The sequence below is a fragment of the Camelus dromedarius genome, chromosome 10 (genome assembly GCF_036321535.1).
Source record: "Camelus dromedarius isolate mCamDro1 chromosome 10, mCamDro1.pat, whole genome shotgun sequence".
NCBI classification, from domain to species: domain Eukaryota; kingdom Metazoa; phylum Chordata; class Mammalia; order Artiodactyla; family Camelidae; genus Camelus; species Camelus dromedarius.
The window spans coordinates 66,359,024-66,643,661 of record NC_087445.1 but is presented as its reverse complement, the minus strand read 5'-3'; the positions used below and the strand labels follow the sequence as shown (position 1 = coordinate 66,643,661).

At 38.7% G+C, this 284,638-nt stretch overlaps 4 protein-coding genes, 2 long non-coding RNA genes, 1 other non-coding gene and 1 pseudogene across 14 annotated transcripts; 4 read left to right on the top strand and 4 right to left on the bottom strand.

Moving 5' to 3' along the window:
- Positions 1-46,047: 46,047 nt before the first annotated feature.
- Positions 46,048-68,897, top strand: RAB14 (RAB14, member RAS oncogene family). 2 transcript variants are annotated; one of them, XM_031450355.2, is made up of 8 exons: positions 46,048-46,319; positions 54,464-54,522; positions 55,777-55,830; positions 57,140-57,317; positions 61,064-61,130; positions 64,551-64,638; positions 65,002-65,032; positions 66,013-68,897. In XM_031450355.2, exons 2-8 carry the CDS (start codon positions 54,471-54,473, stop codon positions 66,188-66,190), a joined length of 648 nt encoding a protein of 215 aa, XP_031306215.1. In that variant the 5' UTR covers positions 46,048-46,319; positions 54,464-54,470; the 3' UTR covers positions 66,191-68,897. The 2 variants fall into 2 exon arrangements, with proteins under 2 accessions (XP_031306215.1, XP_064346549.1); XM_064490479.1 differs by having other exon boundaries at positions 46,054-46,319; positions 55,301-55,830.
- A 1,777-nt stretch (positions 68,898-70,674) lies between these two features.
- On the bottom strand, positions 70,675-146,419 carry CNTRL (centriolin). 7 transcript variants are annotated; one of them, XM_031450351.2, is made up of 43 exons: positions 146,293-146,419; positions 137,522-137,769; positions 135,785-135,915; positions 132,284-132,414; positions 130,770-130,911; positions 128,693-128,879; positions 125,747-125,940; positions 121,686-121,805; positions 120,574-120,802; positions 119,056-119,165; positions 116,768-116,962; positions 112,405-112,558; positions 111,174-111,394; positions 107,874-108,050; positions 105,560-105,694; positions 102,340-102,485; positions 101,192-101,399; positions 100,519-100,698; positions 98,497-98,676; positions 97,640-97,756; positions 97,226-97,370; positions 96,474-96,622; positions 94,608-94,788; positions 93,271-93,584; positions 91,723-91,928; positions 89,505-89,697; positions 87,179-87,309; positions 86,900-87,040; positions 86,696-86,822; positions 85,770-85,934; positions 84,871-85,030; positions 83,621-83,736; positions 83,323-83,540; positions 81,094-81,251; positions 79,943-80,016; positions 78,590-78,778; positions 77,958-78,183; positions 76,413-76,618; positions 75,271-75,411; positions 73,612-73,884; positions 73,373-73,435; positions 71,904-72,110; positions 70,675-70,758 (listed from the first exon to the last, which is right to left on the bottom strand). In XM_031450351.2, the coding sequence occupies exons 2-43, from the start codon at positions 137,736-137,738 to the stop codon at positions 70,702-70,704; spliced, it is 7,014 nt and encodes a 2,337-aa protein (XP_031306211.2). In that variant the 5' UTR covers positions 137,739-137,769; positions 146,293-146,419; the 3' UTR covers positions 70,675-70,701. The 7 variants fall into 7 exon arrangements, with proteins under 7 accessions (XP_031306211.2, XP_064346544.1, XP_064346545.1 ...); XM_064490474.1 differs by having other exon boundaries at positions 116,768-116,926; XM_064490475.1 differs by lacking the exon at positions 105,560-105,694.
- A 719-nt stretch (positions 146,420-147,138) lies between these two features.
- LOC135322308 (uncharacterized) lies at positions 147,139-161,727 on the top strand. The gene is made up of 3 exons (XR_010382802.1): positions 147,139-147,158; positions 148,079-148,161; positions 161,499-161,727. It is a non-coding gene; the product is annotated as an uncharacterized LOC135322308 (long non-coding RNA).
- A 1,110-nt stretch (positions 161,728-162,837) lies between these two features.
- LOC105104462 (small ubiquitin-related modifier 2-like) lies at positions 162,838-163,763 on the bottom strand (annotated as a pseudogene).
- An 8,751-nt stretch (positions 163,764-172,514) lies between these two features.
- Positions 172,515-195,443, top strand: LOC105104659 (complement C5). Its single transcript, XM_031450346.2, has 12 exons — positions 172,515-172,687; positions 173,150-173,335; positions 175,560-175,763; positions 176,953-177,162; positions 177,253-177,402; positions 178,893-179,022; positions 184,270-184,335; positions 186,144-186,335; positions 189,512-189,593; positions 191,568-191,641; positions 193,210-193,333; positions 195,258-195,443. Exons 1-11 carry the CDS (start codon positions 172,517-172,519, stop codon positions 193,293-193,295), a joined length of 1,551 nt encoding a protein of 516 aa, XP_031306206.2. The 5' UTR covers positions 172,515-172,516; the 3' UTR covers positions 193,296-193,333; positions 195,258-195,443.
- A 2,519-nt stretch (positions 195,444-197,962) lies between these two features.
- Positions 197,963-198,034, bottom strand: TRNAV-GAC (transfer RNA valine (anticodon GAC)). The gene has a single exon. It is a non-coding gene; the product is annotated as a tRNA-Val (tRNA).
- Positions 198,035-203,367: 5,333 nt separating this feature from the next.
- C5 (complement C5) lies at positions 203,368-278,370 on the top strand. The gene is made up of 41 exons (XM_031450343.2): positions 203,368-203,522; positions 207,140-207,332; positions 209,517-209,679; positions 213,307-213,377; positions 216,307-216,398; positions 218,469-218,551; positions 220,925-221,015; positions 222,797-222,911; positions 224,539-224,665; positions 226,850-226,965; positions 228,534-228,719; positions 230,024-230,227; positions 231,221-231,430; positions 231,567-231,716; positions 232,827-232,956; positions 233,925-233,987; positions 234,956-235,153; positions 237,235-237,325; positions 238,783-238,856; positions 239,748-239,887; positions 243,381-243,608; positions 244,710-244,770; positions 248,461-248,550; positions 249,536-249,748; positions 250,220-250,295; positions 252,428-252,587; positions 254,306-254,401; positions 255,724-255,895; positions 258,188-258,393; positions 259,801-259,953; positions 260,774-260,839; positions 261,930-262,011; positions 263,198-263,246; positions 267,380-267,482; positions 267,850-267,924; positions 268,041-268,146; positions 269,279-269,362; positions 270,216-270,305; positions 272,661-272,744; positions 276,965-277,103; positions 277,827-278,370. Exons 1-41 carry the CDS (start codon positions 203,458-203,460, stop codon positions 277,963-277,965), a joined length of 5,034 nt encoding a protein of 1,677 aa, XP_031306203.1. The 5' UTR covers positions 203,368-203,457; the 3' UTR covers positions 277,966-278,370.
- LOC135322307 (uncharacterized) lies at positions 224,792-245,447 on the bottom strand. Its single transcript, XR_010382801.1, has 4 exons — positions 245,360-245,447; positions 229,725-229,862; positions 229,131-229,186; positions 224,792-224,932 (listed from the first exon to the last, which is right to left on the bottom strand). It is a non-coding gene; the product is annotated as an uncharacterized LOC135322307 (long non-coding RNA).
- Positions 278,371-284,638: the final 6,268 nt, after the last annotated feature.

The window sequence follows — 284,638 nt, the reverse complement described above, 5'->3', positions numbered from 1 at the left end:
GGAGGAGAGCTGGGGAGCGCCTGGGCTGGGCTGGGGCCAAAGAGCTGAGTTGCGGTGGGCAGCGTGCGGAGGCAGACTCAGCTCTGGGGAGGTCAGGCTTTGGAAGGCAAAGCCCTCAGAGGGTGAACTGGGCAACCAACAAAGGCAGGGGCGGCGTATGAGCAGCGGCTAGACCCACCGAAGGAAACAAAGGAGAATGATTCCCAACTGCATTCGGAAGGAAGAAACCAGAAATGCCAAAGCGCATCCCTGTCCTTAAAATATTACGCAGGAGCTTTGGAGTTAGACCGTCTGGGGTCTGACTCCAAACGCTTTCTAGTCGTGTAACGTCCGGCAAGTCACTTAACATATCAAAATCTCAATTTCCTCGTCTGTAAAGTGGGCATAATAATTTCCTCTTCATGAGGCTGTTGGGAAGACTCAGTGAGAGAAAGGCTCTCAGGACAATGGCGGGTGCTGTGGGTTCTCTGTAAATGGAAGTTCTTATTAGTATGAAAGCAGATACTATTTTAGATGATGGAGCAAATCCACATGGTCAAAAAAATGAATGCAAGGTCACTTTTAAACAAATGTAATGTTTTCTTTATCACAACGGCATCTCACATGCATTTGAGAGAGAGCCATTTGTGATGGAAAAGGGCACAGGACAGCCTCCCAGCGTCCTGGTGCAAATGTGGGTTCCTGGCCTCTTGCAGCTGCTCTGTGACTCCAAGCTGGGAGGACTCACATGACAGGAGACTGGACCAGACGACCGAGATGTCCATTCCCAGCCTGGGGGCTGGCAGCAGCCCCATGAGCTGCTGGATAAATCTTCCTCCAACAGAAGGTAAAATGTATCAATAATTACCAGAGACAGTAATTACTAGACTAGGAATCAGAGATGGAAATGCTGGTGTTTAAGTAGCAGAGAAGCTAAGATAGGAGCATTTACTTCCTGATTTTTCCTAGTGTTTCCACTGAGTAGCCCAGGGAAGCCACAGGGCCTGGGAACCCCAGCCTAGCTCTTTCTCCTGCCCCCGCCCCCATCCTTTTCTAGTCATTACCAGAACCATTTCTTGAACATCTCGTACCATGCCCTGGGCTTCCCATATGCTACTGACCTTTGTCCTCACCTCCTTACCCGCTCTCCACCCCAAGGTGTGCATTACCGTGTGCAGTTGTCAGATGAGGAGTCCCAGGCCCAGAGAGGGTTAAGTAGCTCTCCTGAGTTCACACAAGTGACATCGTACATGTCTGAGTCCTTGGCCCCCTCTCCTTTGCTCAATGTCCTATGTCATACTCTGCCAGTCTGCCTGGCTTGGGAAACTCTGTCCAGTTCCACTTTCTCTGAGAACTGAAGCAGGGGGCTCCTCACCCCTACCCCCGAGGGAGGCTCACACCCTCTCTCTGCCACTCCCTGCTTTTTCCAGAGGCTGCCTGTGGCCCACTGTGGGGCAGGTGGGGAGAAAGGCTAAACACAGACTATTTGGTTCTAACCTCTTTGATTACAATCCCCGGCGTACACATCACCTAGAATTATCCAACATATCATTTCCAACCCCAGCAACTTCTCTCAGGCAAACAGAGGGAAATGTCTGAATCTGTGTCTCCAGAGAACTGGAGAATATTATAGTGGGATGTAGAAAACACTGGAGAACATCTTATCCAACCCTTCATTTTAGAAACAAGGAAGCTGAGGCCAAGAGAGCAGAGAGGCTTGCCCACAGAACCTTGGTGATCGCTCCCTTTGGTCCTAGAAAAGCCCATAAGCCTAGGCTGCCACCAGAAATAATTAAAAATAATGATGATGACAACAGTGATGACAACCAATACTACATCGGAGGGCCAAGCAAATTCCTAGTGCTTTGCTCTGCATACATCAACAGGACAATGTGTGTTTCACAGCTAACCAGGATATATGTTGGCCTGAACTTTCAGTCAGTCAAGTCTGCCCTGCATGGATGCGTAGAAGTTCCCTCTGCCTTGGTGTCTTGCTCTTGTTTCTTTCTTGACTCCTTTTTGTACTCCTCTCCCCATTGGTCTCGGGACCAGTAAGGACTGTTTGCCCTGGATCTCACCTTCAGAGTGAATGTCTTCTTCTTCTTGCTGGTATGGGTCTCCTCTCACGCAAGAACTCTGATGTATTCTTTGGCCAGAAGACCGCCTCCTTCCAGGAGTGGGGATGGGGGAAACAAAGGCCACATCTAGACCATACAGTAGACACTCTGGGCGCACCCGCTCCCTCTTCTGAGAATACCTTTCCCCACCCACAGGGGTGGCCCTGACTTAGCACCCATGTTGGTACTCTAAACCCCAAACCGCCCCAAACACGTTGACAGCATTTAGAATGGACACCACAACCAGGCTGGAGTATCAGAATGTGGGGTTACAGTTTGGGATGGAACAATTGTGATTAATTACCCGGGCCTGTAAGGACTGGTCATCTCTGAAGGCCATCTGTGAGGTGGCCATCTTCCAAGAGAAAGCCAGTGAGACCCTCATTAAATGACTAGATGGGTGTGGAGATACTCCTAGAGGAAAAGGCTGGGCTGGCCAGGGATCCCTGGGGCTCTTTTGGATCCAGACCTGGAGCTAGCTTCTGAAAAATAAATTATTAGGACAAGTATTTTTTGAGCAGTGAATGCCTTATAGCAGGTTCCTAGAAGCAGAGCCCAAGTGGAGATTTTGTGCAAAGGAGTAGTTGAAGAAGTGCCCTCAGGAGATCCTGGAATATCCCAAGGAGCCCTAGGGCAGGGATGCAGCTGGACCTCCTGGTCAGACCGGAAGCAGGACCTGAGTACTAAGGAAACCCAGGAAGTACTCTCACTCCATTGTTCATCTCTGCCCACCTGCTTCATTGCTTTGCCTCACATCAGAAAAGCATCTCTGCTGTCCACAAAATGGCTCTTATCAGCCATGAGCTGGATTCATCGTTTGTGGCCCACATGCTAACTTGGGTCAGATGTCTACCCTTTATCCAACTGACTGTAGCCAGAGTGGCAGGGTCACACTGCACAAACCTGGCTGCTCCTGCTGTAACCTGTTGATGGAGAGGAAGAGGGAGGGGAAGCCAGGCAGAGAAAAAAGCTTCACTAGGAGGAAGGACATAAAGAATAAGAATGGAGGTGAGGAATGGAACAGCATCTCCTGCTAAGGGCACAGACTTAGCAAAGACATGGAGGTTGGAGAAAAACAAGCCTGTAAGAAGGGAAGGAGTCTGTTATTTGCTCCAGCCTGGGTCCCTTTGGTGGTGTGCTAGGGCCGGTTTGAACTAGCTTGCAAGAGCTGGTTGTTAAATTTCCCAGAATTTTGACAGCGAGTTGTTAAACATGATAAAAATTAATGTATATACACTTACCATTAAATAAATGATAAAGTTAATAACGTCTCAAAACTTAACCACTTCCTAGTTATTTTGTTATTCTATGACCTGTGCTCTTAAGGTTATTTTAGCTATTTAACTATATGGTAGAAATACTATATAAATTGTGTGCTATTGCCCATCACTTCCCATTTTCACATTCAAGAACATCATACTGGTCATTTGAAATCAACCGTGGTGGGAATATTTACACCGTGGAAATCAGCAAAGACTACAGGAGTCAGGGCTTCCCTTCTTCCTGACCTACCCTCCCACCCCCAAACCCCACCCCCAGCGCCTGCTGTTTAAGGTTTACCAGCACACCACCACCCAGTACCCTGGGCTTCCCTCACTCAAGCCTCTGCGTTAAGATTGCCTGTTTACAGGCCTCTCTCCCTCACTGACAGGGCACTCTGTCGGAGGAGGAAGTGGGTTTGCTTGATTTTCCAATATATCCTCAGTGTCAAATAGTGCCTGGCGCAGAGCAGGTGCTTAGCGACTTTTTTCTGAATAATTGATCAGTAAATGAGGGAAACAAGAAAGAAGTTTGGTCCGACAGAGTGAGTTGGGACGCCTCCAAAGGAGTCAGGAGAGGGCTGCACTTGGAATTCCAAGAGCTGCCAATCCCAGTGTCTCCTGAATGCCCCGGGCAGGATTGTGTGTGTCCCATCATTTTAAAGAGAGCTTAGAAATATGAATGCCATGCAATCACTGTCCACTCAGTCATAACCCATGGTGTATATACTTCCACATCGTTAGGTTCCTAGAAAGCCCGATTCTATAACTACGCCCCATTTATGCTAGTAAAATGCTGAACAGCGTGAGCTTCAGAGAGGGTCGCTGATTCTGATTTACCCTCCAGCCCAGTCTCCCAGGTTAGATTTTCAAGTTAATTGTAAAAGCAATTCTTCCTTCTGCCGGGCCTGTCACTGTTGTCCGCAGCTACATACACCCGGCCCTATGACAGTGGCACTTCAAATAATCAAAAATAAAATCGTAATTATGATGACCACTTTCAGGGTGCTTACTTGCCCCTTAATTATTTCAATTTATTATTTCAATTAAGCCTTACAACTACCTCCAATTTAGGTATAATCTTCGATTTTACCTATAAATAAACAGATCAGAAAAGGTAAGGAACCTGATTAAGGTGCCACAGCTGGGTGAGTGGTAGACTGGGATCTGGATCCAAGTCTGTCCCCAAAGCCCAGGCTCTTTCCACAGCCAAAGTGAAGGCCAAAGGGAAGATAAAGCCTTTTCCATGCCTCCCAGTCAGGATCAGGAATTCTTTCCTTTTATCTCGACAATGTTAGGGCCTGAGGTTAGGCCCCCCCCCCGTACACTTCATATAATGCTTTATGAAAGCTCACTGTTTCTTTATGTGGAAAGTATCTGAAGTTGTTTAAGAACTATAGGCCCATTTTAAGAAAGATTGAAAACTGCTGTGCTTTAGAAATGAAAAGTAATTCACACCGCCTCTTAACACATACACACCAAAAGAACTTTGACGTGGTGCTATTTTTGTATTCTTTTGTTCTCTACCCACATAGGAAGTTCATGTGTTTTGTTGTTTCCTTATTTATGATTGACTTACTGCTTCCCTGAGTACAAGCCCTGTGCTTGGGGCGAAAGGCACAGAGATGACTCAGTCACAGACTCAGTCTTTGGCAGGGCCTGTGGCTAAGGAGACAGACAACTACAATAAGGTGTTATAGGAACTGAAAAAAAAAAAAAAAAGAGGAAGCTTGGGGTGGGGACAGGAGGAGAGGCTGGGGAACAAGGACAGAGTCCATGCAGGCTGCAAAGAAAGAGACGGGCTGGGTCTTGAAGGACACCTCTCTCTGCCTCAGTTTCTTCATCTGACAATTGTGTCCACCTCTAAGAATTGTGGGGAAATGAAATGTCAGCTGCTTGTTGCAAGACCTGGAGCATAGAAGGGGCTCTGTAAACAGAAGCTGGTCTCATTATGGGAACCCTACAGGTAACGGCATGGAGGAGTTTAAGATGGGTGAGCTTGAGTCTGGAATGCACGGTACACGGACTGAGCTGTGACAGATGAGGCCAGACAGTGAGATGACAAGACAGCAAGAAGACAAGGTCGTCACAGGTTCCTGCTCCAGGCGTTATCTCCTTCAAATCTGACAGCAGTTCCTCAGATGAACTGCTCTCACTCCCAGTTCACAGATGGAGAAACCGAGGATCAGAGAAGTGAAGTCCCTCATTTACATCACACAGCTGGGAAACAGCAGGACTGGGGCAAGAACCCAGATTTCACTTCAAAGCCACTATCTCCCAGGTGGAGCTGACAGCAGGCCAGGCTGAAAGGCTGGGGCAGTGGGGAGCTGGCTCTCATGCAGTAGATGGACCGAGAAGAAGTTTCTGCGGAGGGGCACAGGGGCCTGCTGGCCTCACAGCCCTTGCCTGCCAGGGACTTAACAGGAAGAGCTGGCTTTTGTTCTAGATGAATCAGCCCAGCTGTTTCTGAAAGCCCAGCCCCACCCTTCTGGGCTCAACGGACCAGAAGGCATTCAGCTGTCCCTGCAGGTCACCAGTGGGGTGGGAGCAGGCAGTACTGTGTGCACTGGACTGCACCATACACAGTTATATTATCACTCCACGGAACAATGGGCTTTTCAGATGTGCTGTGTCTTGGGCTGCAAACTGTAGTAGAAACACAATCAGGCCAGTAATGCATTACCTTCTTTGGAATTTAGAGAAACTAAGACAAACAAACAAAAAAAAGTCACCGATAACATCTGATTGGGTTAAGGGTTTAGTCAAAAGTGGAACTTCCTCCTCCACTTTCCTCCTCTTTCATTTCTCCTCCTCCTTTCCCTTCTCCCCATTCTTTTGTGCTTCTCTCTTTCTTTTCCCCCCTCTTCCTCCTTCTCCTCTTTCTACTTACTCACTGCTGTTTCAAATAACCTCGCCCGGGGAATTAGAACACCCCAGTTCACTCCCTGCATCACCTCTTTCTTGCAGGACAATCCTGGGCAAGTCACTCACTCCTCTAAGCCTTCACTGTCTCATCTGCAAATTGGGACAATAAAAGTAACCACCTCTGAGAAAGGTTATACCTGGCTCATAAACCCAGGAGTTTTTCCAGCCCCTGTTTCTGCTGCACTGGCCCCAAGAAGAGCCAGAGGGCCTCTGTCTCATAAAACCTAGTAAGCTGTCCTTCAAAACGTTAGCCTTCAGGTCAAGTCACTCGAGGTTGTCTTATTTCACATCTGTGATTTGTAAGGATGTCTTCAAAAAATCACAGAGCACATGCCATCACTTCCATTGTTTTTTTTTCCTCAGATCAAAACCACCAACTTGACCATTGACAGATGACTGGATAAAGAAGTTGTGGTATGTTTATACAATGGAATACTACTCAGCCATAAAAAAGAATAAAATAATGCCATTTGCAGCAACATGGATGGACCTGGAGATTGTCATTCTAAGTGAAGTAAGCCAGAAAAAGAAAGAAAAATACCATATGATATCACTCATATGTGGAATCTAAAAAAAAAAAAAAAGACACTAATGAACTCAACTGAAAAAACAGAAACAGACTCACAGACAGTAAACAATCTTATGTTTACTGGGGGAAAGGGGGTGGGAAGGAATAAATGTGGGAGTTTGAGATTTGCAAATGTTAACTACTATATATAAAAGTAGATAAAAAACAAATTTCTTCTGTTATAGCACAGGGAATTATATTCAATGTCTTATAATAATATTTAATGAAAAAGAATATGAAAATGAATATATATGTATGACTGGGACATTATGCTGTACACCAGAAACTAACACATTGTAACTGACTGTACTTCAATTAGAAACAAAAAACAAAACACCCAAAAGCCACCAACCTGAGAAACCTAATGCCTGATAAACAAGATGCATGATGTTTCCCAGGTTGAGCCTTCCTCTTCTGAATGTTTCCCAAACTCCGAGGCTGAAGCAGCCCCAGCAGGGAGAGGGTCTGCCCATGCTCACACCAAGCAGGCAATCTGGAGCTTTGCTTTCTCGCTGATGTGCCGTCTTGCTGTTTTGACCCTTATCTAGAACAGATGACTCTGCAGATCTAGGTCCCTGGGCAGGCGCCAGGGGCCTCCAGGAGCTGTCCAGCTCCCACTGCTTAGCCCAGACCCCACACTTGGTTTCTCCACAGCCATTCTCCAAGATCCCAGCCTGCTAGGAGCTCCATATCAAAATTTATGTGTATTTCTGCCCTTAGGAATCCCAAACCTCCCTCTTTTTTTTTCGTTTGTTTGTTTCCAGGCACCCTACATATCTCCCTTCAGGAATGAGGGAGTAATCTTTAGGCAGTTAAAGGTGAATTACCCCAAGAGGACCTTTAAGCTCATCTTTCCCTCGAGATGAAAAAGAAGAACAGGTAAATCTTCAGCGACCCCACCTGCGGCACTTTTAAAGTATACAACTTAATCATGGCATAAAACACAGTCAGTACAGCCTGGTTTTATGGGACCCATGAAAAGCTGTGTGAATCTTATGTGCTGAGGGCCGTGGGTTTGTAAGCTCTACATTTTATGACCCTCCAGATGCATTCCAAGCTTCTTTAGCCTGGCGTTGGTGGCCATCCATGACCTGACCTTGCTTTCTCTCTCCAGCTTCATCTCGACCCCTCTCACCTGAGCCCTGTACCCCTCTGTCACTGAATCCCCTGCTGCTCTTCCAGCAGTTCCTGCTTTCTGTCACCTGGACATCTCTGAACCTCTGTACCTCAGTTCTTATCAATAGGACTGCCCATCTTGGCATGTTCCCCTGCTGTGCTCTTCTCTGTCTTTTCAGAGTTAGTTTGGGGGGAACCTCCTTGGCAAAGGCTTCCCTGACTCCTCCAGGGTAAGTGGCATTAGCTGCCCCTCTGTGCTGCCACAGTCCCCTGCAATGTCTCCATCATAGCACTTCCTGGACCATTCTGCCAAAATGATTCCCCAGTCCTGTTACTCCTCATCCTAGAACCCTGCTTAATTCCCTCATAAGTGATAGTTATTTGTAACGATTTCTGTAAACGAGTTCTGGTTTGTTTACTGTCTCCGTCACTAGACTATAAGTTCCCTGAGGGCAAGGTCAGATATCTCACCTTCTACTGGCTATGAAAGTGGCCAGCCCACACCCTGGACAGAGCAGATCTTCAGTACACACTGATTAAATTGAACTGAGATGGCACTATCACACTGTGTTATAGTCACTTGTTCATGTTTCCAGCTCTAGCAGTGAACCCCTCGTGGGCAGGGACCAAGTCTCGTCCACTATACAATAGGAGACTAGTAAACGTAGAATGAATAAACAAAGGAATGACTTAAATGAATAAAGAGCAGAACTAACGTGAAGGCAGGATGAACAAATAATCAGATAAAGGAATTCCAAATAACCTTTCTGAAACCACCAATTGATAGCTGTTACTTTCACTATTTGAAAGAAACATAAGCCTCCTCTCTTGTTTGCCTGCACTACTGGAAAAAATTATAATGGAGTTGGTCAAGGCTAACCGTTAAAAAACAATCACCACAGAAATCTAATGACTGGAGTAATGAATAGGCAAGACATTGATATCAATTTACATTAATTAGTAAGGCTAAGATAACCTCTCAAAATGTCTGCTTCCTTCACCTTCTAGGTTTGTATCAAATATCACCCCTTGTTGTTTTTTTTTTTTCCCAAGTTTCATATTTTAAAAAAGTTTGAGTCACTGTAACAACACTGAAATGTGTGTGTGTGTATCAAGGAGAAACTGTTTCTTCTCTACCACTCCCACAGCACTTCACCTCTGACACCGAATGTGTGGGTTTCTTCCCACACTGACCAATGCTGTGACACCAGCTGGGTGTCCTACAATTAAATTCTGACGTTATCGACTCAGAGTTAGCAACAGATCCCACAGGTCAAGGGCTCAGACTGCCCACGCCCCCTTCAGAGGCCTATTGCAAGCCCCAGACCTCCAGTACTTCTAACAGACCAGCTAGAAGTCAAGGCTTCTCATGACCCTCTCGTCAGATTTGATAATTTTCTAGACTGGCTCACAGAACTCAGGAAGAAAATTACTTACTAGGTTACTGATTTATAACAAGGGATACAAGTCAGAGGGACAGCCAGATGTGACATACTTGGGGCAAGGTGTGGAGGGATGGGTGTGGCACTCTCCGGGGGTCCCACTCTCCCAATACCTGTAAGTGTTCAGCAACCAGGAAGTTCTCTGAACCCCACAGTCCAGGAATATTTATGGAGGCTTCATTATATAGGCGTCATCAAGTATTAATTCAATTGCTAGCATTATCCCCTTCCTGGAGGATAGGGGAGTGAGGCTGAAAGTTCTAATCTTATCATGACTTAGTTTTTCTGCTGACCAGCCCCCATGCTGAAGCCATCCATGAGCCTACTGAGGGTCTCCTCATTAACAATGGACAATCCTATCACCCATGAAATTCCAAGGGATTTAGGAGCTCTGTGTTAGGAACCAGGGTCAAAGGTCAAACATTAGTACAAAAGATACTCCTAGCACCTTTATTACTTAGGAAATTACAAAAGTTTTAGGAGCTCTGTTTGTTCCATAATACTTACATATGTAAATGCTCACAGTATTAAAAACACAGTAATAACTTAAATGTCTTTAACATAGCCTTCAGTTTTAAGTAAAGCAGCCATCTTTCCCCAACTTCCCTAAAGTCAGAGCATAGCACCTGATACAGAACTGCCAACTATCAGAAACTTAAACCCAGGACTGCCCTAGATCGTTCTGGAAGGGTAGTCAACACACCCACAGGTATTTCTACTTTCCACAGCTATGATCACCCCATTTAAACAATTATATACACAGCTTTTTTCCCCCTCACTATATTATTTAGCAAACATTTTTCCCCTGTTGCAATATATTCTTTTTATTTCTTCTGAAAAAGTCATATAACCTCTGAGCCTCCGTTTTCTCACCTGAAATCCCTTCATCTCCGCTGACACCTCCCCCAGAGCTCTCGCGAGAGTTAAGCGAGCTAATTCTAGTGGCTGTTCTAGCGGGTGAGAGCCCAGGCTCTGCGGTCACACAACCCGGTGGAATCCTGGATTTCCCACTTCCTTGTTATGTTACCTTTGGCAAGTTGCTTGTCTTTGGGCCTCAGTTTTCTCATCTGTAAATTGGAAATAATGATGCTTTATGCAGAGAGTTGGTATAAGGATTAAGAGTTTCTAAAAGTGCATGTATGGTATGTAATCCAGCGCCTGACACATAGCAGCTCTTAATAAAAAATAACTATATTATTGTTGTTGTTGCTATTGTACTTTGCTTTTCCATAAAGTTCATATATCATTACTTAGTCCTTACCAAATGATTTCTTATTCTTTATTCTTATAGGTAATTCTACAAGGCACACCCTCAGGCATACAATGTTTTTCTTACCTGCAAATTATCTCTTCAGATTAAACCACCAGGAAGAGCCTGCATGACCACACGGGCTTTTCCTCTGTCTAGTCAGCACCTGATCCTTCCAGAGACTGCCTTTCAGAAAGGCTTCTCTGACCTCCAAAGAGTGAACCCCCCCACCCCACTATACTTAGAACACACCATTTCCCTTGTGGGTACTTGTAGGTCTTCTCCTTCCAATCCAATTCCCACATGGCTCCAGAAGGATTTTTCTAGAAATACGTGGAAAGCACTCGTGGGGAAACATAATGTCTTAAAAGTCAGTGAGAGTGTAACTCGGTACAAGCCCAAAGATAGGCGACTGGAATGCTTATCATTCTCTCTGATTCAGCAATTCCACCTACAGGAATTTTTTTTCTCCAGATGTACGAAAAAAATGTGTCAAAGGGCACATCTACAAGGTGATCAGGGCAGTACTGTTCATGGTAGCAAAAATTGGAAGTCCTCTAAATGTCCATCAACAGGGGACGATTTAAATGAATTATGTAATGTTCCTACACTAGAATACCATAGATTGGTGAAACTCTGTGTAGTGGAATGGGGGCATTCCCACACTATATCTATATTTGTAAGTGAAAAAAGCAAGGTGAAAAAGCAGCATGTATGGAATGCTAGTGTGTGTGAAGACTGAAAAAAAGGAGAAAGAATAAATATACGTGTTTGTACTTGCGTAAAATACTCTGGAAGGATATGCTGGTAGCATTGCTCACCTCTGGGGAGAGAATTCAGGGCTCACACCTGGGGTAGAAAGGCGATTTTTCTGTGTATACCATTTGTTGCCTTTGAATTTTAAACCATGGACATGTCTCATCTATTCAAAGTAATAACAGACAGAAAACGTATGCTGCAGAGACACAAAAATACTGCTCTCCGTGCTTGTTGCTAATGGGCTGGCAGAAGAATTCATGTTCTGGAGAAAATTGCTCTCATGTTGGACAGAAAACCTTCTAAGGGCCTTTTGGCTGTGCAAAGTCAAAGCCCAGCTAAAACCATCAGAAGTAAAGGGTGACCTCTCTGGGTGGGAGTAGGTTCTGATTTTATGTAATTCTTTACCTCCTCTGGGTAAGAGTTAGGAGTTTGGGGCACTGAGAACTAGGGGAAGAGAAGAGGAAAAAGAAGGAACAAAATAAAAATAAGAAATATAAACATGGGTCCCCAGGGCTGAGACGGCTCCCCATAGTGGTGTAAGGCTGGAGGCCTTTAGAAAAGTGACTCTTGCTTTACAGGAGTCAAATCTTGCTGTTAAGAGTGTGGCAGGATGTGAGGGCTCAAACCTGAAACCAAAACAATTCGCAGTTGCCTCTCTTTCTTTGCCTATTTACCACAATTTATTTTCCTTTCTTGATTGTGCAATTTGAATGTTGAGTCCTCCCTACCCTTGAGAAAATGGAAATCTTTTCTTTTTCTTTCTTGGTTTGTTAGTCTTAATTGCTGATGACCCACCCCTAGAATTAACAGATCATCAAGTCTTCTGTTAAAGAACTAGAGAAGAACAGAGGAACTAGAAGAGAAAAAGAAGGAGGAGGCCAAAAAGGGCAAGAAAGGTTTTCTCAAAAGTAGAAGAAGGTCAGAGGAAATGAGGAGGAGAGGAAAGTGACGGGGAGGGTCACCACAAGGACCCACTGGCCTGGGAGCTGATCTAGGGCAATTTACCCAAAAGGAGGAGGATCCAAAGCACAACTGAGCCAGGTGAATGGAATCAGCAAAGAAGGGACACTGAGCAAAAAGGAGCAGGGCCAGAGCTAAGTCACTGTCACAGGGTCGCTCAGCTGTGACCAGAGAAGGTCCTGATGCCTGCCCCAAACTCACCCACGCACGTTGTTCCTGTGGGCAGCTGGTGAACAGGGCATTCCACTAGCATCCACAACTCACTGGAGGCCTGCCCAGCTGGACAGATGCCCATCCATACCATACAACTTCAACACGACCCTGCCCCATTTCTCCAGGTGACATCATGCCCCAGGACAAAGTCTATAAGCCCCAAGCAGGGGAATGGGGTCCCGGACCCACTGGAGTAGCTCTGGGCATCTGTCCTTGGTTGGGGAAGAGGTATGAGAATAGAGGGATTTGAACTGAACAAGCACAAACTCTCCTGAGATGGGACAGTGGTTAACGACACCACTGTTACACATGGATAGGAACAGTCTGAATGGCAGTGTTGCTCACTTGCTTAAAAACTTCAAGGACTGTGTTCTACCTTAAGGTAAATTCCAAATTTCCCAGCCTGGTGTGTCAGTCAGGATAGGCTAAATTATGCTGCAGTAATGAATTAATCCCCAAATCCTAATGGCTTAACGCAACATAAATGTATTTTTTATTCATGGTACTTACCCCATGCATGTGCTCCACACAATCACTCAGGGACCCAGGCTGATGGAAGGACCACTACAATGGAGCTGTACCACTCCAAACATGTGGGCTCCTGGGCTGCTTTGCAAGGCAGGAAAGCTAAAGCAGGAACTTCATTTTTATACTTTAGACCAAAACTGACTTGAATGACTTCCACTGACAGCTGCTGGTGAAACCAGTCAGGTAGTTAACTGCAAGGAGACTGGGGTGTGTGGAGTAGATGGATATTTGGAGAGCCGTAAATATCTCTTCAAGCATAGCATTCAAGATCTGTCCCCAGGACCCCTTCCAGTTTCATTTCCTGCCACTGCCTCCCTTCCCATCTCATAATCCACCTCTGGTCACAGGTGTCCTCTCCCCAGGCATGCCCCGGATCCCTCCTCCTCCCATACTTTTGCTCATGCTGGTTCCTGAACATAAAATGCCCTCTTTCTACCTTTCCCATCTGCCAAAATTCTACTTCTTTAAAGCCCAGCTCAAATGCCAGCTTCTCTATTCCTGATCACTCGGGGTAAAATTAATAGGCCCTTTTCAATTCTGCCACATCTCTTTTTGTATACTTTCATTAGCACTTGGGTAGGTGGCACTGACTTCCTGGCATCTTTCACAGTGCCTGGCGCATAGTGGGCATGAAATAAATATTTGTCAAGTAAATGCTTCTGCTTTAGAATTTTTCAAATAATACTTCGTTTGTATGTCTTTCTCCACACCCATCTGCCCACCCAGCAATTGGCTATGAACTCTGGATTTCCCCATTACCTACTGTCACTGAAAAAATATTCAGTTGTTTGGGGGAGAACTGATTATTTTGCCTTATGTTTAATTCTGAATAATGATTTTAAAATAATTGCGAGTGAGTCTTTAAAAAAATGAACACGGGCTGTGTGTATGTGACAATTCGATTTTAAAGTTTACTTCAAAAACCAAACAAGACTAGTAAGCAAAAAAAGGGAAGTATTTAGAGAGTGAATTACACAAACACGGAGGCACTTCTGGAAGATGCAATCATCGGTGTGTGAGTTTTGTAATAACATCCATAGACAAAAGCATTAAAGTTTCTGAGGGTGCCGTAACTTCCGTCGAGCTAGCTAAAGCAAAAGGGAGCCTTAGAAACATCCTGCCTCACGATCAGGTGGAATCAGGCCTCGAGGGCTGTGGGGAATCTTTGCTTCTGTCATCTCTGTTTCTCCCTGAGCATATACTTCATTACTTTCACTCAGGAAAGGCTAGCTTTTTCTACTTTTCAGAAAACAGCCACTGGAACCATCAGCCAGCGCGACCCAGTTTCCACCTCCTTTCCAGAGAGCAGCAGTCATAGTCTTTCCAGACTCCGGACGGAGGAGACCTCTGATTGGCCCAGCCTGCTCACGTGCCCACCTGGTCCAATCACAGGTGACTGAGCCGGCAGGCCAGTCCCCCGGGTACACGGCGTACACGTGGCTAGTCTTACCATGACCTTCTTTAGGAAGGAACCAGGCACTAGAAAGCAGGGGCTGGGAAGGAAAGGCAAAGCTGTCTACTACAATCAGGAAAAGGGAGAGCCACTCTTGAGGAAGTAGCCTCAGAGAGAGAGATTATATCAATAATATAAATATATCCTCTGAAAAGAATGGGGGATAAGGCCGCGGTATTTGGGATGGAATTAAAGTGGCAGGAGCCTGTTCACAGTCACTCTCTTGCATTTCCCTGTACGTCATCCTGCACATACCTCCACCGCCAAGTCCTATCAGTTCTATCTCTTAAATCTCTTATGAAATGTCTACCCTGTCACCACCTCCAATGCCCCAAATTCTATCTCATCATCTTTGGTCTGGAGTGTTTGCAACAGTCTCTCAACTGGTCTCAGCGCCTCCCGTCTAATCTCAGTGTAATCATCCACCACAAGATAACCTCCAAACGACCTTTCTTACAAACATAATCCTACCGTTTCCCTGCTTAAAGCTCTTCGGTGGTCCCCGTCACCTCTCAAGGTTTTAGCACAGCCTTCAAGGTCCTTTTGGATAGAGCAAAAGCTTCATCTGCTCTCAATACTTCCTAAAAACCAAGACTTCCCCCCATGCCCTCCTCACTAGCAGTCTATGCTTTCATGTCTTCTCAAGCATTTGCTCTCTTTGTCCCGTCTGCCCAGGATGCCTTTCTCATTTCCTCAATGTCTGTCTGGGGATGCCACTCATCCTTTAAGATCTAGTTAAATGTCCTCCCTCCCTCTGTGGTGCCTCCACATTGTGTTCATTTTTTGTTCTGGATACATCTGTCTCCCTTGCTATGTTCTTTCAGAGCAGTAACCATGGCTCATTTATTCTTAAATCCCCAGTTCTAAGCTTAGGGCCACAGTAGGAATCAATAAATGCTTATGGGAGGATGTAAAACGGGAGGGAGATCGCAAAGGAGGGAGAGAAAAAGAAAGAAGGAATGAAGGAGAAGGGAAGCAAAGAATGGGAAAGGAGGAAGAGAGGGAAGGAGGGAAGGAAGGAGGGAGGGAGAGGGGAAGGAGGGAAGGAGGGAGGGAGGGAGGAAGGAAGGAAGGATGGATTAAGGAAGGACCAAGGGCTTGATGTCCAAAACACTTGTTTTCTCCTGGATTTATTACTGGCTAACTTGGACAGGTTATGGTACATCTCTGAGACTCAATTTCCTCCTTTATAAAATAACATCTGTCCAACTAACTCACAGGCTTATTGAAGATCAATTAAGGAAAGAATATAGGAGCACTTCATTCATTTCCATGAAAACATTAGTTATTATTAACTGGCCGCTGTGTGGCACTTATTCCCATAATTAACTGGAGACTGCAGTCTTGGTGAACCACCTTCATTGGTCAGGACTCCTTTGCAGGGGGCTGGGGTCAAGGTAGGTGAAGTAGCTTTAGGTATGTTTTATCAGTGACTCGTTACCCCAACCTTGTGAGCCAGGTGGGTTCGACACTGGGGTTTATTAGGATCACAGTGTAACAAGTGAGTAAATTTGATGTTATTCTACTTTGGAGACTTTTTGTACTTACTTTAAATCTTGGGTGTGCTTTTTCTCCTGAGTTAAACGAATAATAAGGAATATTCACAACCATTGAATATTATTAATGATTCAAACTCAAACTGAACATTTTGTACACACTTTGCTCTCAAACTTCCAGATAAGTTTGGTTGGAAAGTAGCTCAAGCCTGGCACTGCAAGGGGAGAATATGGAAAACTGCTTCCGTTTGCCACTACTCATCTGTGTGAATCAGAATTTTCTCAATATAGCCAAAATACGAGACAGAAGGAAATTAGAAGCTGCACAGATGGGAGGTTACAGTTGTCATGTTGCTCTTGTCTGGTAGACCAGTGGGCCTGTTTAGGTCTGACGGCGTGGTAAGAAACAGAATAAGGTGGGACTAATGTGGGACAACAGCGTGGCAAGCGTTCCCCCATATGGGAGGATATGGACCCTTGCGTGCTGGCACAGGCCTCCCCCAGTGCCATGGCCTGAGCACCTCTGGCCTGGATGGTTCCCGACTCCTGGGGTGCTGCTCTACCCATCAAACTTTCCTGGCTGAGGACCCAGGAACAGAGGGAAGCCAAGTGTCCTCACTTGTATCCTTGTCCTATGCATAAATTCTGCACTGCTTGTTTGCTTTCCCCAGTCAAACAAAGGAAAACCTGTCCAAGTCATCATTCTTACCAGTCTTTGTACCCTAAATTTTGTCATCTGGCCTGACTCAACTAGATATCTATTGTCTGTCTGCCCAGTTGTTCCCTACCATTATCTCTGGGAATGGTTCTTGCCAGCCCCTCCATTCACATGAACACCGCAGGAACCCTAGGATCGCCATTCTGCACAGGCCCTGGCCATAGCTGACCTAAGCAAGCCCTTCCCCTTGGACAGGACAATCCCGGCTCCCGGACTGGTCAATCCCTTCTTCCAGAATTTTTGGAACTGGGTACAGGGGATAAAAAAATCAGTCTATCTCTGGGTGGCTGAACTTGGGCACATAAAGCCAGAAACAATGCATTGGCACGTTTTTCGTAATGTGGACTGGAAAATGAAGAAGGCTGTTCTGCAAAAGACAGAGAAGTGATAGTCATGGAGATGAGAAGTGAAGAAAGAATACCGACAGACTTTACATTTTGAACTATGTTCTTCATGAGTTGCAGTAGCATTTCTGTGCTAGAATTCCATGAGATTGCCCTGCATACCCATCATCCATCTCCAAATCTTGGTAAGTTTTCTATTAGTTGCAACCAAAGAAAGCTCATGAATGTACATTGAGAAACTTCAATTTCAATATTTCTACCCATCAAAATTGTCTCATTTTCTCATTAACTAGCTTCATAATTATTTTAACAAATTTTAATTTATAAATTAAATATTTACCCATTTGGATGCTTTTGACTTCAGGTTTGCATGCTCATGGTCACAAGGTGGTTAAAGCAGCTCCAAGCATCACATTCTCACACAGTATCCACCAAGTTTTTCACATATCTTAAAAAAAAAAAAAAAGTTTTTATTTTGAAAAAAATTAAATCATTTAAAAATAGAATAGGATAATGGTCCCAATAGACTCATCACCCAGCTTTCACAACTATCGCTACACAGTCATCCTATAGCATCTACACAGTCACATACATTTCCCCTCTCCTTGGATTATCTTGAGGCAAATCCTAAACATTGCATTATTTCTTCTGTAAATCTTCCAGAATAAATCTCTAAAAGATACAAATTCTTTTTAAAAAAACTCCACAATATCATGATCACAGCTAAAATATTGACAATCATCTTTTAATATCATTAAATCTGCAAAAGTGTTCACTTCCTCCTACTTGTCTTAAAAACATACTTTTCTTTTTACTATTTACTTGAATTTGAATTTTTTAGTAGTTATAGCTAGGAAGTATGTATTCTTTTCTAAAGATAAAAGGTATAACATGTTCACACGAATAATTCCAATTGAAATGGAGAGCTACAGTTTTCATTCAACCTCATCAACCCTAATCTGCATCTGTATGCCAACTATCTCAGTTCTCAAGGACATCAACATGATTAGTCATTTTTATCGACAACACACAGTTCTTTTGTCTTTGGATATATCCCTCTAGAGACATAGAGTCAAATGATGATGATTTAAAGTCACTCAGTCTTCTCTGAGTGGTTATGTCATCCCCTGAATCCACAGTTAGGGTCATTTGTATTTTATTTTACTTTCAATTTCTAAGAGCTGCTTTTTTATTTAATTTTTTGGTAAGTATATGACATACTTACCTGGCTCCAAAGTCAAATCTACACAAAAGGTTTGTTTTTTAAAGTGTAGATTATACCCTGTCCCTTTCCTCTGTAGTCCCACCCTTTGTGATAGTAATAGTTTATTAAATTTTTATAACTTCTTTTATTGGTAGATAAATGATTATATACTATACACATTTTCCTCTTACACTTATATTTTTACTGTAAAAATGTATCCTGGACATCACACCATAGTAATAGAGGATTTTCTTATTCTTTGCTATAGCTGAATAATACTCTATTTGGGGGCTATTTCAAAGTTTACTCAGTTAGTCTTCTATTGATGGGAATTTGGATTATTTCCAGTCTCTTGTCATTACAGACCTACACCAGATAGCCTTGTATCTTTTTGCCACTGTGCCCCTGATATAGATCTCTAGAAGTGGGATTGCTGCATCACTGCACATCTATTAGAATGGCTACAATTAAGAAAGAAAAAAATGATAATACTAAATGCTGGTGATGATGAGGAGCAACTGGAACTGTCATACATTACTAGGTGGGAAAACAAAGTGGTACAGCCCTTTGGAAAACAGTTTGGCAGTCCCTTATAAAGTTTAACACACATTTACAATATGACCCAGCAACCCCCTTTCTATATTTACTCAAGAGAAATGAAAATTTACATTCACACAAAAATTGTCCATATCTGAACATTTGGCGAGGCTTTAATCACAATTCCCAAACACTGGAAACAGCTCAAGTGTCCTTCAAGTGATGGATAAATTGTGACACATTTCTCTAACTGAAAGCTACCTAGCAATAAAAAGGAGAAAAAAACTATGGATACACTACAACACAGATGAATTTCAAATGCATTCTTCTATGAGAAAGAAGTCAGATTTTAAAAGCTACGTACTCCATGATTCCATTTATATGACATTTTCCAAAAGGCAATACCATAGGGACAGAGAACACACCAATGGTTGCCAGGGGCTGAGGCAAGGGGATAGTTTGATGCCTACTGGGCTGCATGTTGGAATTTTAGGGGGCGATAGAACTGTTGTACATCTTGATTGTGGTGGTAATTATGTAACTCTATGTGTCTGGTTTTTTTTTTTTTAACATTTTTTATTGATTTATAATCATTTTACAATGTTGTGTCAAATTCCAGTGTAGAGCACAATTTTTCAGTTATACATGAACATATATATATTCATTGTCACATTTTTTTCTCTGTGAGCTACCATAAGATCTTGTATATATTCCCCTGTGCTATACAGTATAATCTTGTTTATCTATTCTACAATTTTGAAATCCCATCTATCCCTTCCCACCCTCTGCACCCTTGGCAACCACAAGTTTGTATTCTATGTCTATGATTCTGTTTCTATTTTGTATTTATGCTTTGTTTGCTTTTTTTTTTTTTTTTAGATTCCACATATAAGCGATCTCACGTGGTGTTTTTCTTTCTCTTTCTGGCTTACTTCGCTTAGAATGACATTCTCCAGGAGCATCCATGTTGGTGCAAATGGCATTATGTTGTTGTTTTCATGGCTGAGTAGTATTCCATTGTATAAATATACCACATCTTCTTTATCCAGTCATCTGTTGATGGACATTTAGGCTGTTTCCATGTCTTGGCTATTGTAAATAGTGCTGCTTTGAACATTGGGTTGCAGGTGTCATCCTGAAGTAGGGCTCCTTCTGGATATATGCCCAGGAGTGGGATTCCTGGGTCATATGGTAAATCTATTCCTAGTCTTTTGGTAACTTTATGTGTCTGTTGAAACTCATAGAATTGTACACTAAAAAGAGTGAATTTTACTGTATGTAAATTATACCTCAATAAACCTGACCAAAAATAAATAAATAAGTGCATGCCCAGGTAATTTTGCTAATTAGTGTCAAATCTCCTCCATGGCAGGATGGTTAATGGCTCCCACAGATATCCATCTCCAAATTTCTGGAATCTGTGGATATTTCCTTATATGGCAAAAAGGATTTTGCAGGTGTGATTAAATTAAGACACTTGAGCTAGGGAGAGTATCATGGATTATCCAAAGAAACCCTAAATACAATCATAAGGGTCCTTATCAAGGCAGGCAGAGGAAGATTTTACCGTGGAGGAGAAGGCCATGTGAAGACTGAGCAGAGAGAGTTGTGAAGACTGAGCAGAGAGAGTTTTGAAGATGCTGCACTGCTGGCCTTGAAGACGGAGGAAGGAGCCATGTGCCACGGAATATAAGGAATGAAGCCCCAGAAGATGGACAAGGCAAGGAAATAGGTCCTCCCCTGGAGCCTCCAGAAGAAGCACAGCCCAGCCAACCACCTTGGTTACAGCCCAGGGACACTTCTGACCTCCAGAATTTTGAGAAATCATTTGTGTTGTTTCAAGTCACCAAAATTTGTTGTAAGTCATTATGGTAGCAGTTGGAAACTAATGCACACTCCATATCAGTCCTACTGTCTTCCAAAAGTGGAGGACATGTCCTTTTTGAAGAATGAGTAGCTGCAGAGCAGACATCTTCTCATATCTCATTGGCCAGAATTGTGTCACATGGCCTTTCCTAAACCAATCACAGGCCAGAATAATCAGGCTTCCTCCCACCCCTTGCCCTGAGGCTGCACCATTCTTTTGGGACCCACACAGCTGCCTGATCCTGGACCTATCAGGGTTCTGCCCTCAAGGACAGAGAGGGGCATTTGGGTTGGCCACCAATGGTGACTACCTCAAAAATTATTTGCAGGAAAAGAAAACCCCTCAGCTCAATCTATATTTTATAACAGTTAAAAACCCTTGGACTAACCTTTCTAAGGAGCCATCAGTTGCATCTCCCCAGGCCCAGGTTTTCCCATGTCCATCTGGCTCTGACCTCCTCTCTCCCCCTTTTTCCACAGAAGGTAGGGCCTAACTGAGTTCTATCTGTGAGTCACCAAGGTTAAATAAGGCCCTGTGAACACATGGGCCTGCCTTCCAGAAAAATGACCCACTTGCAATACTGACTCAAGTCTTATTAAGGGAATCTTTTCCATTTCCTCTCTGTTTTGGCTTTTCTCTGATATGTTATCCTAGAATGTCAAAGCTGCAAAGGCCAAGGCCCTCAGAGGTAATAATAACAATCTAATATAGGATAGTAATAATGCTTATTATTATTGTTGTTGTTGTTGTTGTTGTTGTAAATATACTAGCTACCATTTATTGAGCATTTACTAAATTCCAGGAATTTCTGTATTTATTATCACACTTAATCCTCGAGTCTTCTTGATGAGGTAGATAATATTATCATCTCCATCAAATAGATTTTTAAAATGCAGGTAAAGAAAGAATGAATTAGCCAAGGTAAGTGCTGGCACCAGGGTTCAAACTGAGATCCGTGAAGATTCCAGAGTTTTTGCTCTCAAATCCCATGAAGTTCAAAAGCTTTCATTCTACAGATGGGAAATGATAACTCAGGGTGGGGTGGGGGGGGTGTGTGTGTAGAGAAGGGCACTGGGAGGCATAAGCATCCTGCTTGGGTTACCTGACCAGTGAGTGGCCAAGTGAATGACTGCCCCTCTAGTGCTGCAAGCAGCTCAAAGAGCTTTTTCTCTTTCTCCTCCACAGGAATCAAGTATTTACAAATCATCATGTCACTGAGTTTAGTAAAAGAAAAAGTGTCTTTTTGCAAAATGCGAGCAAAATGGAGACTCTTCTCATTGTGATTGTCACATTTATCTGGCACCATTGGGGATTTTTTAAAAATCATAGTTATAACATGAAGAACGTCTTAGAGTTTATAAAACACTTTTAAATACGTTCTTTTACATGCTGCTCGCTACAGCTCTTGAAGCAGGAAGATATGATTATCCCACTTCACAGATGGATAAAGTAAGGCCCCCAAAGGGTACATTGTCCAAGATCTCACAGATCATTAAGTGACAGAGCCAGAATCAAAACCTGAACGCTGTCCCCTGGGAGGAAGCTCATTGGCTATGAGGGCCTGACATCCAAGGCATGGACATTTCCTGTAAATTTTGGACTCATATTTTCAAGTTTAAACAATTTAATTAAGATTTTGATTGGCTGGGGTGATTTTTTTTTTAGTCCCAAGTCACCCATCGTTCATCTTTTATGCCTCCAAGATGAATCTGATGTTTTTCTTTAATAAAGACCCTTTGCATTTTTTGCTGAGTTTATTCCTTTACAAATTGCCTTGATAGCTGATTTGAATAACGTCTTTGGTTCCGATACGCTTTTCTTCTAATTGCTTTATAATGCATTATTTTTGTTTCCAGTGAGTAACTTGATACTTGGTTGAACATTCCTGTAGTTTCCAAGAGCTCTTCAGTTGATTCTCTTCAGTTTCCAGGATAGAATTATACCATCTGCAAATATTGTTTAAAAACAAAACCTGCTCTCCTGATTCTACCACGAGTGCTCCTTTTACCACGTGACACGGCATTTTTCCACAACTCTGCATTTTCCAGATGACTAAATGGCTCCCTTAAGTGCCAAAATATTTAGAAATATAACTGCCTGAGCTGAAAATCTTTCTCAGATGAATTACAATGTGTAGCAAACAGCTGTGGTTTTGCCTGCAAAACACATTCCTCCCCCCTCTTTTGTAGCAGCCCCTCTCTTTCTTTTGAGTTACTGCCCCTGCCTCACCCCCATGAGGTCCTGGTAAGACTATCTGTCCCGTTCACAAACCCCTAAAGAGGCCCTGGTTCCACCATAGTCTGACCCAACTGACCCTTCCAAGAACTGGTGTCTTGAGAGAAGGAACATTTGGCCAGAGGATGTTGGAGCTGAGTTCCATGGAAGGCAGACTGTAAGGAGACGTCTATGAGTTTTCGCCTGGGGCTGCCCTGATTTTTGATTTTGCTCAGGCTTTCTCTCCCAAAACCTGATTAAGTGCTCCTTTGATGCCAGGAGCTACCCAATATTCTTCCAATACATTCTCTTTGTTTAGGTTTGCTTTTATTACAAATGATATAGACATCAGTGCCCAAGAGTTGATTGCAGACAATAGATGTTATGGGCTGAACTGTATCTTCCTTGCTACCCCCAAAAGATATGTTGAAGTCCTAGCCCCTCATATCTCTGACTGTGACCTTATTTGGAAAGAGGGTTTTCGCAGAAGTAATCAACTTAAAATGAGGTCATGGGATGGGCCCTACTCCAATACGACTGATGCCCTTAAAAAGGGATTTTGGACACAGAGACAGACACATACAGAGGAAAGACAGTGTAGAGCTAAACAGGGAAAAGGCCATCTTAAGATGGAGAATTGGAATGACATCTACAAGCCTGGAAGGCAAGAAATGTCTGGAAGCAACCAGAAGCTAAAAAAGAAACATGGAGAACAGATCCTTCCTTACTTAAGAGTATATTGTGCATCTGCATGAACCAGCTCTCCTTAGGAAATAACTTTCCTTCTTAATCTTGTAAGGGGTCATGAACACCCACTACTGACTCTGTACTTACAGATATGCATTGTGTAAATTATCAGTTCATCAACTGATGTATAACCCTTTGTCTCAAAACTTAAATAACTGTGCTTCGACCTCTGATGGGTGGGACAATCCTTGGGGCTTTCTAAAAGGCTGTCTCCCAAGTTATAATCCTCAGGTTGGCTCAAATAAATTTTCATATTACTTTCTTAGATTGACTGACTAATTTTTTCATCGACATATGTATGGCATAGTTAGCAAGACAGCAAAGATACCCACCAGAGAACACCTGGAGTCTACCCTGAACCAGCACTCGGTACCAGCAGAGACCCATTAAGTCCCACCAGCTTCCCAGTACTCCTCAGGTGTTCCAGTGAGTTCTCCTGATTATCTGGATCTCATTGTTTTTAAATGACGATCCTACAAATTTTACTGTTTTTACTTAAGACTTAGAGTCTTAAGGGGCACCTAGGTAGGGACCAACAGGAATCTGGGCAGGAGGCCCAGGGAAACATAGGTGGCTGGGTTTTTTGCTAAATTAGGCTTAAATGGGAAAAAAAAAAAACAAAACCGAGTTGATATATGATCTGAACAAAGCTTTTGCTAGTGAAATGAGAAACAATTATTCAACTCCAGAACACAAGGGACATTTGCTCTTTCTGGCCACAAGGTGTCCTCAGGCGACTGAGGACCTAGTGGAAGTGTCTGAGGATTAATCCTTGTGATGTGTCATGGTCCTACAGGGGGAACCCCACTACAACCCCACTGCAGCCACTAAGTAAATACTGCTCTTCCGGGGATGCACCAGATAAGACCTGATCATCCAGTGTTCCAAGCACCCGTGGTGGTTTTAGACTGTCAGAGGGAGAAACTGAGACACATGAAAGAGTTGAACCTACCCAAGGGTAACACGCTGGGGGGCTAGACGCAGAAGCAGCACACAATCGATACATCACACTGTCCTCAGACAGTTGTTCAATCATATCTCACATCTGAATTAGACTACCAAACAAATAATGGGAAATTGTGCCTCAAAGGCCAAACAGCTCCCTGGTGGAGAGCCACCCATGGGGATACCAGTCGGTTTTATGTACACTTGCAAGTGCTTACTTAATTGGAAATTACAGGAAATCCTGCCCTGAAATGGCAAGAATTTGAGGCTTTTCTTTTTAATTCCAAAACTGATTATTGTGTGTGCAGTTAAAGCCAGCAGAAGGTAAGTTCTTACCATGTCAGGCAGTCTCCTGGATCCCTGCCACCCTGTCTATTGGAAACAAGAGTGGCAAAAGTTTTTCTCTTTTTCTTAAATTAGATTAGCAGGAGAAAATATTTATAGAGCCAGCTCCTTGGACCCTTTGAACCGGAAAGAGTTCTAAAACGACAGCTCTCATTTTAAAATATTGTACCCATTTTAATTGGTATGCAGAAGTCCTGAAAGACTTCAAAATTCCAAAATAGCCTCATTGAAGGATGAGTTGTAGAAGGCTAATGAAAGATTAACGATATAAAAGGAACCTAAAACAACAACAGCAGAACCCTTTCAGACTGATGTCACTACTGCTCCCCTCCACCTTCCTTTCTTTGAGTACTCATGGTAGTAATCCTCTGTCTGAATTGCCTTTCCACTCTGAAGAGACCATTAAATGGTTACCTTTAGAAATGGGACTGCATGAGGCTGTAGCCTAGCCTCTTCAGATCAAAGGCAGAACTGAGGGTCTAGTTAAAGAATTTTGTAAACCCAGGGAGGTTAGCCAAAAGGTTTTGTAAATGGATGATCACAATGGGAGGCCACCTGTCTGACTAAACTGACCATAACTGATATTCAAGGCCTAATAGGATTTTTTTTTTCTTTTTTGGCATTCTCCCCTAAGCTAAATGAGGGCAAGAAAAACATTCCAACATTGGTGGATGGGTATGTCAGTAATTTTGTCCTAAAGCTGGTTATTTCTAAATGGGAAAGAAAATAAGGGACAAATTAATACAGATATAGAAAGTTGTAGAAGGTTTGTGAGGGGAAAAAAAATCTTTAGAAAGGAATTCTATATATGGTTAGGACTGACTAAGATTAGAATAAATTTAATTGAGTAAATGAATTTTAACATCAAAGGTTAAGTGGTGTAAAACCTGAATTTGCTTTTCTCACTGTTCAGAGGACAATGTTTTCTTAAAATATTGTTGCTTTTGATAACAGATTGTTAAGTTTCTTTACCTTCTAAGAAATCTGTTGTAATTTTCTGTATTTGCTTTTGAAATCTTTTATTGTTACTTTGGTTAAGCAAATAAGGATTATTTCACAGTGATCTATGATCTTATTTGACCAAGTGTTTAAAACTTTTTTTGATATTTTTGACAAACTTACCAAATATCAAATTCTAGTTTAAGTTCTTTTGACCTCTAGCTAACTTTGAGATGCTTCGGAGAGAGCCCCTGAAGCATCTGAGAGAAAGACACGTTAAACTAATTAGGCTTATTTGGTATGTAAAATCACATGGGAAGCATTGTCAAATGAGTGATAATAAACCTTCTTAGGTCATCCCCTGGAAGAGGAGGCTTGTTGCTTTCATCATATTTTTAAAAGTTTCATGGGTAAATGTCATTAATATTAATGTTCTAAAAATTATATGAAATTTCTAAAAGTTGAATGTCCTGACAAAATATTACCAGTCATAATTCTAGTAATTATCTTAAAATGTTGTATGTCACAGCAGTAACCCAGTTTGTCAATTGCATTATAATCAGATCTTTAACTGTGATATTTTAAGTCTTTTGTCATTTATAAACAGTTATTATTTAATGCTTTTGCAAAAAAAAAAAAAAAGCTTCATTTTCAAGAAGATTCACCAAAAGGACTTTCTGACAAGTACAGGTTTCTAATAACTTTCAGATCATACTGCTGAATTGGGTAAGAAATTGAAGAATTCTAATGGAAAACCTGAGGGCTTCATAAAACTATCAATGTGGGTAGAAGACCTAAACAGACATTTATCCAAAGAAGACCTACAGATGGCCAACAGGCACATGAAAAGATGCTCAACATCACTAATCATCAGAGAAATGCAAATCAAATCACAGTGAGATATCACTTCATACCTGTCAGAATGGCTATCATCAAAAAGACCACAAATTACAAATGTTAGCAAGAATGTGGAGAAAAGGAAAGGAACCCTAGTACACTGTTGGGAATGTAAATTGGTACAGCCACTATGGAAAACAGTACAGAAGCTCCTCAAAAAACTAAAAATAGAACTACCATATGTTCCAGAAATTCCACTCTTGGATATATATCTGGAAAAAAATGAAAACACTAATTTGAAGATATATATGCATCCCAATGTTCACAGCAGCACTATTTGCAATAGTCAAGATATGGAAACAACCCAAGTTCCCATCAACAGACAAATGGATAAAGAAGATGTGGTATATATGCAATGGAATATTACTCAGCCATGAAAAATAATAAAATTCTGCCATTTGCAGCAACATGGATGGACCTAGAGAATATTATGTTTAGTGAAATAAAACAGATAAAGGCAAATATTGTAGGTTATCACTTATATCTGGAAGCTAAAAATAATACAAATGAATGTATATGCAAAACAGGTACAGACTCACAGATACAGGAAACAAACCAGTGGATACCAAAGGGGAGGGGGTAGCGGGAAGGGACAAATTAGGGGTATGGAATTAAGAGATACAAGCTACTGTGTATAAAATAGATAAGCAACAAAAATATATATTGTATAGAACAAGGAATTATGGCCACAATCTTTTAACAACGTTTAATGGAGTATAATCTGTAAAAATGCTGAATCATAATGCTGAACACCTGCAACTAACATAATATTATAAACCACCTATACTTCAATTTAAAAGAAAAAACTCCATCTGGAGCAAATCCTCAGTTGAAGCACTTGGTTCTGGGTTGGTTGGCCTCTGCTACCTTCTCCCAGTAGGATTGTTTGAAGTGTAGAAAGAGTCCCTGGTAAATAACATTAACCTAAGACTCTTACAAATTATCTCGAGGATAGAAAAGAAAAAGAAAAAGTCTCCCACTTTCCTCCCACTGAAGGAATGAAATCATGCTGATGATAATATTCTTTACCTTTACAGATCTCTGCAGCTTTGCTGAGCATTTCCACACCTAGCTATCATCGGGTCTTTGAACATGGCGACCTAACGAAAGCAGACAGGCACAGGGGTCAGGGAGAGCTGGATGTTCCTTGGCTCTGAACTGCCAATTAATCATGTGTTAAAGAACAGGTATAGCAGTGCTTTCAGCATCAGGACTGCTTACTCTGCATGTAGTAGGTGCTCATGAAATCTGTGAAGTGATGCTGTGAAATGTGCAGGGGAGGGATTACAAACCCTGATTTACAAATGAAGGAAAATGAAGTTCATCAGAATGAGGACAAGATGTGTCCATGGTCACAGAGGCTGGACAAGAATCTTCAAAATTCAAATCCATTGCTTTTTGTATCACTTTAATCTGCTGAATAAAAGAATTTTCTCAGATTTTAATAATAATAACAGCACTGTTGATAAAGGTACCTTTCATTTATTGAGCATTTAACATGTGCCAGACACTTGACTAAGCAATTTACGTGAATGAACCCATTTTACAGATGCACCACTATTCTGATGGATATGTTCACTAATCTAGAAGTTCCCCAAACTCTGTACTCTGGGGATTTTTATGGAGGCTTCACCACATAGGTATAATTGATCATTAACTCCATTTTTAGCCCTTCTCCCTACTCAAGAGAATGAGAGGAGGGGTTGAAAATTCCAATCTTCTAATCACGTCTTGGTCTTTTTAACGACCAGCCCTCAACCAGGAGCCCATCCAGAGCAGAACAAAACACTCCTATCACCCAGGAAACTACCTGCCTTTCTCATATTCACACTGGTTTCCCCAGGACCTGCATGGTGCCCAGCAAGCACAGGTGCAAAATAAACATTGTTGAATGAACGAACTGGAGAGTCCAGGAAATCTGAGTATTCAAAGAACAGAATGGAAAGAAAACATATTTTTAAAAATTGGCTAATAACTGTCAGGCTTTGTGCCAGACAGACCACATTCATCATCTTGTTAATTCCTCAAAAACTTCCTGAGCCGTGGGTATCATTAGCCCCATTTTACAAGTAAGGAGATAAGGATTTGAGCTGTTACACGTCCTGTCAATGGACTGGCAAACACCAGCAAAGCCAAGATTCAAATCCAGTGTGGTTAGTTTCAGAGGCCGGGCACTGAGGGAAAGTGACTGACTGATACCTCCACAGCCTCCTTCATACCTGCGCCTGTGTCTGAGATTTTCCACACAGATTTTGGCTGCATCACTGGAAACTGGAAAGATCATGATGACAGCCGTAACAACAACCGTGCCTACACTGATGAAAAACGCCTTAGAGTTAGCCACGTTCCCAGGCATCATCTTTTTTAATCCAGTAATTGGTCTAACAGTTGGTGAATGTCTAAGTAATTTCTGGTGTGTGTGGGTTTTTGCTTGTTTGTTTGAAAGAGTGTTCTTTTGTTTTCCAAACGCATTTGTGGTGGCTTGCTGTTTTTGCCATGAAGATAGGTTAGTCAAATTTGTCATATTCATTAAACTTTTCTTTATGATTTGTCTTATAAATCATAGAACTAATTTACTCATATTTTTCTGGTAATTAATTTTTTTACATTTATTTATTTACATTGAAGTGTAATTTGGTGCATTAGTGATAAAGTAGGAATTCAGTTTTACTATGTTTCAAATGGCTTAGCTCATTATCTAACCACTGATTGACTAACCCAGAGAAGAGCTTCCTTCCATCACCCCACCGGTATTCAGACTAAAAGCAACACTGGTGGCAGAGAGGTGCATTGGAAAGACTCTATTTATTCCAGAAGTCAGAAACCTGGGGAGAGTTCCAGGTCTGCCCTTAACTCACAGGATGGCCTTAGACAGGTCCCTTCCCCCTAAGTACCTTGCTCTAAGTTTACAGCTCTACCCCAGGGGTGGGGGACGGTGAGGTAGCGGGCAGAGAGCACACTAATCTCTGGCACTGATAACTGTCCTTCTAATTCTGAAGAACTCTTGAGATAAAGAGAAACGTACATTTAAAGAACACCAAGAAACTTTTTTTTCACCTATCAGCCTGGCAAATATTAAAAAGACTGATAATCCTCATTGTTGGCAAAGATGTAGGGAAATAAACTCTCCTAAGCTGGCTGCTGATGGGACTATAAACTGATTCTGCTTTTTGAAGGGTGATTTGGTCACGTCTATCGAATGTAAAATGCACATATTCTTGGACCCAAGAATTGCACTTCGAAGAATTCTGAGATATGAAGAATAATAGAATGATATTCACTGCAATGTTCCTCATAGAAGAAAACTGGAAACAACCCAAATGTCCATCAACCAAAAGTTGGATTAAGAATGATATGATGTGGCTGTTAGGGGTTTGAATTCTTAGCTTCCCACTTCCTATGTGACATTGGGCAAGTGACTTAGCCTCTTTGTATCTGAGTTTTCTTATTGATAAAAAATGGAATGATAGCTAACAGGTCTTTGCACAGGCTTGTTGTGAGGTGTAAATAATACTCATAAAGTACCTGGCACACAGTAACCACCTCATAGTACCAGCTATTATAACCACAATGTATGTTCAGGTGGAAAACTGTGAAAGTTTATTGACTCTCCTTTCCCTGGAATGTTGGGTGCTATTGTTGGGGGTTCCCTAATTCTATAGGGGCCTGAGACTTTCACTGTCTTTGACTAGGCTATTTCACAACCCTGTAAATGATAGGAAAATGATAAAAATGCAAATTATTCTTGCTCATAGACATGAAAATTGATTTTGTCCGGTAAATGTACAAATTAAGAGATAATTCCAAACACCACGGTATTGCACTAAAGATAATAACCAACTTTGCATCTATTAGCAAATTTATTTCTGCATTCCTGATGGCCTATATATAGATTAAATATCTTACATGTATATAATACTATACTATATAATATATGGTATATATACTAAATAATAATACATGTACTAATATATAATATATTTAATCTATCTATCAAAACCAGTTCAAAGGAGAATCTGATTAGCAGACATATATATATAGTTTTCATTAATTACTGAGTTAAAATCTTTGACAAGTATTTATTTTATATATACATCAGAGTCATGATTTATACCTTTAAAAAACTATAACAGTATTTCTAGTTTGATCTTATCTTCATTATAAATATATATGGATATATAAAATTCATATACACACACACACACACACACACACACACACTTGTATTTTTTAGAGAAAGCCTAGAAGGATGAACACAAAAATGTTTGCGAAGGATGTCTCAGGTAGGGTTGGGTAGATAACATTTCAGCTGACTTTTACTTTCTTCTTTATACATTACTGTATTGTCCAAACATTTTCATGCTGAACATCCATTTTATAGCAAGTTAAAAACAAACAAACAAACAAACAACCACAACCTATTTTCCTTTTTAAAGGACAAAACTGAAAACTCTCCTGCAGGAACCAGTCATTTGGGATGGGAGGAGAGAGTGTTACACTTCCTCACTCTACAGGGCTTTGCGGTTGGGTATTTAGGTAAGGGGACCCCATGGGAAGGGAAGAGGCCAGCTTAATTCTCAGCAGACTTGTCCTTCCTGACCTAGGGCACTCAGGCATAAAACGATCTGAAGTGGCCAAATGGCTGATCTGGGGGTGGTCAAAGCTGAAAGTTGGACCTCAGCTCTGTCTGACTCTTTGATCTTGAGCTGGACAATTAATTCAGCCTCAGGCCACAGCCCATGAAGAAAACTCACCCAATCCAATCCCTCCTTTCTACCCACGGAAAAACCGAGGCCTGGAGCGGGGAGGGAACCCACAGAGAACACACAGCAAATTAGGGGCCACCCTGGCACTAGAACCCAGACATCCAGAGTCCTGGCCCAAAGCGCTTTTACCTCCCCAATAATACTGGGGTGAGTGTGAAGGGCCTCAGGTGCCAAGTCGGAAAGACTGGCTGGAGAAAAACAGGCATGTCTGAACGGAACACATCAGGGCCAGAGTCAGATCTGTGTTGGGGAAGCATTTTCAGAGCAGAGAGGAGCCAAACCACCCACCATCTGGGGACTGGGCTGGGAAAAGGGTCTATTCTAGGACTGAAAACTCTACCAGGCCTTTAACACACTTCCATTGCCACTTAATTGCATTTGAGGGGTAAGTTAGCTGCTTTTTTTGGTGTTGGTTTAAAAAAAACAAAAACAAAAAACCAGTGTCAGGGGATTTTGTTATGCAAAGAGAGTTGGAAATTCCCCTGAAATGGAGACGTGTAGGACACTAAAGCAGCAGAGAGGGAAGACTGTGCTCCTGGTGATTCTGGAGTATTATGACATTAACTGGCTTTTCCTGGGGCTGGAGCTGGGCTGGGTTGAGGGGCCTCTTCTTGCGGTCCCTGCCAGGAATGGAGGAGAGCGGCGGTCCCTTCGGACTGAAGGGCCCAGGCCGGTCTTAAGTTCCTCTTTATTATGTGCTTTGTGCCCGAGCCTCAAGGCTGCAAGTCTCACAATTTTTGCCATTTCAGTGAATGAACTACACTATGGTTAACTTAGTATTTTTCTGTAAATCTACCCACTTTTTAATAACTTCCAATATATTTTTAAAGAGCATTTATAAAGCTACCTCAATGGGGAAATCAACATTATTTTCATAAAAATAAATACAAGGAAAACAAAACAATGCCATTAAATTCCAGCTAGATACTGTTTCTCTGTTGGAAAGGGAGATTGGCACATGTTAGAGAACTTTTAAGAGGATATTAGAAGCAACCTGAGGCTTTCCTCGATTTAATCAGAAGGAACGAGGGCTAATTGAAAACAGAATAACTGTCTCACAATGTGGTTCAGTTACTGCCCTTGTGTGAAACAGCTTAAATGAACTATGGGTCCACCAGTGATGCCAGCCAAACTTTGGAGAATGCTTTGGACCCTACTCCCCCCACCCATTCGCTGAGTTACCTTGGGAAATGTCCTCAACCTCTCTGAACCTCACAGTCCTCACCTGCAAAAGGGATATGTTGACAGAACCTACTCCCTAGACTTCCCTGAGAGGTAATAATGGTGATAAAGGTGAGGATGATAATGATGCTACTAGGAAGGTTTTGGTAAAATTCTTTAAGCTGAACCTTTAGGTATTAGGTGAGTTTTGGGGAACTGGGTGAAGAGTTTGGGTCTTTGCCTGAATTAAAAGGAACTGAGAGACCAGCAGAAGGCTGCATGGTCAACAGAAGTTAGCTTCCACCAGGGTGGATTTGTGGAAAAGGGAAGCCTTCCGCAGATTCTCAGAAATAATCAAGGATAACCAATAATAAATAAGGATATTGAATTTCCACGGTCACGCAGGATGGAGGCTCGGACAAGAATGGTTGAACATTAAAGTGAAAGGTAACCTCTAAATGACAGACAATTTGGGGACCTGAGTGCTATAATTATTGTTTTCCATTTTACACGCAAGGAAAATGAGACTATAATATCAGATGACTGCCAGGAAACCCCTAGCAGACCTATTCTCCCCGCCTTCATTCTTTCCAGTACTTCAACAAAAGTTCTGAACATGCTTAACCACAGCTAGACTCTGGGTCTGGGCAGGGGTGGGGTGGATATATACGCTGAAAAAAAAAAAAAGATGAAGATTTGCAAAAACCGTATGGACAATATGATCTTATTTATGTGAATGAAAAACCAGCAAAGCTGTATCTTTATGTACATGTATCTGTATTTATAAAAGCTTCGAAATGGAGCTGGTAGCAGTGTTCAGTTTGATGGAGTGGGTGGGGAAAGGAGAACTTTAGCATTAACTGTACTGTTTGAGGTAATAGTAACAAATGTCTATATCATTTGTTATTGACAATTTAAATAAATGACTGTTACAGGCTGAATTGTATCTGCCACAAATTCATATGCTGAAGTCCTAATCCTCAGTACCTCAGAAAGTGACTATATTTGGGATTTAGGACTTAGACACATAGAGAGAAGACCACGTGAAAACATCCATCTACAAGACAAGGAGAGAAACCAACACTTGATCACAGACTTCTAGCCTTAAAATACATTTCTGTCTTTTAAGCTACCTAATCTGTTGTATTTGTTATGGCAAATATTAAAGAAAAAAAAATTCAACGGCACTTGTTAAAAACAGTAAAGCAGATTTTATTCAGGACCATATTGACAGGTATAGGGACTGCAATGGGATTTCACAACGGGGTAGAGAGATTGGGCTAAACTCCAAATACAGCATGGGCAAGTGGAAATTTATAGCCAGGGAGCAGGGTGGGGTCAGTGGATGGAAAATTACTGGGAGGAAACAGGGGTAAGAGGAATTCTGGCTAAATCAACCTAAAAAGATGTTTGCAGGAGACAAGCCAGGATAATCAGACATCCCTTGAGAGATGGTGGAGGATAAAGAACCTGATCAGATATCGAGGGTCGGAGGTTTGGTGGTTAAACTGACTTAGCAGGGTTATTGCTAAAACTAGATTTTATAAGGAAGTGCCTAGATGTGCCTATGAGAAAGTTCAGAATGCTGACTACCGTTTGGTCAAGCAAAGAATCTTTGTCCCAGCCCTGGTAAACTAATACAATGACCAAGGTAACAGTCCTGACTTCTGGGAGCTCCTAGCCTATTGGGAGAAGCAATTAATAGTAATAATAACCTTACTATGATACCAGGAAAAATGGGAGAAGTCCTGCAAAGTGCAGAAGCAAAACTATGGAACCTGGGGGTGGGAGACACTGTTATGCCTGGCAGGTTTCACAGAGGAAGTAGCCTTTGAGTTGGGCCTTGAATGATGAACAGCAGAGAAAGCGGGGTGGGTTGTTGCAGGTAGGGAGTCAGGAAGACAGGGACTGTCCCTGAAAGAAACATAGAAGCCGGCAGCCAGGGTCTGTTCTGGGTCAGATTAAGACAAGGGAGCTACACCTGAGCGTAGGCTTCACAAGGGGATGTCAGGCAGGAATAGCTGGAAGTGTTCCTTGAAGTATCCATTTTTCAGCTATTGCTGACAGCTGTTGGCCACCATGGAGGGAGTGACATCACCACATTTGCTTAGTAGAAAAACCACCCTGAAGTCCATGAGACCAGAGTTGAAAAGTGATGGCCCGAGGGCATATCAGGTCCACAGAAATGTTTTGTTTGACTCACCTAGGTATTTTTTAAAATTTAATTAACTGTTCTAACAGTTCATAATTTATAAATAATTAATTTAGATGCATAATTTATAAAATTAATAATTTATTGATATAGTTTGAATTTAGATATGTTGTTTATAATATATGATATATTACTTTTATATAAACTAATAAAATAAAATCAATATATTATAATTATTTGATACATTTGATATGTAAAATATAAATTTTAAGTTGGAAGAGTTCACAGAATTTCAAGTCTCTTAACAAGCGTTGTGGGTTGAATGTTGAAGTCCTAACCCTTGGTGCCTGTGACTTCAATCTTATTTGGAAATAGGAAATAGGGTCTTTGCAGATGCAATTAAGATGTAAATTAAGATGAGATCTTACTGGAGTAAGTAGGCCCTTAATCGAGTATAACTGGTACCCTTGTAAGAAGAGGAGAGGGGACCCAGACACACAAAGAGAAGAATGCCATGTGGCTGATGAGGGAGGCAGGAATTGGAGTGATGCAGCTGGAAGCCAAGGAACAGCAAGGACTGACCACTTTCAGAAGCTGGAAGAGGTAAGGAAGGATATTACCCAACCTGAGAGGGTGCAGGGCCCTGCCAACACTTTGATTTCCGATTTCTAACTTCCAGAACTGTGGGAGAATACATTTCTGTTGTTTTAAGTGGCAGCTTGTGGTACTTTGTTACAGCAGCCATAGGAAACTAATACAAGGAAACTGTATGTCCTCTGGGTAACAACTGGCTGAAGCTGAGGAAAGGGTGCCCCCTGGAGGTGAGCCTCCAGCCACGCGGCATCCCTCATTCCTCCTAAGGTGCAGACTCTGTAGCTATATTCCAGGGGAGAAAAGAGGTCTCAGTTCGTACAGCAGCAATGGGTGTGTGTGTGCGTGTGCGTGTGTGTGAAAAGCTTTGTTCTTAGAAACAATCATTCTTTATTTCATGGAAGGGAGTAAAGTAATAGTTATTATTATATACTATTTTGTGTTTTGTATCATTACCATGAGCCAGGTCCTATGTTGAAGGCTCTTTATGTTGTGCCATTTAATCCTCCCTACACCGCTATGTAAGATCCCCACTCTGTAGATGAGAACAGTGAGGCTCAAAAAGGTTACATGACCTAGATCACAGATAAGAAGTAACATCTAGTAGGTGCCAGGCACTGAGCTGAGCACTTTATGTATGAGCTCACCGAATCCTCACAACACCTTATGAAGTAGGTACTCTTATCCCCAATTACCTCTCCCCTCTCCCAGTGACATGAGGAAACTCAGTACAAGAGGTCAGGCAACTCGGTCACATTATTCACCACTGAAGCTAGATGTTTTTGTCTGGATCCAAAGCCCTAGCTCTACAAAAGCACAAGCTCATTAGTTAAAAGGCTTTTCATTCATTTGTTCACTGATGAATTTTATGCGTTTTTGAAGGAGGCAGCTGGGTATAGCAGGGAGAACACTGGTTCAAGTGCTCAGAGACTTGGGCTCTGGTCTAGCCTGGGCCTCAGTGTCCCCATCTGTGAAATGCAGGGGCTCTACTGGCCAACATAAAGGTCTCTTCTTGCACCAAGAATCCCTTATTCAGGGATTCCCTGGCCGTGGGAAGAATTTACCATTTATTAACACTATGACAGCTCAGAAAGCTAACGTATTTGCAAACGTCTCAGCAAATGACAGAGCCAGGATTTTAATCTAAGTCCACCTCCAAAAGCATCTCCGTGTCCTCCTAGATCAGGAAAAGAACTAAAAAAGAGACAGAGGTAGTTCTGCTGCCGAACGAACTCCGTGTGCTGCACACGTGGGACCAAAGGCCAGGAGTTCTGACCGAGGAGCTGGCCTGGCGTGGGCCTGTGACACCCTCTTGTGGACCAGGTCCGAAATGCTCTGCTTTGCCAGCTTTTTCATTTTAATACTAGAATAGATGGAGGATTTAGGGGGAAGCAGAAGGTGGTTTTCCCAATAGTTTCTGAAAACGAATGACCCCAGCTATTGTCCTAAAACGGAGATTGCTTGAAGGCCTCGGTCACTTAGAGAAGCCCAGCTGCCCTGCATTCATTTATTGATGAAACAAGTTACTTTCTGTTTCTGTTTTTTACATCTTGTTCATACTTGTACCAGGTATAAAGCAGTGGCTCCAAGAAAAATGGCACCTTTCCTTTTTAGTTCAGAGTTGGGGAGGTCAGACGTTAAGCCTGTAAAACTCAGAAAAAATACACAGGCAGGAAAGAATTCTTCTTCCTGTCTCTTCAGTTTTCTCTCAGATATCTGGAGGGGAAAAGGATCTTTGGCAAGACCAAAGAAGAGAGAGAAAGACTTCAAAGTATAATTATTCATTAAAATATCTATCTGTTCTCAAAGGTTTCACTTGTTTAACAGATACTGTGCTGTGGGAATTCTAAAATACCTAAATCCTTCCTGTACTGAGGCTTCATGAAGAAGTGGATACTCCCTCCCCCAGAGAAGCCAGCAGCAGGGCCCAGAATCAACCCTGAAGGCTGCAGGGGCCTCTTCCCAGAGGGACCTGGCCCCCAGCAGGGAGAGCAGAGGGGTAGAAATGAGGGGCAGGGCTGGAAGTTTTGGTAGAGAGGGCTTTTACATAACATTTCTGACCTTCACAACAATCTAATAAACCAGGGGCCAGCATGCCTATTTTACAGATGAGGAAACTGAGGCCCAGAGAGATTCAGAACCTTGCCCAAGTCTCAGGCCTCATAGGCTGTAGTGTTGGAATCTAAGTCTTGGAGAAACAATAGGTTAGGAATCCAAAGCCTGGTTTCTAGTCCCAACTGTGAACACACTTGCTGAGTTGGGCATGTCAGTCAACAACTTGGATCTCTGTTTTCTCTTCTGCATAAAGGGGGTTTGGTTAGAAAGGCATTTACTGACCTTTCCTTTTAAAGGATCGAGCAGAAAAACAGGAAGAGGGAGCTGCGGAGGGGCGCCCGTGGACAGGAGGAGACAGGAGCCCAAGTCCAAGCACAACCATCAGTCACGGATGAGTGGACTACTGATGTGGATCACTCTCAGTAGGAGCACACTGAACATCAGAGACCTCAGAGAGCCCCTTGTCTAGCCAATTTTTAAAAAGCTTTATTATCTCTCTTGTTAGACTCATCCTAGTAAAGGAACCCCCTCATGGGAGGGCAGTAAATCACAGTTTACAAATCACATTCATATCTGTGGTCTCATGAGTGCTTATCCCTTCTCTGTGAGGTTCACAGGAGAGGTACTGCTATCTCCATTTCACAGAGGACAAAACTGAGGCTCTGAGAAGGCCCAGGGTCAGCTGACAAACAGCTTTCAGTTGGCTGGCTGTCCCTCTGAAGCCTGAGTGTGTCTGGATGGGGAGGGAGTCCACTGTGATAGATCGGATTACTCTTTACCTATACTCATCTCCTTGGAGGAGAATTATGTGCCCCAACTCTGTCATCATGAGGCCACAAAACTTGCTCTGGCCAATGAAATGTGAGCAGAAGTGATTACTTTGGAACAGAAGCTTGAAGACCCAGTGTGTCATTTACCATGTCACTTTTCCTTCTGCCATGAAACCTGGCGATGTTCCAGAGATAGAGACAGAGACAGAGAGTGAGCTCTCTCAGCCTGGTCCTGGAGTAAAGATGATATGAAATAGGGGAGCAGGTGACTCATCATGGACATAGAGATGAGTAAGAAATAAATCTTTGTGGTTGTACATCACTGAGATTTGGGGGTCATTTGTTACACAGCAAAACTAACATATCTATAAAGACAACAGCCTCTCTTGGGAACAGGGAATAGTGATGTCAGACCATGGATAAGCTGGTCTATGGTTTTGTGTGTGTGTGTGTGTGTGTTTGGGGTGGCACAGTGGGTGAATTTGCCCTGGACCCTATAGTCAGTCTTTCAAACCAACTACTACACCTGCAGGAATTTGTTTCCCATTCTTCTCCTCTCCTCTCTCTCTTGCTCCAATTATTTTCATTATGCTGCAGAAAAACTTCGGATCTCTGCTGAATTTCATGATAGCAGATAAAGGTTTTATCTTTCCCAATTTATATGAAGAAACTGCTTCAGGAGCTATTGATTGGCTCTCAGAAATAATAAATGCAGCTGCTGTTTCCCGAGGGCTTGTTCACTACCAGGCACTCGTTAAGAGCTTTTCATGCTTTACCTCATTTTCGCTTCACAACTACCTGAGGAATTAGCTCCTACTATTTCCCCACGTAAGAGGCAAGGAAATGAAGAATTAGAGACCTTACGGAACTTATCCAAAGCCACACAGATACTGAGAAGCAGGGCTGGGGCTCAAATCCAATTATCATGTTGGGAATTTCCAACTTGTCCATTTGGGTCCTTCTTGTATTTGCAAACTCTGTTATAGTTGTCTCCTCTGCTATTTCTAAGCCTCAGTCTTTGCTTACTATGGATGGAAGAGTGGAATCCCTTTTCCCTAGTCCTGGTTTCAGTGAGGAAGCGTTTTTTGTTCTGAGCAGGCTCCTGGCTCCTCGCCCCACTTTATCCATTCCTGACAGGATGAGGGACTGGTCCGCTTGTAAACTTGAGAATACCTAGTTAAGCTCAACTTGGCGCGTCCTACTTCCTGCCGGGTGGGGGCTGTTCCTGGAGCTCCACCCCCTGCAGCAGGAGCCCTGCCCTCGTCTCTGCAGCCCAGCTCTGGGATTCATACTAGCTACCAGTCTAAAAGGTGCTTCTCCAACCTGGCTTATACCAGTAATAAAGATGATCTTTTGGCCTCCCTCTGCTTCTCTTTGTTTTATTCTTCAACTTGTTCAGAGTCACAGCAGATAGGATGCTCTGTACTCAGAGTCTCCCTGAGGGAATTATGCTGGTGGGAATGTTTCAGGGTTTGCTGCTGGTTCCAGTCCTCGCCTTGATGGTTTCAGAGTGCAACCCCAGTTTCCCTAAGCCTTTGAGCTCTAATGCCTGCTCCCACCTAAGTGAAGAAGTGTGGTGTGGCAGAAATGGCCAGTTGTTTCTCAATACCATTCTTTCCTTCCTCTATTAATAACAATCCTCCCCAGAATAAAGACTACATTTCCCAGCCTCCCTTGCAGTTAGGTGTGGTCACAAGACTCATCAATGGGAGAAAAGCAGAAGGGATGAGCACAACTTCTGGATCAGACATTAAAGGGAAGGCACGTGCTATTCACTTCCTTTTTTTCCCCTTTGCTGGTGGAACAAGATATGATATTGCAGCTGGAGTAAGTGTTTCGAACCAGGAGACAAAAGCTACGTATTTGGTTGACAGTGCAACAACCAAGGAAGTGCTTAAAAATTGCCACCTTCAAGCCACCATATCAGCCCTTGACTACCTGTCCAGACATCTATGTGAGAGAGGAATAAACTTCTAACTAGTGAAAGCCATGATCATTTTGGGGTCTCTTAGTTACAACATCTGAGCCTATGTACCCTAACTAAGCCATGTGGGGACCTAAGACGTTGCTTCTCAGTTTTGGGGAGGGGTACAGGGCTCTCTGGCAGGAGCCTAAATGTGCAACTGATTCACACATATGAGGGGATCAGGGAAAAAGAGAGGGATAAAAGGATTGGGCATTTGTTGAATGCTTAGAATATTCCAGATACTGTGACTGATACTTTCTGCCACTCTATCTTAGTTGATCTAAACAACAATTCTATGGGGGTGGATCTATTATCCTATTACGTAGTTGAGGCTCAGAGAAGTTGAGTGCTAAGGTCATATAGCTGATAAAAAGTTATGCTAGAAATGGAGCTAGGGTTAGTGTGACTCTCAAAACCATATTCCTTCCTCCATGGCAAACCATTAATTCACTGTCTCCTTCCACCAAATATAATACAATACAACATAATAAAATCTTGTCCCTCCATGGGTCTCTTGTGTTTCTGCACATCCTGTGAGCAGAAGCACTGACCATCATTTGTCCCAGACTATCTTTACAAGGATGTTTGTAGAGCAAACAGCCTTCAAAGATAGAGTGTTTCCTTCCAGAGCAAAGGACAGAAATGTTTACTCCCCACTATAAAAGATTTGGTTTCTCTAAGCTCAGGGTTCCTGACATCTAGGAAGTGATGTAAATATGCTGATGCTCATGCTACATGACGTGCTGTGAATAATAAAGTCCTTTGTCTCTGAACTGGAAGTCTGACGTCCTCTCCTTATATCCTTGAAACTGCATTACACTAAGTTGTAGGCTTGCAACTAGGGTAGATCTTGGTTCTTGACAGCACCTGCCATATTTGTGCCATGGAGTCACCATGTTTAATCCAGTTGTCACATCACACGTGCTCGTAACTTACATTATTTCAACTAAATGTGCAAGGTCAACAAAGCAGTAAGAAAATTTAAATACTCCTCTGCGTTCCCTTTTTCTAAATAAATGCATGCCTCGGAGGAAGCATGTGATGAAAGCACTGAATCTGCTATTTTCTTAGTGGATCTTAGTTTTCACGTGGCTTTCATGGCGTGGTCATTTTGACATACTGAGTGTGATTCTAATATTTGAAGATGCCTATTTTTTCATGACCATGGTTTCTAAATCTAAATCACCCAATTCTGGTGGTCAGCCAAAGAGAAGGCTATCAGATCCAGTGCTGGAGGAAAATTTGGAGACAACAAATCAGTCTCCAGTATGAAGCTCTCCTGAAAATTTTTCAAGTACACTTTTCACCTTATGTGATTTTTGTTGTTATGGATCAACTTTAGAATGTTATACCCTCATAGATGATAACTCCGGGGGATTATATTTTGGGAGTAGGGTCAGTACAAGGTTGGGGGTACTATTTTCATGGTCACAAAATTTCTTTTACAATTGAATATAGCATGTACTTATCATTACATTTATACATCACTTTCTTCTTTAGTACCACAAATTTGAATCTAATCTCTTTCTATATCCAGACACTAAAGAGTCCCATGGACTTAATTTTCACTTCTTTGTCAGTCTGTTAAATTTTGAAGTACAGTATTAGCAATTGCCTTTCCTTTCTTTCTTTCTTTCTTTCTTTCTTTCGGATAGGTAAACTTTTTTTATTGTAGTATAGTTGATTTACAATATTGTGTTAGTCTCTGGTGTACAGCATGGTGATTCAGTTATATACATACACATACATATATATATATTCTTTTTCATTATAGGTTACTACAAGATATTGAATATAGTTCCCTGTGCTATACAGTAGGACTTTATTGTTTATCTATTTTATATATAGTAGTTAGTATCTTCAAATCCCAAACTTCCATTTTATCCCTCCCCTACTTCCGCCACTTGTAACCATCAGTTTGTTTTCTATGTCAGTCAGTCTGTTTCTGTTTTATAAGTAAGTTCATTTGTGTCATTTTTTTAGATTCCACATGTAAGTGATATCATATGGTATTTGTCATTCTCTTTCTGGCTTACTTCATTTAGTATGATAGTTCCTAGGTGCCATTTCTTTTTGATTAAATTAGTATTTTTCATTATTTGTTTTTACTCAATTGAATTATGTTTGTTGGAAGTTAATCAACTACATTTGACTATGTATTAATTTTTTAAATTAGGTAGCACATACACATGGTAATAAACTTCAGAGTACAAATTGTATTGGTTCTGCTGTATCTTCAATACTACCTCAGGAATTGGGGCACCAATATTTTAAAATCTGGTTCTGGATTGATGGCAGCTCCAAAAACACTATATAACAATGGGACAAGCATAGAGAGAGATAGAGAAAAAAAATCTACAATCCAAGATAAGTCTATGAACCAAAATTCTAAAACATATGAGGAAAATTAACAAAATTAAGTCTATAAAACCAACAAGGAGATGAATTCACTTGGTTTAAATAAGCACAGTAAGAGTTCTGAAAATGACTTTAAATGTTTAGGCTCTAGAAAATAATAAAAGAATAAAGTAACATCTATTTTTATAAAAGAAATTATAAAAATATAAACAGGTATACATGAATCAAGAACAGCTGGATATGAGAAAGAATCGGTACCTTGAGTGATGCCATGCATCTCTTCGAGGAATGAGTGACCCTCAAAAATTTGCTGTATCTTCCAGCCAACTGCCAGCTTGTGTTATTCAAGCTGCACCCGGAGGATGAACATTTCTCTGCTGTGCTCCAATCTAGGACAGTCTAGGGAAGTCAAGGTTTGTGTGGGCATGGTGAGGGCAGTTTCAGTCCCCCTCCATCTACAGCCCTCCACCATGCCATCCAAAGTCCCCTTCCATGTAGTCTCTTGCTTTTGTTTTCCTTTGCTTAAGAAGCAATGGGCAGAGCAGATTAGTAAGTAACATATCAGGAGGTTGCCAGTCATCTCTTCCTGCAAGCACACTCAGTCTTCACAAGTGATTCTCTTGGAGCCCTTCTCCCTTGTCTAAGAGGGACTACAACCTCCATAGAGGGAGAGGAAGGGATGGATCTCTTTTTAGACACTGCATTTGCTCTCAAGGTTGACTTTCCTCCCATCTCTCCATTCTTTCTTTCCACTGATTAGCGATGATGGTTTGTCTGTGAGGAGAGGGGAGGGAATGTGAAATAAATGGGGAGGAGTGGAGTAGGAATGGGTGGAAAGGTTGGAAGAACAATAATGGATCTTCAAATTTAATGCTGGAATATAGATGGTTCCAAACACTGGCAGTTCTTTAAATGTAGATTGTGGGCTCCTTATGGACTTTTTGGTTCTGATTTGAATTTCAGCAGAAGTTTCAGGACAATAGGAAAAATCCCTCTCAATGTCCAGTTACATGAGAATATATGTCTATTTCCTTCTCCTTTTATGGTTTAATAAATGTTGGCATACTATCTACTTTTCTGTGTTTTGTTTCTTTTCACTCGAAGTATTTCCCAGAGATTGTTCCATATCAGGTCATGTATGTGTGCCTCATTCTTTTTTATTACTTCATACATTCCACAATACAGATGTACTAAAATTTACTACAACAGCTCTCTCGTAATAGTTAGTCTCTAATCTTTTGCTATAAATAATGCTGCAGTGAATATTTTGTGTATACATCTCTTTTCATATAAACAGCTTTAAAAAAAAGTTAACTAGAAACGTTGACAGATGTTTGGCATCCAAAGGACATTCCTTCTTAATTATGCTGCAATTAGTGACACAGTCTCTCCCTACTTTGAAAATTCTGTGAATTATTATAAGAATGGACAATTTCTAATGTCTGTAATTGCATGTGATAGGCGTTTTTGCATTCACAACAATGTTTCTCTTCAATGCTGCATCAAAATGTAATGTGTGACATAGACTTAAGCAATGGTTGGGATCTACATTTAAACTGATACAAGTGCAAATAAAGGATGAAGTACAAAGTAATGTTGAGGATGGGAGAAGTCATATGTACTTAAGTTCAAATCCCAGTACTGCCAATTTTTATCTATGACTTCAGACTTCTATCACACTCAGTTTTCCTGTTCATAAAATGGGTGAATACGGTACTGACTTAATGGGGAAATTGGGGGGATTAAATAAGGAAATATGCATGATTCTTAGGACAGTTCCTGGAATATAGTAAGTGTTCAGTAAACATTAGCTATAACATGAAAGTTTCAATTCAGGTAACAATTGTATATAACCTTTCTAGCTAGACATAAGTTCACAGCTGGACAAGTAATGTCCATTGGTTCACAGATTTCTCCTTTATTTGGTACAGGCAAATTTCTTGATTTCAGAGATGTAACTTGTGACCATAAACAAACTATTTATTGGGATTAAAGAACATAGGAATAGAAGCATAGACCTATAGGGCTGGAAGGGATTTCAGTATTACCTTATATTATCATGTAATAACCATCCCATGCATGTAATTCTCACATGCCAAGCATTTTGCATATATTATCTCATTTAATTTTCACAAGGACCCATGTGAGGTAGGTACCCTTATTCTTATTTTGCAGGAGAGACTGATGATCTGAGAAATCAAGTGACATGCCTAATGGTATCTTTAGTAAACTGAAGAGCAGAGATGCACACTCAGGTTTTTCTGAAAATAAGATATTTGTACATTCCCATGTGTTTTTCTATTGAAATCTCACTTGCCCATGGCAGAACCAGCTTATGAAACGTCTTTAATGCCAAAAGCAAGCTTGAACTTCATTTTGGTGGACTGAGGCAGGGCTGTCTTATGCTTTAGTACAGCACGCAGACTGCCTAGGGCCCACAACACTTTTAGGCGCCTAAAAATGTTTCAAGTTCTTTTAAAATCAGAAGAGAAAAATAAACTTTCAGGTTGAAGAAAATGATTTGCTATATAACATCACTATATTTATTTCTATATCAACGCAGTTGCAAAATATGCAATGTAAATAAGTATCATATATTACATAAATATATGTATCTACAAGCACAAGGCAAAAGTACTCAGACGAAAGTCAGAATGCAGCTAAACTTTCTGGGAAAGTGATAATAGCAGACCAAGTTGGAAGAGGGGAGGTAGTGGCCAAATTGTGAAAAATGTGGTCACAATTTCTCCCCTCCTTACAAAGGCACTCCTAAGGGAGGTTATGAGGGACATTGGTGAAACATAGGGCAGAAGGTGCCACTTCCTAGCTGTATGCTCTTGGGCAAGTGACTTGATCAATCTGAGCCTCAGTTTCGCCATCAGTAAGATGGGGATACGTACCTCCTGGGGTTGTTGAACCTAGAGTGCCTTGGACCTTGCCGCTAGGTACGAATCGCTCAATACATACATGTTGAATGAAAGCAGTAAATGTGTGCTTAGCACAGTGGCCGGCGTACGGTAAGAGTTCAGTAAGCTGCTGGCATAAAAAACTAGTCAAAAGTCCCCTAAGCAACAACCCTAGTCCTGCCAGTTAGCTGCTGGCATAAAAAACTAGTCAAAAGTCCCCTAAGCAACAACCCTAGTCCTGCAAGATCCAGAAGTACCTCAGCAAGTCCTACGCGAACTTGCGCAGAAACTTCCCCAGGAGGAGAGAACACGGGGTTACGCTTGCGCATAAGCGCTTTCCTCCAAGCCCTTCGGGCGCGAGAGGCAGTGGGGCGGGCTCGACGGCGGCGCGACGAGTCTAGAGGGGAGGACTGCGGAAGGGGCGTGGCCAGCAGGCCGGGCCCAGCCATCCTCTTCCGGGCTCCTGCAGCTGCGCGCGCATCCTCCTCCCCCCTTCTTTTGTGGTCCGGCCCATTGCGAGGGTGACAGGAAACCCTGTGCAGGGAGCGCCGCCATCTTGGACCTGCCCGAGGAAGATCTTGGGGGAGCTGCGGGAGCAGTCGCCTCGTCCACCGCCACTGTCGCCGGCCGTCTGCAGCTTCTCGGCCAGCCCGCTACCTGCCGGGGCCTCGGCCGACCGCCCCCGCTCCTCTCCCGCTGCGTCCACTTCTTCTTCCTCGTCCTGACGCCCCCCTCCCGCCCGGAAAGCTGCCCAGCCACCAGCAACCCCCCAGGTAACCTAGGCCTTCCGCAGTGTCCGGCGGGCCGGGGCCTCCTGGTCCCGCTCTCTAAGGGCCGGGGGTGGAGACGATGGCGGGCTCGGGCCGCAGGAGGGCGGGCGGCGCCGCAGGGCAGGCAATGTCAGGCCGCGGCAAGCCGGGGGTCGGCGGTGGGCGCCACGGCGCCGGGCCTGACGGGACTCCGTGAAGGGGCGAGGGTGTCCCCGCGCAGCGCGCGCCGAAGCCCCGGGTCCTCCCCGCCCAGCCGAGGGCTCCGGGGCGAGGCGTGCGGGTAAGGGTGTGTTCGGCCTCGCCTTCCTCGCCTCCTCGGCCGGACTGGGCTGACTCGACTCGCACCTCCCGCGGGCTCAGTCTCCTTGCCGCCGCTGTCGGCGGCCACCGACCTCCCCCGCCGCGTTTCTCGGTGCTGGTTGCGCCGCCTTGCAGCCCACGAGCCCCGGACGTGGCATTCTGTCGCCCATAGGCCGCGTCTGGCCCCGAGCACAAAAGGCGGCAGCAGCCTGCAGCCTCGCCGGCATCTTGGACCGGCTCCGGTGTCCTTGTCGATGTGGGTAGACTGTCTTGGACTCGGGCTGGTCAGGGGTCTAGGGGTCCGTGCTGGCGAGGTTCTAGTTTGGGTGAAGCCTTGTAAGGTCTGTGGCATCCTGTAAGGCCCCGATCCTAGGTAGCATCTAGAAATAACGAAGACAAAAAGTTTTGGTATTTCTAAAATTTAAGAGAAGAAGGCGGAACAAGCGTGTTTCGGTGGTTTGCACTTTGCTGTGTGCCAGACACGGATTTAGGTGTCTTTCTACAAGTTTATCTTGAGCCTATTGGTGTTAAGTAGAGTATCTCCGTCTCACAAGTGAGGAAACTGAGGCTTGAAGGTGTGATGTGGCTGATTAAATGATGGTACATAACAAACTGAAGTTAGGCTAGGGCTACATACATGACTGTTTAAAACATAGCTACACCTTAATTCCTTTATTCTTATGTCTGCATTGGATGACAGCTGATTACTCCTTTATAAAACCCAGTCTTGTGTCAGACATAACCCTGCCAGTCCTCATTCTCATAACCCCAGAAGAGCGATGGCAAGACCTCCATTTTATATTTGAAGAAAAAACTGGGATTCCCAGAGGTCAGGTGATTTCGTGGTGGTCCCACAGCAAGTGTCAGGGTCTAGATTTGAACTCTCGTAGTTTACTGCTCACTTCATTACTATCACACCTGCCTTTTATTTAGATGTGGTTATGGGGTTCATATTTGCCCTCGCAATAATCCAGCTCCCACTCCTCCATTCCCCAAGGCTTTGCAAAAAATTTTTTCAGAGTTCCGCTTACGCCCTTTTGTTTTACTTGGTCATGTCTTGAAACGTGTAGTGGTTAGGAGTTTTGGAGGGTTCCCACTCCAGTACTGCCACTTCCTAGGTAAGTGACCTTAAGCAAGTTACTTAACGTCTCAGACTCTGTCCTTAATTATACAGGGGATAACTGTACCTACGTTTTATAGTTGTGAGAATTAAATGCGGTTTAAAACCCTTAGCACATTGCTTGAAATACAGTAAGTGCCCTATTTTGTGTAGCAGGTATGTAGTGGGTGCTTAATATATGTTGAGCAAGTTAGAGGAGCATGGCTTTGGAGAGCTGTAGAGTTAGACCCGGGCTTTAACCTTATCTTTCCCTCTAGTACTATATGACCGTGGATGTATCTCATCTCTGAGCTGGTTTCCTTATCTGTAAAATGAGTTTTTAGGATTAGAGATTGCTTATAAAGTACTAGCATATATTAGGCACTCAGTGAACAGCAGTTACTGTAAAGATGTAAAACCTTTAGATTTTAATAACTTTAAAAAAAATTCCTTGGAATTAAAGCTACATATTTAAAAGTTTTTGTTTTTTATATTTCACATTAAACTTTATAGTTGTTGCATACTTCAGCTGTGCAGCAGAATTTGGAGTGTTCTTACAACTGATTTTTATCAGTATTAAATGTTTTTGTATAATCTTAGATGATGCACATTTAGAGGAAAATTTCTTTTTTAGAGGAAACTTTTGGTTAAGGCAAGTAAAATATTTTAAACCTAGGGCTATTGAGAGATGTTTACTTTTTTTGTAAAAGCTTGAAACAGTTTATGTGGTTAAAAATGCTGGGCATGGCTGGAGACAGCAGTGTACAAATAAAGATATCAGAAATACTATACTTTTTAAAACCTTTTTATTCTAGACAGTTTTAAACATACACAAAGTAGAGCAGTATATTGAACCTTCATATACCCATCAGCCTGTATTAACAGTGATCAGTCTTGTTTCATCCATATATACCTGTATATTTTTTGAGGCAAATCTCAGACATAATATCATTTCATCTGTAAATTTTTCACTATTGCTATACCTTTAAATTCTGGTAGTAAGTGCAGGGTTTTTGTTTTGTTTTGCTCCTAAGTACTTTTCTTTATGGACAGAGGGGCAGTATGAGAGTACTTTTATTTCTCATTCATAGCATACTATCATAATTAGCTGGAAAATTTTCTTTCTCTTGACACACAAAGGAATCCAATTTTTTTATTTTACATGTTAATGTATATAAACATGTGACATTAAATACCTTGTCAAACGTGAAGTGATTTTTAAAGCGGATCTCAGAAATGAGTGGATTATTTTCAGTGGTTGCATTATCTATAAGGAAAGGAAATTGACCGCTTGTTTTGATTAAATTAGTATAGTAGAGTAACTACCAAGTTTTTGTGTCCACTTAACTGACAAATCAAATAGCATTCCACTTTAGTGGACTTGTAAGCAAACCAAAACACTTCTGTTCTTGAGTTCCATGAAGGGAAGGACAACATACATACATACATTTGATCATTACTGTATTGTCAGAGCCTAGTGGAAGGCCACCTGTTTAGTAGATAATCAGAAATACTTCCACGTTGGAATCACAGAAGCAGTCTATCTTGGCTTACGTGTTTTTAAACACTGTTTTGCATATAAAAAATAACAATAAAGATCAGAATTTAAATCACCTGGAATATTTTTATTTGGTGGGTTGCTTTTTTTCCTGTGTTGTCTTGACTCAGTTATATAAAAATTACACAGTAACGTCTTATGTTCTAAGAGTAGAATAAAATAACTATGTAACAGTTGCAAAAGGATTAGTCAGTGCATAAGTTGACAACAGTAAGGAGCCAAATCATTAAAAAACAAAAAACACAGAAAAAATACTCCACATTATTGGAGTGTTTTATTTTGGTTGTTTTTTGAGGCTGATTACATGAGTGATTTCATATGATGTTCCCCATATTATTGTTAAATGTGGAAGTAATATTGGAAATATTATGAATAGAAGTTTTTGTTTATTCTTGTTTTATATTAGAATTGTATATAAAAATGCTTTAAAATATTTAACAGACCTTTATTTTCTTTACTTTTAATATTTTGGATTATCAGTGAATACAGTACATGTTTATAGTGTCAGTGCAGGGAGACATATATAAAGAAGGTTAATAATTTTCCCCTTCCTTTTTTCTACTCAACCCATGTATTCATTTTCCACAGTTCGGTGTGTATCTTTCTATATTATATGCATAGAGGATTGAGTGTATGTATGTGTTTAAAAATGGGTATCCTATTTCATAAAACTGCAACATGCTTTTTTTCCCACATAAGATCATGAATTCATTTCCAGGTTAATACATATATCTAAATGGTTTTTAAACTAAGTGCATATTATTTCATAGTAGGGATGTACTTTATTCAGCCATTTCTTTGGGATGAGTGTGTAGGTTGTTTCTGGGTTTTTTTTGCTGTAAAAATGCTACTTTAAGTGCACTTGCACCTGTAACCTTAGGGGTTCATGGTTTTATTTCTGTAGGCTACTTCTATGTGGGCTTCTTGGTCAAAAGGAAGTCTGGATTATTTTTAAGATTTTAAAATATACTGATTACTTCCCCAAAATATTGTGGCATTTCAGACTCCCACAAGCAGTGTTTGAAAGTGCCTACCTTCACATCTGCATCTACACATATCAAAACTAGTTATTTATATTTCTGTATAATTTTATTTGGAAAGGTGATTCAGTACATGAAGACAGTGTGATTCTGTTTTGGCACAATAATGATTAGTGTTTAATGTGCATTTAATAACCACTTAGATCTATATTTATTGGCCTGGAAATAGATCCATGATATTGTTAAGTGAAAAAAAGCCTGTTGCAGAGTTTCATGCAATAACATACCCCATTTAAAATATATTTTAAAATATATTTCTCACCTCAACAGTGGTATGTTTCATGTTCAAGAGATGAGGTTGAGAAATCCTTTGTTAAAGCATCATTAAGCACAGTTAATATTTAAACAGGGCCATCAACAATTTTTCTTTTTTAGTATGCATTTAGTAAACAATTTGCTTGACAGCCAGAAAGTTTAGAACTAAATTTTACATGGCTGATAGTAAAACTGTTACCCTAAACTTTTAGTATTAATTATCCTCCATCTTTCTCTGATTTTTATTTTTTGCTTTTATCAGTCTACATTCATGTGTGTATATATGTAGGTATGTATGCCTTTAATAAGCTACTTTAGATAGAGAAGATCATGTTCTTTGGAATCAGGCCTGGGTTCAAGTTCCAGCTCTGCCATTTACTAAGTTTGTAAACCAGTCAAATTAATGAATTCCTCCAAACCTCAATTTTTTCCATTTTTACATGGACATAATGGTAATAACTCTGCAGAGTTGTAAGAATTAAGTAAGAATTATATGACAGTATAGGGAAAAGTAGTGCAGATCATCACATGGTTTACTCAACAAATGTTAGTTCTCTTCAGAAACATTTTGGGATAGGTATAATATGAATTATTGTTACTAGTTTTGTCATTTACCCATATCTACAAATCCCGATTGCAGTGCATCCTCTGAATGTAATTATTTAATACTGCTTATTCAGATTATTAAATTAGAACTGAGTGAACTGAGAAAGGTTTGTATCCCAAAGTACCAACATAGGGTTTCATGGTACATCTCATAACTGTGGAGGAGGCCAGATAGTATAGTGATGAAGAGGGGGTTCTCTGCAGTTAGAGCACTATAGACTTGACCACTTAGCTCTGTGATGTGGGCATATTACTTGTTGAGTCTTTCCTTATCTGTAAAATGAGGATAATAGTCACTATTTTATCAGGGTAGTAGTGAGGATTAAATGAGATTGCTTGTAAAGTATTTAGCACATTGCCTGGCATATGTTAAGTGCCCAGTAAATGGTAACTATGACAGTTGGGTTTGTTATTAGCTTACAAGTTGTTCATCAGGTATTTTAATGATGCTTGTCTGTGTTGTACTTTTTTTCCTAAAGAAATCAAAGGTATTAAAGGAGGTCTTTATATGTGAATTTTATTCAAATGGTTTTTGTAAAACATGGGAGAAAGTGCATTTTAATCACACCAGTAGCTGTGCACAAATTACAGAATATCACCAAGGGTTTTTAATTAGTGAATATTGTTGTGTTGAGTGAACTCATGTTTTCAGAGTGTTTGAACTAGACCAATGCTTCTTGTTCTCACCAACCCTTTTTTTTTTTTTTTTTTTAATTCTAAGTTCTCAAAGTAGAGCAGAAGCACCCTTGCACCCTTAAGTGATGGGAGAAAAACATATTTCCCCTTCCAGCTAGTTACAAATATATTCATCACCTTAACGTTGGTATGTTTCATGTTCAAGAAATGCTTTGTTAAAGCAATATTAAGCATAGTTAATATTTAAAAGGGACCACTTGAACATAGTTCTACTGCAGAATACGTAATTTTGAGTGAATGCTATCAATAAACTATGGGCATCTATTTAAACCTCGTTAGTATTTTACCTTAGAATAAGAAAAGAAGGACCTGTTGTATTAGTGGCTATAGTGCTAAATATTTTCTGCCTTCCTGTCTACTGAAATTAGTAAGTTTGAGTAGTTTTCCTTTACTCAGCTTTTAGAATTTTTAATTTTTAAGAAATTTGAACCAGAAAATTGTGTGGTGAGATGGACACAGGATGCTGGTGTTCAGTCTGAAATAGTGATCGTTCTCTTTTATTTGGAAATAGTTTATACTAATTAATGCTTGGTGATTAAAGAAAAACATTTTAAAAATTAGTCATCTCAGTAGATATTTAATTAACGAGTGCTTATGTGATAATTAGCAAGTACAGAAATTAGTACAACTAGGATTGGATTGTAATTTCATGGTCAGCCTTTAGAGCATTTTGAGTAGAAATTGGGGTTGTTAGACACCATAGTTTTAACATAATAAAATGAAGGGAAGCAAAGTATGTACAGTTAACAACTTTCAGTTAGAAGTGGGAAAGGAAATAGGAAAATCAAAAGGGGAGGAGCTTGAGATAAATAGTCATTTAAAGATGACTAAATAATTACTTTCCCCCAAGTTTGAATGGGGAAAAAGAAGTTTAAAAGAGGAGTTAAAAATTAATTACAAGAAAAGAGCCTGGGAGGAATGTAGACCAAGAAGTTAATAAGCTTTAAATATCATTTTTACTGTGAGATTATTTTTTTCCCATGTCTTTAGCATCTGGTTCAGAGATATGGTGAATAAATCTAGACCAGTCTGAACCTCAGGATCAAGCTCATTCTTAAAAGATATGAGTTCCTAGTACCTGGAAAATGGGAATCATATTATTAGTAAGATGTTCAGAATCAGAGTTACTTTAACTAGAAAAACTCCTTTTTTGAAAGAACTGGTTGAGGGAGTTTTCTGTGATGTTGAAGACTGATTATAAATGTTACAACATGTCCCACTTTTGTTGAATGGATTTCATACAGCTAAGTGAGAAGACTGTTGTTTGAAATGATTGTCTCATAATTTGCTGTAGTTAACAACTTCCTCTTCCCTAATAACAATAATTCACTTATTTAATATATGTATTTTTTCTACAGGTTAAATTTTATTAGTTTTAAAGAAATTTTATTTGAAATATGACATTGAGTAAGGTGTTAATTTCAGTAACTGAATCTCCCCAATCATTAAATGTCTGGCTTGTGTGTGGTAGTTGGCCAAAACAGTAAAAACCAAATAAAAAAAAAAAAATACTGGAAATCAAAATTTTAAAAATGGGTTAAACCCTTATACATATAAAGAATTTTTGTCTTTCTTTAAGCTGCAGACTGGTTTGAGAATAGATTTTTTTTCTTTCAGTTTTATTGGGGAATAAATTTTACTGAAACTTAATATCAGTATTAGAATTCACCTCTTACTCTCTAGTACTTAGCACAGTGTCTGACACATTCAAGGCATTCATTTGAATAAATTGGAGAAGTTTTCTCTTTAGGTTATTAAAAGTAGGGGAGAAATTAGAATTTAGGTTGTCTTATCTGAGGGTAAGGAATGGGCTATGATCTTTTGAAATATCTTCTAATACATAAACTTTCAAATTTTACAACCTCAAGTAGTATTTTACACCATTATTTCTCTTAACTCCTAGCATAATATATATAGCACGCATTTGGTATATTGTTAATCTTCAAATCCTTTGTTGGATTGAGCCACATGAAATCGTCAATAAGTGACTTTTTTTTAATCTATAAGAACAACAGTTTCATGTCGTTCTAAGTCTGACATTCATTTGGTTTAGAAATAATATGATTGCTTTGGATGCTACGCTAACCTTTGATCTAAAGTAGGGTAAAAACGTTATTTTGTGTTTATAAGTTGATGCTTAATTTTTATTACATTCAGTTATAAAATCAGAGTTTCAAACAAATAGGCCATCAGTAATTCATTTGATCATTTAACAGATATGGGGACCTTAATAAGAGAGGAGGATTATTTATAATGATATTTAACTTAAATTTATAAAAATTTTCTTGTTTGAAGTTTTCCAGAGTAACATTTCTTATTGGATATTTCCAAAGTGAAGTATTGGAATTGTTTTGATATACATGGTTTCTTATATCTCTATGGATAATACATGAGAATATTAAAGCAGCGTTCATCCAAGAGAATTTGTGTATTTGATCAATTTGGGAAATGCAATTTTGCTCTAACTTACTGTAACCAACATTTTGTTTATAGTCAGTGTGCTTTATTTTATATCTCTTTAAAGGATAGCCGTGATCAGCTTGGATAACTTATGTATATTTTTTTCTGATGTAACAATTTTCTTTGTTTTTAGTGCCACCATGGCAACTGCACCGTACAACTACTCTTACATCTTTAAATATATTATTATTGGTAAGTTTATTTAACTTACACTCTTGTTCTCCAGAGAATGTTAAAATACAAAATATTTATATACTAATATTTAACATACTACCCCAGAAGAAGTGAATGATTTTCTCATTGCAAAATTAAAACTCCTTTGGGGGAGGGTATAGCTCAAGTGGTAGAGCACATGCTTAGCATGAATGAGGTCCTGGGTTCAATCCCCAATACCTCCTCTAAAAACTAAATAAATAAACCTAATTACCTCCCCTCTATCAGAAAAAAAAAAACTCCTTTGATAAGATTTATTTTTGCATTACTGATGTACCTTTTGTTTTGTGGCCCTAAGTACTTCAATTTATCTGCGTACCTTTGAAGTGATGTTGGTTTTTCTTGAGGGCTACCAGAAAGCTTGCTAATACTGGGTATGAGATTAATTTCCTAGGAGTGCAGATACATTCCAAAAATATGAAAACTTTCAGAGCCCCCTGGAGTCCAAAAATTGATAAAGAGCATTGATTAATTGTGTCATACATAAAATATAATGGTGGTTTTTCTGTTTAATTTCAAGATTTTGCTCAATTTAAAAGACAATGCTGTTTATCTAAATACAGTTTTTAAGAGCACAGTTGAAAGTACACATATTTTTCTGTCAGTTCTTCACATTATAACAGTTTGGTTTAATACTGAGCTTTTGTGGCTTTATTGTAATAATTCCTTCACCAGAGGTTAAATTGCTTTTAGTACAGTCAGATATGACATCTATTCTGTTATGGTTTTCATTTAATGCCATTCTTTTCTTTTGTAGAATTCTACAAGAAATACAAGAAATATGAGATAAGATGGGATCTAGTGAATCAAGCTTCCAAAGCTTATTATTTCTACTTGTTATATGCTGCCCTGTTGGTCACTCCTAGGAGTCTTTGACTTTTATGTGTGGGTTAAGGGGAAAAAAAACTATATAAAATGTTGAAAAAGCTTAAATTAAAAAAATACTATTAACAACAGTTCCTCTGTTAAAAAGCTCTTCCCAGCTGGTGCCTATTTATTAACATTGTTCATGACCACATTCTATCACTGCTGAAGGTTGGGAGTAGTTGATTTGTGTATCAGTGAAAACAGACCCTGAGGATCTTTTGAACTCATTACAAATTAGGGAAGTAAAAATTTTTAACTGTTCTAGAAATTTGTGATGTGATACAGTGAAAGGGGTCTAGCAATCACTGCATATAAGGCTGTAAAATTGAGAAATGTAATTACCACTTGAACCATTTTTTTATACAGGGGACATGGGAGTAGGAAAATCTTGCTTGCTTCATCAATTTACAGAAAAAAAGTGTAAGTTCAATATGTAAGGTAAAAACCTTAGTAAATTCTTCATTGTCACTTTCCTGCCTTTTAAAAAGTGTAATTTTCAGCATACTCTATGCGATTAAATATTGCCTTTCTCTATATGTGCACTTGTGTTTTTAGGGAGTAATTTTTTTTAATAGTAGCAGATAAAATGAAATATACCTGCATGTATAGAATGTTGATTTTTATATGCCGTGTATAATTTGATTGACTTGTTTAGGTTTTTTGATAATAAAAACGTAAATTTAAAAAAATTATAAAAAATAAAAATGTATGCTATAGTATCAAATTTAAGTAATCTTTTTATTGTTCTCTGACTTTCCAAGCTAGAAATTACCTTAGCGGAAATTTGTTCATATATCACTTGCTAATAACTAAATAATAATGGATTGGAAATATTTAAAATGGAGTTCTTTCTACATTCAAGACTGGATGATTAAGATTCAAAGTACTGCTCTATCTTGGGTGGTAGGGGAAGGGGGTATCTTATTTTATATAGGCTAAATGTAGTTGAAATTGTTTCCATATAGTTTAAATATTCCTATGGCATTTTTTTGCTTAATATTTTATGATGCATCCAGCGGTCTTTGTGTCCTTGTACAGGAGGATAATAGTAGGTGTAGGTTTTCAGTGGCCTAATTTTAAAGAAAGGACTAATAAGCTTGTCCTATTGGATTAGACATACATAACTTGCCAATATATAATTGTAAGCATATATTAAATATGATTTTCTTTGAGATATTGATAATGTTTTACAGGGTAAGTATTTGACTGAAAATGCCTAGAGTCCTAAAACTATTGATTGATTTGTTACATGTAATGATTGTCAGAAGGTTAAATAGTATAATGTTGGTATTATGAAGAGTTTATTAAAATCTTTATTTTTAATTAACAGATTCTTTTAGTCCAGGGGGCAGCAAACAACTTGTGGGCCAAATCAGTCACTGCCCATTTTTATACATAAAGTTTTGTTAGAATGCAACCGTGCCCATTTTATGTATTGTCTATGGCTACTCTTGTGCTTCAGCAGCAAAGTAGAGTTGATTTATTATTTGGTTCATTACAGAGGCTTGCTGACCCCTGTTCTAGTCCAGTCAGATCTCTTTGACTTCTTACTTCTGTGTTTTTGCTAACTTTTTTTAGTGCAAGCTTTAGTCTGTTTATAGCCTTCAGTATTAATAAATTATAATTAATAAATCATTTGATTATCCAGTGCATTATTTCCCCACTAGTCTTACTTTGAAGCTTTCTGGAAGTTGGAATATTATATTGTATTTCTTTTCTTTCCTAACAGTTATGGCTGACTGTCCTCACACAATTGGTGTTGAATTTGGTACAAGAATAATTGAAGTTAGTGGCCAAAAAATCAAACTGCAGATTTGGGATACAGCAGGACAGGAGAGGTTTAGGGCTGTCACACGAAGCTACTACAGAGGAGCTGCAGGAGCACTTATGGTGTATGATATCACTAGGTAAGAAATTAATAATTTTCAGCCTTCCTACTTGAAAAAGAAAATCTACTTTAGGCACTGTGGTTTCTTTTTTTAATTGATTTAGGCATTCTTTAGTTTGTAATTGTGTGACTATAAATGAACTTATTTAGGCTTATAGTTTCTTTAAATTGCTGTGTGTAAGACTTGATATATGATACAATATGTTGATTTCCTTTTCTGAAAATGGGTATGACTGAAGAACTTTAGGAGATGCTGGTGGAGCTAATGGAAGAATACTGTTCTGAAAAGCAGTATCAGTTGAATTATTTGAGGTGAAATAGTATTTTACACCAAACTGTTCTTTTGACTTCGGCAGAAAGGAGGCACATCTTGAGGAGTTACTCTATTCAACCTCTAGTGTTAAAGTTTACACCTCTTCAAAATAAGGCCAAGCAAAGAATTAAGTAGTTTTCCTAATCCAACATGGTAGATTACAAGAAGTTCTCAAAATTGCATCTGAAGTATTTGTTCATTTACTTAAATTCTTTTTTGTCCTAAAATGGATTGAAGTAGCTCGTGATACTTCATGCAGCAAGATTAAATTTATTTCAACTCTGTTATTTCTGGAAACTTAAAGCACTTGATACAAAGTAACAAAGCTGCACCTTAAATGTTAGACTTTGGAAAATTGTGTGTCACTTCATTAAACTCTTTGCTGTTTGCCTACTGTAAGCTAGAAAATAAACTGAATCACCTTTCATTTTAATGCAAAGTGCCAGTGTAAAGCACTGTGCCTCTTGTCTCGCTTTTGGGGTTAGGGATAGCAAGTGGGACCAAGTGATAATTAGACTTTCAAGTGTATTTCCTTTTGGGAAATGCTTTATACTGTTTCTTCTTGAAGGGTCACAGTGCACATTAGCATATTAAAACCTTGAGAAGTTCTGTAGTAAATTAACTCTTTAACTTTGTTTAATTTGATGTTTCCTAAGGTTATTTTATTGAAGACACACTTTGGGAAATGCTGCCTTAGAATAAGGATAGTGGATGATTGTAAATATAGTCCTTGAAGTTTTACTAAATTTTAGAATTGGATGGTCTCAGGTAAAACAGAATGAGACAGCTTTAACACTCTTCACTAGAGCCAGGCAATTAGTAATAACATGATCAGTAAATCGTTTTGTGGGAAGATTATTAAAGAACCTGGCTTTCTGTACAGGACATCCTTTTATGAGGGAATGCATTCCTGAAGACTTTGCACAATTAAAAACTCATGCATTATTAATAAAATTTAGATACAGTTAATATGCTTAGAGTGTATCTGTCTACAGTGTGGTAGTTTGTTTTGCTCGTTGTATGTGTATTTTTTTATTCTAGCTTTATTGAGATATAATTTATATAGAACATTGTGTAAATTTAAGATGACTTGATATGTGTGTATATTTTGCTTTTAAATGTACTTTTAAGCATAGTAAGTACTTTTTGGTAAAACTTGTGTCTATCTGAGTCATCAACAGTATTCTGCTGGAAACAACCCAAATGCCCATCAGCTGATGAATGCATAAACAAATATGATATATCCATACAGTGGAACGTAATTCGACCATTAAAAGAAAAGAAACATTGATACGTGCTATAAAGTAGATGAACCTAGGAAACATTTTGCTAAGTGAAAGAAGCCAGACGTGTAAGGTCATAATGTTGTATGATTCCATTTAAATGAAATATCCAGAGAGGCCAATGCGTAAAAACAGAAGGTGGATTGCCAGGGAATGAGGAGTAAGTGCTAGCGGGTATGGGGTTTCTTTTTGGGGGTGATGAACTGTTTTAGAATTAGAGTGGTGATCATTGCACAACTTTGTGAATGTATTAAAAACCACTACATCATATACTTTAATAAGATGAGCTTTATGGTATGTTTGTTATGTCCCAATACAACTGTTAGTGAAAAAAAAAGTACTTTGGGCTTTAGACAAGTACTTTCTTGCTGGAGTGATACTTCATAGTGACATTGATGTTGCAGCCGTGACTCTGATTTTTTTACTTTTTTTTATTCTACTCTTAATCCTTGACATTTTGCAAACTTAAAAGTCCCTGCTTTAATAATACTTTTTATTCTTGGCATTAACTCTGATTGTAACAGGGTACTTTCCTAAACTGGCAGCATAGCTTATCATGACAGTTTGGCTGTATCAGCTGTTTGACATAGTGTATCGAACCTCCATGCCAAAGTTAGGGGTATTTTAGTGCCCTTTTTTTTTAAGCGCTAGTACCACCAATTAATGAATATTTGGATAATACTATATTTATAGATTTGAAATTATGATGGTAAATTTTAAATTAGTAATGAAATAATTACTAAAAGCATTAGCAGAAGTAAAGGTACATGTAAATAATACAGTTTACATGATCTTGATACTACTTACAAAGAATGTGTAGGTTTTCCTGTTTACCAAAGTGGTGGCTGTTTGTAATTCACTCTTGCTGTCAGCTTTGACGTTTTAAAATACATTGAAATAAGTACTTCGGGGCTTGTGTTGTGTAAGATTTTGTGTGCAAAGCAAGGTATATCTGCTGTGTAAAAGCAGAGTGTGCTAGTACTACAAATACTGAGGAATGATAAGGCTTGTGCTTTTTAAAATTTATATTTGACCATTGCTTTACTTAGAAAATTTTAAAACAGTAAAGTAGTTATTTTATGTGACCTTTTTTTGACATTTAGGTGGTGATTTGTGTGTAATATGTAAAAAGGGTCTGAGTAAGGAGTTCTTTTCAGTTTTCACTGGAAAAGGATTAGGTATTTGGAATATCAGGTTTTATATGAGCACTGGCTGCTGGAGATCATGGAATATATTCATAAGGCTGAAGTCGAAAACACTTTGAGGACATGATGTGTGTAAAGGGGTCTACACTTGGCTCTGAAATCATTTAAGTCTTCATGGTTTTCTGTTTCTTCACCTGTTCAGTGAGTCTGTATAAATCAAACATTTTTAATCTTCAAACTTTTTAAAATTTTGACCTCTTTGGTAAAGTCTAATTAATATTAATGGTATACTTTGTATATTATTGTAAATTATTTGGGTTTGTCTGCTATCTTAGGTCCTGCTAGGCTAGTGTAAATGAACACATGAGTTTTTAAACTCTTGCTTGGAGAAACTAGAGAAGTAGGGCAGTCTGAATCCTAAAATGACTTAACTGCTGATAAATAAACTCACTTTCTAATATACCTGGGGACTTTAATTTCCAGTCAGATATATTAAATGTCTTTTTAAAGCCATTTTTAAATGCTGTTGTAGTTAGCTTACTCTTTAAGGAAAGGTGAATTTTATACAGTAGTGTGGCTGTCTTGGTTTCCAATTTGAAAAATTTAAAGACAGCTGCAAAAAATGTTTTCTATTGAATGTGTCATTGGTTATATATTTTGGTACTATTTTGTCTCCGATTTTGTAATTGAAAATCTGGATGATTTAAAAATAATTTTAGTTTTTATTTCAGACTGAAAATTCTGAGTTTAGAATTTTAAACAGTTTATTCCTGACATGTAAGTGATTATAGAGTTGTTGCTTATTGAGTTATTTATTTAAAAACAGTAGATTTGGCTAGATTTTTGAAAAGTATGTGTTTACATTCAACAGTTGTTCTTTAGAGTAACAATCTAGTCGAATCAGAAATACTTTTTAAAGGATCTGTTGATTAAAGTGTATATTTAAAATATCTGTTGAAGTTTTTTTCCTATTGAAATGGCAACTGTATGTGGCAGTCACAAATGTAAACTTTAATTTTTGCAGAAGAAGTACATACAATCACTTAAGCAGCTGGTTGACAGATGCAAGGAATCTCACCAATCCAAATACTGTAAGTTAAATGACATCTGTTACACAGAAAATTTAAGATCTAAGTTGACCCAGAAAGGAAAGCCATTTGCTAATAAGTGAGCTTTTTTATATTTGGGTACTAAGAATGAGAGAATCTGTTTTATTCTTAAATTAATTGAAGCAAACTTTAAACTCTTTTTTGTACCAATTACCCCAGGTTTCACATCTTATACTTGGTTTTTGTTTGTTCGTGGCTAAAAAAAAAGAAAATAATAAATAGGGTGTCAAGTAAAGACTATGAAATCTGAAACTATTGCTTTTTTCTACATTAGTTTCATAAAATGTTACCATTGGAGAAAATTGGGCAAAATGTATGAGGGATTTCTGTATTATTTATTACAACTGTATGTGAATCTCAGTAAAATTTCAATTAAAAATAAGGAGTTCTACATGCTTGAAAAAATCAGCTTCTTAGCCAGATGGAGAAGATACTTATTTATTGAGATTTTCAAGGCTGGCTGTCCACCATGCTAGGCTCTGCAGTATACAAGAATAAATGTGGGTCCCTGGCCCACAGAAGGTTGTAGTCTAGCAGGACATTACCTGAGGGTATACAAGTAACTGTATTGAAAAACAGAGTGAAATAGGGTTAGAAATAGAGTGACTGGTATGGCACTTGGGGAAGAGGGTGCCCAGTATGAGCAGTGCCATCTGGAGAAACCAGCTTGACAGAGGAGGGGGTGTTTGAGCTGGGATTTGAGGGTTGGTAGATAAAGTCTGAGTAAATGCTGTAGAGGGTATTCCAGGAACAAATGAGGAAAGGCACAGTGCTGTGACTGACTCCAAGCTTTTCAAGAGTAAGGCCTGTGTCTCACTTAGCTTTGTACCCAGCACCTGGCAGTGGCCTGGTTTAGTAAATATGTAATTCATGATAAGATTGGCTGTTATCAGGGAACAGCAATTTAATTATTATTGAGAGTCAGTTAACATGGTTTACCTGTTATGCCAGGGACTGTGCCTGGAACTTTCACATCCATTATCATATTAAATCCACCGTAGGTATACATACAGACCTATAGATAAATGTTCATAGCAGCTTTATTTGCAGTAGCCCAAAACTGGAAACAAACTAGATGGCCATCGATAGGTGAATGGTTAAACACTCTGGTACATCCATGATTGTGGAACACTCAGCCATACAAAAGAATGAACTGTAGACACATACAGCAAATTAGCTCTCAAGGGCATTGTACTGAGTGAAAAAAAAGTTAGTCTAAAAAGATTACATACTGTATGACTCTGTTTATAAAACATTCTCAAAAAGACACAATTACAGAGATGGAGAACAGATTTGTGGTTGCCAGGGTTTGCGATGGGGGTGAAGGGTTTGAGTTGACTATAAAGAGGGCAGCACAAAGCAGTGCCTTTGTGGTGATAGAATAGTTCTGTATCCTGATTATGATGACACAAATCTGTACCTGCAGTAAAATTGCATGGAACTATACAACACACTTGAGAGTGTGTCAAACTGATGAAATCTGATAAGGGCTGTAGATTGTACCAATGTCAAGTTCCTGGGTTTGAGAATGTACAGTGACTATGCAAGATGCTGCTATTGGGGAAGCTTGGCGGAGGGTATATAAGACCTCTCTACTCTTTTGTAAGCTTTTGCGATTTGAGTAAAATACTAAAAACAAGAAGAAAAAACTTACTGTATAAGGGTCCTTAGAGGAGAATAATAAGAAGTTAGCCATGTCCTTCCTGTCTTATTTGTGCCTCTTAAAATCTTACCTGATCTTCAGAAGAAAGAACATCTTTATTTTAAGGTCCACCTCAAATGTTGCATTTTCTGTAACTATGCCTTTGATTTCTGTGTGGAGGTTACATACTTTCTCATTTCGTTGTTGATATATTTTGTACCTCTCTTGTTAGCATGCCACTTGATATGTCCCCTTTCATGATGGGAAGCATGGTTTGGAAATCTTAAGGAACTGGGAAAGTAGGCAGTGTTCCCATTCAGTAAACATTTCCTACTTTGAGTACCTGTCCTGTAATGGCCCTGTACTCCTGAGCCATTATGACTTTATCTACTCTGATTTTTTTTTTAAAAATTGATTTCTTTTTAAGTGTCATTACCTTATTCTTTAAAAGATTAGTGGACTATGTGTGAAAACTTCTTTCCTCAGTGGGCACTTGTCCACACTGATTGAAGAATGCTCACTTTTGTTGTACTATTTAACTGTCCTTGCTCAAGATTTACATTCAGGTCAAAATGGTTATTCAGTTTAAATGAACATCATTTTTTGAAAGTAGGAGAGCCAGGGGCTGTAATTTCACATGAATAAAAGTTAATGGTGGAAATCCCTTTTAATTGAAACCACCCATTCCTCAAGTATCTGTATCTGGATTACCACACCTGTCTCAAACGGGGAAAGAGGAGGGTGGGTTTGCCAGTTGGTGTCAAATAATATATAGACAGAGACAGTTTATCCCCAGCCCTTTGCCAATAAAGGCCAAAATCCTATTTCCCATGATTGCACACTTTTTTCTTAGAACTTTTCAGAGCTGCCTTTAACTTTGGCCTAACTTCTCTTGTATAAATGATTCCAAAGAGGATACAGGTGTGTGATACTATGCCTTGAACTCACTGCATATGTGTCCTCCCACCCCTGCTGCCCCCTTGGATACAGTAATTTGTTAGCAGTAGCTACAGACTTAGTCTGGCCTAAGGATAGTGTAGGGGAGAACAGTATTTGAAGGTCACAGTTTGTGTTTTCTACCTGACTTCTAATGTCCTTCTACCTCTGCCTCACTGAGTGACCTTTGAGAAGTCCTTGTTTGTCTTACTTGAGGATTAATTTCCTTTCCTGTAGCTGAAGAAGTTGAAGTAGTTTTCAGACTTTCTGATGGACCCAGAAACTTTTGAAAACCTAATGAAAATGACAAACCTCTTTCAGGGAATGTCCTTGTTTACAGCATTTTGTGTTTACTTTCAGTGCATTCACAGATACCCTGGAGCTTGTCCATGGACCCTTAGCAGTCTTACTCAAGAGAAATAATCTTTGGCCTAGACCAGCTGTGTCTCAGGCACATGAAAACAAAACAAGGCTGTTTTGTTTTTGAATGGCTTGAGAGCTGAGAATGGGTTTTACATTTTTACAGGGTTGTTAAAAAACAAAAGTCAAAGAAGTACATGCCAAGAGACCACAAACCTAAAATATATACTTTTTGCCCTTTTCAGAAAGTTTGTCAGCCCCTGGCCTAGGTGATTGCTGAGATCCCTCTTAATGCTAATCGCTTCATGATTGTGTAGTCCTGTCTGATGGATAATTGCTAGTATTTAGTTTCCTTTTTAGGCTCACATGTTTTTTCTTTCAAGATTTTTGGATTTCAGAATTTCATGTTTGATTTAAATGGTTGCTTTTTGTTTTAAGATATCTTTCTTTTGGTCACAAATTAGGTAATAATTCTCATAGGAAATAAAGCAGATTTGGAGGCACAGAGAGATGTTACATATGAAGAAGCCAAACAGTTTGCTGAAGAAAATGGTGGGTTTCTTTTAAGACTTTTGGCTTTTTTGGGTCACACATGGGAGAATTTCTAAGGATAGGTGGGATTTTGACACTACAGATTATTCAACAGTTTTTTTTTTTTTTTAAATGCAAACTGCTCAGATCTCAAGAATGAGGAAATAAAATGTGTTTCTACTTGAGATTCATGTTGGGGGTAGTACAGTTATTTAATAACAAATATAAAGATTGCCTCCATCTCAGACTCATATACTCTGTGATAAAACACTGTGGCAGGAGTACTGAAGGCTGAGGGGAAACTTTTATTCACATGTTACTGAAGAGAATGTCCTTGTGAGTTAATTTGAAATGTTCTTACCATAGTCTGAATTTTATTTTTAGGCTTATTGTTCCTTGAAGCAAGTGCAAAAACGTAAGTATGGCTAAAATTAGTAGATCATTTTAATTACATTCAGATTTCTCACAGTAGAACCATATATAAAAATGTGTAATGTATATATTACATATAATGTGTAATATATAAATGTGTAATGCTTGCGGCAGGAAGAACAGTCAGCAGACATTTCTGTGCATCCTGTTTCACATTTCAAAATAATTTTTGTTACTTTACCTAAAATGTTATGCCTTGATCACGCCCATTGGTAATAAATGAATTTGTGTTAACGTTTCAAAAGTGTTTGACTTTCACAACTGAGGTTGAATTTGGCATCTTGGACTCGAGTTTGGTCAACCTGTTCATTTAATACTTCTGATCACGGTAGAAAGCATGACTTAAGGAAATATACAATGTCTAAGAATAATTAGAAGTATAATTCACATTTTCTAATTGTTATCCCATGTCCGTTAATGAACCCCAGGACTCCTATCATAATTTTTCATTCATTAAGCTAAAAATTCCTTTCGGTGATGAGAATCTAGCCCCTTCTTATTTAGCCTCATCTATACTCTTAGACCTAAGAGAACTGAACTAGATTGTGAACATGCTAAGTGTAATAAGAACAGTACAGCTCACGTGTGGCTAACCGGACCATACAGATCCTGGAATACTGTTCTGTATGTATTTGGAGATAATCATGGAATGCCCACTATAGTTACAGAAATGGCCTGTCTTAATTATTATCTAAACATACAGCATTTTAATGATTAGAAAACTTACAGTTATCTGAATAGGGTTGTAGAAACAGCCCTTAGTATTGTGTTTATGTGCTTTCCACAGAAAATATTTTCCCATGTTCTCTTAGCTCAGTCTTCTGCTAATCCTTTATTAGATGACAGTCGCTAAGTTGAAGACATCATGGCAGTTGACTAAAGGTTAGCAAAAGGTTAGTGTATAATGTCTTATCTTTCGTAGAAAGCTGTGGTTCTCCACTAAAGTTGTTGATTGCCTCTTAGGGGAGAGAATGTAGAAGATGCTTTCCTTGAGGCTGCCAAGAAAATCTATCAGAACATTCAGGATGGAAGCTTGGATCTGAATGCTGCCGAGTCTGGTGTACAACACAAACCTTCAGCTCCACAGGGAGGCCGGCTAACCAGTGAACCCCAACCCCAGAGAGAAGGCTGTGGCTGCTAGTGACCTCTTTGCCGAGGCTCTCATTTGACCTTTCACCTCTGTCTGTTGGAAGCAGTACTTTTTACTGCCTCATTGTCTTCTGTACATCTTACTGGGTTTAATTAAAAAAAAAAAAGAAAAAACAACTCTGTTGTAAAAACAGTTTAACACAATACTAAACTGCTAAACAACTAGATGTAATCAGGTTATCAAAGGCAAGTAGAGTAATAAATCTCTCCTGCATGGTAAATCTAGACTTTTTTTCCCCTGATTGTCCTCGTGATAGGTATGTCACCAATACATGATTTACACTGAGCACTGATGCTGGACTTGATTTTTACCCTTCCCTTTTTGGCAAGGCTTTGTCTCATTGTACGGTTTAGTTTGATGATATCTTAAGCCTTTCTACCCATCTTTAACTGTTCATGTATGTCTGTTGTAACCCATTAACTTTATTGCTGTGAAATGACTTCTGATGATAGAGAAGGGGTTGTTCTTTAACTCCTTTTGTTTTGTTTTTGTCGGATAAATTCCCTGTTGTGTGGGTGGCATTTTTTCTTGAGGAGGTTTGCTTCTGTCCTAGCCTTGCACAGGGAAAATATCCATTTATCTTTTCTCTTGTGCTTAATTAATAGCTTTATCTTTTTTTTACACCATTTTATCTTTTTCTTTTTAGCAGAAAGTAAATATGTATAAAATTTGAAGGAACCGAACTAACAATACATTCTGTGTATATTATTTTAATGAAGAAAATAAATTGATTACTGGCATTGGAACAGTATAAAATACCAGTTTGTACAGTATGACCTATATGTGACCATGTTACTCCCTTCCATTTCACACAAGGAAATAGACACGACTGCAGTTCACATGTAATACTGGCTCCACCCTTTGGTGCTGGCAGTGTTTGGGGACATTATGCTGGAACGAGCTCCTGGCGTGAGAGGATTAACACTAGCAGATTCTGTTCCATCTTTGCACTGTGGCTTACCTGCTGATTTTCGTAACTGTTCTTGTGCAATCAACAATGTGCTAACCTGCTTTTCTCTCTTTGTAAACATTTTGCATTACAGGCTGCATTTCTTGCCTTACTGTATAGAAAAAGAAAAAAGGCTGGGTTTATTATTGCACATTTTAAGCTTTTATACCTTTATCTTCTTGGAACGGTGAGATTCTGAACCAGACAGCCAGAACCGCAGGTCTGCTGTTAAGGGATTTTAAATTGTGCATTTTTTAACACTACAGTGAAGTAATTTAAGATATCCCTTGTGTTCTTAGTGTGAGGGGCTGTTTTATGTCATGTTGGCATAAATTGTTTTGTAAAAGGGAAAGTATTTGTAACGGTGTGTCAATGTTTGTGCTGATACAAAGTAAGTTACTACTTTGCACTATGTGGTTTGGCCACTGACAAAATACTGTATTGCAAGGGAAACAATCTTCTTTAGACAACAAACTTTGTTTTACCACGTTCTTCTGTTGATTGATTTTTAATTGAGTTTATGGTTCAGGCTGGGAATTGAGAAGTTATTTGAAGTAGGATAGGTAAACCTCAGTATATTATGTAAAATGCACTCTCAGCGCAACTGCTGTGTTTAAAATACACATTTTAAATCCCTATTTACAGACACTAAAAAATACAGCTTTCTGGGTTGTAAACATGTGGTAGTACCAGAGTATTGTATAGTCAATGTTAAATAAAAGCCAAAACTGGAATGTGCAGAACATAGGATTTGGTTAATTTGTGGACTCATCTTTATTTCTGTCTTTGTTTAACTTTTTAAAAAAACAAGATACCTGGAGTAGATTGGTGTATTCTGTTACGGAACTACAGTGACCATTTTTTGCTTACACTGTTGCATCACGAGGGACTCACCCGGGGACCATGACCTGCTGGTCTGTGTATATATTTACAGAAACAAAACCAACCAACCAGCCATGGGGGTGTAAGGTAGCAATCACAGACTCAGACTGCGCTTGTCCAGTGCAATAGCCCGACTCCCAGTTAGTTACAGTGGGTCTCATCGTTCCTGTGACAGGATTTACTCAGACTGCTGTACCCTTCATTTGATGTAACAAAATGCTATTAATCTAAATATTTGTAAATAAAGTACCTGTATCTAGATTAAATTAAAATCGTTTGTATTATTTTCTGAACTATAATAGGATTTCATATTTTCTTCAGGCAAACAGTTACTTGGCATTAGTCGCCAGTTTTTATTGCAGAATTGCCCTTATTTGTTGTATAAAGAGAAGTCTACATATGTAGCGTATAAATCCGCATCACTGAGTAAGTTGAACTAGTTTTATCCTTGTGTCTGGATCACACCTGCAGTGTTTTTTAGCCTTTTTCAGTGTGAGATCAGCGTATTTTGATGCCTGATAGTGTTCTCCCTTGACTGTACTTGGGGCCAAATTCTGTTACTTGCATGTGTTACCCCCTATAATAAACTTGGGTGCTCAAAAATAGAGAAGCCAATTGTCATATTGTACCATCTGTGCGCCAGATACTGGGCAAGTGCACTTTGGAGAGAATGTGAAATTCTTTTAATTATTAATCCGTGGAGAGCTTACTGCTTGTGTGATCAGCTGCTTTTCTGGGTTTCTCCTTGCCCTCGCACCTGTATGAAGCCCTCCTCATTAGCACTGGTGCTCAGTACTCTCGGCGTTAAGACATTCCAGTATGATGTTCAAGTATTTTTCATGGATAATAAAGTGATTGATGCAGTAACTTTGATTTTTTTTTTTTTTTTTTTTGGTTGGTGGTGGTTACATAATACTAGTTAGACGCAGTAAAGTATCTTTGGAAAGATGTCTTTTGGACCCAGGTATTTAGCTTCACACATTAATTACCTCACCTCTCTAGTTCCAGAAGGCCAATTTTTGAGAACATTTTTGCCCTTGCATCCATTGTTTTAAGTGTGATCCTTTCATCTAAACGTGTAGTTTAGTTCACTCCCGTTAAACGACCAAATGGGAACACAGAAAGGGTTCATGTGGCAGTTCAGGAGAAAAATACGTTACCCTCATTCAGCACGTGGACAGAACAGGAAAATGTCCCTGAAGGATTTCAGTAATTGTGGACAGGCCAGGTTTTTAAGCATTTTGCTAATAAGACTTGCAAAAATGAAAACAATGTAAGTACAAAAGACACTACCAAGTCAATTTTTATTTTGAAAGTAGATGTTTTCTAGAACTTGGTGTATTAATAAATTTTATGCTATTTTCATTGTCTTTAATCAGTTATCCCAAATCTTAATGGTCCATCTCTAGCCAAACAGTTTTTTAGGAATATAAACTGCAGTAGGTGGTGAGGGATTGCTCCCTGCTGTATGTACTGTATATAGTAGTGTACCTTTCAGGGGCCTGGAAGGTCCTTGGGAATATTTTAAAACAACCTATTACATGTCATTTCATACACCACTTACCCATGGGACTAACTATATTGCTACACATCCTACTGTGACAGTAGTTGCTATTCTTGTTTTTAAATAATTATTCATAGACCATGGAGTTGAGCCATTATGGCAGTTCAAAAAATTTTTTAGTCTGAACACAATTTGAATATACCACTGGGTCAGATACTCCAAAGTACAAAGTTCTAATTTTCCACCAAAGAATTTTTGGTTAAGGAAAAGCACCTGAAGTATAATAGTTCTATAATAGGTATTTCCAAATGATAAATTCATTGATAGGCACAACATACTTCAACCTGCAGGCAAGGATGGAAAACCATTTTCTTGAAGGTAAATTTAACGGGTTTACTGTAGACATGTGAAGTGTAAAGTCAGACGACAGATCCAAATTTATTTTTATCTTTTATTTTCATATGAAAATAGATTTAAAAAATTCAAGAATAACTTTTGGCACTATAAATGAAGAGGGACTTAACGTACATTTTCCCCCTTTCTAATTATAGATTTTACCAGCTTAGAGATGCAGATTTGCAGTTTATAGGTTCAAGTCAGCATTGGTTTTATGACAACACCTTTCAAAGATAAGAAACCCTCAGCTATCTAGGACCCTGGTTGAAATTGTATACAACTATTCCCATATGTACAAATGCAAACCCTGACGTTAATTGTACAAGTAGAATAAGCTACAGTGGGGTTTCAGCATCTGAATTCGCTGGATCTTGATAAAAACCAACTGGCATTCTAAGTACGAAGTTAGTGAGGTAGTAGGGAAGGTATTTCCTCATTTGCGCAAAAAAGTCGTCCTCATCTGGCTGAGCCATTCTTTTTCTGCAATAAGACAAAAATGTAGAAAGGATGCATTCTTGAAACAGTAAAAACAGGTCTTAACTAAATTAACAGAACTAAGTCATAGCATGATGGCTAATAGGTAAAATACATATTTGAGCACCTCTTGAAAAATGTTTTAAGATGAACCACTGTACGAAATTATCCAAAAGAAAAGTTAAAAGGTTACTTTCCTTAAGGCTACGTAAGCCAGAATTAGGATCTTCTAATTGAAAGTGCTAGTTAAAAGCTCTTTGTAACACGTACCCTGCGAGCAGGAAGCTGGGAATGGCATCAGTGTCGGTAACTGTCTAGTGGCTGTGACGGACCTTGTAGAACTTGGAAGGCGCTCTGACAAGAAGGAAGATAAAACATGAGGCTCAGAAGCCAGTCCCCTAACTCCAACCTAGTTCACTTTTATCCCACACAGACCTAGATTATGATCCCATAATCCAAAGTAATTCTAACAGACTCCTATTCTTTGTGCCTCATCTCCTAGTCTGGACCGTCTTACCTCCAAAGTCACCTACTCTTCAATGCCCTGACACATACTTCCTTAAGGCCTGCCATGAGACCCATGACAGTTTTGGCCTGTAACCAACTTGGGTCCCACCACAGAATGGCTTAAGGTAATCATACTCAATCTCGGCTTTGCTGCTAATGAGCTGTGTCTGTTAAAGACGCAACTGGCCTTGAATATTCCTATTACTCAACCGTACAACATACCGCTTTGAGGTAGACAGATTAGCCCCAAAGTCCTGGTTTTGTCTATTGCTGTGACCTTGACATCACTTTTCATTTCATGCAATTTCTTTATCTATATAGAGGGATAATTCTTACCTCCCAGGATGTAAAGATGAAATGAGGTAATACATGTAAAGTGTTTAGTGCATGCATATAGTAGGCCCCCCGAAATAGTAGCTCTCACCTGACAGTAATACTGTGCTCCTATTTAGCAATTCCATGAGTATATTTCATGTTTCTCTTGAATAATTATTAACCTTATCTAAGTCTCACACAGAAAACTTTTGTGAAATCCAGGGTTCTTTTTTAATAGACTCCGGGCTAAGAGTTCAAACTCTGTGTTCAAACTTTGCTGAGTCTTCGGCACAGCCAGTCCTCTTTCCCCAAGACACAGGGAGACGGACAGACTAAACTGGGACTTAGGTTGGCCTGAGTCTGAAACTCTTTATATTGACCAAGTAGAGGATAAGGAAATGCAAAAGTGGAAGACATTAATAGAATTACCTACATCCCTGACTGGGCATCCGGGCTCCAGTTCTATTCTATTTCCTAAGTCATCAGCTTATCCTCCTTACACATCTACCAACCGATGCGAGTTTCCTCAGGGACCATGAAAATACAAGGCTTTCCTGAGACAAGTTTCCAGAGATTTGAAAGTAGCCTTCATGTCCCAAGTTTCCTCTAGACTGTGGACCCCAAAGCTTTCAGATACTTTCCATGTGTCAGACTCCTTGTGAAGAGCTTCTTCCTACCTGGCTTGGTCCAAGGTGAGAGTCCTCTGCAAGGGAAGATTCCATCTGAGACACACTGGGTGAGGACGTGGAATCTACAGATGTGCTGGTGACCAATTCCCCCAAGGCGTCGACTTGTCTCCTCAAGCTGTGTAAGGTGCCCTCTGTCTGCCGCTTCCCTTTGCTTAACACTTCCGCCTGCTTGGACATACAGTGTCGAAGTTGGGCCTGAAAGTGTTAGGGTAAAACTTAGGGTGTTACTGAGAATGTACCAGAACTCATAGCTCCCTCGTGTTTAACACTGGAAAGGCAAATCTGACTATTAGCAAATAGGAATGGCTGCTGAAAATGCGCATTCTTAAAAAAAGGAAAAAAGAAAGGAGGGGGTGCCAGATGGCTGCTCTCAGTGTGCGTGAACTCTCAGCACTCTGTGTTGTCATTTACTGGGCCTTTTACTCAGCCTGTTCTCTCTGCTGTCACAACGCTTCGGATTTCTGCATCCCTGGCCTCCCCATTAAGTTACTACCTCATCTCTCTCTTTTCTGCCCAGACTTAGAAGACTGGCTTATACTTGGTACCTTCAGAGTCTCTCACAATGTATGTAATCCTCATCCCCACACTGCCTTCTGGCTTCCCTGCTGTGCCTCTGAAGTGATTCTCTTATTCAAGTTGACAGCAAGTGCTGCCCAGCAGACCCTCCTGTGACGGCAATGCTCTGCATCTGTCCTGCCCACTGTAATAGCCACTAGTCACGTGTGGCTTTTGAGCACTTGAGACGTGGTAACTGAGGAACTGAATTTCTAACCTGATTTAATTATAACGAATTTACATTCGAACAGCCACATGTGGCTGGAGGCTATCTGATGTTGAGGGCCTCCACTCACTCAATGCTGCACGTGGCTCCCCCAGCCCACGCTGCGTGTGGCCAGTCTCCAAAGGTGCATTCTGTCCTCTCTTATTCTACCTCACGTTTTTCAACTCCCAGCTACACTCTTAACCCCCAAATGTTTAGGTCGACATTGACCATTACATCCTAGACACCGACTTTCAGCTGCCCACGGACAGGTATCCTTCCCTTTAAACTCAACATGTTCTGAGCCAAACAACTTCCTGCCTGACACCTAAGCCTGCTTTCCCAGTGTTCCCGATCCTTCCCCCAACCGCTGGCCTGGGAGCTCCTTACTTTTATCATTATACCTCTATTTCCTGTCCCTAATACTAAGGTCCTGTCAGTTTTAGTTGCAGCAAAGCAGCATTACTCACAGTAAAGAGAACCAGGCTTAACACCAGAACTCATGGTTTGAAATACTGACCCTGCCATTTACTAACTATGTGAGGCCAACTTCTCCGAGCTTCGAACATGTCATCTATGGCACTGCCATGAGAGCGGCAACAGAGCGAATGTGACAGCAGTGTGCGAATGTAAGCGGTCTCCCCCTCCCTCCTCGAGGTGCCAAGTATCTCAGAGTGTATTTTTGTTGAAGGGCAACCTTGAGACGATCTTCACGGTGACGCAGCTTCTCTCGGAGTGCTTCTCCACGCCAGTGTTCATCCTTTTCCAGAGGGAAAGGGAAACATTAAAGAGTCACCGACCACCCCTACCCGTAACCCACCCGCCTTTCCCACCCTCCCCTCTCCCCATCCTCAAGTCCATGTTTAGCTTATCTGGGGGAGCTGGGGACCAAATTATCCTCTGCGAAGTCCAGAGAATAGCCGGATAAACCCTTACCATTATGTGAACATGAGACAAATTCAGTTTTTCTTCAAAAGGTGATGGTCTCTCACTGATAGTGAATGGAAAGTTCTCTTTCAAGCTTTCCAGCCCTCCTTCTAGGTTCTCGTTCCTTTCCAAAATAGCTTCCAGATCTGCTGGTAGTTCTGGAAGAAACTGGTTAAGATTCTTCAGGCTGGTTCTGATCTCATCTTTCACTTCGGATTTAAGTGCCCTCATTGCTTCACTGATTTCCATTTGTCTTCTTTCCAGATCCTTTTGGTTTGCCATCTGAAGAGTGAGAGTCAAACACCACTGGGTAAAGTTCAAGACTTACTTGGAACTGAACTGTTTAATTATTAATGTTTTAAATGTAATGTTTTAAATATATATGTATTTTAAAACCTACAAATGTTAATTCCTGTGATTAAAACTATAAAAGCTTGTGATGAAATTTTCAACTACTCAAATATCTATAAGCTATCAAATAAATGACTCTACTGGCATTTTGATTGGAGCAGCTCCCACTTAGAAAGCGTGGGCACTGTGTTCCTTGAAGGCGCTTTACTCTATAGAAGCCAGTCTCTCTGGAGCCAGACAGAGCTGGGGTCCAGTCTCATCTCCAGCAAACATTACCAGTATGACTGAGGGAGTTAGCTAACTTCTCAACCTCTGTTACCTCACTCAGACATAAAGATAATACCCTGCGTGCAGAAATGCGAGAACCAGGTGATAATTTACATGAAGCACTTCAGTGGTACCCAAATGAGAAAGGGGCCATTTACTGAAACAAAGCATGAGTGATCTTGTACAGGTAAATGCTGGAAGGGGCCTTAGAAAAGAGCTGGTCAAATGTTTTCATTTTATAGGTGAAGAACTTGGTGGTTTGGGCAGACTAGAGGTTTCCTCAGGAGTTAGGGCCTGTTTCATACCTGAGATGACCCCATGTGGCTCCCTCCTTAAGTGCTTAGTGAAGATATTACAGTCATACCTACTGCCAACTGCCCTTCCAAGTCTGCAGAGGCTTGGAGCCTTTAAATAAGTTTTTTTTTTTTCTTTTTTTTTTTTTTTTAACCAAAGGGTGTGTGTGTGTCAGGGATGGAGGGCAGTTAAAGGCACAGATGAAACTGAATGGCCACATGAGGTCATCTAAAGGACAAGTGTAGCAGGGTCAAGCGGGTGGCCACAGTGGTCGAACGAGAGAGTTCAGGAGTGGCGAGCCACTGACGCTGGCCAAGGGACACCAGGGGCGCCTGGGATGAGACTCTCCGCCCTGTGTGAGCTGCTCTCCCTCCCTCCGCCTGGCTGCACACGGGCTAGCCAAGGTTTCCCCTGGGGTCATTTCTTCCTTTCCCTGGGGGTTTGGCTCTTACACACCTGCTTCTGGCATAAAATCTCGTATTTCCATACAGTTCTTTGGGACGTGATAAAATTTTATGCTGAAGAACTGCCAGTTTTTTTTTTTTTTTCAAAAATTAACATAGAAAGCTTGTTGAACTGAGGGGAATTTTAAAAGTAAACAAATCCTTTTTTCCTCATGGAGATGCATTTCTAAATTTCAATACTAGAAAAACAGATTTGGTTAATTAGCTTTTCACAGAGAAATACTCCTTTAAAAAGAGCTATTTAAGAAATAGGAAGTAAGCTCTGCCGAGCCCCACGGGGCTGCGGGCGCACCTGTCTCTTGAGCTCCGCGTACTCCTGCTGCATCTGGCTGAGCTCCTTCATCAGGCGCCTGGCCCGCGCGTGGTTGTCCTGGGCCACCTGCTCGATGGTTGCCATTTCCTTCTGCATGCTGCTGTTCTCTTGCTTTTGCTCCTAGCACGGGGCAGAAAAATGACCCTGGGGCCCAGCACGTGGAAGTGTGTGGTGCTGGCTTACACACTCACCAGCTCTGACTTCATGTCCCATCGGGGCTCCAGCTGTAAAGTGGGAATAATCTACCTGCCTTCCCTAGCAGCTGTGGTTCGGCTGGGAGTAAACACGTGGTCAGTCTGTTAGCCTGAAGCCTGAATCCTGGATCGGCAGCGTTACCATTGATACAGGTTACTTTCCCTTTCTGAGCCTCCATTAATTGTCCGTGAAATGGGAACGATGCTCAGCATCACAGTGTTCCTGGGAGGATTAAAATCTAGACATCTATGTACCACCTTTACAATCATGTTGCCTATCGCTCTGTGGGAAACACACATGGTTGGAAAGTACCATGTATACAGCAGAGCTACAGAGGGTGTCAATTCCTGAGAGGGTGTAAGAAAAATTCATTTCTGCGACAGTCCCTATTGCTGTCTGTAGGCCTCCACCCACCATAAACTTTCTGAACTCATCTGAGCACCACCTCCCAAAATGTATTTCAGGGATAAAAGCATGACAGATTGGGCTTCCTGGTTTTACAATAATGGTTAATTAAAGCCAATTTTGACCGAAAAGGGCAGAATGAGAAAAATCTGTAAGCATGGACTGCAGCTGGGTAATAATGTCTTCAGAAGCTTTCCCTCCCCCACACCCCTCCACCCTGCCAGGGAAGGCGTGAGCAGAGGCTGGCTCGCTCAGGATGCTCTCTGCTCTGTGCTGACACCGTCTGTGCACAGGCTCACCGTTGCAGCCGCATAGACAGCTCCTCCAGGGCTGCAGCCCAGATTCAGGCAAAATCTACCATCAGCTTCAAGAACAAATTATGCATAAATGCACCAAAAACAGCAGCTGGGTTAGGGACTGCGTTGACAGGTAATTTATTTTCTCTACACTGAAGCAGTGTTTTAGTTTAAAGATTTAAGTGCATCATTTCCTCACAAACTGCCAGGGCAGGAGGTACTCACCAGAAGGTTCTTCTCCAGCTGGCTCCGCTGGATCTTGAGTGCTTCCTTCAGGCTGGCAACCTGCTTCTCAGCTTTCTTTCTTTCTGCCAAGAACTGGTTCCGCAAGAGGCTGAAGTCTGCCCTCATAGAGTCCGTCTCTTTCTGGAGAGCCAGCAGCTCACCTGACTTTTCCACTAACTGCTGCTCCCGTTCTGAAAGCTGTCGTTCTAAAATGAGTGTTTTTAGTAGTTTAGCCTGAGGCCCTGGGCTGGCGGACCGGGTGGGGGGCAGACTGCACAACAACAGGGCACCCACTCAGGCACTTTTCTCCTTCTCTCAGTCTTCCAAGTCTCCCCTGACCCACACCAGAGGCCCAGAAAAAGGCCCAGGTAAGGGTGCCTCTTGATATAACCGGTTCCTGGAGGGCCCGATTCCAAAGTGACAGACAGGTACTGTCTTCCCCTTCGAATCTCGGAGACCAAAGAGAGTAAACAGCACCAATTCTGAGGTGCAGAGAACACAGAACAGACTGATGAAATGTTTTTATAAACCTGATTTGAATAAAGGGAAGTACACCAGTATTTCTTCTTCATGGGAGGCAGCACAGTGCAAAGAACACAGGATTGGGAACGGCATGAGCCCTATTCTCTGCAGAAGGAACCTGTCCCCTGGTTCAGTGGGAATCGTGCATGCACACACCTAGTGCAGAGTGAGGACTCAACAAAGAATGCTTATACATAACAGGGACATTTAAAACAGACTTTTCTAATCACTCTCTTTAGAGCCACACCCTGCCCAGATTTCACTCTTCTCCCCTCTGGCATGGTGAGTGAGACTCAGCGTATTTGTTAAATTTCATTTTCATAATGAATTGGTTGGGTCTGATGTATCAAGAGTTCCCAGGGGAAAAAGGAATAATAACATTTTCAGATCCCAAGTCCACTGGGTTCACTCAGGGGAGAACGACATTTTCTGAACATTATTAAAACCTGAAGCCTAAGTAAAAGAAAACTCATTTATTGATGTGGGAAACATCACTCACCCTGGATTCCCAAGTCAATGTCAGTTGCGTGTTGCTCAAGAGAGCAAGCAGACCCAAAGGCCAACACCAATATCTTAGCACCATTCACTATGTCAGATTTGGGCAAAAGTAGAATTGCTAATGTGTTTTTTTGACTGGCTGAGATGACATGGATCATTGCTCCCAAAGCTCAAAATTAATGCACATTATAGAAAGCCTTTAGAGCACCTTTTGGCACTTCTCTGCCTGAATGTCCCACTTCCTTGAGACCGCATTCTTGAAGGCAGGAATACAGTAAAGTAAAAAGACCTGACAGTCTCGGGATCAAGTCCCTTCTCCACGCAGACAAATTCCCTTTGTCCCTCTGAGCCTGTGTCCTCACCTCACACAGGCTGGGAGGGTCAGACGAGGGTCTGTTTCCCGCTGTGCAGGTCCTGCCTCCTGCCCGGGCTATGGCTGGGGCCTGGGGCTCCTTCACACGTTTACAAAGACAATCAACAGATCCCACCCACCCCGGCCCCGGTACAGGGTTCCAGAATACTCACGGGTTTGGGAGAGCTTCTTCTCTAGGGTCTCGCCCCACCTTTCCTCTTCCTGCAGAGCCCGGATGCGCTCTTCCGCCACCAACACCTTGGTGAGCACCTGGTCTAGTTTGCTTTTCTGGTCTGTTATTTCCTTTTCCAGCTGGTGCTGCTGCTCCTTCAGTGTCACTCTGTTGGCTTCTAATTTTTTTTCTTCACCTTCTCTCTCTTTTTGGAGTCTTTGAAACACCTTAATAGAGAACAACCTCAGTTAATCATAAAATAACAAAGAGTGTCCTGAGGGAATGTTCACGAACACTAAAGAGATTCCAGTTGAAGAGAAAGTAGAAAGCAGCCCACGGTGAGAGTGCGTACTCTTTACGAAGGTCATCAAGCAGGGACTGGAGAACTATCTGGCCAGTGTGTGAGGAGGGGATTCAACAGGAAATGACACGTGGCCATCAAGACTCTTTATGGGACCATAAATATTGACACCAAGGGTGTCAAAGAGTTGATGTCAAATCCCCCCTGGTCACCCAGGGCAGTTAAGGGAAGCTAGACCCAAGGAGGACGCTTCTCAGCAGCTTTCTGCCGGGTGAAAGCACTCGCAGGCGCCACGGCATCTCCTGTTACAGAAAACCATCGATGCGCGGTACCCTCTCTTGCTGGGCCAGTTTGGCCTGCTTTTCTTCAGTCTCGCTCTGAAGCACTTGCAGCTGCTGTTGTCTTGCTTCCTCTTCCTTCTGGCAGACTTCCAGCCGCCTTCCCGACTCACTCACGTCCTTCTGGAGCCTGGTCTGCTCACTGAGCAGTGCGGCCTGACGCTCGCTGGCGCGGAGCAGGTCCTTCAGGTGAAAAAACAAATTACAACTACTCACAAAACCACCTTCACTGAGGTCGCCAGTGCCACACCAGCACCTACTACGTCTGAAAAATGAGAAGCAGAGAAGTTCCATACCCTCTATTATTTCAACAAACATACAAAAGCACTCAGAACTTATTTTAATCACTGGCCTCCCTTTTTTAGTACCTAAAAAAATGAGATGAGAGAAGATGTCAGAACCTCAGGAACAGACTCCGTCCCTCTGAGCTTTAGCTGTTTGTCACTGAGGTGGGAATAAACAACACCCCTCCCCCACCACCCTTACAGGATTGCTAAGATTAAGAAAAGCTGTGAATAAGCCTTAATTCTGATTGAAAATGAACCTAATGTCATGGTTTTTTTTTTAACTATTTGAAATATTTATACAGGTTAAAAAACTCAGAAAACAACAAATACTTCTTTCTTCAAGGAACCCAAATAAATTATTTTTGTACAAGTTAGCATATTTCTAACAACACAAAAAATATTCGTAAGAATCTGTGTAAGACTTTTTAAAAGATAGAATACTTTAAGTTTCATGTATCTTAGAAACACAGAATCTTAAAAGTAGAAAAGGAAGAGTTCAGATGTTTAAACCAACCTCCAATTTACACAGTGGAAACCTAAGCCCAGAACTTGCTTGATGTTCTTTGAAACTCAAACTGCAGCACTGACCTCACAGGGCCACACTGAATTACCTAAGATCATCAGATTTTCTAAGGGTGAGGAATCTGCTCTGCTCAACACCCGACAAGATGCAGGCCGAGCTCTGGCCATACTCTGCAGCTCAGTGAGTGATCAAATCAAACCCCAGCCTCCGCAGGCTGCATCAGTGCCCTGGATGAGAGCTGATCCCTCTGGTCCCTGAAGCCCCACAGCGGCTGCCGAGGGCCTGGTGGGCTCTTCCAGCCATCACCTTACTCATTAGCTTGGAGTAAAATGTTGTTTAAATCAAGAGTTTTAGGGCTAAAATAAACTAGAAAATCACTGCTCTGCATCAAAATCTGTGTGTGTATTATATTTGTGCTATAGAAATGGCTTTAGGGGACCTGGTATGACAAGGAAGTGGCCTGATTGGTTTGTTACTTCAACCACCTGCCTGCACGCCTGCAGGATTCTACCAGAAGACCACACGTGCCAGGCTTACCTGCTTCGCTAGGTTCAGACGGTCTTGGACCTCAGCTAGCTCCCCCTGTAATGAGTTGACTGCTTCTCGCTTTTCTACAGAGATAACATTTACATAAAATAAGAAATACATACATATACGTTTTCTAGATTTCCACCGGCACCCTCCCCGAAGTAGCGTGGAAGTGAACTTATACTTACTTCCCTTAAATGTATGGCTAGACCACCCTACCTTGTTAAAGGCCAGAGGAGAAGCCCATAAACAAGTCAGATCTGGGCTCGGAGACCATGTTTTTAAAGACTAACATGTTCAAAACTCACAATAAAAAAATTTACAGATAATACAAAGTGTTGATGAGGTACATGATTTAAAAGCAGGTACCTTTTACACTGCAAGTAGAAATGGAAATCTGGCACAACCTTTCAGGAAGACAATTTGGGAATAAACTTCACATGTACACTGGTTTTGTCACTAGCTGTGTGAGCTTGAGCAAGTCACTTCTTGCTTAATCAAGTCACAAGGAAACTAAGCTTAAGCTGTCACCTTATCTGGAAATGGGTGAAATCATAGTTGTTATTTCATAAAAATGTTACAAGGATTAAGTGACAAGATGCATATAAAACATTTGCATCATGCCTAGGACATAGTAAGTGCTCAACAAGTATACTGTTAGCTAGAATTTGTAACTGCTCCTAAATAAACAAACATGAGGGTTTATAAAGACTTGGTAATGAAGATGTTACTTGCATCTTTGTTTTTGTTTTCAAAACTATACACACACCTCCCCCAAGGAAAAGTCTGGAAGGATGTGCACTAAATTGATAACACAAATTATCTTAAGGACTGAGGTCAACAGTCATTTTTATCTTATTGTTTGGCTATGTTTTAAAATCGTTCTCTAAAGAATATGAATTTTTTTTTAAGTTTTATTGAGATAAAACTCACATGCCATGTATTTCACCCATTTAACATACACAATTTCATGGCTTTTAGTACATTAACAGAGTTGTGCAACCATCACCATGTCTAGTTTTAGAACATTTTTGTCACTTCTAAAAGAAACCCCATGCCCTTTAGCATGAATTATTTCTGTAATGAGAAAGCAAACAGTTTAAAAAAGGAATCCAGCGAAAGGAAGAAAGTCACCCCTCTCCGGCTGTCCCGCCTCATACCTTGGAGCTGCTGCTGCATTGCTGCGATGTCTTTGTGCAGCGAGAGTTTGCTCATGTTTAGCTGGTCTAGTTCCTGCTGCAGTTTTCTGACATCCAATTCCAGCTTTTCTAAGTCTGATTGCTTTGTTTTGCTATTCTCTTCTGTAGCTGCTAAAACCCTACAAAACAGGCAGAGAGTAAGTTATAATCTAATAGAAAATGTCCATGCACACACACCAGACAACGAAGGAACACTTATGCTTTCACATCGTAGACATGGAGCCTGAATGATAAATATTAACAAAACGGAAGGCTCTGCAACTCATTTTTAAAAGAAATCTGATTTTCAGCTTTCCGATTAGAACATTTTTCAAAAAGTGACTCACTAAATTGAAGCTTCATGAAAACCAGGGATAAAAACATGGATAGCACTTAGAATTTCCAAAATCCGAGTGATTTAAATGGATCACTAACTTTTGATAAGTGAAAAGGCAGGAAACACCACTGTACATATAATAGGATTTGTCCAAAACCCAGATACGCATAAGCATGCATTCCTTTATGTGAATGGAGTCATACAGTAAGGACTGGTTTTTGTCTGGCTTCTTTCACGAGCATAATTACTTTGAGACTCATCCATCTGCTGTGTGTATCAACACTCCACTCCTTTTTTTGCTGAGTAGTATTCTATGGTATGGATATTCTATAATTTGTCAATCCATTCACCAGCTGATGGGCATTCAGATTGTTTCCAGTTTTTGGCTATTGCAAATAAAACTGTCATGAACATCAGTGTACGGTTTTTGCACAGATATATGCTTTCATCTCTAGGTATGGAAAAGCTAGAACTTCTGGGAGATGTATACTTGAATTTTTAAGTAACCATCAAACTATTTTCCAAAGTGGTCTTACTAACATTTTATACTCCCAACAATTGCACATGAAAGTTCCTCACAAGAATTTGGTATGGTCAGTGTTTAATTTTAGCTATTCTGATAGGTGTGTAATGGTATTTCATTGTGGGTTTTTTCCCCACTGTGGCTTTCATCTGCATTTCCCTAATGGTTAATGATGTTGAGCATCTCTTCATGTGCTTATTTGCCATCCATATATCTTCTTAAATGTCTGTTCAAATCTTTAGTTCATTTGAAAAATTGGGTTGTTCATTTTATTGAGTTCTGAGAGTTCATTTATCTCTACCTCTATCTTTCTATCTATATATATCTATCTCCTGGGTGGGTACAGGTCCTTTATCAGATACATGGTTGCGAAGGTTTCCCTCCAAGTCTGTGAGATGTCTTTTCATGATCTCAACAGTGACTCAAGAGGAGCAGAAGTTTTAAATTTTGATGAAGTCCAATTTTATCAATTTACTCTTTTCAGTGTCTTATCTAAGAAATTTTTGTCTAGCCTCAGGTCACAAACTTCTTCCCCATATTTTTTCCTAGAAGTTTTATATTTTGGTTTTACGTTTATGTTTACGGTCCATTTTAAGTTAATTTTTATGGGTAATGTGAAGTATGGATCTTTTTTGGGGGGGGTTGGATATGCAGTGCTTTCAGCAACATTTTTTGGAAAGACCATCTTTTCTCTACTTTGCATCTTCGTCCAAATCAGTTGTATATATTTGTGAGTTTACTTGTAGACTTTGTTCTGTTCCACTGATCTATCTGTCTATCTTTATAGCAATACCAGTGTTTTGATTACCACAGCTGTACACTGTCTTGAAATCAGGTAGAGTTAGCCCTAAACTTCCGTCTTTCTTCTTCAAAGTTGTTTTGGTGTCATATCTTAGAAGTTTTAGATTCTTTTCCAGGTCCTCTGAATTTCAGTATGAATTTTAGAATCAGATGTTCAGTTTCTATTTTAAAAGCCTGTTGGGATTTTGACTGTGATTGTTTTGAACCTATAGATCAATTTGAGGAAAACTGAATCTTAACAATATTGTCTGTCTACTCACAAATAAGGCATCTCTTTCCATTTATTCCTATCTTCCAGTGTGTATTATTTTACTTTAAAAAAAAATCACAATAGGATATTTTAAAACATGCCTGGGGGGAGAAACCTAAAATGAAAAACCTAAAAGGAAACTCCAAAATATTCTTGGTGAACTGTATCATGATACTGAGTTTGTGGTGTATTTTGTATTTTTTTTGCCTTTTCTCAATTTTCTGATTTTTTAAATACTGTGTTTATAATAACTTAACCTTCCAGAAAGGCTCCTGCAAGCCTACTTGCTCCTGCTCTCACCGTTTGGTTTGTGCCAACTTCTTCTCCCAGCTGTCACACTTCTCTTCCAGATCTTCCTTCTCTTTGCACAAAGACTCAACACACAATTGCAATGCTCGGGTCTCAGCGGTTACTCGCTCTACTTCTCGCTTGTCCCTCTCTAGGAGCTGCTTCTGCCACTCTATCTCCCCTTGCTGTCGCAGGGCTGTCTGCTGCAAATTCTCCAACTCTAGTTTCTCCTAAAGCAGATAAAAGAGGACTCAGGCACACTAGCAGAAGGCTGCAGCTTGCTGTGGGCAAGAACGGCTTTGCTTATTACCTCCAGCACTTCCACCTGAGTCTTCTCCAACTCAGACACTTTCTGGTCATGTTGTAGCTTCAAACCTTGTAGCTCATTGTTTTCAAGTTGCAACATGTCCAGAATATTCTTTAGTTCTAAAAGAAATAAAGCATGGTCCACACTATTAAATGAATGTGGAAACATTTACAAAATGAAACAGAAAGTAATGCTATTAGCTGATACAAGAAACAACAGATAATCAAAAAATACTTGTTGTGCTGAATTAATGGAGCTAATTAATTGTACTTTTAATGAAAAAATCCTTTAAAAGTACTGTGAAACATTAATTTGTTAAAAACATTTAAACAAAACATTTAATGAAGATCTAGTTCTAAAAGCACTTAACCTGCCTAAAATAATTTAAATCAAAATAAACAGGAAAAACTAAAATCTATCAGCTGAGATTTATACAATTAGATTAAAAAATATTAACCACTTTTTCTGATTACAAAAATATTTGCTTATTATAGAAAATTTGGAAAAAAGTATCCAAGAAAAAAATGAATACCCATCACTATCCTACTAGCCAAAGACAATCGCTATGCAACAGCATTTTGATGTGTTTCCTTCCAGGAGCTCACACGTGCATGTGCACACACACGCACATGCACGCACGAACACACACACACACACACACACACTCCTGAAAATAAACTGGGACTATACCCTATATTCAGTTTTTATCTCTTTTTCATTCTCTCATCAGCATTTTTGCATGTCATTAAATGCCAAAATATGGTTTTTAAATTGGTCATGTTTCCAAATTATGTCATTATAAATTCTGCTGCAAGTAACTGACTCAGTCAGCTTAATTTGTGAAAAAAAAGGAAATAAAGATTTATTTCTTAAAAAACAAAAAGAAATAAACATCGCTGCAATGTGCATAAATGCTTGTCCTCTCGAGATAAACAGAAATGGGCTACCTGGTTTAACAGGTGTGAATTTTAAGGGCCGTACAGCACTAGGGGCTGCTCCAATTCATACTTCAATCAACAGCCCCAAGTGCACTTCTTTCATCACACCCAGGGCAGCAATGAATATGATTATTTTGCTTTTAATCGACTTGAATGGCAGAAAATATCATATTCCTTTTACACGCAAAAGCTTTTCTTTGATTAGTAAGTAATAAGATTAAACTTTAAAAGTTTACTTGACCATTTGTATTTTTTTCTGTTACCTGGAATATAGACATTTCCAAACTTTGTATCTTTGTTTTCCTTTAAACTTACCCGTTTTATGTTTAGACATTTGCCCTAAAACTACCTGAAGATTTTCTTCCTCTTTTTCAATTTCCTGCTTTATAAGTGAAAGTTGAGTTTTTTTCTCACTAATCTGGACATTCAGTTCTCCTTTCTGAAAACTGAGTTCTTCCAAAAGAGATTTTACTTCCTGTGCAAAAAAAAAAAAAAAAAGTCAACCTATCTCCACTAAATTATGAATGGAAATTACTTTAAAATCATTCTGTTACTGTTTCATTTCACAGCAATTTTCATTTGGAAACAAGCTCATTTTTTGTGTTTTATGTCAAGAGCAGCAATATATTTTACACTAACATATTTTAGTATAACAGAAGTAAGACAGTAACATACTATCTTCATTTAAAATGTATGTGCAGTGTTTACTATGAGCAAGGCGATGTGTTATAGAGAAAAAAGGCTGATTCAGATACCTCTCCTGCCCTCAAGGGGCTTAGCACCCTGTGGGGAAGTAAGGCAGGGAACATAAACAAGATCACGGAAGGCTAGATGCCCCAGGAAATGTGCAGAGTGCTGCCAACTCAGAAGTGAGAGAAACACATTCTAGGGTAAAGGAAAAACTGAAGAAGTCTTCTTAGTGACATGAAGCTGGACCACGAAAATTGGGTTGCATCTGGACATTCCCAGAAAGAGAATTCCTGGACAAGAAATGGTATGAAAAAGGCACAGAGGCAGAAAACCTTGGGCATGTCCAGAAAACAATATGGGGAAAGAGCTACACATGGCAGCCACAGCATGGATACATAACACAACACCAACCTGATGTTACAGAGGAGTCAAGATTTAGGAATTTATATTTGAAATGAAAGTATCTCAAAACAAATCTATAGCACTATCCTAGGACTCTTAAGAGAAACTACTGAAAAACGTACCCTAATGTGATTGCACTTCTCAGTGACTTCAGTTTCTCCCAGTCTCAACGCTTCCTGGAGGTCAGCTTTGGCCTGGACCATGCTTCCCTGGAGCAGATGCAGCTCCTCCCTTTTTTGCCCTAACTGTCTGTCCAAGACAGCCATCTCCTGCTGCTGACCCGCCACCTGCATTAAAGGAAATGAAAGAATGCAAAGCTTGACAAAGTGCTGAGATGGAGGATAAGAATATTTAGTCCAGCTAAAGGTTGTGCGGGGAAATTATTCCTAGCTGCAAGAGTCAGGAAGGCCAGGCTGGACGTGCAGGCATAAAATGCCTAAGTAAGGCCTTGAGCTCACATACGTAAAAACACTCAAATCACAGCAAAAACAACAATGTGATAATAGCGACTATCCCTCAGGTTATGGTTTTCAAAGAACTTTCAGATCTGCACCTTATTCCAGCTGACAACTACCTTGGCAATGGAAGTTAGGCAGGGATTTTACAGAATTACTCATTCCGTAAATTTAAAACTTACAATTTTGAGGGCAATACATATTCATTTATAGAAAAGCAGAAAACCCAGACGTGCAAAGGAAGAAAACAGAAAATACTGAAATCCCCCCTTACCAGATGACCGCTTTTGTACTTTGCTGTAAGACTAAAACTTCAAACACAAATGTTCATAAACACATTTAACATAAATAATCCGAGTGTATCCTGTTTTGAGACTCACTTGTTTTATTCAATAGCATATTATACTGAGTTGAGATTCAAACTGGGTTGGAGTCTTAACCACTAGGATACATCACCTCATTTAATGCTTTGTAATTTATTATGTATTTTCCAGTCTTTTCCACAGTCCAACGTGTATTACTTTTTACAACCATAACATGAATGTAGGTTTCAAAGCAGGTGAACTGGTTTTTCAAGGTGTCTGCTGCCATACCTGGCTTTTCAGCTTTTCCAGCTCCGCTCTCTTGGCCTGCAGGAGGGTCTCCGACTCCTGAAGCACCTGCAGGTGGTGATCCTCAGTGCGTTCTGCGGTCTCGATGTCTTTCTGCAGCTTCTGCAGCCTGCAAAGCAGGGGCAGTGCTAGAGCAGGCAGGAAGGGAGACAGAGCTCCGTGAAGCCCTACAGAGGCCATACTTACTCTTCTGTCAGTTTCTCCTTCTTCTTGTTTAGACACTGGAAGTCTGAGTCTTTTGCTGCAACTACTTTGTTTATCTCTTTCAAGATTTCTTCTTGCTCGATTTTGTGCTGTTCCAAATCCTTTGTGTCAGCCTGGAGCAATCTAAAACACATTGCTTTATTTCCCTCAGGCTCCTTAGACTTAACATGCATTACTCACCATAAAGCAATTATCATCCTCTGGAATCAAACTTCTCATTCATCTCACTGAATACACCGATGGCTGAGGGATTCCACCCACCTGAGCTGCTGATCAGCCTTGACAAGGTTGACCGCAGTTTCCTGAGCTCTCCTTTCTAGCTCTTCAGCATCTTTCTCAGTTTGCAGTAAGTTTCTCTTGGCATCAGTGAACTTTTCAACAGCATTTTTTGCCTAGAAAAGAAACTGTCATTAAAAGCAATTCAGTTACAATACTCTCTCATAGCTACTGGTAGTGTAAACTGGTACAACTCCTCTGGAAGAACAACAAGGCAATACAGAAAGACTGATAAAGAATGTTCATTCATTTTGAGTCTCCAATTTTCAGAAAAGAATTCAGAAGAATTATTACCCAAGAAATGCTCATTGTATACTGAAATAATATAAGATTTGACAAATAATAGATTCAGTAAGTGAGAATGCATCAACGCAACAGAATACTATGTAGCCTTTAAAATAAGATGGCAATGTAGAAACATGGAAGAATGCTAATTACACACTGTTGGCTGAAAAAAATAAATTTAAAATGGTACAAGCACGATAAGAACAACTATGTAAAACTGTATCTTGTCAACAAAGACAGAAAGGCTACAAAAAAATTAAAACAGTCATTTGACGGTGGTGAGACAGTAGAGGATCTTTTACTTAAAAATGATCTGTAATATTATTACATTATTTTTTCCAATTGAAAATATCTACAAGTGTCAATCAAGTGATTTTTATCAATATTCCCTCCACATAGAGATTCTTGCTTTACTCCATATATCATCCTGTTAAGTAAAACCCCATTAATCTAAGGATGATTTAACTATGGCTGAGAAACAAATATTACATAGTTTTAAAGTCTTTCAAAATCTTCCTACGCAAAATTTGGCAAAAACATTTAAAAAATCAACTTGGTTTCTTTTTCTGTCTAAAATAAAAGGCTCAGAACAATGTCATAAGGGGTCTGAAAACAGTACACTTTGCACTTGGTTGAGCAGTGACTGACTTTCAGCCCAAAAACTCAGTGTTGCAGTTGTGCTCAGGTCAGAGGTGTCTCTATGTGAAACCTGTCCAGCAAATACCCCGTGTGAATGCGAGAGTTTGGCCAGCTCCCAAAGAGCTAGACTAATTTTACCACCCTTCCTTCCACTTCAGATGGCTGGTTTCTACCAGATTCATCAGCAAGCATTGGACAAAACTCACTACACACTCCAGAAAGCCAGCCACATTTCTAAGTAGTGTTTTGTTAATCTTTTTCTATGACAAGTTTTAACACGTCTGGCACATTCCTTACAAAATGCAGCACTCTCTCCTTCCCTCTTCCTCCTTAACAAGCTGTCTCCCAGAGTCACTTTGGGAGGATGAAGGGGGAGGAGCTTATTAGCCTCAGCCCACTTCCTGTCTCTGCCTACTGCTGGTCTCAGCGATTTTCTTTTTACCACTAGCGATTAATTTTTCTCTAGTCCTGCTCACACCTATTTTTTCTCACAGTAATCTAACATGTGACAGAAGAGGGAACTCATCATCTGAAAAGAGATGAGGACGTTTTCCCATTCTTATCAAAGCAAAGTCATCACTCACAGAATTTCTTAAATAAATCCTTCCTTTCAGTTCCTGGGTAACAGGTTTCTATTTATTTAAATCAACCCATATTGAAATAACAATACAAAAATAATAGTTCCTGAGGTGCTCCATGTGGATATGGGACTTTTTTTACCCTAGAATTCTCATCTGACTGAAAAAGCTCACTTCGTGAGGTAGAACTTTAGCTGTGTGGGCTAGTCACCAGCCTCTCTGAGCTACATCTGTGAACTGGGCTAACGACCATCTTACAGGGTTGCCAGGAAGGTTAAATGAAGTGGTATTTATAAAACAGCCAATGTGTGGTCATAGCAGGGGCTCCATAAAAGGCCGCTCCTCTTTCTCGCCAACTTCCTCTGCCTTTAAGACCGAAACCAAAAAATATTTGATTTTAGATCACCATCAACTTGGGGAACAAAGTGAGACTAAGAGTCTTGTGAGGTCCATTGTTGTTTTATAATAATATAAGACTGACTTATTTAACAAACTCAGATATCAGAGTCCAAATAATTTTACAAAGAGATACACAGGACAAGGAGATGGGGTGTGTTAGGAACTAAATGACTTTCAGGAGCTTTAAATATGCTACTTCATTTAATGTACACTGAACAGCTTAGGTTTTCTTAGCCTGAATTTACAGATACAAGCAAAGCTCAGGGACTTAAGTGACTTGCCCACAGCTCCTTAACTAGCAGAGCACAGCCTGTCTGACTTGGACCACTGTGCTCTTATCACGTTTTCTTTCTAACCCTTCCTGCCGACGACAGTGAAGCCATCTCACCCCAAACCACGACCGCACATACTTTCTCTGCTGTGCATGAAAGTTCACTCTCAGCCTCCGCCAGCAGTCGGTCGGCCTCCCTGAGCTCCGCTCGACGTTTCAGGAGGGTCTTCTCGATGCACTCAATTTCATCTACGATGTTGTCATGGTGTCTGAGTGATTTTTCTACTTCTAATTCATCCATAAGACTCTCAACATCTCCATCAATGAAGTCTCTAAAAAATTATATATGCACACATCAAGAGATTTAAAATGTGATAATATACACACTTGTAGCCTGGTAAAAAGATATAGTGATTTTTCCAATTTTATATGAGAAGGGATAGGACAGACAGCTACCCCTGATAATGTTCAAGATCTATGTTTACCTTCTTATTCAACATGACTATTACTATTGACAGTAAGTGTATAACATGTTAATGTATGATGCAATGGTTTTCTCCTATTAAATATAAAGATTACTTATATTTTTTTGTCAGCACTTGGTCAAGACAATGCTGACACTTCCATTCTTATGTGGTATAAAAGTAAGGCAAAATACTGCCACAGTAATCATCTGTTCTCTCAAAACTATCCTTCAAGGCCCAGCTCACTGGCTGCCCTAAAGACTACCTCAGCTGCTGCTAGACTAAATTATGGTGACGATATGTGACAATTCAGAAAGCTTAACACAGGATCTGGTACGTCAAGGCTGAAGTCAAAATTACTTGCAAATGGGACTGTCTAGGACAGAAAAACATGAAGACAAATTCATCAGCATATTAACAGATTCTTTCTCTTTAAATGAGGGCATACAGATGATTTTTACTTTCATCTTTGAACACTTTTTGTGGTTTCCAAATTTCCTAAAATGATCGTTTCTTATACTTTTATAACTAGGATGTTGTTATCTCACTGCCCTATGTATCCCTTTCAAAAAGCTTCACCTCCTCCCCAACATGCACACCTACAAAAATGATATAAGCATCCCCCAGACCCTCAAACACCCAGCCCCAGTCTTCTCTCAGTCTGGCCTCCGCTTGCTTTTCTCTGTCTGGTCTATTAGTCTCTCTTGTGTTTGCTTCTAGAAGGCAGAGACCATACCTCACTCACCTGTGTCCTCCACAGGTCTCCCCACAACCCTGGTACCTAAGCCAGTCTGGCTTCAGCGACAAACACTGGGGAACTGTCATAACTCATGGTCCACTGCAGAACATGGGCTTCTCCACAGCACACCCAAGAGCAGATACCACGTTCGTTAATGGCGCCTGTGCCAGATGCTGGAGCAGAGAGAGGGAGGCTCGGCTACCGCCCTCTTGGGTGTCTTACAATACGGTATGAACGGCACTGTGCCAAAGTCGCCAACCCCAAATTGTGGGAGCCTGAGAAAGCTTTTGTGTAAGAGGGGACCCCCGACCTTCATCTGGAGACACACTGGAGTCAGGCAGGGGACAGGTCGGGAAGCCATTTCAGAGTACAGTATGTGCAAAGCTAGGGAGGCAGGAGAAAACGTGGTGCTCGGGGAAACCACAGCAAAGTACAGAGGGCTAGAATGAACACTGTGCAGGAGAGAAGGATTAAAAAGGAGGGGCAGAGTTACTGTGCAGGATTAAAAAGGAGGGGCAGATGTAACTGCCCTCTCGGAGGGCAGTATATATTCTGATGGGAATGAAAGTCACACGGCAGAGTGCCACGGTCAGGTCTGTAGCCATGTGGCGGGTAGCATGGACAAAAAGAGACTAGACCTGGAAGGCCAGGGTGGAAGCTATTACAATGACCTAAGATGAGAATGATTCGAGGCCAGGGCAGCGGAGAAGAAAGAAGAGGGCCAGTGTGAGCACTCTCTGTGTGTAGAGACAGAAGGACTTGGAGAACAGCTGGGTGCCTGGGGGAGTGACGGAAGGAAGGAGGTAAGGACACCTGGAGTGTTTTCAGCCAGGGGAGCTGGGCAGGGTGGTTGTGCCATTCTCCAAGGAGAGCTGACCTGGGTTACTGGCCAAGAACTTAGACTTGCACTGTCCACTCCTGTCATCACCATGTGGCTATTAAATTAATTTAAATTAATTTCTGTTCCTCAGTTCCATCAGCCACATTTCAAGTGCTCAACAGCCACATGTGCACAGGGGCTACTGTTTGGGCAGTACAGGTCTAGAACATTCCAAAGATCACAGAAAGTTCTACTGGACAACACTGACTTAGGTTACCTTAATGAACTAATATTACATTCAACCGAATTATTAAAATAAATGGCTAATAATTACTTTCGCTGTTGATGTTTCTGGATGATTCTATGTAATTCTTCTACTTCATGCTCTAAGTCTCTCTTCTCTTGTAAAAGATCATCAATATTACTACGTAGTTCTTCCATTTCTTTCTCAGACTGCCGCTTGGATACTCTCATCCATGGTTCCCGTTTCTTTGATTTTAAATGCTGCAGTATGTCTTCCAATCTAGAAACTTCATTCTCCTAAACCAAGAAAAAAAATGCAATACTGAAACGTCACGATGTTTCCCCTTTTTCCTGCCAAACACTGAAATTAACTGTGGTTAAAGTGGTATCTATGACCTCAAAGTGGTGGTAGCTTACAAGATTTCAGCAGGAAAAGAAAAATTAAGTCAAGCCAATTTCTTCACATGCCCGAGATGAAACTGACAGACCAAGAGAGCCTATAACCCTTCCATCAGTCCAGCTGTGGTTTAGAAACATTCACCAAGCACCTCTGACGGGTCGCCTCTGGCTCTGGAGCTCAGCACCCAACAGAAGACACAGAGGCCCCTCCCTCCTCTGGGCACATGGGAGGGGAGCTGACTGAGAAGGCCACCTGAAGGAAGAGGCGTGCTGCCTGGGACTTGACTAAGAAATGAAATGGGAAAGAACTAAGCGGAAGAAATAACGTGCAGATGTGGGGAGGTGTATACACAGGTGCACCTGAGTAACTACAGAAACAGTCGGGGGCTGGTGGAGGGTAAAAGAACCAGCTGCGGAACCAACATGACCGCTATCAACACAGCGTGCACCGAAAACGGTAAGGTAACGCAACTACCATTGTACCCATTTAAATGTCTGCAGTTCCTGGGCAACCAGTCTGACCTATTAAAACGGGCTGGTGGCTAGACACCCAGGTGTCCTTGCCCTTTATTTTCCTCTCAATCCACTGACAGGAAAAGGAAAAAATAAAGAGCTCCCGGTGCCTTGAGTTTGAAGGAGGTGTTTATAACGCATTTTATTTCTTTAGAACCAAAACTGTAAAGTGAGCCAGTGATTAGGAAGTAATCAATCATTTCTTGGAATCTACACTAGGGGAAAAATAGGAATACAATAAAAGTTTACAGTTAAATCGAATACAGCGCCTACAGATAAAGAAATGTTACGCAGTCATTAAAATACTGCTTAAAAACACTTGCAAAGCCCTGGGAGAAATGCTTGTAACATTGAGTGGGAAGAACTGAGTACAAAATTATGTGCCCAGTAAGATAAGAACTATGAAAAGAAAGAATAATCATTAATCTCACCACCCAGAGATAATTCCCACCAAAGCCTTGCTGTGTGCTGCTCAGACATGTGTTTATACATAAGCACATACGTGTGTGTGCGCACACACAAACATAAATATGTATGTGTACAAGAACAAGCACGAGTGTGTGATTACACCTACTCATACACATTAATATAGTACTTGTCAATAGAAAAATATACAAGCTTTTTCAGATACAATCTACTCATAAGCAGGTCAACTCGTTAAGTGTACAGCCTTATTCAGCCTCCCATGGAAGCAGTGTGGATAGGGGCCTCATGTCTCTCTACTTACTAAGTGGTGGTGTTCTGGAACATTGCAATGCAGCACACCCATAGGGATGAGGGGGATGGAGAAGTTGGGGGGTGGAGGCCCATATACGATGGGGGCCCCAGCAGGAGGCGGGCCATAAACGACAGTGCCAGGGGTGAGAGGTCGGCTATTGTTGGGCAGAGGAGGAGGTGGCGCATACAGGGCCATGCCCTGGGGAACAGGAGAGCCGTCGGGGAACACGGTGTACATCATGTATCCAGGAGGAGGCACAAAAGGGCGGTCCTCTTGGTCATCCAGCTCGCTTTCTTCCTGGCTGTCTCCTCCACTGTCTGCATCTTGAAAGAAACAGAAGAGCGTTTCAGCCCCATTGCTTACTAGGCAAACAAGTTTAGCAGAGAACAGCAGCATTCAGGACAGGATACCAAAGATGTGAAAATAAAATTCTGTGAATGAGGTCAAAAGCAGTTTGAAAGGGAGATCAAAACAGGGATTCAAATTACTTTCATTAGCTGAACTTGAGTTTTTTCTTGTGCCTATCTGTTGGTTTGGTTTTTTCTATCTTCATTCATTCATTCATTCATTCATTCATTCATTCATTCAGCAAGCCTTTGGGTGCCTGCTTCAGGCTACATAAAGGACCAGCAAAGAAGTGCTGTGAGATCCCACAGCCCCAGTAGTTACCACTATCCTGACACACAGCCTCTCTGGTGTTGGCTCACTGACCTGTTATCATTGACGGCAGAGATCCTAGCACACAGCAGGCACTCAATTGCTCCTGAATGAACAAATTCTCAGAAGGCAATATCCCCATTTTACAGACTAACAGTCTCAGAGCAGCTAAATAATTTGCCTAGGATGACACAGCTATGTAGTGAAGGCGCCAGGACTGACTCGCCCCCATGGGGCTCTGGGAGACAGACATTTAGCACTTCATTTCAGTTGAGCTAATTAATGCCATGATACAAGGATGGAAGCTGCCATGACCCCGGAGCACAGGCGAAGACGCTGCTCAGTCCACCTGGGTAAGGAAGAAGGGAGGGGAGGGGTCCATAAAAGGAGTGCTGTCTGAGGACCTGGGTCTTGTTGAGTAGGAACAGGTTTGGGCAAGAAAAGAAGAAGCAGGACACTCCAAACAGAGGGTTTAAAACATGGAGGTTTGAGAAACATGGCAAGGGTGTGGCTGACAGGTGGGAGAGTGATGGGAGCTGAGACTAAAGGTCACTGGCCAAGACCAGATCACAGAGCGCCTTGCAGAGCAAGCTAAGAGTTTGGATGGTGTCTTATGGATTTCAGGGAACCAATAAAAAGCTATTACACAGGTACGAGAAATACAACTTCCTTTATGTGATTTAACTTACCTCTATTTGAAAATGACTTATGTAACCCACTCCTGATGGGAGAATAAACCCAGTATCCTGAAGCAGGTGGGGGTGCACTGCCTTCCTTCCCATCCTGCCATGGTTTTCTAATGGGAGTCGAGGCTGTGCGCTTTAGGCTGACACCAGAGTCCTTGGTGGCCTGGGAACTGCGGCTGGAGACCTAAAATATATAACAGCAGAGCACACTATCTCTTGCAAATAAAATGGCCAATATGGAGAAATGTCAAAGTCTAGAGCAAAGTTGAAAAAGAACTGGTTTCTTTTCACACATCATAATTCTCACTGTTCACAGAGTGGGACATGATCACATGGTCATGTAAACTGCACAGGTACCAGCCTGCCTTCTCCCGTACTCATCTTCCCTTATGGTTTCTCTTCTTCTGCCTTCTCCTTGATGGCCCAGCAACCAAGACCAAGGAAATTAGAAGCCTTCGAGACAATCTGGGGATATTAGTCTCCTGCTATCCTGGGAGCCTGGCATGGCTTTCAAGCTCTACTCTGTCAGCCTCCCTCCTCCTTCCCAGTCGTAGGTCTATCCTCCAAACCCTTGTCCAGCTCAGGCTTACAATGTTTTGCTCTAGCCTACACGGCTTCCACCTGCAGCCTGGGTTGTGCCAAGGACGTCTGGTTTCCTTTAGATTTCTGGGAGGAGGATCTCAGATTGTGCTCTTGGGGGCTGTGATTAAGTCTACACGGCCCTGGGATCCTAGCATGTCAGGGCTGCTTCTCCTGACTGCTGCTGTCAGCTGATTCTAACAGGATGTCACCCAGACGCCGCCCCCCCAACCCCCGCTTTGAATGAGAACCACTTACTCTCCTTCCTTCCCACAAGCCCCAGGCTGCAAGCCCCGACCATTTTGCTCCCTGAATATCCCTCAGTCTCATCTCTTCTCCAACTCCGCTGCTCCAGCTCTGGCTTCTTCTAACCTTCATCTGAATGAGCTCAAACAACCCACACAGAGTTCACCCACTGCAAGTCTAGCCTTCTCACTCTGCCTGACTATTCTTCTTCAAGTACAGCTCTGATCATAGTACGTGCAACCACAGTTTCCCAAGACCTGCATAATTAAATGCAAGGGGTTTTGGGACCCTTTTTTTAAAAAAAAAGCACGACCCCAATCTATGTTTCCAGCTTCACCTGTCATTGTTCCCCTCCAACCCTCCAGCCCCGTAAGGCTACCTGCCATGGGTAAGCCACTTCTCCTCTTCCCTGCAGGCTGCTCCTCCCTCCTGAAAGTCCATCCTTCGAGGCTTGCTAAGTACTGACTTCACGCCCCTGCTTGTGAAACCTTCTTTCCTAAACATCCCCATGAGATGAATCTGTAACACCTCTCTGCGACTAGAGCGCACAGGTCTAGTCTGTTGTCACATGCCTGTCACTGTTTTGGGATTACACTGGTGTGCCTGTCTTCCTCACCAGCCCACGAGCTCTCTGAGGTATCATGGAACCCCACCAAAGCCTAGCACTTGACTTAAACCTCAGTAAGCACTGAATGAATGTTTGTTAAGATGAAATAAAATTAAGGTACCTATTTTTCTGTCTGAGCCTCTGTATAATTCAACAGCCATTTTCAACACTCTCTGGGCTCAAATTACTTTATCCCCTTACGGGATCCTCATTCAAGGACCCCACAACATACCACTTGAGCATGAACAAGCAATTGCCACGTTCCTTGGGAATGTCCTATTTACATCTCACACAGTACAAATACCTATGAAGCTTGACGCATGGCTTAGCCTAGCTTTGTGGTTCTTGACACCTGATCACAGATTTGGGGAAGGGAACATTGTCACACTTTCTTCAAGAAAATTCAGTACACATTCCCAGCACTACAGACTTCCTACTTTTGATGATGATGGTGGCGGCATAAAGTACCAATAGCCTCGTCTTCTGAAAGGATCTGCCATGCTGCTGATGTAATCGTTCTGATAAGAAACTTCTCTCCGGAGCTCAGCAATTTCTTCCAAAACATTTTCAAAGCCTCCTTTGTTATCTGTAAAGGAAAGCCATTCTCTGAAGCTGGTATGAAATCATCTCCTTCCTTTCTCTCTCAAAATACAAAAGTAATTCCATGAGAGCCAGTGATTTTTATCAGTTTCTCAAAATTGCCTTTTAGCCTGTTCTTTGGTAAAAAGTTTCGTTAACACTTTTTTTTTAATTGAAATATAGTCAGTTTACAATGTTGTGTTAATTTCTGGTATATAGCATAGTGATTCATATATATATATATATGTATATGTAGGACCTTGTTTATTTTTGCTAACACTTTCTATAAAGAGGACAGACATATCCTATTGCTGTTCATTTACAAAGTGGGCCAGAGAAATAGATTTGTAAACATTATTTTTTTTGGAAAATACAAAAATAAATCTCTTCTCTCTTTAAAATCAAGTCCCTTAATACTGCACTTAGATAAAATGTTTTTTAAATTCTTTGCTTTTACTTATTATGCTAATTATTACGGCTCTGTAAATCAAGCATGGAATTGCTCTGTTAACAGTTAAATAAATTTGCTAAAAGTAAAAAACAAACAAGATGATTTGATTCTAGAACAACTACAAAATACCACTACCAAAATCAAAGCCCAATACTTTACCAGCCCCAGTGAGGTTTAGTAAATTCCGCAGTCTTCCGATCTCTGTCCTTTGTCTCTCCATGGTCTCATTCAGTTTCTCAATTTCTAGCACCTGTGAGCTTGCTCCTCTGGTACTTACATCTACTTTCTCCATCTCAATTCGAAACTATTGAAAAATCACATATACAAAGTTGCCAATGAATATTCTTTCCCAGATGCACTTATCCTTGCAACTCGATTGCAGTTCTATGATTTTTACTTTACTAATGAGGAACTGCATTACTCCTTACATTTAAATCGTACTATGTCTGACACACAGTAGAGGATCAAGTACTGACTACTGATTGCACCTCAAAATTCTTTGAGATGTCACCTAACAGTAATTCAGTCTTTCAGCAACTTACAAGGAGGAGGTCTCAGGGTACCAGAACTGACCTGCTCCTCTTTATCCCTGAGAAGATTCTGCAGGAGTTCAATTTCTGCTTCTGCTCGGGTCAGATCCCTGGCCGCTTGCGCTGCCTTTCTGCTGAACCTCTCCGTTTCCTGCAGCTCCTAGAAGTGACAGAAAGGCACCACTGCATTCGCAGGCCGTTCTCTTCATTTCTTTCTTCTTCTCAGACTGATTCCTGTTTTCGTCAGGTCACCTGCCTGGCTATCCCATGCACGTGTGATGCCAAGTCCCACCTCACCTGTGCTGTTCCCATCACTTGGCAGCCCACTCCGCCCCACTGTGGGGGCCAGGTGGCAGGGTGCTGCATCAGAAAGAGCAAGGGCTAATTTCTTCCTCCCTGTTTTACAGTGTTCCACGGCTGGTGTCTCTCTGGACTCCCATGATTAGATTTTCCCTCCTGTGATCTACTATCTTAATCTCATTAGCACTTGCATCCTATAGACTGTAACTGACTTACCTCAGTCAGGAGTCATAACAACCCTGTGAAGTAACATATTATCACCTGCCTGCACAAGATGAAAAGGTTGAGATCTAGAAGGATTATACAGCAAGACCTGAAGTCAGGTGTGTATTGACAGCTACCTCCCTAAGCAAATCCCTCCACTTTGAGGTAGGGAGACTATGTTTCATTGGACAGTTCCTTCAGGACTCAGTAGAGTACAGGACCCATGGCAAGGCTGTGGTGGGGGAAATAAAATCTTTAGGTCTGAAGAGAAACAGACAACTTTATGATGGTTTATAAAAGAGACAAAGTCTGTAACAAGAGATCAATAATACAGGTTGCTATGTTTTTTGACAGGAGCAGCCCAGGTGGCAAACCTGTTCTGTACATGGGACTCACCTCTGCTCGTTCCTGGTTAATTTTCATAACGGTCCCATGAAGGGACTTAAGCTGGTCTTTGGCCACGGTGAGCTCAGCTGCAGCTAGCTTATCAGAGGCGGCCACAGCTTTCTTCAGTTTCTTCAGTTCTTTATCTAAGCCAAGAAACTGCTCCTGAGATTTGGCATCTTCAAGTTTCTTCTAAAATAAAAGAAACATTAATTAAAGCAATAAATCATGTGGTAGCAATGAATTAAGATGTAAGCTGCACGAGGGCAGGGACTCTGTTCACTGTCACACACTCCCTGCCTTGAACAGTATCTGGTAGATAGCAGGTGCTCCTGAGTCATACATAAATAAAAACATCTCAAAACCGCATGATAAACTTAAAATGAAATCGGGTTTCTTATTCAAGATCCTTAGTGATCACAAAGCCATTCATTAGTTGTAAAAACATTTCTTGGCATCATCACCAAGCAATGGACCAGCCCCTTGTGACGGCTGAGTCAGGCACTGGACATACGGTGGTAAACAAAACAGACTTGGCTGCTGCCCTCAGGGAGCCTATAAGAGACACATATCAAACAGATAACAGACAAATGTATAACTAAAATTGTGATTACTGCTATCAAGGGACAGAACAAGGTATTACGTGAGAGGCTAGCAGGGAAGGTGTAGATTGGTGGAGAGAGGGCAGTCAGGCAGAAGAACAGTGCAGGAACACGGTCCAGGAGAAGAAATGGCATGTGGGAAGGCCAGGGAAAAAGACAGAACTTGGGAATTCTCAGGAACTGAAAGCAGCAGCATGGTGAGAAAAGGAGACAGCCAAACAGGAAAATCACACAGGGCCTCATAGGCTTAGGAATTTTTTCTTTATCCCAAAAACAAAAGAAGCTGCTGGAAAGAAAAGGAGATGGGGAGGGCTGACAAGACCCTATTTGTGTTTTTGGTAGAGCATGTTGGCTGCTCTGTGGAATGGGGTCATGAGTGCAAGTGGGAGATCTGTTAGGTGGACACAGCAGTTGTCCAGAAGTGAAGGGATGGCTGGATGAGGGTGGTGGCACCGGAGAAGGAAAAAAATACAAATATTTCAGACAGATTTTGGAGGCAGACTCAGTAAGACTTGGGAACTGATGGGATCTCAGTGAAGCATGAAGCAAGTCATTGGCCAAGGCTGGGAGAAGGGCGAGGGCAGGTGTGTGGCGTGAGAAGGTATGAACACTGTAGCGTGGGAGTGAGCGCACCAGAGAAAAGGGAGTGCTGCCCGAGTGCGCTGGCAAACATTTACAGTGCGACCACTACACCTGGGAGGGCGACTGTTTTCTTCAGGAATACTTAGCCATGGGTGCAGGTCCAAAGAAAGTAGACAGCTGCAGTTTCATCATAGAAGATAAAAGGGCAAAGGATTTGAGGATATTTGGAAAAAAATAATGGTGGTAATAGCAGACCATGGAATTTAAGTTGGACAAGGAAGAAAGTAGAGACAGCAAAGCATAACAGACAGAAAAGGTGGGGCTGATGCACTGGAATTATCAGTAAGGTTGAAAAACGATCAGCGTGAGGGTGCTGACAGGATAAGAGGTTATGATCAGAGTGGGATGTTCCAGTTTGTGACTTCAGAGGTGGTTGGTGCAATTTCTGAACTGAACAAAGTCTGGGGCATGACAATGGGAGTAGATGGCTGAGGGGGCTTGGATAAGTTCAGAGGCCTGGCATTAGAAAAATGAGGAGTTGAAAGTAATATCCCACAGATGTGTCCAACTGGGCAAGGGGTTCTGAAGGAGGCAAACTCATCCCAGTAGCATTTAAGTACCACCTAACCGACTCTGAAGTTACTCCTTACATCCCAGTTCTCTGCTTTCCATCTATCATGGCGCCCTTGTCTCGGGCCTTTGATTTGATGACACGGATCCAGGTTTTTCTAGGTCAGGTCCCCCCCGGGGCAGCAATGCAGCCAGAAATGATTGTGCATCACACCCGTCTCAGCTGGCCCGACTGCCAGGAGCAGGACTCTGACAGCAGGGACTCACGTGTCTTGCCCACCTTTTTCTCTAACTCTTGGAGTTGGGCCAGGATTCTCTCCTTCTCTTCATCAGCTTCCTGAAGCTGGAGATCCGTAAGGCCTTGGATTTCCTCCATACTTTTTAGATTTTCTTGTAAATAGTGAATTTCATTCTCCAACTGCTGAATTCTTGCTTCATGTTGCCTCTTGTCAAAATTAATCTGTGAGCAAATCAAGTTTCAAAGATGATTTTTAAGCAAAATATGTTTTGAGCCAAATAAAAACCTTCTAGGGAATTATATTTCATTTTACTAGAGAGTATGATGAAATGTTGTACTAATGAGTTACTGGGCATGGTTTTATCACAACTGTTCTCTAGGATCCATTTAAATATTTGCCTCATCATTAAAATAATTATATCAAAAAATCGGAGTCTGGCTCCACATTACACTCTAGCAATGTGGCATTATTTACCTGCGTGTTAAGAAACGTCTCACTTGCTTCTAAAACAAGGACAACACAGTGTCTCAAAGAAGCCTGACTTTGACATCAGTAATCATATTCAGGGTTGAATTTAAGTCACACCTATTTGACTTGTTAGGAATGAAAATAACAATACACTGTATTTACACGAGAAAGGAAGCACTGTAATTTGCTGGGAAATACGGATATTTTCTAAACACTTCCCTCAGCTGTCTCTTGCCCTTCTCTTACTCTTGCTTCGAGGGCTCTCTCGCAGGCCTGCCGGAACTCTTCTTGTCCGCTTGCCAGTCTCTCTTGATGCAGAGCCACTTCTTCTTGGAGTTTTCTCTCTCTCCCTTGAGCTTCGTCTCTTTCCCACTGGGAGTGTGCAAGGATTTCACTGAACTGCTTCTGCAAATCAGCAAGACTTTTCCCTAAGACATCTGAAGGACTAGGTATGCTGGTAAGGGGGGAAAAAAAGATGAAAGAAATGTGACTTTTTTAATTAAAACTTTTTTTTTACTTACTCAGTTGTTTTTATCTCACTTCTTATACTTGCACATTCTACCAAAACTCTCTACCTTTGACTTGGCAGGACTGAAAGGAAAAGAGTTGAACTGTGACTTGCTCTATCTTCCTTTTCCTTAATGTTGTCACTTTAAGCCTAAGTGGCTGTATAGGGAGTGACATTTTATTTTTGATGCTGGATGTTGGGTGCACACATGCCACTAACACAGGGGCAGGAGTAAAAATTTTTGAGTTGTGTGGAATGGGACTGGTGTCATCTGTAGCAAATTACTGCTCATCTCCTGAGTGTAAATCATTGTTTTATCAAATGACTGACTGTTGCCACTCTAAAAGCACAGGCTCCTATCAGGCTAACAATATGTGTCCAAAGAATAAATGTCCATTTCATATATTGAAATTAGCCTCAATTATCTTTTGGTATTTGTTTTCTGTCTAAAATGCATAATGTGGCTCTACTCCCTGACCATATGCAATAAACTTTCAAGAAAGGGTTACTCTTAAAATGTTTATGGCTTTTAAATTAAATAATACTGCAAAGTATAAAAGATTAAAAAAAATCAGTGACCATTTGAATAAAGCAATCTGTGTCTCAATCATGGTAATATGACAAGGGGGAACCTTATAAAAGAAATCGGCCATTAATGGTGGTTGGAGAGGGTGGGGGTAGAGCTCAGCAGTAAAATGAGTGCTTAGCACGTGCAAGGTCCTGGGCTCGATCCCTAGTACCTACATTAAAAATAAAAACTTTAAAAAAACAACAACAAAAGACAAAAACCAAAGAAAACCCAGTAGTTGGAAAGGTGATTTTATCATTGAACCTCACATTTACAGCTTGGCCCACTCTGCACCTGGAGGTCTTGATCTTCCATTACCTCATTTCCCCAGCTCCCGATTTCAGCTTTCTCCTTAGCTCATCCACACGAGCTGCCACTTCTTCTGGATGAATCAAGCCATCAACTACATGGTTAAGGTGATTCTGGAAATCTTTAAGTTGATGTTTTAACAGTTTATTGTCATCCTATGGAAGAGGGTAAAATGGAGAGGGGCAAAAGTTACCAAAACAAAATTAAAATTACATCTCCATCCACAGCCTGTATTACTTACCATATGATAGTTCTATTCAACTCCTTTCATCAATTTTTAAAAAACCCTTTCCACTAGAGTCGACAATATCTGTTGATCAAACCAACCAGGCATTATGATGTTTCCCAATGTGATGCAGAAAGAAGTTCCTATGGACATTACTTGTGAATGTCTTCTTGTCAAAAATCTAAATATAAATCTGAATCTAAATAAGCCTCCATATGTGAAATAAGAACATCAACACCATGGGGATCAACCAGCAAAATCTAAACTATGGGAAACTCTACAGGACAAAGACCTACTTTTCTTTAATGTGTAACAAAGGGGAAAAAAGCAAACCTATAGACTACCATAGGCTTAAGAATCATGGGGGAGGGTGTTGCTCAGTGGTAGAGCGCGTGCTTAGCGTGCACAAGGTCCTGGGTTCGATCTCCAGTACCTCCTTTAAAATAAAGTAAATAAATACAATAAACCTAATACCGCCCCCCACCACAAAAAAAAAACCCGAAGAATCAAGTCAACCAAATGCAATGTGTGCACCTTATTTGGATTCTGATTCCAACAAAACACTTGTAAAAAATTTATGAGGTAATTTTAAAAATTTGTATACTTAAGGTATTTGATAATATTAGGGAGTTATTATAATTTTAAGCTGTAACAATGGTATCTGCACTTATGCTTCTTTTTTAAAACCCTTATTTTAGAGATACATACAGTATAGTACAGTATTTACAGATAATATCAGATGTTTTGGATTTACTTCAAAATAATTCAGCTTGTGAACAGGTGTGAGGGGTGGGGTGTGGAGGGCATTACAGATGAAATAAGACTGGCCATGTGTTATAGATGAAATAAGAGAGACCATGTGTTGGTAACTTGAAGATGGGTGAGATGTACATGAGGATTCATTTTAGTATTCTATTTTTGTATATACTTGAGATGTACGTAATTCAAAGTTAAAAAAACAAAAAACACCTCATAATACTCAGCTTTGCCAATCAACTGAAAAATGGAGTATCTAACAATGAAGCTTCTCTAATAGCTTATAATTCTCTGTGGGAGTATTTCTTATATGCTAGCATATTTTCACTACTAACAAACTAACAAACATATCTTGACCCCACAATTAAATTCAGACAATGCCTCTTTCAAGTAAAAAGAAACAGCTAAAATTTTTCTAAATTGTATAGAAAAATAGTTCTATATCCTATTGATTTTATTCCCCGTGAATACCTATATTCTACTTGAGTGATTAATTTTCTTCAAACTCGGTATAACACTGTTAACTAAAATGGAGAATTCAGCCCTGCAATGAACATGCCTGCCTCATCTGAAGTCTTTTATCTGTAAACTGTCCCTGCCCTTTGCCCTGAGGCACCCATATTTGGCCACAGGTGATCCGACCCAAGGACAGCAATCCAGTGACTAGCCAGAAAACGAGTTCTCACTCTCTCCAAAATTTGAGCCAAGATCCAGTACAGCAAGTCGGTATTATAAGAGCTAGAACTGTAAAGTTAGGTCAGATTGGGGCTGGGGTCAATGCTGTGCCAAACGCAATGCCCAGAGAGACAGAGAAGGAGAAATGAGAGCTGAGTAGGCCCTGAAAGATGGACACTAGCAAGCTATCTGTCTCCTTCCTTGAGCTAGTGTTAGGTTTCAGTTCACTGCAACTAAATGACTCTGACAAAGACTAATTAGAGTTTAACTTGTACTCCTTATCAGAAGGTTATTAAGCAAAGGACCTAGCTCTAACTGAGTCTCACAGCATTCTGGAGAGTTGACCTCAGTTTCTACCTTGGAGAGAAGGCACCTGAAGAATTTATTTTAGTCATTTTCTTTAAGAGATATATCCTGAAGTATTCATGGTTGAAATAAATATGGATGAGATTTTCTTTAAAATATTCCAGGAAAAAAAATGTGGACTAACTGAAACAAGAATGGCAGAATGATGATAATTGTTTAAACTGTGTAAACAAAAGGGTTATTTTCTCTGTTTTTGTTACTATTTGAAAATTTCCATAGGAAAAATAAAAATCCAATGAACACCCAACACACACACACATACACACACACACACAACTCACACAAGAATGGAAAACATATATAACTTTTATGATACTTGCTTCAGAAGCTGAAATGATTAAATTCTAGGTTATTAAATTTCCTTCAACTTTGAGGAAAAGATATTCAAGGCATTGGAAGATGAGAGAATTTAGTCCTATTTGTCAGAAGCCCCCCACTACATGACTTTTTGGAGCCTTCCCCCAAATCACAGCAACTCAGCTCCTTTATTCCTGGTGGAGTAGAGCAGCTGTCACCTCAGGCAGCCAAGTGGCCGCTGACCTCACAGATCCAGAGAGCTGCATGTTGATCCAGGTACCTGTTTGTTCAGACATCTGTCCTCTCTAAGAGAGTTTAATTACCTGGAAAATCCTGTCCACCTGCTTCGCCTGCAGTTTATTGGGCAGATTATTGTGATAATAGCTGTAAAAATATTCTGCCAAAGGAAACCCTGACAAATGTAAAATGACTGCATTTTTAATAATCCTTTTGAGAAGAGGATTGTGAAAACTTTACAATTCAGAAGTTCAACTGCAACTCACTCTAGTTAAATTCCTAAATCATTACAAAGATATTTCAGTGGAAGAAGAATGCATCAATCCGATAATTTTAGCTCAAATTGGTGACAAATCTGCGTTTAGGGGAAATGCAAGGAATTGCTGTCACCATAAGTTTACACAGTGTTCTCTGTTTATTATGGACACTACCTCCACCTCTTAGCACCATCATAACAACACAAAGGATGTGTATATTAATACTCTTAAAATGATGGGCTCACAAAGGAACAGGGGCTGCGGTACTGTCCCATCCAGAGTCCCTTTTTTCCAAAACATTCATGTTGCTTACTACTGCATGCAAGAGCAGGTTGTGAAGTGTTTTGACTAATAAGGATGGCAGCATCCTTGGGTGTCCTATGTAACGATGTACTGGGAACCAACAAGTCTCTACCTGCAGCTGTTTCAGTTGGGCGCGGAGCTCACTATTTTCTTGTTCCTTCTCTTCTGAGAGCTCGGCTTTTCCAAGGGCATTCTCGAGGGCTTGCTTTTCCTTCTCAAGTTCTGTTTGAAGAGCTGACTGTTCTAACTATTGCCGTAGAAAACAAGGATATGAAAACATAAAACAGCAATAATTTATGATCTAAAAAGGCCTAAATAAATTTACATACACACGCAATCCCATGCTAGCTATGGTTTAACAGTAACTTAGTTTTATGTTATTAGAAGCCCAAGGTAATCTTTTCACATGCCTCCTTAAACAATTAATACTTAAGGAAAAGTAAGCATCAAAATTAGCTCAGCCCAGATACACCAAATCAGAATCTCCATGGGTGAGCCCTTTAAAAGCTCTGTGAGTGATTTAATAATTACTGCTCTTTTCCCTTAGACCAACATTTCTCACACTGTGGTCCTCAAATACCTGCATCAAAATCACTTGGTGAGCCTGTTAAAGATGCCCAGACTCCATCAGACTTGATGGGCTAGGATTTCTAGGATGAGGCCCAGGAATCTGCATTTAACAAGCATTGCAAATGACTTTATGTAACTAAAGTGTACCAATCAGAGATCTGTAAATCAGAGAGAAGATTTGTTATGCTCCATACTCTCAATGTGTGTTTTGAAGATCAATCCTGGCAGTCTTGATGTCAAGGAGAATGTCCCTTTCAAGACCACATGAATTTGTGAAAAGGCCAGGTTGTTATAATATTTTTGTCAAGACTTATGAGAAAATAAATAAAAGACAATGGAAGTACAAAGGATAATGGGTTTTAAGCTAGTAAGGGCTGGCTTAAAAACTCTTAAAAGAAGAAAACTTATTTGAAAGGAGATGGCACCCAGAAATTTTATTTACCATTATTTAAAAATATGTATTTACTGTTACTTTAATTGTTTTCACCTCAGCCTCCTGTTTTCTGCACTCTGATCATGTCAACTAATTTTATAAAACTTGGTACTCTTGAGAAATATAATCCTGACAATTGGCAAGTGGTCATTTGATATCTGATAAGTAAAGAAAAACAAAGTAACATAACTACTATAATAAGCCAGACCTCCTTTCATTTCCTTTTCTAACCATATGAATGCTATTTTACATGAATTCCTGGGATTCAAATTATCTTATTTCACTTGCATCTAATTAGGACATATTGACCTTCCTCATGTGCCCGACATATAAAATCTGGGTATTCACTGTGCTCTGCATCTAGTGGGAGAGATGGACAATCTAAACAGATGATTATCATACACACGATAAAATGCTTTGACTGAGCAGAGGTCAGCGGAAAACCAAAGTAGAATCCTGAACGTAGATTTTCAGTAGGCAGGAGAGGAAAGTCAGGATGGGCTTCCTGGAGGAGGATGCAGCCTATATGGCCAATAGTTTAAAAAAAAAAAAAAACCCTGTATTTTAATGTGATCAAGAATATACTATAATTGGCTTCTGTCTGCCTCTCTGCCCTTATCTCTCACCCTCATTCCTTACTCCTCTCCTTGCTCCTGGCATACTGGAGGCACACTTCCAGCACTTCAGATGCATTATGCTCTCTCTCCTGGCCTCTCTGCCTAGAACATACCCCTTACCCCTCTGACCCCTCCTCCCTCTGCATGACCAAATCCTAGTCATTCTTCAAGTCTCAGTTGCAACATCATTCCTGTAGGGCAGTCTTCCTCGACCACTCCTCTCCCGCCATAGAATCCTATCCCTTTCTTTCTCCAACACCTGTTTCACCTACTAGACTGTCGGCTTCACAAAGACAGTAACCATTCCTGTACAATTTCCCTGTAGCATCCATGGCACCTCACCCTCAATGGGCAATCAATAAGGATGTATTGGATGAATAACTATTTCTCTAATTTGCAAGCACAATTTAGTGGATATTTCATCCAACTAAAATAGGAAGTAGCAAAATAAAATTTAACATCAACTTAAAAGAGGTCTCTTAAAGCTGTTTAGAGAAAAAAAAAAACTAGAATTTATTGATTATCAACTGCTAGATGCTTTCAGGACCACTGTCTCACTTACCCTCACCATAACCCACTTTATAAATGAGGAGGCATTTGTCAGAGGCTCAGAGCCACAAAGTGATTTGCCCATATTCACACAGGGGTCATATTTAAGCTCAGAATGTCTGACTCCAAAAATGTGCTCTTCTCATCGCTCCACATAAATTACATTAAAGTGTTTAATCTTAGATTAAATTAAAGTAAAGCTGACATGCTAAGGCCCAGGCTACTTGGTTTCTAGATGGCTTTATGCTCTTACTTACCTGGCTGAGCCTTGTTAGTTTTTCCAACTCTTCTTTGAGCTGGTTGGCTTCGGCATCCCTTATTTTTAACTGAGCCTCTAGTTCAGCCTCATAGGCACTGAGATCTCCTTGGGTCTGCTGCAGGGATGCGTTCACCTCATGCTGCTCCTGGAGGGCGCTTTCCAGCTCTGCAAGATCCTGGAAGGAGTCAGTGTATGTTTAAGTACAGAATCCTCATTGTGCTGCTTACACATCTGCAAATCATTATAAGTCACTTGAGCACTGTAAACCAAATGCTGGCCAGCCAGCGCTGGCCTGGCACAGAAAGTCTTCATTAGCCGTACGATGAAGCTGCAGGCTGTGTGAATCCACGTTGGAAAACAAAACTCTGACTAAAGGTAATCAGAAAAATCAGTAGGCTACAACATATTTTCCAAAGTAACCAGTTGTGTGATACTTTAAACGTGTCTGAAAAACGTGTCTGAATACATAGGAAGAAAAAAAGACAGGATAAAATTTAAGGGCTATTTTCCATGAGACATTGGGATAAATGTTTTCACACTCATTATTTCATCGCATCCTCACAATAACTATGTAAGGCAAGGCATTAACCCCATGTTATAAACAAGGAAATGGAAAATGAACAGCTCAGTAAACAGCACAGGGCTGTGCAGCTAATGTGAGATTTCTGACTCTAAAGCCCACACTCTTTCTACTAAGCCACGGTATGTTTACTCATCAGAAGAACAAAATGGGATAGCATTCTTTAATATTAAGGATGACAGAGAAACTTAAATGAGTGCTAACAAGAACACAAATACATAATGATTAGCATACTACAGTTCTTTTTTTTTTCTTAACATTTTTTATTGATTTATAATCAGCATACCACAGTTCTGATTCATTCTAGCTCGTCTATTTTTTATTATTAAACATTATAGCTTTCATCTATTTATTTGGGATCTTTCAGAATTAGGGGACACTACTCTGGATTAAAGAGGAGGATCCTGTGATGAGAACTTCTATAGAAGAGTTTCTCAATGGGGGATCCCAAAGACCACCTGGCATCTGAATCATATGGGTTGCTTGTGTGAAATGCAAACTCTACATATAACCAACAGAGAATTAATAAACAGAATGCACCAAGAGTTCTTACAAATTATTAAGAAAAAGATAGGTGACCCAATAGAACAAATGGGCTAAGAATATGAATAGGGAATTCACTGAAGAGGAAAACTGAAAGGCAAATAAACAAATGAAAGTTGCTTAACCTCTCCAGTCATCAGGGGAAAACGCAGTCAAAACAAGATAGTATTTTGCACAGAGCATATACGAACAAGTTAAACAAACCAAGAGGACACAATCAGACAAATCTAGAGTGTAGGACACTCAACAGGACTACCAGCAGGACTCTCTACACACACACATACACACACATTCACACACTCACAAGCTATTAAAGACATTCTTGGCACACACAACTGGGGAAATCTGAATATGATTTAAATAGATGATACTAGGGAATTACTGTTAAATTTCCTAGGTGTAATAATGGTATCATAGTGATGTAGGAAAATGTGCTTATTTTTAATAGCTGCGTACTGAAGGGATGATGTCATAACATTTGCAACTTCCAAACGACCCAGCAAAAAAACAGATATAGCAAAATATTTGTTGAATCTAGAAGAGCACACAGATGCTCACGGAACCATTCTTTTCAACTTTCCTGAAAATGTAAACATTTTCATAATAAAAGGACATCATTTCAAACTCATTAGCAAACACCAAATCTGATAAAATGTTAAACTTCCTGAATTTGATCATTATTCCATTTTTATGTTAGAAAATGTCCTTGTTCTTAGGAAGCACACGCTGACATATTTAGAAGGTAAAAAGCAGGATGTCTATAACTAATTCTCAAATGATCAGGAAAAATTTTATATAAAAATGTATATAAAATCATGTAAAATTACACGTGAGAGAGATGAAGCAAATATGGCAAAATATTAATTGATGACTCTAAATGAAGGGTACAGTGGCTGTTCTCTAAGCTTGAAATTATTTCAAAACTAAGGTTTACCAAATAAAAGTTAGACAACACTAAGGTGTCAGTAAGGATGTGGTGTAATGGTAGCCCTTATATTGCTGGTGGGAATAGAAATTCATATAATCACTACAGATAGTAATTTGACAATATCTAGTGAAGTTGAGGACTCACATACACTCTGACTCGCAGTTCCACTGAGAACAAAGTCCCCAAGCTCAAGACATGTGTTGTGTTACTCTCAACATCACAATAGCAAAAGACTGTAAACCACCTCAGTGTCCTCTAAGAGGAAAATGAGTAAGCAATAAATTTGTGGTCTATACATATAATGAGATGCTACATATATCAATAAAAATAATCAAAGTAGAGCTACATGTATCAATATGCATAATTCTCGAAAACATAAACATGAAGGAAGGAAGTGGCCAAAGAATACACTATGTACTGTTTACATAAACCCTAAAATTACGCAAAACAATACTGTATGTTTATGGATGGATACACATATAGAAGAAGAGAGATACAGGGAAATAACAACCATATTCAGGATTTTGCTACCCCTGGAAGGGGGTACACTGAAGCTTTCAAGTATATCTGCATGTTTTATTTCTTAAGCTGAGTTGTAAGTACACGGTATTAAGTATTTTTTGATATTTTTATATGCCTGCTAAATTTCATAATATTAAAGCATATTAATTCAAATTTCCAGAGCCAGCCCTACTGAGGGTGAAGTTTGAGAATCTGGGTTCTCCTACAAGATAAAGTTTGCTGCAAACAACTAAAACAGAGCAAGTGAAATCTCCAAATAAATGGCAACAAACTAGGTATGGAAGGGTATAATTTACAATGCTGTGTCTGTCTTGTTAGCTGTAAAATAATGCTAAAATTATGAAGTAATAGCAACAAGAGTAAGAAAAATTATGTTTTGCTTAATTTTGCTGCACAAATGATAAAAAATATGAACATTCAATACAGCATTTGTAATAGCTACAATTTCATATTCTTCAGAATTATCTGATCACAACATTTTTCAGGATTAGAACTTCAGCTAAAACAATCTCCCTTGTCTTAGTAAAGGAAAAATAATGGTTCCAAGTATGTCAACAACTAAAGCTAAAAAGACCCCAAAGAACAAAACAAAAAAACCCCCACTAAATATCCACTAACACTTTTGCCACTTCTAATTGCACCGTTGCTAACTTCCTTAACTAACTTAATTGGACATCAACTACTTCTGAGGCTAAGGAAAACAGGTAAGAAGAAACAAATCATACCTTCCTCATATTTTCTGCATCCAAGGCAACTATTTCCAGTTGGTCCCGCTCCTGCTCAACCTCAGTCAATCTCTGCAGCAGGGTCTCCTTCTCATCTTGTAGCCTTCTGCATTCATTCTGGGCCTGAGCTGCCTGGCCTTTGACAGTCCCCAGGTATTCCTGCAACCCACTGATGACACCTTCTAAGTCCTTCTTCAGGGCTTCATTTGCTGCTATCTGGCCTGAGCAAGATGGAAAAAAGGAAGGTGATAATGTATATGAGAAAATGCTTTCAAGATGTATAATTACTGTATTTTGTATTAGCTATTTGTTACTTGCTAAGAATGAAATTCTAAGCTTCCAATTATTTCCTATCTTATTTTTCTTTTTCAAGATATAATAATAGTTTTTCCCCCTATTATCCATGGTACAGCAGTATTAAGCAGGTATACAATAAAAATAGTATATTCATTAAAATGCTTAATTCATGCTTTAAAAAGTTTAAAGGAGTAATTTCTAAACAAAACAATGAAAAATGTGCAGCAAAACTGAGTTCTTGCCACTAGATACACAAAACAAAATCACTCAATATACAAGACTAATCTAAGACTGGCAGCATAAACCAGTAACCTGGAGATTTAAAAGAGCAAACCAACCATATATTGGGTACCTGTTATGTCTGGGCACTTTATGAACATGATCTCATTTAATCTTTCCCAAAACTAACGATTGTGATAGAAATAACTTGTCCCAGGTCACACAGCTGATAATGGCAAAATAAGGACTGTGGTCTTTTTACACCAAACCAAGGCTATCATCACCACGGCCTATTATCTTCCTCTCCCTCTAAGTATGGCAATGTCACAATTTAAATTTGCATTGCAAAAATAAATCCTAAAATTCTTTCTACATTTTCCTTATAACCAGACACTAAATGTCTGATCTCAATGCGCTCTTTGCTCCTGAAAGGATTTTATGCCTTAGAAAAAGACAACCACATGCCAGAATTTAACATGATCATGTATGGACTTCTGGACTATTGAATGGAATGACCTGACTCACAGAACATCAATGCAACAAAACTAAAATAAATTTTTCAAAAATTTTATTGAACATTTTTGAGTACTTTGTAAATATTTCCCTGTCAAATACTAGTACTAACAGCTGAAGCATATTCAGCCAATATCTGGATTAATGCCTGTCACTTGTCTTTTGTTAACACTGAAATTGATTTTAAATAATAAATTCTCACCTTCAGTAAGCTGTTGTTCAAGGTCCTTAATCTCTTCAGTCTCTTTAGCAATTCTAGAAAGTATCTCGTCCAAACGGCTTTCAAGTTGCTTGTACTGCTTGTTCATAATGTCAAGCTGTTGTTCTTTACCTCTTTTCTGAGCCTTCATATGGCACTGAATAGAGAAAAAAAATCGACAAAATCCCAAATTCTTTAAACTCTTATAAAAATATTAATCCTTAATAACATTTCTAAGGAAGAATGGAAAACACAATGTAAAAATCTGCATCTACTTTGTCTCAGACTCTTGTTTTCACATGAGCAGTTTTCATTTAAACCTCATGATAACCTGATGTGGGAATCATTTCCATTTTACAGATGGATAGATTGAGGATCAGGAAAATTAAATGATTTTTCCAAGGAAACAGCTAATAGGTAATGTAGCCAAGTTCGGTTTTCTTTGCACTGCATTAAAATGTGTCATTTTTAAAAAGGTTTCCAAAAAGTTAACTGATTATATATACATATATCCATAGAAAAAGACTATATTCCAAAATGTTATCAAGGATTATATCTGGGCAGAAGGATTACAGGAGATTTTTTTTCTTTTTTATGTGTTTTCTTATGTTTAAAAATTTTAGAATAGACAAGTAATACCTTTGTAACTAAAAAAAGTTACACATAATTTTTAAAAAGTTTTCGAGGAAAATGAAATAAATAATTCCTTAGAATTCAAGTTTAATATCGATTCCTTATGCAAAGAAACGTTTTACTTTTAAGTTCCATAAACTAGGAGTTGAGAGTACCTCAAAGACCAACAGTGATTCTCAAGATGGAGGCCCCTGTGGAGACACACGCCCAACCACTAAATTGCCCCTGGTGGAACACAGAGCTTTTCACACACCCACACACCCTCTCACACCTGGACAGTCAAAGCATTAGAGTGCTATTGTTATCTGAAAGGATTGGATTGTATTTCTCAGGTCTGCTAAGGGAAAGACTGAGAACCAATGATCTAGTCTAACTCTTGCTTTTACACATGAGAAGACTGAATCTTAGATCCATCAAATGACTTGCCCAGATCTCCTTAGGCAACTGTTCATATGGAGACAAAACAATTCCCCAGAGCACCTGTGCCTTCCCACTCACACTCTCACAGCTGGCTCTCATTTGCCCCCACAGGATCACAGGAATAGAACAATAATAAATTAAAAGAAAGTTATCAGGAGAAAGAACTATCTTACAGCCCAAACAACAAACTCCAAGCTTCTCAAGTCTAAGACTCATTTGATTATAAGAGAACATTCTTCAATTTTACATGTCTACTGCCTCCAAAGACAAGAAAGAAAACTGTCTTTATTTTTGAAGAATAAATGAGAGGCAGTTTGATTGGAAAGTTTTTATTTTACTACCATAAAACTTGATGGAATTCTCAAAACTCTTCTCCCACTCTCCCAAAATACCTATCTGGAACCTTTCTGAAAAGGCAACTGCAGATAAAAGCTTAAATTCTAAGTCAATTTAGGATTTTTATAGCTCAAGAAAGATTTTTACAATCTTCTGCTTTCACTTCTACATCAATAAATCTTTAAAATTTACCATTAAAACTTCCACTAAAATCTCTTTACATGCAGTACAAAAAAAAATCAGTTCAATACGCAATAATCTGCATTAAACACATGGGAGGAAAAGTAGATTCAGCGATTTTCACTACCGTAGAGCTCACAAAGAGGTACTGTGAAAACAGGAACTTACATCTCTGACTCCACCTCCTTTTTAAGTCCTTTGTACAGAGAAAGAAATGATCGTACCTTAACTTAGAATTCGTCCTGTTAAAACTGAGCCGTTGAGAACAGAGCACTTATGGGCAGAAGGCTTTCTAATTCTGTCTTCAAATTCATGTGCACTTCCCTCTCTGACAGCCACATTTTCGTAAGCGCCTCCAAGACTCTAACTTTCCAGCGCTTCAAACCACACTCCTGGCACAGACAGAGCGGCAGCCTAGCCCGTCCAATCATAAGCAGCCTTTGTAAGCAGGCCCTACCCTCTGCGCTTTAAATCACAACACAGGAAGCGCCCACAGGCCAATCACGCACAATCTTTGCAACAGATTACTGGAGGCTAATTCCCTCCAGGGTACAGATACCTTTTGCTTCCACACGGCATTGCCAGATAGGGAAGAGGGATAAAAATCTTCCTTTATTATTTTGCTCCTGTAATATCTGTGCTTCTAGCTATGAACACTTTCTATAAAACAGGATTTGATTTTTAAACAGTAACTTTTCATTTTGACAACTAGTTAAATGCTTGTTTGTTGAGAACTTGATGAGGCTTGGCTCTGGGCTAATTTTAAAAATAATTAATCTCTTTAGACCTTTAATTCCTTTGTGAGAAGAGGGTCATTGTACTAGCATAAATATGGGGTCTGCCTCTTCCTAAAAGGGGGAATTTGGGAAATCATTTAATTTTTCTAAATCATTTTCATCTTATGCAAATTAAATAAAAACACGTAAAATGCATTTGGCACTTAATATATTTGCTTCCCATCATATCTCAGAGTCCGTTTACCGTTTTCTAATCTCTCAAGCTTTTACTTCTAACTTCTATTGCTATTCAGAAAGATACTTCATCCGATTAGATGAGTTAATTAAATGTCTGTATCTACAGAAAAATATGCAGAGATCCCATTCTTGATTCTTTCTCCTTTGCACATTTTGTAGCTTAAAATGGGGTGCCCAACACTGGCCAATAAGGTGACTTTCTGCAAGTTAGAAAAAGATGTTCCTTCTGGTGAACAAATTAAAGAGACATCATCTGTTGCTCAGACTAAGGCTGTAACCCTGAAAAACCCCGAGCCTTTAGGAGTTTTAACAATACCAAAAAGGAAACTTAAATCTAGTTTGTATGTTTCAACTTCACTAATTCAAAACTTAAATCTAGTTTGTATGTTTCAACTTCACTAATTCAGACTGATTTTGGCTACCTTCAAAACTTGGATGCCTTTCCCACTTCTCATTTAACTCCTTTCTACATGTAATTCACAGAAATCCAGTAAGCATTACACTCTCTATACACCAAGAATATCATAGTCATTTGCTGAAAGCAAACATATAATCTAGGTTCCAGTTACACTCAGAGATCACACAACCAGAAGGAGCAGCAAAGACACTTTGGGTGGTGCGGCAGGTTCTTTCCTACCTTCCTCGATGCATGCATTCATAAACATAGTGCTGGCCCCTGGGGATACGGTTCCTGTCCTCAGAGGCCTTACATGGGGTGATAGACTTCTGAACAAATAAATTCAATCATGTAAGATATTATTGACCATACTACATATTACTTAAAATCTCTAATTTTTCATGTAATGAAAATTCTTTAAAATCATCAAGATTACTTTTGGTTTCAATTTTAATACTAAGTCTTGGGCTTTTTGTTAGAAAAGACCTTGTGTCTGTGATAATATGGCCACCCCTTGTCAAAATTAGCTGGCTTGCAAAAAATATCTACAATATTTTACTAAAGTGTTTAAAGGGATAATTAAATAACTTGTCAAGTACCTAAAGCAATAAAGGTGTATTGTTCTTACCATTTCAAATTCTATGATTTCTCTTAATCCAGAGAGCTTAAAGTTTTTTTTTAATCTTATTATTCAAAATATACCAGTAAAATATGCAGGAAATATTTTTATTTCTATTTTATAAATACTGGCTAAAATATAAGCCATTAGTAAGACTTTTCAGACTCCATCATCTAACCACATGACCACCTCTTGCCACATTTTAGGAAGACATATTCTAGAGAAAGGTTTTCTTCTTAAGGACAAAACAAAACAATACAAAACAACAAATAGCTTTAGTGGAATATTTGCATAAAGGATTAAAAACAAATAGAAAAACGACTCTGAGCCTCCTCCACTCTCCCATGTCACCACCTTGCTCTCAGGGAAGATGAGGCAAGGAGAGAGAAATAGTAAGAGGTTTGGAGAGTACCTTAGAGCAGGTTTCTCTTGATTTGAAATATAATGAAATTCAACGACTTTAAAAAATAAATGTATCATGTATCCACCATTCTACTGAAAGCTACCTCCTTCAAGACCTGGATTCTTTCATTTTAAACAAACACACATACACACTATATATATATATGTTGTATGTGTATATACATACATATACATGTGTATATATATATATATAAAAAATACACATACATACACACATATTATATATAACATACACATACACATAAACATTACATCACTCAAACTTGTCCATCAAACTAAAAGAGACTCTCAGAACTCTGAGGCTAAAGATGATGAAACATAATATCTAGAAAGAATGATATTCTAGTTCCCATAGAACAAGCGAAAATCTCTTCATTTACTTACATGTTTTGGATCTTTGGAATCCAGACTATCTATGACTGTTTGCAGGTCCTTGATCTCCTTCTGCTTTTCAGCAATTTCTTGCCTTTGCTCTTCCATCTGCATTTCTAGATCCAGAGCTTCTTGGCGTAATTTATTCAGAAGTTGTATCCTACCACTCAACTGCTTGAAAAGAAATTCTTTCTCTGCTTCTGAAATCTAATACCCCAAATCCCAACAAACAATTAACAGAGGACAGCAATACTGATTTACAAATTTACAGAAAACAATTGTACAATTTAAAAAGGTATTCATGCTCTATCAGTTTTTTCTCTAATAAAAGTAAAATGTTGGAGTTACCTAGGCATTTCATTCATATCTTTTTTCAGTTTTTTTTTTAATGGAGGTCCTGGGGATTGAACCCAGGACCTTGTGCATGCTAAGCATGTGCTCTATCACTGAGCTATACCCTTCCCCCATACATATCTTATACTTTTATCCTTCCTATATGTAGAATATCTTACTTTATAAAAGTTTATGAAACATAGTAACAGGTAGAAATGAAGTTGTCATCCAAGTATAAATAACAAATTATTAATAATAACCATAATATTAACAGTAGCTGACTTTATATAGCACTTACCCTTGTATCAGCATATTGAGTCAATAGATAGTGTAATGAAAATTTTAGGCTACATTATATTTACTCATTTAAATTATTACTTTTTCTAAGCACATTTTGTAAGCATCCATTTACTTAAAAATTATGTACATTATTTATTTCTATCAATATAAAGCTTTGGCCAGTACTGTTAGGAAACATTCTTACTTAATTACCGAATCATTTCTGATATCTCCCTCCACCTCATCTCCCATTTTCAATTCATCTTTTAAGTCCTATCAGTTCTACTGCCAGGTTTACCTAGAATCAGTCTGCTTTCTCTCCATGTCCACCATCACCTCCATAGTCCAAGCTATTACCAATTCCTGCCTGTACTAAACAACAACCTTCTAACCACTGTACACATCTCCATTCTCTCCATTTTTCTCATCCCATTTCAATCTCATCAGTAGCCAGAGCGATCTTATAAAAATACAAATAGGATCAGCCACTCTAGTACCTAAAGTCCTCAAAGTTTTCCCATTACATTCAGAATAAAATTCAAACCCCTTAAAATGGCCTATGATGCCTGGCATGAACTTTAACCTCATCTTCTACTACACCCTCCCTCACTCTGCAGAGGAATCTTTAGTCTGAAGTCTGCATGCACTGTCCCCTCTGGCTGGAATACTCTTTCCCCGAACTTGGCCTCACTGGCTCCTTCTCATCCTTTGGGTCTCAGCCTAAACAACACCTCTTCAGAGAGGCCTTTGTGGGTTCCCATGATCTACATCCTATTTATTGTCTCTCCTAATTTTTTTTTCCCTATAACACTAATGTTATTTAACTATACATTTCTTTTTAACTTATTTTTAATTATTTACTGTCTAGTTCCTGCCCATGAGGGAGGAACACATACGTGTTTTGTTCAGTATTCAGGGCCCAAGCCAGTCAGGGACTGCCATATAGTGAGCTTCCAATAAACCTGAATCAATTTCTAGTTACTAAATATTTTGAAAGTAACAATACAGGATATCATTTTTTAAAAGTGTATAATTTGAACTTCACATTCTTGTTCTACCTAGTATGGTATGCGTATAGTTACCATCATAATTTTGAAATACTGGTTTTTAAAAGCTGCAAATAACTAAAACCTTTACATCCTTAAGAACTAAAATACAAAAAACACATCCTTTTTTTGAATTTTCTCCCTATGCAATTACATCATGGGTATGAGCTACTTACTTCTTCACAACACCATCTTTTTGCATACCATATTTTATATCATTTACATTTTTGCTGCTTGTGTCTGATAATGTTCATGGTAGAGATGGCTTCTGGCTCTTAATCTAGGTCCCAGGATCTTAAAGATGGGGAGTGTTTAATTAAATTAGAAGAGACATGTTAGGAAGCAGCTTCCCTGGGTAAAACAGACACTTTCATAATAGAGTAGATGGAATAAAATATCTTTTTGTATAAATTGTTAAGTAATGTAAATATCTGCATACTCTATAAAATGCTAATAGGATGTGATCATAAATGGAAAGAAATGTAACTGTAAAATGCTAGAACCATATCTGACTTTGAAATTTGTTCTTCTATAATTAATTAAGCAGCACTGATTTAAGATTGCTTTACATGGTTATGAAGGGGGAAAACATGTTTCGTTTTTGGCATTTCCTCTTAGCAATGCTGCTTTGCTTTTACATACTTTTTTAAGTTGTATAGCTTCTTCAAGTTGTTTAAATTCTTCAGTAGCTCTTAAAATTTGTTGTTCTGCCTTTTCTATTTCATCATGCAGTTCTGATAGTCGAGTTTGTGCTGCAAATTTAAAAACCATGCACACAGACACACACAAGAAAAATCTTGAATTCTAAAATTTCTCTTTTTCTTAGCAATTCCATCCCCCCCCAATTAAATTGTGCAATTATACATAAAAGGAATTTTTTAAAAAAATCTCTTATGATGTTTTTCCTCTATATTACTTAACCTCTAGAATGGTTTCATGCTATGCTATAGAGCTATAATAGATCCTTTTATCTGTAAAAGTCTTAACATAAAAGGGGCTTTACTTGATACTTCCAACATTGAAGAACTCTTTGGAGAGAATAAGGATTTTATTGGTAAATATGCACTTATATGTCACTAAGTTATAATTAGGTTTAGGGTATTAAACAAAAACCTGTGTTAAAGGCAAATGCTTTATGATGGGACTCAATATCAAGAAATTACCACTGAACAGTCTCTCTCAGCTGGAAGTGATCTCAAATCAACTACTTTCTACCTCAAATTTCTGACTTCTCTCTCCCTCCCTCCCCGCCTCCCATAAAACTATGAGCCCCTTGAGGCTAGTCTGTACATCTGCCTGATTCAGTTTTATTTTCCCCTCCAGAGCCTTGCCTATAGTATATGCACACATGGACAAGGCAGTCTATTTTCTCCCCTCTCCAAGTCAACCTTGCCTTCTATGTTTTCCATTTAGCTGCCAACCAAGGGAAGATGGGCTGCTGATCTCACTGACTGAGATCCCCACAGCAGGCCACGATTACTAGTAAGAAGCATGAACTCAGGTTTGCTTTCTCCTTCCTCCATGTCCATTCAGCTAAGCGGGTAGTGGATTCAAGTTTGCCACTGGGAGGGTCTCTAAGTGCCCCCTTGGATTGACTTATTCCTCTTCATGATTTGCCAGGAAGTGGCAAAATCTCTTGAATTAAATGTTGGGTTTTGTTTGTTTCTTTTTTTTGGTGGGGGAAGAGGTTGAGGAGGTGGAGTGTGGGACAGGTCAGGAAGAGTTATAGGCCAGCCTTAGGCCCAGGCCTAAAGAGAGTGCACTGATCCAGCTTATCCAAAACACTGCTTTAGGTTTTGACTACATGTACGGGAAACAATAAAGTGGTACTTAACTTGCTTCAGTTATTACTAATTATGCCTTTGAATGTATAGGTCCACTAGTAAGAAGGACCCGTTGGCAGGATGAAATTTAAGCATTCTTGGATCCCCTGGATGCATTGCAATCAAATTATGGTCAAAAATCTCATTCACCATCATAACAGGAATCATTAAAAAACAACCTGCTCAATGAATCACTACTTTGGTTTTGGACTTCCCATGTAAACAACAATATAATAAATAACTCCAGCATGTTTAATTAGAAGAATTTAAAAACCAAATTTGCTTATATATTCAATCTTTTTATATTTTTAAAGAAAGAATTTAACTTTTTTTTAACCTGCACTTATTTTGTTTTCTTTGTCTTCTAGTTGTACGTCCAGTGGCGTACGGGCTGTCAAGTTCACGTGTTCGTTTCTAAGTTGTTCCCCTTCACCTGGCTCCATCCTCTTGATCTCTACTGCCTGGGCACTATCAGTAATGTAACTCTCTGTGGCGAATTCATTTCTCTTGTATCTGGATTTGCCAATGTAAGGGCTTTCATCTGGGGCTTTATCAATGTCGACATACTAAAAGCAAAATAAACAGATTTATTGTTTAATAAATAACTTCTAAGCAGTTAGGTGACATTATTCATTTTATTAGTGAAGGACATATCACTGAATTGCCTAAATATTAACGCCACGTACATAGAAGTTGAAAAAAATGTATCATTCTTTTATCTTATTCTTAATACATACTAAAAAGGAACTAGAACAAAAATTAACCTCAAAAGAATTCCTCCTTCTATCCCCAAAAAGTGAGTTTGGATTGACTGATTAAGGAACTGCCTACAGTTATATAGTTTTTTTTACAATATTGCTTAATCTCACAAATCAGAAACCTAGGTGTTTTATTTTGGTTTTTTGGCTGAAATATATGTAAAAATCTCAGTTTAATTAACTTTGACAATTGAATTTTTACTAAATACATGATACTGACTGGAATCACTGGATCTTGGAAGTTTAACGGTTCCTGTTGCCAGTGGCAGTTACGGTATTTGCACAAATAATGTGTGACTAGTAGTGAACCCAGTGATTACTGAACAATGTAGGGAGACGACTATTCTGGTTGCTGAAGCACTTTCCCTGGAAGTCTGGATTTAAGGAAGCTGATCAACCATACCCTTGAGTGAGGTTTCTAACTGAGGATTAGAAGGCTGCTTTGGGTTCAAATAGGGATGTGGACAAATATCCTCTTGGGGCTTTTAAACTCTTTTGGACACTGCTTTACCTCACTGAGCCACATAATTCACGGATTCAACCAAAATAAATTTACTCTGTTGATATCCTCATAACCAGAATATGGAGTGATTATTGATAAAATCCTTTGGACATCTCTGCATCCTGCCCTCCCCTGCCCCATTCTATGCTAGCTTTAACTCTGGAGTACTATAAAATTAAAATAACTCACCTCTGATGGATAATAATTTAGTGGCTCAAATTTAGCATCAATTTTATAAAAGGCCAATTCCTGTTCCAGTTCATACTGTTTCTGACATGCTCGTGTTAGTTCCATGGTCTTCTGCCTTAGCTATCAGCCCAATTAGATATGAAATAACATACAGATTCAGTAAGTTAGTATAAAGGTACAGTAGTATGGCAAGTTCTAATCATAACTAATAATTAGATTATTAAAAACCCCACAGCAAATAAAGCAACATTCAGCATTTTATCCTAATTCTTAAGTATTATAAAGAATAAAATACAAAATTATCATTTCATAAGAGATCACATAAAAGACCTTTGAAGTTTGTATGTTACTTCAGGATACAATAAAAAAAGTTTTAAAAATCATTTAAGTTTGCTTTATCCAAACATGACAATAACTGTGTATCAATTATTTTTAATTAACTAGTCTACTAAGTACCAGCTTCCTGGTTTCCCAATAATTAGTACTAATTTATTTAACTTACTCATGACAGCTTCAAATCATGGATAGAAATGATATTTGGTATTAATTACAAACAACTTAGAAGGAGAGAGAAGGATGAAAATAGGAGCTTGGTTTTAATTGTTGTACTGCTGTGCTGTAGTATTTTTGCTAATGGCATCTCAGCTTTAAGTGTTCAGAACATTATTCTTTGCAACAGAGGATAAGGGATGTAAATAAACTCAATCAGATCCAAATATGTAATATTAAAATTTTAATAAAGTAATCCTACTGTAATTACAACTTTTTAGTTATGATTAGAAATTTTAGGAGCTAGAAGAAAGCAAATCACCTAATCTGATCCTCTGATTATAAATAAAGAAATTGAGTTCCAGATTGGTGAACTGACTTGTCAAAAGTTACACATTAGATTAGTGGCAGAAGTTAAACATTTTATTAATTACCAGTACCAGCCCCCTTTCTACTAAATTAATCCTTGAGTTCATTTCAAAGGTCCATTAAGTGATTTCTGCCTTTTTTTTCCTCCAGTGTCTGACAGTAGATACCAGACAAAAAACATGCAGGAAAACTTCATTAATATAAAAATGCAAGCTGAAGAGAATAAAACATAAACAAACATGAACATTTTACAAGGCCCATGAAATCAAAACCGTGCATGATTTAGCTTACAGTCACCTCCTGATTATCCATCAACATGGAAGTAAGGCTAACCTAGATAACAGGTAATCCTGCTTGAGTACTCATTGCATGCCACTGTGCTAAGCATTTGACATGTGCTGTCTCACTGAATCTTCCCAACTACCTCTATGTGACATTAAAAGTTGCACAGGAAGGTCAAATAACTTGCTCAATTGCACAGCTGGTAGCAGAAGAGGCAGAGTTCAATGCCAAGCTTCCTGAATTCAATCCCAACACTTTGTAATACGATACTGCCTTCAACGTCCTGCTGCAGGGTGTCAAGCACATTACCTGCACTGATGCTTTCACTGAATGCTCACTAGTCCCGCAGTCTCAGAAAAGCAACACAACCAACAGTGTCAACAATCTTGGGCTTCTCTCCTCAAAGATCATTGGCAATGGGGACAAACAAAGGCAAATGTGACTGAACCATGGAGGACATATGGGCTGGTGGCCTCTGCAGGCAAATACAGTTGACCCATGAATAACGTGGGTATGAACTGAGCAGGGCCACTTATACAAGAACATTTTTCAATAGTAAATACTGTAGTACTACATAGTCTGAGGTTGGTTGAATCTGTGGATGCCAAGAACAGGGGATACTGAAGTTACATGTGGACTAACCTCAGTGTTGTTCAAGGGTCAACTTTAGTAATAAATACTCTGTACATCTTAAAGTACCTTTGTGTCTTTTACAGCAGTAGGCTTAGCATATAGTAAGCATTCAATAAATGTCTGTTGAAGAAATGCATAAATGAGAGCAAATCAAGAGTCAATGGCCCTGGAAAGTAGGCTCATTCCAGTATTAGCTATGGATAATCAAGAGCTGACTGCAGTTATATTTACCAATAGGAAAAATGATACAAATTCTTTCCCCACATTTAAATTCACTCTCCTATATATGCATTCATTAAAAAAATATACATACACAAACACATTTCTCAAAAAGGCAAGCCAGTTTCAAAACTTAGAATGCATATAAACATATTAATACAAATTATCATGCAAATCATGAAAAACATAATGTAAAATTCAGCCCTGAACAAACTACCTTTAAGGAAGAATAAAGAATCGGCAGAAAAGGGTCTGCAAGAAACCAAGATAAGGGCTAAAAGGGGAGAGAAGCAAACAGAGACCATCACCTGGAGAAGTCTAGAGAGTGAGGCTGTAACAACATAAGCCGCTCTTTACTGACAAGTTACCTTAGGTAGATATGGTTGTGAACACTTGCATTATTCTTATATGGACACATTTTATCATCATTCTAACTATGAATTTCAGATTTACCATCTTCCATGACTTAGCCTGATTCATTTCAAATTATTTTCACATTCATAACCTCATTCAGTTCTCACAACTCTGTGAGGCTGGCAGGACAGGTAAATCATCCTCATTAAAAAAATGAGGAAACAAGAACAGGAGTTAAATAACTTGCAAAAAGACAATGGGTAATATTAATATTAAAGTTACAATTAATATTTGTTGCTGGCAGTTAAATGGCCACAGAAATTTTTCCTTCAATGTTTCTACATTTCATTTATAAGTTAACTGGCCTGCTACGTGAGAAATTACTTTATGCAATCGGAAGACATTACATAACTATAGATGATATTATCACCAAACACTCTGCATAAGATAATGGAAAATGTTTTTCAAATGTAGGCTCTTAGGGTAAGACCTAGAACTATTATTTTTTTAAAATGTAGAATAGTCCTTTGGAATAATAAAAGAACAGGCAAAACAATATGAATTTAAGGAAGAAATACAAAATATCTAACAAGTACCTATGCAGTATTCAGCTCTCCAACAACCAAAGAAATGTGAAATTGAAGCAATGAGATTCCACTTTTTTCTATCCTATTTACAAGTTCAAAATAATTATCATGTGAGGAAGAAGTGTAATGCAGTTATTAGATTTCTGAGGGGTGCATTAATATTTATCCAAATTAAAAAATTTTAAACTTACAGTGATTTGTGCTAAGGAATTACTAGTATAAATGCATAAGGTAAATATGTAAAAATTTTCTCTGTAGTATTGTTTCCAATAACAAAAAAGTGGAAGCAACCTAAATATTCATCAGTCAGTGTAGATTAAATAAATCATGGAAGATCCATACAATGCTACACAATGTAGAGTTTGAAAAGAATTTTAAAAATTTATGTGTGTGTATATATGTGTGTGCACACATGTACATGTATATGTATTTTTTTTTAACTTGGAGCTCTACCTTATTTTGATAGGAACATGCCTATTCTACCATATGGATACCCACTGAGGGACATTTTAGTTATTCTCAGTATTTTGCTAATATAAACGATCTTGTAGTGACTGTCCTTATATATATGAGTATATGTGTATTTACATACATATATGCATGTATGTACATATATAATCTCTTCACACATTCTTGCTACCATTTCTACAGAATATATTATTGGAAATATATATTCTATTCTATTATATTATATATAATAGAATAATAAATATTATATATAATATTTCCAATATATAGGACATAGGATGTGTCCATTTAAATTTGGATAATTTTGCCAAATTGCTTTCTAAAAGCTTTTGCCAATGTACAGTCTCACTAACAATACTATTAAAAAAAATACAAACATTTAGGGACAGTCTGACCAGCTCCCCATGGTGCAGGGCTTTACCTTTCTCCCTTGTTCTGGAAACCACACTTCACAGAACCCAGCCCAAGACAGCAGTCGTCTTTTGGGCAGCCATACCATACAGCACACAATAACCGCAGCCTGTAAAACCCTTTGTACATATTTCTGTTACACCACACCTTCCCCATTCTATGGTCAGGAAGTTGTGTTTTCAGACCTAAGAACCAAGAATTCTCTATTTCAAAAGAATATACTCAAAGCAATGTAAAATACAGACTTACCAGTTCATTTTTCGTGTTTAGGTTACTCTCTAGCTCCTCACAGCTCTGTTTCTGTAACATAGCCTCCTCTTTTAATGATTTGTTCAATTTATCTTGATTTTTAATTTCCTCAAGGAACCTTGTTTGTTTGCTCTTAAGCTCTTCAGTTTCCATCATCTGCTTTTCCAGGTCTCTTTCCAGTCTTTCTACCTCTTCTGCCAGTACAAAGTTAATAGTTTGTTGATCATTATATTTTCTATTTGAAGAAAGGTAAGACTCTTTCTCAAATAATGGCAAAAGAAGTCTTAGTATAGTATAAATATAATTCTACTTTTTGAATTATTCACTATGGGTTTTGGAAAAAAAGACTACTTTGAGCTAGAAAATGATTTACATTAAGAGGTAAGAAGGCCATATCATTTGGATAACAATTTTAAAAGATAACATTTTAATTCCAAGTATTTAATTCAATTAATGTATTGATAAATAAGGTTTTTCTCACATCTCCCAGAAAAAACATGCAATATTTTATTTGATATTAGTAATTACACTTCAAAGGATGCTGCAAGCATGTTTGCAAAATAAAATACCATGTTATCTTAAAAATCTTTCAAAGGCTTCCTGTTGAGCTTAGGATAGGATCCAAATAGCTTACGTAAGGAACTGATAAAGCTTTTCATGCTTTGATCCCAACTCCCTCACCAGTCTGATTTCCAAGCATACCCCACTGTAGCCGTTCTGAAATGATTCCACTTCTTCAGACACGTGATGCCTGTTCTCACCTGTAGGCTTTTATTCACACCTTTCGCCTGGAACCATCTTCCTCTATCTCCTACCAGCCTATTTTGCATCCTCCAGGTCTTAATTTTTAAAAGCAATCTGAGAAGCCTGCCCTGACTCTACCTTCCCCAGGTTAGATGTTTCTCAGGGATGCTCTGATGCCACCCTGCACCTCTGCCGTGGCCTTTGTCACAGAGGGAGTTGGAAAATGTGATCAAATAGCTTGGCTGTCTGCCTTCCCCACCAAAGCTTTGCGCAAGTGGAAACTGTATCTATTCGTCTTCTGGGTCCCAAGAGCGCAGCACCATTAAAGACTCCTAATTAACATTCAAAGTTGTAAAAAAATCATAAGTATTTCCTCCAACACTATATTTATATAATGACTTCCCTTTGCATTATTTATATTTTTTAATGATTCCAAAACATCAACTTCAGGTTAACAAATGCTGAATTAGGGCAACCCCAAACTAATAAAAATGTACCATATTTATCAAGTATTGGATCAAACCATATGAAACTGCTGTTTTTCTAAGTCATAGTTTTCCTAAGTCTAACATCAATTTCAAATGGTTGAACATACAGGCTCATACCCTAACACTCTAAAATGGCTAGTCCATATCTTCCTCTTTCCTCAAACCTCCCATACTCCTTCTATTTTCTTTCTCAGCTGATGACCTCATATTTCATTGAGAAAACAGACCCCACCAGTGGGAAGGAACTTCCTCATTTTCCTACCATGAAAGTAACAAAACTGCCCACACCTACACAGATGTACTCTTCCTTCTGATGGAGAAAGTGTCCCATCCCTCTTATCAAGAGACAATCTTTCCTCTTTTTCTCTGATCTCATTTCTTCGTCTTCTCAAGGACCAAAAGAACTGAGCTACAATTTGTCTCCCCACTGCACTCTTGAATATTCTGTTTCTTTGATTACTAGCTTTGAGGTTTATTGCCTTCGCTTATGCCCATTTCCTGGTTTCGAAGGTACTGGTGAAATTTTTATTTTTAACTTTAAAAAAAAAAAAACTCATTTATTAGGTACAAAGGGAAAGAAATTGCAGGAGGAAATTTCAAATCTTCACCCAAATGTCCCCTTCCCATTCAGTCTTCAGTCTATAATCAAGCATTTGTCCCAAACACTCTGTAACTGCTCCTGTCAAGATCACCACCATGTGTTGCCAGTCCAGAGCACTTCTCTGAGCTCATCCTTCTTCTTCATGTCTCTGTGACGTTCAACACAGCTGACCATTTCCTCTTTTGAAATCTTCTCTGGGCTTTTGCAACCCACTATTTCCTGGTTTTCTCCTACCTTGCTGGCCTCTCTTTCTCAGTTTCCTAACTGGCTACATTTTTTGCTCTTCCCAACCCCTGCCTGAGTGAGCTAGCTTATTCCAGTGGAATTAAGTATCATTTCCATGCCAAAGACTCCCAAATTTATATCTCTAGGAAAGACTTCTTTGAACTCCAGGCTCATATTTCCAATTCTCTTCTCACAGACATTCAACTCAGCATTCTGAGTTCTCCTATTTCTATAAACGATATTACCATCTAACCACTTACTCAAGCCACAGCCTGGGAATTAGCCACTGCATTAGATGGTGCTGCTGATTCTACCTCCAAAGCTGATCTGCTATTCCACATCTACCACCTAAATACAGGCCACCAACATTTCTTCTAGCCTAGATTACTGCAGTAGCCCCCTAACATGTCCCTTTAACTACATTTCACCCTGCCCCAAATCATTCTCCATCCTGCAATAAAAATAATCCACATCATATATAAGTTGGATCATGTCCCACCCTTGCTTAAAAATGGTCCATGGCTTCCACTGCACCTGGAATAAAATCCAAAGCCCAAACCCCTGTGCCACCTTGCCCCTCCCCATCCCTCCAAACTTGTACTTGAGCTATCCTCCAGTCAGACCCATCTGTCTTCTCCACTAAAACACAAGCTGCACAAAGGCCATTATTTTATGTCTTACTCACCACTTTATCTTTAGGGCCAGATGCAGTGCCTGGCTCACAGTAGCTGCTCAATGAATATTGTTGAATTCATTGATTTATGGTGTCATTTTCTACACAAATTTTAATAACATTATAAAGTTCATAATAAATATATTTTTCTGGATAACTTCTGAAATAAACTCCTCTCCCTCCCAAATTTAGTTTCTAAAAAAATGTCATCTTACCTAAACTGAATCTCTCAAAAGCTTCCTGTCTGTCCTGAGTGGTTACTGGCTGGCCTTCCAAACTTTCCAGTGAACGGAGGTGAAAAATGGTAAACTGAAGGTAATGAGGAAGGGTCACAACTGGATTTTCAGCCAGGATCAAAGAAGTCAAATCTTGAAGTGGTTTCAATTTGCTTACATCTTGGAGCTGAAATGATATATAACATTATTATTGGTATAACTGAATTAAAAAATCATGCCTAAAGGAAGTAATAAATCAAGGAAATTGCTATTAACATGGCATGGGACCTATTCATGAAACTCATTACCCAAAAGTAGTGGTTTGAAGGGAGGAACAGAGTCCTTGAGTGTCTATAATGTATCAGGACAATAGTAAGCACTTTCCATATGCCATTTCATTTGTGACTCTCTCACAAAAAACTATGATTTAAGTATCATCTCAATTTTACAGATGGTGAAACTGAGGTTCAAAGAATTTAGGTGGCTTGCTCAAAGCTCAGAGGTTATATGTGAATGAAATAGGATTTGAATTCAAGACTGTAACTCTAAACCTATTCTTTTCATTATACTGATTGAACAAATCAAAAATAAAAAAGGATATAAAAAAAGATTTTGGTAACTCTTCAGACAACAGTTATAATTGATGGTTCAAAGAAATAAGGATACGTGGAGTTCTGGTTCTGAAGTGAGATTTTTACATTTGTCCAAAGAGGGATTTTAAAAGGTTGAAATACCACTACTAATAGCTAGTCTAAGTAAATCACTCCCAAGTGGATGTGCATCACTCTTACTGATGTCAATGTCAAATATGAACTGGGATGAGTAAGGCATATGAAGTTAGAAATAATAATATTTATTGAATGATTTTCCTCTCAACCTTAGCTGATGCTGTGTAGTGTCTAAGGACCAACTACTTTAGAAATATTTGTGGCAAATTTTAGATTCCTGGCTACCTCGTCCCATCACCCCATAAGCTCCAAGAGCTCCAAGCTGACACTGTGCAACATGGTGTGGGACTTGCGCTCTGAGGCTCTTGGGCTGTCACGATGAAATGGTAGAGTTACCTTTCCAAATCTTTATAAAGATGAACTAAGAAAGTACAGACACTGTTAATGACACAGCATTAAAAAAAATGTTATTTATTATTACTGGCTTCCACTGGTAAAAGTTTAAGGAATATAACCTTAGAGTTATTTAGTGTTTATAAAGCTTTTAAAGTATTTTCACATCTATCATTTCATCTGAGCCCCACAACACTTCTGTAAAGAAGGAAGGGTAGAGATTGTTTTCTCCAACTCAAAACAGTGAGTTTTAGAGAGATGAAAGATTCTCCAAAGGTCACAGAAAGCAAGTCTAGACCCATACTAGAAGTCATATCTTTTGTTTTCTATTCTAAAAGTTTAAGTTCTTTAAATCATAGTAGGATTGTTTTAGTTTTAATACAGATTTAAATAAACTGATGTTTCTACTTTGCAATGCTTGTTGAACATTTAACTGTATAAAAATCACAAGAAAATTGTAAAATATACTCCAGAGAAAAATATGCATCATTATCAGATAATGCGAACCATGATAACAAAGTTGCTCTACTATGAAAAGCTAGTGATTAACCTCCTATAACACCTAACACCATAATCAAGATTAATTCCTAAGTCTGAAGAAAAGAACTGTGCTCTAGGCATTCGGTGACCAAGATTTTGGCACAAGTTGACTGACTTTGGGTAAGAGACTTAATCTCTCTGAAACTTTACTTGAAGATGGGAATAAGACAATGGTACCTAACTCACAGAAATAATCCCTGCACTGCCTCCTTAACAAGAGTGTTCTGAGGCTCAAATGAAATGAAAGATGGGAAAATGCTAAGAGGTTGACTCTCAGTTGCCATGGAACCATGCGAAGCCAGGACTGCCTATATCTAATTACCTTATAGAATACTAGGGTATGTCTAAACTTGATGTTCAGTCAAAGGATCAAAGATATTAGAAGAAACCTCATTTTTTAAAAACTTGGATTTTAATCTTTTTATCCAACAAGTCCAAAAATTAAAAAAATACTCTTGCTACTTTGAACAACTTACCGATGATATCTTGTTGCCTTTCAGATTGAGGACTCGCAAAGATTTTAACTTCTTCCCTAACCATATCGGAATATGTTCAATTTCATTTCCTGCAAGGTTTAGCTTTTGCAGATTATGCATATTTTCTATGCCTTCAATTTTGCTGGAAACCAAAGGGTAAAATCAAACTTAGTAATTTAGTAGGTATAATGATAGTGTCTCTCCACTGTATTTTTAAAATAAACAGCCTTGGTTTTATGTAGAGTTACTTTTCATAATTATAATTTATAAACAAGAAGCAAAAAATAGTGATTAAAAACAAATGTAACAGAACAGCTCTAGTAAACTCTTCATTACTGTCTGTGTTTAGGGATCCTATCTATCTTACTATCAGACTTCAGGATTCTATAAAACAGAAAAGAAGAGTCTGTCCATGGCATTCCCACTATAACCACTGTGAAGAGTACCAGTGGACAGCCAGGGGAGAACTGGAAAATTCAACAGCACAGACTACAGCCCCGCACATGAGATGTCCTTAACTATCACCTTAAGTCTTTGCCAAAAGATGAGCTATGCCAGTAGGATATGGCCGCCATTTTGAACTGGTGGACCCCCAGAATGATACTGTATTTACAAACATAAATATTTTAATCAGAATATTTAAATTAACAAAACATTTATCAACTGTACTGATGAATTGTCATTGATGAAATATTTTCCCAAATTGATTCCAATTTAATTCCTTGATCAATTCTCTATACTGGGCAAATATTTCCAAGCTTCTTTATTTTCAGCTTCATTTTGTTGAAATTATTTTCATCAGGATCAATTTTTTAATACAAACTTTGCATTAAGGATTTGATTCATTAATCAGATTTTTTTCCCCATTTCACTTTTGCCATATTAGAGCTTCTGCTACTGTTAGTTGTTTTGGTTTTTACCATTATATATACCAAGTCTAATGTGGAGGAAAAGTATACAAACATGAAAATTTTCAAGATTTGATAAGTGCATCATTTCACCTTTAACAAGTTTTCTATGTGCATTTTTAGCCACTGTCAGTTTTATTATGTTTATTTCTCAGAGTAATATATATTATGAAGTGGAAACAAGGCTGATAGTGTATTTCTTATAGCAATGAGCAAAGAATATCAAGATAAACATATATGATCAAAACATGATGAAATATTTTTAGGGTCCAAATGACAGGGTTAAAACATTCTGCTTCATGTGAACTTTCTTAAGGGCAGTTAATTATAGACTGTATCTGGGAAAACTTCCTGCCAAAAATGGAATTAAGATAAAATTGGGTACTCAAAAATGTATCTCCTTCTCCAATAATGCTGGATATTATTCAGTACTTCAACAATGCCAAAATATGACAGTTATCCTATGTGAAGGACTGGACTACAAATGAACAATGATCCAAGTGCCTGCTCTTTCAAAGGATTCTTTCAGTAATGTGGGCAACGTTAATCTACCTCTGTAACAAAGATGACGACCCTGCAGTGCTACCCAAAGAAGAATTTACTTACCAGATTTTGTTATATGATAAGTTGAGTTCACGTAATTTCAACAGCTTGTCCACCTTCTCAATCTTCCCTATTAGATTATGGCTGAGATTCAGTATTTCAAGTTTAACACATTTTTCCAAGTTTTCGATATACTAATTGGAAACAAATGAATAAATACTTTATACAACAGATGCCTCGACATAAGCACGACATGTAAGCATGTGCGTCAGGGGCTGTTCTGATGTCACCAGGGAGTAAGCCCTTACTGCCTCCCAGACAAACCCTTGGTGCAGCTCTCCTTGGCCAGGGGTGGCCACTCTCCTCAAACTGCCAAACTCTCCTTGCCCCTTGGCGGATGACACTTCCTAATCACTGAAAAACTGAAGCTTAGCCACCAAGAATTCCCCCACCAATCCCTTCATCCACCTCGACTTTTCTATGCCTCTCCCTTTCTCCCCTACTTCCTTCAAAGTTCAGCTAGGTACTTATGCTCTTGCATGACCTCACCCACCTCCTCTCCCCATGCTCTTGCATCTTCAGTCTCTTTCTCCCTTCTGGATCATCCCCTCAAGTTTAAAAACAGTCACTATTCAACAGATATTACGCACTTACTACAAACCAGATGTGGCACCAAGCAATGGAGACATACCAGTGATTGAGACAATCTCCCTGCTGCAGGAACCTATATTCAACATGCTCAGTCTCCTCTATGTAATACAAACCATCTCACACTGAACTTGTTTCCTATCAGGCTTTCATTTTCTCTCTCGTCACCACATTCTCACACAAGTTGTGTACATTTGCTCACTCTGCCGCCTTCCATTCACTCTTATCCTATTGGTAAGGCGATATACCTTCCACCCTGACTATGGATTCAAAAAGTTCCCTCCAAGACCCCCATTCATTCATCCTTACCACAATATTTATCAAACATGGATTATGTGCCAGGAGCTGCTCCAGGCACTGGATACATGGAAATACAGTGGTGAATAAGGAAAACAAGGGTCTTGCTTTCAGTCGCAGAGAAAGCCAATTAACAGAGAAATAAAAATTTCAGGCAGTGAAGTATACCAGCAAGAAAATAAAGATAATGTGGTGTGACGGAACGCAAGGCACCAAGAGAGCAGATTCTGTTTGCTGTGTTCACTGCAATAGTGCTGATGTGTGGCACATATGGATTCTAAATAAATATTTGTTGACTGAAAAACATGAGGAGTAACTGAGGAAAAGGTGGTTAACTGCAATTAGGTGGTAAGAGAAGGTCTCACAGAAAGAGGAAGTATATTGAATTGAGACCCTAATATTGAGAATCCAACTGTGTGAACATCTGGGTAGAGGAAAAAAAAAAAATGCAAAGCCTCTAAAACAATAAACCTGATAGGTTTGAGAAATAGAAGGAAGGGCTTTTAAATTGCCAAACCAAATAACATCTTCCAAGTTTTCATCCTATTTGATGATTCTGTGACATTTTATATCATCCTTTCCTGCCTGAAGTTGTCCCTCCTTTGGCCTCCGTTCATCACACTCTTGGATCTTCTCTTATTCCAACAGCCCCATCAGACTTTTTCATTGGGTCTGACTCTCCCATGTGCTCACTCTCTTTTTTTGATGCCCCCTCGCTATTTCTCCTCTTATTCCTAGGCATTCTCCACACTAAGCTCTAAGTTCCCAGAGATTAGAAAGTAAGCTTATTCACTTCTGTATCTATTCCTACAGCCTCACATAATGCCTGGCATAGAATAACCACACATATTCATTAACTTGTTATTTTATTTTCATAACCTTTAAACTCCAGGATGTCTTTTTTCCTTTTTAATTACACAAGACATAAATATAGTCCAATAAAAATTTCAAAACAAAGCATAAAAAGTTCTCTTCATCAGGTCCCCAGGCACATAAAATAATCTCACTGCTGAAAGGTAACCACTGTTAAGAGGCTAGTGTAAGTACACCCAGACCTTTTTATTAATTTACATCTATATATATACAGATAGGAAAACAAAACTTTAAAAAAATATTTTGAGAGCTTACTATACAAAATATTTTACAATTTGCTTTTTTCATTAAATATACTGGAACATTTTCCCACATTAATACAAAGAGCTTTTTTTTTTTTAAGAAACTTGGTATTACTTAATGATATATTGCACCATAATTTTTTAAAGCACTCCCCTATTGACAGACATTTGCTTAGTTCCATATTTCTATTTTAAATAAGGCTTTAAAACATGACTATAAAGACATTTTTGGGTATGTATGCAAATATTAGTAGAATAGCCAACAAAGTGTAGAGCTGCTGCGTTGGTGAATGTAAACTCAGTAAGTATAAAGTCAATTGCTGGATCAAATAAGCACATTTGAAATTTTGATAAATATTACCAAGCTGTTTTCCTAAAATGCTATACCAATCTATACATTCTCTAAGACCATATGAGAACACTCATTGCTTACACCTTTGTGAACACTGAAATCATCTTTTAAATTCTTGTCCATTAGACACACAGACGGGAAATGGTATCAAACTATTGTTCTATTTCACATCTTTTTTGATATTAATGAAGTGGAACAGATTTTCATGTTAATATTAGCCATTTATAATACTTTTGAAAAAGGACTGCTCATATCCTTTGCACATATTCCATTTGGTTGTCTCTTTCTACTGAACTGCAGGAACTCTTTATATTATGTGGATATTCTTACATGTGTTGCAAACACTACCCGTCAGCTTGTTTTTTTTTTAACTTTTTAAAAGATATCGTTCATTAAATACAACTTTTTAATCTTTATGTAAGCTAAATCTGTCAACATTTTGCTTTGTGGTATTAGGGTTGGTGTTTGCTTAGAAGGCCTTTCCAACTCTAATATTTAAAAATATATTCTCCTATATTCTTTCCTGATACATTTATAGAGCTTTTGTCGGTTGATTTTTGTTTTTTGTTTTCATTAAGATCTTCAATCTTCTGGAATTAATTTTTGTGACTAACATAGTAGGTATCTAAGTTTATATTTTTTCCAATTAAAAAATTAACTTGGCTATTACAATGTGCTCCTGTTGTATAGTTTATGAATAAAGCGGTAAACACTCTAGAACAGGGATCAACAGACTTTTTCTGTAAAAGACCAGATGCAAGTATTTTTGGCTTTGTGAGCCACATAGTCTCTGTGACAACCACTTACCTCTGTTATTATAGTGCAAAAACCAGCACAGACAATATGTAAACAAATATAATTGTGCTCTAATAAAACTTTATCAACAAAAATAGACAGTAGGCTCAATTTGGCCTGCAGGCTGTAGTTTGCTGACCCCTTCTCAAAAGAGAATCAAAATGTACAGAATAATAGGAGCTTATGAATTTAAAGATGCCATACTTCTGATGTAGAACTTTCACTGGAAACAATCTGCTACAAATTAGGTGATATTACGATGAAATAGTACTGTAAATCTAACATAATTCTTTAAAAATTTTTAAAGCACATAAAAAGTAAAAACAATGCCTATATTCAGAAATGTTGTTAACTTACCCTAAATTTCTTGCCACCATCTTTAGAAAGTGAAAGGTTCAGAGATTTTACCAAGGCCAAATTGTCTTGTTTAGTAAGTTTTTTAACCAGGGCCTCTGTAATATATCGAACTCCTACATGTGAATCAGCTTCTGAAATGACACAAACAAATCATTATCAGTAGAGGAAGACATGAATATTTCGAAAACAAATTGTTTTGATGTTACATAATAAAAAAAAAGTTAAGCTATGCAAATGTAAAGACAGCTGGATAGTTCTAATTGCAATGTTTTAATAATAATATTTTACTTTATGTAGCATTTCATAATAATGACAACAGTTATACTCTATAAATATTGTGTACCAAGCTTTGTGCTAAGTGCTTTACCTTTTAAAAATTTAATTTGTATAACAAATCTTTGGGGTAGAAATTATTATTCCCTTTTATTAAAAAATTACAATAATTTGCTCAAGATCTTGTAGCTTGCAATGTGCAAATCCAGGACTTGAACCCAGGCAGATAATTCCAAAACTTAACACTTCTAATCACATGCAGCACTGAAGTTTTCAGCAATATTTTAATGTTAGTTACTTTTTAAAATAAACTGGCACTATTTAGTTGTTTGTTTTATAAAATTCCAATCCAAAGTTCAAAAACACTGGAATTCCTACAAATTATCTTTTCTTATTTTTTTTATGGTGGGAAACTCAAATTTGTTGCTTTTTTAAATACAGAGGATCACAACATATCTTATAGAGATAAAGTACTAACTTAATGGATCACACATCCTGTCCCAAGACTTTCCTGGATATTGCCATCAAAGCTTGTTAAAGCCAAGTTCCATTTTACAAAAGCAGCCATAAAAAGAAAAATACTTCCTGGTTCTTTCTTTATGAATCAAAAAAAAAAAAATTAATCCTGGGTTCAGATACAGGCTGCAGGCCAAACTTTCCCTATAATTACTTATAATAAGTTGATATTACATTTATTTTGGTTCAAAAAAATAATTTTTAAAAATTTGGGCCATTCTAGGAAAGAAAATGACTAATATTCTAAAAATATTGATCAAATTAGAAATAACAATGTACCAGCTGACACAAAGGATATAGTTTAAACTCAATGCTGATACTGTTTATTAATAAACACTGATTAATACTCATGTCTACAGATTTTAACGACTGTGATTTCATGACTTACCAAAGAAATCACAAAAAGTTTTCTTTCACAATTAACCACATGAAATAGATTCATTTAAAAAAGAATTTGTTTTTGAAAACAGATTCACAGACTAACACAATGCTTTTAAGAAAAAAAATTAAAAACTTGCTAAAGCATATATATGTCCCTTATGTGAAAATCGGTCTATCCACACATAAGTAGTTTTCCAATAAGCAGACTGGAATAACCCAAGGGTGGATAACATTTTTATACTGAATTAAGGTGCTCCGTTCTGAAGTGAACAGATATGCCCTCCCGCTAACCAAGGATGATGGTAATTTGGCACATGAGCTTTAAGGCACTCCCCCACCACAAGAAATGACGCTTCCTCTTTTTGGAAACTCCCTCCTAACCCTTTTAGACATCTTCACCCTCACCCAGAAGCCACCATCCTCCACTGTCCTTACACAATTTCTGTCAATAAAAACAAAAGGTCAAGTCCATAGTAGCATATGCACTACATGTGGACCAGAAAAGTTCAGTATTTTCCATCTCTACTAAAGAATATGTGGTGAAATTCTTAGATTAAAAGGCAATACCTTTATGGCCTTGGTAGTCCAACAGCATGGTGTTTTCACCTATAATCTCGACTTTCTCACACCACTGTTTTCCAGAATGAAAAGGCACAGTCTCGGATCCACTTAAAGGTGAAAGTGACCTAGATCTCATATTGGACATAAGAGATGATGGACTAGAAGAGTGAGATGATGGTGGCATCTTTGCTTTGGAAATTTTTTGCTGAGGTCCTTTCTTCATTGCAAGAATAAAGCCAGGTATCCATCAAAACCTGTAAGAGTTTTCAGTATATTTAACCAGATTAATTTTTAGAGCTATCAAAACTCTTATATTAATCTATTTCTAGAATTTTCAAGACTACAAAGTTATAAAGTCAGAGGCTACATACAGATGCTAGAACCCACAATACCGCAAGTGGATGGGAGTAGACACTATTTTAAACACTGCTGATTACCCTGCCAGAGGGAAAAGAGACCTCCAAAGGGTCTTATACTGGCACATACTCCAGCCATAAGTCTTACCCGTCATTTTGGTTCTCAATTTATTGGACTGAGCTAGTCACAATGCCTCTTCTACCCACAAGGGGTCCTAAAATGCAGGAAGCTGGAAATATGTGGCACTCAGCAGTACTTCATACTGATATGCACTCTCTCCTTCCTATAACAGTTTCTGCCTTTGGTTTCTGGGACACCACACTCTCCTGGTGTCCTGTTGTCTCCCTGGCTACTTCCTTGGCCTCCTTTGCTGGCTACGGCTCTCCTACTCAATCTTTAAATGTCAAAGTTCCTCAAGTCTCTTCTGGTCTCTCTCTAATCTTATTTTAGACAATCTAATGCACATCCATAGTTCCCAGTGCCACTGTATACTGATACTTATATCTTCAATCAAACCTTTCTCTGAATTCCGGACACCTATTCCCAGCTGCCTACTTGATATCCATTGGCATCCTGAATCAACATGTCCAAGCTGAATTTATTATTTTCATTCCTCCCTCATTTTCCTCCCATCCTGTTCCTCCTTCAGTGTTCCCTAACTAGTAAGCAATGCTCATGGGAATAAGCTGGAAACCTGGGAGTCATTCTGGATGCTTCCTTCTCCCTTCTTCCCCTACTTAACCACTCACCAAGTTTTGTCAATTCTACCTCATAAATATCTCTCAAATTAGTCTACTTCTTCCCATCTCCACTCTCGTCCACTCTAATCCATGCCCTCAAGTGGCTATAACAGCTTCTCACTGATCTGTCTACAAGCTCTCTTGCCTTCCTCCTCCATCACTACATTGCAGTCAGATAGCCAGAGTGATCTATTTAAAAACTTAATCACTCTGTAATAAATGAAACATTTACCATGGCCTATGAGGTCCCCTGTGATATGGCTCTGTCTCTCTAGCTTCACATCTGTTACTGCTTCCCTCAACTCTGTGGGCTCCAGCTACATGGACCCCTACACATAATTTCTCCTGCCACAAATGCTTGTCCTCAGTCTTTTTCTTTTCTTTTTTAACCTTTTACCTTTAAAATTTTACCATCTCAACCATTTTTAAGCACACAGTTCAGTGGCATTAAATAAAGTCATAATGTTGTGCAAGCATCACCATCATCTATCTTCTCATCTTGTAAAACTGAAATTCTATACCTATTAAACAATTCCTCCCCATTTCTCCTGCCCCAGCTCTTGGCAACCACCACTCTATTTTCCATTTTTATGATTTTGACTACTCCACATATTTCATATAAGTGGAATCATACAATATTTGTTTTTCCATGACTGGCCTATTTCACTTAGCATGTCTCCAGGGTTCATCTGTGTTACAGCAAATGTCAGAATTTACTTCCTTCTTAAGACAATAATATTCCATTGTATGCATATACAACATTTTGTTTCATCCATCAATGAACACTTGGGTTGCTTCCATGTTTTAGCTATTGTGAATAATACTGCTTGGCCATAGGTGTACAAATATCTCTTTAAGACCTTGCCTTCAATTCTTTAGGGTAAAGACTCAGAAGTGGAATTGCTGGATGATATGGCAATTCAATTTTCAGTTTTTTTGAGGAACTGCCACACTGTTTTCTACAGCAGGTGTACATTTTATATTCCCACCAACAGTGTATGAGGGTTCCAATTTCACCAAATTCTTGCCAACATTTGTTATTTTTTGTTTTTAACTGTAGCCATCCCAGTGGGTATGAGGTGGTATCTCACTGTACTTTTGATTTGCATTTCCCTAGTGTTTAGTGATGTTGAGCATCTTTTCACGTGCTTATTGACCATTTGTACATCTTCTTTGAAGAAATGTCTACCCAAGTCTTTAGCCCAAAATAGGGTTGTTTGATTTTTGTTGTTGGTTCAGTTTTAGGAATTCTCTTTATATACAATCTGGATATTAATCCTTTATCAGATATATGATTTGCAAAAATTTTCTCCTATTCTGTGAATTGACTTTTTATTCTGTGATATTGTCTTTTGATGCTCATTTAAATTTTCTTAAGAAGTTGAATTTATCTATTTTTTCTTTTGTTGCCTGTGCTTTTGGTGTCATATCCAAGAAATTATTGCCAAATCCAATGTCATGAGACTTTTGCTCTGTGGTTTCTTCTAAGAGATTCATAATATGAGGTCTTACATTTAGGTCTTTGATGCATTTTGAGTTAATTTTTGTATATGGTATTAAACGTCAAACTTCATTCTTTTGCATATGGATATCCAGTTTTCCCAGCACCATTTTTTAAAAAGACTGCCCTTTCCCCACTGAATGGTCTTGTCACTCTTGTCAAAAATCATTTAACCACATACGGGACGGTTTTTATTTCTGGGCTTTCTATTCTATCCTGCTCTATGTCTGTCTTTCTGTCAGAACAATGCTGTTTTGTTTACCGTAGCTTTGTAGTAAGTTTTGAAATCAGGAAGTGAGTCCTTTAGCTTTGTTCCTTTTTAAGATTGTTCTGGCTATTTGGTGTCCCCAGTCTCATCATATTCATCCTTAGTCTTTCTTCAGAGATCAGCTAAATTGTTGCTTTCTCAGGAAAGCCTCCTCCATAGGGAGACTAAATAAAGTACTCAGTTATATATTCTTAATCAATCTATTTTTTCCTCGGAGAGTCATAGTTTGCTATATTTATTTATTATTTGCTTAACATCTGTCTCTCCACTGGACTGTAAGCTCCATGAGAGCTTGTTTTGTTTACTGTCTCCCTAGTCTAGCATAGTGCCTGACACCTAGCAAGAACTCAACAAATTACTTGTTGAATAATGAATGAATAAATGAAGTTACTTTCTACTCATCCCTCTCCCTCACCCATCAAGACATTGATTCTAGTTCTGAAATATTTCTAAATTCATTTCTATCTTTATAGCCACTGGCCTAGATCCAACTTTATCATCTCGCTTAGACTATTATGATACTTTCTTAACCAGCTTCCAATCTTCCTTTACCTCACCGTCAAGTCAATCTCCACCTTTGACTCACTTAACATCATAAAAACAAAGAATTTTGATGGTTCTCACTGCCTGTAAGTCTAAATAAACATTTCAGCATCATAGATAGGACTCACCACAATCTGCCCAACTTTCTAGCTAACCTCTTACTCCTCCTCATCACGCATCCTGCACTCCGGTCATCTTTTTATTATTATCTGGACACAGCATGAGTTTCTGCTCATGAATTTCCATCTCCTTAAAATGGTATCCTCTTCTTCCTCTCTACCAACTGAAATGTCACTGTATTTGCAAAGGCTTTCCAGAAATCCACTTCCTTCAGGTAGAATTAATAGTTCCTGCTCATTATCACACTGAATATACCTCTATCAGAGAACTTGTCCTACTATATATATTTATGCTCGCTCAGCATGTAACATCCACAAGTTGAGGGATAATGCCTTATTCATCTCTGAAGTCCCAACACCTCAATGGTAGGTTATGAATGTACCTCACATTTTACAACTAGAATTCAATCTGTGTGGAAATCTTACTTTCAACAGTGTGCATATTCTCTCTGTACATGAATGCGTGTCTATGTTTCTGTTGCAGTATATTATACATATAGATAAGTGCACAAATCATAAGTGTGCAGCTCCATGAATTTTTATACAGTGAATACAAGCTGTGTAACCACTATCCAGATCAAGAAACAGAATAATACCAGAACTCCAGAAGCCCTCTTGTATCCTCTTTTAAGTCATTAATCCCCACACATGGGTAATCAATATCCTGACTTCCAACACCAAATTTTTAAACTATTTTTACTTTAAGGAAATGAAATCATAGGCTATCTTTTATATTTGCTTTCTTTTGTTAAACATTATGCTTTCTATATCATTCATGTTTGTTTCATGCTATTTGAAAAACATCTGATCACTTCAAACTCCCATGCCTACTATTGCTTGCCAAAAAAATCAATTTCATTGAAGTTTAGGTCTTCCAGAAGGAACTAAAGCATTTTTTAATGAAAAGGAACTTAGCCAACTTCCTTTACTTTTTATATAAGAAAATTAAGGTCCAGAATGGTAAACAATTTGGTCAGACACAGTGCTGGCTGGAATAACGATGAGAATCCTTTCTCATCTCAAATGAATTTGTAAGTCGAGTTACATAATTAAATAGTAGAATGTTAGTTCTATGAAAGTAGAGATATTGTTCACTGACGTATTCCAGGCCTATAACAGAGCCTAGAAGATAGTAGATAATTAATATTCATTGAATATTTTATTCATAGAAAACATGGAACCAATAAAATGCTATTCAGTACTTCAACAAATGGATATCATCATGAGCAATATTGGTCGTTAATATGAAGAGTCCTAATTTACAAGGTTACGTTTATGCAAAAAAGATTTTCATGATATACAATTGCTACTACAAGTACATTTAGTCTAAAAACATTATAAATATTATAAATCTGACAAACTTTTAGACCAAAAAAATCTTATAAGATGTATAGGTCTTGAGCAAGGCTGCATTAACAATGATCCTATTTGTGCTCAATATCCATAATGCCTCCTGCTCTTACTACTTAAAATGTGAAGACATAACACAAGTTATTTTTTAGAAAAGTAGTTTTGAATCCAAAGATTTTGGGTAGCTCAAATATTAATGCCATACAATTGGTATTAGATAGAAATATAATGGTTTGAAGTGTGAATATCTTCATATATAATAAATACCCCTTCACAGGTATGTATATGGGTATTATTTATATAGGCTGGTATTATAAAGAAATTTATTTTTTAAATGGTTGGAACACATGCAATATAAAGGAGATGCAATGTAAAGGAGAGCTGCCATTAATACAGCGAATCAATCAACCAACACTTAGCAGATGACGATATAGTTATTCTAGGAATGCTGATCTTGCCAAAACGTTTCTGGAATTCCTCTTTGGGTCCTGCTTTCAGAATTAATTTAAAAGTCTCACAAGAAAACTAGGGCCATCACTTCAGCACACTTTGTTTTTATTTTCCCAGTTTGATTCTTAACCTTATCATGTGTCAAACACTGTGATAAGCTCGTACATATATCATCACATTAGAGGATTAAATACAACTGTATGAAATATGTGTTATTATCTCCGATTTTAAAGATTAAGAAGTTTAAAACTTTGTTCAGTCTCATAACTAACTGGTTAAGCTAAGACTTGAATCCTGATCTGATTCCAAAGCTCATGACTTCATTATCATGTCACATCGCTGACTGAGTTTTCTGGAGACCAGACCATGTTCAACTCACTCTCTAGGGCCTACCATGGGTACCTTACACAAAACAGACCATAAACAAATGCCACTAAATGACCTTGACTAATAGATGACATATACTATAAAAACAATTCCTGAAGGAAAAACAAAATTTAATACAACAATATCATCATGACCTCACAATCTAGCTTCTTAAGATGACTAATTTGAAGGAAACCAAACCTGCTACATTTGTTTTTAGGTGATTATTATTCCACAGTTATACAGTACAACATGTTCCACAAACTTATGTCTTTACTTTCTCTTTCGTTTTTTCATGTCAAATCACCCACATGGATCAGAAAAGCTTCCCCTCAATTCACATAACAATTTATGCCATAGCCACAAGGCTTTGGGTCCTAATTTCACAAGTGTGGTAAGCAATTTTTGTGTCACCATCCTGCCAAGGCAAAAAGTCTTTAAGTAATAGCATTGATTCTGTGCTAATCTGCACTGGTGTTCTTTCTAAATAATAATACACACGAGTTTGAAAGAGCTAAGAGGTATGTGCTTTAATAGTAAGATTTTATTCATTCCTAAATTAAATATAGTTTTCAAAAAGGCAAGAGATTAAATAAACAAAAGAGGGAGGTACAGGGCCCAGTTATCACTTCTTTATGTCTATGTCTTTCTCTACCCCACAACATGGCAGAAAATAACAAAATAAGAATGACAGTGTGCTACATGCTACAGAGATATGCTTTATATATTTTTTAGTTTCTTGGTTTAAAAAATGCACATCCTGTACTTTTATGCAATGCAATTATTTTCAACCCGCATCTTAATCTTATTTCTAAATTCTTAAAATACTGAGCCATCCTGAATTCCTCTCAGAACATCCTAATGACCAAGACTCTTTGGGCCTCACTAGACTATCATGAGGTCCTTTACCTCTCCTGATTAGAAAAACTCTTACTTATAGAGTTAAAAAAATATTAGAATGGATTCCAGAAATCTAAATCAACTCCTTCCTTTAATGAATATAACAGGAAAGATTAAGTGGTGGTTCCAAAGTCACAATGCATTTCCAGATCCCCTTCCAGGGTTACCATAGCTCTTGTAAAGCTGGGAAATACGATCTCATAGAAGAGCTAACTCAGTGAAATGGGCTTAGGGATTTACCGTGCTGTAGAAAGGCTGGCATTATTTCAGAGACCATCACCTGGTGGTAGTAAAATCTTGAACCACAATTTTAAGGGAGAGATGGGGATGTTATTTGACCTAGGCTGTAGTTTGCAATCATATAAACAAAGACCAAGCAATAGAAAAGAGAAGACAGAGCTGAGAGGTAGGGCTAGAGTGTGTGAATGGACAGGATAAAGAGAAAACAAAACAAACAAAACAAGTCCAAAGCTGGAGATACATTTTGAAGGCCCAGAAGGTGGGCCTTCTGCAGAGCAAGAGAAAGCCACTGGAATGATGTGATAACGATCATATAACCAGGCATCCTGTCTTTCTCAGACTCAAGATACTTGCCCCGATCTAACAATCCCCTCCATCATAGCTTAGTAGAGACCACAACTCCATGTCTATCTAGCCTTCCCTAACATTCCTAATTTTCCATCTTCTTCTCTGATCTTTTCCAAATGAGACAAATCTCAATAATCCCCAAACTTTCCATTTCTCTTCCAGCCACTCCAATATGCAAATGTCCGTCCCCATTTCTTGACCTCCATATCCCTCTCCACTGCATCCCACAGCCCTTTAATCGCATCTCAGTACTTTCCATGTAATTTTACTTCACACAATACCCTCAGACCCATTTAAATACTCTTACTCTCTAAGTTCTTTCAAATACCCTGATTCCCATTCCTCTCTAAAGGCAATTCTCCCATCCTGTGCTTGTCAACCTCTGCCTCCCAACCTCTGCCTCCCATCCTTTCCACAGATTCTGTTCCAATTCCCTCACACAGTTATTAGTCTCCTCCATTTCTCTACAGTTCTTTCCAGAACCCTGCCTCAACACTTCTAAAATCCATCTTGATTTCCCAAACTGCTCAATGAGCAATATTCTGACATCCTAATCCATTCCAATACTCTGACTTCTGTTTATTCCCCTCTTCAAACAAAATACTCAAACCTCCACCCAACCCTCTTATCTGAGCCCAATTGCCTATCTACTTGCCTTTCCCTTCTAACAACCCAACATCTGTGTCCTTCTCCATCCTATTAACATCCTAAATTCTCCTCTCACATCTCTCTCCATTCTACTCAGGTATCCGAAAACCCAAGCTTCCCATCCCTTTCCATTATTTTATTTACTCATTCAATTTTATTTATCAACTTTTATGTGCCAAGAACTGTGCTAGGCTCTAAGAATATGAAAATCCCATCCAAGTTATTTTAAATTCTAAATCAGTTAATACATGCAAAGGACTAAAGGACTTAGAACTGAATCTGGCACAGAACGTACACTCAAAAGTAATTAGTAACTATTTTCACAAATGAGTAAACATTTGCTCAGGAAGATTAAGGAACGTGCCCAAAGTCACAGAGCCGGTAAGTAACACAAGGTGGTAGAATAAAGACTTGAAACCAAGTTTTGACTTCAAAATGCACCTGTCCCTTAACCGTTATACAACAAAGTATTTGCTTTTCCCCTCCTTTTAACATTTCTTCCCAAAATCCTAACATTTTTCTCTGTGTACTGCATTCTGCGCCATCCTATGACGCCCGTCCGGATACCCAAATCATCCCGTATCCCTCTCATTCCCCACAGACATCTGGCTCACCTCAGCCCCTCCCTCCTCCTCTCGGTGGCGAGACGCCCACCCTTCTCGGCGCCGCACCCCCGCGTCCACACCTACCCACACTCTCCTCCTCTACCCCAACCGCCCCCGCACCACCCTCACCCCTGACCTCGCTTCTCATCCAAACCTCCCTCCATCATCCTCCCCACGCCCGTTCCGGGCCCTCCCCTCCTTCCCATCCAATCCCAATCCCCAGGCATACGCCCCCGCCCCGAATCCATCCCACACTCTGTCCAGGCCTTCCTGTCTTCGCCGCCGGCCCCCACCACTCGGTCCAGATGCCAGAGAACGGCCTCGACCAGGCCTGGCACTCACCGCGGAGGAGCCGGGCCGAGTGGGCCCGCGGGACCAAACCGGGCGGAGACGTGCCGGTCGTTCCCTTTAGGCGCCCAGCGGCGCGGCCGCCATTTTGTTGTGTTGTGCCGGTTGCCGTGGGGCGGTGCGAGCGGTATGGGCGGGGTCTGAAGCGGCCACGCCCCTCCCCGGAGCAGGGGGCGGGGCCTGGCTTCCCGCCACGGGGGCTGCGGGCGCGCAAAGGCGCGCGGGAGCCCGGGAACCCGCGAGAGGCGTGGTTTCCTGCTGCAGCCTGTAGGGCGGCTCGTCTTTCTCTGAGGCGAAGCGGCGGTCGCCTCACACCCAGGTTCCGACACACTCTTTGGAGTCTGGACCACTGGACGACCTGAGGGACCGACGAAGCGCTGTCGCCAAGCTTCCGCACTTCGGTGCGTGGCCTTGCACTAGTGTGCCTCGCAGCAGGCTCCTCCTTGCACGGTCCATTTCTGAGGCGAATTCTCTTCTTCAGGGACCAGAGAAGCCAGACGTGGATGGACCGCGGAGCGAACGCGCTTGGGCTCCAGCTGCCACCGAGGTTAAGGGAATGAGAGCATCCTGGGAGTCCTGGCGGAGAATATTCCTCTGGTTGTGACAGGGTAGCCGAAGCAAGAAACAGTTGAAGAAATACGGGTGGGACTTGCCTGAAAGGGCTGCATTTCGCCACGTATGTTCAACAGATAATTTAAGAGAATTTAGCAGAGACTGTGCTGGGTGCTATGGAAATCCAGTGAACTTATTAAAATGTTATCACCAAGGGCATCTTCCTCAATTCCAGTCATTCCAAGCTCGTACCCTGGACATGGACAGTGTCACCATCAGAGGTTGCACCATCTCCAGAAATCGCCAGTGTAGGCACTATATCTCGTTTATCATAATTCTCCAATCTTAACAGCGTGCTTGCTCAAAAGACCCCCGCGTCCTAAAACAGTTCACTTCGCTGTGACCTCCAATCCCTAGGTCTTAATCATTTTCTCACGATCAGTTGGTTTCTTCATCAGAGAGTTCGTGATCCATCTGTGGAACACTATTTTAGGCATTTCCTCTCCCCGTGCCTCAATTTTCTCAACTATAAAATGGGACAATCCTACCTACTTCCTACAGTTATCCTGATAATTACAAAAGTTAATGCATGCGAAAGAACTTAGAACTGTTCTTTCTTCTAAGTTGTTTCGACATGCCCAGTAATAAGTTCTCAATATGTTTTAGTTATTATTAGGCAAAGGTTTCCCAGAAGTGATGCCTCATCCTAAGGCCTGAAAGAGGCAAAGAATTTAATCGAGTATGGGAATGGGGAAGAATTTGCTTGGCAAAGGGAAAACCTTGGGCAAACCCCAGGAGAAGAGAGGAAGAAAAGACCTTGGCAATGAGCTGGGCATTAAGTAGATCAGTATGACAGCCAAAAGTCGAGTGTAGAAGCTAAAGCTGGAAGAGAGGCCTTATAAACCATATTCGGACTTGTAATTTTTCCTAAAGGCAGAAATGGGTTCAGGAGTAGGAACTTCAAGTGTCTTCCAACAGAGGGCGTTACTCACCTTCAGATTTATGTGATGCTCCTCTCTCCCCCACTATGCAACACAGAAGGAAGCCCTTAGAGTTGTAAAAAAGCCAAAATTCATGAAAAGCTCCACATTTCAAATTGAAGATGTATCCTTTATTAAAAAAAAAAATCTAAGTTTAGATGACATTTATTAGTTAGGAATGTGTACATTGCTGAATTTCAGTTCTATTGTTTGTTTTGACTCTCATTTCTTTTTCTCTTTTCCACCAGAGAATTGGATTTACTGTGTACCTCACTGCTTTGCCCCTCAAAGTCTGCAGTGATGTTCAGGTGGGATCCACTATCAAATCATGGTATGCTGGTGTAGTTCATTATCAATCTTATGAGTAGCCGTCAGAAATGTACACAAAATCCAGAGGATGGTGCAAAACACTTATTTTTCTCTTGAGTAGTCTTCAGCCCCTTCTTGCCCAACTTTCCTCCTTCATCCAGACACAGTACCTTTTGCTGGTGTCTAGCACGGTGAAGGCCTTGGATAGACCTCAGGCTTTACAGCTGTCTGAGTTGAAACCTTTCTCTAGATAATTTGAATATTAACTGCCTCTCTTAGTATGCCAAAAGAAACTCTCCCCAAAACAGGAGTGAGGATAGGAAAGGATTGAGGGCAACTCTTTGCACACTAATTTGTATTTATCTGATAACATGAAGAAGTTGTTACTCTTCTGAGTTGCATTTTCAATACAAATACTAGCCATGGCAGAATAACCTATCTATCCCTCAGTTATTTTCTTCAAATGATAGCAAAGCTATTCTGTTTGTTTTAACTTCGTGTTTCACAATCCAGTTTAATCATTTTGCAAGTTTGCTCTAGAGGAGAATCAGACTAGGTTGTCTGGCAGGGATGATGGCTTCCATTATTGCCATTTCCTTCTGTGACTTGCAAATGTGAATTTGAAAATTAACTGAATTACAAATATATTTTAAAATAAATGCATATTTTTAATAGAGTATGGTATTAAAAAATCACGTGCTATATCTAAATCCAAATTCTGCACTGGACACCTATGAATATTGTTATGTGTAAATAATCTGACTCTGTGAAAGAATATAGGATGATCTGCCACTGTCTGCAAAATACCAAATTCCTTGGGCTTGGCTTGCAAAGCCCTTGATAATCTTTTCCTCAGTATACTGGGTTTTCTTTTTTTTGTTGTTGTTGTTGTTCATCTCTCCTTGCTCTCTCTTTATTTGTTTTGTCTAAATATATTAAAACCCTATTATGTGCCAGGTCTGTGAGAAACCAGTGGTGAAGGAGACAAAGTTTCTGCTCTCAAAGAGATTGCAATCTAGTGGGAAATACAGAAAAGTAAGACACTTTCATAATGGAATAGAGTTAGAGATTTGGTGTTGTTCTGTGTCAATTCATATGTGGTTTGAGGTCCAGAGTGGGAGAGGCCTACAATGTCCAGGGATTTATAACAACCCTATTCAGGTTAACCTTGGGCTGTTCCAGTGCCAAGGTTTGTGGAGACACTGTGACTTGATGAATTTGGGACCTGATTTGTGAGTTTGGATCTATTCTGAAAAGAGTGAGGATAGGCCTTAGGTACTCAGGTCCAAACCAGACCAACTCAGGCAAACCCTGAACTCCTGTGTCTCTAAACTATACCACCTGAATCCAAACTGTTATCATTCACCTCCCTCAGGCCAGAATGTTGGTCCCATGTGACCAAAAAATATTTTAAGCTATAAATTCTAATAAGTGCCTTCCTAATTTTACAGCATTTATACATTAATATTTTGAATTTCTACAAGATGGAAAGCCCCCCTTTTTTTCCAGAAGAATTCCAGCTGATACGTATAGATGAAATGACCTAGTTAGGAAATCTCCATTTTGGTAACATTCAATTTATCTGATTCAGACAAGGATAGTTAATAATTACTAAAACCATTATGTAAAGTATTGTTGGTGAATAAGATACTCACTTGGTCTCAAAATATCACCACACGAATTACTTATTAATTACAAAGGGGAAGGTACCTTTACAAAGGGAACTGAGGGAAGGGAAACTAAGTCACTTTTTTTTTGGCATCCTTTCCAAATCCCATTATAATGATAGTAAAGATATCATTAAAAGGGAATAAGTTCAGGATAGCATCAAAAAAGGGAAGTGAACTCAAGACAAATTTCTAGAAGAAGGAAAGATGAGTTTGTATTGACAGGTAAATCAGAGATGAAGTTGCTATCTACATTGGGAGACAGCTCCAATGGAAGTGGGAGACACAAAAAAGCTTCCCTCTGCTGAATATAACCCAGCCTACTGAACATCACTACATGGGCTTCCTAGAGGCAACTCAGGTTCAACATGTCCAAACTAAACTTATCTCTGTCCCTCCCTTGCAGACAAAACTATTCCCCGCCCCAGCAAAAAAGTATCTCATATCACTAACTGCTCAAGCCAGAGACCTGAGAGTCATCCCTGACTCTTCTTCTCTTTTACTATTCACAACCAGTCACCAAGTCCTGCCTCTCAAATAGGACCACTACTGTCAATTCCTACCACCCCATCCTACCATGTTGTCTGGACATGCTGTCCAGAGGACATACATCTCAACCCTGTCTAGTCAGGCTTGTTTCCACCGCTACATTAAAGTTCTTATCAAGATCACCAATGACTCTAATGGTACCAAAACCAATGAAAAGTTTTCTTAGCTCAAAAATTAAAGTTCTGGCCAGAAACAAAATTTACTTTATAAACAAATTCCCTATACACTTGGAAAGCTCAATTCCACAGAAAAGTTCAAATCTTTGTAAACCCCTCCACCAAACTCTTTTCTAGAGCTGGAACAAACTGTAAAACTGTTGGATTTTGACTATCCTTTCCTTATTAGAAAAGTGTTCCCAAGGGTGAAACTGAGAGAGCAGCAGAAATAAAATGAATGCTTTGTATTTATTCTACTAACATTAATTGAGTTCCTACTATATACCAGGCATGGTATTAAGCACCTTTGCCCCATTTAAAAAGCTTACTTATTAAAGTGTAAGTTAAATACCATACAATTCACTTGTTTTAAGTGTACAGTAATTCAATAATTTTTTAGTAAATTTACAAATTTGTGAAACCATCATTGTAATCAGTTCCCTCATGCTCATCTGCATGTAATTCCCATTTCCAGCCCTGACTCCAGGCAACCACTATCTACTCTCCATTTGTATCGATTTGCCTTTTCTGGACATTTATTTAACAAGGTTCAAATTTACCCAAGATAGTTTAGTAAAAGGATCAAAATACCAAAATGTGGGCAGGGTTAAAGAATTAAATAAAGGGATGATAAATTACCCAGAGAGTAGAAACTAGATAAGGAGCCATAATCATCTCTTGGACTACAGAGGCAAGAAGTAGAAAGGGTAACTGCTGTTACAAGATGTCATGAGAATTGGAGGTACCACATGTAAATGACTTGGCCCATTGTCTGAACTATAGGAATTACTTGAGAAATTGTTGTTAATGCTATTAATGTGAATCTAGTCACCCCAACTATATGGGAAACTCCTTGAAGTCAAGGGATATGCCTTATATTTCATATAGCACCCAGAAGAAATCCCTCAACTTTGCAGTTTCATAATACCACTTAATATTAATGGAATTTCCTCTTATTTAATCTATCAAAATAACTTCTTGAAAATAGCAAGATTATACAAAACTGGAATATAGTAATCAGAGACAGGGAAACTAAGGCCTTTAGTAATTCGTGAACTAAAAAGCTAAGATCACATGAATCCCCAGGAATAATAGCCAGTGTCACAAACCAAGGATTGATAGTCCATAAAAACTTTCCCAGATTCTTTTCAACAAATTTGTGTAATGTAAAACCTAGAGAGAATCCCAGATTCAATTATATCATCCGGCTAAACTCCTTTCATTTATAGTTTACATTATCATTTTAAGTCCTAAAAGATAAAGTTATTTTCTTACATAAAAATGGTCAGGCTCTAGTGTTTAGTCATTGGCTCACGGCTGCTTGGAAAGAGCATGGCCTTAGCTTGAAAACTAAGATGGGTCTTGAAGGCATTACCAGCTGGAGGCTGTCAGCTAACATGTCCCTGGTAACTGATGGCAAGTTGTTTCTTCAAGGGTAATCTGAACAACCCACTTCCATGACTGCCTCACTGCTGTTGACCACTGAAGACACTATTCTGTTGCCAAAGTGCATAAGGTATGTGCTGAGGGTGTAGGTTCCTGATGGCAACAGTGCTTTTGTTATTTGAGGGAGGAGTCTCCTGAGTCAGGAGGTCCTGGCCTCTTGTCACTGTTGTTTTCCTTATCCAGTTTTATGAGATGTAATTTAGTTTCTTGTCATTGTTAATGCTAATCATCACTGAAAACAATCAAAATCGTACTCCTGAGGTCTTGTCTCTCACTGTCCCATGGAGATTTGAGCATTTTTAACCAGCCTGTTATTAGGGTTTCCTGAGGCTCAAGCATAAGTCTATTGAAGCTGAGCCCAAGAAAAGTCAGAATGGTAGATAATGTGCTGTTATCAGAATCATCTTCCCAGCTCCATGTAGCTCAGTGCATGAGCTTGAGTTCATCTTAACTCTCTCTTATAATGATTTCTGAGGATGTCTTTAGTAATTAGGCCTTAGCTGGCCTGCACGTAGGGTGACATTTAGGTTCCAGCTTGTACCCTGAAAGGATAAAGTGAAAGAGACCAAACTGAACCTTCGGAAGTGACCCCTTAGAAGAGAACCTATTTCTAGTTCAGTGGTTCTTAGCCTTGGCTGCATGTTTAATCATCTGAGGAGCTTACAAATACTGATGTCTGTCCACCTCTCCTCCCTGGGATCTTAACTTAATTGGTACAAGGTATGGCCTAGGACTCAGGATTTTGAAAATCTCCCCAGATTATTCTTTAGTACAGCCAAGACTGAGAACCACTACTCTAAAGAAGCTAAAGAAGCATCATTTGGCAAAATCGGCGAGTGAGTTGCTCATTTCAATATGTTAAACTCATCTATTCAGTAAATAAGGCAAATATAACTCAGCTCTGCCTACCAGGTATGGCTACATTTCAGTAGGGGAATCCAGACAAGTAGAATATAAAAAGAAAACGACAGAATTGTAGGGAAAGTGTTGAAAGTCAGTTAAGAATAGAGTTTTAAAGGCAGACGCAAGTTTATTATCCTCTTCAAGGCAGATAAAGGAAGCATTCCAGGAAAATATGGTTTTTAAGCTGAGGCCTGAGGACAAGTAGGAGTTAGTCACATGAAGAAGTTGGGAATAGCAGCTAAAGCAAAGGGAATAGATAAGTTGTGCAAGACCAAAGATACTTGAGAGGGTATATCATCAGTAGGGCTAGACCAGAGTTGAGCAATAAAACCTTGAACTAGGTGCCACAGAAGAAGGGGCTGGATAAGCTGTTTTAGGTGTTTAATCTGTAGATCAGTTTGAGGCATATGAATAGCATTGTCTTAACAGTATTAAGTTTTCTGACTCATAAACATGGGATAGCCTTCCATTTAATTAGATTTCTTTAATTTCTTCAACATGTTTTATGATTTTCAAAGTATAAGTTTTGTGCTTCTTTCATTAAGTTTTTTCTCAAGTATTTTATTTTCTTTGATGCTGTGGTAAATGGAAATGTTTTCTTAATTACATTTCAGTTTAGTCATTGCTGCTGTATAGATATATAATTGATTTTTATATACTGATCCTATGTCCTGCAACCTTGCTAAACTTATTCTTTGTTCTAATTGGTTTTTTTTTTTAGTGGGTTCCTTAGGATTTTCTATATGCAAGATCATGTTATCTGTAAATAGATATAGTTTTACTTCTCCCTTTCCAATATTGATGCCTTTTATTTATTTCTCTCACCTAATTATCCAGGTTAGAACCCTCAGCATAATGTTGAATTAAAGTGACAAGGGTGGGCATCCTTACTGAATCAACATGCTGTACACCAGAAACTAACACAACATTGTAAATCAACTATACTTCAATAAAAAAAATTTTTTAAACTCAGTTATTGGAAGAGGTAGGAAAAAAAAATGGGAAGCAGGCACCCTTGGTTATTTTTTGTTTTGTTTTGTTTTGTTTTCCTGATCTTAGGAGGAAAACATTTAGTCTTTCACCATTTTAGTATGATATTAACTATGGATTTTTCATAGATACTGTTTATCAGATTAAAGAAGTTTTCTTCCATTTCTAGTTCATTGAGTTTTTTTTTTAATCATGAAAGAGTGTTGAATTTTGTCAAACACTTTTTCTGTGTTTGTTGAGATGATCATGTGGGTTTTGTTTTTTATTCTATTAATATTGTGTTTTACATTAACTGATTTTGGGATGTTAAACTAACCTTGCATTCCTGAGAGACATCACACTTCATCATGGTATATAATCCTTTCTATGTGCTGCTGGATTTGGTTTGCTAGTATATTATTGAGGATTTTTATATCTATATTCATAAATGGTATTGTTCTATAGTTTTCTTGTCTTATGGTGTATTTGTTTTTGGTATCAGGGTAATACTGGCCTCATAGAGTGAGCTGTGAAGTGTTCCTACCTCTTCTATTTTTTGGAAGTGTTTGAGAAGAATTGTTATTAATTCCTCTTTATATGTTTGATAGCAGTTCACCAGTGAAGCTGCTGGGGCCCAGGCCTTTCTTTGTAGGTAGTTTAAAAATTGCTGTTAATTGGATATTTAGGAATACGTTGTTTAATTTCCACAGATTTGTGAATTCCCCAAATTTCTTGTTATTAATGTCTAACTTTGTTCCATTGTGATCAGAAAACATACGTGACTTCAATCCTTACAAATTTATTGAGGCTCGTTTTACAGCCTAGCACATGAACTATCCTGGAGAATGTTTCATGTGCACTTGAGAAAAATGTGTATTCTACTCTTGTTAGGTAGAGTGTTCTACAGATGTCTTTTAGGCCTAGTTGATGTATGGTGTAGTTCTAGTCCTCTTCTGCATAGTTGTTCTATCCATAATAGAAACTATTATTGTTGAATTATCTATTTCTTCTTTCAAGTTCTATTTCTCCCTTCAATTGTCAGTTTTTGCTTCACATATTTTGGGGTTCTGGTGGTAGGTATACGTCTGTTTATAGTTATTATATCTTTCTGATTTATCTATCATTATAAAATCTCTCTTTATCTCTAGTAATATTTTTTGTTTTAAAATCTGTTTTGTCTTACATAGTATAGTCACTCCAGTTTTCTTATGGTTGCTGTTTGCATGATGTATCTTTTCCCATCCTTTTACATTTAACCTATTTTTATCTTTGAACCAAAAATGTATATCCTACAGCAGCATATAGTTGGGTCTTGTTTTTTTATTCAGACTGAAGTGTCTATCTTTTGATTGTATAATTTAATTTAGTCACATTTAATGTTATAATTGACATCCCTAGATCTACATCTGCCATTTTTTTGGTTTCTATATGTCTCATGTATTTTTTCTTTCTCTATTCCTCCTATGGCTTTCTTTTACATTAAGTAAATATTTTCTAGTATTAGTATTTTAATTTACTCTGTTTTTAAAAGTTATTTTCTTAATGATTGCTCTATGGCTTACCATATACATCTTAACTTATCCAAATATACTTCATAGTTATACTGATCTAATTCCAGTGATACACAGAAATGTTACTCATGGAAATAGCTGTATTTCCTGTTTTCCTCATTTATGCTATTATTATTATATTTATTATCTGTGTATATATTACAAACACACCAATGCTTTGTTATAATTGTTACCTTATACAATTAAAGTTTATTAAAAAGTTGACAAAAGAAAAGAGAGCATTTGTAAAATATGTCATTTAAATTTGATTTATGCCATTTAGATTTGATTATTCTGTAAAAAGTCCTGATCAGTCTCAAAATGCAGTATTTAATCATAATTTTCATGCATTTAATTATTATTTCATTTATCATATATACAGAAGTGGCTGTAAAATATATAAGTAGAGCTTAAAGAATAATAACATAATTAATACTTACATATTTACCACCCAGGTTAAGAAATGGAAGCCTTCTGTGTACCCTTAATGTGCCTGTTCCCTGTATCATTTCCCACCCTCTTTCCCAAAGGAGGATGGCTTTTATATTAATAATTCTGACTTTTATACTAATAATTTCCTTGCTTTTATTTATAGTTTTTCCATGTATATGTTTATCCTTAATTAATGTAATGTTTAGTTTTGAGTAACTGAGTAGAAAGCCAAACTTAGCTACTTAAGGAAAGGTCAAGATATTATTTATATTTATATTTATATTTATATTATTATTTATTTATATTTATATTATGCCATTATTAGATGAAGGACCCCTAGGGTAGATAGGTGTATGGTTTCTGGATCATAACCTGGTTTTATCTCCAGGGTATGTACAAGAGCCATTTCTGAATATGTCAGTATACATGGTCATGTAGCAAGTAAGTACATAAATCACTGCTATTGGGCCTTGCTAAGGAATAGTGCAGATCAGGAACAGAGAGCAGGAATTTCATCAGAACACAATAACAGCAAGCCAGATACAGATAAGAATCTGTGTCAGTCTCACGTGGGCATTCTGACCTCAAATTAGAAAGATGCTATAAGAGCAGTATGAATCTGGATAATCCTCAACATATCTGTCCCTTGAGTCTTGCCTGCTTTAAATGTTTGGGTTTTCCTATGCATCTTGTGCACGTCTGTCATCCTAGACTTTCCCTTCTCTACTCTGTCAAAAATATCCTTTTGCCTCCCTCTTTCATTGGACCTCCTATTACCTGTATCCTATATATTTATTTTCTTGGTTTATTCTCTTATTTTAGTAGAGCACATTCTCTGGTGGCACATTAAAATAGGGTATATAGAAGGCAATTTTTTTTTTAAATCTTGCATTTTAAAAAATGCCTTTTTTTCAACTCTCACACTTGATGGATAGTTTGGTAGAATACAGAATTCTACATTAGAAGTAATTTTCCTTTAGAACTTTGAAGATATTTCTCCGTTGTCTTCTTGTTTCCCATGTGGCTGTTGAAAAGACTAAACCATTCTCCATTCTAATTCCTAATCCTTTAAACTCCTAATCCTTTATATGTCATCTCTCTCTCTGTCTTTGGAAGCTAGTAAGATCTATTTTTTGTCTTCCAGGTCTCAAAACTTCCAAATGATGTGCCCTGCTATCAGTATGTTTTCATCTTTCTGCTTGGCACCTGGAAGGTTCTTCCGATCTAATAACTCTTGTCCTTCTGAAAAATTTTCTTAATTATTTCATTGACAACAACTCCCTCCATTCTTCTGTGTTCTCCCTTTCTACTTTCATTGTTCATCTGCTGTGCCTCCTAACCTGGTCCTCTAATCATCTTATCCTTTTTATTTTTTTTTTTCCTATTTACCATCCCTTTGTCTTTTTGCTTTACTTTTTTGGAGATTTGGTCAACTTTATCTTCCAAAGTTTTTTATTTATGCTATCATGTTTTTAATATACAAAAGCTCATCTTGTTCTTTGAATGTTCCTTTTAATGGATTTTGTTCTTGCTTCGTGGATGCAATATTTTCCCTTATCTTTACAAGAGTATTCATGAAATTTTTTGTGGGGAAGGGGAATAGTCTTCTTCATTTTGCATAACTTGTTTCTCCTCCAAGTTTTCCCCTGTCCCAAATGTTTTATCTTTATATTTTATGTTAGAGACTTTCTTTAGATGTCTGACAATTCTTTGATGTTTGATCTGTTATGGGGGAAGGAGATCTTCAGAAGTTCAGTTTTGAATATGTTAAGTTTAAGATGCAATTAGATATTCAGGTGGAGATTTTGAGTAAAGCACTTAGATATACACCTCTGGAGTTTAGAAGAGAGGTCCAGGGAATGAAACTTAAGTATGTTGGTGTGTATTCAAATCCATGCAATTAGTTGAGATTACCTATGCATAAATGTAGGTAGAAGAAGATAGAAAAAAGGCCTGAATCCTGGAGCACTCCAAGATTTAGAGGGAGAGTTTCCTGCTGAAGATATAAATTTAGAAGTCATCATTAGAGATGGTATTTGAGATAATGATTTTCCTCCTCGTGAGGAAAACTAAGGGAATTACAGTTTGTGATGATAACTAAAAATAGTCAAACAGTTCAAGTGGAGAGTTTGATGAATTCTGTATCTTTGATAGAAATACAAGTAAGTACTTTCCTCATTTTCCCTTTAAATGCTAAACTATACAGCAATCTACTGATTTTCAACCAAGGACCATTTTGCCCTGCTCCCTACCAGGGGACATTTGTTTTCACCACTGACATCTAGTGGGCGGAAGCCTGGCATGTTGCTAAACAGCCTACAAGTACAAGGCAGCCACCCAAAACAATCATTTACCCCCAAATGTCAGTAGTGCTGTGGTTGAGGAAACCTGATTTAACCTCAGTTGTGCAATTTTTTCTTCCCATTTGTCACAAGATAGGGGAAAAACTCTAAAAGTTTCAGTATTAGGGAATGTCAAATGTTTGTGGCCGATTTTAGTTATATAGTACTGATAACAGTATGAAATTTGACCAGGAACTTTTTTGGCTCCAAATCTTTGTCACTGCATTTGTTCCTTCATGGTGATAATGTAAGTCCATACATAGGACTGAGTACAAACCAAGAAACACAAATTGTCCCCTTGTGGCCAAAGTTTTGAATCCTGTGTGACGAGAGTTGACATAGGTTAAACATGGCCTTGAAATAAAGTGTGTTTTTCCTTCAGATGGGTTCAGTTACTGAGACAATTGGCCAAAAATTAAAACACAGCAACAGTCAATCTCATCTGAGATAAGAGTATTTCTGACATTCTTGGTCTGCAAATGTTCTGAACTGAATTGATGCCAGACTTATCAGTTGCACCAGCTGCACTCTAAAGTCATTTTTACATTAAATCATCCTTTTCAGTACATTTTTGCCTAGGAATTTTCCTATCGTTGCTTCCGCCTAACATAGGTCAGACAGAGGTTTAAATATTAGCCAACTGGCCCCAGTTCAGAATAAGTTCTTGCAACAGCATATATGTCAGCAACATCACTTCCATGAGACTGTCCATTCACTATTCATACAATTCCATTAGTCCAAACAAACTGATGAAGTCTAGCTTTGCAGTTATGAGGCTCCTGTGCTTTTGTTTTTAAATTTATGCTTCCACCAGGACAACATAGTGGAGAAGAGAATCCCCCAAAATGGAGTTGAAATGATGTCAGGAAGGGGGCTGGATGCTGGGCTGCCACAAAATGACATATGTTCACTTCATCTATCTGTCAGTGATCATGTTATGCTGGAAAATTTTTCCTGTGTCCAATAAAATCTGCCTTTTCTGAATAGCAAAACAAAAATCTAATGATTTTATGGTAGATCATTTTTAAAGTTGCTATTGTAAACGAATGTTTGACATCTCAGACTTTCATCAATTTCTGCTTGCATTTTAACTTTAGAGAATAATTTTGCTAATTCTTTGCATAGAGTGTAGAGAACACTTAGTAGGTCATAAAGAGCTGTCAACATCCTCAGAGTGAGGGCAGCAAGGTCAAACTGTCCTTCATTTCCCTTCTAGACTCTTTAGCATGGCATTCAAGACCATACACAATCTGCCCTAAACCATCCTTTCAACGTCATCTCCCTTGGCCCACTGGATGATGCATTCATTTATTCATTTATTTGGCAACAATTTATTGAGTGTCTAAGTGTCTTTTTTAGGTGCTGTGATAACTTCTGGGTGTATCCCCATTGTATACGTTAGACCCAGTACCCATCCTCATGAAACTGTAGTCTAGAGGGGAAAATAGACAAGTGAAGGGCAATTACAAAACTCATCACCCTAACCACCAGCCATCCTGACTACACCTAGAAATGTAGTTTGTGATGGGTCTGTGCATGCAATTGAATGCAGACTTGAGGGAAGTAAGACAGTAATAGCGTCCTACTTTCCTTGCCCATGTCCTAGTCATTGATGGGTCATTTCTAGTCCAAAAGTTCCTGGAAACACTTCAGCATTTGGGAGTCTGCCTTGGGATTTCAGATCTGCTCTAAAGTGGATCAGTGCAGGCCTCATGGGCACGATTCAAACTGGACTCATTCTGGGAAGCCTCCAACAGGTTACGTATCTGAGACATTCCACGCTGAGTCAGGATGATAGTCCCCTCTCATGCTCCTTAAATCTAGAATGTTTTCTGAGAGACAGAGCCTGAGTCAGGGAGACACTCTCATGCAAGCGGTTTATTGTGAGACTTCTCTCCAGAGAAACCTGCAATCAGTGAGGGAAGCAGGACAGGAGAGAAACTAATCAAAGATGTGGTTTCGACCAAGGCCTAGCCTCAGCTTGATCCCATGAGGGGCTCTATAGCATGAATGGTACCACAAGGTTGTCCCACCTTGAGGCAAGGGAGCCAGTCTGTTGTACCCCAGAATCAGTTAGTTATTGACTATAGGCCAATCCCAGGGAGAGGATGTAACTTCCCAGGCATTTTTGGGCAGGCTGTCTCCCATGTCTGAGACGAATTACCTGGAGAAGGGAGCAATCAGGAAACGTTAGCAGTCAACGCTTACAGCATCTGTAGGATAGGTACACCAGGCCCAGTAAAGGGGATCTGGTCAGGGCATCAGTTGTATCTACTATACCTGGAAAATGTTCAAGACCAGAGCAGCCTCCAAATGTTTTGTATCTGTGTCCAGTTTTGAAACATTTTCCTAGAGACTCCCATTTGGGTGTCTTCTCTGCTTTACTCATCAAAATCAAGTTTCTCTGCTTTGAATTCCAAAATTACCTGTGGACATTAAAAGGTTATCATCTCAGTTCTTAGGTTTCCTTCTCAGTGATCCTACTATCTGACATTAATAATTAACCTGAAGACTTATTTAACCAAATTCTTCAAGCTGAGTTCACAAAAAGGAGGGCAGTTTCAAGGAAGGTTGTATCAACAGTTTAATCCTAACCCAGCCATGGACATTTTAAGCATAGTGTGTATTTTTTTCTACTTGGAAAGAAGTTGGGGACAGGAGCAAATGTAAGTGAAGGATCCTATTTTAATTTGCAATGTATTTTGGTTGTGTTTTTATAGAAAACAGAATTCAGTCAATGCCACATGAAATTAACTTCCTAGTTCTGAAAACTCCAAGGGAATTTCCTCTTTGTTGTCCAGTGTTATTACCCTGTTTTTTAGTGTGTGTAATTTGTGACCTAGCATGACTTAAATTCTAATACTCTATTTTCACAGGCTGTTACCCTTGCCCTGGGTAAGAGTGATTTTACTGATTGGTAGTTTGATTAAAAATTCAAGACAGAAGTGTGACCCCTATTTGCACTTTTTATAGAGGATGCTATTAAACATTGCCCTGCCTGCAACTGATCAAAATCATTTCCATCTGTCTCTTTGAAATTTCATCCTTAGGTTGCTTGCGGAATGCTATTCTGGCTTTATCATAGATAATAAAATTTTGAGGAAAAAAAACACTGTTGGGGGAAAGGTATAGTTCAAGTGGTAGAGTGCATGCTTAGCACCCAAGAGGTCCCGGGTTCAATCCCTGGTTCCTCCTCCAAGCGGAAATCAATGAGGAAACCTAATTACCTCCCCTTCAGAAAAAACATATTGTTAAATATAAGAAACATTGCTAATTTGAACTAAGTGACAACCATTAAAAATTATGTTGTATTAAAGATTGACTCTAAATTTCACTGTTTCAACAGATATGTTGTCTCAGCACCTAAAGTATTCTATGTTGGAGCCTCTGAAAATGTAGTAATTCAAGTTCAAGGATACACAGAATCTTTTCCAGTGACCATTGCTATTAAAAGTTATCCTGACAAAAGTTTTACATATTCTTCTGGCCAAGTTTATTTATCTCCAGAAAATAACTTCCAAAGCTCTGCGAACTTAACTGTATGTATTCTTCTTATATTTTCTTTTACATACCAAATATTTCTTTGTAAAACCTACATATAGATGGTGCACTGGTTCTTTTTACATATCTGGATAAAAATGTGATACATCACACTATTAAGTGAGTTCACTAGTTGGTGAGAAATAAGGGTCATATGTTTACACATGTAAGTAGATGGGAAATGTTAAATAGAGAATCTGCTTCTGATATGGGGGCAATGTACAGAAATGTAAATTTTTTTTGAGTAAAGGCAGATTTATTTAGGGAGATACACACTGCATGAAGTATAGGCTGTTTCAAAAGGCAAGAGAAAGGCCATGAGGTGTGGGGGTTGGGTGCTCAGGTTAAAGTAAAAGTAGGTCCACACTCCACAGACAGAGTACAGGCTGTCTCCAAAGAGGAGGGAGAGAGAGAGGTGGCCCAGAAATGTAAAATTTTGAATGAAGCAGATAAAGGTGAAAAGATTTGGTGACATGAGTTGAAAACTAAATCAATCAACGCATGTACTTGTTTCAAAATTACATGATGAATACTAGAAAGAGATAATTTAGATATTTGAATTTTATGTATTGGGGGAAAAGAAATATATATAGAGAGAGACATAAACATAGGTTTGACTCTGTTGATTTAAAAAAATTCAGAGAAGTGAATGGAGAACATTTTGAACATTTGTTTTCCTGAACTATATACAACATTCCAATCCCATGCTTTTCTAGAAAAATTAATTTTTTTCCCTAAAATATGTATCTACCATAGGCTTTTAGTACTTTGTGTTTGGACTTCAAATTTTCTTTGAAACAAATTTGTGAACAATGTTCAAGAAAAATAAGAAATAATTTAAAAATTAGAGACATGTCCACAACTCTGTTACTATAAAATATACTTAGCATGTGCAATTTATTTGAAGACAGCTGCATACTAATTATATAATGACCAACAGACACGAAAAACATTAGCAAAAGAAAAGTTTCAACTTTCAGTGTAAGTCCAAATATAACTAAATATAAGATATTTTGTTCATTTATACTGCTACATGGTAAGTCATGTAGTCTATTCTCCACCTGACATATGAATCCCCCCATTCTCCCACCTCTCCATTGCTGATAAGCTTTTTTTTTTTTTTAACAAGAAGTTTATTTAAACAACAAGATGCTCTTGACTTGAAGGGAAAACTATCTAGGATTCATTTCTTTTAGAGTAATTTATCCCTACTTAAAGACAGATTGCCCTACATGTAACAGCTATGTACAAAAAAGTTATAAAATTGTCCTTGGTTTTACAATGATAAATGAAAAACATTAAAATTCTCCAATCGAACAAGGTATGCAAGGATTTTTGTGTTGTTCTTTTTTTGTTAAACAGTGAGCGCAAAATAACTTACTGGAATATAAAGATAAGAGCTGAATGAGCATGCCACTAATGGAGAAAGGGGGTATTTTCACAGAACCAATACTTTTCCCCATCCCATCTCCATTTGATGTTGATCAAAACATACCATTGGCCATTTAGTTTAAAAAAAAATGCAATATGCTTGTGCACATACACCAGTTACTTTATGTACAATAAAGGAATGGGGGAAGGGAAAATGAAAGAATAGAGAAAACAATACTGTAGTAGTCAGAATGTGGTGGAACCAAATTGCTGTCTTCTAATTAAGAATGTCTTGGTCTGGAGCAACAGAATTCTGGAATAAAGTAGTAGGTTCCCTTTTTAGTAGACACCTCCTGTCTGCTGCTGGAACACATCAATTGTATCTTCATCCTCCATTTCCAACTGTGCAGGTGTGTCTGTTTCATTCCATCAGACTGGAATCTGATCTGCCTCATTGACAAACCCTGTCGTTCACAATAGGCTTTCATTAGTTTATTAAGTGGTGTGTGCCTCTTAATCTTAAACTGCACCACAGAACCATCCTGCCCCGCCACCTTCAAATTAATATGATCGTTGTTCTCAGTCTTGACTCCTTCCTTGGGCTTTTCATCGGCCATGGCGAGCGCCGGAGTCTCCTCAGCTACCGCTTCACAAAAGAGGTACCAGGTCCGCACCGAATGAGCTGCTGATGAGCTTTTGAATTTTTTATCCTTCTTAATTACTTTTGGTTATTTTGTCTATTAAAAGTTGAATTTTTTCAGTGATTGTCATTTTTAATAGACATTTATGCTGGATCAACATTTTAAAAGTAATTGTTTCAGACTAAATTCAATAAGAAACTACAAAGGTGTTCCTGGAAGAATATATTTACTGCTTTATTTTACAGATTTTTTTATGTTTGTTGCCTACACAGTTATTAAAATCATTTTCATAGATACCTAAAAGATAAATGCTTTTATTATCTTAATAGTTATATTAAGATATAGTTAATAATATATAATTAATTAATAAAATGATAATTATATAATAAAATTATATTATTTTCTTTCTTAATTATATAATATTCCTCCATTAATTTTTTCTTTTAAAATTTTTCCATTAATTTTTTTAACAGATACAACCAAAAGATTTATCTGGAGAACCAAATGCAGTTTCACTTGTATATTTAGAAATTGTATCTGCTCATTTTTCAAAAGCAACAAAAATTCCACTACGCTATGACAATGGATTTCTCTTCATTCAGACAGACAAACCTATTTACAATTCAGATCAGTCAGGTATAATAAAGATGGAACTGAATTTCTGGGGGGAGGGAAATGGGATGGCCTGATTAATGGTATTGGGACAAGTGACTTATCTTGTGGGAGAAAAATGAAATTAATTCCCAACTTTACACCATACACAAAAGTAAAGAGCTGACAAACTAAAGGTTAAATTGTAAATTATAAAAACAAAGAATCAGCAAAATGTGAGTATAATTTGGAGGTAGGAAAGACCTTTCTCAGAATGATGCCAAGGCTCCTTTCAAAATATTTGGGGAAAAAAAGACTTAAAGTGATGTATTATAGAACTTAAAATTAATACAGAGGCTGAATTTTAATTTAAAAATTTCTAATTTTTAATTTTCAGTATCTCACTCTACAAATGATCATTAAAGGTGACAGTGATGGTGATGATGCTAACTAAATAAGCATCACCTGATAAGATGAAGTGGAGATAATTTTAGCAACAGGTCAAGGTCCCTGCCAGTACACATTAACCTGACCTTAGAAACTCAGAACTGTTGCTTAGACACCTGATCAGAAGATGACTGTGTGTCTAAGGAGCAAGGTAGTGCCTGTGAGGTTTCCACCCTCTATGCACTCAAGTACTTAATTATATCCTGAGACGTGCCTGCATCTGCCTTCTATTAGAGAATGCTTCATTGGGTTCTTTTGACATAACGTACTGCTTATGTTCTTTCTCCTCTGCTCTATAATAAATTCAGAAACTAATGAGCTGCCGTCTTTCTTAACTATCAGTGGTTTAAAAATACAAAAAGTTGAGTAAATATACAACTTAACAAGTTGAATCATATTTTAAATGCATAAAGAGAAATATTTAAAAGAACCTTATTCAGGAAATTTGTGAAAAGAATATTTTTTCTACTGTAATATAAAGTTCACATTCGACATCCTAATTCATCTTTCCCTTTAAACTTAGATTTTATGTTTTGACCTTTCTTAACTTTATTTTTAATTTCATGGCCTGCATGTTATAGGGTTATTAATATTGTTGCCAGATCGTTTAGAGTTGCACAGAACTTCTAATAATGACAATTTTTTTTCTCACAGTAAAAGTTAGAATTTATTCATTGGATGAAGACCTAAAGCCATCGCAAAGAGAAGTTTCCTTAACTTTTATAGTGAGTATGCCACTAGTTTAAATCAAAATTTAACTTTGGTTATTTTCATTATATGAATAAAGAATTTTCCTTATTATAACATTAGTCAAATGTGGCATTAATTTATTCACTATTAAACACCAGTGTTTATTTAGCATCTATTGTGGATACAACCTGGTAATTTTATACTTCTATTATCCTACCTGACAATTTTTCTGTGTAAATTCAATGTTAGTTGAAATACATTCTGATGGCCCCATTAAAGAACACCTTTACATGACTCCATCTCTAAAGTGAGTCAGTTAATTAGTTTATTTCCTCTTGCTCTTTGTGAAGCGTGGGCAGATGTGGTAAGGGTTGTAGAAGTATAAATTGTGGTACCCGTGAACAGTGCCTAACATGTATTATATTGTAATGACAACCTTATAGGATCAACATAATTATATCTCCTTTTTATAGATGAACAGGATAAAGGTTAGAAAAATTAAGTAACCACTGAGGTCATACCAAAAATAATTAGCTTAATCAGGGTTCAAATCCAAGTCTGTCTTTCTCCAGAGCTTCACCACGTAGCCTCTCTTGATTTAAATGGGGGATTAAGGGGTGTCTCCCTCATAAACATTTGAGTTCAGAATCTAAGCACACAATGCAGTAAACCAAGTAAGGGACATAGGACCGATAGCAGGCCAGCTTGAAGGGAAGGGAGCTGGAGATGATTACGAAATTACTCTAGAGGGCACCACAAAAGGATGAGGACGGGTCCTGAGCTTGATCTGAAAGGAAACTTGGAGAGGGTCTGATAGAGAGAAGCCGGACCATGTCTCAGGTGATGTGCGGAAGGAGCAGAGGTCTGGAGCCAGGAAGAAGAAAAATGTGGAGATCATCATGACAGTGACTTGGCCACAGCAGGCTGGCCTGGAAACACTTCCAGGAGAAACAGTGGCAGACTTGGTGGATTATTTTACATTTGAAAAATTGTGGGTTGGACAGCGGGTTTAGGAACCTCATTGTTCTCTTGTTGGAGTTCCCCCTGGAGAGAAGCCATTGAACTGGTTGGAGGCTATTGTTGTGGCATATCCCAATGTGTTCAGATTTGATCTTGAAGACACAGAGAGCCAAGGAAGTCTTTGGGACTTGGCATGACATCATGAAAACGGTGTTTGAAGATGATCCTGGAGGTCCTGTTCAGGAAGAAGGGAGATGGAGGAAAGCCCTGCTGGGAGTTTTCTTAGCATACCCTAAATATTTACCATACCACTTCTGTCTGTTGAAAACTTGCCTTTGTGCCTTAGAAATTAGTCTTTGTTAACAAGCCTGACCAGTTGACAGTCATCACCTTAAATCCATATCAACATCACATGTGCTTAGTTTCAACAAAGTTTCTTAGAATTTAGTGAATATTTCTGTAGGAACTATCAATTAAATATTATATTTATATGTGACTTCTGTGTTTATAGACTGTTTTAAAAAAATGAAACTTGTTTTTCTTTTCATTCAAAGGATCCAGAAGGGTTAGAAGTTGCCGTGATAGGAAAAAAAAATTATACTGGAATTATCAGTTTTCCTGACTTCAAGATTCCATCTAATCCTAAGTATTTTAAATGATTTGTTGGTACAGTTGTTTCTCTCAAAAGCAGTTGGGGTCACTGGGGTTATTGAACAGTCTGATGGAGCCATCAACATGTGACTGAAAGGTGATAATGTAAAGAAAGTTTGGTTCTGGCTCTTCTCCTCAGGCCCAGTGAGTGTCCTTCCTACCTAAAGAAAGGTGGCATCTGCTTGGGTTCTTCTGCGTTGAGATGGGGGCCGCATATAATACTGCCAGCTGTAAGCACCATGCTAGTCTGCTTTACTCACTTTAGTGAGCACCTTCCATAGCAGAGTCCAGGTAGTAGACTCTGTGGGAGAGAGACTCTGCCCCCCAAATGTTGAGAGTACAATAGAGGAGAGAGAGAAAATGTACAAATGGAAGTTGTCCACTAGCAGTATTTAATATCCCATAGAGGCTTTGGAATTTTCTCTGACATTTATTCCTAGAACTTGGAAGATATATTGAGATATGAATTGAGACTTGTATATTGCATAATGCCTTGAAAATTTAACACTTCAAAGCAGCAAGGGAATTGATACTATGGATCTCCTGCTATGTGCCAAGCACTCTGCTGGGTCCTGTATCATTACCATTTTCAAGATAAGGAAATTAAGGCTCAGAGAAATGTATAAGCTTGTTCAACCACATGGCCTTTAAACGGTGGAGCTGAAAAGAGGACCCAGATCTGTCCAATGATCAGATTCATTCTTGCTCTTTCCTTTTACCACATTGTCCCTCTAAAACTGGCCTTGGATTGTAAAATTTCCAAAAGTATATATTTGTATTATTTTGATAAATTTAACCTGATCAAATGGTCCTAGAAATGAAGTCTTGATTTTCTGGTATACTATATAGTATATTATATCTATTAATGTGATTAAACCTCCATATTGTTCATCAACTACATAATCAATGCCTTTAAATTCAAAAATATTTTCTAGCTCAATATATAATTTTATATACTAGAAAATGAATCAATAATATGAAAATAAATTTCAGTGTGCTTACAACAACTCTTCTTAAAATTGATGTTTTTGTTTATAATTTAAAACCTCTTTCAAATATGGTATATTAATTAGGTGGTACATAAACTGAAGCTGCTGTCAGGGTTATCTAAGGCAAGGACTTTGGAGCCAGAATGACCAAGTTTAAATCCCAACTCCACCACCTATTAGCTGTGTGTTCCTGGGCAAATTACTTCACCTCTCTGGGCCTTATTTTTCTGATAATAAAATGGAGATAATAGCATAAGCTGTTCCCTAGTATTTTTGTGAGAATCGAATGAGTTAACACATGTAAAGCACTTAGAATAGTGCTTGGTTCATACTAGTGCTTATCTGAATACTAGCTACAATCATTGAACGAATTAAAGATATATTATTTGGTGGTATTTAAATTTTAAATGTGTTGTTTTCACAGATATGGTTTATGGACAATTAAAGCTAAATACAAAGAGGACTTCACAACAACAGGAACTGCATATTTTGAGATTAGAAGTCATGGTAATTTCCCATAAATTACTGAGATTTCCAATGTGTATTTTTAGAAAATTGCCCTCAATAATTTTGTAGTCCGAGAGAAGTGATCTAGAAATGGTCTAGGTTTTCACAACCACTTTATCCAGGCTGAAAATGAGAATGTCCCCTCTGAACCCCAAGCCAGTGCTCCTTCCCATCAACCCTAAAAATTGATGATGTGTTTGGAAAATTGCAATGCTTGGGAAAAAACATGGTATACTTATTTTGGAAATATTAATTGTACTAATAGTTAAGTTATAAATAGTCCCTTCTGTTCATTTCTCATGGGAGCTTACTGGAATATTAATTTGTTTGCTCCCATGTAAATTTGTTACTAAGCTATTTAAACCATATTTTCTGCCCACCAAGTTGATGGGGAGGCAGAGAGGTGTTTATAATTAGGAGAGAAGAGCAAGTACGTGTAAAAAAATTGCGGCTAAAGCCACAGCAACAGAATACCCTCTGAAGTAGTTAAACTCAACTTTGGAGTTGCTTAATAACACTCTTGGATGCTGTTCATAGTTACAAAGTCCTTGCTCTGTCTATTCACCAGTACACTGGAGGGCATTTTTCTCTGACACAGAGAGAGGCAGCCAGAACAGTGAGACACGCACTTTGCCCTTCTATAGTCAGCCCCTCACCACCTGCCCTGGTCACCTTGGAGCCAAGTGTTCCTTCTTTCTGAAGGACAGCCTTCTCTCATTGGGCTAAGCATCCTGCAGGGCAGTGCGTAATAAATAGGATTGTGAAACCTGGCATCATTTCTTGGATGGGCATAAGGAAAAGACATAGCCTTGTAAGCAGTCAAAAGTATTATTTGTGAATTATAGTTTCAAAGAGATGGAAAGTCTAAAAGCTTCTTTTGTTCTAATTCTCATTTTGTAAGAAAGTTATTTTCTACAGCTAATAACAAGAAGATGTCTTTCCTATATGAGAGTCTGAGATAAATGCTCGTATCTTGGACACTGAATGGAAGAGAATTGCTAAACACAAGATGCTAAAGAAGAAAGAAAATTTCAATATAAGAAACATTTATCAAACACTTATATGAAAGGCACTGGGGGAAAAGGTTTACACTGATAAACAAGATCAGGACTTGTCCTCATGGAGCTCATACTTTGACAGTAACCCATATGCTTTAACAAAGACATCACTGCTGGAGCAGAGATGAGATTGGTCCCTTCTGGGAGGATGAAGAGGTTTCCCAGGGGTATTGATGATCCTCATGGTCAGGTGGAAGGCCATCTATTACTAAAGTTGATCCATCTCATTTTACCAAAATTTCTTGTTTGAAATACAGTTATAGTTTAAACTGTATATAATTTTTTTTGCCTAGATTTATATTCAGTGAAACCACACTTCTTTATCTTAGTAGAACCAGAAAATTCCTTCATTAGCCATAAAAACTTTGAGGACTTCAAGATTACTATAAAAGCTAGGTAAGAAAATTATTATTTTCAGATTTATCTAGCCCCTGAATGGCAAACAAATTTCATTCAAGAGTCAAAAATGACTGATTGGTAGTGCTTGCCTGGGGTCCTATGTTGAGAGAGACTCTGAGATTCAGTGTGAAAAATACTGTGATTAATATCTGCCATAGTTGTGGGAAGTGGCTTCAAGGAGATTTGCCTGAAAGTGTATTTGCTGATTCCAATCTTACTGTTGTTTTACAATCTTGTAAGCAAAGAATCCTAAAGATTAGAATATCATAGTGACTATTTGGGTGACTACAACTATTTAGGTGTTAAAAATATGATATGAAGGCATTCACTTTTTATTTGTGACCTAGTTAATATTAATTATCAAAAGTGATTATGGAATTGATTGAGCAGGCCCAGAAAACACACTTGGAAAAAAAACTAATGTGAACACTGACTTGCCTGTTTAATATTTAAATAGGAAAAATTCCTATTTTCCTTTGACTCAAAAGGCAAATATGAGTCTAAACTGAAAATAACTTGCCTCCAGTACATATGGGGAGGATGTGATGTTGCCTGTTTTGTTAAAAGAAGCAATGGGGAGCCACACCATGCTGCAGTCATGGAAGAAATGTGGCCCCTTACAAGTAAGAGACCTGGGTCCTAAATTCTCCGCTAACTTGCTATGAAATTAAACACTGTGAGAAGCTGAGCAAGTTCTTTTTGTCTCCTGGAATTCAGTTTCCTCATTTGCCAATAGGAATAAAAATACCTACCCTACCTCTGCATCTGCAGAGTGGAAGGACGAAATGCAATACTGGACATAAATACTATTTCACAAGTAAAAAGCAAATTTCGCAGTTATATTTTATCTGTGTCTCATTACTATAATTGCTTTACCAAAAAAGAGGATAATTGTATTCTATTTTGACAGATATCCTTATAATAAGAATGTAACTGAGGCTAAAGTTTCTGTCTCTTTTGGGATAAGAGAAGATTTACAGGACAGTATAAAAGAAACGATGCTTGAAACAACACAAAAAACAGAGGTAAGAAAAAATCAAGCTATTTTCATAGAAACGGAGAATTGGGGTCAATTCACCAGAGTATAGAGATTGAAAATGGGCTTTCAGCCCCAAGAGTTCATGGAACTAAATAGAACAAAGCAAGGCCAATAATACTTTGGACTTCAGGAAGTTCCACTGACAAAAGCAGAAAAGTTATAGTGATATTTGTCTTCAAATAAAGGCTTGAGTTTGCAAAAACCTGCTGCTAAAGGAAGTTTTTATGGATGTGGTATCCTGGACTTGAGATAAGGTTCTATCAGATAAATAGTGGTACCCAAATTATAGCCTCAGTTTCTGAGCAGGATGAGACATGATTATGAATCAGAGATTTTCAGTCCTACCCAGGGTTATTTCTCCATGGTCTGAGGCTTCAGACTTAAAAGAAATGACCTAAATATTAATCAGTTAAAAATAATACCTCATAGAATTAAGTTTATGCTTTAAGCTTATGCATGTAGTAGCTATAACTAGTGTCATTATCAAGTGAAGATTTTGCAGGCTGATGAAAGCAGAATTTGTTCTCTCTCAGTGAATTCTTCTCTAATACTACAGTTTCTATCTTTTTCGTTCCCCTTTCAAAAAACAGCTGATCAATGGAGTTGCACAAATCAATTTTAATACTTCAGAGGCAATTAAAAAACTGTCCTATAAAAGTCTAGAAGATTTAGATAAAAAGTATCTTAATATTTTTGTGAAAGTACAAGAAAGTACAGGTGAGTTCCAAACTAAGCTATAAATTCGTTTTTCACAGCTCTTTCCTATTTCAAAGTTTGCATAGAAATGTACAACTTGTTATTGATGCAATGTTGGGCAAGTACGGTTGCCAGATATGCTCCACCAAGTACTGTCCACCAGCTTTGTGCAGAGGAAATACTCATGAAAGACATCTTTCTGTAGTGATGACCCCCTACTCCTGTATGCAAAGGATAGCCTTTTATGTTATCAAAAAGAAAAGGTAATGCTGGTACCAAAAAATTTTACCTGCAACAAACAAATGATATGGTAAAATTACTCACATTATGAGAGCATCCCTGAGTCAGTTGAGTGTTCGCTTACATATTATTAAATATTTAACACATTTATTCTACCACACTACCTGGTATTTGTTTAAATGCTGCCTTGTGAAATCCCACCTAGTTCACAAGTGTCTCCTCTCACAAGATTATTGACTCGTAGAGGGCATGACGGTCTGCTCCATTATTTGGGGGGGGGGGGGGTGGAATGTGAAGAAAAGTGATACGACAAATGGTCTGGAGCAAGACACTATAGTTGAAACTGATGAATGGGTGTCTCACCAACCTCCTGCAAAATGTGCTTTACTGGTTCATGGAATGGCCAGGCTCTTTCAGGGTAACCATAGCAATCATCCAGACTTAGATTAATAATTGCGTGTGAAATGACCGAAGAATGGATGAATGACTTGTCCTTGTCCAAATAAAGACATACAGAGGGAGAAGGTGGGCTCCTGTGCAGATTAATGTACTGCATTGTTCTTTGTCAAATTCTCAAATTGATACCTGTTATCCCATTAGGTAGATTCTTCCAAGAAACCAAAGCAATTGATGTCAAATACATCCGGTCTCCTTACACACTGGATTTGTTTCCTACTTCTCTTTTCCTGAAGCCTGGGATTCCATATTCAATCAAGGTCAGATGATTAGAAAATCTAATATGGTGCGTTTCTAATCTGTGAAAGGACATAGAAAAAGATCTGATAGGTCTTGCTCCTATGTGACCTTCAATGGAGACACTTAGATGGAGTATAGAGTGAGGGGGTGACAAATAAGATAAAGCAATCACCAAGGCTGTGATGGAAAGCAGCAGTCTAGATCCAAGCCTGGTGATCATTTCACCCAATCCATGACTTACGTACAAGAACACAGCGCAGTGCCCTGTTCTTATTAAACATGCAATAACTATACATTGAATTATATGTAGTTCGTGTCATGTATGCCTGGAATGGTTAAAATACCTTAAGAAGAGAACCATGTTTGACTACGGAATTAAATCCCACCAAGTTTTTGCTTGGGACTGAAGGAGGGACTTATTCCAGGGTTTTCCAATTGTAAAAGAATCAGCATTAACTATTGAAATGAATTTGGTCCAATAGGTGCAGGTGAGGGATGCCTCTGCCCATTTCGTAGGAGGGATTGCAGTAACCTTGACAGCAAACACAATTGATAAAACTCAGGAGAAGAGAGATCTGGATCCAAGAAAAAGTACAACAAATTATAGTGACGGAGTAGCTTCATTTGTGGTTAACATTCCCCCTGATGTGACAACACTGGAGTTTCACGTGAGCCAAATTCTCATTTGTTGCATTTTCTAATAGCACCTCAGTCTGTGTGGTAGCAAGTACACAGGAAAGATGGGGGAGATTTTATGCATAAGTCTAGTGAATTTCTCTAAAACTCTTGACTTGTAGGCTAAAGAAATAGAATTTAACGTACTGGACATCACATAAAGAATATGAGTCTGACAATTTTGTATTTAGGAAATAATTTTTTCTTCTTATGCTAAACAGCGCTATTCAGATCTGAAAAATTTAGAACAAGAATTGTCAATGAAATATAAGCACACAAACAGAATCTTCTCTTACCCATTATTTCCAGCTTTTATCATTTCTCCCTCAATTCACATACTAACTCTACTAAAGAATAGCCTGCATTCTCTTTCTCCTCCTCCCTCATCTTCTCAAACTACTAAGATCTGGCTTCTGCCCTTCCCGCTCCATTGGGACTACTCTCACTTGAGCTGCTTGTCAAGACCATTGGATATTTTTTAGTCCTTAACTTTCTTACCTTCTCTAGCCAGTTGGCACGGTTGACCATTGTCTTTTTCTTTAAACAATCTGTTATGGCCCCTATTTCCTTGCTTTTTATTTTTCTTCTTTGTTCTCCTCTTTATAGTCTCCATTTTGGAGTATTAATTTCTAGCTTGCTCTCTAAGTGAGGGTGATCCTCAGGATTCTACTCAGACGTTCCTCTCTTCTTACATGACACCTTTTTATTTGACATATTTTCTCTGATTCCATCTGTTCCCATAACTTATGCTGAAGACTCATCCTAAACACTCAAGATCCTTATAGACACTGCTGTCTCTGTATCTTTTTCCTGCTCTTTCAAAGAAGCATAAACATTGCTTTGTCCAAAACTAAGGCCACCTGCCAACCTCAGACCTAAACCTCCTCCTGGTACCCTGTTTCAGTGAATGGCTCCACAGCTACCCAGTTCCTCACTCTCCTCCCAAGCACCCTCCTCACTGTGCAAAGGGGTGGAATGCTTTTTTTTCAGATACAAACCTGATCTCAGTTGACCGTGTCCTTGGCTCCCCTTTCTGAATTCATTGCTCACCACTCTTTCCATCATGTCTCAAACTAGCTGCACTGGACAGTTTGCAGCTCCCTAATGCCCTGCTCTCTGTTGCCATAGGCCTTCTAACCCACCTCAGACTCTTCTTCCCCAGTTCTTTATTCCCTGACTCTTACTTATTTGGAGGTCAGCTTTTAAGTCACATTCCTCCAAGGAGCCTTCTCTAACTACCCTCTGCTAATCGGGGGAGGTACCCCTTATAGATTTCAAGTCTCCTGAGGACAAGAGCTGTGTCGATCTTGTTCACCTTTGTGTCCCCAACAATTAGCATAGTTCCTGACACATACTAGGGAACAGAAAATATTAATTGGCTAAATGCATATATTTCTTCCCAAACCTAACAAGGGCCAAATGCCATAGCCTCCCTTTTCTCTAATAGCATATTTTCTTTGTTCTTTTGTTCATTTGTTGTCATATTACCTTCACCAGCAAATAACATCTAACTCTTCAGCTTCAAGGAAAGCATAGATGGTTCTGGCCCTTGTTCAAGAACTGGTACAGCAAGACTCATATATTTGTGAGTTCCCCATGACCCTGTACTTTAGCATCAGGAACAGATGTTTACTCTCCTAAATCCTTCGCCCTGTCCTTTTCCTGAGAAGTAGTGAAATTATTCACCACTATTTCCACTCACACCCAACATCTCTATTAACTTTTAGGAATTGCCAGATTCCTCTCCACATTTTCCCTCTTTTCAAATTCCTGGTTCCTGCCAGCCTATGGCAGAAGGAAATGAGTCAGTAAGTTGACATGTCATTTAAGAAAGAAGGCCAACCCTAGATCTCGGATCTTTTCTCTTTTTGACTTCACTAGTTTCTTCTACAATAGCCTAGATTTTCATAGTTAATTTCATTATTTTTTAATCAGTTGCCTTTCTGTAGTTACTGGATAACATAGCTCACTTTAATATTAAGGCAGTGGAATGCTAATTTGCCTTTTCATAAGATGTTGTAAAGCCTGAAGATGTATATAAGGTATATGAATATATTCATACATGTCAAGCACTTAGAACCAGACCTGGCACTAAGTGAATGCTGGAGAAGTGCTAACAGTTACCACCACCACCACCACCACTACCATCATCATTATCATCAGTGATGCAAAGTTAAGCATCAGTGTGTTACATTTTTTTTACAATATCTTCTTTAGGTCAGAACTGATGACCCAGACCTCCCAGAAGAATATCAGGCCAGCAATGACTATCAAGCAGTGGCCTACTCATCACGAAGCCAAAGCTTCCTTTCTCTTAGCTGGACAGACAGCTACAAGAGTTTGCTTGTGGGAGAATATCTGAGCATAACTGTTACCCCTAAAAGTCCATATGTTGACAAGATTACACACTACAATTACTTGGTAAGTTCAATAATATCTTTCTTGCCTCTAGTCCCCTACTTGCAGCATTTTCTTTTCTTATGCAAATAATCCTTTTAATGATTCCTTAACTGACACAAAGCAGTAACCAATGGATACTTAGTGAATGAATGAATGAACTTACATAAAACTTCATATAGTCTATAAAGCACATTCACAAATATCCGCTAAACAGAGCCTCAGAACACCTCTTTGAGCTCAGCAGACAGTGGAACAGACTTGGAGATGTCAAGTGACCTGCACATTCACAAGTAGTTAGTAGTGGGTTTAGAATTTCATTCAAGGTCTTCTGACTCGTAGACAGATATTCTCTCTGTGGCACAATGCCAAAGGTGTGATCAGAGCCTCCATTCCAGACTGGTCAGGGACCACAGCAATGTTTTGTGCCCAATCAGAGTTTTACCAAGCACTGGACTGCTAGGCCTTGCCAATATTCCTTAATATACCTTATCTACAAAAGTAAGAGTTTAAGTCCTGTGCTCAAGAATGGATATAGTGATTCTAGGCATTGTTCGTAGCTGTTTAAAATACAAACTAGCAATGATGGCAGCATGATATATTGGAAGAGGTATGAGCTTTGAGTCAACAAGATCAGGGTTCACTTTCTTGATAAAACCATGTTTAGAAGCAAACATCTGAATGCAAACAATCCAAACTATCTTTCCTTCAGTGACTGATAACATCTTGTTTACTAAGCCTTTGGTTGGAATAAGCAATAACCTTATTGATTCTGAGAAAGGCACCTTTTAAACTAATGGGACAGTTTACATCTATGGCTTGAACTTCTATAACTACTAAATGGGATTAATAAAACCACAATACAACACAATGAGGATTGAATGTCTTCATGTATAAGTGCCTAATACATAGTAGATTCTTTTTCCCCCACCAATATTTAAAATTTAATGCAATATCCAACAAAATCTAAACCCCCTTTTTACATTGAACATGACAAGTTGCTTCTAAAATTTTGTTAGATCACAGTAGCATAAAGATCTCAGACATACGAATAACATAAAACAAGGCAGTATATGGAGAGAATGTATAAAACAAATAGTGGAACATGGTATATTCTTGATGAATATTAATCCCCTTTATCTTTATCACCTTCCTAATTACTAGCCCAGCATTAGAGTCACTCTGATGCATATTTGTTGCTGTATATTTTTAGATTTTGTCTAAGGGCAGAATTGTACACTTCGGCAAAGAGAAGAAACTCCCAGGTTCACCTTACCAACATTTAAACCTTTCCGTGACTCAGCACATGGTTCCTAGAGCCCATCTCCTGGTCTATTATATCGTCACAGGAGAGCAGGCAGCAGAATTAGTGTCTGACTCAGTCTGCCTAAATATTGAAGAAAAGTGTGGCAACCAGCTCCAGGTGAGCTATAAGTACTCTCCCCAGCCCGAGTTCCTCTTGAATGCCTGTTTTATCTCACACTAAGACACTTTCTTTTTCAACTAATTTTAGATCCATCTGTCTCCAAATAAAGATGTGCACTCTCCAGGCGAAGCTATATCTCTTCTTATGGAAACTCAGTCAGAATCGTGGGTAGCATTGTCATCAGTGGGCCGTGCTGTATATGGCATCCAAGAGAGAAGCAAAAATCCCATGGAAAAAGTTAAGTAGGGTGAATGCTGTGGTTACTGATGCTTGGCAGGTGTTGCAGCCAAAAGGCCATTACAGTTCTCTCAGGGTTCTGTGGGTCAGTCATGGGAGAAGGATAAAGGAAAAAGACACGATTACACCACTGTCTATCTTCTCGGCTAGATTTAAGGATAATAACAACAGCTGACATTTATTGAATGCTTACTATATGCTGAGTATTTTTGTAAGATCCTTAAATCTATTATCTTATTGTATATTCCCAATAATCCTATGAGATACATATCAATAATAAAGATATGTAAAATGCATTAAGCCCTTACTAATGGAGTTCCCATATTATCAATGAGGAAAACTAAGATATTGGGTGACTTAGACATTCTGCCTTGTGTGAAATCCCAGCAAGAGTAGAATCAAGTGAACTTGTTAGTCTGAGTTACCCCTTTTAGTTAGCCTTTTAAGTATATAAAAGATAATTATCCAGTTAAATTACTCTTCAATTATTTTGTATTATGCAAACACACTTAATTGAGGAATATCCTCAGTGAAATGCTAAAATGTAGTCTTCTCTGGGAATAAATTAAAACACATTTAGAAACAAGCTTTCAAGTGCAACCAATTCCAGACTATCTTCCTTTCAGTGACTGATGACACCATGTTGTTTACTAAGCCATTTGCTGGAATAAGCAATAACCTTACTGACTTTGAGAGAGGGTGCCTTTTAAGTTAATGTATAAAATTAAATTTAAACTTCTTGCTCCTCCAGAGAAGGGATATGATTGAAAATACTAGGGTTCTTGGTGAGTTGAGTATATTAAATCCATTGGAAAGGTGATGGAGAGGGAAACAGAAAACAGGGGAGACTATATGGCTACCCATGAAAACTGCAGAAATCATGAATACCTGTCTCCCCTTTCCTGCTCCTTCCCCAGCCAGTGCCTGCCTCCCACCCACCAATAACCCATAATCACTTTAATGGTTCATATGGGTCACAGTCACTTGCTTTGATGAGGAGCCAACCCTCCTCATCAGAAACTGATCTTCCTTACCATTTCTGTGCTCTACTCTATCTTGGGTGGAACAATAAAACACGAGATCTCATCTGACTCAGAATTTAGAAACTAGAGCTGGTAAAGGACCCTGAGGGGTGGTGAGTATTTCATTTACTTATTCGTCCACTCATTCAACCACTCAAAGGATATTTTATTAGCTAATTTGATGTACAAAGCTTCAAGACATGAGAGTGTAAATTGTTTTAGAACTTCCATATGAATGTTACATTCTTTAGGCTTGCTTAGCTCTTGGGTGAATTTTTGAATAGCATGTACTTGTAGACTCATGAGGTGAAAACTAGGGAAATGAAGAAAGGCTTGGGAAAACTGGAGAATTAGATTTTACTGTTTAATAAGTGAATGATTTGCAACTAACAATATCCACAAGTCAGTTATTCCCCATTACAGCCACTGAATGTTGTTTTGGCGTGGAATGATTTTCTTTCTGAACAGGTACTTCAATCTTTAGATAAAAGTAACCAAGACTGTGGAGCAAGTGATGGCATGAATAATGCTGAAGTATTCTACTTAGCAGGACTCACTGTCCTCACCAATGCAAATGCAGATGACTCCCAACAAGATGGTAATTAATTGTTTTCAACCAACTAACCTGAATATTCTTGTTAAGAAAATACACTGCTTTTCCTGGATCCACACTCAGTCTCCCTCAAAATCCTCACTGCTCTCACTGTGTGATTCTTTTTAATCAAAATTAAATTTTTTTATTGTGGTAAAAACACTTAACATGAGATATGCCCTATTAACAAATTATTAAGTGTATAATATGTTATTGCTGACCATAGTGAAAATGTTTTACAGCAAATCTCTTGCACTTATGCATCTTGCTTAACTGAAACATTATGCTCATTGGGTAGTAATTTTTTACTATTTTCCCCTCGCCTAGCACCTGGCACCTACCATTTCACTCTTTGATTCTATGAATTTGATTGTTTAGTTACCTCATATAAGTGGAATCACACTATTTGTCTTTCTGCGTCTGGCTTATTTCACCTAGCATAAATCTTCCAAGTTTCATCCATGTTGTTGCACGTTGCAAAATTTCATTCTCTTTTAAGGTGAGTAGTATTTCATTGTGTGTGTGTATATGTATAGTATATATATAATATGGAAAATGTATATATATACATACACACACAATGGAATACTATATGTGAATGTGTTTATGTGTATGTATGTGTGTGTGTATATATACATTTTCTATATTCATTCATCTGTAAATGGATATTTAGGTAGCTTCCACATCTTGGCTGTTGTGAATAGTGCTGCAGTGAACATAAAGTGCTAATATCTCTCTGAGACTCTGATTTCAATTTTTTTTTTGGATAATTACCCAGAAGTGTGACTACTGAGTTATATGGTAGTTCTGTTTTTAATTTTTTGAGAAATTTCAATGTTGTTTTTCTAGTGGCTGCAGAATTTTGCATTCCCACCAATAGTGTGCAGATGTTCCTTTTTTTCCACATCCTCTTCAACACTTACTGTCTTTTGTTTCTTTGATAATAGCCATTTTGACAGGTGTGATCTCATTATGGCTTTGATTTGCGTTTTCTTTATGATTAGTGACCCTTGAGTATTTTTTCATAGAGATGTTGGCCATTTGCATATCTTCTGTGGAGAAATATATATTCAAGTCCTTAATTCACATTTTATTTGGGTTATTAGTTTTTATGCTATTGAGTTGTAGGGATTCCTTATGTATTTTGGAGATTAATCTCTTATCAGATATATAGTTTGTAAGTATTTTCTTCCATTCTGTAAGTCTTCTATTCACTCTGTTGACTGCTTCCTTTGCTGTGCTTTTTAGTTTGATGCAATTCCACTTGTTTATTTTTTGCTTTTGATATCATATCCATGAGATCACTGATAAGACCAAGGTCATAAAGCTTTTCCCCTATGTTTTCTTCTAGGAGTTTTAGAGTCTCAAGTCTTACATTTAAGTGTTTAATACATTTTAAGCTGATTTTTGTGTATGTATACAATAAGAATCCAACTTCATTCTTTTGTATGTGGATATACTGTTTTCCAAACACTATTAGTTAAAGAGAATATCCTTTCCCTATTGTGTATTCTTGGCATCGCTGTTGAAGATCCTACTAGATCCTTTATGCATGGATTTATTTCTGGGCTCTCTGTTCTGTTCCATTAGTCTACATGTCTGTCTTTATGTAGTACCTTATTGTTTGATTGCTGTAGCTTTGAAATATAGTTTGAAATCAGGAAGTGTGACACCTCCAACTTTATTCTTCTTCCTCAAGATTGATTTGGCTATTTGTGGTCTTTTGTGTTTCCAAATGAATTGTGGAATTGCTTTTTCTATTTCTGTTAAAAAAAAATCATTGGGATTTTGATAGAGATTTCATGAATGTGTAGATCATTTTGGATAGTACAAATATTTCAACAGTATTAAGTCTTCCAGCCCATGAACACAGGATGTCTTTCCATTTGTTTGTATCATCTTTAATTTCTTTCATCAGTGTTTGTATCTTTCAGCATGCAAGACTTTCACCTCCTTACCTAAGTTTATTCTTAAGTATTTTTTATGCCACTGTAAATGGGATTGCTTTCCTAATATCCTTTTTGAATAGTTCATTGTTTCTATATAGAAATGCAACTAATTTTCCTGTGTTGGTTTTTCTTTTAATCCTGCAGCTTTACTGAATTCATTTATTAGTTCTAACAGATTTTTATGGAGGAATTTTTTTCCTATATACATGATCATTTTGTCTGCAAACTGGGACAATTTTTACTCTTTTTTCAGATTTGGGTGTCTTTTATTTCTTTCTCTTGCCTGATTGCTCTGGCTAGAACTGCCAGTGGTATGTTTAGTAGAAGTGGTGACAAGTGGGCATTCTTGTCTTGTTCCTGATCTTAGAGGGAAAACTTTTCAGTTTTTCAACAGTGAGTATGATGTTAGTTGTGTGCTTTTCACATATGGCCTTTATTATGTTGAAGTTCTTTTCTTCTGTTTCTAGTTTATTGGGGGGTTTTATCATGAAAGGGTGTTGAATTTTGTCAGATGCTTTTCCTGCCTCTATTGAGATTATCATGTAGTTTTTTATCCTTTTTTTTTACTAATGTGATGTATCACATTAATTGATTTTCATATGTTGAATCATCCTTACATCCTAGGGATAAATCTTATTTGGGTCATGGTGTATGATATTTTCCATGTGTTGTTGGACTCTACTTGCTATTATTTTGTTGAGGATTTTTGCACCTCTATTCATCAGGGATACTGGCCTGTAGTTTTATTTTCTTGTGATGTTTTTGTCTGGCTTTGGTACCAGGGTAATGGTTGCTTTATAAAAAGAGTTTGGAAGTGTCCCTCCTATTAAATCTTTTGGAAATGTTTTTGGAAGAGATGGATTGGCATCAATTCTCTTCTAAATGTTTGGCAGAATTCACCAATGAAGCTATCTGGTCCTGGGCTTTTCTTTGTTGGGATGTTTTGATTATTTATTCAAACTCCATACTAGTTATAAATCTGTTTATACTCTCTGTTTCTTCATAATTTAATCTTGGTGAGTTGTATGTTTTTAGGAATTTATTCATTTAATTTCTTCCACGTTATCCAGCTTGTTGACATGTAATTGTTCATAGTAGTCTCTTATGATCTTTTTTATTTCTGTGGCATCAGTTGTAATGTCTCCTCTTTCATTTCTGATTTTACTTATTTGAGTCTTCTCTCTTTTTTTTCTTTGTCTAGCTAAGGGTTTTTCAATTTTGTTTACCTTTTCAAAAAAACTCAGTTTCATTTTTTTTTCCCTATTTCATCTATTTCTGCTCTAATCTTTGTTATTTCCCTCTTTCATCTAACTTCGGGCTTAGTTTGTTCTTATTTTTCTCATTCCTTGAGATGTAAAATTAGGTTGGTTATTTGAGACCTTTCTTCTTTTTTACATTAGGCACTTATCACTATGAACTTCCCTCTTAGTACTATTTTTGCTACATCCCATTAGTTTGAGTATGTTGTATTTTTGTTTTCATTTGTCTTGAGGTATTTTCTAATTTCCTTTCTGATTTCTTCTTTGATCCAGTGGCTGTTCAAGAGCATGTTGTTTAGTTACCACATATTCATGAATTTCCAGTTTTCCTTCCGCTGTTGATTTCTCATTTCATTCCACTGTGGTCAGAAAAGATACTTGGTATGATTTCAATCTTCCTAAATTTGTTAAGACTTTTTTTTTTTTTTTGTGACCTAACATGTGATCTATCCTGGGGAAAGATTTGTGTGCCTTTGAAAAGAATGTGTGGGTTCTGCTGCTGGTGGGTGGAATGTTCTGCATATATCTGTTAGGTCCATTTGGTCTATAATGTTGTTCAGGTCCTTTCTTTCCTTATAGATTTTCCATCTGAATGTTCTATTCATTATTGAAAATGGGATATTGAAGTCTCCTACTATTATTGTACTGCTGTCTATTTCTCCCTTCAGTTCTGTAAGTGTTTGTTTTATATATTTAGGTACTCTGATGTTAGGTACATATATATTTATAATTGTTATATGTTCCTGGTGGATTGACCCTTTTATCATTATATAATCTCTTTTTTTGTCTCTTGGGACAGTTTTGACTTAAAGTCTATTTTATCTGATATAAGTATAGCCACCTGTGCTCTCTTTTGGTTACTTTTGCACAGAATATGTTTTTCTATCCCTTCACTTACACAATATAATTCTGATAAGTCTGTCAGTACTCTACATAAAACCGTTCACCAGCTTCGAACTACCTCTACAGGAATATAGTCTAAATAGATGGGATTAAGCTGCCCCAAGATCTTCTTTATGTTCTTTCTCTCTCCCTTTAAAGACTCTGTCCTCAAACCTCCCTTGTCTCCTTGGAGCACCTGAGAGGAGCCCTTGTTCTGTCACACCTCCACCTGGCGTGACTTTTTCCTCGAATTTTCCATTAAAAGCTCAAACTTCACCTTCTCCCCCAGTGCCGACTCCCAAGCTGACCTTGGAGAACTGACTCCTCCCCTTGTGTTAGTTTACTAGGGCTGCCATAACAGAGTACTACGGGCTGGGTGGTTTAAACCACAGAAGTCCTTCCCTCGTGGTTTTGGGGTCTGGAAGTCCAATGTTAAAGTTCCAGCAGAGCTGGTTCTTCTAAGGCCTCTCTCCTTGGCTCACAGATGGCCGCTTTGTCCGTGTGTCTTCACACAGTCTTTCCTCTGTGTATGTCTGTATTCTAATCTCTTCTTATAAAGACGTCAGTCATATTGGATTAGGGCCCACCCAGTGGCCTAATTTAACCTTAATTACCTCTTTAAAAGACCTCTCACCAAGAATAGTCACATTCTGAGGTACTGGCAATTAGGACTTTAATATATGAATTTGTGGAGGGGCACAATTAAACCCCTTACCAGTCCCCATGTACTCAGTATAGCATTGTAACATCAGTGGAATAAACCCCGATTTCATGTCTTTAGATTTTCGAGATATCCCTTGAGGATAGGGCCTGGGTTTTCCTGATCTTTATGTTCCCTAACTGGAAGAATGGAGGCACTCACTAAACACGTTTTAAAGAGATGAAAAAAACCACCTTAAAAATGTTATTGCTTTTTGTCTTAACATATTTGAGCTTTTTGAGATAATGCTTTTGCAAAGAGCAAATAATGACACTACTACCAAGGAATATGCTGACTCGACTCATGTACATCCCTGTACTGAAGGACTGTGTAGATCAGAATTGTTGTGGAAACTAGAACACTATTTCGGAGAAAATGTGCTCCGTCCAGTCATCTAAATTGATAATTTAAACAATTTGGTGGAAGCATTTATTCTGAGGGATGTTCTCTTTGCGTTTTTTAGCAGATGGATTGTTTAAGAAAATTCTCAGATCAAGAAGAAATTTGAAAGAGCAAATTGAAAACCTAGGTAATCCAAAGTTTCATGTTGTTTTCAGAAGTTATGATGGAATAACCCAGGATCTGCTACATTTTTTTCATTCTAGCTAATTGCTGTAGAGCAAGTGAAAAAGATCTGTGGGCACTTCCAGCTTTTACTTTCCCTGGGGGTAAATCAAACTGGGTAAATTAACCCCTATTTATTTAACATAGTCTTGACCTAAAGGAAATAATTACCATCATAGCCATTCTCTATGGTTAGAGCCAGTTTTTAGTTGTCTCACAGATTTTACTCTCCATCAGAGTAGCTGGCACAGCAGTTAAATGCATGGCTTCCATTAAATTTTCACAAAGCTAGGTCTTATGAACTTTAGGATGAAATAATAATAGCTAACATTACTTGTGCACTTACTATGTGCTGGTACTTTTAAGCCTTATAATGAGATTTTCTATTTGAAAACTCATCCCAGTCACATGGAATAGGTACTCTTATTCCTCCCATTTTCCAGATGAAGACATCAAGGCACAGAGAAATTAATCATAATTAACATGCCCAACATCATGGGGTAGTGTGTGGCACTGCCAGAACTCAAACCCAGATCAGACTGATAGTAGATCCCACTGCACTGGTGACCACTATGCTTTGCTTGACACTTTTCCTTGGTGTATTAATATTCAAGACCAGTCCAGATTATTTGAAAGATGGCTCTTAAATTTCAGGTACATTATTAATAATGTTAATGATTGGGAGAGTTACAGATACTGTGTAATAACAACAACAACAACAACAACAACAACAACAAAGTTTTCCCCCATTTCAGCAGGTGCTTGCCAGGACAGCATCTTTAGAAGACATTACATAAAGAACTACATCTTTACAATCAGAGACTAGATTTGGGTCTTGGCTTACTGTTAATAGCTATGTGATCTTAGCTAAGTTACTTAATCTCCCCAAGCTTCAGTTTTTCCTTCTGCAAAATGGAGACAATTTCTCTCTGCCTTGCAGAGTTAGGAGAATTAAATGAGGTCATGCAGGTAAAGCGCTTAGCTCAAGAGAGACTGAATAACAGTCATTCAGAATGCTTTGTTCTTCTCAAAGCCCCTTCTCACCAATGTCACACTCTAATGTGGGCCAGACAGAAAAATAACCATTTAATACTGGCAAAGTGAGTTTTTGAAAACTGAGCTATGACTAGGAGAGGTGGCCAGAGCTTCTGTTCTGTGGTCTGGTGGCCTTTTCACTTCACGATTCTGCCTCTTGGCTTCAGCCCTGGCTCCACCCCCTAGCAGCTGTACCCAATTAGACAAGTCTCTTTTCTCTGCACCACTGTTTCCTCATCTCTGAATGACAGAGAAGGACATGATCAATTCTGAAGTCCCATTCAGTGGTTTTCAAGAAAACAGGAGGACAACCTAAATGAAAGCGCCTGCTCTTTTATTCACCCACTCAGGTTTGACTGTCTTGGCCACGTCCAAGTGGAGAATGACTGTTTGAGGGTTTTGTAACCAATCATAGCCCATGAAAACATGGTCTAATTTTAAAAGCCCCAGTGATATTTTTGAAAGGGTAAGACTGAGATGGACGTGATGACTATCTTCAAGTGTTCAAGGAACTGGTGATCATGTAGCTTTTTCTTCACAAGAGGATTAATGCCATGAGTACACAAAAGAGTACCAGTAAAAGCAGTTTTCCATTCCAGGAGCTGTTCCAGCAGGGGCTGGTTGACCACTGGTACTAGATGGGGTGGGGCAGGGGCACCAGGAGGAAGTTGGACCCTAAGTTCAGCCCTTAGACTTTGAATCTGTACTTGGCTAAGAGCAGTTGTATTATCATCTCAGCATCCACATTCAAACACAGCCTGATCCAGAAGTGCTGTTACCACGGAGCCTATCGAGGGGAAAAGACCTGCGAGGAGAGAGCTGCCCGAATTACCATCCACCCAAAATGTGCCAGAGCTTTCACTCAGTGTTGCAACCTGGCAACTAAGCTGCGGATGGAGACTTACATCCTTGTAAACATGAGAAGGCGAGGTACACGTGAAAACTCCTACTCCATGTGCAGTGCAGTAGAGGGTACCAGGCAGTTTGTACTGTCCTGGGAAGAAGTACTTCTAAACTTGGTTTAATGTAAAAAGGTAAAGTATAAACTCTGGAAGTTCCACTCTAAAAAGCAGAGCAAGCAGTGGTAGTAACACTAGTTTGGACACCACTAGTCACAGCTTTGCCACTAGCTCACGGCATAGCAGTTGCAGGTCAGTATTTTTTATCCTCTAAGAGCTAATTTGTAATATGAAGATATTTGACTAAATGATTCTGTGATACTCATTTTGTGCATATGTTACTGGCCATGCATGATACTTAAAATCTTGCATAAACATTTTGAAGAATCAAAATGTTATCTTTTTTTAATTGAAGTATAGTCAGTTTACAATGTTGTGTCAGTTTCTGGTGTACAGCATAATGTTTCAGTCTTACATAAACATATGTATGTTCATTTTCATATTATTTTTCATTATAAGTTACTACAAGATATTGAATATAGTTCCCTGTGCTATATAGTATAAACTTATTTTTTGTCTATTTGGTATGTAGTAGTTAGTATCTGCAAATCTCAAACTCCAAGTTTATCCCTTCCCACACCCTTCCTCCCCTGGTAAATAAGTCTGTATTCTATGTCTGTGAGTCTGTTTCTGTTTTGTAAATAAGTTCATTTGCATTTTTTTTAGATTCTACATATAAGTGATACATATGCAAAATGTTATTCTTGATTTTGCCACAAAGCATAGCCAATAAGAAATAGTAGAAGTAGAAGCAATCCCCGTAAGTATATGTAGAAACAAATTTCCTTAGTTCAGTTTCACATGGTTTGTGTGGAAAATAATGATGAGTACAATTTATTAAAATTTTGTTTAATTTTAGTGACCACTTTTCAACCTATTGTCTTTGGTTTCATCTGAATTATAATAAATTGTGGGGAAAGTCTCCTATAACTTATGAACATATATAATATATATTTTTTCATGATTTAAAAAAATATGTGAAAATAATACAACCTACAGGCTTAAAAAAACCCAAACAATAAAATTTAAAGGAAAAATCAATAAAAAGTGTAAGAGTAAGTATTTAAAAACCTCTGTTAATTTTCTTACACTCCCCCTGCACCAGAGTGTTAACTGTTATGTACAGATTTCTAAATGGGATCATGTTACATAAATGTTACATATACTTCTGCAATGTTAAAAATACAAAAAAAAAAAAAAGATTAGCAAAATATCACAGACTTATTTCCACATACGTACAAAGAGAGCTGCCTTATTCTTTTTAATGATTATATAGTATTTGATAATATTTATATGCTTTGATTTATTTAACCATTGACACATTAATGGGTATATTGGTTTCGCAGGGCTCTCGTAACAAATTACCACAAACTTGTGGATTAAAACAGAAATGTATTCTCTCACAGTTCTGGAGGTTAGAAGTCCAGAATCAAGGTGTCAGTACAGTCACACTTCCTCCAAAGGCTTTGTGGAAGAAGACTTCTTTGGCTCTTTGAACTTCTCTTAGTTCCTGGTATTCCTTCGTGTTCCTTGGCTGATAGATGCATCACTCCAGTTGCTGCCTGTCTTCACGTGATCATCTCCCCTGTGTTTCCATGTCTTCTTTTCTTTCTCTTTTAAGAACGCTTTATACCTTACATGTAATAAGGATACTGTATAAGGATTTAGGGCTCACCCTAATCCAGAAGGACTCATTTCTTGATTCTTACCTTAATTACATCTGCAAAGACCCTATCCCTAAATAAGGCCACATTCATAGGTACCAGAGCTAGGATTTGGACATATCTTTTCGGGGGCGCTGTTTAACCAACTACACTGGGTATTTACATTGTTCTCAGATTTTCAGGATTAGAAAGTCTTGCAAAGAAAAACATACTTTTCTGTAAGATAGATGTCATTGTCATAGGTAGGATTACCAAATCAGTGAATAGGCACATCTACAAATTAGACATGTACTTAAAAATTGCCTTCTAAAGAGATAGTACCGATTTCCACTTTCACCAAAACTGTGTTTAAAGCCTGGATCTCAGTCCCCTTGCCAAAATGGGATATTATCCATCTATAATTTTTGCCATCTATAATTGATGCAAACGCAGTATCTCATTTTATTTAGCAAGTTGATTCCATGTAAATCAACAAACCATATGTTTACATATGTTTATTGGCCAGTGATATTCCTTCTATGAATTAACTTTTTATACCTTTGTCAATTTTTGCTTTGGCTTATCTATGTTTTGCTTATCATTTTAACGGCATTGTTATACATCATGGAAACCAATCTTTGTTATAAAAGTTGCAAATATGTATAACATACACACATTAAAAATATGTGCAACAAACACACAAATAAAATATGATAAATACGTTACAAGTATTTCCTCCCCCTCCATTGGTCATTTAATTTTTGTTTGTAGCATCAGGAATACTTGATATTTAGGTGGCCAAATCTATCTAGAGCTTCTGGGATTGATGTCTTGATTAGAAAGCCTTTTCTCACTCCCAAGTTACAAAAATATTTTCCTATATTGTTAATTGGTGTCCTTTTTTTCTTCTTGAGCAGACTTACCAGAGTTTTCTGTTAGCTTTTTCAAAGAAAGAACTTTTAGTTTTGTTGATGACATCTATAATTGTTTTCTATTTTATTGCTTTCTCCCTATAAGAGTGTGAAGTATAAGGTAAAAATCCCTGACCCCACCACCCACCTGCTTTCCAAGATATTGCTGTTGTTTATAATTTTTATATACTCCCAGACATTTTCTCTGTGCAAACATTTATATCTATGTATCTATACCTATATATATTTTGTTTTATACCTATGGGCTATTACCATTCTACACCTTGCTTTTTATACTTAATAGATTTTAGACATCTTAAATCAAGAATTTTATTTTTCTAAAAGAATATGAAAATGAATACATGTATGTATATGCATAACTGAGACATGGTGCTGTACACCAGAAATTGACACGTTGTAATTGACTGTACTTCAGTAAAAATAAAAATTTTAATTTTTCTATTTTGATATCACAGAAATTAAACGTTTGACCAAATTCTTTAAATTTTTAAGTTAAAATTTAACCGTCATGATTTAATGTATAACTCTTTTGTATGTTATGTTTACCTTGTATTTTTATATTTCTGATTTAGGTTTATTAAAGACAAACATAGAAGTTGTAAGCAGCACTTTTTTAGAAAACTGGTTATGGAAAATATATCATGTCCCTAAAAGGTATTCTAAGACTTATCTTTCTTTTCCTTAGGAAATTTTTTAAATACTCAAATATTATAAATAAATGGTCTGATATTCTTACAAGAGTTTCTTTGATAATTAAGGATAGCACTGACATTTGATCAATGTTAATTCACTTGGTCGTTGGGTTGGTTTTTGCCTTGGTACTCTGCAGGATTAACTGCAGAATTAATGATCTTTGCATAAGAATGAAAATTCACTTACCTTGAACTTTTATGGAGCATGTAGTTTAGGGTGATTTGTGGTCTTTGCACTTCTATATAATTATTTCAATCTTTGTAGACAGCTCCTTTGTAACAAACACTTCAACAATGTATCGTCCACTTAAGTATGTATTTCCAATGCTATTTATCTATATAACAAATAAAAGGAGGTAGTATTTTCATCATATAATAAACACACACTGTAAAACACTGATGATCTTTAAGGCTTGGGAAACGATCAGTTTTTGTTCAGTTATCATGACTTGTCCGGTGCACAGCAGCCTCCTTTACTCTCCTTGACTCCAGCCTCCTCCATGTCTCTGCTCCAATTCATTCTCCAACCATGGCTGCCCACGTGATTATATTAAAATCCAGGTCGGATCATGCCGCTTCCCCGCGTAACACCACTTCTCCATGACCTATCAGGCAAAATCTATGTAGATTAAGATGCTCTCGTGTAGGGCTCTTGCCAACAGCTCCTGCGCAACTCCCAGCCGCCCTTGCCGCCATCCCCTGTTGTGTAACTTTCCACACTAACAATACTTGCTCTTTGCAGTCTTCATGCCCTTTCCTGGAAATCCTCTTAACCTCTCACTCCTGACAAACTGCACTTCACATTTAACAACCCAATTCAGACACTGGGTTCTCCAAAAGGTGGCCCCCAAAGAATTTAATTCTCTGCATTCTCACTCCAGTTTGTATGTGCTTATATTGAAGCACTTATTACCCTCCATGATAATGAACTCGTTTACATATTTCTCTCCTCTTCTTAAGTGAATTCCTTGAGGCAGGCCCTTTGTTATTTATCCCCGTACTTGGTCTTAGGACTGTGCCATGCACATGATAGACACTTATGAAATGTCCACTGAAAAGATAAACTAATGGGCTTTGGTCTTCTGAAAATTCCTTTTGTCTCAACTGTTTTTGTATACTCTGCTTTTCTTAGTAGGGTTCACTGAATATAATTTAATTTTTATTTGATAATTTATTACAGTGCTTTTTAGTATATAAAAGTAGGGCAATGAAAACCAAAAAAAAAAAAAAAAGGGGGAGGTATATATTAGGTTGAACCATGTCTTTGTTCATTTGGGCTGCTGTAACAGAATACCACAGTCTGGTTGCTTATGAACAGCAGATTTATTTCTCACAGATCTGGAGGATCTAGGAAGTCCAGGATCAAGGCACCAGCAGATTTGGTGTCTGGTGAGAACCTGCTTTCTGGTTCACACATGGCTGACTTTCACTGTAACCCCTCATGGCAGAGGGTGAGGGAATTTCCTGGTGCTTCTTTTATAAGGGGACTAATTCCACTCATGAAGGTTCCATTTTCATGACCTAATCACCTCCCAAAGACCTCCACTTCCAAACACCAGCACTTTGGGGATGAGATTTCAACATATGAATTTGAGGGTGGGGGCAAACACCAACAGTTCAATCTATGGCAAAGCTTATGTATCTGCCTGATCCAAACATTCTTGACCTACATGAATAGCAATTTCATGTGGTTCATCCTAATAGATGTACAGGTAGTTGTTCTGAATATGTAAGAGGCCCTTATTATCCTCTCTTCTTTTCTTAACCTCATCCACACCCGTGTCCACTGATTTAACTTTGTTTCTTTGTGATTTGTCTGAAGAGCCCACATGGGAAAAGCATAAACACTCTGATTAATAGGAGACTGTGTTAAATTGGTTCCAAGTTAATTAAGGCTCACCTATGTTTGATAGCTATGAAATATTTTATTTTCCAGGCATCAGCTAGAGTTGATACTACCTGATTTTCTAACTACCTGGGAAATTCAAGGTATTGGCATTTCGAATAAAGGTAAGCAGCTAGAATGATATACTGAATTAGGGAACATTTTGTTATGTTTATCATTTTATTGATACTTCACCCAGAACTTTGACGATAGCATATTTTAGACTCTCATCATAACCTAGGATAAAAAGAAATATCTTTGAGCATATTTTTGTTTATTTAATATATTTATAGGCCATCATGTTGTGAATAAATGATTTCAAGTTCCTACTTTCCTAAAACCTTTCTGATTTGCTGGGGGTTTGAGGTGGGGGATAAAAACAGGTCTCATTACTGAGTTCTACCCCAAGTTACGGGTAACAGTACAAATCAATACCATTTGTAAATTATTTTTAAGAATATTTATTTGATTTTTTTCACAATTCAATATTTTCACCCACTAAATGGGTTCCATAATCATTAATGGCCTTTTTACTACATTGAAAAATATGTTTGGGAAAGACTGCTGAAAAACCTATGCAACTTTGTAACCAGAGCACTAACAACAGCAACAAAAGAACAAATCTGATAAAGTTAAGAAGATATTAAATAAATTCACTATTAAAAACACCATTGGAGTAAACATGATGCTTTATCTTTAAAAAGAAAGAAAAGTAAAGGTAGCTTGACAGATGGTGTGTAGGCAGGGCTGAGGTGGCTGAGTTATGAAGACAAGAAAAGGTACACACATCTAGGGTAGCTGATGGCTAAATTGAGCCAAGAAGGAAAAATGTAAGGTGAATGGACTTTTGTCATAGTGCTGTAATTCTCATTTGTTCACTGAATTTAGCTGGGGAGTGTATTTCCTGTTCAGCTGCTATTACATGGTGGCACAAAATTTTAAAGTGCTAGAAAAAAGAGCATGTGAATCAATGGGATGCATTGCTGCCATTCCCTTACTTATCAGTCATTATGAACTAAGTAACATTCAGGCCAGAACAGACTGTATGTAAAAAAATGGTGTGGAATATAATTAATATTTTTACCGTAGTGCCTTAAAGGAAGTTACTCTAGGGCTAATGGAAGTTACTTCCTGTTTTGTTCTGGGGTTTTGTTGTTATTTCTTTGTTGTTGTTTTAAGTTCATGAACTGCTGTGGGAAATCTGAACATTGAATTATTTGATGATATTAAAAAATTACCATTGTTTTTGAGGGTAGGGTTTTAAAAAAGGAAATTATTGTTTTAGAGGTATAAACTGAAATATTTATAGATAAAATTATGTGATGCTGGGATTTGCTTCAAAATAATTAAGGGAGTGCTAGGTGAGGTGGGTATCTCCCTGACTAGAGGGGAGATTTTGACCATCTTGTTTGCTGTTGTTATCTGCACTGGCTAGAATAGGGGCTGGCCCCTGGTAGACTCTCAAAATATTTTTTTTTATTGAAATATAGTCAGTTTACAATGTCAATATTGATTGATTAGGGAAATAAGCACCACTAAGTAGAACTTTCAAGAAGAGAGAATATAGGGGGAAAAGCAAACTTAATATCATAGTTTTTCTTTTCCACAAAGTAAAGAAAATGTAAGAATTTTTGAGAAGATGAAGCTCTCTGGGAGCCCCTACTACCCTTCTGTGCCCTGCTGTCTCTTGCAGGTCTGTGTGTGGCTGATGTGCTGCGACTGCAGGTGCAAGAAGATGATTTCCTGACCATAAACAACAATGTTACAAGAGTCAATTAAAAGGAACGGTCTCCAACATAAAAACTCCAGGAACTTGAGTAAGTAGGTAAATGTGTGGCACTAGAATCAATGGCTGAGAAATCTGATGGAAAACTCCCTGAACACATTTCACTTCACTTCAATGTGTAGTGCTCTGAGCACTTCCCATGGGAAAGGCTGTACATTTCAGAGGGTTTGGGTGAGCGAGAGGAGAGACACAGAAGACTCAAATTGTATGTGACTAATGTATCATCAGGGAAGCTGAATGGAGGCTTTGGTGAGGATAAGTTCAGATTTTTGTTGGAAATGATGGAAGATGAAGAAAGTCTTCCCTGGGTAAACCCATAGAAACACAAAGTAGGCCAGTGGTTGCCAGTGGTGGGAGTGGAGTACCTGTTTAATGTATGAGGGATTTTAGTTTAGAGCGATGAAAATATTTTGGAACAGACAAAGGTTAGAGGTTGCACAACATGGTCAGTGTACGAAATACCACTGAATTGTTCACTTTGAAATGGTTAATTTTTTATTAGTGAGTTTCACCTCAATACAAAAAATAAAGAGGTGAGGAGTGGAAGGCTACTCCTCTGTGAAAATAGGAAGGTTGGCAGATAAAATCATCAATTGATGGCAGAGCCAAAACTAGAACTTTGGTCTTTTGATTCCCAGGCCCATGTTCTTTTTACTACAAAAAAAAAAAAAAAATTGGTTCCAGATGCTCCAGACCACCAAACTGGTCTTGAGTTAATTGTGCTAAGAATAGCAGTGTGTTTAAAATGAATGTGTAATTCAAGAATTCAGGAATTAAAATCCCAAACTCCAGTCTGGAATGCTCACATAGTTAATGCCAGTTTATCTCTCAGGGCTCCACTTGGAACCATTTTTTCAAGGAATCTTCTATGGGCCCCAAGCCCAAGCTCTAATAGAACTGTTACTTTCCTTCCAATCATTTATCTCAAGTTTATCATTACACAGTCATAACTATGTTTATTTACTTAATGTCTTTCTCTCACACTTATAATATCTAACAATTACTGAGGAGTTACTCAAGGTCAGATTCTGTCCTAAAATTTTTATGAGAATTAATTTGTTAATTCTCACCACAACCCTATGGAGTATTTTATTTGCTCCTCCTTTATAAATAGGGAATCTGAGGGACAAAGCAATTAAGCAATTTGCTTAAGGTCAAATAACTAGTAGCAGAATCTGATTCCTGAGTCCACATAGTGAAGCTCCCTGAGAGAGTGGCTGCGTTTGCTTCCTCAGCACCTGATACACACTAAAGATCTGTCAAATAAATGCATGATTTGGATTCTAGCTCAAGAATCTCTCACATTTGGCTGTTTGGCTCTGAGCAAGTCGCTTAATGTCTCTGAATTCAACATTTATCTTAGACACCATGTTTAGAGTTATAAAAACCCAAATAAGATTATGGATGTGAAAACAACTTGAACAAAAATGAATTTTTAAATAAAGACAAATGCACAGGATGACAATGTAAGTATGTTTCATAAAGTATATTCTTCTAAGTACTTTATCTGAAAGCCTCATTTGTTGAGTACATGTGGGCAGAAATTGTCACTTTTTTCCCTAAGGTCAAAGTCTTAAAGTGAAATATTTAAATAAATTTCTCTAAGAAGTCTGTATTCTTTTAAAAGAGAATACTCTACACTTCCAAAAATAATCTTCGGTAGTTCTGCTAAAATTCAGCAGAATGTTTCTAAGCATTCGATCCTCAATATTCATGATTATCAAATGGAAAAGATGAAAACACTTTGTTTCAGAGACTGCAAACCAGCATTAATTATTTCTTCCCTCCTTATTATCAAAACCTGAATTTTAGCTGTCCACATTTCTGCCCAGTTTCTCTTGAAGTTGTGTACAGCCAAGTCCCAAATCTCTCAAGGAAATGTAAATTGTATGGGTCTTCTAGGAAGGCTGCTCAAAAGGGAGAAACGGATCCCTTTTTTGTCCTCTTTTTTGCAGCCCTCAATTCAGAAACAATGGTTGGAGCTCCAGCAGCCACCTTGGACCACAAGGTAACACTGAAGATGGAAATTAGCATAGTGGAACAAAACGATAATAGCTCCTGCTTTTGATGACACGTGGAGCTGCCATTCCAGCCTTGGCCTTCTTTAATGTGTGAAAGAAATAAATGTTTATCTCATTTAAGCAACAGTTATTTTGGTTGTCTGTAATATACAGCAGAACCTAATTCTAATTAATATAAACTAATTTTCCTTCACTGGCCCTGCCTTGTTCCCCCATCATAATACTCATCACAGTTTTGTGTAACTGCTTGTTTGATGGTCTGTCTTCAGTGCTAGACCCAATCTCCTTGAGTACCTTATCTACTTCCCCATTGCTGCCCCAGCCCCTAACTCAGTGTCTGGCACATTTTAGGTGCTCAGTAAACATTTGTTGAATGAATGACTGCAGGAACACCTAAATGTCAATTCTCTCACTTTCCCCCTCCTGACTCCCTTTATATTTCATCCCAGCTGCCAAGCTTCTCCATCTGATCGAGCCATCTTTTATCTCTCTCAATCCCAAAAGACAACCCAACGATCTCTATCTCATCCTAGCACCTCACCCCTCACCATTCCCATCCCTCTCTACCACATCCCTCATCCCCAAGCCATGGATGGCTGGATGCACTCCCACTCATAAGGGTCCAAGATTTGACTCCTAAAAGGAAGTAGGAAAGCTGGGCTCTCCAAGCACACTTGAAACTAGATCCCACCACACAGCACCTGGGGCTGGGGTTCCAAGGGCCCTGAGGGAATTCCAAAAGGCAATTCTGTGCCTAAACCAGAGCCTTACCGCTCTTGAGGTGCTCCTTAGCCATGAACTGGGCCCTCGAGTGAGGGGCCCCTCTCACATTGAAGAACCCACTCTCCACCTTGCTGGAATCGCTGTGGTCTCAGCTCCAGGATCCATCCCCAGGGCCTGGCACAGTAGCTGCTTAGATGAGGAAACCTGCCCAGGCAAGTGGAGAGGCCATCAGAGGTGTCCAACTCAAGATGCTTTGCTTCCTCCTCAGAAAGTGGAGAGGAAAAAGTCTTCAAGAGCCCCTACCCTTACCCTAGCCAGATCCCATCCATCACCCCCCAAGGTATGATTTTCCTAATGGAAAAATGTAGAACTCTCAGAAGTGATTCTGTGTGTTCTGGAGGCAGGATGTTATTAAGATACTGAGTACACATAATATGGGATTTGTCATCTATTTCTCCTTCCTCATATTATATAAACCTTAATTCTAATCTTTAGACCTCTGGCTTCTCCTTGGTCTGGTAAACCTAATACCCTAGTCTCTTTCTTTTTTTTCTTTTTTAAGATATTTTTAAAAAATACATATAATACAATGTTTATCATTTTAACTATTCACAAGTATACATCAGTGGTACTATGGACATTCACAGTGTTGTATAACCATCACCACCATTTATACCCCAAACTTCTTCATCATTCACAACAAAAACTCTGTACCCATTAAACAATGACTCCCACTGCTGGTCTGTTTCTTGATCATGGACCCTGCCTCCATCTTGGCTGTCCCCTCACCTCAGACTTGTAACTAGCTCCTACCTGTTTGCACATAGGCCTTCTTCATTCACCCTCCTGCCTGGCCTTCTGAGGGATGCGTCCCAGGATTGCCCTACTTTAGCATCATTTGTTTGACTCCTGATACTCTGCCTTTCTGGTCTTGTCCATTTTTGAAAGTACCTTATAGATGCCGACCGCCAAAATGAATGCTCCCCAAGTGTCTAGAGGTTAGGGCATTGTCTGCCCTACCCTTGGGAACTGACCTATTTTTAGGGCATAACCCCTGACAATCTGTATGTCTGCTGAAAGTAACCAGGCTGTTCTATACTTCTGACAACTATCTCCTTCCAAGCACTTCTACCTCCTTACCAGTCCCCTCCCAGATTTTACACCCTTTACCCCTTCCCATCCTCCTGTCCTCAGTCCTTCTATGTCTTCAGGAACCTCTCTAACCCTCCTAGAGCCAAGGCCAGCAGTTCAATGTTGCCTATTATATGGCCTCTTAAAACGTTCTCATCTTCTTGACATTCTTTGTCACTCTGCCAATGCCTTGTCCAGTGCTATTTGAGGAGACTTCATGTGATATGTTAAGAGACTTGTCCTTGGGGTCAGGTATGAGTTCTCTCCTGGCTTAGCTACTCCAGAGCTGGTGTCATGGGCATGCAAACTGTGCAGTGGCACGGCCCGGCACTCAGAAGGGCCGTACACTTAAGTTAGTTCTTTGTTGTTGCTGTCTTGGAATTATTCATAATTTTATCTTCAAACTTGTGTCTTATAAGCAAAGTCTAACGGGACTACGGAGCATGCATGTGAATTAGCGGAGATGTGTGCGATTCATATGTTCACCATTCCTTGCCACCCCATTCCCATAGAGCATACGTAGCACCCCATGGACACAGTGTTCCGGGGGACCCACAAGGTGCAGAAGCTGAGTGAGACTCCAAGTGAGTTCAACGTGAGTGTGTCATGTGTATGACTTAGTAAGCAGGAGCGCTGACAGCCCCTAGAGGCCACATTTTCCATTGGAACCAGAACTTTTTTTGAATGCAGAAGGTATTCAAAGAAACGCAAATGACCGAGGAAACTCATCATATTCTTTCTTTTTTTAAATTATATTTTTATTTATTTATTTATTTTTCCCTTGACAGAGGCACTGGGAATTGAACCCAGGACCTTGTGCATGTCAAGCATGTGCTCTACCACTGAGCTATGCCCCCTATTCCCCACATCATCGTATTCTTTCTTGTTCTTGTTGCTACCTTGCATTAGCCAACTACTTACACTAAATGTGATGACAGAGAAGGAAAGGGAAAGATGGGATAACCCATAGTTCCTTTTCCTTTCAGGCTTCCCTAATTCATCAGCAAGCAAAGGTAGAGAGTGTTAGTAGAATACACACATATCAAGAAGTAAAATAAAAACAGTTGAGTTAGTTTTGTGCAGCATTTCCACTGTTCTGGGACGAATGAAATATATATGCATGCAAGAGCTATGAAATATGAGTTATATAATTTCAGTGATTCTACATACAGATTAAATACTCTTACATTTTCATTTAAAACCAACATTGCACAATATAAAGATGAATGGCAAAATTCATGTCATTAATTCAAAATTTTAATTTTCCTTTACTTAGAACGATGTTACATAGCAAAAAAACAGAAAACGAAAACAAAACTACCATAGCAAGTTGAAGAAGAGATCACAGCAGAAAGGAAGAGGCTTTATATTTTTAATACCTTTAACAGCACTTTTTTCTTGCTTTCTGAACAAGCAGCTCTACATTTTCATCTTGCACCGGGACCCTCAAATTGTATAGGTGGCCCTACACAATTCTGGGTTTGGGGAGGGTATAGCTCAAGTAGTAGAGCATGCTTAGCATGCATACTGTCCTGGGTTCAATCCCCGGTACATCCTCCAAAAATAAATAAAAATAAATAAGTAACCCTAATTATCTCCCCCCCCCCATTTTTTTATTATTAAAAAAAAACAATTCCGGGCTGGATTACTTGCTTGCTTCCTTCCTTTTAACCCTTTCTAATCATCAGTTTCTTTGTCTGTAAAATGGGAATAATGTCAAATCATGCCAACCAGCATAAAGTGGCCTCTGCTTCTGGGTGATCATTTTATTCATTTCTTATCTAACTTCCATGGAGATACCCAGAAAACATTCTGGGGAGGGGGGTATTCTATGAATAGAATGGGGAAAAGAAAATTATATGGGGGGGGCGGCAGACTAAGACTTTGAAAGATTTAGCAGTGATGTGGGGAAAAAATCCAGTGAAGTTTTTTGATATTTGCCCTTTTTCCCTATTAATGGAGACTTGCATGTTTGCAGGCAGAAAGAAAAGAGTTGGTAAAGCAGGAGAGAGAAGATGCTAGAAAGAATGATAAGAACTCCTTATACGGTTATGTGATTTTCGATGCTCAGGGATGTCACATTTCAGCATTTCTGTGAATAAGCCGAAGCAGGTGTTACCTCCAGGAATTGAAGAAGCTAGGTCTCAGAAGAGACATAGGATGGAAAGCCAGGGTTTACCTTGGAAATGTGTCACAGGTTAGCACTGGCACCAGCACCAATTATTCCAGCCTGCTTGGGATGCTATTCTTACTACCAGCAGGTGGCGCTCCAAGCAGGCCTCTGAGCTCACTGTTCTTTACGAACTTAAAGTGCACTTGCAAATTAAACTTTTTTTATTGAAGTATAGTTGATTTACAATGTTGTGTGAAGTATAGTTTCAAGTGTACAGCATAGTGATTCAGTATTTTTGCAAATTATACTCCATTATAGGTTATTACAAGACAATAGGTATAACTCCCTGTGCTATACAGTATATCCTTGTTGCTTGTCTATTTTATACACAGTAGTTTAGGCCCGTATGGAAAGGAACTAAGGCCTCCTGCCCAGAGCCATGTGAGGGAGCCACCACGGTGGTAAATTCTCCAGCCCCAGTCACGCCTTTAGGTTACTGCAGCTCCAGCTCACAAATTGATTGCAAACTCATATGAGAGAACCCATGCCAAAATTACCCAGTTAAGGCATTTCTGAATTCCTGCCCATTAAAAATTGTGAAGATAATTGTTTATTTTAAGCCACTAAGTTTTTCTAAAAAGTGCTACCCTTGTGAAAGCTCCTTGCATTCACTACCACCAGTAATGGGCAATGGCCCATTAAGAATGACTTAGCTGGGTAGTTCTGGCTTGGGTTCTCTCACGAATTTGCAATCAAGTGTTAGCTGGGGCTGTGGTCACTGAAAGGCGTGACTGGGGCTAGGAGATTTATCTTCGTGGTGGTTCACTCACATGGCTCTGGGAAGGCCTCAGTTCTTTTCCACATGGGCCTCTCCATAGGCTTCTTCAGTGTCCTTACTTTGCGGTGGCTGGCTTCCTCCAGAGCAGGCAGTCTAACAGAGAGCAAGTTATGAAGTGCAATGTCTTGTATGCCCTAATCTCAGGAATCTCACACCTTTGCATTTGCCATATTCTGCTGGTCAATGGGCCAAGCCTGATACAGTGTGGGAGGGGACCACACAAGGCCATGAATACCAGGGAGGTAAGGACATTGGGGGCCGTCTTGGAGACTGGTTACCACATCCAGCCACTGGATGAGTAGATGAGTATGGATGTGTTACCAGTATTAGAATTAGGTAAGAAAACTTACGTTGAGCAAGAACTAAGATTATCTGAAAAAGTGTGGGACGGTGAAGCCAAAGAGGGGATTAATGGACTGAGCTTCATTCTTTAGAAGGTCTAGCATATAGAAAAATAGCTTCAGAGAGGTTATAAAATATAAAACTGAGAGATAAAGAAAAAGTGGGCACCTTCTTTTATTTTGTCTCTTTTTGTTTCCTCTGAAGAAATGTCCTTCACTACATTCCATCACAAACACTTGATTTTCTCTTTTGGCCTTATTATTTTCCACTTCCTCCACATTCTCTTCTCAGAAATCCTCCCCTATTCCATTACTGAGATAGGACTCTGCAGTGGCCTTTTGGGATGTGCTATCCCAACGCACTCCACTGGTGACTCACAAGAATAGTTTGAGCAATAGGGTTCTTCTTTATCGTTCTTCAGTTACCATTTGGGATTTAAACAAAAAATCATCCACTCTTGGATTTGAACCACTGTGTTCCCTAGGGCATGGTTTATCCAGTTTTTCTCCAGGCTCTTACCTTCTCTTACCCCCGCCTTTCCAGTAATCTCCCGAATCTGTTGTCTACCTGGTTGCCTCTCCAGCCAGTCTCAACCCAGCACCCTGTGAGGAATGAAGAATCAGATGAAAAGTCATACTAGTGCTTCTCTTGTGTCACACCTATCCCCATCTCAGAACCATCACCTGGAATGTACAGGAGTATCTAATAAAGAATCAAAAAATGTGTGGGCCAGGCTATATATTCTTAAAGAGTTTATCATATGGAGAATCAATCACAGACAAAATAGCTGGAGATGGTGTCAAAGAGAGCATAAGACTTCAGTAGGGCTTCGTATCTCTCCCTTCTTTTTCCTACTGATTCTCAACACAAGCAAATCCCCATCTCTGCAAGTTACTAGATGCATTTCCTGAGGCATATCACTATATTTCTCTGAGCCTCAGTTTCTTCACTGGTCACCAGAGGTCATAACACCCTTCAGAGTGGTTGTGAAGATTAGAGACAGTTTGTGTAAGTTAATTATCACACTACTTGTGACATGGAGCTAATAATTGGTAGCTACTGTGTTGTCATTATTTGGATAAGTTCTTTGAAGGTTGGGAACATGTTCTCCATGTCTGAATCTCATATAGCACAGGGTAAAATGCAATGGAGTTTGTAGGTCTTGTTAAGATGGTGAACTAACTTTCATGATCTTTCTTCTTCATCACTAGACCTATTCCTGGGAAGTAAGAAAAATGCTGCAAACAATATCTTGAGGGTCGAATTGAGGTAGCATTAGCAGGAAGGTATGTAACCACCACAATTTCTGCTAGACCTGGATTCTCCTCTTTTAGAGGTAGAGAATTTGTATAAAAACCAAAGACTCCTCCAAAGGTCAACATTTTAAAATGTAGAGAAGAATCCATCTTTGAGCCATGTTTAGTTTTTAGTTAAACACAGTTGAGAATTTGTAAACTGTTGAACTTCCGTTCTATCAAGAATCTTTGAGATCCATCATGTTTTTAAGTATTTTCTATCAGAGAAACATGCTGGTGGTTTGTAAATGTCATTTATTAATATTGACTCTATAATACAAGCAAAAAATTTCCTTCACTTCAAATACAAATGTTATCTATGATTTTTGAGTGTTCTCACTTTCTCCTAAAGGTCTTTTCCCGAAAATGATGGCAAAAGTACTTTGTTTGTTTTAACTTGACCTATCTTTCGCAACTCAGTTTAATTATTTTACAGATTTCCTTCTGAAACAAATGGGTCAGACGAGAGTGCAGATTTTTGCCATTTCAGTAACATATGTAAGAGACATTGTTAGCAAAATTTGTGCATCAAATTTTCTTTTGTGTGCCTTTTTTTCCCCCAATGAAGTCAGTACGAAAGTGTTGGTAAAACAGAACCTTATTAATTCAAAAGAAAGAGTGCCAATGTGACCATAAAACATCTAAATTGTGGGAAAATGTTTAGAGGAATCGGTTTTACTTTTTTAAAATAGGGTACTTATTATATGCTAAGCTAGAAACGAGTTCTAATAAAAGGAAGATGGTAAATAAAAACTTTCTAATGAACATAAACCATTGTAAAAATTTTAAAGATAAAATTTAAATTTTATTCTAAATTCATTATTAGACTCATTTGTCATAGGAAGCTTTGTTTTTCTTGAGCTCTTTTATTAAAATAATTAAAAACCTCACTGAAAAGTGTAACATGAGTTAATTTTTTGAAAAAGATATTCTGTGCCTGAATTAATGCAAATTTTGAATTTGTGGTGTATGAATTAATAGATATTGGAGGATATTCATTCCCTACTAAAAATGAATGTATTTGATTGGTCATTTTTTTCCTGAAGAATGATGCCAGCAGCCTCAGCATGATGTTTTCACTTCCAGTCACAGTCTTTTCTCTACTTCTAGACGGGGACAGACCAAGGAATTATTCCATAGACCCCCTTTGCAGATCTGTCTTATTCTTTGGGCATCCAGTGCCAGTTTCACTACTGTTTAGGTCTTCTCTAGAAATACCACTTCATCAGCCCTGTGTAAACCAGGCCCAGTCTAAAATCACCTCAGTTTGAAAGTGAATCCAGGTAAGTCTCCATCAGTATCAGAGAGGATCTACCAGAGGCATGCTCTCAGATGACAAAACATCAGAGCAGTTGCCTGGTTCAGAGACGAAAGGTAAGGACAGTGTGACTTACTGATGTCTAACTCTGAGCCATTTCATCCTAGTGCCAAACTCCCATGTTAGAATCCTTTTGTTTGAATTAATCAAAGTAAATTCTCTAGGTGTAAATCCCTATAAAATATCTCTTCCTTTTATACCTGGGCATTAAATGTCGTTTCAGTTCCAATTTTACTTTTCCTACTTAGAAGTCCCTCTTCTTGCCATTAATAATTAACCAGTAAACCAACTTACTCAAATTCTTCAAGCTCAGTTTATGTAAAAGGAGAGTAACTTCAGGGAGGTTATACCCATGGTTTACTACAACCTCCAGCATGGGCATTTGGGGCATACTTTGTTTTTTAACCTTCCTGGGGAAAAGTTGGGGCCAGGAACAAACGTAAGTAAAAGAACCCATCTTCATTTTTCAATGCATCTTATCAATGTGATGAGTGAAAAAGTAAATTCAACAAACTGTGTTAATTTGTAAATAACTTTCTTCTTCTGGGAACACTAAGTGAATAGCCTCGTCTCTGAATAAGAAAGTCATGGAAGCTTTTGGTTTGATGAGTGGCTAACAACATGTCAGTTTTAAGGGATTGTTATTTGTAAAAATTTACATAAGAGATTATTCAAATTCCTCTTCAAAAAAGCAAAAAATAACCTCAAGATAATAACCTTTCTTAGCATTTATTGCTTATTTCTATTTAGTGCAGAAATTTCCTTGTGTTTTTCATGTACTGAACATTAGTAAAGCAAGGGCTACTTGGGGATCAATTCTAATACTGTGATTTGAAAAGCTTTTGTAATTTCATCTAAATTTATTAGTTAATTCTTCACAAATTTTGGTGTTATTGAAATAATGTGCATTTTAAGCTATATCTTTAAAATATGTATCTCATATCAAGAAGTAACATTTTAGTGCTGAAGAGGAACTGGAGAGAATCTAATCAAATCTACTCATTTCACATACAAGGATAAATTCAGATAAAGTAACTTGCCGAAGGTCACACCACTAAGAGAGACAGAAATAGGGCTTACATTAAGGATTGTTCTTTACTACTTCAGTTTTTTCCATTTTGTCATAAATGTATATATGTAAGTATGCAAAATATGTTATCAATGTAAATATATACTTATGATGTCATAAATTTATAGCACTCTCTTACCCCCGATCTGATTTTCTCACATGGCACAATCACCCCATTACCTAAATAGTTTTTGTTCATTTCTTCTTGAAAGACAGCCGACTGAAGTTCAGAGAGATTGGATTATATGACTTTAAATTAGTGGTAGAACTAAGGCTAGACTCTGGATCCCATGATACTGAATTTTTCCTACTACTTTGTACTGGCCCTTAATAAGCATCTTCTCTCTTTCCCTGAAAAAGTGAGAGTGTACCATTTACAACATGGAAATTGATAAATTCAACTGACTGATGCAACAAAAATTATTGAGCACCAACCATGTAATAGGCGCTGAGAACGTAGTAGACGACATAGAGCTTGCATTCAAGTGGAGAGGAAAATGATGAATAAATGAATGAACCAAGAAATGAATGAATAAATAAATAAGGTCAGGTACCATGAAGAAAAAATAAATAAAGGGGAGGAAGATGATAAAGAAATGATGGAACACTATTTAAAATTGTGGACGGGGTGATGGGGTGCAGTGGGGAGAGGGCATAGCTCAAGTGGTGGAGCTCATGCTTAGCACACATGAGGTTCTGGCTTCAATCCCCAGTACCTCCTCTAAAAGTAAGTAAAGGAATAGACCTAATTACCTCCCTCACCGCCCTCCCCCCCTCCCCCCAAATAGTGTGGACAGGAAAGTTTCTCCAAGGAGGTGACACTCAAACAGAACTTGAGGGAAGTGCCAGAGCAAGCCATCCAAGTATCTGGGGAAAAAACATTCCAGGTAGGAGCCAAAGTAGCCTCTTTGTAAGCTCAGTGGCTATATCCTGTACAACTATTGAAAGAAAATAAGAAAAGTATGAAATTCTTTATGTGATAGATTGTGCCACTGATAACATCACTAAGGACCACAATCTGTATGAATGGGTGGTCCTAGAGCTATATTTTAGGGAGTTGTAAACATAAATTATTTTATATTTCACCACCACCACACAGATGATCAAAATTAAAACAATACTAAACTGAAAAATGTAAAACTTCTAATAATACCAAAAATAAAACAGCTTTTCCCCTCCTAGGTTTCTCTTGTAAAACTCTTGGTAAATTCAGTTTAGTCTAGCAATTGAAAGTGTTAATTTAGGAAACAGACTGCTTGGGTTTGACTCCTAATTCTGTAATTTAATAGCTGTGTGATCTTGGTTGGGCAAGTTAATTATCAGTTTCCTCTTCTGTAAAACTGGAGTAATAATAAGACCTTCCTCACAGAGTGGTTGTCATAACACAGTAAGATAGATAGATAGATAGATAGATAGATAGATAGATAGATAGATAGATAGATAGATATGCTTAAAATAGTGCCTAGCACTGAGTAAGCTTTCAGTAAATGTACCTTATTATCATCAAAGTGGAATTTTTCTCATTTTCTGCTGTTCCTGCATGTGGGGAACTGAGATGATGGTTACAAGTCTGGAGGTTCTTTCCCCCTTTTTACAATTTTCCTGTAAATGCTTCCAAATTAATTGTCATGTAGGAGAATTGCCAGTTGCTTTAAAGAACTTAATGGCTTCCAAATTAATTTCATTGTTTTTAAAGACTTGCTGATGTTAAAAGACTTTAAATGTCGTAGTAATGTTGACAGGAGCCTGCAATAATTCTGCCAAGTGGGGTGGCCCGTGCCCTCCAGACCTGTTTAGCCACTTGACTTACTCAGTCACATTGTGGTGATTGGAATAGTGAGAGCAACATATGACGATTCACTCCTCTCTCTATTAATAGCACATGTAGCTCTCACTATTCCAATGAATACTTTTGGGATATATAATTAATAACCTAGTTTATATTTGTACGTTTTCTTTTTAAAAAGCAATGAAAATCCACATATTTTAAATTTCTGTTTCAAAAACTTATATAGATTCAATTCTTTATAATCACATGAAAAATAAAACTGAGGGAACAGCCCGTGGTTGCAAACATAGTTTGTAACCTTGACCTCAGTGATACACATAACAACAGAGACTGAGGCCTAAATATAAAGTCCTGCCTCATTCACTTATAAGCCATGTGACCTTGGTCAAATTAACTTCTTATCACTTGTAAAATAGGAATAATAATAATTTCTACAACTAGCCTGTTGTGAATATGAAAAGAGTTGTAAGTGCTAATACAGCCTCTCAGTTACTATTATCATTATTGTTGTAATATTGTTATTATTTGTTCTTCAAGGACCTCCATTACTACTTTAATTTTTATGCATTCCCCAGGTCACTGTTATTCTATCCTTTTCTTTATCCACTCGCCAGGATAACACGATACTTCTAAGATTACTTCCTTTCAACTAATTCCGTGAACTTAATGAATCATAACATTCACTGAGTACTAACCATGCTAGGTGCTTTCATATACCTATTCTCATTTCATCTTTACCGCACCCTGGTAAAGACGGTGATATTTTCACAGGTAAATTAAGTCTCAGAGAGGGTTAGTTACTTTACCATGGTCACTCAGCTAGCAGGTGGCAGAGCTGAAATTCAGCTTCTGATGCCTGTGATGTTTTTTCCTTCATTGGTCAGAAATATTGACCCTGTTTACCAGGAAAATTCTTCCTTTGTTTCAGTAGCTCAGGGAAGGTGCTGTTAGTACCTCTCTAAATGTTAACTAAATCTCCAGCTGTATTTCTCAAGTCTTAATTCCAAGCTATTTCTTCTTGGAAACTATACTGAAATTGTCATAGATCATAAATAAATTTTTATTTTAAAACATCATTTTTAAGTTTGAGAAAATGTGCCTGTTTTAAATTGAATCTCTCAAATGAGATGGAAAAAAGTCAGAAATATTATAGATTATGTCATATAAAGATACTGATCCTTCTCTTCTGTTTCAACAGGTATGTCATCTCAGCACCTAAAGTATTCCGTGTTGGAGCATCTGAAAATATTGTAATTCAAGTTTATGGATACACTGAAGCATTTGATGCAACAATCTCTATTAAAAGTTACCCTGACAAAAAGTTTACTTACTCTTTAGGCTATGTCTCTTTATCCACAGAAAATAAATTCCAAAATTCTGCACTCTTAACAGTACGTATTTATCCTTCAGTTTCTTTATACGTATAGAATATTCTCAATAAATTGTGTATCAAATTTGAATATTGATAACATAGAGATTTGATCATTTATACCACTCTGCCACGGTGTGATTATTAGATGATGTCAGTCACTAATTATGATACGGGTGAAAAAGAAAATTCTAAATAGGAGAGTTGTGTCTGCTTTTGGAACAATACCTGCAAACTTTAATGTTCTTATTGGAAAATAAAATTGTATTAATGTGAACATATTTGGAAACAAATTGAAAGCACATGTTTACTGTGAAAATATAAATATAAATATTCATATTGACCTGTAATGCATTGCCTACAAAAACCTATGGATGCCTTGAACATTTGTTTGTTTAAACTCCAGTATCCTACAATTATAGCTTCCAAAACTATTAGTTATTGATATAGTAAATAGCTCTCATTTACAACCATAGTTAACAGAAAAAACAACTTGTATCAAATAACTTTTCCTTCTGTTAAGATATTGTATAGCTTGGTTAGAGAAGTGCTTGTACTCATTTCTTATTAAACTAAAAATAACTTTTATACTTACTTTTATTTATTCAAGTGAAAAATATTGTTTTAAATTCTTACATAAATTCAAAAATAAAGAACCAAAAAATCAAAGACTGGTAGACTAGGAACGGTCTCTGAGGTTCATTTAGACCAGTGTTTCTTTAAAGTGAGTTCTCGAAAAAGAAATTAAAATTTCAAATTGTATAAAGAGCTTAAAATTAAAATTATATTGATATTTAGCACTTTAAATTTATTTTATAAATTTTTTAATTTTATAATTATATAAAAGTCATAAGCATAAGAATATTATACTTACTTTTTAGGTCTTTACATAGTTAAGTAACATTGTAAAAAAATAATTTTTTTATATTATAAATAACAAAAAGTCAACACTGAGAGTCCTCCAGAACTTTTTATTCTTTAAAAGGAGTCTATATATTACTTAAGATTGAGAAATACTGATCTAAATAAATTCTAATCAAATGTGGGAATTCTTTCATTAATGTTTTTGATAGTAAATGTTCTAATCTCTTAACAAGTACTTCCACTTATTAGGTTTATTAAGAATTAAAATTCATTTCCTGAAAGTATTATTTTCAGTAGACACTTTTATCTGATGCCACTAGCCATACACATGTGGCTATTACCTTTAAATTTAAGTCAATCAAATTTAACGAAAATAAAAATTCAGTTCATCACTCATACTAGCAACATTTAAAGTGCTCAAATAGGCACAGGTAACTGGTGGTACCATGTTGCACAGCATAGATATAGGCCATTTCCATCATCACAGAAAGGTCTATTGAACAGTGCTGACTCAGAGGGCTAATTAGAAAGATAAATTCAGGTGGGGAAATCATAAATGTTGATGCATATCTTTAGCATTTAGCTTTCTCTCAACATTACAATGTATCTTTATTTGCTAATCGTTTGATGTTGTGCCAGGGTCTTCTCTTGGGTCCACTGATTGGAGCGGCAGATCTTATTTATGTGTCACACCTTTAACGAATCATTTGTTCTGCAGTTTCTATTTCTTTCAAGTGGAGAAAGAACTTAGACACTTACAAAGCAATCTGACTGTAGAATCTTTATAGACCTTTACTGTTTTCTAAACTTTTATAGTACTCTTACATATCTAATTCCACGTGATTGGTTCTAATTTTATCCTGTTTTTCCAAAGCCTAAGTTTCCGTAGAAGCACTTTTCTTTCTTCTGTTACTTTTTACATATTAAATGTGCATATCATGCAATGTAAAGCGGATCATTACAATTTCATAGACAAATTGGAAAGCATACAGGTCAACCCATGGGAACAGAAAGATGGAGATACAACACAAAATGTCCTGAACATCAGTGAGGATGTTGAACCAAGGGGATGGCGATCGTGGGCTAATTCAGCAAGCTGGTGAAATGAAAGTTTAAGAGAGTGTCTATAGTGGTAGTTTTACTAAATGCATATAAAATTGGGGGCGCAAGGAACCAAACGGATTTTTAATTGCTTAAAGCTAAATGGTGATCATGATATTTGATATTGATGGGCTTTGGGCAAAATTTATTTACTCTTTTGGCTCCTATACTGCTTTTTAAATAACATGTCTTGTAACCTTAAAATTATTATACTCTTCTCCATCAACGTTGTCTTTTACAGATACAACCCAAACAATTGTCAGGAGGACAAAACCCAGTTTCACATGTGTATTTGGAGGTTGTATCAAAGCATTTTTCAAAATCAAAAAAGGTGCCAGTAACCTACGACAATGGATTTCTCTTCATCCATACAGACAAACCTGTTTACACTCCACACCAGTCAGGTAGAGTATAATGTGCTTCTTTCTCTGGGAGGAGAGGGGTGGGATTGACACTCTACTGCAGAGCTTTTTAATACTTGACTTTAAGCGGAGACGGTTTTCTGACTTGCTCAAGGGAGTCTCAATTCCCAATTAGTTTTACACTCATAAATATCATTTTAATTTTAAATTTATATGGAAATTGCTAAATAAATAATTTAATGGAATTTAATTTTAAATTAAAATTGATTTTAAATTCAAATTTTAAATTCATACGGAAGTTACAAAAATCAACAATTACATTGTCTACCCCATCAGTTATTTCCATGTAGGAAAAAAGCTATTTAAGAATTGTGAATTGTAGTATTAGGTCTTATCATTAAAAAAGTCTAAGATGTAATTGCAGATATAGTTCTGGCAATGGGAAAATAATTTATTATAGAGCAATGTTCATTTTAAAAGTTCTATTAGTTTAGGGCTAATCCTCAAATTCAAAAAACAAATCAAACCTTAGCAAATCAGATGATTCAGCAAAGAATAAGCTAAATTGCAGAATTATATGGGTATTAATCTTCTAAGGGGGTCTACCTAAAAGTAAGTTCCTGTTAGAACATTGTTTCATATTCATGGTTTACCTGTTAGAGGGGAAAAGAAAGGCAGGATGGCCAGTCAAAACTCTGTGATTGAGGGATGACTGGATTTATTCCCAATAAACCAAAAACACAGAAAAGTATGAATGTTGTCCACATATGTTCACGTGCCTGCAAGGTCTTCAATTCCTCACTCTCCTTCTCTCCATCATTAACTTTTGAGCACATCAGAGATGGAATTATGAGAGAACTGTGAGCGGAAGAGAGAGGTTATGGAATTTCCATAATGATATTATTGGTGAAGGACAGAGGAAGGGAGGCAGGACCAGCCATCTTTGCTGAAAACCTTTCACATAGTGCATACTTGCTAAGTGTTGGCTGATGATGATGACAGTAGTGGGATGGAACGGGCCTGCACCATTACCTTTTCAGCAGGAGCACCTGCTATCATTATCTCAGGAAGGCAAGGCCTAGGGGGTGGGGTATTGCTATCACTGCCAGAATATTACCACCTCTTGATGCCAAGAAGATAACTTGATATACAAGGAGGCAGTCTCTGCCCATAAAGTTGGGCCCTTTTAAACATCATCATCTGCAGAAACAAATATATCCTCATCCTAGTCCTCCTAAGTTACAGGATGCACCATTAATTGAGTCCTGTTGGGTCTTGTCTACTATTTAGTGTCCTCAGTCTTTGTTCGATAAGTAGTCTGATATCCCAAGCCTGGGACATGTCTTAGCTATCAAGGCTTTCCCTAAGAACAGCCTCATTTGTTATTTCTTTATCAGAACTTTCCTGTAAGAAGGTGTGGTATCCTCATCTACTCTAATCACAGAGGAAAACTAGAGAACGTTCCTCTGAACTTCGACCCACTAGGGAGAGGTAGTGAAGTATAGTGGTTAAAAGCAGACTCTGGAGCCAAATTGTCTGGGTTCAAATCCCAGCTTGGGCTGTTATTAGTTCCGTGACCCTGTGAGAGTTACTCAGTCTCTCTGAGCCCATTTTCCTCGTCTGTAAAATGGAGATAATAATAGAACTTACCTCATACAGTTGTTGTAAGAGTTAAATAGATTCCCACGTGTAAAGCACTCAAACACTGCCTACTACAGAGTAAGCACTAGGAAAGTATTTTCATTATCATTTAATCTGTGGAATAGCACAAAGCCTTATTTACACAGAAGAAAAAGAATTATTGAAAAGTAATTCTTTTAAAAATTGATTACATCTTGCTATTTATAGCTCTGATGTCCTGATCCACGCATTTAATCTGAAGATCCTTGAGGGATTTTTAGTATAAATGTCTTTAGGATAGAAGTGTAAATCTTCAAGGCTTTATAGGATAAGGGACTTTGTAAAGTATTGACCAAAATCCTTCAATTTCACACAGCCTGTGTCCTGCCTTCCCCTCCAGCCTCATTGCCCACCATGCTTCCCGTTGTCTGTGGACACCAGCCAAATTGACCTCTTTTCATTTGCTTTCTCACATCATTTCCCCATCCATAGTAAGGCCTGAGGATCTCTCCCTGGTTTATTCATGCCCCTTTCTTGCCTTGTTAACTCCTACTCAGCCCTTGTGTGTCATCCCACAGAGGGCAGCCTTCTCTGCTTCACATCTCCCACTACACTCTCAGAAAGCCAGGTGGTATCCTTTGTAGCCCTTCCCATCCCTGGAATTTCACATTTACTTGTGAAATCTTATGTTTGCCTCTCTCCTGCACTCCATTAGAGGACTTCTATGTCTGATTTGTCACCACCACATCTCTGTGCTTAGCTTAGTGTCTGCACATAGAAAGCAGTCAATACATTTTTTAAAAATTAATAACCTGTATCTTTGGTACAAAAAATTCTATTAATCTTGCCTTTGATACACCATTGCTGTGAAGACAGGATTAATTTTCTAACCTAACACAAACTGGGCTAGAAAGTGGACAAGTGATAGTCATAAAAGTAATAAAAATAAAATAAAAATAATAAAAATTTATTGGTTAGTTATTATATGCCAGGCTATGCACAGTGTCACACACTGTGAAGCATATACCAGCAGTCCTATTTTCCAGATGAGGGAACTAAGGTCTAGAGGGATTAAGTATCCTGCTCAAGGTCACATTAGGAAGTGGCAGAGGCAGGATTGAAACCAAAGTTTTGAGCTCTATGGCCTGAGCTCTTAACTTTTGTGGCATACTGCCTCTGGCAGCATCCCAGTGATGCTCAGGCCTGGACCAGGTGTTCATAAGGCAGGAGGGAGGAGGGAGCGGGGAGACAGGGTGAGGAAAAGGGGCTAGCAGACTAGGAGGATTTACTGAGCATTTTTCTTTGATCTTATGATCTTAGTGAAACCAGTTTTAGAGAGCTTTATGTGTGGCTTCTTATGTACGGCTTTGAGTAATACCGACACTTTAAAAGGTTTATGACATCAGTTCAATTTTATTCTGTGGTTAAAGTTTTGGCCATTTTGAACATTAGCTTTTTAAAGCATTTGAGCATCAGTAAAACCCTAGAGAAACTATGATGTCATTGGAAGGAACTAGATAAGCATGTGTCAAGCAGCTATGCGTTAAAACTTAAGCAGATGCATTTTTTTAAAGGTGGGGATCCATTAACTGATGGAAAGAAATGGAAGAGAACTAATTGGTATTGAGCTCTTGCCATTATTCTTTTAACAGTGAGAGAACAATTGTAGGGTCTGGCTCAATAAATACAACAAAACCATACAATTCAAAGCTGTCTTTAGTAACAATAGGAGATAATTGGGGGTCTTGTAAGAGTGTGTAATGTCTGACTCAAACTGCCTAACTTTCCATTAAAAACTTCAACTTTAACATGAGAAAATTTATTATACTCCCATATAACCATATGGTAGACATCACTATTTTGTTACTTAATAATGTATATGTCTGCAAAATAACTTTTTGTTTCTTTTAAATATGGATTTTCATGTATTGACTGTGTATTGAATTTTTAAAATAAGGCTCATCTCTTTTAAGGGTGATTATTGTAAAAAAAAATTCAAAATACCCTCGTGCTTAGCAAAGTTTTTTATGATATCAATTATTCTTGCAGTAAAGGTTAGAGTTTATTCACTGAATGATGACTTGAAACCAGCCAAAAGAGAAACTGTCTTGACTTTCATAGTAAGTATGTTATTTAAGTAAGTATGTTACTTATTTAAATAATAATTTAACTCATCTTCTGGATGAGATACATTGTTCCATAACCCTGCTCTAACACCATACTAACTCATTCAATGTTCAGGAAATGGTTATTGAACACCTTCTGTGAGTATAACATTGAAGGTCTAGCTGTCTGCAATAGACACGTGTAAAAATCTCATGCAGATGAAATCTCAACAAGTTATGATTTTGAACTAAATCACTTAAATACATCCTTTGTGATTTTTTCTTAAAGAATACCCATCAATCACTAAGAATGAATTGTCTATTGTGTATGAGATTTTATAATTTGAATAATGCAAGATAAAGAACTATAATCTGTGGCACTTTTATACTTAAGGAACTTAGGGTTTAGTAACTGACATACAACACATGAAAAATAGTCCTAACCTGCCTCTTATCAGCCATGATATACATAACAGATGATACGCACACGTACAATAAACTCCCATTTGTGTCACAACCCTACACATATTTGTGGGGGAATAACTCCTCATGTACTAGCAGCAGCTGTATTAGTATTGGTTCTTCGCTATAGGCTGCAGTACCTTTTCTCCTACTCAAAAAACCAAAACACAGAAAACCTTAACTGAACACAAGTGAAAAAAAGAGTATTAATCAAGAATAACCTTGAATCCTTTACAACTTACAAAAATCATGAACCTTTCACAGACTTTAACATCTGACTATTTTATAATGAATTCCTTGAGAAACATCAGAGTGTTTCAAGATTGTGGTTAATAATTATTGATATAGACTGTAAACTCTGGGAGTCCAGAAAAGAGATCAGGGTGGCAAAGGGAGGCTTAAGGAGGAAGTGAGATTTGACCTGGGCCTAGAAAAATGAGTAGACTTTAGATATACCGCGAAGATGTTGGAAGATTGCTAGAAAAGAAAAGACAGGGAGCAGAGATGCAGAAGTGACCGGGATAGGACAGGAAGAAAGCAAATCTGCTTCAGGAGCAGCGGCATCACTGGGAACAGAAAAGGAGATTTGGAAGTTAGAACAAGGCCAGGAACTTGGATGAGAAGACTTTGAAGTTAAGACTTCATGTGGCAGGTTGTAGGGGGCCACTGTAGATTTACTGCAGGGGGCTAAGACAAAGGATGGAAGGGAAACTGGTAGCCATGAGTGTTACTACAGTGGAAGTAGAGGAGTGCGGAACAAGGGAAACATTTTGGGCTCTTGCAAAAACCTAGATGCAGGGAGAGGTGTGATATTGGCAGCAGAAGCAATGCAGAGAGGCCTCTCAGACTGCCTGAATGACAGGGTGAGTAGAGGATGCAAGAGGGGCATTGACAGAAGTGAGGAAGCTGCTTTACAGACCTGAAGATAAATATCAAACCCCAAAGCAAATTTACCAGTTGATAACTGTGGGTCCACCTGGGCTGAATTGTCTTAAAGCTCTGAGTCTTTTCCTTTGAAACCCAAGGTTGGAGTTTAGGAGAATAGATTTGTATACATGAGTAAATTCTAGAGAACAAAACCGAGCTAGAGTATAAACCAAACAAAACTATACAGTAGGACAAATGATGCTTGAGCTCAGAAGGAGAACTAACTGGAGGAGAGAGTGAGGGACACTACAATCCTTTTCTGGAATAAAATACTGGGTAAAACTTTGAGCTGGGCTTCAATGAAAGGAATAGACAGGCTTAAATAGAAAAAAACAATGAATCACTTCCCATGTAAGAAGTAGGAGGATGAGTTAAGCTATAGCCTATGGCAACAGGAAGAAATAAGAAATGAGGACAGTGAATAAACTGACTGATGTGAGAAGTCTGGAAGAGAACTAAGGAGTGTTGGTGTCAGCTCAAGTGCCCTCTTTCTCAATCAGAAGGTACTAGAGGATGCAGGCAGATCCCATCTTCTGCCCTCCTCTGTGGCTGAACTTAAGTGATGCAGAATCCTGGCTTCACACAAGAGTGGATGCCAGGCTTCCTGTGTATGAGCTAACCCAGGAAGAGAAGATTGGTGACTCTAATCCCACCACAGAGGGGAGTCAGAGTGCAGGAACTGTACTGAAAACAATACTCGAGAGGGATCATCTTAGAAGCACCGTGCACAGTGGGCTGCAGGGATCAAGAACAGCTGGGAAGATATTTGGCTATGATTCTAATTCTTGTTCAAAATAGTCCTTTATAACTCAAAAAATACCTTAAAATCCCAACCATGAATTTCACAGTCACAGCACATGGTAGTAAATTTCTGGGTTAAGGCCAAAATGCACCTCCACATCCAGCCCATAGAAAGTAAAAAACAAAACAAAACAAAACAAAACCCTCACTTCAATAATTTTCAAACCCACACACAAAAGGAAGTCTATGGGAAAGCTTGCAAGTTTGCTTAACCATTTTTAGTGTTCTATCAAGCTCAAAACGTCCATATTGCAGTTAGAAAATGTATAGCTAATAAGTACATTTTACAGCACATTTGCTAAGGAAAGCTTCAAATGAACAGATACGAAATTTAGATTCAGGAGTCTATAAAGCAAGTTAATATTTGGTTCATTATAATATCAGTCATTGTCATATTTCTTTTTTTTTTTTTCATCATACAATGTAGAGTTGAGTCTCTTCTAGATAATTGAGACTAGGATAACCTGAACATTGATATATGCTTTTTCTTTTCTTTCTTTCTTTTTTCATTCTTTTTTTTTTTTTTTTTTTTTTTTTTTTTGGTGAGGCAGGAGATGGAAGAGGACCAAAAAGAGGAAGGGAAGTGACTTAAATGAATCATATTTGCCTTTCACAACATTTAAGTGATCTTCCTCCCTCATATTTAACTTGAAGACATGGATATTTGTTAGTAAATATTTCTGTAGATCTAAGACCATATAATCAGTTAACTTTAAAAATTATGTGCTTTGAAGTTGTTTGTTTTTATTTAAAGGATCCCGAAGAATCAGAAGTTGACATCGTAGAAGAAAATGATTACACTGGAATTATCTCTTTTCCTGACTTCAAGATTCCATCTAATCCTAAGTATTTTGAAGTATTTGTTACTAAAGTTTTCTCCAAAAAGCACATCTGGAACTTTGGTTGTGAGGCAGATAATCAGTCAAATGGAGCCACCTAGTGTTAACAAAGAGAGTAGATGTGAAAGCAATGAAGATAGGCAAGCTCTTTTCAGCTCTAATGAGAAGCTAGGCTGTTTCTGGCCAAAAAAAAAAAAAAAAAAAAAAAAAACCCATAAAATGAAAAACAAACCCCCAGTACTTCTCACCAATGCTCTTTATGTATAGATATTAAAATTTAGAAGAGGTAAAAAATAGTCTCCAGGCCTTTTTGTTTTCATCAAAACCGTCAACCTTCTACCCTTCAAGGAATCTAATAGCCTATCAGTCTAAAAGGCTGGGGGTGTCCTGTGCCTTGCTCTGAGAGTTATAAAAACATTAGTCCTCTGTAGTTTTTACTGTATACACTACCAGAAGGCAAATTGCAAGAGCGAGGGCGTTATTAGAGTCATTTCTCCCATTTGACCTCATGTTAAAAGATTAATAATATGTTTAAATAGAACCCAATATGCTAAACATTTAGTGAACACATTCCTGGTATTTGCAAAGTACAACAGGAATGAGAAATTCAAAATAGAAATGAAGAATCCACAGTCCTTGCCTCCAAGGGCTTAGAGTAGCACAGATAAGATAAGTGTGCCTATGAATGGCTACAATGTTACTTTAAAGCAAAAAAAATTTTTATGGTCATTTTTGTTCTGCTCTCCAGAAGGGAGTTTGCAGTTAATTCACTATACTGAAGATTTTCTAGAAATTTGGATGAAATTTGGGGATTTAAATAAATTGGATAAATTTTAAATTGTGTAATTCCTTAAAAATATTGCATGCTCTAAAGCACAGAATTGATCCAATTATTTTACAACTATTATCATTTCTCCAACTTCATCCTTATGCCATTTGCTCCATGACAGATTATGTCAGCCATGGTAGCCTCCCGTGACCGGTAATTTCCTACCCCAGTACCCTTGCACGTGTTGTCCCCTCTGCTTAGAATGTGTTTCACCTTGCTCTTCACAAGACTGGCTTCCTCCCATTCTTTAGGACACAGGGTAAATGCTCCCTTTTTAAACAGGCTATCCCTGGATGCACCATCTAACATAGTCTGTCTCTTCCTTTTACTCTTGTTTATTTTCTTCGTGGCACTTATCTTAATTTTGTAAGCATTTATTTATTAATTTGCCTGCCTTCTTAGTCCCCACTAGACTGTAAACTCCTTGAGGATGGAGGTCTAGTCTTTATTGGTCACTGTTGTATCTCCAGCACTTCAACATAACAAGCACTTGATAAATGTTCTTGGTGTTATGAAGATGACCATAATATTAAACTTTTTTGATTGCATAACTGATATGCAGGATAGATACTACTTTTCCCATTTCACAAATGAAGTTAAGTAATTTGTCCGAGTCCTATCTGCCAGTAAATGGAAAAGTGGGAATCTGAACTCCCATGGACTAATAATTCTGTGAAGACAGGGTCTCTTCCATCTTGTTTATTTTTTATCTTCAGTGCTTAATCCAGTTCTCAGTAAATATTTTTGAATGAAGGTTGTTAATTAAATCAGGTCATTTGCCTCTTTAAACAAATCATAGTTTGTCCCCAACCATAATTTCAATTATGTGACGTGTGAATTTTATCATCTGGATGAGCTTGACCTGTATTATATAATTCTAGACATTGTTATAGATTTTCTACAACAGTATGAATTTTAGTATTGTCAGTATAATTAAGCTCCAGGATTAGCAAATTCTCAAGTATCATAAGCTCTTCAAATCAAAACTATTATACTAAGATAAAATACCTGAAAAAAATCACAATGTATGAAAAATTTATTACCAGACAATTTGTGTTATCCTGAAAATGCTCAGTTATTTTTGTTTATTGCTTTAAAATCTGTCACAAAAACAAAAACGTTATGTAGGATATATATATATATCTTTACTTACTTCTCCCTCTTAAAAACAGAAATTGATTAGATTTCCTTTCGGTGAATTAAAAATATTTGACTACTTCTTTAATTTTGAATACTTTGCTTCCGTAGATACGGTGTGTGGAAAATTAAAGCTAAATATAAAGAAGACTTTTCAACAACTGGAACTGCATATTTTGAAATTAAAGAATATGGTAATTTCTGACAATTAAAAGTTTACCTATGAAGAGTTAGTGTTTTTGCAATAATTCTTTTCATGAGTGAACTTAATGCAAAATCACTCCCAGATGAAGATGAGGCAGCTTGCGGGTATGGTTAGAAGTACTGGTTGAGGTGGGAGGAGTGGTGGGCGTCCAAATGCCTAGGCTCTAGTTCTGGCTGCCCTCATTAACCTTGGCCAAGCACACCAGCCTCTCTGGACTTGTGTTCAGAGAGCCCAGTGAACCATACAGCCCAGTGAACCATACAGCCCAGTGAGACCTAGTCCTCTGCGGACTCAAGGTCCTTTCCAGAATTATGATTTCAGGAGAAACTTGAACAATCCAGCTTGAGGTAAGATTAATAGATGATTTACTCAAGTCATTACAACCAATTAGTGACAGAACAAAAACATTTGGACTTTCTTACCCGAAGTCCAGTGCTGTTTTCCTTTTGGCTCATAAATTCCTAATACTTATCCAGAAATTTAGGACATTCTTATTTTGAAATCAGTCATATTAATGACTAATAATTAACATATAATAGCTTAATCTTTCCATTTCTTGTAGTTGTTTGCTAGAGTATTTGTGTGCTCTGATATAAAATTTAACTTTCTCTTGCTTGAAGTCATTTTTTATTCTCTCAGGAAACTTCTACTAATATGGCAAATAAATACACAGATTTTAACAATGAATATACAAACAGTGACAAAACAGATTTATTATAACAAAACTCAACTTTAAAGATTATGGGCTCTAAATAGCATACACTTTTAAGTGATCCCCCTTCCTCCACGTGTTTTTGCTGCTTCTGGTGTGTATCTAAAATTCATCCAGCTCTCATTATCTACACCCATCGATTTCATCACCAGGCTCCCTCCTGGACCGCTGCAAAACCTCCCTAATTCCTATCTCTGCTTCCAAGCTATTCTCCCTTCATATTAGCCAAAATAATCTTGAAATGCAAACCTCTTCATGTCATTTCACTATTGAAACGTCTCCAACATCTTCTCATTCCTACCTCTTCTTCAGCCTCATTTATACCACTCTAGTAATGGTGACTTTGCATATGTGTCATCTACCTACAAAACTTTTCCCCTTCCTCTTGCCTAGCCAACTCCTACTTGCCTTTCCAGTCTCAAGTGAAAAGCCATTTATTCAGAGAACTTTTCCTTAAATTCTCTTAAATTCCTTAAATTCTTGGGACGGATTCCCCGTACTTATTTATATCAGTTTACGTAAGTGTGGTTTAGATGTTTATCTGTTTGCTTATGCCTGTCTTCCCTGCTTGACTATGAGCTTATTAAAGGCAAGGTTTGTGTCTGTCTTGCTCACTGGTATGTCCCTGTTGGTAGGAGTGTGCAGACTACATGGCAAGTAGGTATTGGATGAAAGGATGAAATATTTTCCTCTACTTCATATCCTGGAGAGAACACATCTGCCTTGACCGTTAATAACAGAGGACCGCAGCCCAGAGCAACAAATTGCATTGCTCTTTTACTTCTGTCTTTCACCATCTAGAAAACACATAAGCCATATCTGAAGCCAACTAGCTCATTTACTCTTGTATGTTAGTCTTTGTCTATAATATCAGAGTCACACAATCACCTGATTTTCTAGTAACTGTTGCACAGGTTAATTGAATTAGAACCTGTAAACCTTAGTACACAGTCTGAGTTAGTATAAAGAGAAGACAGTGCCATTTTGACAGGTGAAATTGTTTTCCTTTGGGCAATCAAGATACCAAAGAGATAGAAAAAAACCCCCAAAAACCTCCTTCCTTTCTGCCCTAATATTTGATTTTGCATGAAGGTTGTTTTTTTGGGGCTAATTGTAAGCTCTCTCTTATTGACTAAAGTGAGAGTTTTATGTTGGAATTTGGAGCCTGGATGGATTTTATCTACTAGACAAAAAAGGAAATGTTAAATAAGAATTTTCTTTTTCCATTTTCAAGTTAATAAACATTTGTTGAGCATATATTTATTTACGACTTATGAGAAGGATAAGAGGGGAGCCACACAAAGACAGAGAATAGTCTTTTTTTGTTTCAAAGAGCCCATATGCTAGTGGAGGAAATAATCAATTGCCTATAATAAGTGCTGAAATCAAAGCATAAGCAAAGTGCTTCTAGTACATAGAGGATGGGATGACCTCTGATTGGTAGAATGGGAGGCTTCCCAAAGACGTTGTTGATGATGATGATGATGATGATGATGATGATGATGATGATGATGATGACGACGACGACAAAGTGGATGCTGTGTTGATGTCAGAGCTTACCCAAATATACCAGAAAGTACAGTTGGTTGCTATGTTTTAAAGGCTACTCTAATTTAAATGGTAATGTTGTCTCTTCATTTTTCTTTTCAGTGTTGCCACATTTTTCTGTCTCAATAGAACCAGAAAACAATTTCATTGGCTATAAGGACTTTAACAATTTTGAAATTACTGTAAAAGCAAGGTAAGAAAGATTTTTTTTTTTTTTTTCAGATTATCTGGCTAAACGGAGTGCTAGCTCTGGTGATAGTTGCCCAGAGTGAGATCTGTGATTTTTTTCCAGTTCTATTGAGATAAAATTGACATATATCATTGGGCAAGTTTTAGGTGTACAATGTGTTGAGTGGATACATTAATATATTGCTGAGATCTGTTGATTTATTGATGATATCTGCTACGACTTTGGAACTGACTGAGAAGACATCATGCCTATAGTTTATTTGCTCATACTAATTCTAGATGGTTCTGATTTTACCTTTGTTGGCTATTCACCAGCAAAACAAAATCCTAAAGACAAGTTCAAAACGTATGTTTAGGAACCAGCATGACTTAAATCTTGGGACTGCATTATGAAGCCTTCAATTCTTGTCATTTTTTTTTAATGACTTAATCAGCCAGCTAATGCTGCACAACTACTCCAAGATCCAGTGCCACAACCGTTTACGAGTCAGCTGGGCAATTCTGTGGGCTAGACTAATGTCAGTGGGGCTCATCCATGTGCCCACAGTCAGTTGGCAGGTCAGCTAGGGGCCAGCTAGTCTAGGGAGGTCTTACTCACATGCCTGGCTGGCAATTGACTGAAGCTACAAGAATGATTGGAGCGTGTGTGTTTCTCATCAACCAACCAGCTAGCCTGTAGCAGCAGCAATGCTCAAAGAGAAAAAATGGGAGCATAAAAGTTCTCTTGAGGCCTACACTTGAGACTGGTGCAACATCACTTCCACCATTATCTTTTGTCCAAACCAAATTACAAGACTAGCCCAAGAGGAAATAGATTCCCCTCATAGTCTTTGCACACAAGGAGCTGCAAAGGTGGTGGACAAGTGCAGAGGTGGATAATTAGGGTTAGTTTTGCAAGCAATCTACTGCAAAAGCTTAGGTCATTTAAAAATGACAATATAATGTAGCTATTAATAACAGTAACCAATTTATACAATTATATGTCAGACACTCTTCAATGCACTCTATGTATATGAGCTCATTTAATCTTTATGAAAACTCTATGAGGTAGGTACTATCACTATCCCCACATCACAAATGGAAAAACGAAGATACATACATGTTAAGTAATTTACCCAAGATCACACAGCTAGTAAGTCACACGGTCTGTCTGGTTCCAGAATCCATGCCCTCAAATGCTATCCCATACTGCCGCTCTAACTAGCATTTATTCCTCAAATTGAGTGTTTGTCACTTAATCTAAACCAACATAAAAGGCTCACTTGACAGAAAATTATAGAAATTGACATCTTTTAATGGAGAGACTTACTCTGTTCAAACTACAAATAAGGAAATTAGCTCTTGCTATAGTATTTGCTATGCTGAAAGTTTTCTTTATTCTTACTTTAATAACTAAACTAAAAAGGAAATATCGCAGTTAGAATTTTTAAAAGAACTTATATAACTCTCATTAGCCATGCTGCTTTTAAAGATATAAAAGAAATTAGGGAGCAGCTCCCCACTGGTACCAAAATCATTGAGGAAGTAACATGTCTTGTAGGAAAGGGCCCCAGACCTGACTCTTTTGATGGTCTCGAGATCAGTGTTTTCACCTAGTACATAGTAATAAAAATCCATTCTTTGGCTTTATCGTTGTAGCTTTATGAGGATGAAATGTAATAGTGGATGAAAGACGCTTTACAGTGTATCAAGTGCTTTATGTAATTTTAAATTGTTACCTTTTATCCAAATTTTATTATTGTAGTCACGTTAGTAAAACAATTTTATGGTATGATTGTTTGACAGATATTTTTATAATGAAGTCGTCAACGAGGCTGAAGTGTATATCTCTTTTGGAATAAAAGAAGATTTAAATGATGAGCTGAAAGAAATGATGCCGAAAGCAATGCGAAACACGATGGTAAGATGTTCCATCATACCTAAAGATGCATCATGAACACTAGCGATGGAACGTTTCTGCAAAATCATCTAGTCCAATCCCTCATTTTATATAGGTGTGGAAATTGAAGCTTTAAAATCCTCCGTTGGCTTCTCACTATCCTGAAGATTAAGTTCACTTTCCTTGGCATCAGCTCCTCTCTCCTCCTCTCTCCAGCCTATCTCCCACTTTCTTCTCCCTTGCCCTGATCACTCCAGTTTCTCGAACTTACCCTAGTCTTTCTTACCTCCAGGTCTTTGCAGAACTGCTCCTTCTGCTTGGGAATGCCCTTTCCCTTTGTTGTCTTCTGCCTCTTCTTTGCCTGACAAATTCCTTCTCATTCTTTGTCTCAGCATCAACACTCTTTCTACTCCCTCAGGGCTTGAGCTGCTCTTAGCAGAGCATGTTTCGCATTTTATTGCAGTGGTTCTCAACCAGGAATGATTTTTACACCCCCCCTCCCTGGGACCTTTGATAATGTCGAGACATTTTTGGTTGTCACAACTGGGGAAGAGGTGATACAGGCACTTAGTGGGTGGAGGCCAGGGATGCTTTGAAACTCTTACAGTGCACCAAGCAGTGCCTCACAGCAAAGAATTATTGTGTCCAAAATCTCAGTATTGCAGGGTTGAGAAACCCTTCTTATTGTAATGGTTTATTTACTTCTCTATCACTCTTTCCATGAAACTCTTTGTGGGTCTGAATCATTCTCATTATATGCTGACAGCCAGCCTGGTTCCTGGCAAATAATAGGTGCACTATAAAAATTTATAAGTAAATGAATTCACAATGAAGTCACTGGGAATCTATCCGGCCACAGCTAAGAGCTAGTGGCTGCTGGAGCTCAGAGTCCTGGCCCCCTCTTCCCTGTTTTCGTGTTCTTTACATTATGCTGCAGATGATAAAGGCTCATGTCATTCTGTTCTCTACTGTGTATTCACATAGTTTTACCATCAGTTATTTAGCCTTTGCTTTTTCAAAGGACAGTTTTATTTCTTCAGGGTATCAATTAAATGCCTCTATTCCATGAAAGATTCTATGCAGGACACTGAGATTTAAAGCTACATAAGACAAAAATTCCTGGCCTCATGAATCTTTTCAGAAGAAAAGATAAAGCAAAATCTATTTAACAGTTGTAGTTAATAATTAATATTCTGTGACTTAACCGTATGTCCCTTTACCTATTGTATGTTTTTAAATTAGTGTTTCAATATCTAAGCAGCAAAGTACAAATTAAATACCATAGAACCCCGTTATGATTAGTTAACTCATCATTATGGTGAGTTAAAAGCAAGAGTAATCTGAGACACCTGGAAGCATGACAGTGTTTCAGGGATTGGAGAAAGGCACCTTTTTCAGTTAGTACACAGAAGACCAGCTGAACCAGATGAGGTTTAAAACTCCTCTGTGTCTATGATTCTACACAAATAGATTAAGAAATAGCATTCTGGGCTTAATTGTGGACTCAGCTATTCCCTTTACGGGTGACAAGAAAGCATTCCTCTGACATTTGTCTTCAATTGAGAGGTTAGTAAAGGCACATTTTGTTCATTTTCTTTCTCGTAATTTCTCCTCTGAAATAACTCTTTCATTTTCCTCCTTTAAAAAGTTGGTAAATGGAATTGCTCAAGTCACATTTAACTCTGAAACAGCAGTTAAAGAATTGTCCTATGAGAGCCTAGAAGAGTTAAACAACAAGTACCTTTATATTGGTGTGACCGTCATTGAGTCTACAGGTAAGTGTTTATTTTTAACTTTCATAGTTAGACAGCATACTAAAGGTATAAATAATGTCTACGGTTCTTTCACACCTTATGTTCTTTCATAGTAAATTTTATTTTTTATATCATTAAAAACTGGGACTAGAATATAGCCCTGCCACTCTCCAGTCGTTGGGTCCCTACTGCTTCAGTGACTAAAATGGAATAACACCTGCGCAGTTGGTATCCCAGGCAACGCTGCAGCCTATCGGGCTTGGTCATCTGGCACCCCAATTTTCTCACCTGGCAAAAATAAAAAATCAAAGAGATTATGCATGTAAAAGTAGCTGATAAAATACTGTGCAAATGAAAGTTATTACTACCATCATGGTTTTCGTCTCCTTAGCTGTACAGTGACGGAGTTGAATCAAGTGTATCTAAATCCCTTTTCTTCTGTAATGGTCAGTAATTCTACCTAAAATTGGAGGTAATAATGTTTCTAAGATGGATCCAATAATAGTATATACCTCACAGGGTTATGGTGAGGATCAAAGAGTCAGTATGTGCAAAGCACTTAAAACAGCTCTTCTTCCTCCTCCGCATCCTTATTGTTCTTGCTTCCCCCCTTCCCCTTCCTCTCCCTTCCTCTTCCCCTCCCTCTCCTCCTCTTTGTCCTCCCTCTTTCTCCTCTTCTCCTTCTCCTCCTTCTTTCTTCTCTTCCTTTCTCCTCCTCTTCCTCCTCCTCTTCTTCTCTCCACCGACTGCTTTCTTAGCATTCCTAACATTTTGTCTAGTACTCCCAACACCCACTCCAACGGTTTTTAATAGTTGTTAATTATCACTCCAAATTGGATCAATTTGTCTTACTTCTGCTATGTCTTGATTACTAATGTTCTTTATATTTTCAGGTCTATATTTGAACCCCCAACTAACCTTGAACAAATAATTTAACCACAATGAGTCCTTTTTTTTCCCCAATAAAATGAGTGTTAAACCAGATAATTGCTACAGTCTCTTCCACCTCTTTAAATCCATCCTTCTAGGGTAGCAGAAGGAAGAATTGAGGTAATTTACTGAGTACTTTGTATACATCCGATACTCAATAAATGTAGGAGAATGATGGTGATTTTATACTCCTCACCCTAGCTTTTGTTTTTGACATTATTTTAATGTTTCTTTCTTACTTTTATTTTTCTCAATTCACTTCAAATAAATTCAGTTTAAGCAATGCTTATTAGCTCTTCAAAGAATGCTGCTGAACACGCAGGTTTACAAATATCAATGATGCATAATCTCAGTACTCAAGTGTCTTATAGACTAGCTTCAGCTGTAAGGAAAGCAAACAAAGAATTCTGTTATAAGAAGGAATTCCACGTGTGCCCTAAGGGAAGTACTTAATGCCGCTGACCTTCCGAAGAAGATGAGCTCCTAGATGATTGCTGAGCAACCAAGAATGGTGTCCTGAAGATGATCAGTCTTGTCTTAAGGGGATTTGAGGCAGGGATAGTAGGCAGGGTGAAGTGGGGCACCCTTCATAGAGAGGACATACCAAGGGTGGGAAATAAAGCTTGATCTCTGAGGATAGCAGGTTATTCAGTTGGCTGAAGTATAGGATATAGATGTTGGGGTATTAGGGGTGTAATATTGGAAAGGAGTTTGGGGATCCTAGAGATTCGTATATGATTCTTAATAGTTTAGCTTAAGTTTTAGCTGAAGGGTAACACCATTGGGGGCTTGCCAGTAGACCTTCAGAGTTCTCTCTATCTCAAGCTCTCTTTTTATGTCTTCTCCATTTCTCTCCATATCCATGAGCTCTAAAGGTAAACTCCATGTAATGTTTAGTCTCTGGCCTACCCTTTCCTTCTCTCCTTAATCCTTTATAAATATTTAACTGAAACTCACGCCACTGGCAAAAAGTGGTGTCCCTTCCTCAGATTTCTCCTCCATCCAATCGTATTGCTCTACTGCTACAAGGGCCATCTCTACACACAAGCCTTGTGCCCAAGGCTTTGGAAACTCCTGAGAAGAGTTTAGACTCCTCTTTGCACTGCCCATCTGAACCAAAACCCAGGTCCTACTTGCTATTGGTAAATGAATGAATGCAGGAATGGCATGAATGAATGATTGAGTGAGTCTGTAGACATACGGAGGCAAAATCGCTCGCCACACAGATCAGTACATGCCTAAAAAAGGTCAACATAATCCTTGTCATTTCTTTAGGTGGATTTTCTGAAGAGGCAGAAATTCCTGGCATCAAATATGTCCTTTCTCCCTACAAACTGAATTTGGTTGCTACTCCTCTTTTTGTGAAGCCTGGGATTCCATATTCTGTCAAGGTAGATGAGAGGGTTGGGGAACTGCTGAATGTGACTGTCTTTTTCTGGAAACGTAGGGGTGCCAAACAGGGGAAAGATGACAAAGAAGCAGATCACAGAGGGAACTCATTCTGCGAAATCTGCCTTTCCTGTAATGCCATGGGATAGGGGTGGGAAACTGCAGGCCAACTTCAACCCTGGGAATGATTTCAACCCTTAGGGCAAGTATCAGTATGTAGTAAGACACCCTGTGTTAGGCATTCCCTGAATAACATGGCATTAAATGATACGTAAATAAAACCCTGAAAGTCTATAGTTCAAAAACTAGTAATATTTAAAGTTATTTGGCAGCATGTTCTTAAAATGTCTTAAGATGGAGATATTATTCCTTGAAAATGGACCCCTTTCTCTCATTTTTTACTTCCTGTGTATCTCCGAGGGCCTCCTTCTGTGCTTTTCACTTTGCACTCTCTTCGGGCATAACTCTAAGACAATCTCATCTCTCTCTACTGCTCTCCAGCCTTTTCATCTCGACAGTTTCTGTCTCTGACTCTTTTCTCTAAGTTTTTTTTACTTCTTTTTTCCTTTTTAAATATTTTCTCTTTTTCATCCCCTTTTCCTTCTTAAAATGCGAATAGCATGGAGTTAAAACATTTATTTAACTTTTTAATTATATTTTATTATATTTAGTATTCTATATTTTATTATATATGATATAAAATATGTTCTATTATATACATGTTTTATTATATTTATAAAATGGAATTTTTGTCCCCTATCCTTTAGAAAGCTAAAGTAGAATTTTTTTTATTCTTTAAAGAGGTGTTGCTTTTAAAAATCAACTTTAGGATGATTAAAATGGGTTACTTATTACTTACTGTGAGTCACTGGCTTTTAAGAGAAAAAAATTTACCAAGTCCCAAACAAGCTTTGGACATACTTATAACTTCTTACATACATGCATTACATATTTAATAATATATAACATATTATTATATAATACATATGAAAATTTATAATATATATAATACATAGTAATATATAGTATAATAAAATATGAACTGTCATTATGCAGAATATATTTATTATTTTAAAATATCTTTTATATATTTCATATGACATATAAATATAAAATAATATAAAACATATCTGTGGAAATTCTATATGACCATATGTATGGTGATGCAAGGTAGAATTTAAGGAGAAAAAAATGCATTTTTTTAATTTCTCATATCCAAGGGAATCATTCCCAGAAGTGATTGCCTAATTTTCTCCTTTTTCCAGTTCTTAACCAATTGAAGAAACACAGAAATTCGATAGCAGAAGACCTTGTCACATTTGGCAGATCTAATTAGAATGATATTTAAATTCTGAGTCTTCTTGATAAACGGGGGAAATCCATTCAAGAATGATTTAACTAAATAAGATTAAATCTTTCTACATATAAGTTGAGAACATGCTTCTCTTTACTGAATTAAACATGAATAATTTATACATTGGTGGGGAGGAAGGAAAATTATTTCAGAATTGCTATGCTTTAAAAGAAGTGATGAGCTGTTGAAATGAATTTGGACTGTTCTGACAAACAGGTGCAGGTTAAGGATTCTCTTGACCAGTTGGTAGGAGGGGTCCCGGTGACTCTGAGCGCACAAACTCTCGACATAAACCAAGAGACATCCGACTTGGAGTTAAAGGAAAGCGTAACACGTTCCAGTGACGGAGTAGCTTTGTTTGTGGTGAATCTCCCATCTGAAGTGACAGTGCTGGAGTTTAACGTGAGCTGAATCCTCCTGTTAAATTTTCTAGGACAGTGTATACTTTTGACTTGTGTGTTTTGGCCAATATGTAGAACAAATGTGGCAGATTTTGTACATGAGTCCAGTGAACAGTTCCACACTTCCGCATCCAAAAAACAAACAAACAAAAAGCACCAGAAGCAATCTGCTAATCCATTGAATGGTCCTTGAGGAAGATAAATCTATCAGTATTTTATTTGGGATGAATTATTTTCTCTCACATCAGTGAAACTGTATTAGAATCGAAAAGCTTCAGAACAGGTATGGCAGTAGGAATCAGTGGTAGGAATAGTCTCTTTTCCCTCCCCCAACTTTTAATCTCTTTTCAGGGCCACAAACGAGTCAAATGTGGAAGCCTCTCTTTTTTTCTAGTTGTATGAATCACTCTACCTGAAAGGTCACTGAATAGTCTCCTCTCCCAGCAGATAATATTTAGGGTCCCAATCCTAAATTATAAAAAAAAAAAAAAAAAGAGTAAATTAATAATGCATGTTAATGACCCGAGTATGCATATATTCACCATCATCTACTGAGCCCTTACAAAGTGCTAGTCATCCTGCTAAAGCTTTATGCAAAATACATTTAATACCCATTTAATCAGCTCTATGAGTCAGAGAATATTATCTTTGCCATTTTGCAACTGAGGAAACAGAGGCTTTTAACCTCTCCTATGGTTAAATAACTTATCCAGACTTAATGAATGGTGGCTTTTGGATACAAACCAATGCATATCTCTCTGGAGCACAAGCTATTAACCCCTTTGCTGTCGAAGGCCGATAATGCTGCCATGGTATCATTTCTGCCCCACTCTGTGTTTGTAAGTCCTCCTCTTGCCACTGTCTCACGATGAAACTGGGCCAGAGAGTCTGTGTGATGTCCATTCACAACTCCTGTTCCCAGTCCTCAAGACCTCCCCACTGCTACCCTTCTCTTACCCCCAATTCCTGCCATCCCACCCTATAAGAAAAGGAGTCCCAAACTCACCATGACACTTCAGGAAGGGTGCCAATATTTGTTCCAGGGGCATCTTTTTCTCTTCATCAGACTTTCCCTGATAATAGCTCATATTATCCCAATGATTGCCCATAGCCTTTGTAAAGTCACTTGATACCATAGCTGAACCTACAAACATTGGAGTAATGGAGTGTTTTTTTTTTCTCTTTAGCATTTGGCATTGTTAAATTTAGAAATTTATAAAGCAGAGGATTTAAAAAGTGTGTTTCACGGAAGACATTACACCACAGTCCACGTGTTTTGTTTTATTTTATTTTTTTCCTTTTCAGGTCAGGACCCAGGACCCAGATCTTCCAGAAGAAAATCAAGCCAGCAAAGAGTTTCGAGCAATAGCATATTCATCTCTCAGCCAAAGTTACCTCTATATTGACTGGACTGAAAACTATAAACCTTTGCTTGTGGGAGAACATCTGAATATTGTTGTTACCCCCAGAAGTCCATATATTGACAAAATAACTCACTATAATTACTTGGTAAGTGTAATAATGACAGATTTATATCTGTCTATTACCCCACCTGATTTTCCTTTGCTTATAGAGAAGCATTAGAATGATCCCTTTCTTATGTTCTTACAAAGCACTTTCCAGAACATCACCTAATTTGTTAATCAATTTTTCAAAAGCCTTTGAGACAAGGCCTGATTTTCATGATCATTTCACAGACGAAGAAACTGAGAGACAAAGAGGTTAAAAGACTCACTATGGTCACTACAGCTTGGAAGAGGGAGATTGTGATTTGAATGGGGAACCTCTGACTGTGTGATCTGCCTTTCACAGAAGAGAGACTGATTCCTCCAGAGAGCCTGATTAAATTCTCACATCATCTCTTTTCTACTTCATAGGCAAAGATTACATGCTTAGAAATTAAAAAATAAATGAGGACCCTAGATCATATTGACTGATGAATTATTAGGTGGCCTGTTTATGGACTATGTACCAAAGCTTTATATGCAGCCCTGCTCTCTAAGGACAATTTAAGGGCTGTTTGAGGACATTTTGGCTTCATATGATTTGTAGTTTTGTTAACCTTAAACCTCCAATTTAGAACCTAATCTCTGCTTTAAAACTTAATTACCAAATAAGATGCCCTCCACTTACTCATCAATATTTTTTAATCAATTAAGCAAGGAGATGTTAGTGACAGTGTGATGACTTTAAGCAGATTTGGGGTCAAATTTTAGCTCTCTGATTTCCTAGCTAGGTGGTTTTGTACTAAAATCAGTACGAGATTTAGTTAATTCCTGAACCTCAGTCCTTTCATCTGCACAATAGGGACAGTATTCCTATCCTTCTGATTAGTACGGGAACTAAAGGAATTAATTAAATGTGAAGTTCCTGGTCCATAGTAGGCCCGTACAATGTTAACTTTCTTTTTCTTTAACATAATTTCTACTCCAGCTCCAAACTCCATCCTGAAGCAAAGGTTGTGTTTTTGTAACTATCATTGCTGCTGCTGTTTATTTTTAGATTTTATCCAAGGGCAAAATCGTTCACTTTGGCACAAGGGAGAAACTTTCAGATGCAGCTTATCAAAGTGTAAACATTCCAGTGACACAAAACATGGTTCCTTCAGCCCGTCTTCTGGTGTATTACATCGTTACAGGAGAGCAGACTGCAGAATTAGTGTCCGACTCAGTCTGGTTAACTATTGAAGAAAAGTGTGGCAACCAGCTCCAGGTGAGCCACATAGCATAAGTCTAAGTCACAATCAAATTTTCTTCTGAATTGGGGGGGGAGGTGCTGTAAACACAGCTATCTGTGAAGTTTTGGGTCATATAAATGACTTTTTTTTTTTTTTCAAATGATCTTTTAGGTCCATCTGTCTCCAAGTACAGAGGCATATTCTCCCGGTGACCGTGTAACTCTTAATATGGCAACTGAGTCGGCCTCCTGGGTGGCTTTAACGGCAGTGGATAGTGCTATATACGGAGTGCAAAAGACAGTCAAGAAGCCCCTGGAAAGAGTTAAGTAGTGCACGGCCTTGGTTACTGGGATTGCCCTATGCAGTGCTTCACAAAGTGCGGCCACTAGGGTAGGTTGTGGGAAAAGAATTTAGGGAAAACTAGACCTGCTTTTCTATAATCTAGTTGAAACAGTTCTTAGGAAGACAAGCCGTCTTCACATTAGTCTCTAAAGCCCAAGTCTATCCTTTTTTGCTTTTCCAAGTACGGAGTTAAGCACTTTAGAACATACGACCATGACAGTAATTACATTCATGGGGCCAAAGTGCCGCTGATTGGGAGGATTTGGAGATTTGGGAGCAGGGGGCTTTATAGTAGCAGCACCAGGGAAGAATGGATAGGCAATCTCGGGGGGGGGGGGGTTGTTGGTTTGTTTGTGTTTGTTTTTGTTTTGGGGAGTTTGGTTTTCTTTTTTAACTTTCATTAAAATCTGTGGCTGAGAAGAATGTGAAAATGATTCACTTCCCCTAAGTTCCCATTTATCTTGGCTATGCTCTGCTACTATTTTCTAGGCTTGAATTTCTTTGAAGAAGGAAGAAAGAATTGAGAAACTATTTAGTTAAAAACATTCAGAAAGGAAAAAACATCTAGGATCAAAATTAAAACTGGAAAAAGCCCCCCCCAGAAAAGTTATCTTTTAGAGAACTTAGAGCCTAGAGCCTTCTTCCCAAAATACAAGAGATTGTGCTCTTTTTTTTTTTTTTACCAACTTAGAAATGAGCTTGTTTGTTAATTCACTCGTTCATATATTCACCCACTTCTTTTTTGGACATTATGTTGATTGCAGTATGCTTTCTATGCATAAAACAGCATAGGTCAATTTCTAAGAATCATGAAAGTTTAAGACTTAGTTCTCGATTTAATTTTGAAGAGGTAAGCATTTTTAAGTACAAAAGGACAAACTAAAGGAATGAAGTTGGGAAATTTGGTCTTTGGCCATTCAATAAATGAGTGGCCTGTGCGTTTCACAGATTTGTTATAACCATGTAACAACTCGTATCTTTAATTTTTCAGAGAAATGATTTCTACATCTAAATTGGCTCAACCTATTCAGATTTTCACCTTTAGTTAATTCCTAAGAATTATTAGATTAACTAACTACCTTTGGACAGGTATTTCAAACTTTAGAGAAGAGTGACCTAGGCTGCGGGGCAGGTGGTGGCCGCACAAATGCAGAGGTGTTCTACCTGGCTGGACTCACTTTCCTCACCAATGCAAATGCAGATGATGCCCAAGAAAATGGTAAAACACTCAGCAGTTTTTGTTTATTCTTGAAATTGATTACTCAAATTTACATTGATCATCTGTCTCCCAGACCTCATTTTTGTCCCTCCTCCATAATATTCTCTATGCTGATCTTAGAATAACATGAGTAGGTAACCTCCCAGTATAAAAGGTTTCACTGGCCTTCAAAATAGAAGACAAATTCTTTATGGTAATACTCAAGGCCTTCCATGATCTCCTCTGCACCTCTTTCCAACTGTGTCTCATTCCACTCTACATGACCTTACGTTTAAGCTAACAGAACCAAGTGTAGTCATTGGGTGGCACTGGGTCATTTTTCATCTTTGGGCTTTTCGTTATCAGGATTGCTTTCTCTTTTAGTAGCCTGGAGAAGCTAGTGGACGAATCATCTCCTCTTAAGAGGCCTCCTTTGATAGGGAGAATACTGGAGGGACTAGATAAATCTTTATAAGTAATATAATCACAGTACTTCATTGCACATTCTTACACTTTGTTGCACATCTTGTCTTAGACACTCCATTGTGGGCTTGTTAAGGGCAAGGACCCCATCTTAATCATCTTCTTTCCATGGTTTAAAAATTGTTCATAATTATACTTGATACTATTATTTGTAACAATATAGCACAAAAAATAATTAAAATAGCATACTAACAAAAACTTTGCTCACTTAGGCTTAGATATTTCTCTTTAATCAGTGGATCAAAAAGGTTGCAGACTCAAAGCCAAATTCAGTTCAAGCAAGTCAAACTATATTGCAGTAGATTGTGAGCTCCTCTAAGATAAAACAAGTCATATTGAGATGTGTAGTGCAGATTACCTCATCGAAAGCAGTCAGTATTGAATGAATAAATGATTTGTGAATGTTTTAAAGACTTAAATAATTTCATGAAATTTTCCTTTTTTTTTTTTTTTTGAAATTTTATCTCCTTTTTCCCCTTCCGTCTTCTTTATCTTTTTAAAAACAGATGAACCCTGTAAAGAAATTCTCAGGCCAAAAAGAATGTTGCAAAAGAAGATAGAGGAAGAAGGTACTGTAAAAGTTTCATGTGGTTGTCAAAAAGTTATGATCATATCATTCAAAAGCTGGAGAAAATGAAACATTATCTAATTTCTCATAATTCAAATAGAATGGGTGAAAAGAAAGATGTGTACAGATGTCTGGCTCACTTCCCTGAGAAAGATTAATCCAAGTAAATCTAATAGTTCATTTGCCATAAATTTAATCTGAGGAAAATAAATCTTTATTATTTCTATCTCTAAAATATAAAAGATTAACTTTCATTTGTCACAAATATTTCCTGTCTACAAACTTCATCTAGTAATTAAAATCATATTCTTCCATTTTATTCTAACAAAATCCGTGATTTAATTAACTTTGAGGTACACCTAGAAATCTATCTCTTCTCTTGCATACGTTTAACAGGTAAGTGTATTTTGGATTATTTTTGGAGAAATAAGCCCAATAGAAATTATTTTTAAATAATTAAATGGAGATAATGATCATTGACAATGTTACAACAGAAAGAACATTGAACCTGAAGTCAGTGACCTGAGTTCAGTAATAAGGATGTTTATAGTAATATAATAATACTTTGCATTTGTACATAAGTCATTTTAATTATAGGATATTTAGCTTGAAGAACATACTTGCCTAGTGGTGATAACTCTCTTCAAATATTTGAAGGCTTCTCAGATAGTTAACTTATTTTACTCATAGGATGCTGAACCCAAGGTACCAGTTTCAAAAGTTAGTATTTAGCTTAGTTACAGGAAGCCCTTCACCGTTTTGTGTGAATCAGAATGAACTACCTTATGAGGCCACATTCTCCCCATTCCTAGGGTAGTTCCAAAGGAGGGCCGGTCAGTCAACTAGCCGTGGCTGTTGTGAAGAGGGGGTTCTGTGGCAGCAGAAAGCAAGTATCCCTCAAGAGCCCTTCTGAGACTGAGATGTTATGAATATGCATAATCAATCACACTTGTATCATTGCCATTTCAGCTGCCAAGTACAAACATGTGATGGTGAAGAAATGTTGTTATGATGGAGCCCACCGTAATGATGATGAAAGCTGTGAGCAGAGAGCTTCCCGGATTACGATAGGCCCAAGGTGCATCAAAGCTTTCAAGGACTGTTGTGCCATTGCACAACAACACCGTTTCAATGAATCTTATAAGAATATGCAGTTGGGAAGACTACGTAAGTTAGACATTTTCTATCGGAGAATATGAGGAATTTGGTGTAATTTTATGCTGCCAAGAAAGGCGGTTTTCATGCTCTACTTAAAATGGAAAGTAGAAAAGATAACTTGTAAATGCTTTTAAGAAAAAAAATTGTTATCATTTTGGGGAATCAAAAGACAGAGCAGAGTGCACTAGTCCATAGTCAAGACCCAGGGCAAGTTTGAATCTGACTCATTCTACAAACGTGAATGATTATTTATCCTTTCTGAGCCTCAGCCTCCTCATTTTTAAATTAAGAAGCTTGGGCCAGATGACCTCCAAGATGCTTTTGAGTTCTAAAATTCTATGGTTCTGTGACATTACAACCGTTAAAAATTCTGTTTATATCTATACTGACCAAATATATAGCAAAAGATTTCTAAATGTGGCTTAAGTTTAGGTGTGCCTATATAAAAGTTGAAATCTTATTTCAGTTTCAACTACAATATTTGTTTTCAGAACTTATAGAATTCTCATTAATATGTTTTCAGAACTTCTAGGACTTTCAATTCAATTAGGTGTAATCAAAACAAACAAAAGCAGAATGATAGAGCTTGTTTCATAATCTGGTTGTTTTGCTTTAGAGTATGTCTTTTTTGTGTGTATTTTTAAATTTCACATTCTTTTTTTATTGAAGTATAGTCAGTTTACAGTGTTGTATCAATTTCTGGTGCACAGCATAATGTTTCAGTCATACATATACATACATATATTTGTTTTCATATTCTTTTTCATTATAAGTTACCACAAGATATTGAATATAGTTCCCTGTGCTAGACGGTATAAACTTGTTGTTTATCTATTTTATATATAGTAGTATTTGCAAATCTCCAACTCCCAATTTATCCCTTCCCATCCTTTTTACCCCCTGGTAACCATATGTTTGTTTTCTGTGAGTCTGTTTCTGTTTTGTAAATAAGTTCATTTGTGTCTTTTTTTTTATATTCCACATATAAGCAATACCATATGGTATTTTTCTTTCTCTTTCTATCTTACTTCACTTAGAATGATGATCTCCAGGTCCATCCATGTTGCTGCAAATGGCATTATTTTATTCTTTTTTATGGCTGAGTAGTATTCCATTGCGTATAAATACCACATCTCCTTTATCCAGTCATCTTAACAGTATGTCTTAAATGCCATCATTCTGAGTGATATATTTCTGCAGAAATAAATTCTTATTGCCATTTACTAAAATCAGATTATTAGATTATATTTAGGTTATTTTCAGATTTTTTGCTTATTGCAGGAAGTATTTTTTCATGAACAATCTAGTATATATCCACTTTTTATTGTACAATTTTTCAACTCTAATCATCTGGTTTGGCATCAGCTACATGAAATTCAGCCTCTGCAGCTCTCTCCTCTCTGGTTCTCTGCCCCTGTTCGAGACAGCTTGGTCTCCCAAAACTCTCATGTGTGGCACTGCAGTTCTGCCAGGGTCTGCATGGGTTCCTCTGTTTGCCCTGAAGCCTGTAATCTGCCTTCAGACAGTAAACATGGACAACTTCAGGGTTCACCTAATCTTTCCCCCTTCTCTGAGGGATCATTGTCCTGGGTCACTTAAGCTGTAATATCTAAAAACTATCGTCTCTGGTTCTAGATTTTTAAGGCAAAGGGTAGCTCCAGTCCCTGTGAGTGCACCTTAGACAGAAGCAGACATTCTTTCCATTTTTATAAAGGAAATATAAATAAATTCCTGAGGTAAGGCAGAGAATCATATAAACCTCCCTATTTTATAATAGAAAAACAATTATTGCAGTTTTTAAAATATAAATGACTTATAGACTGATCAGTATTGTGTTTAATTTCCAGAGCACTAAACATTTAGCAATTTAAGAAATAAATTGTTGAAGATACTTTTATGCTTTATGCATTTTGTCAGTGCTGTTAGTGGAGAATTCCTAAGGCCTTTATAGTTATATTTTGAGATCACTGTACAAAATGTTTCATTGACCTTTCATTAAATACATGTTATTGATGAATGTCCATATTTTAAAATTCAGCTCAGTAAAGTTTATGTTGTTTTTCCATAATCAAATATACTTTTTTTCCCAGAGATAAAGGCCCTTTTAGCAGTAACCAAACCAGAAATAAGGAGCTATTTTCCAGAAAGCTGGTTGTGGGAAGTTCATCATGTATCCAAAAGGTATTATATTTCTTTGACATTCCTCTGAAAAATGTGGGAAAATGCAAATATTATGACCAAAAATCTGGAAACTACCCATTTCCCAAAAGTTTATTTAAGAGTTAAGATGATACTACTATGGGGTCAAATTCTGTTTTCTTTTTCTTTTCCTTTTTCTTTTAATGTGTGATTTGATTTGTTCTAATAATTGGTTCCAGGTCATGATTAACACTTGGGGAAGAAGGGTACTATTTCATTTAATTTCACTCCATTTCAGTAAGCCTTTACTGAATACAATGTATGCTATACACTGTATTACGCAGCCATTTTCATCCTGAAAATCTGTACTACAAAGCAAACGTGGATTAATGAGGAGAAAGGTTCTTTTCTCGTTAAAGTCCTTTATTCAACACATGTTTATGGAATGCCTACTCTGTACCAGGCACGAAAACAGTGATGAAAACTGCCCCGTCCCTGAGTGTCACCCATCCTCAGGTCAGGGGCTCAAAGCATGGGCTTTCCAAGGAGCAGTCAAGGCAGGGAGTTCAGGGTCTGGAATCAGTCTTCTAATGGGTCTCCTGGTCTCCACCCTTGTCCCCTATAATTCCTACCCCACACTGCTGACATTGCCCCTCAGCTAACACTTCCCCTTGTAAACCTTTCCACCACTGTCCCCCACCCTACCAGTGACTGGATGAATCACCCCTCCCAAGGAACTCTGTTGCATGTATCACACAGTGTAATAATGGCCTGTTTACATTCCACATCAAAATGTAAATACCTCCAGGGCAAGGACTAGATTCAGATTAGTTTTATATCCAGGACCTGGCATGGGGGCTGGCTTGTAGAGACACTAAAATAAATGTTTGGAATCAATGCACACTGCCTCTGAACTTTTTAAAAGCTTTATTGGTAGAGTTATTACAGTGAATTGCAATTTATATACTTAACGATTTCTTCCACTACGCTGCAAACTGCTGGAGAGCAGGACTGTATCTAAGAGTGCTGTATACTCAGTATTTAGTGCCGTACTTGACACGAAGTTGGTGGACAATAGCTGTTTGTTGAATGAAATAAATATATAAGCTTGATCTTAATCAGAAATGTTTAGTTATGTCAACTTTGTTATGAGCAGTGTTAAGATGCACTATTTTGCTTCCCTGTTTTACGACATCCTACACAATAAACATATTTTTTCCTTTGATTTATATGCTTTGAATTTGCAGTGTTTCAAAGGCATCCTTCTGAATCTGAATTTTCATCATATAAGTGAAATATCTAAAAGCATAAAATGAGGAGAGTTACTAAATACATTTTTCTTGCTTGATTTTTCCTTAATACCTATTGTGATTTTGTGTCATTGCGATTTTTTTCTTTCTTCTAAGGTAGTATGAAGCAAAAATTCTGTTAATGAATGCTGTCAAGTTGGGTTAATCAATCCTCCACTGTAATTTGAGTATCATCATTTTAAATTTCAGAAACCAGTTGCAGTTTGTGCTACCTGATTCTCTAACTACCTGGGAAATTCAAGGTGTTGGCATTTCAAATAGTGGTAAGCAAGTTGAAGTTATATATATACTCACATAAGGAGTGATTTCATTAGCAAAACGTAGGTTTTTTTGTTATTGTCTATTTTAGTTTACCCAAGAGTTAAGTGGTGTCATTTATTAAAATATTATTTTTAGTGCATTATGAAAAGACTTGGATATGCCCACATCTTTGATCACATTCATTTCTCCTTTTGCTCTCTATTAGCCATCATTTTATAAATGCTGATATGAAGCCCCCATTTTCCTTTGCTTTTGCTCAGTGACTAGAAGATTGAGTAGAGTTAGAGACAAATATATGATTTCTCCTCTGGACTAATGCCTTTTTGTGGTGGTTTAGTGCAGATACTTTATAAATAACTTCAGTCCTGGCTTGTTTGTCTGTTTGCTATTTTTTGTTCCTGTAAATCCTGATTTCCAGAGTCAAATTTTAAAACCCATTAAATGGAACCAATAATGAATATCTAAAAAAGAGATTTGGTGCTTTAGTCAATAAACATTCTCACGCCCTAAATAAAATTAAATATTTGTTGGACAAATGAAGTTTTCTGTTAATACCAATAATTATTGAATGAAGATCAATGGTAAAAGAGTAGATCTTAAAAGTTCTCATCACAAGAGAAAATTTTGTAGTATGTGTGATGGTGGATGTTAACTAGACTTATTGTGGTGATCATTAAGTTGTCCGCTTGAAACTAATACAATGTTATACATCAGGTATATCTCAATTTAAAAAAAAATCAGTGAGTAGAAAATTCAAGGACATGAGGTGATAAAGCATGAGAAAAGCATGACCTAACGTTCCTTTTTCCCTGAAGCAAAACAAATCTGAGACATTTTAGTACTAATAAGGCATTTGTAAGAATTCCCTAATATGCTTCTACTTTGCGCTGAAGGTATATGTGTTGCTGATACTCTCAAGGCAAAGGTGTTCAAAGATGTCTTCCTGGAAATGAATATACCGTATTCTGTTGTACGAGGGGAACAGATCCAGTTGAAAGGAACTGTTTACAACTATAGAACGTCTGGGATGGTGGTAAGTAGGTATTTATGATATGTTCAAATAAATGGAAAAAAGGAAGAATTCTATGATTTTCTGAGAATTCTATGAATGGAATTATCACATACATAAAAAATAAAAACCCCACACTCAGTGAAGGGATACAAAACTGAAGAAGAGTTAAGATAACTATTCATACAAAAAGTCCTTAAGGTAATCAATGTGCTGTGGAGCTCAGAGAGAGATGAGTTCTCATTTGGTTTATTCAGCACCCTGGACTTTGAGTTCCTTGATCTCCTTACATCGAACAGCACTTTCCTTTCCTCCATTTTAGCCATTTATACTCATTTTCACTTTGCAGACCTTGTCATCCCCTCCAAAAATTTTATTTCAAGCATCTCACCAACTGACCATAACCTTCTACCCAAGTCCTTCTGACTTGTTACTTTGTAGCTACAGTTCTACAAGCATCATTGAATCTTCCAACCCATTAACTCCCCTACCTTTTTTATTATCCACTAGCCCTCTCATGCTTATGTCTTTATTGTTCAGGTTAGAATTCATAAGCCATCATTATATGATTGCACTGATCCTAATCATGTCAAATCCCTTGATCCCCTTTTGCTCTGGTGTTTACACCATGAAAAATTCCAACCATGGTCAGACCCACTATTTGTCTTCTTTTTGCCAACACACTTCTAAAGAGAATTATAATCAGGCTGACTTAAAAATCACAAGCACAAAACTTTATATTGGAACTCAATGCAGTCCAAAAATCTGACTATATTTTTTTAAATCTCTAATTTCATTCTTAGACATGAGTGTTTTAGTGGTCTCCAAACATTTTGCTTACATGTCCCTAAATTTTTTTGGAAAAACTAAGTACCCTATTGGCACATTTTAAATTTGGCATCTAAAATTTTTCATCATAAAGTTAAAAGAGTATATATGCAAATCTATAACTTTGGGAATATTAAGTATTGATATTTTTAAAATAAAGCTTTCATATCAAAATTTTAAAGGTATACAGCACAATCTAAATAACATAGCAATCCATTTAAAAATACCCAAATAAACTCTTAACAGCAGACTATATATATCATTCTTTTTTATCTGTGAACTCATATTTCATTCCATTCTCCTAGTGTCATAGGTATTTTATGCTTGAATATTTTCTGTTGATCATGCTATCATACTTTGATGTAGACAAAAATATGTACATACTTTGAAATTGAATTATTTTTAAATTTTATGATTATAAGACTGTGTCAATTGCTTGCTGATTTAGTTTAAAATGTATTCAGGCATTGTCCTGATTTGTAAACCTATGTAAGGGAAACTGACCTGCCTACAATATTGAATCTTTTACATTCCTTCATCCTTTTGCTTTATGTACTAGATCAGGATCAGCAGTGTATGAGCCTTGGGCTGAAACTGGCCTGCTCCTTCTTTTTTTATAGCCTATAATCTAAGAATGTTTTTCACATTTCTATAAGTGTAGGGGCGGGGAGAAGAAGAGGAATGTTTTATGGCATGTGAGAATTGTATGAAATTCAAATTTCAGTGCCCATAAAGTTTACAGTCACACTCATTTGTGTAGGTATTATCCATAGCAGAGTTGAGTGGTTGTGATGTAGACCACGTGTAATGCTTTCATTGCATTGCACTACTGCTTGGAGAACCACAAATTGCAATGACACAATTATAACTAGACAGTGATGTGTCACACATCTCATGGTACTGCCATATTTTGTCTTAATTTTTAAATTATCAGTGCATTATTCATCATACCAAAAAACAAGAACATCTGTAATATCTCGGTTAATTATCTATTAATTACCTTTCCTGTTGAGTATAGACCACACTTTACTATTCCTTCACACCTAGTAACTTTGCATTGACCCTTGGACTTTCTTAATGAAATGTTATAGATTCCCTTATGATCCTCTGAATAGCTGACATCTTGGTTTGTGTGTTTTAGCAGGTGATTGGCTGAATCAGTCTCAAACTGAAATCTCAGTTCCATTCTTTTAGTCTTCGCTGGGATGCTTGGAATCTGTGCTGTGCATAGTTCAAGGGTCAGCCAGGTTTAAGCAAAGTTTATACACTGAACTCGGAGCTTCTTCACTTTTCCATTGTGGCGGCTGCTCCACACTCTGTCCCCTGGTTTTTCAAGCCAGTAAGATGGCAGGTTGTACCAGAGCTTTAGCTAATCCTCAGGGAACTAACAGTGACTGCCCACAGGTTAAAACAGGCAGGACCCTTGCCCAGTGTCCTTCCCTTCTTCTGAGTGTCACCTTCTCTTCCACCCTCTAGTGCATTCAGGTAGTTTTTTTTTTTTTTTAATGCATATTTTGTCTTGAGTTTATAGTCATTATTTGCAGAAGTGTTATCCAGTTGGAGCTACTTGGCTATTTCTGAAAGCAGAACGACTGCCAAAGTTTTTTGGTTTTTGTTTTTTTGATATCAGTTTCAAAGTTCATTTCTAATATCAATTTACTAAGGGTTTTATAGTGAATATAAGTTGAATTTTATCCAATGACTCTTCTATATCTCCCCTTCCCCAGCCAACTCCTGGGGGAATCATAGGCTTCAGGTGACCCAATAGGTTTCTTTAACTCCTGCCCACCCTGGTTGTTGTGTTTCCTAAGAAGATAGTTAAGAGCAAAAAGGAATTTGCCATTTTTGAGAAATTCCTCAAAATTAGTCATTGAATGTTGGCACTCTTTCTTGTTTACTTGCTTGATTTATTCTGGATCTCACAGATTTATTCTTTTGGGTGTAGTTCTGTCAGTTCACTAGATTTTGAAGAGCAGATAAAAAATATTCACTACTTGAGCCAGAAGTCAGTAGGTACCATTATTGTCCCCATTACAAAGATGAAGAAATGGAGGGGTCAAAGAGGTCATGCAGTCTGCTCTGGTCACACAGTAAGTGGCAGAGCCAAGATTTGAAACTTGGTCTTTCCAGAGCCAGAGCTTGTCTGTAAAACAAGGGTACAAATAAGAAATTAATAAGAGACAAGATTGGAAAAGTTAATCAGGCACATAGTAGTTAGCTGGGCGGGGCCTTGAACGTGGAGATGGAGTTTCAGTCTTTCAAAAACCGTCTGTTGAATACCAAAGGCTGACCTATACGTCACAAAGATGAATAAGACACACAGAGTGCCTGAATCTGGGGCTCCCATGTCTAAAACACAAAAAAGAGATGGTGTAACAAACGCTATCACAACAACATGATCAAAGAACTTCAATAGTGTTGCACCTGATTTAGTGGGTAACAGTCTAAAGAAGGTTAGATGTTTCTGAGTCAGCGCTGAGCTTTCTAGACATCCTACCACAGTGCTAAGCTCTATGGCAACTTGCGTGTGTGTTTTAGAAAATCTGAAATGAGCTTTCTCCTTGGCCTTAGAATCTAAGGGATTATTTAACAAGTACCAGGAGAGAATTTGTGTCCAGACAAATAGAGTCAGGGCATGCTATCTTATCATAATGTGTTTTGATGTAATTGTTCACTGGTGATATTTCAGTTCTGTGTTAAAATGTCTCCCGTGGAGGGAATCTGTTCGTCGGGAAGCCCAGGCATTGACCCTCAGGGGAAAAGTTCCTCCAAATGTGTGCCCCAGAGAATAGAGGGCTCCTCAAGCCACGCGGTGACCTTCAGCGTCCTTCCTCTGGAAATTGGCCTCCACAACATCAACTTTTCACTGGAGACTTCGTTTGGAAACGAAATCTTAGTGAAAACATTAAGAGTGGTGGTAAGAAAAACATGCTTTTTTCTGATTGTTTCAAAAACACATTTTTCTTTCTGGAAAAAAAAGTTATTGTCAACTCGTGCTTAACAGATTCAGAAAGAGAGACAGAGAGAAAGTGATAACACAGATGTAACAAAATGCGAACCTTTGGGGGAATCTGGGTAGAGGTTATCTCGGGTATTTTTGGACTATTCTTATAACTTTTCTTTAAGTCTGAAATTATGTTTTTAAAATTTCAATAAAACAGTGATACTTGCTTACTGTAGAAAATATGAAATACAAATGTTTTGAAATCTGTACCAGACATTATGCTAAGTCACGGAGCTACAACAATAAATAAGACACCAACCTATACATTTGTAGTTCAGAATTTACAGTCTAGAAAATTTTCCATTTTGTAAATGAGTTAACAGGCCGAAAAAAGAAAGAAAACGATCATTTCTTAAGTACTGTTTACCCACGCAGTCTGTTGAGTGTTTTCATGTTATCTTATTGAGATTCTTGCCAAGATTCTTAATGACAGAACTGGGCCTTCCTAGGTCTTCATTCTCTGAGTTTGTTTGCAGCCATGAAATTCACTTCAGTGAACATGTATGGACTTATTTTGTGCAAGCCACGTTCTGTGCATCTTTGCACAGTGGTTCCATGCCCAGACTCTGGAGTCACACTGACTGAATTTGCATCCTGGCTCCACCACTTCCTAGCAGTGTGACATCGGATAAGTTTCTTTTTTATTTTTCATTGAAGTATTTGGATACATCTCTTGATCTCTCTGGGTGCCAGTTTCCTCGTAATGATGAATCAGAGTAATAATAGCACCTATTTCATGGAGTATTCTTGAGGTTAAATGAGCTAATACATACAAAGCACTTTGATCAATTCCTTAGCTTATAATAACTTCTATTTAAGCTCTGATTATCATGTAAATAGCGAGAAAAATCTTATTCCTGCATGTATGCATGTAAGTATTTTAACATACTTTGCCTTCTCCAGGAAAAAAAAAAAAAGATTTTTTAATTGGAAAAGTAGTCAAGTTGATCCAAGCATTCAGGTCATATAAATTTAATTATGTTCTTAACTGAATGTCTTTTGCCTTTATTTTAGCCAGAGGGTGTCAAAAGGGAAAGTTTTGCTGGTATTACTCTGGACCCAAGGGGTATATACGGTAGGCAAAATGATTTTGTATTTTATATCTTGTCTTTTCCTCTAGAGAGGTATGTAACCTGAAACACTATTTTTCAAAATGTTAATTGTCTACAATCAGAGATATCTACTTAGTTCACTACCATTCTTGATAGCACATGTTTTATTATAATCTGGATGGATTTAGAACAAAGAAAAATAATCCCATTAGCTTTAAATGCAAAGAATTGAAATAGTAATAATTGTATGACTTCCCTTATATATTAGTCATTTTCTATCCATCACAATAATAACTTGCAATATTTTCTTATAGAACCATCAATCCAAAGAACACGTTAAAAAGTCATTTCCATGCTTATTTAACATGCATTATTTGAAAACACAAAAATGCTGATTAATTACTTTAAAAAGCCATTTCTCATTGTACTTACTTCCTTGCTTTGCCTTCAATTGAGATACTCTGAATCTTCTCAATGTTAGAATTTTGCAAACATTTGAGTACTTAATCAACGACTAAATACATATGTACTTATGAAATTTAGAATATGCTCAGTCAATTTTGTTTTGCAAAAATAGACTTCTGTAGTTCTTATTAAATGGTTGAAATTTACCTTCGTGTTGCATTGCATCGCATCGTTTTTCTTTTCTTTCAGTGATACAGCAACTTTCCTTACTAATCAAGACCATTAGACTCTGCCATTTCCTCTGGGAAAGCAAAGAATTAAGACATTTACATTTCAAATCAGCTGAGTCTCATACACTGAATAAGGATGACTTCAACAGATTAACAAAAAGAAAAATCCATCCTATGTACATATATCCACATTGCAAACTTTTTTCTCTAATTTTTTCTTCACTCAGACCTCCTCCAAGGCTGTGAAGAATCTATGGGGAGGGAGATTACAAGTTCTGAGCTTTTGGCCTCATGCAGTTACATCACACCTCAAGTCACTGCATCCTTTGTCTTTTCTGCCTCTTCACCCTTATGCCTCCTATTCTAACATTATTGCAGACAGCTTTCCAAAAGGCCCTGTCTTACCCGTCCTACGTGTGAACATCAGGGCCACCAGATGGCAATTATCCTTTATCTGGGAATACATCTCTCCATTAAAAATCTTGGTTAAAAAAAATCTCTATGCCTCTTTCCAGTCTTGTCATACGACTTTTTCCACTTACCATTTTAGATAACTTAGACTCAGGCAGCTTTGTTACTTTCCAGAATGCTAACTAGGGTAAAGATGACAACCAATTCTGTCCAGTTTATTTGAGATTTTATTAAATACTTCCAATACATGTATATTGGAATTGCTATACCAGTATGATACTTCATGGAGCTTTTTTTTTTTAAAGGCTAAGATGTATTTGGAAAAGTAAACAGGCAATAATGTTAGAGGAAATCTGAGAAAAATATCAGTGAGGGAGAAGGAGGTTTTGGAACAAATTGTAAAGTAATAGTAATTAAAATTGTGTGACATCATGGGGAGGGCTTAGCTCAAGTGGTAGAGAGCATGCTTAGCACGCACGAGGTCCGGGGTTCAATTCCCAGTACCTCCCCTAAAAATAAACCTAATTACCTCCTCCCAGCCCTAACTCCCCCCAAATTAAATAATAAATAAATAAATAAATTTTAAAATTGTGTGACATCAGCTTAAAAAGAGACTAAATACAGAAACTCAATACTCAAGACGACCCCTCGCCTTTGGTTCCTACTTCCTCTCCCTAACAAGCTCTCTCCTGCAATTCTTTTCATATCTCAGATGCAGAGAGTTCAGTTCCTCACCCCTCTCACTTCTGGCACACCCTCATCCCTGGTCAGGGCAGGCCCCTCTCATGTTTTATTTGCTTGGTAATATGCTTGGTAAATGTCTTTGTGTAGGGAGGTAAGGTTGTATATGTGTATGTCTGTCTGTCTTTATTTATTTATTTATTTATTTATTTATTTATTTATTTATTTTTAGCTTTTTAAATTAAGGCAGAGTTGATGTACGCTATTTTTAAATTAAAGCATAGTTGATGTACAAGGTACAGGTGTACAGTATAGTGATTCACAATTTTAAAGGTTATACTCCATTTAAATTATTATGAAATATTGCCTATATTCACTTTGTTGTGGTGTATGTCTTTTTAAGATGTAAAACGAATTGTGCTATAGATCCTGTTCTATTTCTTAAGTCTTTCTCTGCTCTTAATTCACAAAGATATTGTTGTGTACTTTATCCTATTGGTTTTACAGATTTAAGTTATAAATGTTTTCATCTCTCTGACATCTACTTTTACATGTAATGTCTTGATGGACCTTTTATTAGGATCTCTGACGAGGAGTAAAATTAACTTCCCTTAGTTTTAGCTTTCTCTTCTGTACATTTTCCATCTGGTAGAAAAGTTGCTAACAAGAAATGAAATAGTCTAGGGCAAGTATCAATGGAAACAAGGGTAGAGGATCAAATTTAGATAATCTCAAACAACCTACTGTCCTACGTACCATATAATGAGCAAAGACTGTTTGCCAGTCTCTTTGTCTATATTGTTTTTACTGTCACAAAAACCCTTTGAGGAAAATATTCTTACCTTTATTTAACTGACGAGCAAACCAAGGCTTAGAAAGACAAAGTGTCTTGCCCAGTGACACATCTAAAGTGAGCTCTTTCTGAACTCAGTGCTCTTTCAGCCACACTTAAATGCTCTTAAAAGTCTTTACTGGGTTTAATTTTAACATCATATCCTCAGCATTTGTTAAAGGTTAATGAAGAAAGAAGTTACCTGGGAAACATTCCTATTTCTTCTGCAAAGCCATGTGGTTTGCCATAAAATGCAAAATGTCACTTTTTTTTTTTTAACATCTGCCATGTACCAGGGACTGTGTGGGACTATAGCAGTCTAAAAGAGATGGTTCCTGCCCTCAAAGAGCTTTCTTAGCAGGGCAGTAGGAGGGGGAGTCTGTCTGTGGTGACGCCGTGGGGTCTGCAGTAAAACTTCCTGAGTTCAGATGCAGCTTCACCTGCACTAGCTCTGTGGCCTTGAGCAATTTGCTTTCTAAGCCTCAGTTTCCTCATCTAGAAAATTAAAGTAATAATAATAGACCTAGCACACAGGGTTGTTTGTGAGGATCCAGTGTGACAATGCATTTAAAGAACTTAGCAGAGTGCTTGGTAGTCTACCAGGAGAATGATAAATGTTATCACTTTTATGAAATAAATCAATGGTTACAGTAGAAAATGCTCTGATACAGGCATGCTTAAACTCTGTTATTGTGCAGAGAGGGGAAAGTGTCTCATTTAGACAGACAGGAGAAGGTGGAAAGAATTTCAGGGCATGTTTCCCAGTGGAGCTAATCTTCACATTTCTTTGACTAAGGAATTACATGTTAGTTATTTTTAGGTTTCAGTTTCAAGAACAATTGTCTCTCTTTGGACAAAATGGCATGTTGCCTTTTACTGGTGAATAAGATTTTTATAACCTATTTGTTTCCTATCTTTTAATGACCGGGGGGCTTACAGTCAAATTTAATGCTTTATTTAAAGAGATTATATAAGCCTAGAGTTTGATAAAAATCTTTGATTATTTTTAACTTCCCCTTAAATTTTTAATATTGTTATTATAAAGGTCTTTTACTTTAAAAAGTTCCTTGAAGGTAGATATATTATAAATAATCTGCAGATAGTTTTCCCTCAAGAACTCTGTGTAAATCTAATAATTTTCTTTTAAATTTCAGGTGTTATTAGCAGACGAAAGGAGTTCCCATACAGAGTACCATTAGATTTGGTCCCCAAAACAAAAGTCAAAAGGGTTGTGAGTGTAAAAGGTAAATTAACAAGTGCCATTTTTATTTCTTATTTCGTTTTGTGTTTCAAACAAAAACAAATATTCTCATGCTTACTTTATTTCTCCTCTTCTCTACTCAGTCTCATTTGCAAATCCACCTCCAGGAGAACTCTGTTCCTACTCCCACCTTCATATCCCCAATCACTCTTCCAACTTGATTCATGTTCCCATTGTGGAGGTTGGGGGCTGTCGCTGGCCCAGGGACTTTTCTTAAATGAAGGTGCAGCTGCTTCCAGACTTAAAGGACTTTCCATGATCCTAGTGGCCAGTCCTGTTTCAGAGAAGGCTTTAGGACCTGCAGATGGTCCCAAGAAAGCAGCGCTGCTCTGCTAGAGTACCAGTACATTTGCAGAGTGGTGTCGTTAGTGGGTTTTATCCCTGGTCTCCAGCCTTTAAAAACTCAGTGACGTATCAAAATGATAGAATGTCCTGACTACATTTTATCTCAGGAAAACCTTGGAATCACAGAATGCTAGTACTGGAAAGAACTTTTTAAATCATGTCCAACTCTGTTGTTTTTTATATAAGAAATTGGTTTGCCTAGGATCTCATGATGAGGTATAGACAGAGCCCTCACGGCACTCATGGAGCATTCACAGTTCAGACTCTTTGCTTTACTTTAGGGATGTGATTGAATAATAGAGTTTATAATATCTAAAGCCATCAAGTTTGTGTGGCAACTAGTTGGCCATGTCCTCTATGCTATAATCTGCCCACCGTATTACACCATCTTACCCTCATATTACAGTGGTATTTTTAAGCCTGCCTCTGGTGTTTCTTTAAATCCATCTTCCTAACTAGATCCTTTTTTTTTCCTCTCCCCAGTTCCGAGAAGAAATTCAACTGCCAAGACAAAAAGGAAAAGATAGAGATGTTTGCTCTTATCTCTATTTAAAATATACTGTTACTCAGACATTAATAGAAATTTGATTGTATCTACTTTGATTTTTGTTTGTTTGTTTCAGGACTGCTTTTAGGTGAGATCATGTCTGCAGTTCTGAGTCAGGAAGGCATTGATACCCTTACCCACCTCCCCAAAGGGAATGCAGAAGCGGAGCTGATGAGCATTGTCCCAGTATTCTATGTTTTTCACTACCTGGAAGCAGGAGATAATTGGAACATCTTTTCTCCTAAGTCATTAACTCAGAAACAGAACCTGGAGAAAAAATTAAAAGAAGGTAAAAAAAAAATCTATTTCACATACTGTACATTAAAATCTTGTGATTTATTTACACTAATAGTTTAATTAAATGAATATGTAAGTTATTAATTAAACAAAAGTTTACTTGTAAAAGCATTTCAGCCACACACACACAAAAAATCATGAGATGGACCCTATTACACAAATAAATACTGTTTGCTGTAGCATTTTGGCTTAACTTACTAGAATTCCTGGATGAGAGACAAGACACCTGCATTCCAAACTCTACAGAGCACTTCCTTCCTTCTTGAATGAGCTCAAAATGTTCTACTTGATAATTCCCAATTCAAGAGATTCATATACTTCCTTAGAGAAGTTCAATGTTGGACAGAGCACATGCTTGCCGCCCAGCAGCAAAGGAAGTTTGCCGTTCCCAGAGGCTAGTAAAGCACTCTGAGTAGACACGGGGGTCACTGAAGCACTGTGTTCTCTTCCTGGTGCCTCACAGGGATGGTGAGCATCATGTCCTTCAAAAATCCGGACTATTCTTACAGCATGTGGAGAGGCGGAAGTGCGAGCACTTGGTAAGTAGAAGGTTTTGACTTGCATTTTCATATGGTAGTTAATTAACTAAAGAACAGCAACCTTAATGGAAACTCTGTTCATCTAGTTGCTCAGGCTAAAAGCCAGGTCATCCTCCACTGCCCTCTTTCTCTTACGAGCCACATCTGATCCAGCAAATGCTTTTGGCTGCAGCTCCTTCTCACCCATCCCAACACCCCATCCTGATCCAAGCCATTCACATCTCTTCCCCAGGTATCAGCATGGCTGGCTCCCTTACCTCCCTCAAGTCTTTACCAACAGTCACCTTCTCAGTGAGGCCTCTATTAATCATTCTGTCTAAAATCACATCTCATTCCCATCCCAGCACTTCATATTCTTCTCCTCAGCTTTCCTTTACTCTTTAGAATTTATCACAAACATTCTTACTTACCTCACTTACCATTTGTCTCACCACTAGAATGTAAGCACCTACATATAGTAGGTGCTCAATAAGTACTTATTAGGTGAAGCATCGTAACTTCCAAAATTCTGATGATTCGAGGGAAAGAGAGTCTGAGCTAATTAAATTCACATGGCAATTTATTTTCAAAAAACACTGTCATGCTTTGACAAATATTTAATAAAAACACTGTGAGAGGTGCTTTGTAGGTTCTACTGTATGACACACTTTTAAGAAGTTTACAATCTGGAATAATTGACTTTTAGATTATGCCTTTTAACTACTGAGAGCCCCCAGAATTTCATCCTTGACCCCCTTATTTTCTGGAATCTCTCCTTGTGCAATCTCATCTTTGCCCATGACTTCCGTAACTTCTATGCAGATGATTCCCTAATCTGTATCTTGAGGCCTAACTTCTTTCCTAAGCTCCAGATCCACATTTCTAGGGGCCTGGGAGCCAAAGGCCCTTCAAACACACTCTGGGCCAAATTCATTATTTTGTTCCTCTGTTCCCTCAGTCAGTGCATAACCATACTCTGTACTTTGTATTCTGCTGACCAAGTTTGACTCCTCTCTTTCCTTTTAGCTCTACATCCAATCAGTCACCAAGTCCCACAGATTGTACCTTAGAAGTGGGTCTAACCATGTGTGAATGGCACATTTTAAAAGACACATAGACTCCTGGAGGATAACACCCAGGATGCAGGGAGTGGGGGTTGATGCAGACCGGAACCACCACAGCAGGAGCTGGGAACAAAACACCTGGAGAACAGAAATCTCCACAAGAAGATGTGATAGCCTCTCAGGAAACCTCTAGAGCCTCTGAAGAGTTCTGGGCTAGACTGAGTGGATGGTGTTCAGTCAGAAACATAGAGTGCTTGGGTCCCACCTTACATCCAACTTCATAAGTTCCTTGAGAGAAATATATATATAGAAGAAAATGGCCAACAACTGAATACTTTACAAAAAAATTGAGGAAGATACAAAAAGTACAAAGAGTGATATTCATTTTTAGAAAAGAAAATTAAAACAAAAACTTTGGAAGGAGGGAGTCAAGGGGTCTGAGGCGCAAGGGCATCTGGCTCCTGGGCTGCTGAGTGAAGGAATCAGAGGGGAGGAATGGAGGTATAAGAGGCACCTTTGAGAGACGTCAGTAGAGACTGAAATTGCTTTTAGACTAAGTAATCACAAGAATTAAAGCTTCCTTGTGAGGTGGCAAGTTCTGCATCAAGGGCATGGCACAAGGGGAAGCAAGATCAACCTTCCCACGGATGCTGGGGAAAGGAATTTAGACCTTGACAGGGATTTAGACTGGATAGCTTGTGCACATTTTACAGTCTGGAATTTTATGACTTTGCTCTTCCACATCTCATGTCCATGGGCCGCTGCTTTGACTCAAAACTATTTATTTCACCACTATTGTCTTTGACTTTAAGAGAGTAATTTCTTTATCATCAGGCATCAACTTGCAGCTTGGGTAGGATAATGATGTTGTAATCACAGAAGATGTGCTGCTCACATTTGACTGTTTGGGGAGGTCTTCCTAAAATCTTCCCTGCCCTTGTAAAATGGTGACAGCTTACTTTGGAATGGCATGTTTTAAAGTGTTCTTTTCTTTCAAAGAATAAACACCGTATGAACTAAAACACACTAAGTTGAAAAATAAAAGGGATTCAATATCTAAATGCTTACTTACTTGATTTTGTCTTAAAGGTTAACAGCTTTTGCTTTAAGAGTACTTGGACAAGTAAATAAATATGTAGCTCAGAACCAAAATTCAATTTGTAATTCTTTATTGTGGCTGATTGAGAATTGTCAACTAGAAAATGGATCATTCAAGGAAAATTCTGAGTATCAACCAATAAAATTACAGGTAAGGAAACCAAATGCACAGGTGAGCCATGGTTTTATTTACAAGTTTGAGCTGTGTTCTTATCCATTTTAGGAGGATGAAGAAGAGAGGGGGACATATATGCAGTCCTGCAAAAAACTTCTATTGAGTACAGGCAAAGAATTTGATGATTCGGGGTAGGTCAGATAAGAGAGATCTGATCTAGCATAACAGGCATTAGTGGGTCACAGTGCATAGGCGCTAGAGATCTCAGGAACATGTAAAATGTACTAATTTGTCCACATATGCTTGGTATGGAATCTGCACCTGAACCTCAGAGCCTCCCCACAGGTCTAGGCTGCAAGGTATTGTCATGAAAATGAGAGGGATCCTATTTATACTCTGTTAGAAAGAGAGATTGGGGTCAGTTTATTTAAAAGTACAACAAGGTGTTATTTGAAGTTGAAATACCCTTACATACTTATATGCTTGAATTACAAATTGTCTCCAGAGTATTGCTACAACAGCTTCTACTCCTTAGAATGTTGTTTCTGTTTTTAGGATTCTACAGCTTGTATTTATTTATTTTGCCTGCCCCAGTCCAAGCCATTTCATATCAGGCATGAGCAGCCTCCCTGGCTGACAGGGGTCCCGGAGTAACCCTCTGCTGTGCCAATAACAGCTTAGGACCCCAACCAGAAGCGGGAGCAATTGACATCATCTAGGTGCTGTTTGAAGAGTAAAATACTCTTCTTAAGTTCCCACCCATCCATCCATCTATCTGCATTCATTCAACAACCATTCACTGAGCACGTAAAACATGCAAGGGTCTATTTTAGGCGCCACGGGGGAGGAAAAGTGGGAAGGATGGACCAGAGACTATCCCTGCCACAAAGGAGCTCGCACACTGGTCGGGAAAACGGGTTATAAATACTAACAACTCTAATCAAGCTGTAAGAGTGTGTGTGTGTGTGTGTGTGTGTGTGTGTGTGTGTGCGCGTGTGTTCATGTATTTGTTCAATAAATATGTATTGAATGAGTACTAAGTGCTACATGGAAGGGACATAACAGGTGTGGTCACTGGGGCCATGGAGGCCACAGTCTAGCAGAGAAGTCAGACACTAAGTAAGTGATTTCCAGTGTGTGATACTGGCTAAGAAAAGGGATAGATGGTTTCTTTGAAGGAAGGAGATCTAACCTAGGTTGGAGGAGTTGAGAAAATGAGTTGACCAGGCTCCTGAGAGCTAAGTAGGAGGAGGGCAGGAAGAGTGCTCCAGGTGGAGCGAACAGCGTGCCTGTTATTTTGAGGTGGAGAGAGAAAGTGGTTCATTGAAAGAGCTGGAGCCGAGAGGGCTGAGGGGTGAGAGGCACAAAACAAAGCTGGAGGGGTAGCTAGAGGTCACTTCGTGGAAGGTCTTATAAGCGATGCATTGGAATGTCACTGCCCTAAGAGGAAAAAATATGGGAGCACAGAGGCAGAAGAGTGCTTTATAGAGGAAGTGGCATTTTACCAGGGTCTTGAAGGAGAGGGTGAACTTGAACATGGCGAAGAGGTGTGAGGTGGAGCTGTGGGGTGGGGAGGCGGAGGAGGGGAGAGGGAGTGAAAGTGTATACCTAAGACCTTCGAGAAAGGGCAACTACGCTGACGGGAGTGCATGAAGGGAGAGGGCCAGACGGGGCCCCAAGTGGACACCAGAGCCCAGTCATGTCACTCTAAGGACAGCACTTCACTCTCCTTTTCAAACATGTTTTATTTTTAGGGTACCTTGCCTACTGAAGCCCGAGAGAAAACCTTGTATCTTACAGCCTTTGCTGTGATTGGAATTAGAAAGGCTTTTGATATATGCTCGCTGGTGGTAAGTAAGAATTTTCTTTCTCCAACACTCCTTTATTTATGCACCATATGCATGGGCAGGGACTTGAAAATACCTTCAACTTCAGGATTGAAGGATTTCAGAATTGTGATAGGTGTTAGAAAACATCTAGTCCCACCACTGGTTGACAACTGAGAAAACTGAGGCCCGTAGGAAAGGTGAACCTCGCTGTCCCGTGTCATAGGCTATTGAATCGTGACTTTGGAACTGGAACTCATAACTTCTAACTGTGATGAAAACATGACTCCACATCCCCTGCTTCCTTCTCTTATCTCTGCTAAGTCTTAGGCCAAGTATGTGAGTGTCGTTCTACGACCTGGAATACAGAGCCTTGAGACACTGTATCATGAAACCACCGAGGGTGCCCCGTACCATGTTTACTGCCTTGAGTTGGGCTGTCTCATTTCCTCGGAAGCTGAGGGGAGAAAGGAGAGGATCCACTTAAGAGGATCAACATAGAAGGTGCCAAAGGTTAACAGAGATGAGACCGTGATCTGGGAAGTAAATTAGACCTGTCCTTCAAACCAGCCTGCAGAACTGAGATGGACGAGCCCAAGGGGATTTGTAAGACTTGAACCACAAAGTTGTTTTCGTTGAGTTCAAGAGAATTGTTTTTTATATCTACATATAAAGTCAACAAGACAAAATAATCAACCAGGACCGGTTCCCAGGGGCCTAGAGGAGCAGTTGGCAGCGCCTGGTGGTACATGAGTGAGAGATGGATGGAGCTGGGAGAGATGGCTCCAGGCAAGGTGTTGGCCACCTTGCTTCCTCCTCACCCATTTTTCCAAAATAACTATTTTCATTGTCTCAGAACAAAATAATAGAGACTATTTTCCCAACAATCCTTAGGAACAAAAAGCACTTTGGCAGTTTGGCTCTTTTTCTCTGCTCCTTATAGTTTTATTTAGTAAAGCTCCTTTTGAAAATGTGAATCTGTCTCAGCTATGCTGGGGAAGAATGAGGAAAGCCACGCCTGAGCTTGGTGTTCCTTCCCAGAGGCTAGGTCTGATGTGGGAAGCAGAAACTAAATGGGAAAACCTCTACAGAGGAGGGGAGGATTCAGAAGCAAAAAGCTTAACCCAATTTGGCCAGTCTCATTTTCGTTTTTGAGGTTATGCTCTGTTCCTTCTCCCAGAGGGTTTGCTTCAGCCAGACACTATCCATTTCCATTAGGTCACTTCTCTTTCCACCCTTCATCCTTCTTGTCTGCCCCAGGGTGCTGCAACCTGGGAGTGGTTCCCATCAGTTGACAAGTTGATGCTTGACAAAGAAACTTAGGTATCTTCTGCTCTTGTTTCCAGAAAATCAGCACAGCTCTAACAAAAGCTGAAACCTTTCTGCTTGAAAATACCCTCTCGACCCAGAGCACCTTTACGCTGGCCATTGCTGCTTACGCTCTTTCCCTGGGAGATAAAACTCACCCACAGTTTCGTTCAATTGTCTCAGCCCTGAAGAAGGAAGCTTTGGTTAAAGGTATGACTCATTCCTGACATTTATTCAGCAAGCGTCGACTAAGCATGTAGCGTCTGCTAATTCTGGGAAGGGGCGGCGGCGTGCAAGGTGGAGTGAGAAACAATCCCTGCGCTCAAGGAACAAGCCGTCACAGTGCAGTGTGATAAGCACTGTTATTCATGGATTTATTCGCTCCCTCAGCACATATCTATGCAGTACCTCCTATGCACCAGGTACTATTTTAGGCTCTGGAGATGAAGCAACAGACAAAAAAATGATAATCATCATCATAATCCAGGCCTTCATGAAACTAACATTCTAGCTAGAGATAAATATGATAAATAAGTAAAACACTGCATATAGTGAATAGGTTAGTGGTGACTGATATAAAGGAAACTAAAGCAGGGGAGGGAGACACGGCCAAGGGGGCGATGTGTAATTGTAGATGGGTGAGGTGAGGCTTAACCTCACTAAGGAGATGGTATTTGAGTCAAGACCTGAAGGAGGTGAAGAAGTGAGCTGGTGGCTCTCTGGAAGGGTGTTTCCTGGTGGAGAAACAGCTTGTGCAAGTGCCTGAGGTAGGAGCATGCCTGGTGCTCCAAGAAGGCAAGGAGGCCAGTGTGGCTGGAGAGCAGTGAGATGAGGGGTAGGAAGTGATGTCAGGGAAGGGAAGGGTGAGGGAGTGCCATGTAACCCTCGGAGGTCGTTGCAGGAGCTCTGCAGGACTCCTGTGACAGTTGTGCGACATACAAAGCACCCAAGCAAGCAGGTGAACTGAGGCTGAAATCCAGCCTGTGCTCCGCTCCCCCAGCCATGCACCCCAATTTGGGTCAGCTTCTACTCAGCACGGTGCTCCTGTCGCAGTGATATCAAGGTGCTGTAGGCACCAGTGGGAGCCTCAGAACCTTACCTTCTACTTCAAGTGAGAAGGGAAGCCATTGAAGGATTTTGAGCAGAAGAGTGCATGACCTGGCTTATATTGTACCAGGCTGACCGCGAAGGGATGTATTTCATTTTGAAGAATAAAGATATTGCTTCCTATGGATCATGAGTAAGGAAACAGAGAGGAGCATGGGCCATTGGCCAACGTGCCTATTCCAGCACCAGCATGATTGGGCACTTCTGAGCCCTCTCCTGGTTGAGGTTTCCTAAAAGTTTAATAAATCTTACATGAGGTTCATCACTAATCTACAAAATTTGACTTCTGTCATCATTTAAAAATGACTGAATCTTAACAAATACCTCAAAACCCACTTGTATAATACTTTTTAAACAACACAAAAGAAATGTCTTGGGTATTATAAGAAATGGATCATAAAGTCATAGAATTTAAGAGCTAGAAGGGAATTTAATCATTCAACTAATGTTTGAGCTGGATGTATCTTGAAAAACCCAGCCTTTCATTCTAAATGCAGCCTCCAGGAGGGAGGGCTTTGGACTTTTTGTCCAAAGTCGTGCAAATAATGGAATTCTGCATTGTCAACGGACACATCAGAATTTTGACTAATCTTCAAAAATGATTTCCAAATATGCTTTACTATTTTTTAAAGATTATTCTTCAAAAAGGACTTGTGGTGACAGCTTTAACTTACTAGAGCAATAAATAAATAAATAAATAAATAAATAAATAAATAAATAAATAAATAAATAAATAAATAAATAATTTAGAAGCTAATTTATGGAAAGTGCTGCATATATGACATTGTCTTTAGTGTTTTAAACTGGGAGTAGGGAACAGAAGACTAGACTAAGGCTCTGGGTGTGATCGCATAATTTCCAGGATGTAGACTTTATTCTGACAGGGAGAAAAGTTCTCTAATTTATTTTGTAGTGTTGATAATGACAATAAGCCTTTGTATGTGTTTGGTGCTTTCTGGTTTATAAAAACATTTACATTTGGTATCTCACTTGATTTTCACTGCAAGAAAAAAAGTACCATCTACACTTAAGGAGACTGAGTCCCACAGAACTAAAAGAATTTGCCCAAGTTGACAGGCTCAGTTAGTAGCAGAGTAGAGCCTGGAACCTAGGATTACTAATTCCCAATTTTCTGCCCTTTGCACTCTACCATACTACCCCTCCCTAGGACACGTGGACGTTCCATGCTGACCTTCCTAAATAAAGACAAGCAGCCCTGTGTTAAGGGATCTTGTTTTGCATTGGTCACCTTGAGAAAGTTCTTCTTACAAAAGAGCAGGAAGCTTCTGGAAACCAGAAGGCCACTACCAGAAGAAATGTCTAGAAACCTGCTAGAATTGTTATGCCAAATCCACATCCTCATCATATTAACCAGTGTGATTTGTTGATGTTCAGGCAATCCACCCATTTATCGTTTTTGGAAAGGTAGTCTGCAACAGAAAGACAGCTCTGCACCTAATGCTGGTACAGCGCAAATAGTAGAAACCACGGCCTATGCCTTACTTACCAGTCTGAGCTTGAAAGAGATGAATTATGTTAACCCAATCATCAAGTGGTTATCGGAAGAGCAGCGGTATGGAGGTGGCTTTTATTCAACCCAGGTAACATTTCTTTGTCTTGTTTCATCCTCCAGGAGACATTTTTAGTGCCTCCCACACCACGTTCCATACTCCTTGTGGCCTCCATGCTTTTGTCACCACACAGGCAAACCACAGATATGAATAAATGACTAGCATCAAGAACCCTAAGAGATTATCTGCACTGACACCCTCATACAGAGGAGGAAGTCAGCCCCAGGAGAGTCATTTGGAGAGTTAGTGGCAGAGCCAAAATCAAAACTCATGTCTCGTGACTCTAAGCCCAGTACTTCCTTTATGATTCTTAATTACCATGGAGGGCTAGGAAGGCTATGTTAAATCCTATGTAATAAACAGTAGCTGCCATGCAAACCAAGGTACTGATGTTCCCTTCCACAAAAATAAATAAAAGCAAGAGCAGTTCTGGTTAATATGTTTATCTGTCCATGTACTAATGTAAACTCATTTGAGCATGTATATTTTGTGTTATAACTAACTATTATGTGATGTATAATACACATCCATATTCAAGTTTATCTCACGTGTTAGCATCTTCCCTGTTCCCTGGATGTTTGGGCCATGATGGAGTGTGTGTGTATACGTATATAAAATTCAGGGCTAGAAGCGTCCTTCAGGGTGACTTTAGCGATCGTCTAATCTGGAGGGGCAAATGTGTTTTTGTCATGAGTATGACTGGAGGCTTACTTAGCAGAAAAGAGGGCCCCATTCATCAGCACTGGCTGCATAGACACAGAGAAAAAAGGGTAGACATGAATTTGATATCTCTGATCTAGTCACATTTCCTAATTTCATGGATGAGGAAGATGAGGTCCAGAAAAATAAAGTTCACCCATTTATTCCCTCAACAAATACTTGTTGAATAGTTACCATGTGTGTGCCTCCTCAACAGAGAGGATGCCAAGAAAGATATACTGCTTGCCCCTGTGAATCTTACACTGCAGTGGGGGGAGGCCAATGATAAGCTATACATAAAAGTACTACAAACTGAGATGAATGCTCTACAAGGCAGAGGGAGGAACATTAAGACAGAGTGATGGGAAGGGGGAGCTTCTTTATGGCTTCACTGTAGAGGTATTTAAGCTGAGACCTAAGGTTGAGGAGATGCATAGTCATGGGAGGAGCTGGAGACATTCTGCAAAGAGCAACTTGCCTGAGGTCATGCACTCAGGACTGTGGAGAACTGGGACCTGAGGCCACACTTCCTTCCTGTCCCTGCTAACAGCAGCATCCCTCCGGGACAGGGAGAGATCTTCCTTCCACCTCCTCAGGAACCCTTAACCGGTTTCACTCAGTCAGCTGGAGTTTAATCTCCAGGCAACGCTGACTTACGCTCTCATAAGAAAGGGTATTTGTAAAGAGGGAGCATGTAAGTAAGTAAACCTATTTTTGTGTCTTGCTGATTGTCGGTAGGATACAATTAACGCCATCGAGGGCCTGACCGAGTATTCACTCCTGGTTAAAAAACTCCGCTTGAATATGGATGTCAAAGTTTCTTACAAGCATAAAGGTGACATCTACCAATATAAGATAACGGAGAGGAATTTCCTTGGAAGGCCAGTAGAGGTAAATAAAGGACTTTTTATAATATTTTATAACTGGATGGGACCTTTGACATCATCTGCTCCACCCTTCTTTTACAAACGTAACTCTTCACTCCCTGAACATACAGTGAGTACCTACTATGTCCTACACAGGGATGCCTGCTCTATCCTGGGCACTAGGGGTTCAAAAGTAAAGCACAGAGAACCCTTGTGCTGTGGAGGAGACAGTCATTTAAACAAAGAGCGAAAAATAAGATCTTTGCTAGGGATGTGGAAGGACAGAGGGGAGCCCTCCTGAGCCAGGCTGAGAGGTGGGAGGAGTTTGTCAGAGGTATCCGGGTGAGCTGGTTAAATCTGGAAGAATCAGGAGTTAGCCAGCTGAAAAGGGACGAACATTCCAGATACAGAGAACAGCACACACGAAGGTTTGGCAGTAGAGTAAGAGAGAAGACGCATTTGGGAGCCTGCCAGTGGTTCCATCTGACCCCAGTAACACATGCAGACTGTGGCCACGTGGGAAATGGCCTGCAGGTCCCCTGACAGCATACCCCATGTTCTTCGCTACTACTGGATTTTTTAAATTGAAAAACCTTGACGGCCGATGAGAATTTCCTAAAGAAAAAGACACATCGGAAAAACTAGGCTCTAAATTGAGAACAGTAGCTGTCGGTGTACAGCTACTAACACATGTTTTTTCTAATGACCACATTTTAGATTATTTTAAGGTATATTTAAATATACAAATAAGTAGAAATAGTTCTTACTGTCCATATCCTATAAATCTGTGCTTATGAAGAGTAAATAAGCATGAGAAATGATATTGAATGCAAAAATCTTTCCAGGTGCCTCTGAACGATGACCTTGTCGTCCTCAGTACTGGACAAAACAACGGCCTGGCTACGGTGCATGTGAGTATTTCCTGAAGAGCCAGCTTGATTGGGGCTATATGTCGGCTTATACCAAGTAACATAAAAGAAAGGGACTTTGCCACAGAGTTACAGAAATCTGGGGTTTGGTAACCATGACTAAGGTAAGAGTCACTTACCATTCTTTCTAGCTATCTTGGTAGCTGTCCCCACAATTTCTTTTTGAAAATGGCTTTATTAATCTTTATATGCATGTAGTCTGTGTATTTGTGGAAATTGTATATATATATATATATACAATTACAAAGCAAGATAAATAATTTATATATTTTTATTTATTTATGTATACATACAACATATATGCATGTACACACATGCATACCAATTTCTGTGGTTAGTAACAGTCACACCTCGTTTATCCAGCATCACTGCAATTTATGTATACATGGAAGGGTTTAAGTTTCTTTTATTTTATCTGTAGATTGCATGGATACACATAAACAGCTTAGAAAAACTTGTGACTGCCAAATGGCTAAAATAAAATAAACTACATATTCTGAGCATAAATTCACATCCTATTGGCTATTAATTGGGTTCTCTAGTCCGTGTATTCCTTCAAAGACTGTTTATAAGGTTGCATGAGGGTGGGGGAGATGGATTGTCCACTTTTCTGTCACTTTTAGTTGCTCTCACTATACCTACTTTTGGCAGCGCCCCTGCCCTTCCATGCACACCTATAACTGGTTGTTACCACGGTGGTTTGTGGGATGGGGAAAAACCAGCCTTTGTGGCCTTGTGGTGTTATGCATAAAATTAGAGTGTACAGGCACAAGAATGAAAGTCTTAAAAACTTTTCTGTAGTCAGGTGCTCAGATTTGACTGCACGGAATTTGGACCAAGGTTCTGCCTGGCCTGAGATTGTTTTTTTGCTTATTTTGGGCTTCTCAGCTATGTTCCCGATTGTGGAGTTTGCTGAAAGTCCAGCTGCTGGGAAAGGGGGTCTTTAATATGCACCGCCTGCACTGGATGATGAAAACACTCCAAGCATCCATTTGCAGCAGCACTAACACCTAATACCTTTTCCACTCCCCATTTTAAACAGAGTCTTCTTGTTTACTTGTTCCTGATATAGGTAAAAACTGTGGTTCACAAAACCAGTACCTCTGAAGAAATTTGCAGCTTTCATTTGAAAATTGAAACCCAGGATATCGAAGGTAAAACAGCAGGATTTACACTGTAATTTTGACTAAGTGTAAAGAATGCCAAAGAGCTTCCCTGATTAGGAAAAATGTGCTAAATCAAAACACAAAATTTCCCTTTTATTTCTTAATTAAATTCTTTATCAGGTTGACATCTGAGTAAACATTACTGCCATTGTGGGGGCAGTGGGTAATTAGATTTACTTATTTATAATCTTTTTTTATTTAACAGAGGTACTGGGAATCAAACCCATGACCTCGTGAATGCTAAGCATGCCCTCTACCACTGAGCTATACCCTCCTCCCTTTTACTGCCATTTATTATAATAGAGGTTACTTTTGAATAATAGCTGTAAATTGATATTAAATAACAACAAGCTAAACGTATGTACTCTTGATCCAGAAATTTTTTGGACTGAAAATTACTTTTAAGACTGTAACTAGTTGTAAAGCCACAGAAAGGTCTAATTTCAGAACCTTGAGTTTCTGTTATTTTTGTGTGTCAGCCTTCCGTTCCTGGGCCCTGAATTTCTCTCATCACTCTGTTCGGTTTCCAACCCTTATCCTTTATGTATTCCAAGGAGTCTGGCGAATGCACTTTTCTCTGCCCCCATTTTCGACTTGGTCTCTTCAGGACTTAGGATCTTTCCTTAAAGTGCCCTTCTTTTCTCTACCCATGGCCCTCACATCCCTCTTCTAGTGGGTTAGTTCTCTCCTCCAGGTCCAGAAGTAAGTCCATCTGCATACCCCAGTCCTCCCTCCTCTACCCTTGGCCCCGGAGTCAGGGATGTCTGCTGTTCCTCTGCCCTGATAACTTCTGTTTGTAGTCCAGAGGCCTGTTTCCACAGGAAATTTCCAACTGCTTGAGAATCCAGGCATTAGCTCTTCCTCCCTGTAACCTCCCCCAAACACGTTACCAACCCCTACTTACCTAAAATAACTCCTTCCTTAAATTGTAAATTTTTAGAAAGCAGAAAACTGTTCTAATGATTTCAAGACTTTCTAGGGTTGTCAGTAGCCACGAATCTCCATTCAAGTCCCCCGAAGTGCCAACTTCCAAATCACAAATCATCTTTGTGTGTTCAGAGACCTGCTCTTTTATGATTCTGTTCCAAGAGGTTCCAGAACAGCTAAAAACAGTTTACACTTATTTCTGTTTGTTTGTTTGTTTGTTTGTTTGTTTGTTTGTTGTGTGTGCCAGTATCCAGCTATAGCTACTCGGACTACAAGCGCATAGTGGCCTGTGCCAGGTAAGCCTGTTTCCCTCAAGGGAAGTGTCAGTTTCAAGGTCTCACATCTGCTATAGTATTATTTCTTCAAATCTTTTTGAAATTTTAAGAATGTCCAGAAGATACAAAATTGTTCACTTTTAAAATATGGAACATAACTTGTATTCTTAAATAGCTATCTACTGCACAGAACAGCTTTGTTTTGCTCATATATAGTTTTCCCTTTCTATTTTGGCCCTCTTCTAATTCAAACATGTAATAGTAAATGTTTTGTCTTCCGGAAAGTAGAGATGTGACATGTAAGTATTAGGGTAAGAAAGAGCAAAAGATTCTCTCAGAAGCAACTCCCACTCTCTTAAAAAAAATCACATTCACCCAGCAAAATCCCCGGCTGGTGTCAGGCAGCCAGTGGTTCCTAAGTCAGGATGCACATCAAATTTTGTTGGAGAACTTTTAGAACTACTCAAAACTCCGACCTTGCTCCTGGAGGGTCTTCTAAGGGCAGCCCGGGTCCCGGGTTGATAACCACTGACGCTGAACCTTTAACAGACGAACTCCAGGCCTGAATTAGCCACTGTATTTATTTCCTATTGCTGCTGGGTAACAATTTACCATAAACGTAGCAGCTTAAAACAACCCAGATGTATTTATCTTGTAATTCTGGAGGTCAGAAGTCCTAAAATCAAGATGTCATCAGGGCCACAGTCTTCTGGAGGTTCTTTGGGAGAATCCAAGTTGTAGCTTTTTCTAGATTTTAGAGGCAACCTGCTTTCCTTGGCTTGTAGGCCCCTCCCTCCATCTTCAAGGCCAGCAGCACAGCATCTTCCAATCTCTCTCTCTGACTCAGACCTCTGCTTCCATCATCATATCTCCTTCTCTGACCCTTCTGCTTCTTTCCCTTATAAAGACCCTGGTGGTTACATTGGGCCCACCCAGATAATCAGGAGAATCTCCATAGTTCAAGATCCTTAACTTAATCACATCTGCAAGTCCCTCATGCCATATAAGGTAACAAATTCACAGGCTCAGGGGATTAAGAGATGGACATCTTTGAGGGCCATCATTCTGCTGACCAAAGCCACCATCCTAAAATACTTAGGAAACTATAGGTTTTTGAAAGTCTGTGTATACACCTTAGTGATCACACAGAGTGAATAAGTTAGTGGCAGAGCCAGGACTAGAACACGGGCATCTTCCTCCTTCTTTTCACCACCCCTTTAGTACCTCCTTGTGTTGTGCTGTGTTCTATTTCCTTAACACTTCCTATTCTCAACAACAATGATTTCTATGGCTGGTATTTTGCTATTTTTTCTTATAATTACACATGATACAAAGCACTCAGTATGGATAACTTAGAAATTCCATAGAGTTGTATCATAGATTAGAGCTGTAAAGGATTTTAGGGCCAATATAGTAATTCCCTTATTTTAGAAATAAAGAAACTGAGACCCCCAAGAAGTGAAGTAACCTGCCAAGTTCTCACAAAGTTAGAAACAGAGCCAGGGCCTCAAACTCCAGACCCTGATGCCCAGTCTAGTATCTAAACCACCTCCTTCCAATCACTGTAATCTGAGACTGCTGACCTCAGAGAACAGCACATTGTTTCTTACCACCTCCTTCTCAGCCATTTCCTAGCCTTGTTTGTGGTCCTCAGCCCAGTCATTGTCGGGATTCCATCATCAGCTAGCCTGGCTCAAAATCCCTCCTTCCTTCCTTGGCCAGTCTCTGCTCTCTGTTCCCCCTCACACACCCTTCCTCACTTCTGAATGCCTTTCCATTAAGGTCACCCTTTCCCAGGCAGCTCCCTTCCTGCCATTCCTACTCTTGAGTACCTTCTCCTGGGGGAAGGGGACATGACCACCATTGAAATCCATAGCACTTGTCGCAGGGAGGTATGAGCAAACTTGCTGTGGGCAAAGCTAGAATCAGTGTATGGGACCTACAGGGAGGCACCCAGACTCTGACAGTGGAGCTGGACACCTATGGGGCAGCCTCTGCCGTGAAGGTCACGTGACCTTCAGCAAATCAGCTTCCTTCTCCAGGCCTCTTCTGTACAGCAAGGATATTGGACTCTGATCTCAAAGTGCCTTTCAGGTCTAATGTTCCACAGCTCTGCTATATACAAAAACACTCTCATCAAAAATTTATTCATTTGAATTCACTGATAGGACACCTAATTCCAGAATGTTAATATACAAAAGAAAGCAATAGAGATGTAATATTGAGTATTCTATACCTTAGTTTTTATAAACTGGGGATGGAATGTTCAAAAAAAAAAAAAAAAAACAAAACCAGGTGGGACATGGTTTTGGCTGTGTGATGCTGAAGTTAGGTTGGATTAATTCCAAATGTTACTATTAGTACTTATTTATGTGGGAATTCTTTGCCGTCCAATATTCTCTCTACTGATTAAAAAAAAAATGCCAGCACGCAGTTTCAATGTTCAGAGGGTCTCTTTCGTGTATTTAGCTTTTTATAGCTCCTCTATTGTATTCATAAGAAAGAAAAAAGGATTTCATTTCTCTCCTTCCCTCAGAACAAAATGCCTTTGGGAAAGATTGCTGTCTTTGGCAGCAGGCAAAGGGCTTCTTAAAAGGAAGGTTTCTGTTCCATGGTTGAAACAGTCACCATGGCAACCCGTCATCAAGGCTCCAGCAACTTTTCATAGACACTCTCCACTCAGGAGGCCCTTTTCCATCCTGTTGACAGAGTATTTGCATCTGTGAGCAAGAGTTCTCTGCTCCTGGTGACACTCACCCACCCAATTAGGGAGATGCTGGATGTCGTATTTCAGTTCGAAGTTGCCTTATATTTTGTTCTAAATTGTTAATTTGATGAAGAATGGGGTTGAGTTTTTATAAGCCAGAAATTTTATAATATTTAAATTTTTATGGTAAATGTTACATCTAAAACTTCTAAGAGGGTCTGCTTTTTATATGCTCAATAAGATGACTGGGGAAGAGAGACCCCTTGCCACCTCATTAACTCAAATAATACCCCCCATTTCACTCTTACTTATTCCTTAGGTGAGATCAGTTCATTCTCCCCCTTATGAAGCCTTCTTCTTCCCAGGCTTTTTCTTTAATCCTGACTGCTCTCTCCAGCTCGCTCTCAAATGTTCAGCTGCCTTTCTTGAATCTTAAGGTGAGGCTGGAATCTGAAACTCAACCTTTGCAGAACCACACTCCTGGCCAGTCCCTACCCTACCAACCTGCTCCTCTTTTAAGTCTAACTCTGCTTAATTGTAGCATTAAGTCTCTTTGCCTCTCAAAACGAAGACTTGGAGTTATAATGATAAATTTAAAACATAAGTTTATACTTCTTCAAAGTTAATTTTCCAAATAAGAAAATGGGCTCTGGAAAGGAAAATAACTTGTGGAAATCTCTTGGCAGAACTGGGATAAAACCCAACTTTTCTGATTCCTCCTTTCAGTCTTCTTTTCTCTCATACCAGAAACACAAAAACAAAATAAACCAGGCCTCTGCTTTTACCCCCTTTGCCTGTCTCCTTAGCTTCCCCACAAGCACAATTCCTAGACAAAGGATAATCCTTGAGACATCTTTTTAATTAAGTATTTATTGTGAAAATTTTAGAAAATAGAGGAAAGCATGGAAAAGAAAAGAGATAATCACACTTATAATCTTATCATCCAGAGAAAGTAGCTGCTAACATTTTAGTATATTTCCTTCCAGTCTTTTCCTGAACATGCTTGTTGAATCTCTTTCCAATATACGATTAATTTTCTTCTTTGAATATGCTCCATTAGAAAAAGAACTAGAATGAGAATGAGAATCAAGAGGCTTATGCAGCTCTGAGGGGAACTAGTCATGTGGCCTTCAATAAGTACCTTACTCTCATCCTCAGTTTCCTCTACTAGCTACTTAAAAGCTTGGACTGAATGGCTTTTATGATCTCTTCAAGCTCCAGAATGGTGGCCCATTGACCAGTCAGTGAATAAAGAGTTGGAATAGATGATGACTCAGAGGTCTCTTACAACTCTAAAATTCAGATATTGCAACATATATATCACAGAAAACCAAATAAGGGGAGACCTAAGTCAGAAATTAAAGCCTACCAAGCAAGGGTTAGAACCTTTTCTTAAAGAATCTTACCTATTTATTTATTTCATTTCCTAATCTCTAATTTATTTTAGCTACCGGCCCAGCAGTGACGAATCATCCTCCGGGTCCTCCCATGCAGTGATGGATATCTCTTTGCCTACTGGAGTCAATGCAAACACAGACGACTTAACAGCTGTAAATGTTTTCGTTTAAATATTTTTATGGATGCTTGGTTTTCTTTGCTGCATTATTTTACAGACAAAGCTATTTCCTTTCATTCTAATACATCACTTTTGTTAAGTCACCCGGAATATTCTTTTCAAACCAACAATCCACCTAAGTTTTTATTTTTCAAAGTGTAGTGGGGGCATATACTTGCATGGTCTGAAAAATACAAGTGCGTATAATGACATGTTCAGACTTTTTCAAGAGGGGAAGCTGCTCTTCAATGTCTTTAAATAGTAGATTGCATCCCCATGCTCTAACGTTTTATCATTGGGTGAACACATTTAAACAAAAAGATCATGAAATTAAATTCAAGATTTTCTCTTTGTTCCCTTAGCTTGTGGAAAACGTGGATCAGCTGCTGACTGATTACGAAGTCATAGATGGGCACGTTATTCTGCAGCTGAACTCTGTAAGTTCCACTTCTCACCATTCTTCATCGACTGTTGCTATTCAGAATTTACAGGCTAAAATATTACGAGTCTCTTCTCCCCCGTAATTTTCTTAAACCTTGAATTTGTCGAACAGATTCCTTCCAATGAGTTTCTTTGCGTGCGATTTCGGATAGTTGAACTTTTTCAAGTTGGATACCTGAGTCCTGCTACTTTCACAGTGTATGAATACCACAGGCCAGGTAATCAGCTCTGCTCTAAAATTTCTTCAGAGGACTGCTCTGTATTCATTAAGGGGCCTGTATAAATCCACTAGAGGCCTGCAGATGTTATATATTGCCTTTCTCAGGGCTCATTCTTCACAAAAGTCCCCGCTTGAACAGACAACCCCTGCATGACATTAAGCAAGTTATGTCACCTCTCTGGTCCTCAGTTTCTTCATGTTTAGAATAACTGGATTAGATTGCTCCCCACTTTTAAGTTCTTTGCCTCAAGATTATAATTTGGTGTTCACTTTTAACTATTCATTGCATCTCTCCTTTTTAGAGAAGACTGCTTACCATACTATTTCTTTAATCCTCCCAGAATCAATTTCTGCTGCATCTATAGTCTCATCAGATTTTGCAGAGAGCTCTATTGTAGCAGTTGTCACATTGCATTGTGATTATTTGTTTGCATGTCTCTCTCTGCAACCCTAGACAGAATGTTTTCATCCTTGTGCCTCTAGTAACTAACACAGTGTCAGGAACATAATGTGTATCGATAAATGTTGAATGAATGATTCCCACATTTGATCATTCAGTCACTTCTGAGACTTTTAAGTGATTGGAGAGCTCTTTGGTTCACAAGACTGAAGACTTCACTTTGGACACTTCTACTTGTTCCAAAATTCTTAAAGTGAACCAAACTCTGACACCCATTCATTCTAGTTTTATCTCCTGAAACTGCGTAGAACATACTTAGCCCTTCTTATCCTTGAGCGATAGAAAAAAAAATCATATATATATCATGATATATATGTGTGTGTGTGTGTGCTTTTTTATTCTCCAGCCTAAACAGTTAGCAATTATATTTCTTTCAATAGACTCCCATGCAACATTATTTCCTCTCATTCATTTAAGCACCAGATATTTTCATTCGAAGAAATGAATATTGAAGAGTAAAATTTCAAGCACAGGAAGGGAGAATATTTTGAGGGTGGAGGGGCCCACGTTTGGACAGGCAATTCATAATTTAGCTTCCCTGAACTTTAGCTACAAAAAAGAGAGTTTGGAATAGGTGATCTCCAAGGCCCTGTGGGAGAGACTCATTGACAGTTAAATGTGTTGTGGGTTCATCAAGCAACGTCTTCTAACTACTTTTCCATTGCGACAGATAAACAGTGCACCATGTTTTATAGCACATCTGATACCAAACTTCAGAAAGTGTGTGAAGGAGTAACATGCAAATGTGTCGAAGGTAAACTTCATTTAACGTGTTTAGGCTGCATGCTTGTTTAAAGCAGCCACTCATAATCTGGGGCTAATCTGGGGTAAGCTGTTTGACAAACTGTCATTTCTCAGAATTAGAAACATAATCTCATCTGACTGAAAGCTGATACCTTGAGCACTGTAAAGCTGCTTCCCAACAGCTCCTGAACAACCCAGTACCGTACAGAGTCAGAGGAACACCATCCAGATGGTTGTTGGATGTCAGAAGCATAACACAATGTGATAACCTCGTCTTTTTAATGTAATAGGACCACAGGGTGAGAGACCAGAGGCTCAGGACTGAGCCACTAGCTTCTCTTTCTTTCCCCTGGTCCTTCCCAGTTAGTGATGTTCTCCATTCCGTCTTTTGTAAATCCAAGGCAGCCTTATTGGTCAAGGAAAAGACCCAGAACTCACCAATAATCAGCAACTGACTCCGTGAGGGTCTGGGTTGGTTTTAGGTTTATTTTGTTTTTCAAAATCCTTAATATTTACATGTTTCTTAGGTACTTATTACTCCATCTTATACCTGGATCAGTCGAGTCATCATTTTGGTTCCTTCAAGGGACTTTTGATTATACTCAAAATGGGAAAATGTGGGATGACTACCCATTCTAAGAATAAGTCTCATATTCAAGATTTCGTTTTTGTTTGTTTTTGTTTTTGCTTAGTATTCTGTTTCACTTTATGAAAGAGGAGAAAATGGACAGGTCTTAGGAATCTGTTATTTGTAAGATTATATTGGATCGTCTCAGGGCTGATGAGAAAGAACTGTGTTTATTCTCAGAGAGTGTCTGCTTCCTTCTGTTAACCTAACTTGTACCGTTTTTCACAAAATCCAGCTGACTGTGGACAAATGCAGACAGAATTGGATCTGACAATCTCTGCAGATACTAGAAAAGAAACAGCATGTAAACCAGAGATTGCATATGGTAAGTTCAAAAGTTCAATATATAGTTCCGTTAAACGTGGCATTTTATGAATACATGATCAGTTAGGAAGATCTACAACTTTACACAGTGATTATATGGCTATAACATTCCATGTGTTCCCTTGAAGGAAAATGCCATCAATTTTCAGCACTAACATGCAAAGTTATTTATCCTTCTGCAAAGATTTATGACTTTCATTAGAAATGATGGGAGTAAGGTGCACATGTAGCCAAGACACTTTATCTCAATAGATTCTTTTGAATGAAAGGTGCTAAAACACACTCAAAGAGAACATTTGAGAAGCCACAGGGGTATAAGATTTCACTTCTGCGTTCTTCCAGTTAGTTGAGCAGAGGCGGAGACAAAGGTGGCTCTTGGGTATGGTTGTTTTCCAAAATCCCTCCAAAGACAAGGTTAAAATATCCGTACTAACTAATTTTTAATATATGCACAACTGCAATCCATGTTTGAGACTGTCTCCATTTCAAAAGGAGCATCTCCTTCTGGTTGTCCAGACCTCAAAGCTAAATCAAATGCCCAAGTCAGTTGTAGTCTTGTCTCAGGTTCCTTGTGGAATTAGATCCTTTATTTTTTATCCATTGTTTCTAATGTTTATGTCTGGCTTTTTTTTTTTTTAAGAGACAGTGAGCAGGTTGAACACTATTTCAAATCTTTTCTTGAAAATTGGTAGCGGTTTTTTTAAAAATTAAAAATAAGTGCAGTGCTATTCAGGAAGCATTTTGTGTTTACCAACCGCTTTCATGTATGTCTTCTCATTGGTGTCCCATAAGACCCCTTGGAGGTAACATAGGATTATCCTTATTTCACCAGTGAAGAAACTAAGATTTTGGGAGGTTAAATAATTTGTTCAAAGTCATGCAGGAACTAAGTAGTAGAACTAGGATGCATCTTGGTCTCCAGTATTTTTTTAAAACTGGAATATAGTCAGTTACAATGTGTCAGTTTCTGATGTACAGCATAATGTCCCAGTCATATATTTGTTTTCTGGTCTCCAGTATTATTTCCATTGTATTACACTGAATTCTCTTAGTGGAAGTATAGCCATAAGAATGAATTTTGTATGGCTCATGCTCTTTCTTCAAATTCATCTTGAGTTTTAAAAAAATGAATGCTAAAAAGCTGCCTAACTCAGCTAAGATCCACTGCAACTTTTAAAATACATTGAGACTTGAGGAGAATACTATATTGTTTGAACAAATTTTTTTCTAAAATTTAGAAGAACCAGATTATTTCTTTCTTCATAAAAGAATTATTTTAACTCTTAAATATAAGAAGTCTATTTTAACACAGAGAGTAAATGCAGTCTGCATTTAGTTTATTGCATTCAAGAAAAAACTTAGCTGGCTTTTGGAGCTAAGTTGGAGCTACAGGTTGATGCTAGAATAACAGAATAGAAACAAATTTAAATAATTTTGTCTCCTCCACCTATGCCCACAGTAGGTACATTGCCCATATCCATCATAAAGACTTAAGAACATGAAATTCAGGACATTCTTGTCTATTTTAAGCCATTAATTTACACAGCCTTTAGTTCTGCCACAGTGAGTTCATTCATTCATCTGTATATCTTGCTAGCTAGCTAGGATCTCAAAAATGGACAAAAACATTTAGGTCATTCACTTCACCCCATCGAAAGCAAAAATAAGAGAATCTTTTCTCAGACCACATAGAAGAGATGGGTCCTCCAAACTGGTCATTTAAGAACTGAGGTCAAACATACCATGGATTGAACAGTGATACCTGAATGAAGAGAAAACAGGATTGAGAATGTCTCATGTCAAATAGCTGCCAACTCAAGCAAGGATGAGTCAGAAAACAGTCCTATCAACATCCAAAGATCAAAGCCAGAGGTGGTATCCCAGGAATCAAAGCCAGGGAACCGGGAGGCCCACCTGGCAGGCCAGAATGGAAGCTAAGGCCTCTTCTGTGCATGCAGAGAAGGAAGGGGCTCTTAGTGCCCCGTGGGTGCAACTCCACCAATCTTTAAGGACCAGAATCTGAACTCCACATCTAAGGCTTATTTTGTTTGTTTTGTGTGCTTCTGTCTTTTAAATTAATGTTGCTCTTACCCTAATCAGCCTGTTCTATACCAGTGACCAGGGCTCATGATTCTAAGTAGAATGAATCATTAGAGATGTGTCCAGCAGAATCACACTGAGAGTATTTGGGAAGTCTTCTTGGTAGCAATGAGATTGACCTTAGGGTGCCCATAAGAGCTTGCCAGGCTTCATTTCTCATTTATTTGACAAACTCTGTCTTCTGTTGGACATGGCATTAGTGGTATTAAGCATGGATTATTGTGTCTCTGTGTGTGTGTGTGTGTTTTTTAACCAGCTTATAAAGTTAAAATCACAGCCGTCACTGAAGAAAATGCTTTTGTTAAGTACACCGCAACCCTCCTGGATATCTACAAAGCTGGTGAGAATTCATTCATTCATTCTTTCATTCAACAAATGTTTAATACTTACTATATGGCAGACATTATATTCAACACAGAGGATACAACTTGAATAACACAGCCAGAGTTCCTGCCTTCATAAAGCTTATATTCTATTTGAGGGGACATACTTTTTTAAAAAAGGAAATGGAGAGATAAATTAAACAATTATAAATCGTAAATATATTTGAAACAGACACAGGATTAATGGGGGAAGCTCCTTCAGTGTGTAACAGGTGGCGTCTTTTAGGAGTTGATATTAGGAGTTAGCCATTCTCAAAGGGGAGAGTAAAGGAAACCAGAGAGGCAGGAGCCGGGCCGTCAGGGGTTTGTAAGGCATGGCAAGAAATTTGGATTTTATTCTAGAAGTCCAAAGGGAAGCGAATAAAAGGTTTTCGGTAGGTAAGCATTTTCTGATTTATGGTTTTAAAAGATCATTCTGGCTTGTATTGGAAGGAGCCAGAGTTGAAACAGGGAAACTAGTTAAGAGCATCTATGAAGTGCAAAGCCTTGCTTAGATGCTGCATGAGTTTTGATAGGATAAATGAGCTTAAGTAACCAAAACGATAGAATGAATTCCTGTTATGTAAAGTAACACATAAAACAACATTTTTAAATATGTTCCCTTTTATTCTCTAAGTAATCTAAGCTACAAATATTATAAAACAGCTTGTCAAATAATGTAAATTGTAACACAAACAATTCATTAAATCATGTCTAATTCCAAATAAGATTTTTTAATTTTAGAAATTGTCAGTGTTATTTTGACTCACTACACGATGCCCCGTTTGAGCTTTAATTTGGCAACAAGGAACCACGTCAAACTTTTCCAATTAATCTCTATTGAACTGATAGTCATTACATGACCTATAGCCTCAATAAGTGATTTCTCCTAATAGCAACAGTATCGTTCATGGGATTGAACCCTCTCTCAGTTTCTGCTAAACCAAAAGTAATTACATTCAAATGTTTCTAGTCCTTTGATACCATCTAACGTTTTAATGTATTCAATATATCTCTATTATCAGCAAAATTATAAGAACAGTTATTGAAATGTCATGTTCAGTTTGCCTAATTTTCTTAGTTTTTAATCGCCTTCAATCCTCAGAGTTTTATAAACACCATTGACAAGGTTTCAGTATTCACAAGTTTCACTAAACTTAAAAGTGTATTATATTTTTTGCTTTTGTCACTAAAAGCAAAAACATTTGCATATTATTAGCCTTTCTCTTAAATTGATATTTTGCTTTGTTTTATATCAAATGACAGATCATTCTTCATTTGTAACAGCTCTCGCTTCATGTTCATACTTCCTTTACTTATTTGTATACAACCCGTTTTATCATTCATTCATTAATCTGTCAGCTTATTAAAGCTGAAACATTTTTTCTTGTCTTTTTTCTACAATACCTAAACATTTTTTCTGTGATACCTAAAGATAACATTGACATCATTGCTAGAATATCATGGGCAAATCACTAAAAAGTAGATATATTCACTTTCTAAATGTGAACTCCTGTATCACACTATCTAAATGAGTCTGTCGGACTTGGTACGACCTCTAACCCGCCTCTGCACTTCTAGCACTACTGCCTGCCTATCAAAATCCCAGTATTTTTCCAATTTTTATTATTGCAATTTTTAAAGCCCTTCACATTATTACTTAATTTTGTCTAGTGTGTATTAGATCTGGGGTAGTAAATAACAAATTTATGAGAACAATATTTAAAGTGATTTTAGCTTCCTTGTGTCTTTGTATTATCCAGAGACACTTGATAGGTAATAGGTGCCAAACTGAAACAGCTGGAAACTTCGGGACTTTTGCTGAAGCCCCAGACTTCTCCCTGGCATTACATTTGCACCAATTAAGTGTTCATATAAATATTTTTCATTGAAGCCTTTTTGCTCAGGCAGTTTGATATCTTGTTCAGTTGTTCCTTCCAGGACCTTGAGATCAACAAAACCCATTAAGCCATCTTCAAAATCTCCAGGTTTTCATTTTAAGTTATTTAAAACATGTTTTCTGCTAAATAGTTGATTTTCTCAATAATGATTGAAATTTTATTTTATTACCTTATTTGTATTTTCCAAAAAGCTGTGTTATCTTTTCCATAGAAAGGTATAAATTTTGCAAAAAGTAGGGCCATAAATCTAAATTGTGACAATATGTTTACATTGGTTTTTCTTCTCCTTTGAAATTCTAACAAATATTTCAAGTCTGAAAATATTTGAGTATTTTTAACTATACACTAGAGTTTAAAATTCGAACAATACTTTCCAAATTTTTCTTTGCTTGATCAACACTCTTCACATTTTTTTCCCTGGTTTTTATTATTTTCAAGTGTTTCATGATATGAAGTTGACTTGTCATATTATTTTATTTTTTTCTCATTGATGACCACAAATTTTCTTAATTTGAAACATAATTGCCATTCTGACAAAAAAAAGTGTTTAGCACTTTGATCTTTTCACAACCCAGTTTTCGAGCCCTTTTTGCATTCAACATTCACATCATAAGCAATAATAAGCCATTTCTGCTTTTCATTCCAGAAATACAAATTACTTACTTTGTGTCAATTCTTGCATAGTATCAAAAGACAGTCCAGACTGCTCTGAGTTCCGGGCAGCATCAGATGATTCCCAAGCTGAAGTTCTTTATCAGTATCATTTCTTCTTTGTCCTCCTGTCAGTTCAGAGATTCATACTCATGATATTCAAAAAGAAATGTTAAGAAAATTTTGTATACTTTATCTTTTCATTCTGGGTGTTCATTTTTAATATATATAGATTCTGAATTCATATAAATATTGAAACACCACACACTTACAGAAGAATTGCTGATCACTAACAATAAACCAAAATAAAGACTAAACTATTTAGAATGAAGGGCAGCTATGTAGTTCAAGGATAGTGATATTATTGTCCTATTTTTAGTGTTTCTCCTGAAACACAAGGTGCTTAGAGCTGGTGAGGATATAAATGAAAAAAAGGATTAGTGATTGTTGAAACTGAGGTGAATTAATTATTCTCCCTTCTGAATATGCTTGAGATTTTCCATAGTAAAAAGTTTTTTTTAAATAATGATAAGGCCCCACGTCACCACACTGCTTACCATGACAGGGCTGATTTGGCAAATAGTGCTGGGAATGTTGTTTAGATGTTACTGCAACAAGAAATCATGTATTAATGGTCACCAGGAGAGCCTAAGAAAATTAGCTTGAACTAATGTGGGTACACTGGAATTTATATTACTAATTAAAGTTTACCATCTATGCAGTTGCTATTATATACTATTTACCAACAGTTTCAGAAGTTTTTCAGGGTTTAATAATTAGGATGACTCTGCTAGAGTTTAATAACTGGGTATCAGCCCTCAGTATATAGCAGTGAATTCCCTGTCCTGGCCTCAAGAAGTTTCCAGCCTAGCAGAGGAGACAAGCATATGCAGTGAAACACTGTGATAGAAATTCAAGAAGTAATTTCTATCTATGGAAGTAAGGGGAAGACAGATACTTACAACAAAGAGCATCAGGGAGTGTTTACTGGATGCTGTGAGAATTGAAGATGTGTTTAAAGACGGGTAGTCATTCAAAAGGCCAACATGGGAAGGAATGCATTCCAGGTAAGGGAGCCAACTTCTTGGCTACGTTGGAGTTCTTTGGAAATCCCAGAGTTACCCTCCTTAAAATTTTCCATCTTTCACATGCCTTGCACTTTACCACAAAATTGCCCATTGCAGCTACCAAATCCTTTTTTGTTTTGCTGTATAACATATGGAGGGAGATCAATACCATTCAACTCGAGGGAGGTTCTTTTAGTTTCTGGTTCTACAAGAGTCATAATGAAAAGCATTCATATAGTGCTGTGTTCAGAGCACTAATCATATGTTAACCCATTTAATCTCATAACAGTTCCACAGGGTAAGTTTTATTGTGATGCCCATTTTTGGGGTGAAGGTCTGAGCCTCATTTGTCTAGGGCCACACAGCCAGGAAGTGGCAGAGCTAGGGGTTAGCCTGGAGAGCCTGATCCCAGAGTCTGAAGTCTTAATCACACAGACATTGCCTCTCTCCAGTAGCTGTTAGCCTGTCGAGATAAGTGTAGACTGAATAATAAATAGCCATGAGGAACTGGAATGAGCAGAAGAGCTCACAGTTGTGACATTGTCACAAGAATCATAACCTTACGTGTGTGTCTCTCAGGAGAAGCTGTTGCTGAGAAAGACTCTGAAATCACCTTCATTAGAAAGACAACCTGTGCTCATGCTGACCTGCAAAAAGGAAGACAGTACTTAATTATGGGTAAAGAAGCCCTCCAGATAAAATACAATTTCCATTTCAAGTAAGTCACCAATATTTTGGAGTCTTTGATCTTCCCTCCAAAACTGAGTACAATTTATTCTCTTTTTAATTTTTTTATTGAAGTGTAGTTGATTTGCAAGTTTAGTTTCAGGTGTACAGCAAAGCAATTCAGTTATACACATACATACTTTTTCCCCAGACTTTTTCCTGTTATATGTTATTACAAGAAATTGAATATAGTTCCCTGTGCTGTACAGTAGGTCCAATTTATTCTTAAACACACCACATGTTTCTTATGTGCCTAGCTGTTAACCAGCAAGCCACTAGGAGCATAAATGAAATAAGGTAAGTTTAATACCTCAGGGTAGCTGAGGACTCGCTTGAGGGTAAATCAATTCAGTGCCTCAGTCTGAAGATGAATCGGGGGTGCTCATCGACTCCCCCATACCACATCTGTTCCCTCAGTGAGTTCTTAGGCTGTCCTCTTTATCAGGAGGACCGTGCTTAAATACACATTTCATTATCTGTCTTTGAAAAATGGACTTTGAAACGGATGCTGTTACTGCCTTTAACCATGGGAGCCCCAAGCAGCTTCACGGTGCTCAGGGTTTTGTGGACCTTCCTAGGGGGAGGCCAGTCCAGAAGAGCGTGGCCGACAGCCTGACCCCTGGGCACCTGAGCAGCCAGAGCACAACTGAACCCAGCTCTTCTCTATTTGTGGCCTTCATCACAAATGCTTTTTTTTTGCGTGATTCCTTGGCAGGTACATCCACCCTTTAGATTCCTCGACCTGGATTGAATATTGGCCTACAGGCACCGGGTGTCCATCATGCCAAGCATTTTTAGCGAATCTAGATGAGTTTACTGAAGACATCTTTTTAAATGGCTGTGAAATCGCCTGAAGAAGGTCAGCTGCACACAGTTTTCACTGTGGGCTCCTGTTGTTGAAGTTTCTTCCTTTTTTTTTTTTTTTCTTTTTTTCCACATTCACAGCTGGTCTTATTCGGAAAGCTCATTCTACTTAGAATTATGGATACTTGCTTTTATTAGCGAACAATTTTAAGAGCAGTAACTTTCTGAAATAACATGTCCTTGGGGGGCATGGAGACAGACACTCATTCCAAGGTTATCAGACACCAGGAGCAATAAATTGGAACCCTCCTAAAATCTACCACTCAGGAATGTTTGCTGGGGACGAAAGAATAGCCCCATTGAAATGTAGTATCTTACAAAAACATGGCCTTTGCTTGAAAGAAAATACCAAGGAACAGAAAACTCATCATTAAAGCCTGACTTTGCTTTCAAAATGTGTGGAAAAGCATGTTATTTTATGCTAGGTCAGCTTAAACTACACAAAGACAGGCAAGTTGAGAGAGGTGGAGAAAGGCAGCCCTGGAGACCTGAGAAGGCCTCACCTCAGAGCCCTCGGCAACCTGAGAAGGTAGGAGGCTTTGTCGTTGCCCCCTCCCCTCCTGTTGCCCTCTCCTTACCCCCATGGGGACCTCTCTACTCCCTTCCCGTCCTCCCAGCACATACCCATTTCCCCAGGAATTTGCTCTTTTGCCAATAATTGCTCTGCTGGAGGGCAGGCCCCAGTGCAGCAACCTGGTGCAGAGAAACTGAGTGGGAATTGGGGGACTTTTGTTCTAGCTCTAACCAGGGCTCTGAGCCTCCGTCTGGGGTTTATAAAAGAGGATTTCTAACAGGAGGTTCATTTTTGAGTGACATTTTGCAGCACTTTAGATCTTATGAAAGAGTTCTCACATAAATTCCCATTTAATGTCTCCAGAATCCCACGAGGTACAGGAATTGTTATTATCCCCATTTTATGGATGAGGACATCGAGGCTCAGAAAAGTGAAGCAATTTTCCTAGCCTCATAAGGGGCAGAGTGGGAGACCAAACCCCAATTGTGATCTCTCTTAACGATATAAATACCTCCCTGTTCCACCTTACGGCACCATCACAGTGCTTGTGGGGTTAAATTTCCTAAGACCAAGGCAGGATGCAGTTGAAGTTTCTCAGATATAGTTTAATAGGCCCCACTGAAATATCACAAACTCTGGAGGAAATGGCAGCAGTGACTGAAATGCAATCCTTTTTTGAAAAATCTGCACTTTACCAGTTAGGTGAAACTACACAAGGCCTTACAGTGTGCCTCGTAAGTTAAACTAAGATTTTCCACTTCCAGGAACTAAGGATTTATTTTTGTTAATGTCAAAACTCACGTTGTAGGCACTCCCTTGGCAAAAACAACCGATGTGTCCAATATGCCCAAAATCTCTGCCAGTGAGGGGTGAGGGGCCCCTCCAGAGCGGGCCTGAAGTGCCTCCCGTCACCTTACTGATGGCAGCGGGGCAGGACCACTGCAGCACCCCCAAGGCCCCAGGGTCTCTGAGCCACTGGGTTGCTTTCTGCTTGAGCTGTGTTTCAAACAGGTCAGCCACAGCGGCCTAATTAACCCACAATACAGCTGAGCTTCCAAACCTCAAAGCAGGCCTTTGTGAGTTAGCCTGGCTGCCTTGAGAAATCCACCAGCATCTCTTCAGCCAACTCCTATGTACTTAAACATACTTCCCTAGTGAGGCTTTCATGACCCTCTGCACAGCTGGGGCCCCTCCTCCACCCTGCACTTCTCTTCCAAGGCACTTGCAATTACTGACTTAATCATGTATAGTTGTTTGTCGGGCATGCAGCTTCCTGGCTCCACTGTAAGCTCCACGCGGGCACGGTCTGCGTCCTTTCTCTTCACCACTATCTCCCGTGCCTGGCACTACACCGGACATGTGCTAGGGACTCAAGTGTTTGTGGTTTCCCCGTGAGTGTGGGGCGTCATAGGACCTGAGTTCTAGTGTGACTCTGCCCCGGCAGGGATTTGGGGCAAGCCCCTTCATCTTTCTGATGGCCTGTGAAACAAGGGAGTTGAACACTCAAACAACTTTTATCTAGAGCTCCAGGAAGATGGTTTGTAATCTTATGTTGTGAAACAGAAAACAAAACGACACAGGCGTGTAAGCATCCAAATGCTGGGTATGTATTTCTTCCTATAAGTGTAAAGGGAGCTCAGAGAAGTGAGTGTGTGTGTTGGAGGAGCTTCCAGAGTCTTCCCGGAGAAGGACGGGCAGGATTGGGGTAGGTAGAGAGGGGCAGGAGGGTCTTTCTGGTTGAAGGAAAAAGCTTAAGGCAGGTTTCCACTGGGGGTAAGCAAGATGATTTTAGGTGGTACAGATGAACATTGTTCAGTTTAATAGATACATGCTTGTTTTAACATGTACTAGAAAAAATATACAACTAGCCCACCAAAGCCATGAAGTAAAATTTTCTTTGAAAATATATGTATTTGTCAAAACGTCTATCCAAGGAAAAGTTTTTAATAAAATAAAAGTATAGGTTGTTCTTAGGGCAAAAACCATGAAGTTGGCATGTACACACTTGAAGTTTAGGAAACCTTGTCTTGAGAAAATATGTGGAATTGACAATCAGCCAAACCCGAGGCAGGCAGCCTGACTCCTTATTTCTCAGTGAGGGATTCTAAGCCAGAGTCATGCTCAGTTATACTTTCCAGCCCCTGTGATGCTAATTTATTCAGCAACATCCAACAAATATGTACTGGCCATCGTAGTCCAGGCCCGATTCTAGGAGCTTGGTCCCTAGATCCTTGTCCTTGTGGAACTTAGATTCCAGCTGCAGGAGACATGCAGTAAATAATAAAGTCAAAAATTAGGGGATCAACCTTGAATGCTAGAAGGTGACAAAAGCTATGGGGAAAAGAAAAGGCAGAGCAGAGTAAGGGAGATTGAGGGTGATCGAGAGACGGGTTGCACCTCACTAGGGCGGCCAGATCAGGGAGGACTTCAGTGAGAAGTGAGATGAGCAAAGATTTGAAGGTAGTGAAAGAGTGGGCCATGTGGAGTGTTCCAGGCAGGGTGAGCACATCGGGCCCAAGCTGAAAACAAGAGCACACCTGGTATGTTCCAAGAGGAACAGAGAGGGTGGTATAGCAGGTGCAGAGTGAGCAGAGGGGAAGCAGGTGGAAACAGGGTCAGGGAGGTCACAGGGACAAGATTATGCAGGTCATGTATGGGGTGTTGGTTTTATTCAGAGGGAAAGGGGAACCACTGCAAGGTTTGGAGCAGAGGAATGACATGGTCTGTCTCACCTTTTAAAAGGATTACACTAACAGTTGTGCTGAAAATGAGGCAAGAGTAGAAATGGACCAGTTAGGAGGCTGCTGCAGTAACTCAGGCAAAAGCTGGTGGTAATTAAACAAAATCGATGTATTGACTCTGCAATAGAGAGAACGAACATCATGGCAACCAGGGAGATTCTCAGTCAAAGGATGTTAGAAAGAACTTGTTATAGGATTTGGGCTTGTGATGGATTTTTGGGGGAAGGTTCCCAGTGGGCTTTGCTCTGGATTGGTTGCTTTCAGGAAGCAGGGGTAATCCTATGATTGACTCTCATCTAACTGGGAGGAAAAGAAGGAGCAGTCACATTAGCCAGGAAAGGGGGATATTTGGTCATTTTTGTGGGTTGGATTATGTTCTTGTTTTATTTTCTGCTCAAACATGATTATGGAGAAGGTTTTTTGTTTTTTTGTTTTGTTTTGTTTTGTTTTGTTTTGTTTTGTTTTTGTCTTGATCCGTTTTGCTTGATATCAATGTTCTGTGACATCAGACACGGAGAACACCACGGCCTGGCTCTGAGCACCAGGCCAGCTCCAAGGGACACCAAGGCCCAGCTCCCAGTCCAGCTCCCAGCTGACAAGGGCTGCTCTTCCCTTTCACAGGCCCTTCCTCCTCGAAAATGTGTGCATACAACGCACAAATTTGCACTACTATTTCAGAGGCCCCACTTGAAAGTCTGTGCATAGACCTCATGGCTGAAAACCTCTGTCTTAGAGCTGGGCATTTAGCAGCCAGATCTGGGAGGTTTTTAGAGACACGAAGCAGCTCTGGATCATGTTTCTGTGGGTTTTCCCAACTCCTGAAAACAGATCGATTCGGCGTGTTTAATGTGATGTGAGAAATTTGTCACCAGGGCCACGATCTTTGACTGGGACGTTAAAACATCCCTGTATGCCTCTGAATCAGAAAGAAAGGAAGAAAGAAAGTGAGGAGGAGGAAAGGAAAAAGTGAAGGAGAGGAGGTGGAGTGTGGGAGGAGAGGGAAGGGAAAGAGGGAGGGAGGGACGGACAGGGGTTTTGTTTTAAGATGAGATCTCCATTTCTGTGAACCTTCTGGATTCTTCTCAGCTGGCAGGGTCCCCACCCTGACAGACATGTTGGCAGAAATGTATCTGTTCCTTGGAACACAGTGTCCACTCCTTCACTGTTTCCATCATGATAATCAGATATGTGTATATTATGTACACCATCATGAATTATATAATTCCAAAATGTCCAAGCCAGGAAAGACCTAGAGCTTACCTCATCCAATTCCTCCATTTTCACCTGGGAAAATGGGCCCAGCAGAGTGGCTTCTGATGGTCACAGCGCAGCTCAGTGCAAGGACTGGGGCAGAAGCCCAAGGCCTCTGACTCTTAGTGTTTCTTCCACCACCCAGATGAATGGAGGTTACAGAGAAATCCATTTGGGCTCCTTGCAAAGAAGCATTTCTGATAGCCTGAGCTGTTCAGAGATAGACTGTCTGTCCGGGAGGGACCAAGTTCCCCATCACTCCCACCTTCCAGGAATGTTGCAGGAGCATCAAGGGAGGAGGTTGGCACCGATGTGCCCAGTGTCCCTGCAGCTCTGAGAAGCCATTAGAAGAAGGAAAACATCTGCTTTCCTTTCTTAAGCCTCCATTTTCACATCTGGAAATAATTCCAACTTCAGAGGATTTCTGTGAGACCTAAGTGAGATAATACAGACCATGCATGTAAAGCGATGAGCACGGGGCCTGGATGATAAATTGAACTTGCTGTTGTTAATAACACAGCCCTGGCACACGATAAGGGATGAACTCAACAAATTTCTTGCCTGGCATCATGCTGATTGCATTCCATGGATTATCCTGTCGACATCTCACACCCATCCCGTGATGACTGTCATCACCCTCACTTTCAGGAAGGAAGCAGCTGAGGCTCCGAGAGGCTAGGCAACTTGCCCTAGGTCTCATACCTTCATGAGTGGTAGGGCCACAAACCAAATGTGCATCTTTGGGGATCTGGGAGTCATGCTTCTAACCTCTGAGCTGATGGCCTTCTCACACATGGGAAGGGTTGTAACTTTGCCATTGTGTAATCCTGGCAATGTCTCTGCCTCCCTGGGCTTCAGCGATGAGTGTGTTCATTAGATGCTCTGACCTGTCGCCTGTGCTAGGACCACAGGTGAGGCCGATGAGGGCTCTGGATACCGGGGTAGTGGGGACACCAGTGTTGGTACAGAAAAATTAAGGAAGAGGGCATCAGAAATACACTTGATAGATTTTCAAAATGTGTCCTGAAATCATCTTTCACATGGTTACATCAAATCTATAGAACTCTGAGTCAACTGGTCCTCCTCCCTCCCCTCAAAGGACCCTAATTTGCCAGTAGAGTTGATTTTTTTTGCCTTGTGAGCCTCCTACAAGAGTCATAAAATACTGAAGTTAAAGATCCCCTAGAGGTCATCCAATCAAACTCTCCCTGCTTCACAGATGAGGAAACAGGCCAGGGAGGAGCAGGGACTCACCAAGGGGCCCACAGGGGAATCAGGCCTGGAACCTGAGCCTCAGGTGTCTCTTCCCTGCATTGGTGCCTGGGGTCTCCTCCCACCGGCTGCGCCTTAAGGGCGGGTGGGCAGAGCCAGAGCCCAGGGGTGGTGTCCAGGGCTAACATTGCTAGCAGGTGAGATGAGAGAAATCAGAATTGTCCTGGAAAGAGGGGGATTTTGCTTGGCTGGAGCTGTGTGTCTGTGTCTGTGTGTGTGTAAAACACAGACACAGAGAGAGGAGTCGTTACCATGGCAAAATGACAAGGTGAACAAGTAAGACCTGCCCTGGTTAGGGACTTTGGGAAAGTTCCTGAAGCTCTCACTTTGCCCCTCTATCAAGTGAGAGCAGGATGAGCAGCCTTGATGAGCTGTAAGGAGTAGAAATGATACCCATGTGCCCGCTCAGGGAGCACAGTCTGCGGTAGCCCGTGGCAGCCAGCTGGCTGCGATCTCTCACTCCCACAGCTCTCTGTGCCTCGGTTCTCTCTTTTGGAAATGAGGTTGTAATTTCTCCCAACCAAATGCACAGGGTTGTTACAGGATGAAATTAGATCAAACAAGTGAAAGAACTTTTAAGCTGTAGAATTTTGAACATATATGGAAATGGCATTAATAATCAAAAGCATCTTTGTGCTGAGATACCACAGGCAGAGACTGCCTAGTGTGCTCTTATGAGATTGGGAAAGGGTCCACAGTCTTAAAAAACAATCTCCCCCAGTGCCTCAAATTTCCCTATTAGAGCTTCATTCCTTTGGTCCTGTACGCTGACAGTCTTAGAGCAGAGCTTTGCAAAAAATGCTGGAATGCACATTCTCAGGCCCCCCTCAGACCTGCTGAATCAGAAACTCTAGAAGTGGAGCACTGGTATCTATATTTTAAAAA

Bases quoted from the DNA above. Each gene is read 5' to 3' on its own strand.
- CNTRL (XM_031450351.2), bottom strand. From the start codon at position 137,738: ATGAAGAAAGGACCTCAGCAAAAAATTTCCAAAGCAAAGATGCCACCA. The intron at 97,371-97,639 runs GTCAGTTCTGGT...ATTTTTCAATAG, and splicing joins TCAGGGATAAAGAGGAGCAG to TTTCGAATTGAGATGGAGAA. The intron at 94,789-96,473 runs GTAGGAAGTCTG...TATATATTTTAG, and splicing joins CGCCACCATCATCATCAAAA to GTCTCCAGCCGCAGTTCCCA.
- LOC105104659 (XM_031450346.2), top strand. From the start codon at position 172,517: ATGTACTGCATTGTTCTTTGTCAAATTCTCAAATTGATACCTGTTATC. The intron at 177,163-177,252 runs GTGAGCTATAAG...AACTAATTTTAG, and splicing joins AGTGTGGCAACCAGCTCCAG to ATCCATCTGTCTCCAAATAA. The intron at 179,023-184,269 runs GTAATTAATTGT...TGCGTTTTTTAG, and splicing joins AGATGACTCCCAACAAGATG to CAGATGGATTGTTTAAGAAA.
- C5 (XM_031450343.2), top strand. From the start codon at position 203,458: ATGGGCATTTGGGGCATACTTTGTTTTTTAACCTTCCTGGGGAAAAGT. The intron at 203,523-207,139 runs GTAAGTAAAAGA...CTGTTTCAACAG, and splicing joins AGTTGGGGCCAGGAACAAAC to GTATGTCATCTCAGCACCTA. The intron at 232,957-233,924 runs GTAAAACACTCA...TTTTAAAAACAG, and splicing joins AGATGATGCCCAAGAAAATG to ATGAACCCTGTAAAGAAATT.
- RAB14 (XM_031450355.2), top strand. From the start codon at position 54,471: ATGGCAACTGCACCGTACAACTACTCTTACATCTTTAAATATATTATT. The intron at 55,831-57,139 runs GTAAGTTCAATA...CTTTCCTAACAG, and splicing joins TCAATTTACAGAAAAAAAGT to TTATGGCTGACTGTCCTCAC. The intron at 61,131-64,550 runs GTAAGTTAAATG...GTCACAAATTAG, and splicing joins ATCTCACCAATCCAAATACT to GTAATAATTCTCATAGGAAA.